Below are 288358 nucleotides of genomic sequence, written 5' to 3'. Positions count from 1 at the left end.
TTATTATTATTGTTGTTGTTGTTATTGTTATTATTATTATATTAATACTATTATTATTAAAACTATTACGTCTCTGTTTAAAATTACATTAAAATGTCATTAAATATCTTATATATTTATTTATTTAATTAAGAGGTAATTATCTTTTTCTGTCAGTAAACTGTATTTTTTCTAAATATTCTGACTCTTGTTTTCATATATTTTATTACAAAACTTTAACATTAAACATATTAAAATGTGTCTTTGAGACAAATACTTTGAGTTTTTGCTGCTTTATCATCACATGGAAATCTGGAACCCGAGGCCACAACAATGAACCTTCTCCAAGTGGGTAGGCGCACCTAGGGAGCCACCTTGTGGAAGATCTAACAGCTTCTAGTTGTTTATGGAAGGCCAACAGTAAATATAATCAGACTCCCATCCGTCCTTAAGGATTTAGATATAAAATCTTAGTCTGAACTCTAAATTATGTAATTTTTTTGTTTAGTTTTACTACTAAATTTTCTTTAAATGATTTATTATAATATTATAAAATTATAAGAACATTAATATATATTGGAATAATATTAATATGACTAATAAAATAGACAGTTACCCATGAAGTACTTATATCCTCCACCAGGGGGCAGAAACATGTGTTTGATTGTAAACATATTATAAAATTATAAGAACATTAATATATATTGGAATAATATTAATATGACTAATAAAATAGACAGTTACCCATGAAGTACTTATATCCTCCACCAGGGGGCAGAAACATGTGTTTGATTGTAAACATTTGACTCAAAATAAGACTTCTCTTTGTTTTTAGTGGTTGAAGATTACCATAGTTTACTGCGTACGTGTGTTTACCTGTAATCTAGTTACTTTTAGTGTATGGCTGCTTTAATGAGCGAATTTCCCCCCTGTGGGATCAATAAAGTCTATTCTATTCTAAGATCAGTGTTGGGAATGTTACTTTAAAAAAGTAATTAATTATAGTTACTAATTACTTTGTCAAAAAAGTAACTCAGTTACTTACCAAGTTACAAGATTATAAAAGTAACTAATTACCAAGAAAAATAAATATTTTGTCACTTTTTTCCCATTAAAGAATACAAGAAATTAGGTTCTCCTCTTAATTAGACTTAATTTACTATAAATGACTACAACACTGAAATATAAATGACTAAAGACTGGAACATAATAAAATGTCCAAAGTTTTATTTTTATAAAACTGATTAATTGAAATAAATGGACACTCAACAGGAGGAACTACAAACAGGAGCATGACTCTAATCTAGACTATTAAAATGTCACTGTGTGATATTTAACCCCAGTAAGCAAACAGAAACACATGTAAAGGTTCCTGAGCCTTTAAATGGTCTCTCAGTCTAGTTCAATAACGGAAATGAATGTAGTTTTGCACATTATTCTAATGTTTCCAGCTTCACATAATTGTGTGTTTTAGCAGCATTTCTGTTGCTGGTAATCTAGTAATGGTTAAATAAATAAATAAAATCCTTTAAAATGACACTAGAAGAGGCACAAGCCTGATGGAGGACTTAAATGTACTAACTTGGGTCAGACCCAAACACAGAAGAGCTGAAACTGGGTGGTAAACACACACAGGTAGTAAATAACACCTGAGCTGCATGACGTCTGAGACTGATGCATCAGTGTTACAGCGGGACTAAAGACGTGATCAGGAACGGGTTACAGCTGGATGATCTAGGAAGGTAGAAGATCAGGACGTGCAGCAGTGCTCCTCACCCGGCGGCGTGATGAGCCTGTAGAGAGGGTGCAGCGATCTGGTAGTTCCCTTTGATCTGCTAAGGACAAAAGTAACTCATGAGGTGAAAAAGGAGACGCAGGGAGATCAAAGACAGGAAATAAAAACAAGAAAACAAAACAGTTGGAAAATTAAAATGCAGGTAGATTTATCCACTACAGCTTTTATCTTTAGAAAGCAATAATTTATCAGCATTTTTTGATACAATTCAGTCCCACATCCAGGGCCGTTTCAAGGCATTTTGGGGGCCAAGATTCCACCCCCACCCCCAAGCCTGTGAGTAATTCATTTATGGGGTATGGGGTTGGTGTGCTGACATGTAGTAAAGATTACTCATAATCGTAATTTATGTAAAACTAGACACAGCATTAAAACAGAACAGATTTTCAGTTCAGCGGTTCTTTTGTTTCTCAGGTGAAAAACCTGGAGGATGAGAAGAAGAAGCTAAATAAGAAGCTGGAGTTGCTCAGAGGGCAGGAGACATATGCTGGAAATGTTGATGACATTGTGAGGCAGCTGCACAACGACCTGGAGCAGAAGATCGACAGCCTGCTGCACGAACAGAAAAAACTGAGGGATGAGCTCAGCAAGATCCAGAAGGAGAAGGACACCTCCAAGAAGAGGTCAGTAGGTCAAGCTCGTCTCCGTCTGCTCGGGTTTGTTTAAAAACTGAGCTCGTTACTGATAATCCTTCAATGTTTGCAGTTATGAAGATGAAAGGGAGCAAAAAGTGGACAAAGAAAATGAGTTTATCATCACCAAAAAGGTACGGAAGTCTTCTTCTGTTTAAATGACAACGTCTGAACTTTATTCAGCTGCAAAATGCCTAAATAAGGGCATCCTGCACTCAAATGCGTGTGTGTGTGTGTGTGTGTGTGTGTGTGTGTGTGTGTGTGTGTGTGTGTGTGTGTGTGTGTGTGTGTGTGTGTGTGTGTGTGTGTGTGTGTAACAGAAAGTGGATGAAGGTCACCTGGACTTGGTGAACGATGCTCTGGAGCTGGAGAAACTGAGCAGACTGCTGGACTTCCTCAGGCTTGGCTTTGATGAGGTCATGACAGATCCAACATTCAGCTCTGCAGAAAAGGTGGAAAACAAAAATTATTTTCTAACCAGCTGATTCGCTCGTGTCCATCCCCCACAGGAGATCAGGGAGCTGGAGTCCATGATCAACAACGAGGTGGTGGTCCTGGATGAGAGCAACAAACGCTCCCTGGATATGGGTGAGATCGTGAAGAGCACCGAGGCTCAGTATGCCACTCTGGCCTCCCGCGCCCGGGAGGAAGCAGAGCTGTGGAACCAGAAAAAGGTAAAAAAAAAACATGAGAAGATTGATTATATTACTGCAGATAAATGCCGTAACTTGTCCGCTCACGTCTTCAGATGCACGATCTGGTTCAGAGTGCTGGACAGCGGGAGCAGGAAGTTCGTGATATAAAAAGGGAGATCTCAGATCTGCTGCGAATCATCCAGAGACTCAAGGCAGAGCTGGATGGTCTGAAGAGAAGGGTAGGGATGAGAGAACGTATACCCTTCATCTCCTTTCAGACAGGTGCTGATCTCCTTTTTACTTCTGTATGTTTTAGGAAGAGGCACTGAAAAACGACATTGATGCTGCCAGAAAAGACGGCGAAGACGACTTAGACAAGGCCCGAGGGGACATCCGACTGGTGGAGGACGCCCTGAATAAATGCAAGCAGGATTTGGCCAGGCAGGTCAAGGAACATCAAGAGCTGCTGAACCTCAAACTGGCCCTGGACATCGAGATCGCCACCTACCGTAGACTGCTGGAGGGCGAGGAGCAGAGGTACGGTCCAGTCTCCAGGATGACATCACTCATTTAAATACTCCTACTAACGTTTGTTTCTTCTTCGTTGGTGTGAAGAATCAACCAAATCATGCGCAACTCAGGTAAGAATATTTTTATGAAAAGCTCCAATAAGCTTTAAAAACTAAAACATGGTGATTGGTTGTGTTGCATGTTTGTGTATGTGTCCTCGTGTCTGCCAGAACATTAACATTTATGTCCTTTAGTTTCTATAAAAATATTAATGATCTGTTTTACTAAGATTACTAATATTCCACTGATGATCAGTTTGTTTTAAGTCTGACCCCATTTTCAAGAAAATAGTTTTTTTTTCAATAATTTAAAAAATTGTAAAATGAGATTAATTATTATTTTAGATTTTGTTGAATTTTTGGACCTTTTATGACGTATGACCCTTTAGGAGTCCTTAATCATCCTCATGACTCTTTAGGCCCCTCCCTGGGCTGCCACCTTACCGTGGTGGAGGGCCTTCGGTAGGGTCACCCATGGAAAACAGGTCCTAGGTGAGGAATCAGACAAATTATGAAGAAAATTATGAATGAAAACGTGTTCCCTCGCCCAGATGGGGTCACCGGGGCTCCCCTCTGGAGCCAGGCCTGGAAGTGGGGCGCGTTGGCGAGCGCCTGGTGGCTGGGGTTTCACCAATGAAGCCTAGCCGGGCACAGCCCGAAGAAGAGATGTGGGTCCTCCTTCCCATGAGTTGTGAGCCCATGGGAAGGAGGACCCACATCTCAAAGTGGTTGGGTACAATGTGTGATGGGTGGTAGCCGAGGGCGGGGTCTGATCCTCAGCTACAGAAGATGGCTCTAACGCTCATGTTGGCAACAATGGTGAGACCTGGAGATGTCTGGTTGGGAGGAACAGCCCCCCGATCTGAGTCCGAGCAGTGTTTTGTTATTGGACTTGTGAGCTCATCATGGATTGTCCATAATGAACACCATGTTCAGACATATGTGCTCTTGGCACCAGGATACCTTAGGCTGCAGCTTGATGATCGACTTTAGTACCGTTTCATCTGATCTGCAACCGCATGTCTTGGACACTCCATCTGGTGATGAGATGGCTCTGATGGTGGGGGAGGATGCTGGTCAGACCTGGCAGATCTAAACATATTGTGAGGGTGTTGGTTGACGCGGCTCTGCAGTAATGCGTGGACATCGGGGGCAGTTCCACTGGACTGGCAGACCCCTATTTAAAAATGGGGACCGCAGTGTGTGTTCCAGCTACAGGGGGATCACACTTCTGAGCCTCCCTGGTAAGGTCTATTGAAGGGTTCTGGAGAGGAGGGTCTGTCGGGTTGTTGAGCCTCGGATTCAGGAGGAACAATGTGGTTTCATTCTGGCTGTGGAACACTGGACCAGCTCTATACCCTTAGGGGGTCCTGAAGGGTGCGTGGGAGCTCCCCCAACCAATCTACATGTGTTTTGTGGATTTGGAGAAGATGTTCGACCACGTCCCACAGAAGGCCCTGTGGGGGATACTCCGGGAGTATGGGGTACCAGGTCCTCTGATACGGGCTGTTAGGTCTCTGTATGACCGGTGTCGAAGCTTGGTCCGCATTGCCAGCAGTAAGTTGCGAGAGTTGGACTCCGCCAAGGCTGCCCTCTGTCACCGATTCTGTTCGTAACTTTTATGGACAGGATTTCTAGGAGCAGCCAAGGTGTTGAGGGGATTCGTTTTAGTGGCCTGAGGATCGGGTGTCTGGTTTTTACAGATGATGTGATCCTGTTGGCTTCATCAGAACGTGATCTCCGGCTCTCGCTGGAGCGGTTTGCAGCCGAGTGCGAAGCAGCTGGGATGAGAATCAGCTCCTCTAAATCTGAGACCATGGTCTTGAGTCAGAAAAGGGTAGAATGCCTTCTCCGGGTCAGGGATGAGGTCCTGCCCCAAGTGGAGGAGTGTAAGTATGCCAGGGTCTGGTTCATGGGTGAGGTAAAGATGGAGCGTGAGATCGATAGGTGGATTGGTGCTGCGTCTGCAGTGATGCGGGCGTTACCGGTCGACCTACGTTCCTACCCGCACCTATGGTCATGAGCTTTGGGTAGTGACCGAAAGAACGAAATCATGGAAGTGGCCGATATTAGTTTTCTCTGCAGGGTGGCTGGGCTGCCCTTAGAGGCTGTAGGTGAGAAGCTCGGTCATCCAGGAGGGGCTCAGAGTAGACCTGCTGCTCCTCTACATCAAGAGGAGCCAGTTGAGGTGGCTCTAGTTAGGCATACCTCCTGGACGCCTCCCTGGTGAAGTTTTCCAGACACGTCCAACCGGGAGGAGACCCAAGAGTTTAAATAATTATTTTTACATTTGTTGAAACGAAGCTTATCTGTGTGTGAAAGACCCCAAAGTTTAAGGTTATAAATAAACAACAAGACTGTAGATGTGACCCTTGAACAGCATCTGTCCAGAATGATCATCAGTTCTTAACTTTATTTGATGTTTTGTGTTTTACTAAAACCAAACCTCTTTTTCGCTCAGATGACTAAAAACAAACCAACCAATCCAAGTCTGTAATTGCACGCAGACGTTCACCTGCTAGAGAGAAAACACATCCCAAAGAAGCCCCGAGTTGCAGAAGACACCATTGTCCCAATGACCACGCTCACCCTGGACACCACCTTTTCCCCAGACACCACCGCTTCCCCGGACACCACCGCTTCCCTGGACACCACCACTTCCCTGGACACCACCACTTCCCTGGACACCACCTTTTCCCCGGACACCACTACTTCCCTGGACACCACCACTTCCCTGGACACCACCTTTTCCCTGGACACCACCTTTTACCCGGACACCACTACTTCCCTGGACACCACCACTTCCCTGGACACCACCTTTTCCCTGGACACCACCTTTTACCCGGACACCACTACTTCCCTGGACACCACCACTTCCCTGGACACCACCTTTTCCCTGGACACCACCTTTTACCCGGACACCACCGCTTCCCTGGACACCACTACTTCCCTGGACACCACCACTTCCCTGGACACCACCTTTTCCCCAGACACCACCTTTTACCCGGACACCACTACTTCCCTGGACACCACCACTTCCCTGGACACCACCTTTTCCCTGGACACCACCTTTTACCCGGACACCACCGCTTCCCTGGACACCACCTTTTCCCCAGACACCACCTTTTCCCCGGACACCACCACTTCCCTGGACACCACCTTTTCCCAGGACACCACCACTTCCCTGGACACCACCACTTCCCTGGACACCACCACTTCCCTGGACACCACCTTTTCCCCAGACACCACCTTTTACCCGGACACCACTACTTCCCTGGACACCACCGCTTCCCTGGACACCACCACTTCCCTGGACACCACCTTTTCCCTGGACACCACCGCTTCCCTGGACACCACCTTTTCCCCAGACACCACCTTTTCCCCGGACACCACCACTTCCCTGGACACCACCTTTTCCCAGGACACCACCACTTCCCTGGACACCACCACTTCCCTGGACACCACCACTTCCCTGGACACCACCTTTTCCCCGGACACCACTACTTCCCTGGACACCACCACTTCCCTGGACACCACCTTTTCCCTGGACACCACCTTTTACCCGGACACCACCTTTTACCCGGACACCACCGCTTCCCTGGACACCACCACTTCCCTGGACACCACCTTTTCCCTGGACACCACCGCTTCCCTGGACACCACCTTTTCCCCAGACACCACCTTTTCCCCGGACACCACCACTTCCCTGGACACCACCTTTTCCCCGGACACCACCTTTTCCCTGGACACCACCTTTTCCCCGGACACCACCTTTTCCCCAGACACCACCTTTTCCCTGGACACCACCACTTCCCTGGACACCACCTTTTCCCTGGACACCACCTTTTCCCCGGACACCACCTTTTCCCCAGACACCACCTTTTCCCCGGACACCACCACTTCCCTGGACACCACCTTTTCCCCGGACACCACCTTTTACCCGGACACCACCGCTTCCCTGGACACCACCGCTTCCCTGGACACCACCTTTTCCCCGGACACCACCACTTCCCTGGACACCTTCGTCACCAAACCCCTCAAGAAGCACCTGCTGATCCGAGTGCTGCAGGAATCAGGAAGACTGGTTCTGTCCGAACCTTACTGTGTCTCCGACTGAGCACCCATACAAAGACTGTCTTCAGCAACACTAAACCTCCAAAATGTGAATTTATTTACTCAAATTAAATTATACTAAACTATTTAAGCCCCACGACATTTTTACAGTAACTTTGATTTTAAACCAATAATCTCACTCAGTGATCTCTCTCCTGGTTGTGTGAACGTCTGGCTGCAGCTCTGTGGCGGTTCTCCTTGGTTCTGGTCTCCATGTGGTGTAAATCAGTGTTTTCCAGAAGGTGTCTCTATCCCTGTTGGCATGTTGGAAAGACTTTCGGTGTTTTCTTTTAATCTTCCTCTGAGTCATCGCCGTCTGGAACGCAAGAACGAGGCCTTCTCATAGTGGCTCTAGAACCATACTGTTGTTGGTGTGTGTGTGTGTGTGTGTGTGTGTGTGTGTGTGTGTGTGTGTGTGTGTGCATTGCTGCACTGTTCTTTTTAACACTTTGAAGCGATCAGACGAGGGTTTTGTGTGAATAAATAAAGCAACATGATTGATAATTCTGCTTCTCTTCTTTCTTACGAACATACGCAGTCATCCTGTTCCTCCTCCTCCTTTCCCGGTTGTCGTCCATCTTCCTGACACACATGACATTCCAATGTGGAAAATATGCCAGGACATGTCGTGACCCAGAAGTACAAGCTATATGTTTGTTTCTACATGTCCCAACAGTTCAGACCTTATTTAATGTCATTAAGGAGGATTTTCCACCTCGGCTGACTGTCTCTCTCCCATCCACAAACAAAAGTCACCAGACGTCTGACCAGGCCTCTAATCAAAAGCTTTTACGTCTCCAAACAAAACGCGGACCTGGAACACAACCCTAATCCTGCTGCAGCTTTTTATCCATCGACATACATATATATGTTTTTGTTTTTATATGGTTTTATCTCAAACTGGAAGCTTTACATTTCCACCTTTGAAATGCAAACATCGTCACTCCTTTGTGTGATCCGGTGGCAGGAGCTAATCTCTCTCGTCTAGAGGACCCTGCTCCTCAGCTGCATACCAGAACAGAGATAAACACTGGCGAGGAGTTAAGGAGCAGCAGGCAAGGAGAAGAAACAAATCTGTTCGCTTCAAGACGTGATTTTTGCTTTTCTTTGGGATTTTCCAGCAGAAAGTCGATTCCCAGAAGATTAAAAGCCCTCTGGGTCTGCTGAGGGTCACGCCCACCTCTAATTTACTCACAATAAACATTTTAGCTTTGTTTCACTCATCTTCACGTAAAACCGATGAGTTATTTTTATTGTGCAAAAGCAGCCGGTGAGACGTTCCCATCAGGCATCATTTAACCTCAAAGGGGTCCGGTGAATGTCTGCCTACAGGTCTCCTGGTTTCCTTCTCCTTTCTGAGGTTTTATGATCACATGAGTCAAATTTACCCTGACATAAAAACTAATGTCCACAAAGCACTGTGAGTTTTGTAAACACAGTAAACAGAGTCGTTTACATAAAATAACAATCACACAATGGAAGACCAGCAGAAACTAATATTTGTAAAAAGGCTGGATCTAACCTTTACTGCCCCCTTCTGGACAAACAGAATCTGTATTTTATTCAATTGTGACACTTTAGGTTTCATTCAACAACAAGTTATAACAGAAAGTGTCACTGAAATAAATAAACAGCCTAAAATCAGTGATAATGGAAAATGAATAAAGTTCACGACGAGCCTCAGCCGAGACCGAGCTTTGAGACGGCTCAACGTTCTGCCTGAAGGAAGTTTCATGAGCTGTGTGTGCGGGGTCTGTTGTGGTCTTCAGTCTCTGCAGCTGCTGGTATAAATGTCTCCTAGAGACGTGTCCATACCAGGATGTGTTTGGAAAAACGCCACAATCCTGTAGCCCGGCACGCCTTCCTATAGATGTGCAAGGCAAACGTTTGGTCTAGCTCATCAGGCTAACGAAGTCCAACGAAGCCATTCTGGGAAAAAGGACAGCAGCATTTTTCAGCCGCCTCACAAAATACATGAAACTGTTTAAAGATCAATTTCACTGAGAAAACAAGTTTTATTGATTATGTCTGATTCTAACGGGTTGCTCTGAGTGTTTCATGCAGGCTGAAGATGAAAATTGTCTCCTACACCTAGCATTAGCATTAGCTTCTGACAGAAAACAGATGGTGAAACTCTAGGATTAGAAAAGCCTGACAGATCTATGTCACACTGTCACTAACATTCATGGACTCATCCATCTGGACTCACAATGGGGAAGGCTGTTGTTGGTTTAGTTTCCAGCAAATAGAAGCTAACTGTTAGCATTAGCGACCCCACCACACAGCAGACCTCCTCCAGGCTTGTGTTATTGGTGGATTTAAAACATCTTCGTTGCAGTGGTAGAGTTGTGTTGCTGTTAGCCAATCAGAGGAGAGATGTCCACATATCAGGAAGTGACTCCAGATCCTGCCGTGTTCCACCTCTCACCTGCATTCTCTGTGTTCTAGAGACCACTGCAGGTGCTTTAATGAGTGAAGTTAAGTTCTGAGCCACAAATAAACAAACAAAATGAACTTAAGATTGTAAACATCATTGAGGGACTAGAGAGGTGCTTGCCCATGCCGAGTCCTAACCTCAACGCTGAAACGCTGAGTCAGCAAATTTCAATGACACATCTTACAACTGTGCTAAACCTGTCAAGGACAAAAGAACAGGGGAAGAGGAAAACAGATCCAAGTTGGACATTGATAAGAGGTTGTTTATTGGTGGAAAAGTCATGAATGCAACATTACCAAATAAACTGGAGCCAGAATCCACCCAACGAATGGTTTTACTGTCCTGTGAAGGGTGTCAAGACAGCCACGTTGGCTGGATGTGTACTCGGCCCCCCTTTCTTTGATCCCTAACTGGCTCCTGACTTGATAAAACCCTAGATTTCCACTGGTGTCTGACACATGAAGTTTTTCTCAGGGCCTGTTGCATTACCAGTTTCGTAAGGTCCAAATTCTTGCAGAACAAACTCAATAAATATTCAGATTTGTAGTTATTTTGTCAGATAAAATCCTCTCCTGGTTCTTGTGTCCTTCTCCACCGGTCTCTAAGTTTTTGGAGAAGTTTGTATGCAGGTTCTGTGTACTGCCTGTTGGCCAAGCCCAGCACCAACGGCACCACAGCCATACTTCCAATTCCAGTGCAGGACAGCACGATGTGGGTGGTGGAGCTCCACTTGGTGTCGATAATCAGGAACGTTATACAGACGTGCATGTAAATGAGGTAAGGAACCCAGCAGGCAAGGAAAGTCAAGGATACCGCCACCACACAGCGAGTGTACCGTAGGTTCAGCCTCTGCTCTCGGTCCGAGGCTTGACCTCCTCGCACTCCTGCACGATGGAGACGGCAAATGTCCTTCAGCTGTCCTCGGGTGATGCACAGAACACGTCCAGTCATGCCAGCAATTATAAGAATTGCAGGTAAAACCAGACCATACACCTCCAAGTAGATGAAAGCATTGGAGAACACCCGCCTGTAGGAGCAGCAGGTGGTTCCGTTAGCAGAACAGTTCGAAAGCGGCGACATCTTGGTCATTCTTTCACAGCAACTGTTCCAATGTGGTCCTGTCCAGTTGTTCCACCCAAAGGCGGGCAGGGACGCAAACAAAAGTGGGGGCATCCAAACGATCAGCAAGGCCAAAGGAAAACTGCGATGCATCCACAAGTTGTTGTAATGCAGCGGGTCAACGATGCAAATGTAGCGCTCATAGTGGACCATCACCAGGTTAAACAAAAACGCCAAGAAGAGGAAATTTGGAAATACGTGAGCCACTAGACAGGAGCTGAAACTCAGCTCGCGGTTCAGACCCATCAGCGGGATGAAGGGTAGCGCCACGCCCGTGCACATGTCAGCGACCAGGAGGCTGAGGAAGAAGTAGTTGGGCGTGTTGTGGAGTTGGCGGTTGCAGGAGATGCCCAAGATGATGGCCAGGTTAGCCAGGATGATTGAGGTCGACAGCGGCACGGTGATGGCGAAGATGAGGTTCTCCCCGGAGAGCAGCGCGTGGGAGTTCATCATAGGTGACGTCTGAAGAGCTCCGCCCTTTTGCAACCAATGCAGTCAAGGCTCAGTTACCCTAGAAGCAAGAAGAAACAGGAAGAGCGTAGACGGGGTCCACAGAAGGTTTGTTTGGGTTTGTGAGTTTTGTTTATCGAGGGTTGCAATCGCCTAACCCTAACCCTGTTCTTCGTGTCTCCAGGAGAAGCAGCTGGACACAGCAGAGCTGATTCTGGGAAATGTATCCCAAATCCCAAAGGCAGGAAATCAGCAAGAACTGTGTGTGCACTGATTCACCGCTGGTTGGTTTCACGGACGTTTGAATGTTAAACTGACTAACGCACCGCTCAGTTTAACAAGCTGCAGTTTTACTATCTTAAAATAGCGCTACTTAAAATTCTTTCTATCAACACAATCATTATACAGCCCCGGAGGCCACTTCACCAATTATTTATGAATTTATTTATCTCTACCATGTCATTTTATGGGTTTGTTGCATGAGAGGCTGCTGACACCACCAAGCAGATAAAGTTCCCAAAAGCGGTAACAAAAGCCCAGAACTACAACAATGCCTGTCATGGTGAAAAAAGCAAATGCTGCCTCTGCTGCAGCAGATCGGGGATGTAAAGCTGATGCTGTTCAATCATTTATCAGCCGGGAGTGTGAAGTTACATCTGGCTTTGTGTCTTCTGTATTTAGGAAGTGATGACAGTACACCTACCGGCTCCAAAGACTGTAAATCGCACCCAGCATCAGACATAAAAGGTGTTCTTTACGATTCACCTCCTTTATTTACCCTGTTCATAGCCATTTTCAAAATAAAGGTTCACCTTTCTGGGAAGCTGATTTTTTACAGCTCTTATTTTTAGACTTGCGTTGCCTAAAACACACGATCTACGTGAGCTCGGCCTGAAAAACGGATCACTGCTGAGCGTTTCCACTGCTTCTAGCCCCGTTTCAGCAGAATGACGGGAGTTTTATGGTATCAAAGTCCTGTTACAGTTTCTCTATATGGTGTCTTTAAAGGCGAATACACAAAGCAATTCAATCAGTCCCATCAGCAGCGATGAATGTTCTCCTTTTTTAACCGTTTTTCTTCTAAGCTTTTGGTTCAAACCTGCCAAAACTCAATTAAGTAAACCAGAAATCATGAATAAATATGCAGTTTTGTGAACTTTATATGCATAAACGTGCATAAATGTAATCAGAAGTATAAAAAGTTTTACCTGTTTTATGATGATTAGTCCAGCCATGCATCCTTTGTGAGAAGACGCTTAAACAGAGCACAGTTTCCCTTACATCTGTTCTCCTGCATGCTACATCCAGAAAAAGAAGCTTGAAGGTTTAGAGCTGGCCACAGGAGCCTCCACTCGGTGGGATGAGACGGAGCAAGTACCGAGGGCTCTTCCTCTCAGATGGTGTTCAGCGGAAGTGGAGGAGGAGGCAGCAGAGCGAGGCAGTATCCTTCAGCCAACTCGAGTTTTTGTTCTTGTTGTTGATTTCTCCTGGGATGGATGGATGGATGGATGGATGGATGGATGGAGATATGATGTCATCATCCTCTAGAAGTGATTCCTCTTTCCAGGATGACATCAGCTGTCTCCAGTCTCTTCACAGTGCTTCCCCACATGCCGTGAGGATTATAAAATATCCATATGCTTTCTCATTTACAAATATTGGCAATAAGAGTTTCAGAGTCTGGTTTCAGTACTTTGGAGTAAATATTTAATAGTAACCAAAATAACTAAGGTTACTCAATAAAGATGAATATGAATAAAAGATGCTGCAGGAGATGTTTCTGGACCACTCTTGTCATATTGCCTTACATTAGCTTCAAATAGCGATGCCAACCTATTAATTACATGTTTTGTTGATAAAGAATTTTAATCGCCTTTGAAACTTACAGTCCTGGGAAAACCTTGTCCAATTGTTGTGAATGCTCCGCTCATAATGATTGGATCCTGATCCATCAAACAGCACTCCGAAGTCCCTCCCCCTCTGCACATACCGAACAAATGGAGCTTGGAGCAGCTGAACAGGAAGTGAAGCCTGAGCGCAGCTAGCTATATTAGCTTATGTTGCATGTGTGGAAGTAGCGGAGGAGTTTTATGCTACTTCCCAGGTGGATCTTTGATCTAGTTCCCAGTGGCTTCTGTCTCAAGCCTTCAGTTGGGACATCGTCCAGAGAACTCCTGATCAGCTGAGTCCGTCAGGAGCCTGGAGGCTCCGCAGCGGTTATGTAGGTGCTTTATGTTAAAGTTAGAATATGGAACATTTTAATAAAAAGCTATATATTTTGAAAAACAATACCTCCACGGGGCAAATCAAATTTTTTTATTCTGTCGGGCACGATGCTGCATTTATGTTTACATCTACCAGCCAGTAGAGGGCACCGTTGTGCTAAAAACTCCGCTCAGCAAGGCGAGGCAAATGGCTGACTTGACAAGGCAAGCAGCTGATTGTGAGCCCAGAAGATGTTCAAATGGTAAATACTGTTGTAGAAGAAACATATTAGTAGAAAGTAGTCCTTATCTCGTACGATTTGTCTCTGAAGATGGTGCTGGAACGTGTCAGCAGTGAACAAACATCCCAGCAGCTGGAAAAAGCAGCTGACAACTCCGCATTCTGCTCTTATTCCACCTTTCATCTTTCCTATTCTTTTTTCTCTCCCTTTTCTTAAATTTTTTAATCACAATTTTAATATTTTTCTCATTTGAAACATATTTTTAATCATTTTTTTAAATCTTTTTTTATATTTAATTTTTTTGTTTTTGTTGAGAGGCGCTACATAAAAGATCTTTTTCTTTCTTTCTTTCTGATCATAAAACTCATGGAATTAAAGGAATGATGCCATAAACATTTTTTCAATAAAAGTCTGATGGTGACCGAGATAGGTCACGAGCGCTGAGATTGCGAGAGCTGAAAAGTTAAATAAAGAGTCGTCGTCGTCTTCCTCCGCTTATCCGGGTCCGGGTCGCGGGGGCAGCATCCCAACTAGGGAGCTCCAGACCATCCTCTCCCCGGCCTTCTCCACCAGCTCCTCCGGCAGGACCCCAAGGCATTCCTGGACCAGATTGAAGATGTAACGTCTCCAACGTGTCCTGGGTCGACCCGGGGGCCTCCTGCTGGCAGGGCATGCCCAAAACACCTCCCCAGGGAGGTGTCCAGGAGGCATCCTGACCAGATGCCCAAACCACCTCAACTGGCTTCTTTCGATCCGGAGGAGCAGCAGTTCTACTCCGAGTCCCTCCCGAATGTCCGAGCTCCTCACCCTATCTCTAAGGCTGAGCCTGGCCACCCTACGGAGGAAACTCATTTCAGCCGCTTGTATCCGCGATTTTGTTCTTTCGGTCATTACCCAAAGCTCATGGCCATAGGTGAGGATTGGGACGTAGATCGACCGGTAAATCGAGAGCCTGGCTTTCTGGCTAGACTCCCTCTTCACCACGACAGATCGGCTCAGCGTCCACATCACTGCAGACGCTGAACCAATCCACCTGTTGATCTCCCGATCCCTCCAACCCTCACTCGTGAACAAGACCCCGAGATACCTAAACTCCTCCACTTGAGGTAGGACCTCTCCCCCGACCCGGAGTTGGCAAGCCACCCTTTTCCGGTCGAGTAAAGAGTTACCAAACTCAAAGCTGAATGGTCAGAGTGGGGTGCGAACCCGGTGCAGCTGGTAAATGCTACAGTGACACCCAATGTGTGGCTCATACACCAGTCTCAGCATTCAGCAGCCTTTTTCCTGTTCCAGACTCTATATCACCATGCAGTATCCGACTGACAACACTTTTCCCCCGCCTCCTTTTGCGGTCCTGGGACAGATGATGGTGGACATGGCATGGATAAACTGCAAGAATGTGGAATGGTGCTGCCTCCAGATGGAGAGGCTGCAGAGCCAGGCCGAGCAGCAGATGGAGGTTCCAGCAGATGGCGACACACACTAGGAGGGTGGTGATGGGGATGATGTGCATGGGCAGAGCACTGGCCCGGTTCTAAATCACTGTTAGCGTTGTTAGCTCAACAATAACCACTAGCCTGCTTCACCGGATATTAGAGTAAAACAAAAAGATGCCGTGGCTTCTTTAGGGGTACTTCTGGGTCGCTCTGATGTACTGGCTTCAGTTCTTTAAACATCTCTGGAGCTTTTTGCCTGCTGGTATCCAATTACAAATGATGGTGCTGTAGCGTTAGCTTTGCTCAAATTCAGCAGCTTCACTGGCTTGCAGATTGTAAACAGCAACTAAATGTATTTGAGAGGAAAATACCGACAATACCCCGGCTGGCTGAGAAGGAAATCGGTTATAGTTCAATTTTTCTTCTAACATGATGGAATCATCAGGCTTCTGTCGTTATTTCACATGTTGCACCTTTAAAGATAAAAAAAAATTCTAGCTTTACCAAATCTTGGTTGCATGGCATTATTCCTTCAGGAAGGTTCAAATTCATGTTATGGTGTATTTGTTTGTGAAGATCTGCCCCAAGAGTGAACAAAACATTAATTCAGCCTTGTGTACATCTGTATTCATAACAGCTGTCATACACATGTTGTGTTTAAACACCGTGTTGGACGGAGGGTCTGCAGGCCGAGCTGCTCGCTTGGTTCTGCTGGAGATGAATGAGCTGTGCTCAGATAACAGTTTTAAACACAAACGTTCCTGAGTCTGGGAGCATGGGAGACACAACACAGAGGACAGGCTGGACATGGAAGCAGGAAGTGATGGAGCATCTTGGCTTTGCATGGACACCAGGCTCAGTGCCACAATAAATCAAACATCTAATCTGGTTTATTTCTGAGTGCAGCGGAAAAAAGTAATGCAATAAGATTAATTAGAAGTGGCCTGCAAGGACGATCAATGCTTCTTTTTTTCAGAACTCCTCGGATATATTTCCGTTAAAAAGTTTCTCTGAAGCATCCAGATCGGACTCGTAACTGCAGCAAATACAAAAGAGTGAAAAGTTTTCTCACTTAGCGGGTCATGTATTACAGAATGATGCTTTTCCACCATCAGGTGAGACAGCGAGCAGATCAGCAACTTTTTAAAAATACAGAGAAAGAAAACTGAGTTTAGCTAAAGATTCTCCCAAAACTCACATTTCTTAGCTACAACTTCCTGTATTAGGTCCTTTGCAGAATACAAATGTAATGGTAGCAAGATGCAGACCATAATGAGAGCTCGTGTTAAACAAGCACAAACCCTCGATCACATCTAACACAACTCACATAAACCACCAGTAAATCCATCCTCACAACATGCAGATAAAACAGCATTCAGGCTTTTAAAAGTGGAGTTCTGCAGCTTTTATGGGTGAGCTGTTCATTTTATACACAATGCCTGGTGCACAAGGAAAAGGCACTGGTGAGCAGGATGTCACCTGAAGACCCGCTTCCTTATTTCTGCTGAACAAATGAAAAACGTGATGTCAGTAAAGATCTTAACGAAAAGTTTCACCAACAGAAAAGCAGCATAAATGTGTACAGAAGGAAGAAACCAGTTTAGTCTGGTCTTCATCAGAGTCCCAGTAACTGCTGAACATTTTTGCTCACCTCTGAATCTTCTCATCCATCAGAAGAGACTCGTTGGTGGTTAGTGTGGTTAACACGGTGACTGACAAAAACACTAAACACACAATCATACTGGGCAGCAAAAACACGACAAGCGAGAAGCAAAGGTCGTGTTGAATATTTTATCTGTGGCGGATGTCTGTGAAGGTTCTTCACCACGGCTCATAAACGTCATCAGAAACTGTTTGATTGGGTTTGGAGAATTGTTGGACAGATGAGTAACGCCACGTCTCGGGAGGAATAAAACTTGTACATCTAATGCAGTTTGGTGCTAATTACTAGGCTGAAACAGTAAAAGCTAGCCTGGACAGACGAAGGATGACTAAACTGCTTCAGGTCAACATATGACCTTGTGACACACAAGTAATAACTCTGAAAATGCCTTGAATTAAGTAGACCAGACAACTCTTATCCATCAGATCGTGTCTGACGTGTCCTCCTGGGAGTACCACAGGGCTCAGTCCTGGGCCCAGGACTGTTCCGCCTGTACATCAATGACTGTTTAGTGGTGTGTGATGGTGTTTAGGTCCTAAAATATGCAGACGATCCTGTCATTATGTCATCTTATTCCCGTGGAAACCGTTTCCCAGGTTTAAAGCTCTCCTCCTGTAGATGTACTGGATCAGAAACCTCTGCAGGATCACTGCCGCTACAAACTCAATAAACATGCTTAGTTCAGACAATCTAGTAACTCAGGTGTTCGGCTTGTTTTTACGACATGACTACTCAAGCACCGGCCTTTGGTGCTTTTTGCACCTGAAGCTACTAAAGAGTGGAACAAACTGATTTTATCACACAAAGTTTAAATTGATCTTCCATTTTGTTACTTCATATGTTCTTGCTTGAATATGATTTAGTTATTCTCCAAGGGAAATGTTATTTCTGGCTAAATTCGGCACAAAGCCTCTGCGTCATGTTTTATTCTTCGTGATGATATAAGCTGATATAATAAAACAAGGCCTGTAAAAATGGCTGTGGAATAAACATCTGGGCAGTTTTTCATGACGTCATAATATAAGATATACTCCTTTTCTATTTGTTGTTTAAAAATAACATGACAATGTTTAATAGTAATAAAAGTTGCTTATTTACATAAAGGTGAGGCTAGAAAATATGGAAGGAAAACACCTAAATCATGAGTGAGTGGGCAGCATGAAAAAACCCCACAGTGATTCCCTTACACAAAATCATGATAGTTAGCTTCATGCTAACATGCTATTTATGCAACAGCTGGTATTTAGCCGAGTCATAGCATAAATCGCTAACTCACTGTTAGCTTTAAAGCTAGAAATCATCACCAAGTAAAGCTAAACTTTCAGTTTTTAAGATTAAGCGCTAAATCCATCAGGCTCAGACTGTGCCTTAAACATCTCCAGGTCGTGATGCAAGTCTCTAATGTCCAGAAACACACCTTTGGCAGGTGAGAGAACAGGTTAATTTTCTGTCCACAAGCCCTGTAAATAACTTTGGCCTGGATTCGGAGCGTGCTGCTTCAGATGCATCTTTATCTCCTAAATGATAAACACACATGAACTAGATGGATAAGTTACCCAGACGGGAGGGTTTTGTTTTATTTACATGAAAAACTTCATCCGAGAGCAGGAACAGCCCACACACACGTCCTCGGACGCAAAAGTTACAGTTAAATTACAGGAAATGGGCTTCATTTAACATTAAAAGTGGATGTGGCCACCGTGAATCTGTTGGATTATCTGAACATTTAAACAGAAAAAAGCAGAAAGACTTTTTTTCCGAATCTTCAGCATCTACCAGTGACACACAGGAAGGATGAAAAACCAGAGATTAGTCATAATCCTGAGGAGAAAAGGGAGGATCCGTTCTCATCAACAACAGTCAGTCTCTCCTGACTCAGTTCCTCCGCTGGGATTTATCGATCAGGTCTCTGGAGGCAGAAGACTTTGGCCTGGTTGTCTCCGGAGGCGGTAACAGCGACAGACGCTTCCCTGAGGAGAGACAAAAACACCCAGGATGAGATTATAGCAACATTTAGCAGCTACATTTAAAAAAATGTGTAAAATGTGATTATTGTTTAATAAAATCTGTCTTCAAAAACACGATTAGCTCGACTGAAGCTGCTTAGAAGATCCTTTTCTTCATGAATTAGGATATTTCTATAACAAATCAGCTTAAGATGGAGACAATTAAAGGATTAACTCATTAGAAACATGAGCCGCACATTCTGTATTAAATAATCAGCTGTCAATGTGTGTGTGTGTGTGTGTGTGTGTGTGTGTGTGTGTGTGTGTGTGTGTGTGTGTGTGTGTGTGTGTATGGATCACTTCAGTTACTGCTGACCTGATTATATTCTAGACGGCACTGAAGGATGTTTCAAAAACAAATCTCCGTGGAAATCTCAGAAGTTTAAACAAAAATAAATCAGAAAATAAAGTTTTCCTTAAATGTTTATTTAAGTCCAGCATTCATAAGAATTCTTTGATATGTAAATCTAACAGAGAACATTTCCAAACAGGCGCCCTCTAGGGGACTAGCAGCACAGCACGTGCCAATTTCTGCTAAATGATTTACTTAGTTTCATGACTTTTATGTGTTTCATAGAGCTGATTAACCAGTTTAATCAGATTATTTTCCTAGATTTGAGGGACAAATTAATCATAAATGTACTAAATTAATTTTCTAATTTACACCTATTTATGAAAATCAAAATTTTGGATATGCATTTACATTTTATTCTGGTAAATTTATGACTCATCAGGAACGTTTGGTCTTTTATTATGTATAATATAAGTTTTGGACAATGGCCCAACAACAGCATCGAAGATCTAATCCTCCTCAGAATCACCACGACAACCGGTGTTCAGGTGGTATCAGAGCAGTCGTACCTGTTGACGGTAAAGTCGAGGATCTCTGCGGCGTGGCCGCGGTACTCGGACAGCATGTTTCCAGAACGAGCGTCCCATAAGCGCAGCGCTCCGTCTAAACTGCAGGTGGAAACCACAGAAGAAGACTCCTCCCACTGCAGGTGGACGATGCCCGCCTGGAGGAGCAGAGAGAAGATGGGACACATAACTCTTCTGAACACTGGTAACACATAAACCAGGGTACACGAGGCTGTACCTCATGTGGACACCGGTGCCTCAGAGCCTGAGATGAAAGGTCGTAAATGGCCAGAGTTCCATCCAGGTATGCCACGGCGATAAGAGGCAAACTGGAAAAGATTTGTCACAGTCAGAGATGAAAATCTTAGGATTTTCTTCTTTAAAATCACGCGACTCACATGTTGCAAAAGCCCACAGACTCCACAGAGTTGGATTCCTCCTCGTCTTTGGCTCCTTTTTCTGCCCCTCCCTTCACAGCGAACACCCCTACAACCTTCACACCGTTCAGAACAGAAGCTGTTAACAACACCTGTTTTTATCGCCACTCTGCCTGTTTTTCCGGACTCTCACCTTGCCTGTGGCGGTGTTGATCAGCTTGGCACAGCCGTCCACTGAACCCGTCAGGACCAGAGAGCCGTCCCTGTTGCACGCCAGGCAGGTCAGCGCCCCCTGGTGTCCATCCTGACCTGACGAACAGTGCAGGGAAAACTTCAACATGTTTTCAGGAAGAAACATCATCCAACAGTTCCATCATCCTGCAGTTATGTTTCCTGCTTACCTTTAATAACGTGGATAGCATTCCCGTGCTTTAGATCCCAAACCCGGACCGTTCCATCCTCGTAACCCACGACGGCTCGTTTTCCTGCAGGAGGAAAATTACAGACGTTACTTGACAAATTATACTTCTTTATAACTGAAAATTATGATTTGGGAGTAAAGACTTCCACATAGAAGGTCTGTTACTGCTAGTGAGAATTAGCCCAACCTGGAGAAAATGTTAACATTTCCCTCCCGGTTCAGGTTTCTCACCATCAGGCAGGACTTTGCCGCTGGTGGCCTGACACGCTGGACTCTGGAAGGTTTTACAGTCGCCTGCAGGGATCTTCCACATCCACACGCTGCCATCGTTGGCTCCCGCCAGCAGCACCGGAGCGCATGGATGCCACTCCAGCCACTAGAGCGGAGAGGCAATAGGAAGTAGCTTCGTGAAGGTTTCCTAGAGATGGACCAAGTGTGACCTTTGATGGCTGTACCTCCAAATCTCCCACTTCAAACGACCAGATCTCCTCTTTGGTTTCCATCTTCCACACTTTGATCAGGCCACTCATGTCTCCAGTAGCCACCAGAGAGGAGTCATGGCTGAACATGGCACACGTCACAGAGTCCTTGTGTCCTGAGGAGGAAGGGACAAATGTTAATCTGTCTCCTAGCTGGCCTAATGAGAACTTCAGAGCCTTGAGGAGGTGTGCATTGCTCACCGGAGCACTCCAGCAGAACCTCTCCGTCGCTCACCCTCCAGACAAACGCCTTGTCATCCTCTCCTCCTGTCACTGCCAGACTGTTTGTGGCCGGGTCCAAACTCACACAGAACACCGAGCCTGAACAGGAGAGCAGAACCATCAGCTGTGTCCCTTAGAAGCAGCAAAAACAGCAGCTTTAGATCTACCTGTGTGTTTGGAGAAGGTCAGCTCGCTGTCATCCTGATCTGCCTCAGCTTCCATCTCATCTTCTGTCTCCCAGCCTTCATCCTCCTCCGGGTTTGCGGATTCTTCAAAGTCCGCATCTCCCAGCACGTCAGCCAAGTCATCTAAGAGAGAAGACAACCGCTTTAAACCCTCCCAAACCTGCTCAGATGTGTGATCCTGCCCTAACAGCTTCTATCGAGACTTCCTGCCCACCTGGACCAGGCTCGGTGTCGTTCAGGTCGATCACTTCAATAATCTCCTCATCTCCGTGGAGCTCAATAGCATTCTCCTCCGTGTTCTCCATGCTGTAAGCTAGCTAAGAGATAGCAAAACAACCGCAAAGTAACAACGCGAGTCAAACTAAGTTAGCTCACGAGCTAGCTTTCTGCGTCAGACGAAACTACAAGTCACGCTTTTCCTTTAAACTCTCGACTTGAATCGTTGTAGGAACTTATTAAAATAACATGTCAGAAAAGCTGTCTACTCACGATTTCTTCACATGTTGCTAACAGCGACGGGGAATCTGCCGCATAATGATGACGACAGAAACTAACCCTTTAGCGGACATGTTTGCTTATGTCCACCAGAGAATGCTGTTGTCACGCTGCTGAATCAATGTAAAATTATTTTATTTAGTTAAATGAGGTTTAATGTGTTGTTTATTTTATTTAATTTTACTTAATATATATTTTGTTTAACGATAGAAAATTTATATTAAAAGTGTTTGCGCATTAATTTTAAAAGATTACATTATTCCCAATCAGGAATAGATTTTCCATTATAACATCATCAGTTTCTGCAATATCAGAATTTTCATTTCCTTTCCTATTAATTATTTTTAATGAACATACCAACCAGGGAAAAATGCACATTTTTATGGAAAAATTTTTGCCGATTTTCTCCAAAAATCTGACGTGAATTTATAAATCTGTGTTTTGTGTTTATCTGTAATCTCTGATTAGCATCTTCCTCCTCCTCTTCTCTCTTCTCCCTCTTGAGCCAACAGCTGCTGGAACGGATTTCCCTCCATCCATTACTCCCCACTAACACTCAGAGGATGTCTCCTGAGACGTGAACAACTCATCAGAGCTGTAATGTACCCTTATGTTTTTAAAAAGGCATTGAAGGACTTCAAACTTTAAGATTGTTCTTTTTTTGGTTTAATTCCCTCTCTGATGATTATTAAAGCTAAGGCAACAAAATAGATGAATCAGGAAATGTTGTCATCATTTTGCAGCAGTAAACTTTAGTTAATCCACAGATTTGTGCCTCTCAACATGCCGTAAAAGCACAGAGAAATCATCATTAGCAGCAGCTGTTCTTTCCTCCTCCATACCTTCTACAGCCAGATTTATTTTATGAACACTTAACAGAGTTTGTCTACTTCAGGTCTTTTGGTTGGAGTTAAATGTCTATGGTTATACTGTCTGCTGGCAGGACTCACATCTTGCATGTCCAAAAAAGTTTTACAGGCATGCCCGGGCCCCTCCGTGGAAAAACACAAGCATCCCACGATGTGGTGGGATGTGGAAACATCAGGGTGTACGCTATTGAGACGCTTTACAAACTGCATTAAATCACGACTAAGACGCTGCTGAACCCTTGAAACTCAGACATTAACTGCTTCAGTCGCTTGAATTCTGTAGTTTATTTGAGCTTGACGCTAAAAGGCTAAAGGCAGACCATAATGTTTGTGCCAGTAAATTTGCTTTTATATGTTTGTTAGCTAAATATCTCAAAGACTAATGGGACACAACTCTCAGGAAGCCATCACTAGATGCTGGTCAACAGCCTTTAGGGTCAAACCAAATCAAGAATCACAGCTAACAGACCTGAGGAAAAACAAAATGGCTACAACTCAGTCCGTTTTCATAGATGTTGAGCTAGAGTTACGTGTAGATGTAGTTAAGAGTAGTTCTAATTATTTACTTCTAGCATTAAATTTAGTTTAATATTTTTTCTTTGAAACGTTGAACCAATAGCTACAATTCAAGATGGTGGCCACAGCTAAAATTAGCCAATCTATGCTAACTCATAACAGCTGTAACTCAATGGATTTCACAGGGATTGAGCTAAAATTTGGTGGTTTAGTAGCTAAGAGTCATCCCTGACACATACTGTTTATACATCTCATTGTGTTACATTTTTGTCAAATTTTCATCATTTACTGTTGCAACCCTGTTTGTTAGCAAAAGAACCTGGACTGAGCTCTCCGTAGGTAAAGACTGGACGCTCATTTACAACAGATTTGGAGTCAAGATCTGATAAATAACCAACAAAAAATCCGTGTTTAGTCTGTGAATATAACATATATTAGAGTCACATAGCCTAAAACATTCCTTAAGATCTTGCTATTTTAGAAGAAGACTATCTTTTATGGCACCTCTCAAAAATAAAAATCATGAATAAAATGTAAAAAAGATTTTTAAAAAGTTATTAAAAAATAAGTTGAAAATATGGGGAAATTTTTTTTCATTAAAAATGGTAAGGAAAGGGAGAGATAAAATGAATAGGAAAGAGGGAAATCAGTGGGTCCTGGGAAAAGTGGAATTAGTAGAAAGAGCAGAACAAGGATAGGGTGGTGATGAAGGTCCCACCAAAGCTTGAACAGATGAGTTTTCAGCTGTAGCCAGAAGGTTTTGGTCACTGGATCTCTGGGACCTGCTGGAGGCGTAGGGACTGAGAAGATCACCAATATGTGATGGTGCTTGTTCATGTAAGGCCCTAAAGAGCAGGGGCCTCATTTATCAAGCTTGCTTATGCACAAAACTGGGTTGGAAAACTGCGCAAGTAACTTTCCATGCAAACTTTGCGATTTATGAAAGAAAACTTAGCGGAAAAATGTGCAACTTTAAGTTGACTAAGGACCTGGCTTACGCACAGTTTGGACATGGAGAGCACCTGCAGTGCTGCTGCTGAGAAGGATACAATTATGAAATCCTGCAGCATTATCACTTGTACTGCTTCGTTTACACACAGAACAAGACCCCACATACACGTGCACACACACATACACACACACGTGCACACACACAGCCTGAAACGCAGAATACAGAATGCAGAATATCAGCAGGGGGACAGATCGAGACAGAATGTCTTGCATCTGTGACAGTGTGAGTGTCCTGTCACTGTGACCTGAGTGATCATGCGCCCTGGCTACTTGGACAAGAGAAATCTCTGTTTGGGTGACTGGTTAGTGTGTGTGACTTTCACCCGGGAGTCTGGGAATCAAATCCTGATTGGGCCATTTTTTTTTATATCTGCCACGGATCTCTCTGAAGAATTCACAACATTGACGGCTTCAGCAACACTGTGTCACACTGTGGATTTTCTCTTATTTGTTTTCAATTCAATTCAAAAATACTTTATTAATCCCAGAGGGAAATTGATTGCTGTAGTAGCTCAGATTAATAATAATAATCAAGTCATGAAAGAGTTATTGTATATTACAATGGCTGTTGGCAGGAAGGATCTTCAGTAGCGGTCAGTGTTGCAGCGAAACTGAAGAAGCCTCTGACTGAAGACACTCTTCCGTTGTCAGATAGTCTCGTGAAGAGAATGCTCAGGGTTGTCCATAATATTCTTGATTCTCTGACGAATCCTTCTTTGCATTATCTCCTCCAGTGGTTCCACAGTTGTCCCCAGAACAGAACCAGCCTTTGTTATTAGGCTGTTGAGCCTTTTCAGGTCCCTGCTTCTGATGCTACTACCCCAACCGACGATGGCTGAAGAGATTACACTCTCAACAACAGACTTGTAGAAGATCTGCAGTATCTTGCTACAGACATTGAAGGACCTAAGCATCCTCAAGAAGTGCAGTCTGCTGTGTCCCTTCTTGTAAACAGCTTGGCTGTTCTTTCTCCAGTCCAATCTGTTGTACAGGTGAACTCCAAGGTATTTGTATTCCTCAACTACCTCCACTTCTTCTCCCATGATGGAAACAGTGTTTGACTCCACCCTGTTTCTTCTGAAGTCTAAAATCATCTCCTTTGTTTTGTTCACATTCATGGTCAGATGATTGTTTCCACACCATGCCACAAAGCGCTCCACCAGCTCTCTGTACTGCTTCCTGTCCATCTCCGATACACCCGACAACTGCAGAGTCATCTGAGTATTTCTGTAAATGACAGGTCTCTGATTTGTACTGGAAGTCTGAGGTGTACAGGGTGAAATGAAATGGTGAGAGTACAGTCCCCTGTGGTGCTCCAATGTTACTGATCGCCTGGTTTGATGTGCAGTTCTTCAGCCTCACAAACTGTGGTCTGTTTGTCAGGTAGTCTTTAATCCAGGCGATAGTTGAGGCCCCAACCTGTGTCTTCTGGAGTTTCTGGCAAAGTGCATCAGGCTGGATTGTGTTAAATGCACTGGAGAAATCAAAGAACATCTCACAGTGACTCTCACAGTGCTGCCTGCTTTGTCCAGATGACAGTGGATTGGTTGAAGCAGCTGGATGATGGCATCTTCAACTCCAATTCCATGGCGATAAACAAACTGCAGCGGGTCCTGATATGTTCTAGTTTGCTTATTCAGGTGGACCAACAGGAGTCTCTCCAGGACCTTCATGGTATGGGATGTCATGGCAACCGGTCTATAGTCACAATTGACTGATGGGCGAGTTTTCTTTGGAACTGGAACAAGGCAGGATGTCTTCCACAGGACTGGAACAATCTCCTGGGCTAGGCTGAGGTTGAAGAGGTGCTGTAGAATCCCACAGAGCTGCTCTGCACAGACCTTCAGTACTCTGGGGCTGACACCATCTGGACCTGCAGCCTTGTTCCTGTTCAGTCTCTCCAGCTGCCTCTTCATCTGACTTCTAGAGACAGATAGGTGGGAGGGGGAGGTAAATGGGGCAGCAGCATCTCCTGACTTGGTTGAAGACAGATTTATAGAACCAGAAGAGTCCATGACTGCGTTAGAGGACAAAAGAGCTGGCGTGTGACAGGAAAATGTTGGATCAGAGGAGGATGGGATGTCTGACTGGCTGGGGACAGGCAAGGATGATGCTGGGTTTGTTCCTGAATTGAACCTATTGAAGAACTTGTTCAGTTCATTGGCTGCGTCCAGGCTGCCATCTGTGCAATCCTTCCTCTGCTTGAAGCCTGTGATCTTGTTCATCCCTGACCAGACATCACTGATATTGTTTCTCTGTAGTTTGTTCTCCAGCTTCTTCCTGTATGCCTCCTTGCTGTCTCTGATCTTGATCTTCAGTTGCTTCTGTATACTCTTCAATAATTCCCTGTCTCCCTCCTTGAAGGCTCTTTTTTCATTTAGCAGATTCTTCAGTTCACTGGTGATCCAGGGTTTGTTATTAGCGAAGCATCTCACTGTTCTGGTGGGTATGAAATTGTCCACACAGAAGTTTATATAGTCAGTGACACATCCAGTCATGGCACTGATGTCCTCTTCATATCATTTGCAGAGAGGCATCCAATCTGTGGTCTCAAAACAACTCTGCAGGGCTTCTTCAGCATCCTGTGACCATTTTCTCACAGTTCTTCTTGTCACAGGTTGCCTCTGAACAAGTGGTTTGTATTCTGAGCAGAGAAAAACAAGATTGTGATCTGATTGTCCCAGAGGAGGTCTTGTTTTGGACATGTATGCATTCTTTACATTTGCATAACACAAATCCAATGTCTTGTTTTCTCTGTTAGAGCAGCTGACAAACTGTTGAAATGTTGGAAGTGTAGCAGAGAGCGAGGCATGATTAAAATCACCAGATATAGCCACAAATGCATTGGGGTGCTGGGTTTGTAGCTTAGCGACAACAGAACTGATGGCATCACATGCATTTTCAGCAATGGCTGAAGGTGGAATATAAATGGTTGCCAAGACAACACTGGTGAACTCTCTTGGCAAAAGCACTTCCTTTCTTTTCTCCACCTCACCCACAAGTACCTCAACTTTTGCTTGTGAAATAGCGCTTCCTTGATCTGCCTTAATGTACGGTCGCCATGTCATTGGCGGAGCGCTGCAACAGCCGGCATGTGTATATGCATGAGATCCACAAGGCACTTTGCATTGACTATTTATGGCAGTAAGTGGGCTTGGTGAGGGCGGGATGTAACTAAAAAGCAGCTGAGAAACATTCTTGTTAGTCTCTGATTTATGAAGCGGAGATTGCGTGCAGCTGTGCGTACTCCATGTTTGATAGATCACAAACCTACTTGGCGTAAGTACTTTTTTTGGCTGAGCTTAAGTACAGTTTTAGTAAGGATTCTATGCAATGTTTGATAAATGAGACCCCAGGGGTCTCAAATTGTGCAACCCCAGGGGTCTCATTTATCAAACGAGAAATGAAAGGAAGTGGTTTTGCAAAACAAATAAGAGAAAATCCACGGAGTGGCACAGCGTTGCTGAAGCCGTCAATGTTGTGAATTTTTCAGAGAGATCTGTGGCGGATATAAAAAAAATGGTCCAATCAGGATTCAATCCCCAGACTCCCGGGTGAAAGTCACGCACGCTAACCAGTCACCCAAACAGAGATCTCCCTTGTCCAAGTAGCCAGGGCGCATGATCAATCGGGTCACAGTGACGGGACACTCACACTGTCACAGACACATGACATTCTGTCTCAATCTGTCCCCCTGCTGATATTCTGCATTCCATATTCTGCGCTTCTGCATTCCATATTCTGCGCTTCAGGCTGTGTGTGTGTGTGTGTGTGTGTGTGTGTGTGTGTGTGTGTGTGTGTGTGTGTGTGTGTGCGTGTGCCCACACGTATGTGTGTGAGTGTGCGCGCGCATATGTGTGTGTGCGTGCGGGGGGTCTTGTTCTATGTGAAAACGAAGCAGTACAAGTGATAATGCTGCAGGATTTCATAATTTTATCCTTCTCAGCAGCAGCTCTGCAGGTGCTCTCCATGTCCAAAATGTGTGTTAGCAAGGTCCTTAGTCAACTTAAAGTTGCCCACATTTTTCTGCTCAGTTTTCTTTCATAAATCGCAAAGTTTGCGTGGAAAGTTACTTACGAAGGTTTCCGACCCCGTTTTGTGCGTGAGGCCCCAGAACCAGGATTTTGAAATGAACCCTGAAGTTGACTGGCAGCCAGTGAAGCTGGAGGAGATATGGGGTGATGTGGGTGTGTTTGGAGGAAGAGCGAACAAGAGAACTGACATGAGAATCCAGGGTGATACCTGGGTCAAAGGTCACACCAAGGTGTGAGAAAAAAGCTTACCAAGAGTGTCTCTGACTTTGGGAACCAGCTTGTCTGGGGCACAAATGAGGATCTCAGTCTTATTGTCATTCAGCTGTAGAAAGTTCCCACCATCCAGGTTTTAACAGAGTCTAAGCAGGTGTGGAACAGCTGCAGCTTAGACATCTCCATCCATCCATTCATCCATTTTCACCCGCTTATCCGGAGTCGGGTCGCGGGAGCAGTAGCCTAAGTCGAGAGGCCCAGACTTCCCTCTCCCCAGCCACTTGGGCCAGCTCCTCCGGGGAAATCCCAAGGCGTTCCCTGGCCAGGTGAGAGACATAGTCCGTCCACCGTGTCCTGGGTCTACCTTTAGGCCTCCTCCCAGATGGACGTGCCCAGAAAACCTCACCAGGGAGGTGTCCAGAAGGCATCCTGACCAGATGCCCGAGCCACCTCAACTGGCTTCTCTCGATGTGGAGGAGCAGCAGGTCTACTCCGAGCCCCTCCCAGATGACTGAGCATCTCACCCTATCTCTAAGGGAGAACCCAGCCACTCTGCAGAAAAAACTCATTTCCACCACTTGTATCCGCAATCTCGTTCTTTCGGTCACTAACCAAAGCTCATGACCATAGGTGAGGGTACGAATGTAGATCGACCGGTAAATTGAGAGATTCGCCTTCTGACTCAGCTTTCTCTTCACCATGACAGACCTGTACAACGCCCGCATCACTGCAGATGCAGCACCAATCCACCTGTCGATCTCACGCTGTAGTTTTCCCTCACACGTGAACAACACCCCGAGATACTTAAACTCCTCCACTTGGAGCAGGACCTCATCCCTGACCCGAAGAAGGCATTCTACCCTTTTCTGAATCAAGACCATGGTCTCAGCCATGACATCTCATGGGGCTTAAAGTAGATGTACAGTTGGATGTCATCTGATAGATGGTAGGAGATTCCTTTAAAGGAGCTCAGGATGTGCCGAAGACGAAGCAGATAGAGGAGGAAGAGCAGACGCCCCAGCACAGAAACTTGTGGGACACCATGGGTAAGAGAGGTGGTGGAGGACCTAAACTTGGAGATGGCCACAGAGAAGGAACTTTCAGACAGATAAGAGGAGAACCACTCCAGAGCAGATCCTGATAGACCTACCCTGTCTTTCAGCCTCTCCAGTAGCAGGTGATGGTCAACAGAGTCAAAGGCTGCAGTCAGGTCCAGCAGGACCAGAACAGAACAGTCCCCTGCATCACTGTGATTCAGAAGGTTTTTAAAGACCCTAAGAAGAGCTGTTTCAGTAGAATGAGTTCTATGAAAACCTGACTGGAAGCTAACATAGATGTTATGTTCATCAAGAGCAGCTGTGAGCCTTTTCCAAGATCTTGTACAGCAGGAAAAGTTTCCCTGTGCAACAAATCTCTTAATTTGCAGCCCACTCTGGATGCCAAAGGTTACATGATAACACAGAATCGTGCAAAATGCAGTAAAACATGAAACCTTTGTTACACATTTTACTTGCATAAGAAGTAGCTTTAGAGAAACTATGCAAAAACTGAAGCTGGTATTTCCCTAAAAAGGCAAACAAGCTAATTTTCATACCAACACTGAGCAAATAAACAGCTGAACAAGCTGCTGCTGCCATCAGACACTCTCCATTAAAACTCCGATGTGGGAATGTGGTTCTGGTTTAACAGCTTCTTTACAGCAGCTCTCAAATAAAAGACTGAAACACAACCAGCTGGAAGAAACAGACGATATCCCATGATAATTATAGTCTGTTTACATATTCTAGTCAGGATTCACAACCTCAGAAACACGTGACTCCGTTTCCACACAATGGTATATATGATGGTTTAATATTATTTTTATTATTATTAGGACTGTTCCAGCTCTTATTGTTAGTAACCGGTTCCTAATTTTAGACGCTCATATCTTCCTTTGATCTTATTAATTTTCCGTTTCTGAGGCCTAAGGTTTGGATTCTGAGTTATTTTTAGGTCGACTTTCACACCGTTTGTACGTTTCGTTTCACTTTGAGTCACATTTTGTCTTTTATTTCCTGTGAGTGAGTCACAAACACCACCTTCACCCAACAAACTCAACTTTGTTCCCTATTTTAAAACTTTTTTCTAACTAGTTCGGTGTCACCGCTTCCCTCTGACTTCAGTTTCTGTGATTCAGATGAAAACATTTTAACCTGACTTTAATGCTCCTTTGGTTTTCAGGCATGTGCTTGTATCAAATATCATGCTTTTTGTTTGAATATCAGGTTATTTACTTGCTCTAATTTCTTGATTTGTTAAAATTAAAGTAAAAAGTTCCAATATCAGGTTGTGCAAAAACTAAAATCCTGATGATTGGGGCATTTTGTTTTAAAAGGTCTTCTTTATATTAAAAAAAATCTCAGCTGAAATGAAATAAATAACAAGACTGCTTCAGTTATGTTGAATTAATGTTAAATTAATTGCAGTATTACCAAAGAATGGGCTAAAATAATCATTTTCATAAAGCCCAGTGTAGTGTAATGGTTTATGACTCTTTTATTAAAGAGGAACCATCCTACAGAATAATCTGGAATATTAATTTTAATAAATTAATAACCAAATGTTATAGAGATAAGAAGACTCAAAGGTTGTTTTCATCGATAAACTGACGATCATATCAGTGTGTCTGTGTTTTAGTTCAATGAAAAGACAAGTTTGAAATTTAAGAGTTTTAATTCTTCAATTTAAACTAATGATTTGAAATGACAATCATAGGAAAAATAATCAACATTGGCAACCTTGTTGGACAATCTTTAACAGTTGATATTTTTAAGCTTGCACAAATAGACCTTGTGTTGGATGTGCTAAGACTGAGGATAATGGAATTATGAATGCATACATGTATGTATGAGATTGCTTCAGGGAGAGAAAAGGTGAATCTGAGTGAAAAATGATGGTTTGAATATAACTTAGTTCTTATTAGAAAAACTGCATCAGAACACTATCTGTCGTGTTCTGCCTCACCGACCTTAGGACCCTCTTTAGATCCGGACGTCACAGGAGGATGTTTCATCCAGGTCACACCTTGGCTGGCAGAGAAGACGAAGGTGTGCTGACGGTCCAGTCCAGAGTTGACCTCGGTACACGTTGATGAAGCGTTTAGCAGATGTGCTTTCTCAAGTTTAAATTAACTCAGAAATCAAAGACTCTGGACGAGTCTGCGTAAGCTGGTTGCATTACGCTATTCTGTCTGGCTTGACAGAAATAGCGTGGGGGGGGGGGGGGGGGGGGCGGCGGGGCTCCGTTCCCCGTTGGCGTTTGTTCTGCACGTCCGCTCTCTTTCGTTGTCAAACTCGTTCTGATTAACTTAACAAAAACCACTTCTCTTCCCAAAGCAAACTTGTGCGTCAGAGCAAATGTGTTTTGGAGTTACTGTGAATCCAGACCTGTGTGAGCGAGTGTGAAGGTCATCACTAAACATCTCCCAAAAACATTATTTAATTAAGTACTGATTCATTATAGTACATTATGATTACCCAGAGCATAATAATCATTCATTTGATTAAAATACTTTTATAATGAGTAAAGTGATAAAATTATTATTTAGCATTAATAAACAAAGGAAGCGTAAGACTCTTTATTATGACTAGATTGTGTGAGAATTCCTTCTTCCGGAGATGCAGGTGTTGGATGTTGTGAAATTCTTCAGACTTGCTGTCGGCTCAGGTCTTAATCTGTGGGTGAAAGTGCTGGTGACCCAGCTTTGACCCAGCCGGGCAAATACGACCTTTGGCACAGAAAACCCATACTTCCTCACGTTACACCAGGTACCACCTCTATGCCGGTGACTGTCTGATTTATTTGGAAACAAATAAACCAGATTCCACTGGCCTACTCATTGTCTGCCTCTCTGAAGTCAAACGTTGGCTTTCTACTAACTTCCTGATGCTCAACGACAACAAGACTGCAGCTTTTCTTTTTAACCCAAGAAATCCCAATCACTCACCTGGCGACCCCTCTCTCCCCTTCCTAAACATTCACCCTGAGTGACTAGTTTGGGGGTGAAACTGGACTCTGATTAGTCTGTGACCACACAAATGAGTCCCACAGTCAAGTCCTGTTTCCTTCAGCTGGACTACACCAACTCAGTGCTCATTGGTGTTAATGTCCCCTCTACTGAGCGTCTCCGGAAGGTACAGAACGCTGCAGCTAGATTCTGCCAAACTCTTCCAGACACTGTCACATTACTCCCATCCTCACCCGTTTACACCGGTTACCTGATCAGTACTAGATTCAGTTCAAGGACTTTGGTTTATAAAGCCTTGAATGGTCCAACTCCCTCTTACCTTTCAGAACTGCTTAAACCTTAAGTCACTTCCAGATCTTTGAGATCATCAGATCACCTGCTCCTGTACATCCCAAAGATGCATTACAAACCTCAGGATGCGGGCGTTCTCATTTGCTGCCCCTAAACTCTGGAAAACACTCCCCCTCCGTGTAGGGCAGGCCCCATGGCTAGGTGAGTTTAAGTTGGTTTTGCTATCTTTTAGACCAGTGCTATTTTTGTTTTACACTGTGTTGCTTTCCCTGCTCACGTATTTTACCTTTTTAGTACGAAGTTACGTTTTATTTGTGTTTATGGTCATTCCATTGTTATTGTGATTGATTTGACCTGATTCGGTTCCATTTTTGTCGGCTGTTGTATTTAGTCTTATACTGTGGAGCATCCCTGTTCCTTACCATACAGCACTTTTGTCATGCTGTTTGTGTGCTTTATGAATAAATGTGGTATGATTTGAGTTTTTCCTGAAATAAAACTCAAATGTTATCCTTTGACTGGAGCTGAGGCTGTTCTGGACTCTAAACCTGCTTGTTTTTGCCTTTCTGGAGCACTTTGGGTGGGCTCTGTGTGTCGTCACCAGGGGGACGATGCAGGGGCGACTCTGGCGTTAACCCCCTAGAGGGCTGGGTTATGTCCTTCATAAGCACACACACATGCACACGCACACACACATGCATGCAAACACACTCACACACATGCATGCACACACTCACACGCGCGCACACACACAAATGCATATGCGCGTGCACGCACGCACACACACACACACACACACACATGCATGCACTCACACACACACACGCACATAACTGGTTTCCATAATCAGGCTGGGAGCTGTTACTGGTAATTACTCCATGCAGCTCAGCGCAGCTTTGATGGAAACTTTTTGACTAACTGGCTCAAGGAGCCTTGGCTCTTTATGGATGCTTTTACTGTACACCCCCACCCCCCACCCCCACCCACACACACACACACACACACACACACACACACACACACACACACACACACACACACACACACACACACACACACACACACACACACACACACACACACACAATCATTCACAAACACCCTGGAGCTGAGCATTCTTGTGTGTTTTCTGATTCTCAACAAGATCTGGAGGAACCAGAGGATCTTTACGAGGTCTGAGAACATTGTCTGCATGCTGCGTCTGACTCATGTGGGTCCGTGTTGGGTGAGACGACGGCTTCCCTTCTGAAACCACTAACAGCTAGTGTGTGTGTGTGTGTGTGTGTGTGTGTGTGTGTGTGTGTGTGTGTGTGTGTGTGTGTGTGTGTGTGTGTGTGTGTGTGTGTGTGTTTGCGCTAGCCAGTGGTGTGGTCCACGGCCTGTGTGATGTGTCGGCTGTGGTATCACAGGAGAGGTTTGTGCTCTCCTGCAGCTGCAGCAAAAACAGCGGGTATTTTTGGAACTTCATTACTCAGGATCTCTGTTTTGGGCCAATTTTTTTTTCTTTTTCCTGGTAGAAACGCCTTTAAAGGCCTCACGCTCCAAATATGAAGCAGCACACGGGAGAGGAAGGAGGCAATGAGGCTCTTCTGGATGGAAAACTGTTCAAACTCACGTAATCAGCGATTTGGCAACTTGAGTGTGTTCAGTGAAATGTGCTGCTCTGGGCAACATAAACCAATCTAATCCCTGCTTTGACATCATTGCTCTGGATGCACATACACATACACACACACACACACCCGCGCGCGTGGCACACGTGAGTGTTAAATGCACATCTGCGTCAGCAAAAAACAATACACATGCAGATGTCCAGCAGCACTTTCAAACCTAAACATCCTCCATGTTTAAATATCTTTATTAAAGAACGTTTGTTTAAATATTATAAATAATGAATTCTTGACCTGTTGGAGACGATCCTTGAAGCCGAGAAAGACAGAAGAAATCTGGAGTCTCCTGTAAGTTAAAACCATTTTCCTTGTTCTCAGAGCTACCTGCTACAGGTGAGATATTAACTTCTCCCCTCATGAACTCAACCCTAAAGAGCTGGCACGTTATTTGAAACCTTTAATTTGGTTTTAATGTTATGGTTCAGATCATTGTTTTGAAGCAGATTTGACTTTCCGGCCATCCCCAGTCGTTACGGAAAACCTTTTGTAATTTGGAAAAGTTGGATTGGGGGGAGGGGTGGATCTTACTCCAGCACAACATCAGAGATGCCTCCAAGACCTGCCGTCTTACGTAATAGAAGCTCCACAGCACATCCACAAATTACTCCATAATCCTGTGTTGCTATGGATACAGCTGTCCCAACAGGCCTCCCCTGTACTCCAAAGGAGGAGTGACCTCGATTAAAAAATGCCAGTTGCAGTGGAGCAGCACAAAGTCGGGGTTGGGTCGGTGCGGATGACAAAAGGAGAGAAGAAGTTGAGACAGAGGGTTAGAGATAGTGGAATGTAGGCATCCAAGCTAGGAAAGGAACTGTGGCAGGTCATTGTAACATGTAATCAAACTACACTCCTCTAAAAATACTTTCTCCCTGCAGAAACAGACAAGTGTCCACAGCTGAGAACAAAAGCTTTAAGATGTGAAAGATCCTTAAAAATTATAACCGTTTTAATATTTAATGACTGTACTGGATGTGTGTAGCACATATTTAAAACATCATCCATCCATTTTCATCCACTTACCAGGGGTCGGGTCGGGGGGGGGGGGGGGGGGGGGGGGGGGGCTGCAGCCTAAGCCAGACACCCAGACTTCCCTCTCCCCAGCCACTTGGGCCTCCTCAATTGGCTTCGCTTGATGTGGAGGAGCTCTAGAGAACTTCATTATCTTTAGTTAGTTAGTGGCTAACGACCTGTAGGGGCCACCAAAGATTGTTTCACTGGGACCAGTTACCATCTAGAGCAAGGGCCAGTGTCCAGCGTGTTTTAGTGGGTTCCCTGCTCCAACACCTTGATTTATCTGTTCATCAAGCTCTGCAGAAGCTATTAATAACCTGCTGATAAATATCAGGGGTGTTGAATCAAAGGAACAACTAAAACATGCTGGAGACTGACCCTCTGAGAAGGTAGTTGTCCACCCCTGATCTAGAGGCCATAGGGCAGCATGAACCAGGAGGTTGAGAGGAGTCTCAAATAAAGATGAAGCTGTCAAAAGACCAAAACAAGTCAGTTAAGTTCACCCGCGGGTTGATTTTTCTTTGCAAACACTGTCCAGCACATGCCCAGTGGATCCGACTTAAAATCAGGGACATGTTGCTTCTCTTCATTTTTAAATGAAGTTAAAATAACAAGATGGCTGTGATTCATCCTGGGGAGGAAGAGGAGGGACTGAGATGAAGACACATGTCAACACCTTGTTAGCATCTTAGAAGTAGAAACCGTCATCAAGCTCCAGTCTGATGTTTGGTGACTTTTGTTTTTCTTCCTTTAAGGCATGCAGATCATTGTCATGTGTGTCCCTGCTGGGCTCCACTACAGTTAGCACAGAGCGATCTGACCTGCTGCACTTCCTTAGAAGATTGCACCAGCACATTAGCGAGCAGACACTAATGGGACTATTCCACAACAACAGGAATCCTCCGGAGCGTAAACTAGAGATGTCGTCTCCTCGGCACACAATTCCAGTGTTTGGAAGAATCAAATATCTAAATAAAACTTAGCATAGAAGAAAAAATAATTTTAGAAAGTTCAGGAGCAAGGTCAGAACTACGTAATTAAACGGAGATCAATAGCCAAAATCACATTATTCAATTTTTTCGGGGGGTGGGGGGTTCCAATATTTAAACTTGCAGGCAAACACAAAACAACCACCCCCTTGTGGTTAGTTCCAGGACAAGCTTTAAGCCCCGCCCCATCCATGCAAATTAATGGGACATTATTCTAACAAACCTCAGGTCATTTTTTATTCTGGTGTTACTTTTGTTGGTTTAGGCTCACATTAGTTGTAACTATTTATTTGATGTGCTCTTCCATAAAACAAGTTGGCAGCACTCATATGGGAACACCACGGCTTCACTCTTGTGTTCCGTATCAAAATCAATCAACATAAAGTGAATTTTACATCCAAACTGCATCCCAGACCCAAACGTCCAGTCAAAAGGCTGAAGAACAATTACAACCTCTGTTTTAGGCATTTTTCTTGCATCGCTGCTGACGTCCAGCTGGGAACGTGGTGAAGTTCAGTCACGTTTGAGTCGTTTCTGCTCCTGGGTGAGGGCCTCCTTCCCACTCACAATCTAATCTTTCCCAAGTTTCAGTCAGCTGTCCATGTAACCTGCTGGGCAGAAGACCCGCGTGTCCACCTTTACTTTGTGAATAATAACACTGTCTGTGCTTGCAGATGTCGCCCATGCAGAACCTGCTTAGCATATTACAGTAATCGAGTCAGCTCAAAGAAGCGGCACTGCTACAGATTTGCCTGTGGGTGGCTGCTGGGATGCAAAATCACATCCAAAGTAATGGAAATAAAGAGGATATTGGATTAGAGCAGGCAGTGGGGAAGGCCTTTCGTGTTGCAATGAGTAAGAATTTGATAAAAATGTTTGTTTCATTTTGCTGCTGCTGCTTATAAATAGAACGGAGTGATGGAAGGAGGGATAGACGGGATATCCTGCTCTGGTATTGATCATTACAGCGTAATAAACTAGTCTGACTGAACAATAACAAGGATTTGATCAGCAGCTCTTCAGATGTGGAAATATTATCTGAAATTATTTTATGGACAGATTCTGACATTCTAAGAAGTCAGTTTATAATAACTTTGTAAAATTATTTTAAATGTATTTAAATAACTGAAAATATTATTAAACAAAGAAATTACATTATTTACACCTGTATTTAAACATTTATTTATTTAAGACATTAAAATTAACAAAATAAATTACTTGAACCGGCACCTTATCGTGGTGGAAGAGTTTGAGGTCCCTAATGATCCTAGGAGCTATGTTGTCTGAGGCACTTTGTGCCCCTGGTAGGGTCTCCCATGACAAATTGGTCTTAGGTGAAGGGTGAGACAAAGAACGGTTCAGAGGATCTTTCATGAATATGCAATCAAAGAGGCGGAGTACCCGGCCCGGATGGTAACCGGGGTCCCACCCTGGAGCCAGGCCTGAGGTTGGGGCCCGTGAACGAGCGCCTGGTGGCCGGGCTTTCGCGCATGGGGCCCGGCCGGGCCCAGCCCGAACCGGATACATGGGCTCATCCAACTGTGGACCCATCACCCACAGGAGGAACATGAAGGGTCCGGTGCAGTGTGGATCAGGTGGCAGACCAAGGCGGGAGCCTTGGAGGTCCGATCCCCGGACAACAAAACTGGTTTTTGGGACATGGAACGTCACCTCACTGGCAGGGAAGGAGCAGGAGCTTGTGGCAGAGGTTGAACGGTACCGTCTAGATATAGTCAGACTCACCTCGACACATAGCATTGGCTCTGGAACCCAAGTCCTTGAGAGGGGTTGGACACTCTCCTTTGCCGGAGTTGCTCCGGGTGAGAGGCGGAGGGCTGGGGTTGGCTTTTTGTTAGCCCCAAGACTCTCTGCCTGTGTGTTGGGGTTTACCCCGGGGGACGAGAGGGTAGCTTCCCTGTGCCTTTGGGTCGGGGAACGGGTCCTGACTGTTGTTTGTGCTTATGGGCCAAATATCAGTTCAGAGTACGCACCCTTTTTGGAGTCCCTGGGACGAGTGCTAGATAGTGCTCCATCAGGGGACTCCATTGTCCTGCTGGGGGACTTCAATGCTCACGTGGGCAATGACAGCTTGACCTGGAGGGGTGTGATTTGGAGGATCGGCCCGCCTGATCTGAACTCGAGTGGTGTTTCGTTATTGGACTTCTGTGCAAGCCGCAGTTTGGCCATAACGAACACCATGTTCGAACAGAAGGATGCCCATCGGTACATTTGGTACCAGGGCAGCCTAGGTCACAGGTCGATGATAGACTTTGTAGTCGTATCATCTGACCTGTAGCCGTATGCTTTGGACACCCGGGTGAAGAGAGGAGCGGAGCTGTCAAATGATCACCACCTGGTGGTGAGTTGGATCAGATGGCAGGGCCTTGTTCCACTCTGCGATTGTTGAGGCGGCTGTTGCTAGCTGTGGTCGCAAGGTGGCCGGTGCCAGTCATGGTGGCAACCCCCGTACCCGCTGGTGGACACCAGAGGTTCGGGGAGCCGTCAGGCTGAAGAAGGAGGCCTACAGGGCGTGGCTGGTCTGTGGGTCTCCAGAGGCAGCAAACAGGTACCGGATGGCCAAGCGGGGTGCAGCAGTGGCAGTTGCCGAGGCAAAATCTTGGGCATGGGAGGAGCTTGGTGAGGCCATGGAGAAAGACTATCGATCGGCTCCAAAGAGGTTCTGGCAAACTGTCCGGCACCTCAGGAGAGGAAGGCAGCAACTCGCTCACACTGTTTACAGTGGGGATGGGGAGCTGCTGACGTCATCTGGGGCTATAATCGGACCGTGGAAGGAATACTTTGAGGAGCTCCTCAATCCCACCTACGCACATTCCGAGGAGGAACCAGAGCCAGGAGACCTGGGGATGGACTGTCCAATCTCGGGGGCAGAAGTTGCTGAGGTAGTCAAACAACTACACAGCGGTGACGGAGCCCCGGGGCGGATGAGATTCGTCTCGGGTATCTCAAGGCTATGAATGTTGTAGGGCTGTCGTGGTTGACATGTCTCTGCAACATTGCGTGGTCATCGGGGGCAGTTCCTGTAGAATGGCAGACCGGGGTGGTGGTCCCCATCTTTTAGAAGGGTGACCTGAGAGTGTGTTCCAACTTTAGGGGGATCTCACTCCTCAGCCTCCCTGGAGAGGTCTACTCCAAGGTACTGGAGAGGAGGGTCCGATCGATAGTTGAATCTCAGATTGAGTAGGAGCAAGGTGGTTTTCGTCCTGGCCGTGGAACTGTGGACCAGCTCTATACCCTTGCAAGGGTGATGGAGGGGGCATGGGAGTTTGTCCAACCAATCCACATGTGTTTTGTGGATTTGGAGAAGGCTTATGACCATGTCCCAGGGGCACCCTGTGGGGGACGCTCCAGGAGTATGGGGTGGGTGGCTTTCTGTTAAGGGCCATTGAGTCCCTTTATCAGAGGAGCGTGAGTTTGGTCCGCATAGCCGGTAGTAAGTTGAACCTGTTCCCGGTGAGGGTTGGACTCCGCCAGGGCTGCCTTTTGTCGCCGGTTCTGTTCATTACCTTTATGGACAGAATTTCTAGGTACAGCCATGGTGTGGAATGTGTCGAGTTTGGTGGCAGGAGAATCTCGTCTCTGCTTTTTGCGGATGATGTGGTCCTCCTAGCTTCATCCAGCTCTGACCTTCAGCTCTTGCTGGGTAGGTTCGCGGTCAAGTGTGAAGCGGCTGGGATGACGATCAGCACCTCCAAATCTGAGACCATGGTTCTCGACCGGAAAAGGGTGGCTTGCCAACTCCGGGTCGGGGGAGAGGTCCTACCTCAAGTGGAGGAGTTTAAGTATCTCGGGGTCTTGTTCACGAGTGAGGGTAGGAGGGATCGGGAGATCGACAGGCGGATTGGTTCAGCGTCTGCAGTGATGCGGATGCTGAGCCAATCTGTCGTGGTGAAGAGGGAGCTGAGCCAGAAAGCCAGGCTATTGATTTGATGTTCAATCTACGTCCCAATTCTCACCTATGGTCATGAGCTTTGGGTAATGACCGAAAGAACGAGATTGCGGATACAAGCGGCCAAAATGAGTTTCCTCCGTAGGGTGGCCGGGCTCAGCCTTAGAGATAGGGTGAGGAGCTCGGACATTCGGGAGGGACTCGGAGTAGATCCGCTGCTCCTCCGGATCGAAAGGAGTCAGTTGAGGTGGTTTGGGCATCTGGTCAGGATGCCTCCTGGATGCCTCCCTGGGGAGGTGTTTCGGGCATGTCCTGCCAGCAGGAGGCACCCGGGTCGACTTTATAAATGTAATTTTTACAAATAAAATCTTGATAACCTCACAGCCTCAGCACAGGCAATCTTGTGGGGACTCTTTTGAGGGACCCCAGTTTGGGAACCACTGCCAATCAGTGGCCGACGGTCTCCAACCTGTATTTTCAGCCCGACTCCTACGCTTGGCACCACAACACAGCAGGTGCTAAAAATTGGCTAGAAACCTAGATTACTAGTGGAAAAGCTTTGGAACCGAGCCGAGTGGAGCTGATTAGGCACTGGTGGAAAACGGCCACTACTGTCTGCAGGAACTCTGTGTTTCTCCAAACGGAGGCTGTTGAAGAATATTTAAAAATAGGATGTGAGGCAAATTTTTTAGCTATCAGCTTCCTCTCTTGTGGAACCAACTCCTAGCTTTAGTCCGTGAGGCAGACGCCTTGTCTACTTTTAAGACTAGGCTTAAAACATTTTTATTTGATAGGGCTTATGGTTAAAATCTGATGTTTGCCCAGATCTGGACAAGTGGGGGAGTACAGGGAGGTGGAGTGTACAGTCGGTAAAGACGGCTCTCCCTTGCCCTGCCTCCAACATGCCTCCATCTAAAAGGCTAGGTAATCCAGAGTTATCTCTGTAGTTCTGCTGCTATAGAGCTCCGGACCCCACGTGACTCTCAGTTAGTAGACGCCATTTTGGCATGCAAAAAAGGTAAACAAACACGGATGTAACCATGAACATGAACGGGATCCGCTTGGATTTTACTTCGTCGGAGTTTACTTCACACTTTAAAACAGAAGAAATCGTTTTATATAGTCAGAAATTAAATAGACTAAACATCTCCGACCCTTACCGTGCCCCTGGGATACTTTTTAAAAATGCCAGAAGCTGTCTGAGCGGACTTCTTACTGGCACAACACCGGACCTGGCCGGGGGAACCCCTTGGGATTCCCCCGGCCGGAGGAGCTGGGGAGAAGGTCTGGGACTCTCGACTCTACTGCCCGCTCCGGAGCGGACTTCTTACCGGCACAACACCGGACCTGACCGGGGAACCCCTTGGGATTTACCCGGAGGAGCTGGCTCCGGCGGCTGGGGAGAGGGAAGTCACGCTACTGTCCCCGCAACCCGACTCCGGATACGCGGATGAAAATGGATGGATGGACAAATAACAGATTTACACGTAAGTAGTCTCGGTGAGACAGATAATAGCAATCCAAAGTGCTTTTTATGTGTGATCTGACAATTGATCAACCATTGCTTAAAAATTAAATACAGCTTAGCCAGTTAATTGCTGTCAACATAAAACACGGAAACGGCAGCACGCAGAACTCACGAGGCAACGTTTTACGTGATGTTTATTGTTGCTATGAGTAATAAGACAGAAAAAGCCACGCCAAAATAAGTTTAGGAAGCCCACTAAGAATCATAATAAAAGCATTTAAAATAAATACCATACACAGTTGAGGAAACGTTTGTTTAAGTACCTGATATGAAGTGGTCGCTGCATAAGCGAAAACCTTTACTCTCGGGATCCCACAGCTTCATTTTCGCCCGGTCACTAGCGCGTTTTATTACAATGATCCAACGTTTGCGGCGCTCCGGATCTTAAGGAATCCTGTAGATGGCTCATTCCTTATGTCGTCCGCGTCTGTTCTGCATCCTGGGGCACAACAGGAATCTACCATATTTCCCGTTTGATTGAGTTTTCTGACAATAACAAATAGTCCAGCTGCCGGCTTCTGCATGCCAATATGGCGCCGTTTCGATTTGAACTGTTGCATGCCGGGAGAAGTGACGTCAACTCCTGGAGCTCTATAGGCGTAGACTGCTGGAGGACATACTGACCACTTTCCACACTCAACTACTTTCTTCTACAATCTGCTCTTTAACTGTATTATTTCCTGCTATTTCAGCTGTTAACTTTATTTTTTCTCCAAGTGTTTTTCTCCCCAGAAGAAGCTAAAATGGTGTTCTGCTGAGCTGTGGTAGCCTCATGGAGGGGGCCATTGGCTAGCACATTGCTGCTAACCATTTAAACATTGTCACTCTCCTGATAATAACATTTTACTCTCTTTGACACTGAATGTGCTACTACTACCCGTTTAATTATAGATTCACTAGGATAAATACAATAAAGTTTATCTCTCACCAAATAGAATATTTACTAAGAAATCACAATGTAGCCATAAACACTACTTGATATATATGGTGTGTGTGTGTGTGTGTGTGTGTGTGTGTGTGTGTGTGTGTGTGTGTGTGTGTGTGTGTGTGTGTGTGTGTGTGTGTGTGTGTGTGTGTGTGTGTGTGTGTGTGTGTGTGTGTGTGTGTCATGGCTTCTCCATCCCCAGTGAGTCATGGCGGATAGCTGCTTATACAGGGAGTGCAGAATTATTAGGCAAATGAGTATTTTGTCCACATCATCCTCTTCATGCATGTTGTCTTACTCCAAGCTGTATAGGCTCGAATGCCTACTACCAACTAAGCATATTAGGTGATGTGCATCTCTGTAATGAGAAGGGGTGTGGTCTAATGACATCAACACCCTATATCAGGTGTGCATAATTATTAGGCAACTTCCTTTCCTTTGGCAAAATGGGTCAAAAGAAGGACTTGACAGGCTCAGAAAAGTCAACAATAGTGAGATATCTTGCAGAGGGATGCAGCAGTCTTAAAATTGCAAAGCTTCTGAAGCGTGATCATCGAACAATCAAGCGTTTCATTCAAAATAGTCAACAGGGTCGCAAGAAGCGTGTGGACAAACCAAGGCACATAATAACTGCCCATGAACTGAGAAAAGTCAAGCGTGCCGCTGCCAAGATGCCACTTGCCACCAGTTTGGCCATATTTCAGAGCTGCAACATCACCGGAGTGCCCAAAAGCACAAGGTGTGCAATACTCAGAGACATGGCCAAGGTAAGAAAGGCTGAAAGACGACCACCACTGAACAAGACACACAAGCTGAAGCGTCAAGACTGGGCCAAGAAATATCTCAAGACTGATTTTTCTAAGGTTTTATGGACTGATGAAATGAGAGTGAGTCTTGATGGGCCAGATGGATGGGCCCGTGGCTGGATTGGTAAAGGGCAGAGAGCTCCAGTCCGACTCAGACGCCAGCAAGGTGGAGGTGGAGTACTGGTTTGGGCTGGTATCATCAAAGATGAGCTTGTGGGGCCTTTTCGGGTTGAGGATGGAGTCGAGCTCAACTCCCAGTCCTACTGCCAGTTTCTGGAAGACACCTTCTTCAAGCAGTGGTACAGGAAGAAGTCTGCATCCTTCAAGAAAAACATGATTTTCATGCAGGACAATGCTCCATCACACGCGTCCAAGTACTCCACAGCGTGGCTGGCAAGAAAGGGTATAAAAGAAGAAAAACTAATGACATGGCCTCCTTGATCACCTGATCTGAACCCCATTGAGAACCTGTGGTCCATCATCAAATGTGAGATTTACAAGGAGGGAAAACGGTACACCTCTCTGAACAATGTCTGGGAGGCTGTGGTTGCTGCTGCACGCAATGTTGATGGTGAACAGATCAAAACACTGACAGAATCCATGGATGGCAGGCTTTTGAGTGTCCTTGCAAAGAAAGGTGGCTATATTGGTCGCTGATTTGTTTTTGAATGTCAGAAATGTATATTTGGGAATGTGGAGATGTTATATTGGTTTCATTGGTAAAAATAAATAATTGAAATGGGTATATATTTGTTTTTTGTTAAGTTGCCTAATAATTATGCACAGTAATAGTCACCTGCACACACAGATATCCGCCTAAAATAGCTAAATTTAAAAACAAACTAAAAACTACTTCCAAAACCATTCAGCTTTGATATTAATGAGTTTTTTGGGTTCATTGAGAACATGGTTGTTGTTCAATAATAAAATTATTCCTCAAAAATACAACTTGCCTAATAATTCTGCACTCCCTGAGCCAGGACCTTCTGGAGGTTTCTTCCTGTTAAAAGGGAGTTTTCCTCTCCACTGTTGCAGCATGCTTGCTTAGTATGAGGATTGCTGGAAAGACTCTGACACTGGTCAGTGAATCGATGCAACCTGCTGGATTCCTTATATAGGAAACTTTTTACTGATGGGCTTAATGAACTGACCTGTATTGGAATGTTTACAGTGTGAAGGTCCTTGAGACGACTCCTGTCGTGATTTGGCACTTTATAAATAAACGTGAATTGAATTGAAGTCGTGAACTATCCTTTTAAAGTGAGAACGTGGACATTGATGTTCATGTGAGGGGAACGTGTATCGGTGTGAGGAGGAGCAGGACAGATAGTGGAGCAGGAGCAGCGCTCCTCCATGCCCCTGACCCCGCCCCTGCCGAATGCAGGGGCGCTCCATGTGACGCTGCTGCTGGGCTGTAACAAAAATCCAGTATGGCGGAATCTGTCAGGAGATGAATTCTTGTCGTCCCCTCTCTCAGCGCCCACGAGAAAAGCCGTCCAGCTCGGAGGGGAGCGGAAGCCCGGTGGGAGCTCCTCCCGGTCCGCGCAGGTGAGCCCCGGTCTGGTGCGTTCGGGTCGCCCTGGACGGACGCGTTTCCTTTGATGTTGTCGGGATGCGATCCTCTCAGGCAGGAATCACCAAAACAATGTCCGGCTGAAGTTTAGCCTCCGCCACGCCTCGCCCTCGCTTCCAGCCGTGGTCGGACCGAGTTTCAGCCCCTCCTCAGCGGCAGGAGTCCCCTCTGCTCTCGGAACCGCTGAAGCTGAGGTTTTGGGTCGGTTTGTGATTCTGTCGCGGGCGGGAAGTGTGTGTAGGCAACAAGGAGGAGGAGGGGGGTGGGGGGATGTTATTATGCCGATTGTTGCCGAGCTATTTATAGATCCCGGCCCAGCCTCAGACTAATGTAGCACTTGTGTGTTACCTTACAGCAGTGTAAAACGTGTGTGTGTGTGTGTGTGTGTGTGTGTGTGTGTGTGTGTGTGTGTGTGTGTGTGTGTGTGTGTGTGTGTGTGTGGTGCGCGTGCATGGGCGGTGGTAGCTCTCTGCATGCGTCAGTCCTGTTTTTGTGAATGGGGGCTGCTGGGGGCGTTTTAAGCTAACCTGACGCTAACAGCTGATCTGATTTGTTCAGGAGTTTGTTTTTGTCCTGAGAAGGAGCCGCTGAGCGGAAGCTCCTCCACTGTTGAACGTGTTGAGAAATAATAATTCCATCTTTGTTTTGCTCTCCATGTTTTATGTCTTCGGGCTCCAGGACCCGGCCCCCCAGTTCTGTCATTCTGCATCAGTGTAGGGGACAAAGGCCCTGGACGCTAACGTTAATTCCCCACCCCAGACGATGACACACACACACACACAGACCCCCCCCCCCGCCCCCCCACCCACCACCACACACACACACACACACACACTCTCACTCACTCACACACTTAAGCCCCCCCCTCCTGTGGATTGCCTCTCCATCACAAAGCTGCAGTTCTCTGAGCAGTGACCGACTTCTTTGGGGGGCAGTTTGTCCTACGGCTGTACTGTCTGGCCCCTCTTGTCTTGAGATATCTTCCCCCCCACGCCCCACCCCATGCCCTCTCCCCGGCCTTAATGAGCACACACACACCCCTGCACCGAGGAACCTCAGAGACCTCTGCCAACCCACGCTAACCTCCCACCCCTACACCAGCCTCCCCCGCGGGCAGCTCTGGCCCCTCTCTCTGTGGCGGAGAAGTCGAGTGAACGCTTGAGGCTCAGGCTGTGATCACATCTGACACTTCTGCTCCAGGATCAGAAGATCCAGGATAAACCCACCCCCCCACTCAGCAATCAGTTTCACCTTCTCTCGTGGAAAACAGGAAATAAGAATTCTGTTTCAATTGAAAAGTTATAGCTGGAGTGTTTCCTCTTCAACGCCGTAATGTGTTTAGATTTGCCCTAAAGTGAATAAACGAGTTTTAAACATGTTTTACGTGTCTAACTAGTTGCTAATGTGTGTTTACTCTCATAGAAACAACCTGAAACTGAAAGTATAAAGCTCACCAGATAAACGTTTCCCTCACCAAGTCTTGGATTCAGTGTTCAAACCGAATTTTTCTGGACTTTCCTGGACTCTTCCATTGCAAAAAGGTTGAATAAATTAAACTCAACTCAAACTATTTGTATTTTATGGGAAAAATAACTTGGAGACACTCTTCTGACATTGGTGTCATGTTAGATAAAGAAAAAAGATCTTTGCATTAATAAACTTTTAAAGGCGTAGAACACTGAAAAACCATGTTTAACGATTATTTCTGATTCTAACGGGTCACTGAGTGTTTCATGCAGGCTGAACATGAAAATAGTCTCCTACACTAGCTTCTGATAGAAAACAGACGTTGAAACTCTAGGATTAGAAAAGCCTGTCGTTATTTTTTAGAGTGAATTTAATGTAGGTATATTCGATACAGTCCATACCCGATACTAACATGTTTAACATGAGGAAACATGAGGAAAGAGATTTACATTTCAAAGGTAGAAACAGAACCCATTGCACACTGCTGCTAACTAGTGGTCGGCGTTTGAATTGCACCAAAAGAAAAGAAAACACACAAATGTTTGCATGTGAACTCTTCCACAAATTGGATACACGGCTTTTGAATATCGATATAATATCGCTGGAAATAATGACGATATATTGCCATATCTATATTTTCTCACATCCCTATTTAAACTCATACTTTATTGTACTGTATCGTATAATATCACACCATATGTTACTGAACTTTATTGCATATTGTACAGTATGAGTTGTATCGTACAGTATGGTATCTAACTATACTGGATCTTATTGTACTTACCTTATTGTACCATGTTGGATTTTACCGTATTGTACTGTATCTTACTGCATTTGACTGTATTTTGTCATACAGTACTGAATCTTACAGACTCCTAGTGTATTATTTCATACTAATATGCTTTTTGATAGCATACCATACTGGATAATATTAACAATAATCTATTTTATTTAAAAGCACCATTCTCAATACCCAAGGATCCTTGTAGAATATCACATGGCAGCCTACCGGACTTTACCGTATTACACCATTCTGTACCTAATGCACACGGTACACGTCTGCATTGTACTGTATCATGCTTTACAAAAGTAAATTGTATAAAATCACATCATAACTCATCGTACTGTTGTGTGTCGTGTCGTACCCTGTCTTATGGGTTTGTACCATGGTCATACTCTACTGATTCTTGCTAATGTTACAGTAAAATTAATTATGTGAATAACTAAAAATAGTGTTAAGAACCATTATGTCTGGCTGTTTAACCGGTTCCTCAGCTGATGATGTTTCTTTCGTGAGCCAGTGAAGCTTCCATGGTGACCCACAGTGACATTGTTCTCTCTTACCTCTCTCATAGGTTCAAACTGGTGCTAAAAGGCAAGCTGCCGCGTTGATTGGAGCAGCCTGATCATTAGGCTAATGGAGATTGGCTGCTGCTGGACATCTGCTTCCGGTTTCCCATTTGACCGTCTGGAATATTGGATCAGCCTGAGCACACAAGCCCATTTAAACATACTTCCCACAGCTTTGGCAGGACTTCAGCCTCTCCTGTAAAACACACCTGCATTATAACACTCTCACATCTGTTCTGGAAGGAAAACACACGCCGCGCCAGGTGCTCGCTCGCTCGCTGGACTGTTTGTGGACCCACCTGACCAACCTGTCAGAAATGACATCAAACAGCCACCAAGGTAGGACCTTTGCATCACTCTGGATGGATTTGGACGGGGTGGAAAATAAATGGTTTTCCTACAGAGAATGGCACCAATTTCACTTTTAAAGGCTGATTCCACTTTTCCTGTTTTTGTTATTCTCTAACCGGCTGATTCTGATGTTCTCTACCAGATTATAATTTCCTAACATCTTAATGGATTTTCATAAAGCCAGTTAGAAGTCCTACCCAAATATATCAATTGTTTAGCTTCCATACCCTCAGATGAGTCTTCTGACTTCATGCTCAACTAGTAACTGATTTTGAGTCTCAACAAACACTAAGCAGTAATAAAAATATTATAAAGCAAATATAAACTTCCACACCTGTTTAGTGTAATGGTGACAGTGCATTCGCAGACTGGATTAAGCATCTGAAATGTTTTTATTTAGTGCTGGGATCCTCCTGTTCTTCCGTCGGAGCGCCGCTGAGCCTTGGCGGGGACCTCCTCTGGGTTTTTACCTGTCACATGTAGAGTGATGACAGTTTAGCTCCCCGGAGCCGCCACATTAAGGAGAACCTTCCCACTGTTCCATCTGCCATGTTGATGAATGTCACGTTTTGATTACGGGCACAGACGGATCGCGGCTCGCTAAAATGCTATAAAGCATTTTAATCTGGTCTTATGACTGCTAATGGGCTTAATTCAATATGAATGAGCTGCAGAGTGTGAGGGAAGACGTCCTCGCCATCGCATCATTAACAGAGTCCACTTTTCTCTCCGACACCTCATCAAGGTTAGTCTAGGAGCTGTGGCTCGTGTTTTACACAGCTGATAAATTATTCCGTAACTAGCTTCCTGCTCTGGTCCCTCTGGTACCTGATGGAGTCGGCCATGTTTACTTTGTCCACCTGGTGTGTGTGGAGTGTAAATCCCACAGCTGAGGGAACTTCTAGTCCCTCGGCCCTCTAACATCACCTGAACGTCCCGCAGAGGTGCGTTCTCTCTGTCCAACATCTTGAACCTCCACTTCCTGTTCTAACTCCTCCCTCGACTCCTCCCTCTCACCAAAAGGACCAAAAACCTTTTTTATTGGCTGAAGTTTAGATTGAACCTAGCACTGATTTATGAAGGGGATCTTTTGGAGGCTGATTTAAAATTAGTTATAATATCAAACATCAGTATTCAAACATTACTGGGCATTACCAAACTGACAGAAGACATTTGAGCCTGAGCCAAATGATGTTTGGGATTAAAACATCTCATTCTCAGCAGGGCGGCATGATGCAGAACGAACCCACCGAGATGTTTCCTAACCCTTCCACAGCAACCAAGATGGATGACCGAGCAACCCTATCCTGATGGCGTTTTACGTACCACGGGCTCTAAATTACATTCTCTGGGTCAAGTCAGCGTTTTTGTTCATAAAAAAATGTAGACATCGTAAAAGTTTTAGTCAAATCCCTCAGAAAAATCTAAGTAATGCACCGTGTCAAACAATAGCTGTCCACAAGAGTTAGTCCTTACAACGTCATATTCAGTGTAGGGAGCGTTACTTTTAACAAGTAATTAGTTATAGTTACTGATTACTTTGTCCAAAAGTAACTCCATTACTTACAGAGTTACGAGATTATAAAAGTAACTAATTACAAAGAAAAATAAATATTTAGTTACTTTTTTCATTAATGAATGCAAGAAAAATGGGTTCCCCTCTTAATTAAACTTACGTAATTTACTATAATTACTAATACTGAAATATAAATGACTAATGACTGGAACATAATAAAATGTCCAAATGTTTTTATAAAACTGAATAAGTGAAATAAATGGGTACTTAACAGGAGGATTGGTGGGTGGCTGTGACTGGTGGATAGCTGTGACTGGTGGATAGCTGTGATTGGTGGATGGCTACGACTGGTGGATGGCTGTGATTGGTGGATGGCTGTGACTCATGGGTGGCTGTGATTGGTGGATGGCTGTGACTCGTGGGTGGCTGTGATTGGTGGATGGCTGTGACTCGTGGGTGGCTGTGATTGGTGGATGGCTGACGTTCACATATTTTCCTCTGAGGATCAATAACAAATCCATCTGAACACCGTGGTGTCCGTAGACATGCCTGTTGAATGATCAGAATTACAAACCTGGCTCACGCACACCGACCGGTTAATGACTTTCTCTGTTAATAATGCAACACCAACGTCTCATCATGACCTGCTAAATAACCCAGAGGTGTTAAAATTCATCTAAATACAAAGAAAGCACGAGTAAACCTTCTAAATGCACAATTATTTATTCATCACAGCACAACTCTAAAAGGCGGGACTCCTGTCTGACATGAAAATAAAAATTAAGTTATTGCAAATCTAATAAACAGTGATTTTAAAGCACAGTTTGGGGAAAATGCAAATAAGGTGTTTAGATCATTTCCAGCTGTTTCTTCTGTCTGGTTCACTAAAGCTCGAGTTTGTAGGAACTGAAATGAGCCGAAAGCATCTTCTAGAATAAACCCGGTGGGTTCAGTTGGGTCACAGTCGGAGCCGTCTGGCTCTGAGAGTTCTGGTATGATTTAGTCTTCTTCTGCAGCACCAGTAGTGGTTCTGAATCATGGCCCTGCTGTGATCTCGGGTCAGAAGGATGATTCCGTCTTCAGCTGATGGAGCAGATTAAACCAGGCCGCTCTTGTCTAAATACAACCTTTAGCTGGTTTTAATTTCCCACGCTGCCCTCTGGATCCAGTATCCACCCCTCACCTGGATGAAACAAAACCCGAGCCTTTTGTCGGAGACCGGAGGAGGCGTGATTCATTTCTGCGGCGGCTGTTTCTCACAGCCTCGTTAAGAAAAAGAGAATAAAAAAGAGAAGTCCTTGAGAGGAGCCGATCTGGGGCCTCGGAGAGCTGCCACTGTGTGGGCGTCAATTTGAGGTGTTGCTTGTCTGGTGTGAGTGACAGCTCAGAGAGGCACTTGTTGGATGTTGCTGCACTGCCGGAGACATTTAAAGAGAAACATGCTCCTCTGTGACCTTCAGGCACCTATTGGGATTATCCGACATCTTCATTTTTTTATTTCTGGAGCTGAGTTTGTGACGGGAATATTTCGGGAGATGCTCGTGATGACGTCATGATGGATAAAAGTGATGCTGCAGCGTAAACTTCTCCACTTTTCCCTCCAGAACCTTCCTTTTGCCCATCTTTAACCCCCAGCAGCTTGTGGCGGGTGTGCTTCAGCACCGTTTTTGTAATATGTAAATGAGCTTACTACGATGCACATTATTTTCTTTTTAATCCAGGACTTTCTTATTTTCCTCATCACCGGAGCAGGGGAACGGTTAGATTTAATATTGTTTACGGTAAATCTCTCCATTGGACGGGTGAGCGTTCTTCTGAACATCATCAGGGTTGCTCCACGTCTGAATAGTCGAGGTTATTTTGGGTCAGACTACGACTTTTATGATAATTCAGGCTAAATATAGAATAAAATAGGGAAAGGTTGGATTTTTTCCATCTTTAGCTGCTAATATTACATCCGTTTGTCTGAATTTAGGAAAACCGTTGCTGCAGTAAGCTGATGTTATATTTCTAAACGTAAAAGTCTTTTTTTGTTCTGAGGACTGGAACCACCTCTGTTTTCCTACCCGCAGACACACCTGTAGACTAACATTAGTTCAGTTATGAAACTAGGACTGGGTCAATATTGCATGTAATTTGTACCAAGTTTTGTAACTTGTAACATGTTTTGTAACTGTAATCTCGTTTTGTAATAGGTCACATCCATTTTGTAACATATGGAGCTAGGATTGGGACAATATTCAATGTAACTTGTACCAAGTTTTGTAACTTGGAACATGTTTCATGACATGTAACTTTGGATTCGTAAGTTGTAACTTTAGTTTTCTAACTTGTAATTCTCAATTTGTACTTGTATTTCTTGTTTTGTAACAGGAAATTTTCATTTTGTACATGTATTTTTTTTTGGACAGGAATTCGAGAAACGTGATTGGTAGCTAAGACTCGTGCTCTCATTGGTTCCACCCAAGCTCCTCCCACCGAAGCTAGAATTGAGACAAAATAATTTGTAACACTGTAGATTTGAGGTTTGTACCTGTAGAATGAAATGTGTGTTTTGAGAGTTTTGATTTCAAACATGTACATTGATTTTTTTATTTTGGAAGTCTGCTAGGTAAAAACTGAAAGTTTCATGTTTCTGAATGAATGTTTGATGTTACAAAATGAGTAGTAAATGTACAAAATAAAAGCTTGATTTTACAAAATAAAAAAACATGTACAAAATAAAAATTTCCTGTTACAAAACAAGAAATACAAGTACAAATTGAGAGTTACAAGTTAGAAAACTAAAGTTACAAGTTACGAATCTAAAGTTACATGTCATGAAACATGTTCCAAGTTACAAAACTTGGTACAAGTTACATTGAATATTGTCCCAATCCTAGCTCCATAGAAACACGTAATTCTCGTTTTGTAGCACGTAACTTTTGTTTTGTAGCACAGAACTTTTGGTACATAATATAAAACTTTCATTTTGTAACTTACAGGAAAAAAGAGTCAATGTACAAGTTTCAACTCACAACTCTCAAAACACATATCTCACTCAACTGTGAGAATGACAAAAATCCGTGTCGCATGATTGGCTGATGAGACAAAGCCTTTCATTGGTTCTTTTGGAAGCAAGCTAGAAGTGGGACAAAGTGTTTTGTACTTGTAGATTTGAGTTTTGTAACTGTAGACTGAGATTTGTGTTTTGAAAGTTGTGATTTGAAACTTGTACATTGATTTTTTTTGCAAGTTACAAAATTAAAGTTTCATGTTACGTACCAAAATTACATGCTGCAAAATTAAAGTTACGTGTTACAAAACGTGAATTACATGCTGCAAAACGAAAGTCAAAGTTACAAAACATGGTACAAGTTACATGTGATATTGTCCCAATCCTAGTTCCATATTCAGTCTGATAATTCTCCTCATGTCTCCGTCCAGGACAAACCAGAGCTGCATAAATGTGTTTTTGGATTATTTTAGTTTTAGTTAGTTAGGAGTCTGAAATTCCGTCAGCTGTTTCAAGGTTTTTTACGTCATCGGTTGATCAACAGGTCATCTGCCTATATTTGGTGTTCAAGCTTTTTGTCAGCAGGAGCTCAGGAAGTAGAGCGGGTTTTCTAGCAGTCGGAGGGATGTAGGATCGATCACGGCTCCCTCCAGAGAATTCTGCTGTTGTGACCTTGGGCAAGGCAGATAACCCACCTTACCTGCTGGTGGTGGTCAGAGGGACTGGTGGTGCCTGTGCGCCACTTCCATCAGCGCGCCCCAGGGCAGCTGTGGCTGATATGTACCAGCATGTGAATGGTTGAATGACTGATTGTGTATTAAAGGGCCTTGGGGGGTTCTAGGGCTCTAGAAAGCGCTATATCGAATACAGCCCATTTACCATTTTTTAGGATTATCCCCAGATTAATTTGTCACTAGCCTTGATAATCTCTGGTACCTGTGGAATAATCCAGAAGCAAACATGATATTTTATGTATTTCTCGTAAAAACAAAATGTAAGTTTTAATATTTATTTTACTTTACATTTTTCTTGTAGAGTTTAATTGAGCAATAATTAATAATTATAAAGTAAAAAAAATGTGCGGATACATATTTTTATTAAAGCAGGTTAATCTGTGTTGTTGGCTACATTTATAATTAACATGAAGGATATTATGAGATTTTAATTATAAAACATCCTTGTTAAAGTCCGCTAGTGTTGGCGTCAATTAGCGTTTAGCGATGGTGAGTTCACAGACCGCGGGTAAAATCTGTTTTAGAAAACACAGAATAGTGTTTCTGCTTTTTCTAAAATTAACTTTGGGAACGTGGGAGTGATGTAATGCGAGGTAAATAATAACATGTAATCATAAGCTTTACCTTTCATTCAAACATCTTGATCTTTTTTAGGATTCATTTATTTAGTCTTTTGCGGCTAAACTCGGTGCATGTTCCAGTAAAATCTCTGGACTAAAGTACTGGTGATGGTTTAAACACTGTTGGTTAATGATTGTGTTTTAATTAGGATCCATTCACACTTCAGCTGTTTATTTTTGTTGTTTATTATCTTTTACTCAGAAATCAGGAGCGTTCTGCTGGCCGGCCCTCCCACAGCGGCTCCTCCGTGGTTTGATGCTCTTCGCCAGGCTCTCTTATCACTTCCTGTTGGTGGTCTCGGTTTCCCACCGTTCTAGATTATAAACGGAGGAGACACAGGTTCGTTCTGCTCTCAGACACCAACGATGGGCCTGATTATACTCGGCTGAATTCAGACGGAAAGCTTCTTAGGTGGTGCTCACTAAAGAGGAGAAGAGCTGCTATTAGCTGCCAATGATTTGTTTTGTTAGTCAGAAGCTCACAGGCATCCAGGAAAGTCCACACCGCTGGAGTAAGAACCGTTCGTGAGTCATACACTCAGCGTGAGGCCCGTGAGTAGCTGCTAAGTGTGTGTCATGCACTGTATTTGTGAATGGGGCTGGGGTGGGGTGGACTTTAAAGTCATTGTTCTATTAAAAATTAACACCTTCCACGAACGCTATCGGCACACGTCTACAGCAGGTCGTAAAGTGAGTTCAGATTAGATTTTACTGCTTTATTTTGCTGTGTGTGTGTGTGTGTGTGTGTGTGTGTGTTTGTGTTTAACGGTGAGCTTGAGTCCATTTCTACAGCCGGGCAGCGACACATCAGCAGGAGTATCAGATGTGAGTGAGGAGTGGCGGCCAATGCCTACCATTAGATTGTTTTCTTTAGACTTCAGATATCTGCAGATTTATGTCCTTCGCTGCTGTTTTAAATAGATTTATGATGAACACAACTAGTCCGGTTTTATTTGTATACCTGCCAGTTTCTGAGGCTGGTTCCTAACCGTGGGCGGTTGACTCATTTGAAACATGCCAGCCCAGCTTCATGGAGCTGGCGCCTTAAATCCGGATCATTAGACCACGACAGTAAAGTTTATGTGGCCACATATTTTCAGGACTGTGTCCTGGTTGATGGTGATGATTACAGCCGTGTGAAAAAGAGGCTGAGGTTTTTATGCAACAAAGACACGTTTCACACCTTCATCACGTGTCCTACAGGAACACTTTCTACCGAAACATTCTAAAGCTAAAGGTCAAGCTTCCCCTGAAGGAATTATTCCAATTTGTCTGGTCATTTATTTTTGGTTGAACTCTCCATACATCAACATTTAGCTCATTTTCAAGAAACATGCTCTAACCATTTTAGTGTTGGCAAAATGTGGGTATTTTTGTTGTCTTACACGTAAACATACATACAACATGCATACATACATACATACATGCGTCGTACATACGTTCATACAACATACATACATACATACGTTCATACAACATACAGAGGTACATTCATACAACATACATATACACATACATACATACGTTCATACATACATACATACATACATTCATACAACATACATACACACATGCATACATACGTTCATACAACATACAGACATACATTCATACAACATACATACACACATGCATACATACGTTCATACAACATACATACATACGTTCATACAACATACAGACATACATTCATACAACATACAGAGGTACATTCATACAACATACATATACACATACATACATACGTTCATACATACATACATACATACCTACATGCATACGTTCCTACAACATACAGACATACATTCATACAACATACATACACACATGCATACATACGTTCATACAACATACATACATACGTTCATACAACATACAGACATACATTCATACAACATACATACACACATACATACATACATGCATTCATACATACATACATGCATTCATACATACAGTTGTGGTCAGAAGTTTACATACACTTGTAAAAAATATAATATAATGGCTCTACTGAGTGTCCCGTTATTTCTAAAACTCAGATTTTTCTCTGATAGATTGATTGGAACAGATACTTCTTTGTCACAAAAAACATTCATGAAGTTTGGTTCTTTAATGTCTTTATTATGGGTTAACAGAGAAAAGTGATCACATTTGCTGGGTCACAAATATACATACAGCAACATGAACTAGCAATTTAGGTGACTTAGAAACGTGTCAGTGAACTGAGCTTCATAGCATGGCCTCTTAACTTCTTGTGAGTGATTATGAGTGACTACAGCGGGTGACTTCTCTTAGGCCAGGTAAATAGGGCTCATTGGATACAAACGCCCACAAACGCTACAATGGGAAAGTCAAAGGAGCTCAGCATGGATCTGAAAAAGCGAATTATTGACTTGAACAAGTCAGGAAAGTCACTTGGGGCCATTTCAAAGCAGCTGCAGATCCCAAGAGCAACAGTGCAAACAATTGTTTGTAAGTATAAGGTGCATGGCACTGTTTCATCACTGCCAAGATCAGGAAGAAAACGCAAGCTATCACCTGCTGCTGAGAGAAAATTGGTCAGGAGGGTAAAGAGTGAACCAAGAATCACCAAAAAGCAGATCTGCCAAGAATTAGAAGCTGCTGGAACACATGTGTCATTGTCCACAGTCAAACGTGTTTTGCATCTCCATGGACTGAGAGGCTGCCGTGCAAGAAGGAAGCCCTTGCTCCAAAAGCGGCACCTTAAGGCTCGACTGAAGTTTGCTGCTGATCACATGGACAAAGATAAGACCTTCTGGAGGAAAGTTCTGTGGTCAGACGAAACAAAAATCGAGCTTTTTGGCCACAATGCCCAGCAATATGTTTGGAGGAGAAAAGGTGAGGCCTTTAACCCCAAGAACACCATGCCTACAGTCAAGCATGGTGGTGGGAATATTATGCTGTGGGGCTGTTTTGCTGCCAATGGAACTGGTGCTTTACAGAGAGTAAATGGGATAATGAAGAAGGAGGATTACCTTCACATTCTTCAACATAACCTAAAATCATCAGCACGAAGGTTGGTTCTTGGGCGCAGTTGGGTGTTCCAACAGGAAAATGACCCAAACACACGTCAAAAGTGATAAAGGAATGGCTAAATCAGGCTAGAATAAGGGTTTTAGAATGGCCTTCCCAAAGTCCTGACTTAAACCCCGTTGAAAACATGTGGACAGTGCTGAAGAAACAAGTCCATGTCAGAAAGCCATCAAATTTAACTGAACTTCACCAATTCTGTCAAGAGGAGTGGTCAAAGATTCAACCAGAAGCTTGCCAGAAGCTTGTGGATGGCTACCAAAAGCGCCTGATTGAAGTGAAAATGGCTAAGGGACATGTAACCAAATATTAGCACTGCTGTATGTATATTTGTGACCCAGCAAATGTGATCACTTTTCTCTGTTAACCCATAATAAAGACATTAAAGAAACAAACTTCATGAATGTTTTTTGTGACAAAGAAGTATCTGTTCCAATCACTCTATCAGAGAAAAATCTGAGTTTTAGAAATAACGGGACACTCAGTAGAGCCATTATATTATATTTTTTACAAGTGTATGTAAACTTCTGACCACAACTGTACATACATACATACATGCGTTCAGACATACATACATACATACATACATACATACGTTCATACAACATGCATACATACATACATACATTCATACAACATGCATACATACATACGTTCATACAACATGCATACATACATACATACATACATACATACATACGTTCATACAACATACATACATACATATGTTCATACAACATACATACGTTCATACAACATGCATACATACATACATACATTCGTACAACATGCATACATACATACATACATTCATACAACATACATACATACATTCATACAATATACATACAACATACATACGCTCATACAACATACATACATATGCACATACATACATACATACATACATATATACATACATTCATACAATATACATACATACGTACTTTCATACAACATACATACATACATACATACATACATACATACATACATACGTTCATACGTACTTTCATACAACATACATACATACATACATACATACGTTCATACAACATACATACATACGTTCATACAACATACATACATACATATGTTCATACAACATACATACATACATACATACGTTCATCCAACATACATACATACATACATACGTTCATACAACATACATACGTTCATACAACATACATACATACATACGTTCATACAACATACATACATACTAGGGTTGTCACGGTAACCGGTATAGCGGTAAACCCCGGTAAAAAAGTTGACAATAAAAATAACCGTCCAGTTTTTAATAAACTAAATTATCTCGGTGGGTTTACCGTGGCCGCGGTTTCGGCGCGATGACCCTTACCAGCCACCGTCGCTTCAGCTGAAGTTCCCGCTGCGCGCACACGCACTTTTTAGTTTGCAACGGCACCAAAACTTTGAAGCTGAAATAATGGCCGAAGGAGGAGACGGCAGCGCCCAGGACATCCATCAGCCCTCAAAGAAGACTAAATTGGAAGTATGGGCATATTTTGGATTTCTGAAAAATGCTGAGGGACAGTTAATAGAAGACGGCTATCCCGTTTGCAGAACGTGCAGGAAACAAGTGTCTGCAAAAGGCAGCAACACTTCGAATCTCATGGCACGTCTGCGTGACCATCACCCACGTCTCTACAGCCAGTGCAAGGTAAGTTAACATTAGCATTTTAGCTTAAATGCATGACGTGAGGACTTTTGGCTGAGGGAGAATGCAACGAGTCACTATAGACTGCAGCCGCAGCGCCCTCTGCCAGCATTTAAACCGTGTCACGGACACCCTGTTGCTGGATGAAGCATCTTATTTGTTGATGATGAAGAGAAATATACAATTAGTTCCTTGTCATTGATTTGTTTACTTATTCAATGCCATTTATACTTGAACATTTGGATTTGATTACATAGTGTAGTAGTTATTTTAGTAATTTGTTTAAAGTGGCTATTTATTTTAAATACATATTTTTTTAAGGTTGACTTGTACAGTGCTCAAGTCAAGTGTGGACTGGAGTTTTAGATTTTCATTTTGATAATGAAGAAAACAAGTATATGAGAAAACAAGTGGTGTTTCTTTGATTTGTTTACATATTGTTTATGTTTTGAATGTTTGGATTTGTATAATTTAAACCTCATTTCTTGTCCGGGGATTGGACCGCCAAGGCTCCCGCCTTGGTCTGCCACCCGATTCACATTGCACCGGACCCTTCATGTTCCTCCTGCGGGTGGTGGGTCCACAGTTGGACGAGCCCATGTATCCGGTTCGGGCTGGGCCCGGCCGGGCCCCATGGGCGAAAGCCCGGCCACCAGGCGCTCGCTCACGGGCCCCAACCCCAGGCCTGGCTCCAGGGTGGGACCCCGGTAACCCTCCGGGCCGGGTACTCCGACTCTTCGTTTTCACCGCCATGAAAGATCCTTCGAACCGTTCTTTGTCTCACCCTTCACCTAAGACCAATTTGTCATGGGAGACCCTACCAGAAATGAGTTTCCTCCGTAGGGTGGCCGGGCTCAGCCTTAGAGATAGGGTGAGGAGCTCGGACATTCGGGAGGGACTCGGAGTAGAACCGCTGCTCCTCCGGATCGAAAGGAGCCAGTTGAGGTGGTTTGGGCATCTGGTCAGGATGCCTCCTGGACGCCTCCCCGGGGAGGTGTTTCGGGCATGTCCTGCCGGCAGAAGGCCCCCGGGTCGACCCAGGACACGTTGGAGAAGTTACATCTCCAATCTGGTCCGGGAACGCCTTGGGGTCCTGCCGGAGGAGCTGGTGGACAAGGCCGGGGAGAGGACGGTCTGGAGCTCCCTAGTTGGGATGCTGCCCCCGCGACCCGGACCCGGATAAGCGGAGGAAGACGAGACGAGACGAGATAATTTAAACCTGCACTGACTACTGTAACACGTTCCAGAAAAATAAGCTATTTGTTCCTTTACTTGTGAAAAGTTGCACTTTTGCTAAGGCTTTGTGTTATTTTAGGTTTAATAAACACTGTTAAACCTTTTCAGAACTATTTCAGTTTGTGTAGAACAGGACTATCAATGCTTTCTGAACATATGCAACACCGTTTAAAAAATACCGCGATAATACCGAAAACCGTGATAATTTTGGTCACAATAACCGTGAGGTTAAATTTTCATACCGTGACAACCCTAATACATACATACGTTCATACAACATACATACATACGTTCATACAACATACATACATACATACATACATACATACATACGTTCATACAACATACATACATACGTTCATACAACATACATACATACATACATACATACATACGTTCATACAACATACATACATACATACATACGTTCATACAACATACGTACATACATACATACGTTCATACAACATACGTACATACATACATACATACATACATACATACGTTCATACATACGTTCATACAACATACGTACATACATACATACATACATACATACATACATACATATGTTCATACAACATACATACATACGTACTTTCATACAACATACATACATACATATGTTCATAAAGCGTATGTATGTATGTATGTATGTTGTACATACATACAACGTTTGTATGTACAGCAAACATATGTTCATACAACATACATACGTACGTTCATACAACGTACATACATCACTCCTCACCCCTGCCACATGGACCCAAGGGATAAACCATCAACCCTGCTCAATGGTCAACTATCCTCGCGGGGTCACACCCATTAGGACAGTGGGAGGGTTAACTGAGTAAAATGCTGAATACTGTCACTATTACTTCTACATAAATGGCAGCACTAGCAATAATTAATGTAGTTTTTTTTCTGTTTGGAAAAAGGCAGTTTGAACATTTTCTAAAGAATTCTGTGATAAATTTCTTCATAATAGTCATGATGGAAAGTCTGGTCAGTGTTTCATCAGGACTTATAACTGATATCTCGCACCCCTACTTTGCTGAACATTGGTTAGCTGTTTTAAACATGAAACACAACCGCGTGAGTTACAAAGGTTTGTGGTTTGATGTTTTTATAGTTTTACTCTTAACCTATAAGAGGCCATAGTGTCCATACAAACCATGTTTATGAAGCTCTGTGCACTAAACCCCTCTCACATGAGTACCTTAGAAAATGAGCCGTTTCAAGACTCTGGCTCTTTAGGAAGACTAGTTAATGTTGGCCACGCCCACACACCCTCTGATTGGCTGTTATGAGGAGAGGGGCTCAGAGTAGAGCCGCTGCTCCTCCAGTGACAAAGATGGGTGGGTTCTGTTTTAATTTATGTTATTGTGACATCACAAACGGGGACTTTTTCAAACAGTTTGTTTTAGAGAGATAATTCCTGACAGAAAACAGATTTAATGTTTTTTCACATGTGGAGTGTTTACTGGAGCAGCGGAGACCCACATGGCATCACAAAAGCATTTAAAAAGTGAGATTTGTAAAATTTGTCCTTTTTAAAATCTGCTCCACTTTCTGGAACATTCCTGAAACCATAAACTTTATTATTTGGGTCTTTTTTTTATCAGTTTGATGATGTAAATTTGATCTTTTAGCATTTTTTTGTGAAAAACAACAAATACAAACTTTTTCGTCACATTCAGATTTATTCAGGCTGCCGCTGAGCTTCAAGCTGTGGATGAGAAGTGAGTGCAAGCAGGGAGTTGATGGAACCGTCTGACTTTAACCTAAACCAGGGGAAAACTACTATCACCATCAGGTCTTATCCTTGTTACTGGAACTGGGAACTGGTTAGCGTCTGCTCTGCAGGGAGTTCAGGCAGCGAGGGACGTCTGCTGACGTAAAACAGCAGCGACACGTGTACGCATCACACCCCATAGAGGGTTTTTCCCTCGTAGGTGAGGAAAAACCGACCCCAGAGACGGGCCTACACACACACACACACACACACACACGCACACGCACACGCACACACACACACCTGTTATCCACGTCCTCCTGGTGTGTTTTTAATAAACTGTTAATAAAGAAGGGTAGTTTCTAGATTTGGATTTAAAGCTTTCTCGTAGTCGTGACCAGAAGTTAATAACGTTCTTATAAAACTCTAGAGCCGCGGTCTCCTTATCGTTGGCGCAGCGACAGAAAGATTTATTGCCTTTTATTTTGATTTGAAAGTATTAGATCTTTTGACAGCCAGCTGCTTGGTGTGCTAATCTCCTTAAGGATGATTTGATGGCCTTTTTCTGGGACCGTTTTTGGATCCCACCCACGTCTTTTACAAACGCTGCGGTACAGTGTGCCTCCAGATGGCTGTGAGTCTATGTTATGGATTTGCTTTTATTACACCTGTCAGACGCTGTTAGCTGGAGGCATACAGACCTGGAGAATGAACTGGTGAATGGAAACAGTGAATGAAAGAGAGTAAACCCTCTCTGCACCTATAGTGCTGAATAAAGACCAATTTATGGTTGTTTATGCTTAAATAAACCACGTTTCTCCGCTCACTCGTCCCTTCTCCATCTGCTCCAAATGCTCTCCATCACACATCCTCTGCCTAAATCCAGGGGTTGAATGGGTTAAAAGCTTTCACTGCAATAAAGAGGGCCCGGCTTATCCCCGAGTCTATTTTTAGAAGCACGCACACCAGAAATGTGCACGTGCACACGTGGTGGGCAAACAATCATTATTTTTGGTCTCCCGTGTTGATTCTCCTCACCGTGATTGAGCGGGTTTTTGCTGTGCAGCTAAAAATGGAGCGTGCATGACACAAACGCTGCCTCCTTTGTGCATAGCAGCCACTCGCCTTAATGTGGGGAATTTTTAGCCCCTTTGTCACGTTTGTCTGCTCGCCCGCTCGTCCTAACATGTTGTTTCAGGTCTTTAAAGCCAATCACGGAAAACAGCCATGGCAGATTGCAAAATCCTCCTCTGTGGCGTGTTCCCGTGATGCCGCGCCCTCTCTCTGTCTTGCTGAACCGGGTGCACAGAGACGAGGCTGCAGCCAGACAGACAGACAGTCCGTCATATCTGCCCTCCCATGTGCCTCCAGCTTGGCTAAACATGACTAACAGCCCCCCCAGAGGACAAACCCAGGGGGTCTCTTGTGCAACGGCTCGGCCCCCAACGTGTCCTTGTTCAAACGATGCTCAGCGCCGGCCCTTCCCTCCACACACAAACACCTGATCATGGCGCTGAAACCAGGGTGCTGTTCTGGAATCATTAGAGAAGACTTGTTTTTAATTGGTCTTGGGACAAAGACAGCGGAGAACATGAGCTAATGAAAGGAACAGGACGCATCTTTTGTCCCCGTGTTTTTTGTCTGGTCCCAGCCGGGAAACGGGATACACCGTGTTCTGCCAATGAGCTGTCAGCGGCAATTGCGGTTTACACCGCTTGCTCGGAGCCCTGTCCCCGTGCCTTTTGACACGGATCTGGACACAGCGGGTTAAGACAAAGCATGGATGTGTGGCCGCGGCTTCGGGGGACGCTGCTGTTACGCAAGCTGGTTAAAAACCAAAAGAGTCGAGAGGAAATCCGGCAGATAGTCACACCTGTGGCTGCTGGTGCAGCCGCGCCGTTGTGGGTGTTTGTTGTTGTAAGGCAATAGGCCTGGAGAGTGAGGCTGAACAGTTGCATCATAGGTCTCTTAGCAACCATTTGTTTCACTGTCATGGATGCTCATTAAAAATTTACGGAGTTATTTTCATTATTTACACGAAACCCTCTCAACAAACAAAGATGTTGACTAAAGAAGAAGTAGTGACAAAATACTGAGGAGGGCAGAAAGTAAATTATTAAAATTCAGGTTTTCATTTTTCTTTTGCATCTTCCTCCGTTCCTTCGTCCGTTGTTATGGAAGTTGCCAGCTTTTCCAGCAAAATCCCAAGGCTTTTCCAGTCCGTATGGTTCTGTCTCAGATTTTCCATGGCTGGATAACCAGAGAACAACAAACAGAACCACCATTACTGCCTCCTTTCGATGAGGAGGAGAAGAGTCGTGACCCTGGAATTTTGATGTTTGGAAATTTTCTGCAACAAATATTCCCTCCAAAAGTCACTGTGTGTGTTGGGAATCAGGTGCCTGTTAATGACCCCGGCTTTCCACCGGGGTTACGCGTAAGCATCGCGTAACCCCGGTGAACTAATGGCTGCTGTTATCGTAAATGGGTCCTGGACGCGTACCAGAAGCGTGGTGTCGCGTAGCTTTTTCGCTTCAGGTCTTTTTTTTTTTTTTACTCGCTACGCTGCCAGAACCCGCCAGGCTCAGTGATTCAGACAGGAAGTCAAATGCTGGAACAGCGCAAAACATCATTTCAGTTGATTAACTTGTTAAAAGCATCCTCATCAGCGTCATTACCTGCGAAACCTCCGTAGCTGAGGCAAGCAGGACAGAAAGTGAACCGCTTAGCTTTCTGGATGCGTGTTGCCTTTCTCCCGGCTGTGAACTGCCAAAATCATGTGCGTTATTTCTAATCTTCGGTAAATTTGTGACCTCACAGGACCAGCTGCGCAGAACGTTTGAGCTGCCAGTCCACGTCTGAAATGCTCCCGGTGGGGAGCTGCACCGCTGAGCTCGTGGGAAAACACTATTCATAGATTACACTTCCGGTGGAAAGCCCGAATGAAGAGGGGCAGCGTGTATAAACCACGTTTTCTTTTTCGTGATGCTGGAATTTTTCTGCTACCAACATTCATGGTGTTGGGACAGAATGTTCGAGAAATGCGAGACAGCTTTGGAAGGTGTCCGCTAAGACATTAGGAAACTTTGTAGCTGAAATAAAAAATGAAAAAAGTTTGGTCCTCAATCACATTTACGGCTCACAGCCCAGCTAGATGCTAGCTTAAGTGCTAACGTGATGATTCGTCTAAATGTTTTTAAACAAATGCCTTTTGGTGACTTTTTTATGTTCTGAAAAGAAAACCTCTTAGAAATAAAAAGATATAGCTGAAAAGAGCACGGCGGTCCAATAACTCGTCGTTTATGTCACCTGAGAGGACATTCGACTCGTCTGGACACGATGTGTCCTGAAGGAGCCCATCCATCAGCAGCTGTTTAGCATCTTGGACGGGTCCCAGCGCCGTGATTTACCGGCGTTTTTCGCTGAATTAGAGGATCTCTAATGTGACATCTTGAAGAAAACTTTCAGGATGTATTTTAATATCTGTAGTTTCTAAAGGAAACCTGTCAGAATGATATTTTATTTTAAACGTTCTTTTGAAACCAACGTTTGACCCAGACTTTAAATAAGGTCCATTAATGTATTTTTCTCATAATCAAGCAGCAGCTCATACATTTCCAAAGGTTTGAATGGGAATTCTGCTCTCCCAGCCTAAATTATGAATTCTCCTAATAAATTTTCTGCACTGAACTGCCTCAGTAGTATTGGATTCATAAATCTGGTCTGCAGGTCCGTCACAAGGACGGCTACCATGCATGCTAGGTGTTCTGGCGTGGTTTCTGGTTTTTATGATTGAAAATCTCCAGAGTTTCATTAAACCCACCTCGTGACTCCCATGCATGTTGCATGTGCAGCAGAAGCATGCATCTTAATGACCAATTTCCAACTAATTTAGTATTTAATATCAGATCTGGGCCTTCACAGGGAAGCACGGAGAAGCAGTTTGCTAAATTACATTACCACTTTGTTTTTCCAACTCCACCGGCATGAAATGAGGGTCAGATGGTTGTTTCCAAATGTTCATGGGATGCAAACTGGTGGGGACTCACACAGGGGTCACCCATTCTCTTTCAGTCACCGTGACGTCAGGCGGTGCCCTCGGGAAGCAAATTTGCGACCCAGAGGAAAAGGCTCTTCAAGGAGAGGCGTATTTGATTAATCGTATTGTTCCTGTCTGGTTCACCTTGTTCGGTGGAGTCACCCTGGACGAAGCCGCCAGAACGGAAGTGCTCTGAATGTAATGAGGCTGGAGCATCCTTCCTGTCTTTCTGTCGTTCCCGTCTCTCTCCCTGTAAACACCACGCTACCACAGACAGACGTCTCATTCTCAGTTCTGCTGCATAACAAAGGCCTCTTTCAACATAGTGTGTGCTGTTCATGCCAGGACCGGGGTCAGGTCGGCCCGTTTCTCCCTACAGGACGGCGTTTAAGTTTAGATAGAGACCGACGTCGTTGGGCTGCTCACCCTCCTCTCCGTTTGAAGCGACGATCTGGAAACACGTTTTTGACGAGAAGAAGCTGCATTAGAGTGAGATGACTGACTCTCTGCCCGAGGGTAGCTGAAGCTATTTATAGCCTCCCGTCTCCCTATGCTTTCCCACTGGGAACTAGAAGATAGAAGGATGGAGAAAAAGATAAGAGGAAAGGAGGAAACACAGAAGCGGGGGCTGTTGGGTAACTAGGCTACATTTAAGATTGATGGGGCCTGTTGCCAAGGTATAGGATACCTCTTCCCTGCAAGTGTGTGGTGGTTGTTTATGCGGTTTGTTGCTTCATCCCCTGGTTTTCTGTCCCAGTCTCCTGCCCTGACGTTCCCTCATCGGTGTGGTTTGGACTGGAAGCTTATCTGCTTTGTCTCACTAACCACACACAAAGATATCCACTCCTCCCTAATTCACAAAGCCTGCGAGGGAGATGTAAAGCTGCAACCAGCAATCTGTGCAAAAACCAGCGTTGATTTACTCCCAAGCCACAGGTGTCGTCACACACAGATGCTCCTTATTTCCATTGCAAAATGCACCAGTGGCTCATTTGTATGGCCTGGTGAAGAGGTATCACCTATCACTGATGTGGCTCGCTTTGGTTTTTTTTTGGGGGGGGGGGGGGGGGGGCATCGTGTTCTTGCATCCTTCGCTTTTACATAAAGTCTGTTTGCAAATAGACAAAACCGCAGATGAGACTGCTGCATCGGTAGAATAGACGGATGGATAGAAGTGGGACAGAAGGGATATCAACATTTCAATTCCTGTTGTTTCACACATCACATTGATCAGTATGAATTGTACAATAAAGTATAAAGTCACCTAGGATTGACTGATTAGTGTTTGTTGTTAGCCTCAAAGGCAACCTGATGGCTTTATCACCTGTAAGCTGCTTTGGACAAAAGCATCTGCTAAATACATAAACATAAATCCTATAGTATAGTATAGTATAGTATAGTATAGTATAGTTGAATGGTATCATACTATACCATATCAATCTGTATCATATCCTATTGCATCATATATGGTATCGTTTCTGCAAAATAACAAAATAAAAGCACCATAAGTCATTCCTACCATTTTTTGGATATTTGAAGAATGCCGAGGGACAGCTGATAGAAGACGGCTATCCTGTTTGCAGCATGTGCAGGAAAAAGTGTCTGTGAAAGGCAGCAAAGCTTCAAATCTCATGACACATCTGCGTAACCATCACCCACAACTCTACAGTCAACGAAAGGCAAGCTAACGTTAGCGTTTTAGCTAAAATGCGTGATCCGAGGATTTGGGTTGAGGGAGAATGCAACGAGTCGCTATATAAAGCAGCCGCAGCGCCGCTGCCTGCATATAAACCGTGTCGCGGACACCCCCATGTTGAAATGACACTATGCATTACGGGGCTCCCAGGGGCAGATAAGAGTTGGTCTCTCTCCGAGAATAATTATGAATTTAACAATGATTACTGCCTGATGACATTTTCCCACATCTGCAAAGCTCACTGGAAGAACACAAACCGAGGACAATATTTTCGTGATATAGGGTTTATTACTCAAGTACGGGTAAAAAAATATCTGATTAGAAGGCTACTTGAGTACTGAGTATCATCTGATCTAATATTTTTAAAATTATGACATCAAACAGACAAAAAATAAGAAGTTATGGGCAAATATTTGTATTTTAAAGACTAAAGGGGAAAAATGTAAACAAATAAACAACATAATTACAAAATAACACATTTTAGGCAAAATTTTGACTCAAACTGAGGACAATATTTTCCTGATATACGGGGTTTATTTAGTTGTCTGAAAATGTAACACGTTTAAAAAAATACCGCGACAATACCGAAAACCGTGATAATTTTGGTCACAATAAATGAGGTGAAATTTTCACACCGTGACAACCCTAGTACCCACAAGTATCTCTCAGCTTCACAAAGGTTGGTGACCCCTGGATTAGCGTCCAGGAAACAGCAGGGAACGTCTCGGCTACTAGAAGCTAACCGTTAGCTTTAGCAACTCCACCAGACAGCAGAACTCCTCCAGGCTTGAGTTATTTATGGAGATAAAACATCAACGTTGCTGTTAGCCAATTAGAGGAAAAATGTCCAAATATCAGGAAGTAATCATCCTAATCCTGCCTGTGAAGCTCCGCTCTGACGTGGCTCTCTTCTAGTTCCTGAAACGGGTGCGTTCATTCGTAATAGACACCGCTGCAGATACAGTTTACATGAGTAAACTACCACTTTACTTTGGGTGAATAATTTGTACCACATGAAAAGTACTTTTTCTTTCTTTTATTCAAGTATTGTATCATAGCGTATACAGATAACACCATACCTGTTTGGTATCGACTTTACCAGGTTTTAGTGCATCATACATCAGCTTCCTGCTGCCTGTGAGGAGACGGATGCACGCACAGAGACGAGTTTCATCAGGACCAAACCTGACCGCTGCAGCCATCCAGGCAGGGTGGTGTGAGACCAATATCCTCTAGCTTCCTAGATAATAAAAGTGTGTGTGTGTGTGTGTGTGTGTGTGTGTATTTGTGTGTGTTAGCGTGTGTGTGTGTGTGTGCGGATGTGTGTGTGTGTTAGCATATGTGTGTGCGTGTGTGAGCGTGTGTGCATGTGTGTGAGCATGTGTGTGTATGAGCGTGTGTGTGTGTGTGTGTGAGCGTGTGAGCGTGTGTGTGTGTTTGCATGTGCGTGTGTGTGTGCGTATGTGTGTGTTAGCATGTGTGTGTGCGTGCATGCATGTGGGTGCGTGTATACAGGTGTGCGAGCATGTGTGTGTGTGTGTGTGTGTGTGTGTGTGTGTGTGTGTGTGTGTGTGTGTGCGCGCGTGTGTGAGCGTGTGTGTGTGTGTGTGTTTGTGTATGCATGTGTGTGAGCGTGTGTGTGTGTGAGAGCGTGTGTGTGTGTGCACCAGTCTAGTCCACAGAGAATTCCAGAAATAGACCACGGATGGTGAGACTCTCGCCTGTTTTTCTCTTTTTTTCCCCTCTGAAGGGATTTCTCGTTATTTTTTAAATCTCAAACCCGTGTTTGTGCTGATGTCTGTACACTTTATGCTCAGAATGTAAATAGATAAATAGGTGTGTGTGTGAATACACGGACCAGGTGCTGTAGAACTATAAATGCTCACAGGATGCAGAGTGAGAGAGTTATTAGTAACAGATTTAGGAGGAGGAGATGGATGCATGTTGATTGTTTTTGTGCCCCCCCCCCCCCCCCCCCAGCTTTTTATAGCCATGTCTTCCCAGGGCTCAGCAGCTACAAAAGCCTTTTCATGTTGCCACTATAATTACAGCCTACACACACATGGACATGCATGCATACACACACACTCGCTGGAGCAGCGTCTTTGTGTTGGTGTGTGCGTGCTCTGCATGTGCAGTTATACACAAAAGGGTGAGCTATTTTTACCTCCCTCCCCTCCCCTCCTCTCCATCGCCTCCTCATCCCTCTCTCCGCCGCTGCTGCTAGCCACATTTGCTATGCTGAGCACAGGCGCTATCAGTCGAGCGCCAACATCTCTCCAACTCGCTCACAAGCGAACACACACACTCACTCTCACTCACACACACCAGCTGACGAGCGCTCCCTCTGAATCCCGGCTTATTCTTTAGCTCCGTCCGAGCATCCCTGCAGACGCGCCTCAGCGTTTGCTGCTCATGGATCAGGAAGCAGCTCAGGGGCTCGGAGGTGCACAGCGGCATGTGCTCTCCACCGTGCAGATGACCTGAAGCCCCTCTCTCTCTCTCTCCCTCTCTTTCTCTCCCACCTTCTCTCTTTCTCTCTCCGACTGGTTTTAACCGCCTGATTAGCAGGTTTGTGGCTGGAAGCCCGGCTCAATGCTGCGGACCATCTTTGAAGCAGAATGCTCTCTTTCTCCCACAGAGGGAATCCTGGGAAAGGAGCCGCCGCTGGAGGTCCTCAAGACGTCGGCGCTCAACCACATCCCAACAGGTTGGTCAATCTGTGTGTGTGTGTGTGTGTGTGTGTGTGTGTGTGTGTGTGTGTGTGAGTACGTGATGTTACTATCAACCACATCCTGTGTGACTTTGCTTTTTGGATGTGAGCGAGCCGGGGACACACCGTCTACTTGACCAGGAGACACCATGTTTACATCCCCAATGTTTTATTTAAGCCGCTCCGGTGCTGCCATTTTGCTGAATGAAAATCTGGAACTCCGAATGTTTGCGCGCACGCACGCACGCACACACACACACACACACACACACACACACAGACACACACACACACACACACACACACACACACACACACACACAGCTAAACAAACCCATTGTGCCTCTCAGTCAGTTCCTGAGTCCGTTTAATGTTCCCAAAACAATCTCTTGCAGCTCCCAGTGCTATAAGTTCCCATTCCCAAGTATTCCTGAATGCAGATCCATGTTGTCCGGTAGAAATTGTACAGGAAAAGTGAGGATGAGGAGAGTGGAGCAAAACCAGAGGGGCACAGATAAGGAAGGATAAATTGGTGTTGGGATAGTGCATCCCATAATTCTGTAATAAGGAAGCTTAAACTGCTCCCAGCTTTTGGTTTTTTGCCTCCCAGGATGGTTGGGTGAGTCTAATTCCTAATTCTGACTCCCAGACAGCAGCCAACGCTCCAGCACGCTGCCGTTTCTGCTCCTAGGTTATTTTTGTTTTCACTTCCTGCTCCTGCCTCCGGCTCAGCTGATAAAATATTGAAATCCACCAGAGCATCTTCATCTGATATTCTCAGAATCTGTTGTCTTGGCTACGAAGCTGCTGGGTGGCATGTGACCCGGACCGCTTCTCCTGCACGGAGAGGAGGGTGAAGCCATCTGGGAGTCTTTAAAACGCCCTGCAGGTGAGGATCACACCTGCAGAGGCCTCCTGAACTTTAGCTCTGTGTGTGTGTGTGTGTGTGTGTGTGTGTGTGTGTGTGTGTGTGTGTGTGTGTGTGTGTGTGTGTGTGCGCACTCCCAGCACGGATCCTTTGCGTAACGCCGTTGTGTGATGTCATTAGAAGGGCGACCACCCCCCCGCCCACTGCAGCTAAAACCTGATTCTACCTGGACAACAGATGAAGTGACTGTTGGCTGCAGGACTTTTCAGAATGAGCCCTCATCTGTGCCACATCCATTAGGGCCTAAGGGGCGGGGCTTAGGCAGTCGGACCGTGGGACCCGGGCTCCACGAACCGGGCCTCCAGTCAGAACCGCCAGCCCTCGACATTGTCTGGTATAAATAGATTCACAGCAGGAGCCAGAAGAGTTGTGGAGAGCGCCGGAGGGGTCGTAAACAGATTGTGATTAGTTTGTGGAGTGTGTGTGTGTGTGTGTGTGTGCGTGCGTGTGTGTGTGAGTGTGTGTGTGTGTGTGAGTGTGTGTGTGTGTGTGTGTGTGTGTGTGTGAGTGTGTGTGTGTGCGTGCGTGCGTGTGTAGGGGGGGGGGGTATGAAGGAGTGCAGGGGTGTGCAGAGGAACCCGCTGACAGGAAAGGTCGCTGAGTTAAAGCAAACGAAAAAGCTGTCAGAATTCCCTCTGAAGGAGATTCCTTTGAATCCCGATGCCTTTTAGAGATTCCCTCTGATCCACAAACGCTCCGATCAGACTCGCAGGAGAAAAAGAAAGTGAAGCGTGTGGATTCTCTTCCCTCTGAGTCTGAGCTAAATCAGGCTGCAGATCAAAGAGGATCTTTTTTTAGACCCCCCCACCCCCCACCCCCCCACACACACCTGTCATACAGGTAAGTCTGCCCGTTGTGTAATGTCTCTGGAGCCCCCGCCCCCCGTTTGGGTCGGATGGCGGCTGCCCTCATGTCGTCCTTATCTCACACACATCAGTAAACTCCAGCTCTGGCTTGACGTCAGTGCTCTGAGACAAAGAGGTGTTCAAATCAGAGTCTATCTGTTTATCAGCGAGGCTTCTGATTGGCTGGGACGTCTGCTGTGGTAACAAAGTTCAGGATGTCTTCAAAAGCAGAAACATCTTCTGATTGGTTCTCATTAGGGACTTTAAGACTGAACCCTCAGGCTCATCCAGACCGATGCAAGGAGCCCTTCGAGACAGAAAAGAGACATTATGAGAGCAAAGGAACCTGCACATAAAACCACAACAAGGCGTGAAAGTTTCACGACACTAAACTGTTGCAGTTCATCTAAAGGAAAATGCAAAGTGGGTTCATGCATCATGCAAACATGCCCAAATGCCCCTGGAGGCAGTTTTAATCCGCTCTGAGAAACGTTGCACCATTTTCTCTAGTTCAGTGTAGGAAACACAACTTAACTTTAGATGGGTGCAGATTTGTGATTCTGACTTCATCTTTTGATTTGGATATTCAGCGATACCTTAATGGTTTCAGATGTTTACTTTTAGAAAGATGCTGATAAAAGTTTACATTCATAATTCAGAAACATTAACCCAGGACTTGTTCACCATCCAGATGGTCCTTTGGTCCTCCTGAGTGATTTAAGCACTCCAGCTCAAGTCTAAACCGTGTCTGAAGCTAGATGCAGTCTGCAGAGTCATTTGGTCTGTCGGTGGAAAGTCTCTGCTCCGCTTCACCTGAAACCATTTTGCGGTTTTATTTGTTTGGGAAATGCAGGCAAATTCCATGTGAGGAATCTGAGCGCGTGGTTTCAAACCTCCTGGGAGAAAACGAGGCTTGGGGAGACGGTCGGCGAGGGTTTTCCTCAGTGTTGGGAGGAAGGAGAGCAGGTTGACGGAGGGGAAGGGTGAGGGAGAGAGAGAGGGAGAGCTGTCTGTGTGTGTTTGAGAGAGTGGCCGGTTCCTGGAAAAGCAGAGGGCTGCAGAATAAACAGGCTGCATGCCTGAGACTGCCCTGTGATGTCACCGCTGGGCGAGAGAGGGACGAGGGGAGGAGAGAGGAAGGAGGAGAGGGAGACACCCATCAGGTTAAAACAAGAGAACAGCCCGCCTGGAGTGAGGAGAAGTCAGAGGAGCAGGAGAGGGAGCTCGCTGTCATTCCCTGGAGCAGACTGGAGGAAGAGGAGGGGCTGCATCGATAAGAAAGAGGAGGCTGATGGGTAACGACAGCTCTGCTTTTTCTGCTGCTTTCATCTGGTGAGCAATTAGCGCTGCCGGTGTGACAGAGATGCCAGCCGAGGTGTGTTTGTGGATCCGTATGCGGCAGCGTCATCAGGAGTGTGTGTGAGGCTGTCTTTGACCCAGCGAGTGTGTTAGAGAGGAACATTTTGTACGGGGGGGGATGAGTTATGGATTTGCATTATCCCAGATCGGAACCGCAGCGATTCGACAAGTGCGGCTTTTTAATTTCCATAATCACGCTTCTCCTGGCCCATCCTTCCTCGCCTCTTCAATAATTCATGGCTTTTGTCTTCAATAAAGTACGAATTTCATACGGAGAAATTAAGGCAGGAAAACCAAAAATTAGAATTATTCTGATGGGAATTTCTTCACATTGTTTTATCACTAAAACTTTCTCTGACAGTCTTCAGGTTTAATAGTCGGTCACTGATTTACAATGTAGGAACTGTCGAGTAACTCTGCACATCCAAGTACAACTACCATAAACGTTCACATCGGAGAAGCTATAGGGAGATTCATCACTGGTCTTGGTTAAACTATTTAAAACAGATTTTGAAACAACACAACAAACCAACAATCCTGAAACTGTGGCTTTGTGTTGTTTTAAGTTTGTCATTGTTTTATTTAGTTATACGTGCTTAACCTTGCTTTGTTGTTATATGTCGTTTACGTGCTTTTATTTTTTTTATGTCGTTTATGTTTTATGTTGTTATATTTGGTTTACATTGTTTTATGCAGTTATGTGTAGTTTACGTTGTTTTATTTTGTTATACGTGGTTTACCTTGCTATGTTGTTATATGTGGTTTACATTGTTTTATTTTGTTATATGTGGTTTACCTTGCTTTGTTGTTATGTCGTTTATGTTGTTTTATTTAGTTTTATGTAGTTGACGTTGTTTTATGTTGTTATACTGGGTTTATGTTGTTTTGTGCTGTTATATGTGGTTTACGTTTTATGTTGTTATATTTGGTTTTTGTTGTTTTGTGCAGTTATATGTAGTTGATGTTGTTTTATTTTGTTATACGTGGTTTACCTTGCTATGTTGTTATATGTGGTTTACATTTTTATTTTGTTATATGTGGTTTACCTTGCTTTGTTGTTATATGTGGTTTACGTTGTTTTATTTAGTTATGCGTGCTTTACGTTGCTTTGTTGTTAAATGTGGTTTACGTCGTTTTATTTAGTTTTATGTAGTTGACATTGTTTTATGTTGTTATATGTGGTTTACGTTGTTTTATTTTGTTATATGTGGTTTACGTTGTTTTATTTAGTTATATGTGCTTTACCTTGCTTAGTTGTTATATATCATTTACGTTGTTTTATTTAGTTTCATGTAGTTTACGTTGTTTTATGTTGTTATATTTCAGGGATTCCCTAAGAGTGGTGCGCGCACCCCTGGGGGTGCGAGAGCTACCGCTAGGGGGTGCGCGAGGTGAAAAGTGTAATGGCTGCGGAGCTCAGAGAAGTCAGTCATATGTCACCATTAGCGTAGCCAGAAACTCATTTGTGGGTGGGCCTAAGAAAAAGTAAGTGGGCCCAATAAATGTAATTGAAAACAAGTATATTTTGCGTGTGTGTGTGTGTCCTCCACATGTGCCCTAGCTTCATAATAAAAATGCGCCGAGCTTCAGCGCTCTGGCCTGCGCATGCTGTCAATAGCAAGATATGTTCCTTATTTGATCATTTTTAACGACGTTGGAGAAATCTGAAGGTGGTCAGTCATTCTGGCAGATTGTAATTAACACCCTGTCTCATGCAGGTGTTCTGACATTGTAAACCTCACACACAGAACATTGTGGATGTAACAAAATAAATCAAGAAATTATTCCCATTTGAGCATTTTAGCATTATTATATTATTATATTAGCACACTGACTGTGGGACAGCATTCTAAACGTGTCAGGCTACTAACAGCGTGCTGAAGATCTGAAGTTCAGAGTGCGTCTGTCAGAGGTCAGACGCGTTCCAGCGGAACCACGGTTCACGGGTGCACATGTGGGCACATTTGGGCTGGGCATAAGTAGTTTTACAACACTGGTTTAAATGGCGCCAATAACGAGACGCGGTGACTGGAGCGGCTCATGGAGCTGTGCCACACATACACACACACAGATTCAATAAGCGCACGCTGCGCAAACTCCGGCGCTGCGCCGCACCATCAGACTTAAGGCAGAAATGAGCGCTGCCTCATCTGTGATAAAAAACATTTAAGAGGTTTTATAACAACATTTTTCATTCAAGGTCAAATATTAGCTTCTATTTTGGGATGACGTATGAAATTCGAGTCCGCTCCAGCCAGTGACTCCTCATGAACCTGACTACAACTCATGTTACTGCAGCATTTGTTATTCCAGTCCGCGTGGCAGCGGATCGCAGATTCAGCCACACCATAAAACAGCAATAAGTCAGTCTGAGGCAAAAGTGAACCTCATGACTATAGCTTTTCCATCTTTCTCCCTATGGACATTTGATTACGCACACGTAGGTGACCAGTTCAGGTTTACGCAGAGCAGAAGGAAGGAGAGAGCTCTGGCCACAGGTTAAACATTCCTACTTTAAGAAAACCGTTAAATTGCATTGCTTATGTGCTACCTGGGCACTCTAAATATTTATTTAAAATTAAATCGAAGGAAATTGTAATGGTATTGAATGTTTGTTAATTACTATTTAAAAAACGAAAGTGATAGGGAAAAAGGTTGATCATATTTTTTTAACCCTGTCTGTCGAGTGACTGTTTAGCTAGACGTCTGATATATACCGTATTTACCCGAATATAGGACGACCCCTATTATAAGACGACCCCCCTTTCCAAGAGATTAATTTTAAGAAAAAGGCAAAATTCACTTTTTAAAGAAAATATTTAATATTTGAAAAATTTTGGTAAATACAGTAATACCGTAATTACAGACTACTTTAATATTTACCTATTAATGCAATCACAAAAATCTGTTATGAAGCTTTTGGGGTTCTGTCAGGAAATCAATCAAATGTTATTTATATAGCACTTAATCAAACAAATAAAATCCAACTCAAAGTGCTTTACACAAATGGTACTGAACAAAAAAAAATCCCCACTGTAGTCAAACTGTAAGAACTTCTCTTAACATGTCAAATCAAGTTATTTCAAAAGTCTGCATGAGGCATTTACTCACAGATGTCCTCTGCTTCGCTCTGCTCAGAGTCACTGTCACTCTCACGCTGCGGTCCCGCCTCCTCCCACAGAATGTCATCCTCACTGCCATCCAATGCATTGGATATGCAGCACTTTTTAAAGCCGTTGATGATGCTCTCTGCTGTTACTGCATCCCATGCCTGGAGGATCCATTCACAAAGCCGATGTACAGTCGGTTTTTGAATTTTTCCAGACGGTGTGAGAGCGTGATCACCGGACAGGAGCCACTCTGTGTACCTCGTGCGCAGGTTGTCCTTGAAAGGCTTGTTAACCACCACATCCAGCACCTGCAGCTGGCTTGTCATCCCGCCCGGTATGATAACCAGGTCGCCGTTCATCTTCCTCAACTGAGTTTTGACAGCGTCAGTCAGGTGTCCACGGAACGCATCCATAATTAGCATGTTTCTCTTTTTTCTGAGCGCGCCGCGTCGCGTTCCCCACACCACTTTCAGCCAATCGACCACAAGTTCGCTCTCCATCCAGCCTTTCTCCTGGGCTCTCACAATAATGCCAGCTGGCATTGGCTCTTTCGGCACAGTTTTGCGTTTTAAAATCACATACGGGGCCAACTTAGTCCCGTCTGCCAGGCACGCCAACATGACGGTGATCCGATTCTTCTCATTTCCAGTTGACTTCACAATAACAGACTTCTCACCTTTTTTGTGCACAGTCACAGATGTAGGCATGTCAAAAAACACCGGTGTTTGGTCGGCATTCCCGATCTGATCCAGTGTGTAGGAGTGTTTTTTCCTCAAGCCAATCACATAGCGCTGAAAAGACTGCAGCTTCTCTGCGAAGTCTGATGGCAGGTGCTGGGCAAGGCTGGTTCTGCGTCGCAGCGCGAGGCCGCTCCGGCGCATCATCCTTATGCACCAGCCGGTGCTGGCTTTAAACTCTGTGGTCGGTATGTTTAACTCCTTGGCAATGTTCAAGGCTTTGAGCTGGATGATTGCTCTGGTAATGGGCAGACCTTCATTACGTTTCTCAGTAACAAACTCACACACCCGCCTGTCAATTTCTTGGAAGCGGCCGCGTTGTGGACCACGAAAAGCTTTTCTTTTGCTGTTAGCATTTTTCAGACGGTCTTTCTGGATGCGCCATCTTCGGACGTTACACTCCGTAACGCCATATTTTCTGGCTGCCTGGTAGTTGTTAGTTGCTTCTGCTGCGTTGACAACCATCATTTTGAAGTTTGCGTCGTAACTCTGCCGCAGCTGTTGGTTAACTTGCCTAGTTTTAGATCCGCTTAACTCCAGATTCCTCCCCGCCATTTTTCTTCTTTAGTTCAATGACCTCACCACGACCTCTGCTTAGTCGGCGATTATAAGACGACCCCCCCTTTTGCATAATTGTTAATATAAAAAAAACCTCGTCCTATATTCGGGTAATTACGGTATATATATATATATATGTAGTCTTGCCCTGATGTGGGGGCTGGGGGATGCGTCGACATGGTTGGGACATAGAAGGGGGTGCGTGGCTAAATAAGTTTGGGAACCGCTGTTATATTTGGTTCACGGTGTTTTGTGCTGTTATGTGTGGTTTACGTTGTTTTATGTTGTTAGATTTGGTTTACATTGTTTTATGCAGTTATATGTAGTCTACGTTGTTTTATTTTGTTATACTTGGTTTACCTTGCTATGATGTTATATGTGGTTTACGTTGTTTTATTTTGTTAAATGTGGTTTACCTTGCTTTGTTGTTATATGTGGTTTACGTTGTTTTATTTAGTTATACGTGCTTTACCTTGCTTTGTTGTTATACGTTGTTTACGCTGTTTTATTTAGTTTTATGTAGTTTACGTTGTTTTATTTTGTTGTATTTGGTTTACGTTGTTTTATGTTGTTATATTTGGTTTACATTGTTTTATGCAGTTATATGTAGTTTACGAAGTTTTATTTTGTTATATGTGGTTTACCTTGCTATGTTGTTATATGTGGTTTACATTGTTTTATTTTGTTATATGTGGTTTACCTTGCTTTGTTGTTATATGTAGTTTATGTTGTTTTATTTAGTTTTATGTAGTTTACATTGTTTTATGTTGTTGTATTTGGTTTACGTTGTTTTGTGCTGTTATGTGGTTTACATTGTTTTATGTTGTTATATTTGGTTTACATTGTTTTATGCAGTTATACATGGTTTACCCTGCTGTTGTTATATGTGGTTTACGTAGTTTTATTTAGTTATAAGTGGTTTACCATTTTGCTGTTATATGTGGTTGACGTTGTTTTATTTAGTTATACATGGTTTACCTTGCTTTGCTGTTATATGTGGTTTCCGTTGTTTTTAGTTATACGTGTTTTACCTTGCTTTGTTGTTATATGCCGTTTACGTTGTTTTATGTTGTTTACGTCGTTTTATGTTTTTTTATGTTGTTTTATATTTTACACTATTTTATGTTGTTATGTTTGGTTTACTTTGTTTTATGCTTTTATATGTATTTTACGTGGTTTACGTTGTTTTATGTTGTTATATGTCGTTTACTTTGTTTTATGCTGTTATATGTAGTTTTACGTTGGTTTACATTGTTTTATGTTGTTATATGTTGTTTTACGTGGTTTACATAGTTTTATGTTGTTTTATACTGTTATATGAGGAGGATCAGCACCTCCAAATCTGAGATCATGGTACTTGACTGAAAAATGGTGGCTTGCCAACTCCGGGTCGGGGGAGAGGTCCTACCTCAAGTGGAGGAGTTTAAGTATCTCGGGATCTTGTTCACGAGTGAGGGTAGGATGGATCGGGAGATCGACAGGTGGATTGGTTCAGCGTCTGCAGTGATGCGGACGCTGAGCCGATATGTCGTGGTGAAGAAGGAGCTGAGCCAGAAAGCCAGACTCTCGATTTACCGGTCGATCTACGTCCCAATCCTCACCTATGGTCATGAGCTTTGGGTAATGACCAAAAGAACGAGATCGCGGATACAAGCGGCCAAAATGAGTTTCCTCCGTAGGGTGGCCGGGCTCAGCCTTAGAGATAGGGTGAGGAGCTTGGATATTCGGGAGGGACTCGGAGTAGAACCGCTGCTCCCCCGGATCGAAAGGAGCCAGTTGAGGTGGTTTGGGCATCTGGTCAGGATGCCTCCTGGACGCCTCCCCGGGGAGGTGTTTCGGGCATGTCCTGCCGGCAGGAGGCCCCCGGGTCGACCCAGGACACGTTGGAGAGGTTACATCTCCAATCTGGTCTGGGAACGCCTTGGGGTCCTGCCGGAGGAGCTGGTGGAGAAGGCCGGGGAGAGGACAGTCTGGAGCTCCCTAGTTGGGATGCTGCCCCCGTGACCCGGACCCGGATAAGCGGAGGAAGACGACAACGACTGTTATTTGTTGTTTTACGTGGTTTACGTTGTTTTGTGTTTTACGTTTTACACTGTTTTATGTTGTTATATGTTGTTTTACGTGGTTTACGTTGGTTTACATCAGGGGTGGTCAACCTGTTCCCATCAAAGAGCCATTATTATCCGTTTCCCACAGTAAAGAAAACACTGGGATCCACAGCAGCCGCGGCGTTGTGGGTGGGGCCTACCCTCAGACAGCAGAAAGCTGCTTTAACCAATCACATCAGGTGATAGCAGCCAGTACCGGTCGCTCGTGTACGTCAAAGTTATCTTTCATAAGAAGATAATCAATAAAACGATTTATATAATGTGGATCCAGAAGTTGTAGCCCGTCTCTGGCTACAATATTTTGATATTTTTCACCCTGTTGGTGGTTTTACTGAGCAGGTGCCCCTTTTGTCATACGTTTCTTTTTAAAACATGTTTAGACTGTTCAGAATACAAATCCAGGCTCTGTCTCCTTGGATTGTTGTAATTAAACTTTGTAGGTGGGGAAGGTCAGAAAAGGATCCGATCAATTTGTTTTTCCCTCATTTACAGTGACAGAGATAACGGTGTAGTGCGCCTGGCTCTGGTGTTAATCAAGTTAAATTTGCAACAATTTTCACAAGAAAACAGAACAGTTAAAAGCAGGGCTTGTGTTGACCGGACAGTTCCTGTATTTGGCCGTTTATTTTGACGGAGAAAGAATAGAAAGAATTACCCCGACGCATGCAGACGAACTGACATTTTATTCGTTATGCACATCGCAGATGTAGCTAAATCACTCAAGAAAAGATTTCCTTCTGAACATCTTAGCTGGACACTGTTCAGCGCAGCTTACTGTCAGCGCGTACATAAGGTGCACAGCGAGCTGAAGATGTGGAGAGGGGCTTAGAGTGCGTCGCAGAACCAGAGCGCATGTGGGAAGATTCCTCCTACTGAAACGAGACTTGCCACTTAGAAAATTTTCCCTGATTATGAAACTTTGGCTGAATTGTGCTTGTTCCTGTCTCCAATGTGGCGTTGCATCCATGAGCCTGTCTGAGGAGAATCCCAGAATCGCGTATCCTTTTCAGCTCAGAAAGCACCTATGATTACGCACAAGTGTGACGCGTCAACCTGGTCTCACAGTAAGACCGGGTTGGAAGTGTTCAGGTTTACGCAGACAATCTTTACATTTAGAATTGGCTTACAGATTTAAAATGTATGCAGTAAAATGTCAAGCATTTTATTTAAATATCCAGTCATTATTTTACAAGCACAGAGAGCCTCATCAGATGGATGGCAGAGCCGCGGGTTGCCGACCCCTGATTTCCATTGTTTTATATTGTTTAATGGTTTTTACACAGTTTTATGTTGTTATATTTGGTTTACGTTGTTTTATGCTGTTCTATGTTGTTTTACATGGTTTATGTAGCTTAATGTTTTACACAGTTTTATACTGTTATGTCGTTTTACATGGTTTATGTTGTTTTATGTGTTGCACTGTTTTATGTTGTTATATTTGGTTTATGTGGTTTACGTAGTTTTACGTTGTTTCATGTTGTTTTATGTTGTTTTCTTTTTACACAGTTTTATACTGTTATGTCGTTTATTTTGTTTTATGCTGTTATATGTAGTTTTACGTGGTTTACGTTGTTTTATGTTATATTTGGTTTACGTTGTTTTATGTTGTTAAATTTGGTTTATGTTGTTTTATGCTATTATATGTTGTTTTACGTGGTTTAAGTTGTTTTACGTTGTTTCATGTTGTTTTATGCTGTTCTATGTTGTAGGGATGTAAGAACATATCGATATGGCAAGATATCGTGTTATTTTTTCCTGCGATATTTTATCGATATTCAAAAGCTGTGTATTGAATGTTTGGAATAATTCACATGCAAACATTTGTGTATTTTCTTTTCTTTTGGGGCAATTCAAACACTGACCGCTAGTTGGCAGCAGTGTGCAGTGGGTTTTGTTTCCACCATTGAAATGTAAATCCCTCTGTTATGGTTCAGATATCTCATGTTAAACATGTTAGTATCAGTTTGGACTGTTTATTGAATTTTCCTACTTTAAATTAAGTCAAAGAATCACTGATATCGTCTGACTGAATGTATCACAACACATCATAATATACCTGAACATATTTAGTATGTCATGGTCAACATGACTAATATTTACTGATCAGTCTCTGTGGTGTTTGCTGCTCTTGTGTCTTGGGACTTGGTTTAACTTGAGACTTGTAAGAGTTAAAATAACTTGAGACTCAATACAGAATATTTTTGTTTCTTTAAAAGTGACTGGCATCAGGTCTTGCATTTAATGAGACTTGACTTTACTCCAGTCTTCCATGTTAAGGGACTCAACTTGAGACTTGCATGTCAACTTGACTCGAGTCTTGCATGCAGAGGAGTTTGACTTTGACTTTTGAATAATGACTACATCCTGGGACTTGCATGTCTCAATGTTACCAGGGACATTCTTACCTCAGCACTTGACTGGTCTTGCATGTCTTAGATTTTGACTTGATCTAGTTTATGTGTGTCACTAAACTTGAAACAACTTGTGACTTCTAGGTCTTGGAACTTGACTCGAACTTGCTTGTCTTCAGAAGTGACTTGACTTGTGTTCTGTTCTTGGGACTCGACTTTACTTAGGGGCTGTATTCTCCTCAGGAATTGTATATTTTGAGACGACTCAGGTCTTGCACGGTTTGGGCCCTAACTTTACTGAGACATGGATGAAATGACTTGTTTCTTACTTCAAAGACAGTGACTTGGTGTCACCTCAGGAGAGCATCTTTAGAGTTGAAGGGAAGGAAGTCAGGAAGGCATGCTGTAGTTCTTTTTTAAAACACAGAACAGTTTTGTTACCCGTTTTCCCGCTACGCATCAGCCTGAGGAAGTTTGCAGCCGCAAACGAAACGTAGCGGGAAAACGGGTAACAAAACTGTTCTGTGTTTTAAAAAAGAACTACAGCATGGAATAGAAATACGACACCGCAAGAACACACCTAAGAAGTCAAGAAGGCTTAAAGACAAGTGTAAGACTGCCTCCCATGACTCGGAAATGTCAAACCTCGTGTCCCGCAGGCTGAAACGGATCAACTAGTTTCTAATTAGCTGAGTCCAAGTGGACTGCAGGACTCTTGTCGACACCTGACTCATGTTGTTGTCATCCACACATGACCGCAGTCCCAGAGGACTCGCAGGCTGTTGTTGTGCCTGTTGTTCTGGTAATGAACACATGGGGGGTGGGGGTAACCTGTAGGTGCGCTGTACTGAAGCACCTTGTTGTCCTCGTCTCCCACGAAGCTTAGCACCCTTGCTTCGTTTGCTGATTTATCACCATCCAACGTAACACTCACAGACTCTCCGCAAACCTGGAGCTTCATTATCACCTCCTATTGGTCGAGATTTACTGGGAGGAAGCTGTCTGATTGGTGGGTTTCCTGTGCGGTGGTTTGGGGTCACCACGGTCCATGTGGAGATCTGCTGGTCTTCACGTTAATTGACGACCTGCTCTGGAGGCATTTTTATTCCCATCAGAGGATTCCTTATCAGCTTGTACTGAGACCAAAGGTTCCACTGTAGGGATCAGGAAATAAAAGCTAAATATAGATAATGCCTTTGAGGAATTCTCTGTACCCAGAAGGAGTTTCTTATCAGTTAAAATCTGATTACTTGATTTATTGCTCTGATTCCCTGTCAGGAGACGAGATTAGCATGTTTCTGAATTCTGGTTTCAGCCAAATCCTTCAATCTTAAAAGGTGCTTAGAATAAAACCGTTTATGCTAAATTTGGTGAAAACGTGCATAAAAATAAGGAAAGACCCCGTAAATAATCCTCTTCTGGGTCGTTTTACTCACTGAACATTGTTGTTTTAATCCCGATTGGTTTTGGGATGAAAACCAACGTTCTGCTGCAGGAACGTGTTGAAGCGGTATTAATTTACGTTTTCCCCTCTCACCTCCACTTTGTGTCCCTCCTTCCTCTGTTTGCGGGTTGTTTGTGTGAAAACAGGTAACCTAAGATGAACTGTTTGTGTTTCTGTGAATAAACTTCAGGGGTGGCTTCAGTTTTAGCTTCCTGAACAGCCTCAGATCAGAGAAATAGAGTAAGGACTAGTCGGAACTCACCCAAGGACAAACCTAATCTCTGCTGATTTGGAAAAAAGCTCCACACTCTAAACTCTTCCAACAGTCAAAAATGTGTTTAATAAAATCTAGAGTGCCACGCTTTCATATAGCAGCATAAATATCACCGTCATCTACAAAATGAACCGTCACCTTATCGTGGTGGAGGAGTTTGAGTGCCCTAATGATCCTAGGAGCTATGTTGTCTGGGGCACTTAGTGCCCCTGGTAGGGTCTCCCATGACAAATTGGTCTTAGGTGAAGGGTGAGACAAAGAACGGTTCGAAGGATCTTTCATGGCGGTTAAAACGAAGAGTCGGAGTACCCGGCCCGGAGGGTTACCGGGGTCCCACCCTGGAGCCAGGCCTGGGGTTGGGGCCCGTGAGCGAGCGCCTGGTGGCCGGGCTTTCGCCCATGGGGCCCGGCCGGGCCCAGCCCGAACCGGATACATGGGCTCGTCCAACTGTGGACCCACCACCCGCAGGAGGAACATGAAGGGTCCGGTGCAATGCGAATCGGGTGGCAGACCGAGGCGGGAGCCTTGGCGGTCCAATCCCCGGACAAGAAAACTAGTTTTTGGGACATGGAACGTCACCTCGCTGGCGGGGAAGGAGCCGGAGCTTGTGGCAGAGGTTGAGCGGTACCGGCTAGATATAGTCGGACTCACCTCGACACATTGCATTGGCTCTGGAACCCGAGACCTGGAGAGGGGTTGGACACTCTACTTTGCTGGAGTTGCTCCGGGTGAGAGGCGGAGGGCTGGGGTTGGCTTTTTGTTAGCCCCGAGACTCTCTGCCTGTGTGTTGGGGTTTACTCCGGGGGACAAGAGGGTAGCTTCCTTGCGCCTTCGGGTCGGGGAACGGGTCCTGACTGTTGTTTGTGCTTATGGGCCAAATATCAGTTCAGAGTACCCACCCTTTTTGGAGTCCCTGGGACGAGTGCTAGATAATGCTCCATCAGGGGACTCCATTGTCCTGCTGGGGGACTTCAATGCTCACGTGGGCAATGACAGCTTGACCTGGAGGGGTGTGATTGGGAGGAACGGCCCACCTAATCTGAACTCGAGCGGTGTTTTGTTATTGGACTTCTGTGCAAGCCGCAGTTTGGCCATAACGAACACCATATTCGAACATAAGGATGCCCACCGGTACACTTGGTACCAGGGCAGCCTAGGTCACAGGTCGATGATAGATTTTGTAGTCGTATCATCTGACCTGCGGCCGTATGTTTTGGACACCCGAGTGAAGAGAGGGGCGGAGCTGTCAACTGATCACCACCTGGTGGTGAGTTGGATCAGATGGCAAGGGAACATGCCACGTAGACCTGGCAGACCCAAACGCATAGTGAGGGTCTGCTGGGAACGCCTGGCAGAAGAACCTGTCAAGACGGTCTTCAACTCCCACCTCCGGCAGAGCTTTGACCACGTCCCGAGAGCAGTGGGGGACATTGAGTCCGAGTGGGCCTTGTTCCACTCTGCGATTGTCGAGGCGGCTGTTGCTAGCTGTGGTCGTAAGGTGGCCGGTGCCAGTCGTGGTGGCAACCCCCGTACCCGCTGGTGGACACCAGAGGTTCGGGGAGCCGTCACCGGACAGGAGCCACTCTGTGTACCTCGTGCGCAGGTTGTCCTTGAAAGGCTTGTTAACCACCACATCCAGCACCTGCAGCTGGCTTGTCATCCCGCCCGGTATGATAACCAGGTCGCCGTTCATCTTCCTCAACTGAGTTTTGACAGCGTCAGTCAGGTGTCCACGGAACGCATCCATAATTAGCATGTTTCTCTTTTTTCTGAGCGCGCCGCGTCGCGTTCCCCACACCACTTTCAGCCAATCGACCACAAGTTCGCTCTCCATCCAGCCTTTCTCCTGGGCTCTCACAATAATGCCAGCTGGCATTGGCTCTTTCGGCACAGTTTTGCGTTTTAAAATCACATACGGGGCCAACTTAGTCCCGTCTGCCAGGCACGCCAACATGACGGTGATCCGATTCTTCTCATTTCCAGTTGACTTCACAATAACAGACTTCTCACCTTTTTTGTGCACAGTCACAGATGTAGGCATGTCAAAAAACACCGGTGTTTGGTCGGCATTCCCGATCTGATCCAGTGTGTAGGAGTGTTTTTTCCTCAAGCCAATCACATAGCGCTGAAAAGACTGCAGCTTCTCTGCGAAGTCTGATGGCAGGTGCTGGGCAAGGCTGGTTCTGCGTCGCAGCGCGAGGCCGCTCCGGCGCATCATCCTTATGCACCAGCCGGTGCTGGCTTTAAACTCTGTGGTCGGTATGTTTAACTCCTTGGCAATGTTCAAGGCTTTGAGCTGGATGATTGCTCTGGTAATGGGCAGACCTTCATTACGTTTCTCAGTAACAAACTCACACACCCGCCTGTCAATTTCTTGGAAGCGGCCGCGTTGTGGACCACGAAAAGCTTTTCTTTTGCTGTTAGCATTTTTCAGACGGTCTTTCTGGATGCGCCATCTTCGGACGTTACACTCCGTAACGCCATATTTTCTGGCTGCCTGGTAGTTGTTAGTTGCTTCTGCTGCGTTGACAACCATCATTTTGAAGTTTGCGTCGTAACTCTGCCGCAGCTGTTGGTTAACTTGCCTAGTTTTAGATCCGCTTAACTCCAGATTCCTCCCCGCCATTTTTCTTCTTTAGTTCAATGACCTCACCACGACCTCTGCTTAGTCGGCGATTATAAGACGACCCCCCCTTTTGCATAATTGTTAATATAAAAAAAACCTCGTCCTATATTCGGGTAATTACGGTATATATATATATGTAGTCTTGCCCTGATGTGGGGGCTGGGGGATGCGTCGACATGGTTGGGACATAGAAGGGGGTGCGTGGCTAAATAAGTTTGGGAACCGCTGTTATATTTGGTTCACGGTGTTTTGTGCTGTTATGTGTGGTTTACGTTGTTTTATGTTGTTAGATTTGGTTTACATTGTTTTATGCAGTTATATGTAGTCTACGTTGTTTTATTTTGTTATACTTGGTTTACCTTGCTATGATGTTATATGTGGTTTACGTTGTTTTATTTTGTTAAATGTGGTTTACCTTGCTTTGTTGTTATATGTGGTTTACGTTGTTTTATTTAGTTATACGTGCTTTACCTTGCTTTGTTGTTATACGTTGTTTACGCTGTTTTATTTAGTTTTATGTAGTTTACGTTGTTTTATTTTGTTGTATTTGGTTTACGTTGTTTTATGTTGTTATATTTGGTTTACATTGTTTTATGCAGTTATATGTAGTTTACGAAGTTTTATTTTGTTATATGTGGTTTACCTTGCTATGTTGTTATATGTGGTTTACATTGTTTTATTTTGTTATATGTGGTTTACCTTGCTTTGTTGTTATATGTAGTTTATGTTGTTTTATTTAGTTTTATGTAGTTTACATTGTTTTATGTTGTTGTATTTGGTTTACGTTGTTTTGTGCTGTTATGTGGTTTACATTGTTTTATGTTGTTATATTTGGTTTACATTGTTTTATGCAGTTATACATGGTTTACCCTGCTGTTGTTATATGTGGTTTACGTAGTTTTATTTAGTTATAAGTGGTTTACCATTTTGCTGTTATATGTGGTTGACGTTGTTTTATTTAGTTATACATGGTTTACCTTGCTTTGCTGTTATATGTGGTTTCCGTTGTTTTTAGTTATACGTGTTTTACCTTGCTTTGTTGTTATATGCCGTTTACGTTGTTTTATGTTGTTTACGTCGTTTTATGTTTTTTTATGTTGTTTTATATTTTACACTATTTTATGTTGTTATGTTTGGTTTACTTTGTTTTATGCTTTTATATGTATTTTACGTGGTTTACGTTGTTTTATGTTGTTATATGTCGTTTACTTTGTTTTATGCTGTTATATGTAGTTTTACGTTGGTTTACATTGTTTTATGTTGTTATATGTTGTTTTACGTGGTTTACATAGTTTTATGTTGTTTTATACTGTTATATGAGGAGGATCAGCACCTCCAAATCTGAGATCATGGTACTTGACTGAAAAATGGTGGCTTGCCAACTCCGGGTCGGGGGAGAGGTCCTACCTCAAGTGGAGGAGTTTAAGTATCTCGGGATCTTGTTCACGAGTGAGGGTAGGATGGATCGGGAGATCGACAGGTGGATTGGTTCAGCGTCTGCAGTGATGCGGACGCTGAGCCGATATGTCGTGGTGAAGAAGGAGCTGAGCCAGAAAGCCAGACTCTCGATTTACCGGTCGATCTACGTCCCAATCCTCACCTATGGTCATGAGCTTTGGGTAATGACCAAAAGAACGAGATCGCGGATACAAGCGGCCAAAATGAGTTTCCTCCGTAGGGTGGCCGGGCTCAGCCTTAGAGATAGGGTGAGGAGCTTGGATATTCGGGAGGGACTCGGAGTAGAACCGCTGCTCCCCCGGATCGAAAGGAGCCAGTTGAGGTGGTTTGGGCATCTGGTCAGGATGCCTCCTGGACGCCTCCCCGGGGAGGTGTTTCGGGCATGTCCTGCCGGCAGGAGGCCCCCGGGTCGACCCAGGACACGTTGGAGAGGTTACATCTCCAATCTGGTCTGGGAACGCCTTGGGGTCCTGCCGGAGGAGCTGGTGGAGAAGGCCGGGGAGAGGACAGTCTGGAGCTCCCTAGTTGGGATGCTGCCCCCGTGACCCGGACCCGGATAAGCGGAGGAAGACGACAACGACTGTTATTTGTTGTTTTACGTGGTTTACGTTGTTTTGTGTTTTACGTTTTACACTGTTTTATGTTGTTATATGTTGTTTTACGTGGTTTACGTTGGTTTACATCAGGGGTGGTCAACCTGTTCCCATCAAAGAGCCATTATTATCCGTTTCCCACAGTAAAGAAAACACTGGGATCCACAGCAGCCGCGGCGTTGTGGGTGGGGCCTACCCTCAGACAGCAGAAAGCTGCTTTAACCAATCACATCAGGTGATAGCAGCCAGTACCGGTCGCTCGTGTACGTCAAAGTTATCTTTCATAAGAAGATAATCAATAAAACGATTTATATAATGTGGATCCAGAAGTTGTAGCCCGTCTCTGGCTACAATATTTTGATATTTTTCACCCTGTTGGTGGTTTTACTGAGCAGGTGCCCCTTTTGTCATACGTTTCTTTTTAAAACATGTTTAGACTGTTCAGAATACAAATCCAGGCTCTGTCTCCTTGGATTGTTGTAATTAAACTTTGTAGGTGGGGAAGGTCAGAAAAGGATCCGATCAATTTGTTTTTCCCTCATTTACAGTGACAGAGATAACGGTGTAGTGCGCCTGGCTCTGGTGTTAATCAAGTTAAATTTGCAACAATTTTCACAAGAAAACAGAACAGTTAAAAGCAGGGCTTGTGTTGACCGGACAGTTCCTGTATTTGGCCGTTTATTTTGACGGAGAAAGAATAGAAAGAATTACCCCGACGCATGCAGACGAACTGACATTTTATTCGTTATGCACATCGCAGATGTAGCTAAATCACTCAAGAAAAGATTTCCTTCTGAACATCTTAGCTGGACACTGTTCAGCGCAGCTTACTGTCAGCGCGTACATAAGGTGCACAGCGAGCTGAAGATGTGGAGAGGGGCTTAGAGTGCGTCGCAGAACCAGAGCGCATGTGGGAAGATTCCTCCTACTGAAACGAGACTTGCCACTTAGAAAATTTTCCCTGATTATGAAACTTTGGCTGAATTGTGCTTGTTCCTGTCTCCAATGTGGCGTTGCATCCATGAGCCTGTCTGAGGAGAATCCCAGAATCGCGTATCCTTTTCAGCTCAGAAAGCACCTATGATTACGCACAAGTGTGACGCGTCAACCTGGTCTCACAGTAAGACCGGGTTGGAAGTGTTCAGGTTTACGCAGACAATCTTTACATTTAGAATTGGCTTACAGATTTAAAATGTATGCAGTAAAATGTCAAGCATTTTATTTAAATATCCAGTCATTATTTTACAAGCACAGAGAGCCTCATCAGATGGATGGCAGAGCCGCGGGTTGCCGACCCCTGATTTCCATTGTTTTATATTGTTTAATGGTTTTTACACAGTTTTATGTTGTTATATTTGGTTTACGTTGTTTTATGCTGTTCTATGTTGTTTTACATGGTTTATGTAGCTTAATGTTTTACACAGTTTTATACTGTTATGTCGTTTTACATGGTTTATGTTGTTTTATGTGTTGCACTGTTTTATGTTGTTATATTTGGTTTATGTGGTTTACGTAGTTTTACGTTGTTTCATGTTGTTTTATGTTGTTTTCTTTTTACACAGTTTTATACTGTTATGTCGTTTATTTTGTTTTATGCTGTTATATGTAGTTTTACGTGGTTTACGTTGTTTTATGTTATATTTGGTTTACGTTGTTTTATGTTGTTAAATTTGGTTTATGTTGTTTTATGCTATTATATGTTGTTTTACGTGGTTTAAGTTGTTTTACGTTGTTTCATGTTGTTTTATGCTGTTCTATGTTGTAGGGATGTAAGAACATATCGATATGGCAAGATATCGTGTTATTTTTTCCTGCGATATTTTATCGATATTCAAAAGCTGTGTATTGAATGTTTGGAATAATTCACATGCAAACATTTGTGTATTTTCTTTTCTTTTGGGGCAATTCAAACACTGACCGCTAGTTGGCAGCAGTGTGCAGTGGGTTTTGTTTCCACCATTGAAATGTAAATCCCTCTGTTATGGTTCAGATATCTCATGTTAAACATGTTAGTATCAGTTTGGACTGTTTATTGAATTTTCCTACTTTAAATTAAGTCAAAGAATCACTGATATCGTCTGACTGAATGTATCACAACACATCATAATATACCTGAACATATTTAGTATGTCATGGTCAACATGACTAATATTTACTGATCAGTCTCTGTGGTGTTTGCTGCTCTTGTGTCTTGGGACTTGGTTTAACTTGAGACTTGTAAGAGTTAAAATAACTTGAGACTCAATACAGAATATTTTTGTTTCTTTAAAAGTGACTGGCATCAGGTCTTGCATTTAATGAGACTTGACTTTACTCCAGTCTTCCATGTTAAGGGACTCAACTTGAGACTTGCATGTCAACTTGACTCGAGTCTTGCATGCAGAGGAGTTTGACTTTGACTTTTGAATAATGACTACATCCTGGGACTTGCATGTCTCAATGTTACCAGGGACATTCTTACCTCAGCACTTGACTGGTCTTGCATGTCTTAGATTTTGACTTGATCTAGTTTATGTGTGTCACTAAACTTGAAACAACTTGTGACTTCTAGGTCTTGGAACTTGACTCGAACTTGCTTGTCTTCAGAAGTGACTTGACTTGTGTTCTGTTCTTGGGACTCGACTTTACTTAGGGGCTGTATTCTCCTCAGGAATTGTATATTTTGAGACGACTCAGGTCTTGCACGGTTTGGGCCCTAACTTTACTGAGACATGGATGAAATGACTTGTTTCTTACTTCAAAGACAGTGACTTGGTGTCACCTCAGGAGAGCATCTTTAGAGTTGAAGGGAAGGAAGTCAGGAAGGCATGCTGTAGTTCTTTTTTAAAACACAGAACAGTTTTGTTACCCGTTTTCCCGCTACGCATCAGCCTGAGGAAGTTTGCAGCCGCAAACGAAACGTAGCGGGAAAACGGGTAACAAAACTGTTCTGTGTTTTAAAAAAGAACTACAGCATGGAATAGAAATACGACACCGCAAGAACACACCTAAGAAGTCAAGAAGGCTTAAAGACAAGTGTAAGACTGCCTCCCATGACTCGGAAATGTCAAACCTCGTGTCCCGCAGGCTGAAACGGATCAACTAGTTTCTAATTAGCTGAGTCCAAGTGGACTGCAGGACTCTTGTCGACACCTGACTCATGTTGTTGTCATCCACACATGACCGCAGTCCCAGAGGACTCGCAGGCTGTTGTTGTGCCTGTTGTTCTGGTAATGAACACATGGGGGGTGGGGGTAACCTGTAGGTGCGCTGTACTGAAGCACCTTGTTGTCCTCGTCTCCCACGAAGCTTAGCACCCTTGCTTCGTTTGCTGATTTATCACCATCCAACGTAACACTCACAGACTCTCCGCAAACCTGGAGCTTCATTATCACCTCCTATTGGTCGAGATTTACTGGGAGGAAGCTGTCTGATTGGTGGGTTTCCTGTGCGGTGGTTTGGGGTCACCACGGTCCATGTGGAGATCTGCTGGTCTTCACGTTAATTGACGACCTGCTCTGGAGGCATTTTTATTCCCATCAGAGGATTCCTTATCAGCTTGTACTGAGACCAAAGGTTCCACTGTAGGGATCAGGAAATAAAAGCTAAATATAGATAATGCCTTTGAGGAATTCTCTGTACCCAGAAGGAGTTTCTTATCAGTTAAAATCTGATTACTTGATTTATTGCTCTGATTCCCTGTCAGGAGACGAGATTAGCATGTTTCTGAATTCTGGTTTCAGCCAAATCCTTCAATCTTAAAAGGTGCTTAGAATAAAACCGTTTATGCTAAATTTGGTGAAAACGTGCATAAAAATAAGGAAAGACCCCGTAAATAATCCTCTTCTGGGTCGTTTTACTCACTGAACATTGTTGTTTTAATCCCGATTGGTTTTGGGATGAAAACCAACGTTCTGCTGCAGGAACGTGTTGAAGCGGTATTAATTTACGTTTTCCCCTCTCACCTCCACTTTGTGTCCCTCCTTCCTCTGTTTGCGGGTTGTTTGTGTGAAAACAGGTAACCTAAGATGAACTGTTTGTGTTTCTGTGAATAAACTTCAGGGGTGGCTTCAGTTTTAGCTTCCTGAACAGCCTCAGATCAGAGAAATAGAGTAAGGACTAGTCGGAACTCACCCAAGGACAAACCTAATCTCTGCTGATTTGGAAAAAAGCTCCACACTCTAAACTCTTCCAACAGTCAAAAATGTGTTTAATAAAATCTAGAGTGCCACGCTTTCATATAGCAGCATAAATATCACCGTCATCTACAAAATGAACCGTCACCTTATCGTGGTGGAGGAGTTTGAGTGCCCTAATGATCCTAGGAGCTATGTTGTCTGGGGCACTTAGTGCCCCTGGTAGGGTCTCCCATGACAAATTGGTCTTAGGTGAAGGGTGAGACAAAGAACGGTTCGAAGGATCTTTCATGGCGGTTAAAACGAAGAGTCGGAGTACCCGGCCCGGAGGGTTACCGGGGTCCCACCCTGGAGCCAGGCCTGGGGTTGGGGCCCGTGAGCGAGCGCCTGGTGGCCGGGCTTTCGCCCATGGGGCCCGGCCGGGCCCAGCCCGAACCGGATACATGGGCTCGTCCAACTGTGGACCCACCACCCGCAGGAGGAACATGAAGGGTCCGGTGCAATGCGAATCGGGTGGCAGACCGAGGCGGGAGCCTTGGCGGTCCAATCCCCGGACAAGAAAACTAGTTTTTGGGACATGGAACGTCACCTCGCTGGCGGGGAAGGAGCCGGAGCTTGTGGCAGAGGTTGAGCGGTACCGGCTAGATATAGTCGGACTCACCTCGACACATTGCATTGGCTCTGGAACCCGAGACCTGGAGAGGGGTTGGACACTCTACTTTGCTGGAGTTGCTCCGGGTGAGAGGCGGAGGGCTGGGGTTGGCTTTTTGTTAGCCCCGAGACTCTCTGCCTGTGTGTTGGGGTTTACTCCGGGGGACAAGAGGGTAGCTTCCTTGCGCCTTCGGGTCGGGGAACGGGTCCTGACTGTTGTTTGTGCTTATGGGCCAAATATCAGTTCAGAGTACCCACCCTTTTTGGAGTCCCTGGGACGAGTGCTAGATAATGCTCCATCAGGGGACTCCATTGTCCTGCTGGGGGACTTCAATGCTCACGTGGGCAATGACAGCTTGACCTGGAGGGGTGTGATTGGGAGGAACGGCCCACCTAATCTGAACTCGAGCGGTGTTTTGTTATTGGACTTCTGTGCAAGCCGCAGTTTGGCCATAACGAACACCATATTCGAACATAAGGATGCCCACCGGTACACTTGGTACCAGGGCAGCCTAGGTCACAGGTCGATGATAGATTTTGTAGTCGTATCATCTGACCTGCGGCCGTATGTTTTGGACACCCGAGTGAAGAGAGGGGCGGAGCTGTCAACTGATCACCACCTGGTGGTGAGTTGGATCAGATGGCAAGGGAACATGCCACGTAGACCTGGCAGACCCAAACGCATAGTGAGGGTCTGCTGGGAACGCCTGGCAGAAGAACCTGTCAAGACGGTCTTCAACTCCCACCTCCGGCAGAGCTTTGACCACGTCCCGAGAGCAGTGGGGGACATTGAGTCCGAGTGGGCCTTGTTCCACTCTGCGATTGTCGAGGCGGCTGTTGCTAGCTGTGGTCGTAAGGTGGCCGGTGCCAGTCGTGGTGGCAACCCCCGTACCCGCTGGTGGACACCAGAGGTTCGGGGAGCCGTCAGGCTGAAGAAGGAGGCCTACAGGGCGTGGCTGGTCTGTGGGTCTCCGGAGGCAGCAGACAGGTACCGGATAGCCAAGCGGGGTGCAGCAGTGGCAGTTGCCGAGGCAAAATCTCGGGCGTGGGAGGAGTTTGGTGAGGCCATGGAGAAAGACTATCGATCGGCTCCAAAGAGGTTCTGGCAAACTGTCCGGCGCCTCAGGAGATGAAGGCAGCAACTCGCTCACACTGTTTACAGTGGGGATGGGGAGCTGCTGACGTCAACTGAGGCTATAGTCGGACGGTGGAAGGAATACTTTGAGGAGCTCCTCAATCCCACCAATGCGCATTCCGAGGAGGAACCAGAGCTGGGAGGCCTGGGGATGGACTGTCCGATCTCGGGGGCAGAAGTTGCTGATGTAGTCAAACAACTACACAGCGGCGGAGCCCCGGGGGCGGATGAGGTTCGTCCTGGGTATCTCAAGGCTATGGATGTTGTAGGGCTGTCATGGTTGACACGTCTCTACAACATTGCGTGGTCATCAGGGGCAGTTCCTAGGGAGTGGCAGACCGGGGTGGTGGTCCCCATCTTTAAGAAGGGTGACCTGAGGGTGTGTTCCAACTATAGGGGGATCACACTCCTCAGCCTCCCTGGAAAGGTCTACTCCAAGGTACTGGAGAGGAGGGTCCGATCGATAGTTGAATCTCAGATAGAGGAGGAGCAATGTGGTTTTCGTCCTGGCCGTGGAACTGTGGACCAGCTCTATACCCTTGCAAGGGTGATGGAGGGGGCATGGGAGTTTGCCCAACCAATCCACATGTGCTTTGTTGATTTGGAGAAGGCTTATGACCGTGTCCCCAGGGGCACCCTGTGGGGGACGCTACAGGAGTATGGGGTGGGTGGCTTTCTGTTAAGGGCCATTCAGTCCCTTTACCAGAGGAGCGTGAGTTTGGTCCGCATAGCCGGTAGTAAGTCGGGCCTGTTCCCAGTGAGGGTTGGACTCCGCCAGGGCTGCCCTTTGTCACCGGTTCTGTTCATCACTTTTATGGACAGAATTTCTAGACGCAGCCGTGGTGTGGAGTGTGTCGAGTTTGGTGGCAGGAGAATCTCGTCTCTGCTTTTTGCGGATGATGTGGTCCTCCTAGCTTCATCCAGCTCTGACCTTCAGCTCTTGCTGGGTAGGTTCGCGGCCGAATGTGAAGCGGCTGGGATGAGGATCAGCACCGGAAAATGGTGGCTTGCCACCTCCGGGTCGGGGGAGAGGTCCTACCTCAAGTGGAGGAGTTTAAGTATCTCGGGGTCTTGTTCACGAGTGAGGGTAGGAGGGATCGGGAGATCGACAGGCGGATTGGTTCGGCGTCTGCAGTGATGCGGACGCTGAGCTGATCTGTCGTGGGGAAGAGGGAGCTGAGCCAGAAAGCCAGGCTCTCGATTTACCGGTCGATCTACGTCCCAATCCTCACCTATGGTCATGAGCTTTGGGTAATGACCGAAAGAACGAGATCGCGGATACAAGCGGCCGAAATGAGTTTCCTCCGTAGGGTGGCCGGGCTCAGCCTTAGAGATAGGGTGAGGAGCTCGGACAATCGGGAGGGACTCGGAGTAGAACTGCTGCTCCTCCGGATCGAAAGGAGCCAGTTGAGGTGGTTTGGGCATCTGGTCAGGATGCCTCCTGGACGCCTCCCCGGGGAGGTGTTTCGGGCATGTCCTGCCGGCAGAAGGCCCCCGGGTCGACCCAGGACACGTTGGAGAGGTTACATCTCCAATCTGGTCCGGGAACGCTTTGGGGTCCTGCCGGAGGAGCTGGTGGACAAGGCTGGGGAGAGGACTTCCTGGAGCTCCCTAGTTGGGATGCTGCCCCCGCGACCCGGACCCGGATAAGCGGAGGAAGACGACGACGACGACGATCTACAAAATGTCACGCTTTGGTGCATCTGGGATTGAAATGCTGCAGGGATTTAGGGAAAATCTCTGCAGAAACATCCATAATTGATGACTGGGTCAAAATGTGTTTGAATGACCTGTTGTGAAATTTAAGAGCTGATTAAAAACGATAAACTTTAGTTTCTGTTTTCCTCTAAGTAGCTGCTAGCTCGTTTTAAACGTTCTACTCCAAAACGATCCCAAACAGCCAAAGTATCTCTTCTCTAAATGATGGATGATTAATAAATCCAGCCACACGAAGTGTTGAAGCCATTACAAGTCTTTTATTTATCAAATTAATAACAGATCAAGGCTGAACCGGGAAGACCGTAACTCATTGTTGTGGTTAAAACGTTCCCACGGTGACGCGGGAGGCTGACAAACTCCCAGCTAATCAGTAAACCCATAATATTCTAACCGTAGTTATCTAGTCGGGCTGCACTATGGAGCTCACATTTACTGCCGCTGCAACATCAAAAACACAGCGGACACAATAAATCCGACACAAACGGGATGACGGGAACGCCCTCGGCCAGTTAGGAGGTGGAGGCCGAAGAGAAGAGGGAAAACTGTTTCAATATTGTTGGAGTTATTTTCCCCATCAACAGCCTGGCCCTGTGTTTAACTTGTTTTATTAGAATACATCAAACTTTGCTTTTAATGTTTAGTAATAATAGTGATTAATGTCTAGAGAAAGAAGAAAATTATAAGGATGAAAAGTAAAAGACAAGATTTGATGCTTTTAGCAGGTTTTATATTAGAGTAGAAGGTGCTGGATCAAAAAGTGGAATAAACAAAATAAGAATCCACACACTTCAATCTGCGATGTAGGAGTTTATTGGTCAAGCTTTCTTATTTTGTTTATAGCAGGTTTTATATTAAAATTCAGACTTTGTGTAGCTTTAGGCCAGACAATAATACATTACATATACTTAATTTTGTTAGTTGTATGTTTTTAGGTGTTGCCTTAAACTGATAAATGACAACAAAACAGACCTTTAGTCTGTTTACATAATGAAATAAAAGTTAGATGGGATCTTTTATTTAAATAAATAAAGAAATAAATTCTGTAAAATGACCAGGAAGCAGTAATTCAGTAGAGTTTGATGTTTTTAGTTTTATTCTTGTTTTCTATGATAAATCACTGTTCTACTTTATTTGATTCTAATGTAAAAAAATAAAAATAAAAACCAGAAGATAAAAACTTCCTGTGATCCCGTTTACTCTAACTTCTTCCTACTTGCTGAATATTTCTACCTTAACTGAAAATCCACCCATAACCCTTGTCTCCGTGTCCTCCTCTCTGTCCCTTTAGTGGACATCAACTCGGCGCTGCCCTTGCGTCTCCCCCCTGCAGCCATCCCCATGGATCTGCGTGTGGACCATAACCAGCAGCAAGTGAGCTCGCACTCCCCTCCTGCTCAGCACTCGCCCGGTGGCGGTGGCGTAGTGGCGGCCTCCGTGCGCGAGCAGCAGCTGCAGCAGGAGCTTCTGACCCTGAAGCAGAAGCAGCAAATCCAGAGACAGATCCTCATCGCTGAGTTCCAGCGGCAGCATGAGCAGCTCTCCCGCCAGCATGAGGCCCAGCTCCAGGAGCACATTAAGGTACATCAGCTGGTTCCTGTTGCCACCGCTTCCACGTACATATATGTCACCTCCACATCTATGTCACCTCCACATCTGTCACCTCCACATCCACATCAACTTTACATCTATGTCACCTCCACATCTATGTCACCTGCACATCTGTGCCACCCCCACATCCACATCACCTTTACATCTATGTTGCCTCAATATCTATGTCACCTCCACGTCAATGTCACCTCCACATCTACATCACCTCCACATCTACATCACCTCCACATCGATGTCAGCCCCACATCTGTCACCTTCACATCTATATCACCTCCACATCTATGTCACCTCCACATCTACATCACCTCCACATCTATGTCACCTCCACATCTACATCACCTCCACATCTATGTCACCTCCACATCTACATCACCTCCACATCTGTGTCACCTCCACATCTCTGTCATCTCCACATCTACATCACCTCCACATCTGTGTCACCTCCACATCTACATCACCTCTACATCTACATCACCTCTACATCTACATCACCTCCACATCTATATCACCTCCACATCTCTGTCACCTCCACATCTACATCACCTCCAAATCTGTGTCACCTCCACATCTACATCACCTCCACATCTCTGTCACCTCTACATCTACATCACCTCCACATCTGTGTCACCTCCACATCTACATCACCTCCACATCTCTGTCACCTCTACATCTACATCACCTCCACATCTGTGCCACCTCCACATCTCTGTCATCTCCACATCTACATCACCTCCACATCTGTGTCACCTCCACATCTACATCACCTCCACATCTCTGTCACCTCCACATCTACATCACCTCCACATCTCTGTCACCTCTACATCTACATCACCTCCACATCTATATCACCTCCACATCTCTGTCACCTCCACATCTACATCACCTCCACATCTGTCACCTCCACATCTACATCACCTCCAAATCTGTGTCACCTCTACATCTACATCACCTCCACATCTGTGTCACCTCCACATCTACATCACCTCCACATCTCTGTCACCTCTACATCTACATCACCTCCACATCTGTGCCACCTCCACATCTCTGTCATCTCCACATCTACATCACCTCCACATCTGTGTCACCTCCACATCTACATCACCTCCACATCTGTGTCACCTCCACATCTACATCACCTCCACATCTATATAACCTCCACATCTCTGTCACCTCCACATCTACATCACCTCCACATCTGTCACCTCCACATCTGTCACCTCCACATCTACATCACCTCCACATCTCTGTCACCTCCACATCTACATCACCTCCAAATCTGTGTCACCTCCACATCTACAGCACCTCCACATCTGTGTCACCTCCACATCTCTGTCACCTCCACATCTACATCACCTCCACATCTATGTTACCTCCACATCTATGTCACCTCCACATCGCCTCTACATCTTTGTCACATCTACATCTATGTTGCCTCAATATCTATATCACCTCCACATCTATGTCACCTCCCTATCTATATCACCTCCACATCTATATCACCTCCACATCTATGTCACCTCCCTATCTATATCACCTCCACATCTACGTCACCTCCACATCTATGTCACCTCAATATCTACATCACCTCCACATCTACAGTATGTCACCTCCACATCTATATCACTTCCACATCACCTCTACATCTTTGTCACATCTACATCTATGTTGCCTCAATATCTATATCACCTCCACATCTACGTCACCTCCACATCTACGTCACCTCCACATCTATGTCACCTCCATATCTACATCACCTCCACATCTACAGTATGTCACCTCCACATCTATATCGCCTCCACATCTATATCACCTCCACATCTATATTACCTCCACATCTATGTCACCTCCACATCCACATCACCTTTACATCTATATAATAATAATAATAATAATAATAATAATAATAATAATAATAATAATAATACATTTTATTTAAACAAAAAGCACCTTCCTGGTCACTCAAGGACACTGTACAGAATAAAAACACAAATCATTCAGTAAGTAAACATCAACATCAACAAACAAGGCACTCTAAAATTCAAAGCTGATATGTGGTTTTGAAGAGGTGAGTTTTGAGTTGTTTTTTTAATTCTGTGAATGAGTTAATGTTCTTGATGAGAGGGGGAAGGGAGTTTCAGAGTTTGGGTCCGGTGCAGCTGAAGGCTCTACTCCCCATGGTGCTGAGATGAAAGAAGGACACAGAGAGATGAATGGAGGAGGAAGACCTGAGGGAATGGGACAAGGGGACGATGTGAACGAGATCTGTGAGGTAGTGAGGGGCGACGTTATGGATGGCCTTGAAGGTGAGAAGGAGAATCTTGAAGTTAATCCTGGTATGCACTGGTAGCCAATGGAGTTGTTTGAGGACGGGGGTGAGGGATGGGAGTTTTAGTGACGATGCGTGCTGCTGCATTCTGAACCAACTGGAGCTCACAGAGGGTTTTCTGAGGGAGACCTGAGAGAAGAGAGTTGCAATAATCGATACGTGATGTAACCAGACTATGGACAAGAATAGAAGTAGAGTGGACATCAAGGGAGGGGCGAAGACGATTAATGTTACGAAGATGGAAATAAGCTGACCGTGTGATGCTATTGATATGAGATTGGAAGCATAGTGTGCTGTCTAGGATGACACCCAGACTCTTGACCTGGGGAGAGGGTAAACTGAAGTATTACCAACTGTGAGAGAGAAACTGTCAAATTTTGAGAGGGTATTCTTGGTACCAACCAAAAAAAGTTCTGTTTTGTCTGTATTTAATTTCAGGAAGTTCGAACTGAACCAGGATTTTATTTCTTGAAGGCAGGTGAGGAGGGAGGAAGTGCAGAATTTGGCTTACTGGACAAATAGAGCTGGGTGTCATCCGCGAAGCAGTGAAAATGAATATTGAATCTGCAGAAAATATTGCCAAGGGGAAGGATTTATATAATGAAAAGGAGGGGCCTCAGGACAGAGCCCTGGGGCACGCCACAAGAGACAGAAGAGGGCTGTGAGCGCGAGGATTTGATAGTAATGAACTGAGTGCGACCTGATAGGTAGGACTGAAACCACTGAAGTGGGATGTTAGCAATGCCGATGGAAGATAACCTATGGAGGACAATGGAATGAGATATTGTGTCAAAGGCCGCACTCAGATCAAGGAGGACCAGGATGGATAGTAGACCGGAATCAGCAGCAATGAGGAGATCGTTAGTTGTTTTGAGGAGGGCTGTTTCTGTGCTGTGAAGTGGGCGGAAACCGGACTGGAAGGGTTCATAGGAGTTTTGTGTCAGATGGGTGTGGAGCTGGGTAGCGACTATTTTTTCTAAAACTTTGGAGACAAAGGGTAGGTTGGAGATGGGGCGGAGATTAGTAAAAATGTTAGGGTCCGAACCAGGTTTTTTAAGTATTGGAGTAACTGCAACAGTTTTGAAGATAGAGGGAACAATACCGGAGGAAAGGGATGCGTGTATGAGAGCGGAGACGAGCGGGACCAGGGAGGGGAGGCAGGATTTAATCAAGGCCGTGGGAAGGGGATCGAGAAGGCAGGTAGAAGACTTTGACTTGTGGATAATATCTGATATCTCAGAATCACTGGGAAGTTGGAAACTGGAAAATAACTGTGTTTGTTCGGGAGGATCATATGGGGAGGTAGGGGGGATGCTTTGATTGATTGCATGGTGAATGTTTATTTTTTCCTTGAAGAACAGAAGAAGGGCATTACAGGTAGCAGTAGAGCACATGTGTCCACATCTATGTTACCCCCACATCTGTCACCTTCACATCTATATCACCTCCACATCTGTGTAACCTCCACATCTATGTCACCTCCACATCTATGTCACCTCCATGTCTGTGTCACCCCCACATCCACATCACCTTTACATCTATGTCGCCTCAGTATCCATATTACCTCTACATCTGTCACATCTACATCTATGTTGCCTCAATATCTATATCACCTCCATATCTATGTCACCTCCACATCTATATCACCTCCACATCTATATCACCTCCACATCTATGTCACCTTCACATCTATATCACCTCCACATCTACATTACCTCCACATCTATGTCATCCCCACATCTATGTCAACCCCACATCCACATCACCTTTACATCTATGTCGCCTCAATATCCATATTATCTCCACATCTATATTACCTCCACATTACCTCTACATCTGTCACATCTACATCTATGTTGCCTCAATATCTATATCACCTCCATATCTATGTCACCTCCACATGTATATCACCTCCACATCTATATCACCTCCACATCTATATCACCTCCATATCTATGTCACCTCCACATCTATATCACCTCCATATCTATGTCACCTCCACATCTATATCACCTCCACATCTATATCACCTCCACATCTATGTCACCTCCACATCTATATCACCTCCACATCTATGTCACCTCCATATCTACATCACCTCCACATCTATGTCACCTTCACATCTATATCACCTCCACATCTACATTACCTCCACATCTATGTCATCCCCACATCTATGTCACCTTCACATCTATATCACCTCCACATCTATGTCACCTCCACATCTATACCACCTCCACATCGCCTCTACATCTATGTCACATCTACATCTATGCTGCCTCCACATCTATGTCACCTCCACATCTATGTCACCTTCACATCTATGTCACCTTCACATCTATTATCACCTCCACATCTATGTCACCTTCACATCTATTATCACCTCCTCATCTATGTCACCTTCACATTTATATCACCTCCACATCTATGTTACCTCCACATCTATATCACCTCCACATCGCCTCTACATCTATGTCACATCTACATCTATGTTGCCTCAATATCTATATCACCTCCACATCTATGTCACCTTCACATCTATTATCACCTCCACATCTATGTCACCTTCACATCTGTATCACCTCCTCATCTAGGTCACCTTCACATTTATATCACCTCCACATCTATGTTACCTCCACATCTATATCACCTCCACATCGCCTCTACATCTATGTCACATCTACATCTATGTTGCCTCAATATCTATATCACCTCCCCATCTATGTCACTTCCATATCTATATCACCTCCATATCTACATCACCTCCACATCTATAACACCTGCACATCTGTGTCACCCCCACATCAACATCACCTTTACATCTATTTTGCCTCAATATCTATGTCCCCTCCACATCTATGTCATCCCCACATCTATATCACCTTCACATCTATATCACCTTTACATCTATATTACCTCCACATCTATGTCACCCCCACATCTATGTCACCTTCACATCTATATCACCTCCACATCTATGTCACCTTCACATCTTTATCACCTCCACATCGCCTCTACATCTATGTCACATCTACATCTATGTTGCCTCAATATCTGTATCACCTCCACATCTATGTCACCTCCATATCTATGTCAACTCCACATCCACATCACCTTTACATCTATGTTGCCTCAATAGCTATATTACCTCCACATCTATGTCACCGTCACATCTATATCACCTCCACATCTATGTCACATTCACATCTGTATCACCTCCACACCTATGTCACCTTCACATCTTTATCACCTCCACATCGCCTCTACATCTATGTCACATCTACATCTATGTTGCCTCAATAACTATTTCACCTCCACATCTATGTCACCTCCATATCTATATCACCTCCACATCTATGTGCCCTCCACGTCTATATCACCTCCACATCTATGTCACCCCCACATCTATGTCACATTCACATCTATATCATCTCCACATCTATGTCACCTCCATATCTATATCACCTCCACATCTATGTGCCCTCCACGTCTATATCACCTCCACATCTATGTCACCCCCACATCTATGTCACATTCACATCTATATCATCTCTACATCTATGTCACATCTACATCTATGTTGCCTCAATAACTATTTCACCTCCACATCTATGTCACCTCCATATCTATATCACCTCCACATCTATGTGCCCTCCACATCTTTATCACCTCCACATCGCCTCTACATCTATGTCACATCTACATCTATGTTGCCTCAATAACTATTTCACCTCCACATCTATGTCACCTCCATATCTATATCACCTCCACATCTATATCACCTCCACATCTATATCACCTCCACATCTATATCACCTCCATATCTATGTCACCTCCACATCTATGTCACCTCCATATCTATATCACCTCCACATCTATATCACCTCCACATCTATATCACCTCCATATCTATGTCACCTCCACATCTATATCACCTCCATATCTATGTCACCTCCACATCTATATCACCTCCACATCTATGTCACCTCCATATCTACATCACCTCCACATCTATGTCACCTTCACATCTATATCACCTCCACATCTACATTACCTCCACATCTATGTCATCCCCACATCTATGTCACCTTCACATCTATATCACCTCCACATCTATGTCACCTCCACATCTATACCACCTCCACATCGCCTCTACATCTATGTCACATCTACATCTATGCTGCCTCCACATCTATGTCACCTCCACATCTATGTCACCTTCACATCTATGTCACCTTCACATCTATTATCACCTCCACATCTATGTCACCTTCACATCTGTATCACCTCCTCATCTATGTCACCTTCACATTTATATCACCTCCACATCTATGTTACCTCCACATCTATATCACCTCCACATCACCTCTACATCTATGTCACATCTACATCTATGTTGCCTCAATATCTATATCACCTCCACATCTATGTCACCTTCACATCTATTATCACCTCCACATCTATGTCACCTTCACATCTGTATCACCTCCTCATCTATGTCACCTTCACATTTATATCACCTCCACATCTATGTTACCTCCACATCTATATCACCTCCACATCGCCTCTACATCTATGTCACATCTACATCTATGTTGCCTCAATATCTATATCACCTCCCCATCTATGTCACTTCCATATCTATATCACCTCCATATCTACATCACCTCCACATCTATAACACCTGCACATCAGTGTCACCCCCACATCAACATCACTTACATCTATTTTGCCTCAATATCTATGTCCCCTCCACATCTATGTCATCCCCACATCTATATCACCTTCACATCTATATCACCTTTACATCTATATTACCTCCACATCTATGTCACCCCCACATCTATGTCACCTTCACATCTATATCACCTCCACATCTATGTCACCTTCACATCTTTATCACCTACACGTCGCCTCTACATCTATGTCACATCTACATCTATGTTGCCTCAATATCTGTATCACCTCCACATCTATGTCACCTCCATATCTATGTCAACTCCACATCCACATCACCTTTACATCTATGTTGCCTCAATGGCTATATTACCTCCACATCTATGTCACCGTCACATCTATATCACCTCCACATCTATGTCACATTCACATCTGTATCACCTTCACATCTTTATCACCTCCACATCGCCTCTACATCTATGTCACATCTACATCTATGTTGCCTCAATAACTATTTCACCTCCACATCTATGTCACCTCCATATCTATATCACCTCCACATCTATGTGCCCTCCACGTCTATATCACCTCCACATCTATGTCACCCCCACATCTATGTCACATTCACATCTATATCATCTCCACATCTATGTCACCTCCATATCTATATCACCTCCACATCTATGTGCCCTCCACGTCAATATCACCTCCACATCTATGTCACCCCCACATCTATGTCACATTCACATCTATATCATCTCTACATCTATGTCACATCTACATCTATGTTGCCTCAATAACTATTTCACCTCCACATCTATGTCACCTCCACATCTATATCACCTCCACATCTATGTCACCTTCACATCTTTATCACCTCCACGTCGCCTCTACATCTATGTCACATCTACATCCATGTTGCCTCAATATCTGTATCACCTCCACATCTATGTCACCTCCATATCTATGTCAACTCCACATCCACATCACCTTTACATCTATGTTGCCTCAATAGCTATATTACCTCCACATCTATGTCACCGTCACATCTATATCACCTCCACATCTATGTCACATTCACATCTGTATCACCTCCACATCTATGTCACCTTCACATCTTTATCACCTCCACATCGCCTCTACATCTATGTCACATCTACATCTATGTTGCCTCAATAACTATTTCACCTCCACATCTATGTCACCTCCATATCTATATCACCTCCACATCTATGTGCCCTCCACGTCTATATCACCTCCACATCTATGTCACCCCCACATCTATGTCACATTCACATCTATAACATCTCCACATCTATGTCACCTCCATATCTATATCACCTCCACATCTATGTGCCCTCCACGTCTATATCACCTCCACATCTATGTCACCCCCACATCTATGTCACATTCACATCTATATCATCTCTACATCTATGTCACATCTACATCTATGTTGCCTCAATAACTATTTCACCTCCACATCTATGTCACCTCCATATCTATATCACCTCCACATCTATGTGCCCTCCACGTCTATATCACCTCCACATCTATGTCACCCCCACATCTATGTCACCTCCACATCTATATCACCTCCACATCGTGTCTACATCTATGTCACATCTACATCTTTGTTGCCTCAATATCTATATCACCTGCACATCTGTGTCACCCCCAAATCCACATCACCTTTACATCTATGTTGCCTCAATATCTATGTCACCTCCACATCTGTGTCACCCCCACATCTATGTCACCCCCACATCTATGTCACCTTCGCATCTATATCACCTCCACATCTATGTCACCTTCACATCTATATCACCTCCACATCTATATCACCTCCACATCTATATCACCTCCACAGCCACATCACCTCTACATCTATGTCACATCTACATCTATGTTTCCTCAATATCTATATCACCTCCACATCTATGTCACCTCCACATCTACGTTATCTCCACATCTATGTCACCTCCACATCTATATGACCTCCACATCTGTCACATCTACATCTATGTTTCCTCAATATCCATCACCTCCACATCTATGTCCACTCCACATCTATGTCACCTCCACATCTATGTCACCTACACATCCACGTCACCTCCTCTCAGCTCCGTACCTATCTCCTGTTCCAGCCTGAGCAGAGACAGCTCCAGGTTTAGTCTGCTGAGGAATCATCAGCTCTAAACGCTTCACTCTGAGGAGAGCAGGAAAGCACTTTGGCTTCATTTCCTTTAACTCCACAGATGGATGAGAGCAATATCAGGACGCGTTTAGCTCCAGAGAGAGAGATGGACCGCTTCTTTGTAACTGGAGTCTTTATGCAGATGATAATCTGTGTAACGTCTGATTTAGGAAATAAAAACCTTTATGAGGAGGTTTCATTTTCCTGCTCTTCTTTACCTGTAATATAAAAGGACATTGCCTCTGTGAAAGCTGCAACAGGAGATGTTTTTCTAACTTGGGATGTAAGAAAATTTTGATGTGGCAAAATATCCTGATGTTTTTTCCTGCGATATTTTATCTATATTAAATGCCGTTTATCGAATTTTTGGAAGAATTTACATGCAAATATTTATGTTTTCATTTCTTTTTTTCTTTTTGTGCAATTCAAACACCGACCGCTAGTTGGCAGGTTTTGTTTTTACCATTGAAATGTAAGTCACCGTTTAAGAATGTAACATGCTAGCTAACATAGCTAGCTCGGCTCTGAATGCGTGATTCGTGCACATAGAGCGGTGATGCTCTCTGGAGCTTCTCCTCAGCTCGCGGGGCTCCAGGACCTCTCTGACAGTAACCCGTGACGCGCGTCTCCAGCACGGAGGCCCGTCTTCAATCGGCCTCTTTCACTGTGACTGTGTACACACACATGCAGGCCTGCTGTTCAAACACATACACTCTTAAATATCAGCAAACACGCCGTCCGAGCCGTGTTCTGACCAGGTCCGCTCCGGCGTTGGAGACACTCCTCTCTCTGCTGCTCAAGTTGTTCCTCTGCAAGTAAATACCCAAAAAACCAGCGTTCGCCACAGGGGTTTTAGAGGTGTGTGTGAGTGTGTGTGGGTGGGGAGGTTACTTTGAACCTTACCACCCACTCAAGACACACACACACACGCACGCACGCACACACGAGTCCTATACACACACGAGTCCTGGATCTTCAGACCCAAAAAAACCCGTATCCGGTGTTTTTATCTGATGGCTGGAGTCTGCGTCAAGCATCCACAGAAACTCCTGTGTCATTGTTTGTGACGAGGCAGATGGGATTATGGTCAGAGAAATCCAAAAGACTTTGTTTGATGCTTTTAGCAGCTGTTAGACTTGTTTACTTCAGATGGAGGTCTGAAAAGAGCAGGAGAGAAAATCAAAACACATTAGATAAATGGTGAAGAGGTCTCTTTAAAAGAGTCCTGGTCTGTTTGTTTGCATCTCACCTGATTTTTGCTTTTGTTGCTGCAGCAGCAGCAGGAGCTCCTGGCTCTGAAGCACCAGCAGGAGCTGCTGGAGCACCAGAGGAAGATGGAGAACCACCGTCTGGAGCAGGAGCTGGAGAAGCAGCAGCGGGAGCAGAAGCTGCAGCTCCTGAAGAACAAGGAGAGAGGACAGGAGAGTAAGTAACCGCTGACGCTGTCAAAACACAGGAACACAAATGGTTCAGAGGCTCCCAACGCTTATACGTCAGATCTTTGTTCCTGTCCACGAGAGCAGCAGAGCTCTGCAGCTGTTCACGGCTTCAGAACACAAGCAGCTGGTCTGTAACGTAGGAAAAGCTGAGTTGCTGCAAATGTGCAGATCAGGAGATTTACGGTGAAACGTCTCTGATCACAGGTTGTTTTTAATGAGGAACTGACTAAGGAGGAGACCCGTCTCTCATTTATTAACTCATTAAACTGTTCAGCTTGTCTGGTTTAGCAGGAAGAAACTCTTAATTCAAAAAGCTCCAAGGTTGGAACAACTGTTGTGTTTGTGTTCCTCGTGCAAGCAGCCGCGAGCGTGCGTGCGTGTGTGTGTGTGTGTGTGTGTGTGTGTGTGTGTGTGTGTGTGTGTGTGTGTGTGTGTGTGTGTGTGTGTGTGTGTGTTTCCCTGGGAGAACCCGTGTGTTTACAGCAGTAATCAAGCTCCATCAGCCGGTGGCCTTGGCGCGGGTCGGGTCCAGTTATTACTGCCGCACGTCTGTCAGCAGCACTCTTGAGTCCTTGAGAGGAGGTTACACACTGTGTGTGTGTGTGTGTGTGTGCGTGTGCGTGTGTGTGTGTGTGTGCGTGCGCGCGTGTGTGCATGTGTGTGTGTGTGAGTGAGGATGTTGGTTAGGGTCCGAACTTCGACCAGAACTCCTTAAACATTATTCTAAAACGATCTAGCCACAAACAAGTTAAGCGTTTCCACTTTTAGTCACATTTTTATGAGAAATTCAATGAAATTGTTTATTTGCTTTCCTCAACAAACAAGATTAAAGAAAGTAAATCTGGGTTGTGACGTAGCGACAAAACATTCCAATGAGAAGGGTTCAGATTCTGTTTTAGTGGAACCCGTGTGATGAACGGGCCTGGATCTATCTGGATTAAAGTCCAGATTGGGATAAATGGTTTATAGGAAAACTTTACTTATTGTGTTTGAGTTTGAAATGTTTGATGTTGGGTGGGAGAAGACGAGAAAACAGTGAAGCTTCCTGAAGGAAAACAGGATCAGAGAAGGAGTTACGGAGTTCAGATGAAGCAGTTTAGTGGAATTATTGTTATTATTACATCTTAGTTTAGTTATTATCCCGCCTCCTAACCTAACGGATGTTTTCCAAACTCTTCCTTTAGCTGTGTTCATGAGCTCCGCCCTCTTTTCCCACCAGGCGCCGTGGCGAGCACAGAGGTGAAGATGAGGCTACAGGAGTTTGTCCTGAACAAGAAGAAGGCTCTGGCCCAGCGGGGCATCAACCCAGGAGGCCTCGCCAACGATGCCCCCTACTGGTACCGGTAAGAGTCAAACCCACGCCGCCACTTCCTGTTTTCAGTTCCACGGTTCTAAAAGAACACGAGAGATCCCCATGTTGGATTGAGTCAGTCAGTGGTGATCGGGTTGGGTTAGAACAGTGGTTCCTAACCTGGGGGTCCTGACCCCCACAAGGGGGCGCCAAAGCCTCTCAGTGGGTCGCCAAAGCCTCTCCACTTTAAGGGGTTAAAACTTCATTTATTACTTGTTTATAGCCTACATTTTGCTCACATTTTTTTTATGAGTGAAAAGTTTACTGATATGAAGACAGGAAATAATTAGTACAGAAAGAGTAACACACTTTTAAGAACATTTTGCTCAGCTCACTGTTTTATTTTCAAGTGTCAAAAGTTCATTAAAGATAGAGCTGGTTGATTAATCACAGCCTTTACAGTAAATAATCTAGTATAAACAGTAATATACACATTTAAGTACATTTTGCTCAGTGTATTTTTTATGTGTCAAACGTTTATTGAAAGGAATGATTGATTTATCAGTGTTTACAAGAAACAATGTGTTCAGAAAAGTAATACAAACTGTCAAGCACATTATGCTCTGTTTGGTTTTGTTAATGGCTTTGTTCTGTACTGGAGCCTACTATTACTGTTATCTATTGAATCAAAGCATATTAAAATGTGCTTGAACAATTTTATCATTTCTTAATAATGTTTGTACTGGAAGAGAGAATGGGAGGGGGTCATCAAAAATGTTACTGGTAAAAAACGGGGTCCCTTGGGAAAAAGGTTGGGAACCACTGGGTTAGAAAACACACACACACACACACACACACACACACACACACACACACACACACACACACACACACACACACACACACACACACACACACACACACACACACACACACACACACACACACACACCATTATATTGGACCCTGATGATGGAGGCTCTTTATTGTCGCTGCAGGTGAGCTCGTTTAACAGTTTCCTGTTTGCTTGTCGACGTCTGGCTGAGCTCAAACAGTAGCAAGGTCACGCAAACCGAAGCCCCGCCCCCAACCGACTGATCAGCTGTTACCACACGTGTTCTAGTGCAGAACTAAGAGACGTGTTGGGAGTCTTATACAGGAGAAACGGCTGAATGTTGCAGCTGTCTGGCGGGTTCAGGAGTGTTTCTTCAGGAAAGCTGACTACCTGTGTCCTGAGGGTGTGTCAGACAGGATGTGATGTCATCCTCAGATTGAGTAGCAGAATTAATCTGGAGAAACCCTAATCTTTGTTTGTTTCTGACCCAGAAAACGAGCTGAGTCAATAAAATCAAAGATCCAGGAGTGAATAAGCGTTACGTAATCCTGAAGTGTGACCCCGTCAGACGCCCACGCGTTCCTCCATCAGTTTCTAGCCGCGTTCATCTGCCGATCGGGAACGTGCGTTTGGGCTGAACCGACTCAGATCAGGTTCTCCTGAGAACCTTGTTCTGTAGTTACTTTAGTCTCTCACATCTACAACAGACAGGAAGTGACATCATCAGTAAGTTGTTGTTTTGGTTTTGCAGCAAAACGCAGCACAGCTCATTGGACCAGAGCTCGCCTCCGCAGACCGGCGTGTCCGCCTACAACCACCCGGTCCTGGGAGTCTACAACCCCCGGGATGACTTCCCTCTGAGGAAAACCGGTACACACACACACACACACACACCCTCCCAGCAGCCCCCACATGGGAGCGATAGCGTTTTAATCACTGGTCTTTCAAAAAGCTTAAAACAGGTTTCTTTATTATTTATGACTATTTCAACCCCTTAAAGGAATATTTAGTTTATTCCCAGGTGTGTTTCAAACAACTTCATCAAAAATCCCCAGAAGCTGAGGCAGGAGATGGATGTAGGAGACTTTCATGTTCAGCCTTTAAACAGCAAGTCACCCCCTACCAGATTCTTACTCAACTCCCACTTCCTGATTGAAAAATGCAACAAATGCTGTTGCCTAGCAGACCGAGAGGGCGGAGCCACTAACAAATACACACACACAGGCTCACAACGACATTTTGACATCATATGGTACCAGCTAACATTCTAGGGTACCTCTCAGCCAATAGTGATGGCAGATTAAAATTCAAATGCAGTGCAGAGTTTTTACCTGACAACGGCAAAACACTGACAGTTTTGGGCAGAAAATTAAAATTTTAACTAAAATGCACTAAAGTGCAAAATTATTGGCTGCACGTGTCTTGCAGCACGCATTTATATAGTTTATCAGGAAAAAAAGTTGATTTGGGGGTGACTTGCTCTTTAAAGGGTGTTTTAGATTAAAAAAATACTTTATAGTCTTACAAAAACACAATATTGAGGGGAATCTGTCAGATTTAGTTCTTTGTACGTTGAATTTCCATGACACAGTAACTTCAGTGGATTTCCGGAGCCGTTGCTGTTATTCGGGACCTCTGGATCCACAGGAAGTGTGGCGTAAACGGGCTTTCGCTGCCGGGACGTTTTAGAGACCAGAACCGTTTCAAAAGCCCTGCTCAGACTAGCCTCTAGCCTATCACTCATTCAGGAATTAAACTCTATTTCTCTAAACAAAGGCTGCTCAGGAAGCCGCAATCATAATTACTTGTAACTTTTACAAAAAAAAAACCATAAAAATGTCTGAAATACTGGATATTCCTAATCAGCAGCCTTGACTCCAGTGGAAATGCACCTTTAGGGTAAAGCTGAGTAGTTTTGAGTGTTTTTTGTTTGTAATTAGGAGTAAAAACCCAAATTTCCATCTGAGACCATTTTCTTTTATCTGGGACCCCAGCAGCAGGTTTCTGTGTTAAACTGGAACCAGATCTGGTTAAATCTCATCAGAAATGAAGCATTTAACGTGTTGAGAGTAAAATCCAGCTGCTCTGCGTGTTTTTGCTCTGTGTGCTCATGACTGTGGCTTTTTGTGTGGCTGGGTGAAGTGAATGGTGTGTGTGGCGGTGTAGCTGTGAAGCGGCGGTCATCTTACAGTGTAATTATTCACTTAACGCCGCGGCGTGCCCGGTTGGGCCGCTGGTTCTGACAGCAGGGAGACCACAGTTGACTCTGGCCCACACGGCCGCATTCCAACCTGGAGGAGGAGGAGCAGAGAGCAAGAAAGAGTAAAAATAATCAAAAGACTGAGAAGAGAGGGATGAAGGATTAGAGCGGAGTGTGAGCGCGAGGGATTAGGACGGAAATCCACAAAGAAGCCAAACTGGGATGAAACAAACCGGCTTTATGAGGAGGAGGAACCATCAGCTCGTCTGCTGACTTCCACAAGGCTGAAGATTGTGCTCCGCTCTGGAGAATCTGTGCCACCGTGATATTTGCCCACAGCAGTGACGTGCCTGGCAGGGTTTACTTATGGTAATGCCCGCTTGGCGTGGTCAGAGGCTCTTTTATATTGCCGCCGGGACTCCCAGTGACGGTTGAGACGTTTTCCTGTGTAGAGTCAGTCTGCAGGTAAGACTTCTAGGATAGTTTCTAAATGATCCAGTCGGGCTTCCGTTTCTGTGCCGATTGGTTTGGTTACAGCTGGACTCTGAGCTTCCGAGGCTGATTCCAGAGCTGATTTCTGTAAATCAGCATTCGTTCTGTTGTTCTGATCAACGCAACACAACATGAGGCGTTGTTCTCCGACCCCTTCTCCTGCATCTGCCGCAGGAAGGAAACAGGCGGGAAAACGACCGGCTCAGATAAAGCCACGGCTTCGATATATTATTGGACACGCCCACATGGGGCTAGCAGAAGCTAACCATTAGCTTTAGCAGCTAAAAGGTTGCATAAGTTCAGGCTTGTGTTGCTAGGGTTAGGGATAAAACAACAACGTTGATTTTTTTTTACCCGACAAAAGGCAGCAGAAGAGTCAAGTTGCTGTTAGCCTATCAGAGGAGAGATGTCCGCATATCATGAATATGAATGAGTAAGAGTTGTTTAATAATCTGCTGAATATGTTGGCCAATTTATTGGTTATGGCAAGCACCATCATACGTTGGTGATCTTCTCAGTCCCTTCACCCCCAGCAGGCCCCTGAGGTCCAGTGACCAAAGCCTACTGGTTGTGCAGCACCAGGCTAAAGGTCAAAGGTGACAGATCATCTGCTGCTGTGGCCCCCAGACTCTGGACATTTCTCCCCCTGAGCCTGAGATCAGTGGTCTCCTTTAAAAAGCAGCTGAAAACTCACTTGTTCAGGTTTGGTGGGACCTTCATCACCAGCCTCTCCTTGTTCTGCTCTTGTTCCGCCTTTCCCGCTATCCACTGATTTCCCTCTTTCCCTTTCTTTACATTTTTAATCACATTTTTTATTTTAAACATATTTTTAAATAATTTTTTGAAATCTCTTTATATTAATTTTTTTGTTTTGTTTTTGTGAAGCACCTCATGTTTTTTATCGAGCGACGCTAAATAAAAAATTGTTTTCTTCCTTTTCTTTCAGTGAAGGAGATCAGCTGATCTGCTGACAGTCTGATCGACCGTTTCAGCTGCTGAACAGTAAATTATTTAGTTAACTGGTTAGTTGGACGTTTTTCTCTGGCAGCATTTTAATTGGCTGATTGGTTGATAATTGGGTCTGTTTTGGTTACATCACAGAGGGTTGGAAGTCTGGATGGAGAGCAGGTTAACACCTTTCTGCTGAGCGGCACCGTGATGAAGCAGAAACAGGAAGTAGATCATTATACTGGAAAAGCTGGAAATCACTGATCATCTGACAGGAAAGTGGAGGGAAAAGTTGTGCATGACAAAAGGGGCTTTTAAAAAGCAGATGGAGGCCTAAAGTCATTAACCTCTCCTACGGAGAGCTCAGCGTGGGTCTGGAGGGAGCATCAGATGAATAATGCCTTTTCTCACACACTCACACACACACACACACACACACACACACACACACACACACACCCTCACACACACACACACACACACACACACACACACACACACACACACACACACAGACAGAGGTGGACGAGCGTGAGGCGCTCTGACTCACTTCGCCCTTTGGTGGAGCTCCTAGCTTGCGTTTTCAGGGCGAACTGGGGCAGGCCAGCCTTCACGAGCTCAAAGCCACCAGCAGCTTCCTGGTTCCTGCTGAATACACACCACCTTCCTGTTCATCATATCCTCATTTACTCAGAAGCCAAATATAACCCTGCATTGATTTGCTTCAAAGCAGAATTAATTAGGACATTAGGACTGGACCTGATATTTTCTCACGGCGTTAGACGGCAGCGGTTTCACTCCAGCCTTTTCACAGAGCACAGAAAACCTCTTTTCACGCGTATTGACTTCTCCTCCATCGATTGCGTTCAGCTTTGAGTACATCTCCGCTGTGATCGTTCGGGGTGCTGTCAGATCGGATCGGTCTCCTTTGTCAAAAAGTGCTTTCACCACGCTGAAATAGAAACCAGACACTTGGTCTGCCCCGCTAATTATCATTCATCTGAGCGTCTGGAGCCTTGGTTTTAGCTTTAACGCTAAAGGAGAGAGCCGTGAGCTGTCTGACGTCGTTTGTGTGTTCCATCTAAAGGATCGCGGTCAGTCAGGTGCAGAACTTCAGTAAAATTCCACTTCAGACGTCTGTGTAGCCGCACCTTCAGCGCTGAGTCTCTAGAGGAAGGAGCAGCAGAGATTAAAGAGGTTTGGTCTCATTTAGAAACTTCTCTTTAGGTAATTGTCTTCACTTTTGACTTCCTGAAGCAGCTCTGGACCTCATTAAGACTTCATGGGAAGACAACTTAAGTAATGTGCAAAGCTTGTTTAATGTAAAGAAGGGTTTCAGCCACTAGCATCGTAGTTTTATCAAACGCAAAGACATCACATGGTGGATTTTGACTTACGGTGCCTCTAACAGCGGAGTACATTCTCAGGGTGTCTGCTGGAACCCATCGGCTCCACAAACAGACTCCCATCAACGATAATTAGTTTGACTCCATCTGGACTTAACTCCCCGTCTCCCTCTGTGCTGATGCACCTTCACACTTCATTTTTCACACTTCTCCCGTTTCCACACGTTTATTTTTACCTGACACAGCAAACGGGACCAGTTTACCACCGCCTCCCAAAGGGAAAGTTCTGATTTTGTTGCTGTAACTTTGAGTTTAGAGGAAAAGACGTTCAGTGGCCGCTGGTTTTTGTATTTAGCTCATCTTTGGTGTTCAAAAACGAGATAATGACTAATGAAAGGATCCCAGGCTGCTGAATGTTGGGACAAAATAAACAGAGCATTAGTGGTCATGGCCGTAGCCAAGGTGACATGCCATTCCCTTCTCCCTGTCTCCATTCACAAGTCTGTGACAGCGCCAACAAAGGACTAAAATGCCATGTAGGCAGTCGGGACATGGCTCCCAAATTGGAGCTAATTGCTTTTTAGCTCATCTTTGGAAAAATAGGAATTTGCATAGTGCGGCGGCCGTACATGCGTCATTTACCCAAACAAAGCCATTCAGTCAAACATGGCAGACGAAGAGATAGAATTCCTCTCACTGGTCGGACTTATGTTAAGCATAATTCTGCGCACACGAAGACGCAGACCAGGATGATGAAGCTCAATGGTTAAAAGGAATGACGGAAGCGGTGTGATGCGCGCCGTCGCGCGTCTAGGAGACGGTACCGTAGGAGGCGAGCTGCCATGGTTCGCCGCATGCTACAGCAGCGAGCTATCTAGGTGCGCACAGCGTCCCCCGGTCCCCTCCTCCTCCCCCTCCTCCCTGTCCGGAACTCGACCTCACCAGTCTGAAGCAGTCACCTTGTCTGTAACAAGTCCGGACCTGTTACTAGGGGCTTCGTCCGGTTAAATTACGGAAAACGTTATCCGGATGTTTGCATTCAGACACAAAGGTCTTACGGACAGAGTCCAGAACATTTCCGTTTTTCATGGCCTGTCTGAAGGGGGCTTTATGAACAGCAGCGTGTCACTGTTTGTCTCGCAAAAAGGTTTATTAACAGGGCAGCTCTGCGGAAGGTTATCCGTGAAAGAGCAACGTGTAACGTCGATATGGAGTCCTCGGTACGGTTGGCGCTAAAACTGCACCTGTTCTGAGTTTTACACTAATGAGAAACGGTGCGAGTTTAGCTAGGCTCACTCCCTTCTTCTTTTGGATGTTGATATTTTGTACACTTGCATGGGGCTAATATTTTGATGGGGACATTTTCTGCAAAGCTCATTTTTTATTATCCTCCTGTGGTCTACTGCCTTTATATACACTCCAAACGTGGAAAAAACCCATTCATCTGTTTTCTGTCTGTGTTTGGATTCAGGAATTATCTGTCCTAAAACGAGCTGCTTCAGAAAATCCCTGTTTGTGATGTCACAAACTGTTTCAAATTACCATAGAACACTCCCTCACACCTGTCTACTTCACTCCGAGCCCCTCCTGGATATCTGAGATCCTATGTCTGAGCAGGGCTTTAGCTAGTTTTTGTAAATTGACAGAGACCTGAAAAGGCTCATTATGGAAAGCTCTGAACCTGTGAAGAATAAAACTGCTGAAATCACTTTATGTGAGAGAGATTTAGAGCAACAGATTCATGAACGTCTTTTTATCGGCACAGAACTATTTTAACTTTATAAAAAAATTGTAAGTCGCTTTGGGTAAAAGCGTCTGCTAAGCATATAAACATAAACATAAAACACATTATTTGCCTCCAACACCTCCACCAGCTTTAGCGTTGTATTAGTAAATAAAAAATATGTCAAAGATGATTTAATGCCCAGTTTTATTTAGGAAAACAAGTCATTCCATTTAACATGATTTATACTCTCCAGTCTTAATCTTTATTACCGTCCTACAATTTTTGGACCCCTTGTTTTTTTTTTAGCCAGCTGTTCCCGTCCACTCCAGCCGAACAACCGCCCCGCTCCCGTGAGATCACCGTCAGGTCCGGCGGGATCACATTACCGATGCTGGGCGATGTCTGCCTCCTGCTTTGGGGAATAAAACAGGCCCATTATTTATGCGTAAAATCTGGTTTTTGTGTGTAAAACATGATCCATAAACTGGAAAAACTGGTTTGTGTAACTTTGGGACTTTGTGTTCAAATGCACACAAAAAATAGTTGGACATCAGGAAATGTACAAACACACCGTTACACTAACATTAAAAGTTTCACACTCAGATTTTACTTTCACTGATTTTACTTTCACTAATGATATAAATTCAAAAAGACACTAAAAATCATTTAACACACGTGAATCTAAAACACAAAGTACAGGAGGAGTTCTTAGACCGACTTCCTGCTTCTGCGAGACTTACCCATTCGTTGACACATGGTGCGTTTAAATGCTGGTGGAAAGCTGGGACGTATGAATTTCCTTCAGAGTCTGGTGTTATTCCCTCCATACTGATTTCTCTGTATACTTGTGCCAAGTTAAACCTGCACACCTTCTCTTTTATCCTTTTTTGTTGTTTTAGATGTAATTTTAGACAAATGCTAACATAAAACATCTTGTTCATTATTTTCCCGCCATAACTAAGGAGACATGTGTTGGTGGCTCAAAGCTTTGCTGCATGTAGGGAATGAGCTCACACACTTGCCACATACATACAACTGACCTGTTGTTTCATACTCTACGTGTTTTGAGATATTTACTGTTTTGTGTGAAAAGTTGTTTGTTTTAGCAGAACGTTGCTTTAAAATGCAACACATTCAGAATAGTAGGGGAACTGGTTTTGCCACCAAAATTAAAGAGTTCCACTTGTTAATTCTTGCTTTGTATTTTGACGTTACTTACTGCTAGCTAACTTTGTATTTATTGCTAGCTAGCTTTGTTTTATTGCTAGCTAACTACTTTTTATATTGCTAGCTAACTTTGTTTTATTGCTAGCTAACTTTTTTATATTGCTAGCTAATCACTTTTTATATTGCTAGCTAACTTTGCTTTATTGCTAGCTAACTACTTTTTATATTGCTAGCTAACTATTTTTTTTATTGCTAGCCAACTTTGTTTTTTGCTAGCTAACAACTTATTTTGCTAGCTAACTTTGTTGTATTGCTAGCTAACTACTTTTTATATTGCTAGCTAACAGTGATAGCCCGTCTAGATGCAGCCGGTGTAATATAGTCGGTGTCTGTCTCTGTTTCCTGCAGCCTCGGAGCCCAACCTAAAGCTGCGCTCACGGCTGAAGCAGAAAGTGAGCGAGCGTAGGAGCAGCCCTCTCCTCCGCCGCAGAGACAGCCCCATCACCACCGCCAAGAAACGCTCACTGGACATGGCAGGTGAGCGGCGTTTGAGGCCCAGGGTTTGCTGTTCGGCTGTAACTTTATTAAATGTTAGTGTTTATATTTTTGTGTGTACAGACTCGGCGTGCAGCAGCGCCCCCGGCTCCGGACCCAGCTCCCCCAACAACAGCTCCAACAACATCCCTAACGAGAACGGCATCGCTGTGTCTGTGTCCAACAGCACGGAGGTAACGCTTCACTAACAAACCTGTGCTGCCGTTTAATACCCACCAGCTCTGGGTTTTCGGAGCACTTTTGTGTTTGTGCCATGGTTGTGACCCGTTAGTGCTGATTCCTGCAGACTGTTGCACAAACAGCAGCCCTGAGTGATGCATGTTGAAGTGATGTGTGCACAGATGAGGAGCTGGGAACACGCTATTTGTGGCAGCCATTAGGGGCACTGCGGTGGCGGTGTGGAGGAGGCAGTGACAACGTTCAGACGTAGCCGTGTCTCCGTGTGAGGACGTCCACCCGCGTGCTGCTGCTTCATAAATCATTTAAATGTGTTTCCTAGGCATCTCTGGCCCAGAGGCTGTGCGGTGGTGGCGGCGGGGGGGAGCCGGGCTCCGTCAGCCAGCTGTCTCTCTACACTTCACCGTCCCTCCCCAACATCACCTTAGGGCTGCCGGCCACGGCCACGGCTGCCTCCAGCGTAAGGAGCAAACTGCTGACACTCGGAATCTGTTTATGAGGAGTTTATGGTGCATTACTGAAGCTCCGCCTCCTCTCTGCTTTTTCCCAGGTCACCTCGGCTCAGCAGGATGGGGGCCTGCAGCCAGCCCTCTCCCTTAGCCCCCCCTTCCTGTCCGGAGCCCACCTGACCTCCTACCTTGGAGATGCTGGAGCAGGAAGCGGCGGAGCCCACAGTCCGCTGCTCCAACACATGGTGCTGATGGAGCAGAGTCCGGCCCAGAGCCCACTGGTGACAGGTAAATGGGTCGGACCCAGTCAGAATCAGCAGCTGCCCCCCCCCCCGCCCCGCCCCCCGCCCCCCCCCCCAACACACACACACACTGACAGACGTCCATTCAGTAGCTCAGACTAATGAGCTCCTTTCATATGTCAGCTATGGATGTGTGACATGGGAGCATTGTGCTGGTTCCCATCAGCTCATTCACCGACTCAAACATGGCTTCTATTTTCAGCCGAGCGTCAGCGCTGAAAGAGAGGATGACGCATGTGTGTGTGTGTCCACGCGGACGAACACACACACACACCAGGATGTTAGCACACCCACACACACTCAGGACAAGTGGCGCTCAGTGCAGAGAAGAGAAGTTAAACGTTTTTAACCCAGCAGACTCCAGCGCCGCTTCCTTCTCCTCGGCCGAGCCGAGAAAGCGTCTGAGATGTTTCTCAGCTCAAACAGAATGGAGGACTCAGTATGGCAGCACAGATGGTTCCGTTCATGTGGTTCACAAATTCATCTGCTAACTAGTCTAAGGTTCCACAACAGTGAGATGAAACGAGGAGCTCCACTAGCTGATCTAGAACCCTGGGTTTGTGCGCGTTCTCATGCAGGTTCTGCACAGGTTACGAATTCACGTTCTTCACTTCGGATTTTTATTTTGTTGGGGAAAAAAAGATATTTGGAAAAGATGTCACTTTTCTTTTGAAAGACCAAAAGTCATGAAGCTTATTACCACTGCAGCAGGTGGAAATGCACCGATTCTGGTTTTATTAACCAATACCGATTTTTGATGCTCATACGTCTCTGACCAGCCGATACCGATTTATCTCATTCTATTTAACTTAATAATGCTTTGCTTTCATTTATTTATTTTACTGACTTACTTTACGTACTAACTTGTAAGATGGGACTCAGGAAGTTTCAACGTTCACGTGGAAAATCAGTTAATGTTCGTGTGAGTTGGTAGTGGTGAGGTCACAAACTGGGAAAAGCGTAGGATCATTTATTTCTGACTGACTGTTTTCAAAGGCCTCGCCGTAAAAAAATCCTGTTATTTAGGTTTCAGATCGTCCGCTTCCGACCACCTGAAAAACAGTGGAATTAGCTTCTTAGCATTTTTTGTGTCTTTAGGACAAAAGTAACATTAAAGCTGGGGTTCGTAGCGTAAAGTTGATATGTTCCTGCTCACACAGCTGATTCCAACAGCTGACTTAACTCCTTATCGGGTTCTGGAGGAGCTGAACACCACACAGTTCAATCAAATCTGCAGTGTTCAAGCAGGGAATTCAAGCAGGGAATCGTCTCGCTGTGCTAGCACACCCCCGCTAACGCTACAACAAGACAAAACAGTAGTCCGACTTAATGCAAGGTTTAATGCTACACTAATCACTTGGCTCCATCACAGATGCATTCCCCCCCCCCCACCCCCCACCCCGTTAGCTTCTGTGCAGGTTGAGCTAGAATTCATGCTAGATTGGTGTGCTAAGCTGGTTGATTGACAGTTCCCATCGAGCATAGATTGGAACCGGTTCCAACTGTTAGTTATTCCCGGAATCGTTCGAAGTTTTTTATTTTGATTTCTAGTTTCGATTCCTAGAATGCAGACGGAAGAGGAATCCGCGGCCGATCTCTGTAAAAAATAAATGTGATCTGCAAATTGTGATCAACGCTTTTCAGAGCTGATCACACCAGCTGTCTGTGTGCAGCACCGAGTTGCCCCTCCCCCCACCCAGATATAAACAAACACATCTGCCGAACTTTTACTCCGTAACGTAAACTTTACCTCCTGCAGCGTAGAGGAAATGTGTTAAATACGTCAACACGGTGGATTTAATAGAAGCTTTAAAGAACAAACTCTGGACGGTGTGAGGTGAGTTTGTCTCACTGCAGAAATAAAAACACACACGGAGCGTCAGCAGTCAGACACAGCTGCTCACCAACACTCGTGTGTGTGTGTGTGTGTGTGTGTGTGTGTGTGTGTGTGTGTGTGTGTGTGTGTGTGTGTGTGCATGCGTGCGTGCGTGCGTGCGTGCGTGCGTGCGTGCGTGTGTGAGCGTCAGAAGGCTGGACAATAACCTGTAGAACAATTAAAGTCATGCTAGAACGGCTTCTCTGTGGTGGACCACACCAGCTTCTGCCACAATAAATAATTATAATAATAATAATAAATCACACTCAAAGTTGTGAACATTTTAATTTCCTTTCTGAACTATTTCTGTTGAGAGTTTTAATGTTTAAAATCTGTTAGATTGTTACTGACAGCAGCTACATTTAAGTTTCACTTCCTGTTCTGACTGAACGCTGCTGCAGCATGGAGGTGTAGTTCTCAGTCATCCTGGACATGATCATCCTGAGAGTTTTAGCTGAAAACAGCTGCACGTTTCTGGATATGTTGGAGACATTTAGCCTCTCATCCCAGAGGCTTCTTCCTGACTTTGGTTGTGGTCAGAAACAAACACACTGGTTGTGCTGCAAGTCTTTTTCTTTTGTTCTCCAAAACATGTTTTTGTCTAAATGAAGGTGTTGTTATTGTTCATAAAGTTAAAATTCATGTTGGAGTTAAGATTATTTCATCAAGTAGGACCTGTGGTTAGCTGGCTCATGTAAAACATGTCATGTCTTGAAAGAAGCGAAATCGGGAATCGATAGGAACCGGAATCGAAACAAGGAATTGGAATCGGAATCAGAATCGTTCAAAATCAAACTATTCCCAACCCTAGGCCACGCTCTAGACTCGTGTAAATGGTGGTTTTTGTTTTGCTGTAGAGGCTAGGGAAGGGGCTTGGGGGAAGCAATTTTAGAACCCCAAAGCTAGTGCCCCAGTTTTAATGTTTTAACGTTTTGTTCCAAATCTTGGTAGTTCTTATAGTTGTTTGGTTTACTAGGCTGTGTTTACCAGTGCATGCTACATGAGCAGATCATAAAGGTTCTATCAGAGTTAAATAAAGCAGCATTAAAGCACGTTAGTTATGTAACCTGATCTGATGTCTCTCTGCTGCAGGGGTGAGCGGCCTCTCCATGTCACCAGCATCCATGGCCAAGCTGCAGCGGCAGCACCGGCCCCTGGGGAGGACTCAGTCGGCACCGCTGCCCCAGGGCAGCGCGGCCCAGGCCCACGCTCAGGCTCTGGCGCTGCAGCAGCTCGTGGTGCAGCAGCAGCACCAGCAGTTCCTGGAGAAGCACAAGCAGCAGTTCCAGCAGCAGCTCCACCTCAACAAGGTAATGTCCTGATGCTGCTGATCTTCAGCTGGAGGCTGTGGTGTAGATCTGGAGCAGCGATGTGTGTAGGTCTGGTGGTATGTGTAGGTCTGGAGCGGTGGTGTGTGTAGGTCTGGAGCGGTGGTGTGTGTAGATCTGGAGCGGTGGTGTGTGTAGGTCTGGAGCGGTGGTGTGTGTAGGTCTGGAGCGGTGGTGTGTGTAGATCTGGAGCGGTGGTGTGTGTAGGTCTGGAGCGGTGGTGTGTGTAGGTCTGGAGCGGTGGTGTGTGTAGGTCTGGAGCGGTGGTGTGTGTAGGTCTGGAGCAGTGGTGTGTGTTAGTCTGGAGCGGTGGTGTGTGTAGGTCTGGAGCGGTGGTGTGTGTAGGTCTGGAGCAGTGGTGTGTGTTAGTCTGGAGCGGTGGTGTGTGTAGGTCTGGAGCGGTGGTGTGTGTAGGTCTGGAGCAGTGGTGTGTGTAGGTCTGGAGCGGTGGTGTGTGTAGGTCTGGAGCGGTGGTGTGTGTTAGTCTGGAGCGGTGGTGTGTGTTAGTCTGGAGCGGTGGTGTGTGTAGATCTGGAGCAGTGGTGTGTGTAGGTCTGGAGCAGCTGTGTGTGTAGGTCTGGGGCTGTGGTGTGTGTAGGTCTGGTGGTGTGTGTAGGTCTGGAGCGGTGGTGTGTGTAGGTCTGGTGGTGTGTGTAGGTCTGGAGCGGTGGTGTGTGTAGGTCTGGTGGTGTGTGTAGATCTGGAGCAGTGGTGTGTGTAGGTCTGGAGCAGCTGTGTGTGTAGGTCTGGGGCTGTGGTGTGTGTAGGTCTGGTGGTGTGTGTAGGTCTGGAGCGGTGGTGTGTGTAGGTCTGGTGGTGTGTGTAGGTCTGGAGCGGTGGTGTGTGTAGGTCTGGAGCGGTGGTGTATGTTGATCTGGAGCGGTGGTGTGTGTAGGTCTGGAGTGGTGGTGTGTGTAGGTCTGGAGCGGTGGTGTGTGTAGGTCTGGAGCGGTGGTGTGTGTAGATCTGGAGCGGTGGTGTGTGTAGGTCTGGAGCGGTGGTGTGTGTAGATCTGGAGCGGTGGTGTGTGTAGATCTGGAGCGGTGGTGTGTGTAGGTCTGGAGCGGTGGTGTGTGTAGGTCTGGAGCGGTGGTGTGTGTAGATCTGGAGCGGTGGTGTGTGTAGGTCTGCGTAGGCAGCACATCCACCAATCACGCATCTCCGTGGAAGTGTGTAGCCTCTCCACTATTCCTGCTAGTGAGTGGGTGGAGGCGCGTTTGAGCTAACTTACACATTTGCATCCATGTTTCTGAGGCTGTGCAGGCAGCTGAGAGGTAACCGTTTGCTACCATGGCAACAGAGCGGAAGCCCTCGCCTTTTATGGGCAAAGGAGGAAGAAAGCTGCTGTTGCTGTTGATGGCTTTACCTATTCAGGCAGAGGAGGATAGGTGGGTGGATGAAACAAGGGATTTCCTCTCTCTCTCTCTCTCTCTCCCTTTCTCTCTCTCTCTCTCTCACACTCCGTGGGCTTCAGAGCTCCTGAGCAGTAACTTTCTGCTGAAAAACGTTTCCAGCAGCTGACGGCGCATCAGCGACACATTCAGGAGTCGGGAACAAAACAAAAGGAACAAAGTGTTTTATTTTCATCTTTTATTTATTAAAAAATGTAGATTTATCCTCCTGAGACCTGAGCTTTTATCTGTGGAGCATTTATGTATTGTTGTTATTTCATTTCTATGTTTCTGTTTTCATTTTACATTTCTAGCTATTAGAGATATTCAGGATCTCACTTTGGTTTTTAACCGTCACAAGTTCAATAAAAATGATTAAGTTATTAGAAAAGGTTTCTTTAAATCTCTCTAAGAGAAACACCAGGTCAAAGGTCAGCATCATACATTATAATCCAACACGGCGTCTCAGGAAGATGATGTCATCTAGAAGGTGATTAGTTTAACTTTACTGCTTTAAGTAAATAAACAATCATTCAACATGTAAAGAAATAAATACATAGCAGAGCCTTATGACCCAACGTGGTCGTAGCTAACCCAGACGGACCCGAACCGGGTTCTGATGCTCCTGATCCATCCAGGCTACAGGCCAAAAGCTCCTGTCCTCATTCTGGATCAACGTTTGTTGAGACAGAACCTTCTGAACTAATCTAACCTCATTCTGGACTCTTAAACCATAAAAACAGCAAGAAAAACAAAAGAGGAAGGTTTTTCTAAATAAAAGGCTCTAAAAAAGAAGAGACTGTTTGAAAAATCTGAAATTTGCAGGAAAGATGAGTCACACAGAGACTTTGAGATGACTAAAATATCACTGATGAGCAATAGGATAAAGGTAGGAACAAGTAAAGGTTTTTCAAAGTAAAAGTCAGAAAATTTTCTTTTTTAATGATGTTGTGTAAAAAAAACATGAATCAGGTATAAATAAAGAGCACATAACTAAAATGATTCTGATTAACAATAAAAATACATAATAAATGCAAGTTAGAACAAGCAACAGCAGCTAGAAAAACCCAAATAAATCATCCGTTTATGTAGACGAGTTTATTTTTTTATTTTTATTTTTTTTTCATTTAACATGTTTGTTTAGATCTGCTGCAACGGGAATAAAGATGGGAATTCTGGGAAAGTTGAGCAGGATCAGAGCGAGGGGGTGAATGCTCTGGCGTCATTGATGTCCCCTGGCACGATGCCAGCAGACCCAGAGGACTGTAGCTTTGGGAACGCACGCACACACACACACCTGTAGATGGAGCCCACTTGGGACCTGCTGCAAACTCTCCTCTTTCTTGCGAGTTTCTGCGTCATAAACACCCGCGTCCACCAATCAGTGGGGATGAATGAGCGCATGGGGTCGGGGCCCCTGGATGAGTCGCTGGCAGCATGCTGGAATGTCTGAGTGATGTCACACGTGGAGCGAGGCACTCACCCTGTTAGAGGCACGCCGGAGCCATCATGATGAAGCTCGTTAGAGGAGAACAGGAGTTTGGTTTGTGGGATCTGTCACATCCAGCTGGTTCTCATCCTTCTGCAGATGATCGGGAAGCCCAGCGAGTCACCCGTGGGTCGGCAGCACCAGAGCCACCCGGAGGAGACAGAGGAGGAGCTGAGGGAGCACCAGGACGGAGGAGTACTGCCGCTGGGGGTCACCATCAAGCAGGAGCCCCCAGACCCACAGGAGCTGCAGGAGGAGGTGCTGCAGCAGCACCTGGAGAGACAGGTAGAGCAGGAGCTGCTCTTCAGACAGGTAAGATGAGTTAAGCAGCTGAATGATGTGTTTACACTGCCACCTGCTGGTCACTCGCTGCACCCACACTTCCTCCTGCCCTGTTATCATCTTTACTTTTTAAATACTACTGTCAGAGAAGAGTGGATTTGTTCTGATCTGACCAAGGGTTCAGGTGGGTTTTACAGGTTAAGCCTTAAAAAAGGGTTCAGTCCTTCAAAATAAGAGTCTCTACATACACAAATACCTCAACTCATCTGAAGCTGATTAGAGCTGGTTTAGGGTGAAACTCAAAACTGCTTTTATAAGTATCCGATGTTTTCTCCACATTTTGACTTTGATAAAAGTAAAATAATCATTACGAACAGACATGAACTTTCTGTGGTTTTAAGGTGGCAGAAGGAGGTCATAACACACGGAAGGGTCTTTTAAATGTGATCTCTGGGCCGTGTTTCCCAACTGATGAATAATCCTGGTTTCCTCCTTTATTCTCCCCTCTGAGCAGCAGGCTCTCCTACTGGAGCAGCAGCGGATTCACCAGCTCAGAAACTATCAGGCATCGATGGAGGCGGCCGGTTTGTCCGTCTCCTTCCCAGGACACCGTCCCCTGTCCAGGGCCCAGTCGTCTCCAGCTTCAGCGTCCTCGTTTCCTCTCAGCGTCCCTACAGCTGATCCTCCCGTCAAATCGCGCTTCACCACAGGTTTGCATCGTCATCATGTCTCCCTTCTGTTTCTGAAGCATTAGGGACGGAAATGTTTAAAAACCGAACCTTCTTCTTCAGATCTCCTCTCTTAAGTCTCTTTAAGGAAGCTGTTGGTGTCGGTTTTACCTGCATTAACGCAGAAGAGAAGGAGATATTTGTAGTTGGGCCGTTTTACCCCCAGAGCTGCCCGGATCAGAACCACAGACATTTGTTTGTTCTGAGGTTAGAACTCAGGTTGTGGTGAAACTGGGCCGTCTGCTTTCCCACCCAGGTCTGGTGTACGACTCCCTGATGCAGAAGCACCAGTGCATGTGTGGGAACACCAACAGCCACCCGGAGCACGCCGGGCGGATCCAGAGCATCTGGTCTCGGCTGCAGGAGACCGGGCTCAGAGCGCAGTGTGAGGTAGGAGCCGTGGGTGCTGACGGTCTTGCTCTGAGGCCAGATGTGTGAAAGCTGTTGTGTTTGTGTGTTTAGTGCATCCGGGGGAGGAAGGCCACTCTGGAGGAGCTGCAGACTGTCCACTCTGAGGCCCACGTGCTGCTGTATGGAACCAACCCGCTCCGACAGAAACTTGATTGTAAGCCTGGAGCTCAGAGTGAAAACACTTTGCCGCTGATCTCCTCTAACGGACGTTACATCTGATCTGCAGGTTCGGTAACACCCATGTTTGTACGGCTCCCGTGTGGAGGAGTGGGGGTGAGTGACGGCATGAAAGATCCGACGGTTTTATTGTCTAAATGTATTTAACCACTGCAGCAGTTAAACATCTGGGTGTTTCAGGTGGACAGTGACACCATTTGGAATGAGGTCCACTCGTCCAGCGCCGCTCGCCTCGCCGTCGGCTCGGTGGTGGAGCTGGTTTTCAAAGTGGCCACTGGAGAGCTGAAGGTAAAATAATACTCTCATTCTATTCAAAAATGATACTTCAGCCATTTTGATTTGGGTTCCTGTTGGAGGAAAATCACTTAGGGAGGTTTTCTGACCTACGAGCCAAAGCTGTAGTAACTTAGTAACTGATGAGTGGGTTACTAACTGATCAGTAACTGAGTAACGGATGAGTGAGTAACTGAGAAACTAATGAGTAACAGAAATGAGTGTGTAACTGTGTAACTAATGAGTAACAGAAATGAGTAACTGATAAGTAACATCATTGTTAAAGTTTACCAAATGAAACTCAAACTTCTCTGAAGTTTCGTAGACTGGAGCTTCATAAAGATGACACCTGTGCTCAGACTAGCCGTTAGCTCATCAATCCTTTAGCATGTAAATACTGTGTCTTCAAACTGAGGCTATTCAGGAAGCTATCTACATGGTAAATGGCCTTTTTTTTGATACAGCACCTTCTAGAGTCCTGGAACCCCCAAGGTGTGTTACAACACAATCAGTAATTCACACATTCACACACTGGTGGTGATGAGCTACATTGTAGCCACAGCTGCTCTGGGGCGCACTGACAGAGGCGAAGCTGCCAAGCACAGGCGCCACCGGTCCCTCCGACCACCACCAGCAGGCAAGGGGGTTGTGTCTTGCCCAAAGACACAACGACAGACTGAGTGGGGCTCGAACCTGCAACCTTCTGACTATGGGGCGAGCACTTAACTCCTGTGCCACCATCGCCCCGTTTACATGGTAAACTTTCCAGATTAGAACAAAAAGACGACATCAGTAAAATCTTACATCTGTAGCTCAAATGTCTGAATTAGGGCTGTCACGGTGTGAAAATTTAACCTCACGGTTATTGTGACTAAAATTACCACGGTTTTCGGTATTATCGCGTTTTTTTTTTAACGTGCTACATTTTCACACAATTAAATAAACCCTGTATGTCAGGGAATGTTGTCCTCAGTTTGTGTCTAAATTTTGCCTAAAATGTGTTATTTTGTAATTGTGTTGTTTATTTGTTTACATTTTTCCCCTTTAGTCTTTAAAATACCAATATTTGCCCATAACTTCTTATTTTTTGTCTGTTTGATGTCATCATTTAAAAAATATTAGATCAGATGATACTCAGTACTCAAGTAGCCTTCTAATCAGATACTTTTTTACCCTTACCTGAGTAATAAACCCTATATCAGGAAAATATTGTCCGCGGTTTGTGTCCTTCCAGTGAGCTTTGCAGATTTGGGAAAATGTCATAAATTCATAATTACCGGTATTCTCGGAGAGAGACCAACTCTTATCTGCCCCTGGGAGCCCCGTAATGCATAGCGTCATTTCAACATGGCGGTGTCCGCGACACAGTTTATATGCAGGTAGCATCGCTGCGGCTGCTTTATATAGTGACTCGTTGCATTCTCCCTCAACCCAAATTCTCGGATCACGCATTTTAGCTAAAACGCTAACGTTAGCTTGCCTTGCGTTGACTGTAGAGTTGTGGGTGATGGTCACGCAGATGTGTCATGAGATTTGAAGCGTTGCTGCCTTTCACAGACACTTTTTCTGCACGTGCTGCAAACAGGATAGCCGTCTTCTATCAGCTGTCCCTCGGCATTCTTCAAATATCCAAAAGATGCCCATACTTCCCACTTTGTCTTCTTTGAGGGATAAAAAAATGTCCTGAGCCCTTCCGTCTCCTCCTTTGGCCATTATTTCAGCTTTAGCTTCAAGAAAGTTTTGGTCGTAAACAACAAAGCGCGCATGTGCCGCAGGCAACTTCAGCAGATGATACGGTGGCTGGTAAGGGTCACCGTGCCAACACCACAGCCACAGTAATCCACCGAGATAATATATTTTTTTAAAAACAAGACGGTTATTATTATTGTCAACTTTTTTACCGGGGTTTACCGCTACACTGGTTACCGTGACAACCCAAGTCTGAATAAAACCTCATCTTGTCGCTACGACATCGATGAATCTGTTCTCTGAACGTTTAAACATCTTTTATGATTTAGGAGGTTCTAAATCTTCTCTTTCCTGTCCAGAAGCAGCATTCCTGACGTTCCAGCCTCCTAAAGGATGTTTTTAGTGGTTTTATATTTAGAAACAATGGGAGGTGATCAGCTGATGTCTCTCTTGCTTGCCTTTCCAGGATGGTTTTGCCGTGGTCCGCCCTCCTGGACACCATGCAGAGGAAAGCACTCCCATGTAAGGAGACTCTTAATCTGAGCAAACATAAACAGCAGCTTTAGATTGGGCTCATCTGGAGTCGAGATTACATAAACTAGAGTCCTGCCTTCGCTCTGCCAGCTGTCTGCGGTGCTGCCGTGCTTATTTCCCATAATCCTCCTGTCCGAACTACAGAAACATGAAAGGAGAGTGGGATTTTATTTGTGTCTGCTGCTGTTTCAGGGGTTTCTGCTACTTCAACTCGGTGGCCATCGCTGCCAAACTGCTGCAGCAGAGACTCAGCGTCAACAAGATCCTCATCGTGGACTGGGTCTGCTCACATCCAGCCTCCTGACATTATTCCTGAAGCTCCACCCACTGACGAGTTTGTAATGCTGTTTCATCCATCTGCCCTCAGGATGTTCACCATGGCAACGGCACCCAGCAAGCCTTCTACGATGACCCTAATGTCCTCTACATCTCCATTCATCGCTATGACGACGGAAACTTCTTCCCAGGGAGCGGAGCTCCTGATGAGGTTTGTTTTCACTTTTCTTTTAATACCAAATTGTTTTAAACATGCCGCACAAAGTTTTAGGGTTAAATGTAAATTCCAATAACAGTTCTTTCCTTCAGGAGTTTAGTGACTTTCTATCCTCCACTGTGACGCTGTCCATACTGGTGATTGTTGGTGATTTTAACATCCATGTTGATGATGCCTCAGACCACTTTGCCATGACCTTCTCCAGCTTCATGGACTCCTTCAGCTTTACCTAGCATGTTTCTGGCCCCACACACACCAGGGGACACACTCTAGACCGGGGGTCGGCAACCTGCAGCTCTGGAGCCGCATGCGGCTCTCTGCTTGTTAACTTGTCGTCGTCGTCTTCCTCCGCTTATCCGGGTCCGGGTCGGGGGGGCAATATCCCAACTAGGGAGCTCCAGACCGTCCTCTCCCCGGCCTTCTCCACCAGCTCCTCCAGCAAGGCCCCAAGGCGTTCCCGGACCAGATTGGAGATGTAACCTCTCCAAGGTGTCCTGGGTCGACCTGGGGGCTTCCTGCCAGCAGGAGATGCCCGAAACACCTCCCTGGGGAGGCATCCAGGAGGCATCCTGACTAGGTGCCCAAACCACCTCAATTGGCTCCTTTCGATCCGGAGGAGCAGTGGTTCTACTCCGAGTCCCCCCTAAATGTCCGAGCTCCTCACCCTATCTCTAACCCCTTCTTTCCACCGGAGCCGTCAGCAGCACGTTACTGCAGCAGCACGTCTTGCTCGCGTAAGCTGCTGCTTGGCCCTTCCCACGAGACGTGAAGCAGCAGGGGAGCAGCTGTCACCGACAGAGCACGAAGTCACATGAGTGACTTCGTCAGTAAACACAACAACAAGCAGGAGAAAACAACACCATGGCTCCAAAAGGTTTGTGTTTTATGTTCTGTCGGTTTTATAATCGCCAATACAGACCTGAAAAACAAAGGAGACCGCTAGCTAGGTGATAACTTCTCACGGGGCCGCACAGTTAGTAACTTTTTTTTAAAGTAAAGCAGCCGAAAGGCAGTACGTTTCTTTATTCTGAAAATCTCGGGAGCTTCGCTCCGTTTCCGCGTCCGATTTCCTGTCTTTCCTTCCCCAAAAATGTCGAACTTGACCCGTTTCAGAGGCGTCGCGCGTAGAAAATAGAACCGGCGCGTAAGGGCCGCGGCATGCTGCTCCTGAGACGCGGCCGACTCGCGCTGCTGACGGCTCTGGTGGAAAAGGTTCTGTTGACCACAGCAATTCCTATCAGCAGCTATGACGTGCTGCTGCAGTAACGTGCTGCTGACGGCTCCGGTGGAAAGAAGGGGTAAGGCTGAGCCCAGTCACCCTACGGAGGAAACTCATTTCGGCCGCTTGTATCCGCAAACTATTTCTTTCGGTCATTACCCAAAGCTCATGACCATAGGTGAGGATTGGGACGTAGATCGACCGGTAAATCGAGAGCCTGGCTTTCTGGCTCAGCTCCCTCTTCACCACGACAGATCGGCTCAGCGTCCGCATCACTGCAGATGTTGAACCAATCCGCCCGTCGATCTCCCGATCCCTCCTACCCTCACTCGTGAACAAGACCCCGAGATACTTAAACTCCTCCACTTGAGGTAGGACCTCTCTCCCGACCCGGAGTTGGCAAGCCACCCTTTTCTGGTCGAGAACCATGGTCTCAGATTTGGAGGTGCTGATCCTCATCCCAGCCGCTTCACACTCGGCCGCGAACCTATCCAGCAAGAGCTGAAGGTCAGAGCTGGATGAAGCTAGGAGGACCACATCATCCGCAAAAAGCAGAGACGAGATTCTCCTGCCACCAAACTCGACACACTCCACACCACAGCTGCACCTAGAAATTCTGTCCATAAAGGTAATGAAAAGAACCCGTGACAAAGGGCAGCCCTGGCGGAGTCCAACCCTCACTGGGAACAGGTCCGACTTACTGCCGGCTATGCGGACCAAACTCACGCTCCTCTGGTAAAGGGACTGACTGGCCCTTAACAGAAAGCCACCCACCCCATACTCCTGGAGCGTCCCCCACAGGGTGCCCCTGGGGACACGGTCATAAGCCTTCTTCAAATCCACAAAACACATGTGGATTGGTTGGGCAAACTCACATGCCCCCTCCATCACCCTTGCAAGGGTATAGAGCTGGTCCACAGTTCCACGGCCAGGACGAAAACCACATTGCTCCTCCTCTATCTGAGATTCAACTATTGATCGGACCCTCCTCTCCAGTACCTTGGAACAGACTTTTCCAGGGAGGCTGAGGAGTGTGATCCCCCTAAAGTTGGAACACACTCTCAGGTCACCCTTCTAAAAGATGAGGACCACCACCCCAGTCTGCCACTCCACAGGAACTGCCCCCAATGACCACGCAATGTTGCAGAGACATGTCAACCACGACAGCCCTACACCATTCATAGCCTTGAGATACCCAGGACGAACCTCATCCGCCCCCGGGGCTCCGCCGCTGTGTAGTTGTTTGACTACCTCAGCAACTTCTGCCCCCGAGATTGGACAGTCCATCCCCAGGTCTCCCGGCTCTGCTTCCTCCTTGGAATGCGCGTAGGTGGGATTGAGGAGCTCCTCAAAGTATTCCTTCCATCGTCCGACAATAGCCCCAGATGACGTCAGCAGCTCCCCATCCCCACTGTAAACAGTGTGAGCGAGTTGCTGCCTTCCTTTCCTGAGGCGCCGGACAGTTTGCCAGAACCTCTTTGCTTGTAAACTAATTAATGAATATTTAATTACAATGTATTTCATTTTACTGCATTCATTTTTATCTGTAGCCAATTCTAAATTTAAAGATTGTCTGCGTAAACCTGAACAAGTCACCTGTTTGTACATAATCACATGTCTCTATAGTCCCTTTCTGAGCTGAAGGGGGTATGAGATTATGGACTGTTCCTCAGACAGGCTCATGGATGCGTCGCAGTGTTGGAGACAGGAACAAGCGCTATCAGCAATTTTGCCGCGCAGAGCCGTGCGAACCTCGCGGACGTGTCAAGCATAAACCAAGCTTAAGTCAGGAATCTTGGTGTGACGTTTGACCCAGCTCTCACCCTGGATTCTCATGTCAGTTCTCTTGTTCGCTCTTCCTTCTTCCATCTCAGAAACATTGCTAAGCTGAGTCCCATTCTGTCCCGCTCTGAACTTGAGACAGTTCTCCACACCTTCATCTCCTCACTCTTAGACTACTGTAACTCTCTTTTCACGTGTCTGTACCATACCATTTTATTTATACCACACATTTAAAATGCAGCATGAGAGCTGAACACAGCACCTTACGGTTGGAAAACAAGCAGAAGAAAACATTTCAATAAAAAAAGATAAAATCAAACAATAACATTCAGGAACAGACAATTTAAAAACAATTCAATAAGATAAGATAAATAAACTATAAAAATAATAAAAACAGTAGGTCAAAACCAGTAAATCCAAGCATAAAAGAAATCATTGTCCAAAAGCCAAATCATAAAAGTGAGTCTTCAGACTCGAAAACCGAGACTGTTGGAGACTCGTATGGTGAGAGGGAGTGCATTCCAAAGGTGAGGAGCAACGTACACAAAAGCTCGCTCCCCTCTCGCCTCATAGATCATTTTTGGGGTGCGGTCAGCTGATCTTAGGGAACGCACCGGCACATTTAGCGTCTTGTGGACAAATGGTAAGATCTTAAGACAAACCCTAAAAGTCACAGGCAGTCAGTGTAAATGTGCCAAAACTGGGGTAATGTGAAAGTGTCTGTGTTGGTTAGAAAGCGAGCTGCAGCATTTAGCACAGTCTGAGCAGAACCTCCCTGAACCGTCTACAGGTGGTTCAGAATGCCTGTGCTCGGCTTCTGACCAAGTCCTCCAAACACACCCACATCACCCCGCTTCTCCTCCAGCTTCACTGGCTGCCAGTCAACTTCAGGGTTCATTTCAAGATCCTGGTTCTGGTCTACAGGGCCTTACATGGACAAGCACCATCTTACATTGGTGATCTTCTTAGTCCCTACACCGTCAGCAGGTCCCTGAGGTCCAGTGACCAAAGCCTACTGGTTGTGCTGCACCAGGCTAAAGGTCAAAGGTGACAGATCATCTGCTGCTGTGGCCCCCAGACTCTGATTTACCTCTTTTTTATTCATTTTCTCTCCCTTTGCTTACATTTCGTAATTACAATTCTTTATTTTTCTATTATTATTATTATTATTTTCCTTCTTCTAATTTTACCCATATTTTTCATTCATTTTTTTGAAGATTTTTTGTATTTTATTCTTTCTTTCTTTCGTTTTTCTTTTTTCTTTCTTTCTTCTTTAGTCTTTCTTTTTTCTTCTCTTTTACTTGTTTTTTTCTTTCTTTCTTTCTTTCTTTCTTATTGTTTTACTGTTATTGTTGTATTTGTGTTTTTCTATAAATTGTGTTTTTCTCTATCATCAGTGTTTTGATCCATCTCAAACACAACATGTGTTCCACAACGATCTTTTATAAGATCGTTTTTTAAGATTAAGTTTAAAAAATTAATAAAAAATATCTTAAAGATGGGAAAAGTAAAAAATAGAATCAAAACAATGTTTATTTCTGTTTTTGCATCCGGTTTTTAATTTTCCATCTAGAAAACCAGGATTAAAATTCTGATTTTTGAGTTTGACCTGAGTAAAGACAGAGAAAGCCGAGTTCATGCTGAACATTAGTCGTTTTCGATCGTCAGGCAGTTTTAGAAGTATCAATGTCTCCTCTTGTATCTGATCAAAGATTCATCACTAGGATGGGTTCACATGTTTTTTAAACAAAGTTTGAGACACCTGCCGGGATTGTCTTCACTATTTTGAGAAGAACTTTGTGGACTTTTAGAAAAGGTTCATTCAGGCGACAGGAGAGCGAGGCTCTGTGACTCGTGAGGTTGGGAACCTTCGTAAACGCTGTTTGCAGTTTGTGGATGCTAGCTGAGGAGCCTGAAGGACAACAGACTTGAGTAGTTTTGGTTTTTGTCCCTGCAGGTGGGCAGCAGTCCTGGAGTGGGGTTTAACGTTAACGTGGCCTTCACTGGAGGCCTTGACCCCCCCATGGGAGATGCAGAGTACCTGGCTGCCTTCAGGTAAAACTGCTGTTTTTTGTTTTATTCATATTTGGCTTTTAGTCATAAATTATTTCATTTATTTTTTGACGTTTTGCTTCAGAATGAACTAATAACGCCAGTTGACCCAAACTGTTTCCTGATCCGTTCCGTTTGTTTTTTCGTTCCCGTTGACGCCTGATAACCCCCACCCCGGTCAGGTGTGTGGTGATGCCGATAGCCAACGAGTTTGCTCCGGACATCGTTCTGGTGTCCTCAGGCTTCGACGCCGTGGAGGGACACCCTCCACCTCTGGGTGGATACACTCTGACGTCCAAATGTGAGCAGCAGATAATCTGAGGCTTTTCTTATCTCTAACACCAGCTGACATGACAAACCACGGCTGCGATCACCTGCAGTCGGACGGGGAAAAAGATCTCACTTTAGATTTTAATGGTTAATAAACGGTTGTCGGGGCCGTCTCCTCAGGTTTTGGCTATCTGACCAGGCAGTTGATGACCCTCGCCGGGGGTCGTGTGGTCCTGGCGCTGGAGGGAGGACACGACCTCACCGCTATCTGTGACGCCTCTGAGGCCTGCGTAGCCGCCCTGCTCGGCCAGGAGGTGAGGAGGTCACGCTCCAACTCGCAACCAGTAGATTCATTTTGGGATTGGACTGGGATTATTGTTCCTTCCCAATCTGACCCCTTGTGGAAATAATGAAGTACAGAAGCCCATTCTGTGTGTGTTTCTCATCTCATGCAGCTTGATCCGCTGCCGAAGGCCGTCCTCGAACAGAGGCCCAACCCCAACGCCGTCCGCTCTCTGGAGAAAGTCATCGAGATTCACAGTGAGTTCCCAAAAATAGACGAGCAGAAAGGGACGCAGATGTTCCTCAAATTCCAGAGCAGCTTAGATACCTGAAGCTGAGTCAGACTCAGAACCATCAAACTGATAACTCCCCTGAAAATATAAAAACATGAAAGTCCTACGTAATCTATGACTCATTTCCTCCTTTGTTTCTCCTGCTGCTCCACCCCACCCCCAGGTAAATACTGGCGTTCGGTGCATCGCTACTCTACACGGCTGGGATTGTCCCTGCTGGAGGCCAAACGAGGAGACTCGGAGGAGGCCGAGGCTGTCAGCGCCATGGCGTCTCTGTCAGTGGCCAACACCAACACCATGGATCACAGGTAACCAATCCAACCGGAACAAACAAAACAAATGTTTATCTGTGATAAACGGTGCAGAAGCAGAGCTGTGGAAATGGATACGTACAGAATATTTACTCTCATCATTTGTTTCCTTTTACCAATGAAATTTTCAAGCTTATACATCAGTGCTCAATTTGATCACTAGAGAAGACGCGTACCCTCGAAGTCCTGCAGGTCCAACTGAAAATGGATACAACAGAGACAGAATGTAAAGAAGAGCAAATGAGGGAGCTGCAGGTCTTAAGGGATGAAGAACAAAGTCATTCTATATTCAGCATTGTTATGAAAACAACCTTTGTCATCCACTGCCTCCTTTAATTCCAGCGCTGTTTGGCTAGCAGCTCAGAGTATGTTGTGTATGATATCCCTCTGTGAGGGTTCCAGGAAGTAGGCCATGCTAAACTTTATAGCACGCTCACCAAGAGGTGTGGAGTTTGTGAATTTGAACTTAAGGGTCTTAATTTTTTCGGCCCTTCCTTAAGTTGTCTCACATTCCGATTTTCTGTTCAAAATTTTTCTGACTTGTAGGAAGAAACTGAGACACCTAGCAAGGGTTTTCACGGCTAGCATAAAGTTTCATTTAGCTAACAACGGCGCAGAGATTATTGCCAGCTTATGTCCAACCCCCCACCCCTCAATGTGAGAGACTAGAAGCTCATAAAGATCAGGGAATCATCTGCATAGAATCACAAATATGGGTGTTTAGGATGAAACCTTTGGCTCCTAACGTTTGTGTTTACTTTTTCCCATCAGGCCCGAGGAGGAGGAGCCCATGGAGGAGGAGGCTCCGCTGTAACGGAGGCCGGCGTGAGGGCATCACAGCGTTACCATTGACCTCTCCGGAGAAGATCCTCGACTGACCCCTTCATTTAGTCCCCCTAACCCCACTCACCACGTCAGTCACCTTGATTGGCGACCCCTCGTCCCAAAACGAGGGAGAGGGGGGTGGGCTCAGCCTCAGAGTAGGGAGCCAATCAGAAGACAGAAGACTGAAATGGGGAAAAAAAAAACTAAATTAACGGCGTCGCTTGGCAGCACTCGCTCAGAGACTCTTTTTTTCTGTCAGTCTCCACACCCCCCCACGTTAGCCCACGGCGGCTAACCGAGTGATCACTGCAGCAGGCGAGTGTGTTTGGAGCGGGGGGAAGGGCGAGATCAGAAAGGCGTGGAAACATACGGTGCTTTACGCAGCTGCCCTCTGACCTGGTTCAGTCAGGACACCAGGGACAGCAGACGTCCCCAGCTGTCTGGACGCAGCTTGGGGTTTTCTTTTCTTACCTTGTTTCCCAACAAAATGGGACACGGCGGCGGCGTTTTACCTAGCCGCGTTCACTGTGGATTCCTGTTTCTCCCGACATTTGAGGAGGCTTTTTAAACAAAGATTTCGACTGTCACCTCTGCTGAAGGTTGACAAGTGAGAGGAGTGCCTTGGTGAGGGTCCGCCTGATTTCAGGATTGTTCAGGAAAAGGTTGCCTTAAAGTTTAAAGAATCGCTGAGAATTCATTTGGAAGACGGGAGGAAGACGCAGAACTTGAAACGCTAACAATCTTACAGCATGTTTACTTGGAACGTGACACAGACAGCATTTATGTCGCTCACAGCCTCTCTTGAAGAGTTACTTTACTTTTGAATGGATCTATTTTTCTGTAAAAAAATAACAAAAGAGAGAGAAAGAAAAGGTAGTTGCCAGCTTCTGTAGAGAAACTAAAAGGTGCAAACAGAAAATCAATTTGATCGCAAACTCTCAAAAGCCTTTGATGTAGCTTCCCTTTAACCGAAGTCATGGCTTTGCCTAAACAAAGTATGCATCTGAGCCGAGAACGCAATTGTACCGCTAGATTCATGAATGTGATCCAAAAGAGAAAAGCCAAGCAAGAAAAGCCAAAGCATGAGTTTGCATTTATACGGTTTCATTCCTCCTAGCTGGCAGATATTTCTCGTATTGGCCCTTTAAACATGAAGACTCCCAGTACACTGGTTCAATGTTTACCGATTTAAACCGATCAGCTGATCGTTTCTTTACTCGTACCGATGGGCTGTTGGCAACTACCTTAGTGTGAGCTGGACATTAGCCGTGTATAGTGAATATATTTTGACAGTAATCGAGTATTGTCGGTTTGTATCTTCATGTTTGATTTCCACATCAAGTTGTTGATATCGTGTCCATTTTTTTTATTGTTGTTGTTGATGTATAAGATTATTTTTTTAACTTTTTGTTCCCATTCATAGATTTTGTTCTGTGTTTTTATCCATTTTCTGGATAGTTCTAGGGCTGCCGTTCACACACTCCGTCGTTCCTTCTTGTATTTATCAAAAACAAGAAGCAACGCCTTTTGTTCTTTCTTTCTTTCTGTGGCTCCCTAAGCCTTTCAGCATTTTCATCTTGTATTTATACCACGTATTGTTTATAGGAGATTTCTATATGGAACCTTTATAAATGTACTCTTACCTAATGACAGCTATGATATTGTGAGCAAAAACAACCCACCACCCGGTCTGGTCGTACTCCATCGAAGAAGAGCGGTGTATTAAAGGCGACCGCACTGTTTCGGAACCATTGCATGGCACCGCGGTCGACATTACACATCTCATCACTCTGTTGCCTAATCGACACATTCTCCTCCCGTGCATGGGGTGACGCGCACTTACCTTTTGACTGTGACGACATCCATAAAGAGGTTTTATGTAGCTGGCTGGGTTTTATTTGATGGACAAAGACAGAGAAGGAGACGTGGATGTCGCAGGGATTGTCGAACCCGTTTCAGCCACATCGGTCCGCCTCATTCACGTTTCCTTCTCCATTTTCTTTGGGTTGACTTTTAATTTAACATCATGTTTAAGTTGATGTCATTTTATAAACTTGTAGGATTTATGTTGATGTTTTAACAAAACATTCCACTTGTTTGATTTGGCTTTTTAAAAAAGTGACTTTTTTGTAAAGCAAAAAACGACTTTTTGCTGTCTGCTCGCGCCAACTTTAACTCTTTGCATGGTTTGTGAGTCAGCATGCCTGCTTGTCTTTGTAAAAGAAAAAAATTCCAATGTATTTGCACAAGAGAAGAACACTGGAGGGACTCGAATAAAACCTCCCAAGCGCACTAGCTGGGGAAGGCTTTTCTTCCTCTCTGCTAGGTTAAGAGACTTGTTCAAATGACTCTACGGAGAAGCATTTGATATTTTGAAAAATCCAATTTTAACTCGATTCAGCACTTATGGACTGTGTTTTGAAAGAGACGTGCTCTGCCAAACCTCAGCTACAATCACATCTGTAAAAAAAAAAAAAAAAAAAAGACTCCCAAAGAATGCTTAAAAATTTTCCAGCTACGACAGATCGGATCGTTTGAGAAGCAGCTTGGAGGTTGAAAGGGCATTGTCGTTTGATTGTCACATCCACCTCGGCCAGTTCTCTACGGATAAATATATAACCACTGTGGCTCAAGAGCAAATCTTGGTTTACATGTAAATGGATTAAAAAGTTATTTTTTGTTGTTTGTCTCTAATGATAAGAAATGTTCTTTCTTTGGGACCTACGCTTTGGACATTTCATCTCTGACACCATCTATAGAATATATTTCTGAAAATTAAAAACATGCTTGTCTTGTGTCTGCTTTTTTCCCTTCAGAGTTGAAAAGGGTAAGGATTGAGAAAGTCTCGTTGTGCATCAATAAGTCAATTCAAAAGATACGCTCCAAGTCAACAGGATGCCAAGGCTCCTATAGACCCCAAGAACGTTCCTCTCAAAGTCCAAGTTAGCGCGAGACAGTCTGAAACCATCAATAGTGCTGAATCTACAGGAATGTCTGACCAGGCATGATCCGCATTTTCGGGAAGATTTTTGTGGCATATAAAGAAAAAAAAAACTAGCAGCTCTGCACATGACAGCAATGATGTTGGAGACTTTAGATGGTCTCAGATGACTTTACTCAAAGTGGGAAATCTAATTACAACACCCAGAACCACAAGCGTGACAGGAAGGCCCAATCACTCTTATCGCGTGACTTTCCTCTAGGAATGAATTTTTAAATCGAAGGCTGTAATGACAATTATATCTTATTAAATGTAACCAGCATCAGAAATGGAAGATTTAAACTTGTTTCAACTTTCCTTAAGTTGTATTAAAGTCCTTCCAGTGGTTAAGTTATTTAGCTAACAGACAGATTGGTGGTGACTCCTGGAAATAACGAATATTTTGAATGATTAGTGAATAATTGGGTAGTGGGGGTAACTTCACTACCATGACACCAAATCGTAGCTTGATATCTTTACATTTTTATTTGCTGTAAGCTATAGCTTCAGCAGCTGGGTTGAATGGGGTCAATTCCAAAAATGTAAGCTAATATCTCCACATAATCCATTAACTCCTAGGCTAAGTGATGTAAATGACTCTTTGCTATAGCAAATTTTAATTCAATATCTTCAAATGTGACTGAGTAATGGGCATTCTGTTGTTTGCTGTAGCGGCCATCTTGAATGATGTATTATCCTCTCTGGATACCAAACTTAATAAATGCACGCACACACCGAGTACTAAGTTTGGTATCCAGAGAGGATAATACAAATGAGACCAGTCTCAGGGTTACATTTATTTTTTAGCCTTTCCTGTCCTGGCAGTAGCACCATGACAGGATGGTTGATCCCGGTGCCATAGCATCCCAATTTACCCCACAGTGGGAGGGTTTGTGGCACGTTACACCCATTAGCTTAGCACCGGAGTGGACAGGCAGGGAGAAAAGGGACAACAAGTCCAGGTTTACGAGGTCGTCAGAAAAAACATTCTACAAGAAAATTGGGTTCAGGCAAAGTTTTAAACTAAAGTCTGACATGATCTATGAACCCTTGGGTTTGTGATAGTAAGCTAATAGCATTTAGAGTTTTAATACAATACTTGTAAAAACGACAAATTGATAAAGTCTTGGTTCTTTGGTGGCTTAAAGAGCAGGTCACCCTCAAATCAACTTTTTTTTGTTGATAAACTATATAGATGAGTGTAATTGCTCTGTAGACACGTTCAGTCAATAATTTGGCACTTTAGTTGATCTTAGTTAAAATTTGAATCATCTGCCTAAAACTGTCAGCGATGCACCGTCGTCAGGCAAAAACTCAGCACTGCATTTGAATTTAAATCTGCCATCGCTATTGGCTAATAGGTCCACTATGATGTTAGATAGTACATTATGATGTCACAATGTCGTGAGTGTGTGTATTTGTTAGTGGCTCTGCCCTCGGTCTGCTAGGCAACAGCATTTGTTGCATTTTTCAAACAGGAAGTTGGAGTTGAGTAAGAATCTGGCAGGGGGTGACTTGTTCTTTAAAGAGCAAGTCACCCCCAAATACCATTTTTTTTTGCTGACAAACTATATAAAGGAGTGTCTAATCATGCTACAGACACGTGTCATCAATAATTTGGCGCTTCAGTGCATCTTGGTTAAAATTCAAATATTCTGCCTAAAACTGTCAGTGTTGCGCCGTCGTCAGGGAAAAACTCTGCACTGTATTTGAATTTAAATCTGCCACCGCTATTGGCTAAGAGGTACGCTATGATGTCATCTGGTACATTATGATGTCATAATGCCATTGTGAGCCTGTGTGTGTGTATTTGTTAGCGGCTCCGCCCTCTCGGTCTGCCAAACAACAGCATTTGTTGCATTTTTCAAACACGAAGTGGGAGTGAAGTAAGTTTCTTGTAGGGGTGACTTGCTCTTTAAGCTAGGTGTGAACATTAAAGCAAGTCACCCCCAAATCAGCTTTTTTTTCCTGACGAACTATATAAATGCATGTCTAATCGTGCTGCAGACACATGTAGTCAATAGTTTTGCACTTTAGTGCATTTTAGTTCAAATTTAAATTTTCTGCCTAAAACTGTCAGTGTTGTGCCGTTGTCAGGTTAAAAACTCTGCACTGCAATTGAATTTAAATCTGCCACCGCTATTGGCTAAAGCTTGGTTTATGCTTGACACATTCACTTTCCGCTTGGTGATGTGGCTCGTGGCTGGAATGCGCTTCACAACTCGCAGCGTTTATGGTTCGTGCGGCTTGTCTCTGCGGTGAGACAATATTCTCCCAAATTGTAGGGGGCAGGATGGAGCTCTACGGCATGTATCCAACACTACACCGTAGTAGAAGTAAAAATGACTGTTTACAACGTGGCATTTCAGCATTTTTAATAGCATCCTCGTCTTTTCCGACAGTGCGAGCTATTTCTCTCCAAGAATTATTAACAACATGTTGATCACGGTGATCTCTGAGAGCTGAATCATACAAATGTCTGTATTTACAAACCTCTGCCATACTAGTCCTTGCCGGTCCGTTATGTTTTTCAGCGTCCGACCGTCCGCGTGGTTAGAAATTTTCCTAGGTGCGCGTTGCGGAAATTTTGGGCCGTGCGGAGACGCAGTGGAGGGGCGTGGTTGTTAAAATGACGCAATTTCGCTGCGCGGAGCCGTGCGGACCTCGCGGACGCGTCAAGCATAAACCAACCTTAAGAGGTATGCTATGATGTAAACTGGTACATTATGATGTCACAATGCCGTTGTGTGTGTGTGTGTGTGTGTGTATTTGTTAGTGGCTCCGCCCTCTCGGTCTGCTAGGCAACATCATTTGTTGCATTTTTTAAACATGAAGAGGGAGTTTCTTGTAGGGGGTGACTTGCTCTTTAAATGACTTCAGTTTTTGAAGTGTTGGCATGTTTTATGTGTACAGAAATGACACTATCTTATTAAGGAGCTGGGAACTGATAATAATGGGACTAATTATTCAAATTCAATTCAAAGATACTTTATTAATCCCAGAGGGAAATTAGAGTAAACAAGTTATGTTACAGTGAGCTGAACCCAGTTGGTAAACAGTAACTATGACACCACTGTCTGTCCAATGAGCGGCGGGAACTTCCCTTCTGCATGCAAATAACGAGCTGGTTTCCTCTCCGGCTTGCTCCTCGGCGCTGCGCAAGTGTCATGCCAAAGCTGCAGCGTTAGCAGGCTCGTTTCCCCGTCTTTTTCACCCTCCAGCGGGGAGATCCCTCATTTCTCCCGTACTCTTCTTCCTCGAACCGCACAGGCTTTTGTTGCTGCTTGGACATGCCGAACATCGTGCTTTTCAGCGGGAGCTCCCATCACGACCTTTCCCAAAAAGTGGCCGATCGGCTCGGGCTGGAGCTGGGGAAGGTGATCACGAAAAAGTTCAGTAACCAGGAGACATGGTGAGTGATGGGTTTGTCCACGTCAGACGCGAACTGATTTGTTGTTTAAACGTGTGAAATGTAACCTGCTGGGTTATTTTGGCTGAGCTAGCGGCTCAGTTGTTGCTCTAGTTTCGTTATCACGTGTTGCTGTTAGCTTAGCTTCAAGCTAACGGTAATGTATTCGGTCCGCTCCATTTCGTGCCGGAACGGCGCTCAGCTCTAGGGACAAAAGCGAGTTACGCACGTCTCAATTTAACTTCTGATACAATCACAACAGAACAACTAGGTACCAATTCGGTACCGTGAACGTGATCTTAAGTTAGCTGATATGAACGGTGATCCCCTACTACCTCCGTCAAATTTGTTTGCTCTTCAATTAAAGGATAAACGCCTCCCTCATCCGAGATGTCCGTCTGTAACCAACTCATGCGCCGTTAGGCGCATAGGAAACGGATCCACTATTTAGCGGGCAGCGTGTGATTAGCCAACCACGGGTAAACACAACAGGCTAGCAAGCTAATGTTGGTGTTTCTATTATCGGACAAAGGCCTGGATATTGAATAAATGTTCATTTATGTTTAAATATCTTTTGTTGAACTGTTGGACTAAGACATACCAAAATAGCTAAAATAGTTATTTTTCAGCGTTATAAAAACAGACTTTTCCGTTTTTAATTTGCGAATCGTACTAAGTTTTACCCATGTTCTACCCTTTTTACTACCCGACTTGGCTGTTTATTAGCATTGTTGTTGTTGTTATTAGTCCACAGTAATAGATTTCAATGTTCAACACTCAGTTGTTTAATCGCCTACATCCTCACGGAGCTACAGGATGTGTGGAAAACCATGAGTTTTTTGGTTCTGATCCGTGTTCATAAAAGTCTTTTTGCTGGATTCAACCTCAACAACTGTCGGCGCACACAGGTCACATGACAGAGGCTGCTGACCCGTTGGTGTGCAGCTGCAGAAGAATGTTTCTGTTTCTCTCTCTCTCTCTCTCTCTCTCTCACACACACACACACACACACACACACACACACACACACACACACACACACACACACACACACACACACACACACACACACACACACACAGAGCCTGTTCCCAAAGTCTCTAGGATGATCAAAGCCTCTTGTTTGGCTTTAATCAGAACCTTTCAGGTCGTAAAACTTTGGTTCTGAAATCTCGACGCATCGGGTTCGTGGAAGCTGTCGGAAGAGTTTTTCCCCGTTAACGGCGAGAAAACACAAAGATGTTAGATCTGAATCCTATAGAAACGCTCACACTGAGCTGATTGGTGGTCAGGTGGATGTCATCATCATGTGTGCTGACATGTGACTCGTGATTCCTCAGATCAGAAGTAAAAATCCAATTATTTTCTTTCCCTGTCTAGTGTGGAAATCGGCGAGAGTGTGCGTGGCGAGGACGTTTACATCGTCCAGAGCGGATGTGGAGAGATCAACGACAACCTGATGGAGCTTCTCATCATGATCAACGCCTGTAAGATCGCCTCGGCGTCCCGTGTCACTGCCGTCATCCCCTGCTTCCCATATGCTCGGCAGGACAAGAAGGACAAGGTAAACGGCTGGAAAAGTGCCGCGGGCTGTTTACTCCCTCAGAGGGGTAGTTAATAAAAGCTGTTGGTGCATGATGCCTCTGAAGGTCACAGAGCTGCAAGCATGTCACCTCCACGCCCCCTTCACAGGTAACGAAGGAGGAATTCACTCAGGTGAACCAGGATTCTCTGTCCGTCTGCAGGGTTTTAATCTCTTTGTCAGCAAAGACCCAATCAGAGCTGGACCTGGATCCCTCAGCTCTAGATCAGCTGTTTCCTCTCATTAGCGTGTATTTCCTACAAACACCTGACTGGTTTTCCTGATCCCGCTGTTTAGGAAACAGGTCCTGAAGCTCGCTTCAAATGCCACATCAGAGCTACATTTTACCCCTTAGGTGATCAAACAGCAGCCTTCTACAGCTAACAGCATATTTACCATATTTGTGACATCACAAAAGACAAGATGGAACTGATATATTTACCAAACTCCAGGAGTGGTTCATATTTTACAAGCTGTTATGATGATGATTGTCATGGGGCTGATGGTGATGACTATTGTAGGGCTGCAACAACGAATCGATAAAATCGATGAAAATCGATTATTAAAAGCGTTGGCGATGAATTGCGTCATCGATTCGTTGTGTTGCACAACTCTTCCAAAAGCCCGCCCGCCCGCGTTGCGCGAAGACCGGAGCAAGTCAGATCAGCGCGAGGGAGAGCCGGCAGGTGTTTGGAAGAGGAACATGGCAGAAGCAGCGAGGCCCAAAAAAGTTAAAACTTCTGAAGTTTGGGAGCATTTTCAGTTAAATCAGGCGAAGACATTCGTTACCTGCAGGGCTGGACTGGGACAAAAATTCAGCCTGGGCATTTTGACTGGAGACCGGCCCATCACCTGTTTTTTTTTGGAAAAGACATTAAGCCTTACGCTGTTTCTGACACACACCAACGTACACTTTCTTATTGGTAATATTTATGTATCAATCTAATAAACGTAAACCTACACCATCCTTCCTATCCTGGTATTCTAAAACGCAGGCCTGGGGGTAAATGATTATTTTTAAAACGATTATTCTGACGATTATTTTATTGAATAGTCGACTATTCTAATGACTATTTAGATGATTACCTAGCGATTATTTTTCTATTGCACAATTAATAAAAACCAAAGAATCTAAAATAAATTCCTCCAAAAAATGGATAAATTGTTACTGTAAGAGAATAAACATTAAAGACTATGGCGTTTAAAGCGTGCCACAACCCGTGCACGCGCATTGGGTCCACAGCGCGCGTGTGAACGGGACTCGCGAGCGGAAATATACATGGCGAGAGGTCATTTGTGCACTGAGAGGGAGCAAACTGTGTCTGTGAGCGCACAAGGATGTGCACAAGTGACAAACCTGCGTGCACGCGTTGTCAACGAGCACACGGCAGAGGAAAACGTGCGCGCGCGGCAGCCTCTCTGCGCGCTCGGCAGCCTCTGCGCGCTCGGTTTCTGACTCCTGCTCGCTCGGCTGTAAGGGCTTTTGGCACTCTGGAGGCGTGGCCTGTGGCAGATCTTCCCTGTCCTCTGATTGGTTAGTTTACCCCGCACTTTACCCTCTATCTATATAAAAAAGTCTGATATTCAGTAGTTGCTGGCATAGCTCAGCTGGGAGAGCGGGTGACTCTCGCCCCGGAGGATCCAGGTTCGAGTCCGGCCAAGGAAAATGCAGTAGATGTCATGTTAATTTTTCTTAATTTCAGGTATTTTACAGTTGTGATCGTTCAACTGTCATTAAACGTCCGAATGTTTGCTGGGCAGTGTTTTAAAAAGTGCACATAAGCTAGATGGTTTTAACCATATAAAATTACATTTTTTGTGATACTGGAAAAATACATACTGAAATAAAACTACTGGTTGAAAACTTCATGACTGTGATTGTACAATATATGACTCACTGATACACTGCAAACTCCCTTAGAGAGAGAGAGAGAGAGAGAGAGAGAGAGAGAGAGAGAGAGAGAGAGAGAGAGAGAGAGAGAGAGAGAGAGAGAGAGAGAGAGAGAGAGAGAGAGAGAGAGAGAGAGAGAGAGAGAGAGAGAGAGAGAGAGAGAGAGAGAGAGAGAGAGAGAGAGAGAGAGAGAGAGAGAGAGAGAGAGAGAGAGAGAGAGAGAGAGAGAGAGAGAGAGAGAGAGAGAGAGAGAGAGAGAGAGAGAGAGAGAGAGAGAGAGAGAGAGAGAGAGAGAGAGAGAGAGAGAGAGATTCTTGCCTCATTAATGAATTGTTTATTTTTTTCAGTATTTAATTGACAAATTATCCTTTCAAATAATTAATTGATGAGTTACATAATTGTCCATTTAGAATTGTTGAATGGACTGAGTCAAGTTTGGTGCACTTTATATATTTCAAAACATGTTTTTTTTTTATTTTAATGATGCATATAAATAATTTAAATGTTAATTTAATGAAATATTTCTATTTTTTCATTACCTCACCCTTGTTTTGACAAAAACGGAACCTTGCTGGATAATATCATGGAGAAACTATTTGTTCACGGTACATGGCTCAGTGAGGATCTGTGTAAAGGAGGAGATACTCAGAAATCTGTCTGCAGATTGTTACAACCCAGACTGGAAGTGGTGGGCTGTAATAAGAAAGGAGACCAAACAGAGGAGTGGGGGTTCAACAACTGATTTATTTAACAAAAGTAAGGATTTACTAAAGCAAGTTAGTGAACAGAAAATGGCCAGTGAGGACTCTCCACCACACAGGAGAGACCCAGTGAAAGCAGAAAAACAGTAGGCTTTGTAGGCAGCACCACACCCTGAGCCCAGGTGCCTCCAAGGCTGCTTAACGAGCTGCCTACAACAGAAGAAAAACACAATTAAACAAATGAAAACCCAATGAGACGGTGGGGGCATCACAACACGTTCAGGACTACCCAAACACCAGTAATTCTTGACTGCACTGATCTGCTTTAGTAAATCCTTACTTTGGTTAAATAAATCAGTTGTTGAACCCCCACTCCTCTGTTTGGTCTCCTTTCTTATTACAGCCCACCAATTCCAGTCTGGGTTGTAACAATCTGCAGACAGATTTCTGAGCATCTCCTCCTTTGGTATACAGATCCTCACTGAGCCAAGTACTGTGAACAAATAGTTTCTCCGTGATATTATCCAGCAAGGTCTTGTTTTTGTCAAAACAAGGGTGAGGTAATGCAGAAATATAAATATTTCAATAAATTAACATTAAAATTATTTATATGCATAATAAAAAAAAACATGTTTTGAAATATATAAAGTGCACCAAACTTGACTCAGTCCATTCAACAATTCTAAATGGACAATTATGTAACTCATCAATTAATTATTTGAAAGGATAATTTGTCAATTAAATGCTGAAAAAAATAAACAATACATTAATGAGGCAAGAACTTTTTAAACTTGAACATACCTACACCCACAAGTCTATTTTTACCTGGTTAAAACCATCTAGCTTATGTGCACTTTTTAAAACACTGCCCAGCAAACATTCGGACATTTAATGACAGTTGAACGGTCACAACTGTAAAATAATATCACAGGAATTAGTAAAGAATAATATGACATCAACTCTATGTTACTTAGCCGGACTCGAACCTGGATCCTCCAGAGTGAGAGTCGCCCGCTCTCCCAGCTGAGCTATGCCAGCAACTGCTGAATATCAGATTTTTTTTATATAGATAGCTAGAGAGTAAAGTGTGGGGTGAACTAACCAATCAGAGGATAGGGAAGATCTGCCACAGGCCACGCCTCCAGAGTGCCAAAACTCCTCACAGCCGAGCGAGCGGAATTAGAAACCAAGCGCGCAGAGGCTGCCGAGCGCGCAGAGAGGCTGCCGCGCGCGCACGTTTTCCTCTGCCGTGTGCTCGTTGGCAACGCGCGCACGCAGGTTTGTCACTTGTGCACATCCTTGTGCGCTCACAGACACAGTTTGCTCCCTCTCAGTGCACAAATGACCTCTCGCCATGTATATTTTCGCTCGCGAGTCCCGTTCACACGCGCGCTGTGGACCCAATGCGCGTGCACGGGTTGTGGCACGCTTTAAACGCGATACTTCCATTTTGTTTAACACTGCTTTTATTGTGTTGCGGTTGGTTATGTTCTGGTGACATGTAGAACTTGGGAGTGCAGGCTGCTGCCTGAGAGGTGGTTGGAGACGGAATGTCTCCATGCTGCTTTGATTTGGTCACTTACAGTTATGGTCAGAAGTTTACATACACTTGTAAAAAATATAATATAATGGCTCTACTGAGTGTCCCGTTATTTCTAAAACTCAGATTTTTCTCTGATATAGTGATTGGAACAGATACTTCTTTGTCACAAAAAACATTCATGAAGTTTGGTTCTTTAATGTCTATTATGGGTTAACAGAGAAAAGTGATCACATTTGCTTGGTCACAAATATACATACAGCAACATGAACTATCAATTTTGGTGACTTAGAAACGTGTCAGTGAACTGAGCTTCATAGCATGGCCTCTTAACTTCTTGTGAGTGATTATGAGTGACTACAGCGGGTGACTTCTCTTAGGCCACGTAAATAGGGCTCATTGGATACAAACGCTACAATGGGAAAGTCAAAGGAGCTCAGCATGGATCTGAAAAAGCGAATTATTGACTTGAACAAGTCAGGAAAGTCACTTGGGGCCATTTCAAAGCAGCTGCAGTCCCAAGAGCAACAGTGCAAACAATTGTTTGTAAGTATAAGGCACTGTTTCATCACTGCCAAGATCAGGAAGAAAACGCAAGCTATCACCTGCTGCTGAGAGAAAATTGGTCAGGAGGGTAAAGAGTGAACCAAGAATCACCAAAAAGCAGATCTGCCAAGAATTAGAAGCTGCTGGAACACATGTGTCATTGTCCACTGTCAAACGTGTTTTGCATCTCCATGGACTGAGAGGCTGCCGTGCAAGAAGGAAGCCCTTGCTCCAAAAGCGGCACCTTAAGGCTCGACTGAAGTTTGCTGCTGATCACATGGACAAAGATAAGACCTTCTGGAGGAAAGTTCTGTGGTCAGACGAAACAAAAATCGAGCTTTTTGGCCACAATGCCCAGCAATATGTTTGGAGGAGAAAAGGTGAGGCCTTTAAGCCCAAGAACACCATGCCTACAGTCAAGCATGGTGGTGGGAATATTATGCTGTGGGGCTGTTTTGCTGCCAATGGAACTGGTGCTTTACAGAGAGTAAATGGGATAATGAAGAAGGAGGATTACCTTCACATTCTTCAACATAACCTAAAATCATCAGTACGAAGGTTGGGTCTTGGGCGCAGTTGGGTGTTCCAACAGGACAATGACCCCAAACACACATCAAAAGTGGTAAAGGAATGGCTAAATCAGGCTAGAATAAGGGTTTTAGAATGGCCTTCCCAAAGTCCTGACTTAAACCCCATTGAAAACATGTGGACAGTGCTGAAGAAACAAGTCCATGTCAGAAAGCCATCAAATTTAACTGAACTTCACCAATTCTGTCAAGAGGAGTGGTCAAAGATTCAACCAGAAGCTTGTGGATGGCTACCAAAAGCGCCTAATTGAAGTGAAAATGGCTAAGGGACATGTAACCAAATATTAGCACTGCTGTATGTATATTTGTGACCCAGCAAATGTGATCACTTTTCTCTGTTAACCCATAATAAAGACATTAAAGAACCAAACTTCATGAATGTTTTTTGTGACAAGTATCTGTTCCAATCACTCTCAGAGAAAAATCAGAGTTTTAGAAATAACGGGACACTCAGTAGAGCCATTATATTATATTTTTTACAAGTGTATGTAAACTTCTGACCACAACTGTATGTGCGTGAGGCGAGTGGTGTTACGACCCTTCCTGGGGAGTTTGGCTTGTGTGCAAAAAGGAAGGGACAATAACGGGATTTAAAAGTTAAAATGATCAGGTTTATTTACAAAAAAACAAACAAAAAAAATAAATCTTTCCATCCACAGGTTGGGAATAATAAAACTAATTCTGCCTGTGGGGAATTAAAACAAACGTACAAATAACCTGGGATGTCCCACTGGGCAAAGATTACAGGGTTCTGGACCAAAATAAGGATCTCCAAAGGTCCAAACTCTAAACTGGGTGGTTAAACCAAACTCAGGTGATATTTTACACTAAACCGAAAACTAGGGCTGCAACAAACGATTATTTGGATAATCGATTAATCGGATGGGGTCTCGACACGATTAATCGATTAATCGGATTACATGGGGAAATTTTTAAAAACTGCTAGGGAAACGTTATTTCTCTCCTTCCTTCACTTTATTTAACACAACATTATTAGAAAACAGTTCAATAGCAGAAAAACAACATGCCATCACCTAAATTGTCTTATAAGGTGTATAGACAGAGACCCTAAGCTACATCTATCTGTGACCTAAAATGCTTGGTCCAAGTTAAACAGCTTAAGGGCAAATCTCATCTGTTTTGTTTGATCTCATCTGTTGACATTTATTTTAAATGTAATTAAACATAGGCTGTGAATTAATCAAAATTGATCACTATTTCCAAAAATGACTGAAAAAATACCAAATAAAACAAAAGTAAATGAATGCCATTCTCCTTGCGATGATGCCCTGGGCAACTGCCATAAAGTCACATCAAGAAATGCTGCTGATCATTCCAATGATCCCAAATAGACTCACATTAGGCCACATGAAAGCAACTGAACCCAAAAATATATTAACCAGTATATAACTGCACTCTCACACAACACGCCTGCAGCAACAGTTAGGACTCCTCCCTCCCTTTTAAAAGCGTTTTTGCTTCCGAGGACATTGTGGTTGTAAAACCACATGCTAGTAGTCTGGCCCCGGTGTGATCAACCAGTTTCTGCGGGAATGTGACGGCGGAACCAGGGCCAGATTAACACTTTGTTGTACCCTGGGCAACAATATTCAAGGGCTCCATCATCACGACCCGAGGATCACCATAATGTGGTTACATACAGAATATTTTACTGTAATATGCAGTAAATATACTCAATACTTGAATGCCTGACAACACGTAACCCGCCCAGAGTAACCTTTGACCCACCTCGTGTGGACTGACCAATTAGGAGAGGGTCTTAACTTGAGGCCCTCTCTTCATTGGTCAGTCTGCATGAGACTGACTCTCAACTGACATTCGAAGTCATAGGCAGCAAAGCGTCTCTGTGCAGCGCAAAAGCCCGGGTGGACAGTTTGTTTAATGTAGGGTGATCATATTTCCATTTCCAAACAAGAGGACAGGGGATCTGTGCCTATGATGTCACACTATGGCAACACCACACAAACCATGTTGGGACCCATTTTTTGTAAGAACTAAATTAATATCAGATTCTGCCAATAAAAGGGCTCTAAAACAATTCATATGTAAATATTTTGCATATTTAATGCAAAATCTCATTTTTATGCTTTAGTGCTGCAACAAGGTTTTATTAATAATAAATTATTATACCTTTTGTTTTACTACAGCATCGGTAAGCTTCCTGTGCACAGATGATTAAGGATGCTTGTTTCAGCTGTGAGATTAGACGATAGGATCAATGATAAAATAAGTTGTCACACACTCCATGGAAACTTTCAGATAATCCACAAATAGTGGCTTTCAAATGGTTTTGTTACTTTTTGCAAGTTTAGAAAAGAAGCTGATGAGACAGCATGTCTTATAATTTAGTTTTTCATCTGATATATTAGAACATGTCAGTAATGTCTGAGGGGCTTTTACAAACACTGTATAACTAACACTCCTGGAGAGGGCATGAATTACACAGAGGCTTCTGGGGAGCCCAGTTATGGGGGGGGGGGGGGGGGGGACATTTTGCCTTGGCCCCCAAAATGTCTTGAAACGGCCCTGGGTGTGTGACTGAGTTTTGAAGGTGATCTGAATTGTATCAGATGTATAACTATGACATGTGTATAACTTATTGTTTTTTACTTGTAAAAACGTGTAGTGGAGATAAATCTACCTACATTTTACTTTGTTTTCTTGTTTTTATTTAACTATTTTCCTTTCCTGTCTGTCTCTCATCTTCCTGCATCTCCTCATAATTCTCCAGAAAATCTGTTGCCTGGATTCTTACCTTTTCACCTCATCAGTTACTTTTGAGCAGATCAAAGAGATCTCCTGACCGCAAAGCGGAGAGCGCGTTTTCGATGCTGCGTGAGGTGAAATCACCACAGCACAGGTGATGAGCTCCGCAGCAGAGCGCTTCAGGCACAAATAAGACAGAAAATAGAGAACATGTGCAGACAAGAACGATCGTGTGCTAATTATAGTTTTTTGGTTGCGCCACTTTGAGAATGGACCGTGCGCTGGAAGCAGCTGCCTGGATCGCTGTGCAACAATGCGGAACCGGTTCGCAGCAGCGCAAGTCTGCAGGCTCTCCCTCGCGCTGATCTGCCTGTACCGGCTCTCCCTCGCGCTGATCTGCGGCTCTCCCTCGCGCTGATCTGACTTGCTCTGGTCTGCGCGCAACGGTGGGCGGGGCGCTTTTGGAAGAGTTGTGCGACACAACGAATCGATGACGCAATTCGTTGCCAACGCTTTTAGTAATCGATTTTCATCGAATTCATCGATTTGTTGTTGCAGCCCTACCGAAAAGGGAGATCTACACCACAAAAACGATGAACTCTAAACCAAAACATAACAGCTTATCCAAACGCAAGAAGCTGTTAGTGAAAATGCTAACAGTAGCGTTACCAACGTTAAGTTCAAGTTACCAAGTTTAAATAAACCAAAAACACCCAGCAGCAAACAGACCAGCACGGAGGAGAGACTGATACCACCAAAACAGCTCTCCTAATGTCCGAAAGAAGCTCAGAAGGTAATATTTAGGTAAATTTAACCCTTTACACGTGACCAGGACACTGTGATCAATTTTTGGCCAGGGAAATGATAATTTGTTGCCATTTTTGAGGTGTTTATGAATGAGGAAGAGACCCAGCATCCTGTGATGGGACTAATAACATCAAGAGATAACAAATAAGGTAATACTTAGGTAAATTTAACCCTTTACAGGTGACCAGGACTCTGTGATCAATTTTTGGCAAGGGAAACGATCATTTGTTGCTATTTTTGAGGTGTTTATGAATGAGGAAGAGACCCAGCATCCTGTGATGGGACTAATAACATCAAGAGATAATAAATAAGGTAATATTTAGGTAAATTTAACCCTTTACAGGTGACCAGGACTCTGATCAATTTATGGCAAGGGAAATGATCATTTGTTGCCATTTTTGAGGTGTTTTTGAATGAGGAAGACACCTAGCATCCTGTGATGACACTAATAACATCAAGAGATAATAAATAAAGTAATATTTAGGTCAATTTTACCCTTTACAGGTGACCAGGACTCTGTAATCAATTTTTGGCGAGGGAAATTGTCTTTTTTTTTTTTTTTTTTTTTTTTTTTTTTTTTACCTTTTTGGGGGTGTTTTTGATGATACAGTAGGCAGTAACATCAACAGATAATACATAAAACCCTTATTTGGTCAATTTTAGCCTCCATGAAAATCTGAGCGATTCAATCACTTTTTGGCAAGTAAAATGCCATTTTAGTTCTACAATTAAATCATCAATAAAGAATTTAAAGATATTTTGAGGTGTTTCTTATAGGTAAACAGGAGGGTGTAGTCACTATTTAGCAAGTGACAAATCTTAATTTTATGTGCTGAAGTGCTTTTAGAGCAACGTAATGTATAGATAGTACCCTACACAGTGTCATTAAAGCCAAAGCTTGATCAGTTTAAATAGTAAAAATGTGCCCCAAGCTAGTTAACTGTGGCTCCATGTCAAGTGGACTAAAGAAAGGAAGGGGAAAAAAATCAAATCGCTAGAGAATTGTTTATTTACATTTATACAACGTTTACATTCAATACAGGGTGCAATTTTACATTGTTTATTTATTTTTTAGTATCAAGGCTGTAACATAAAGAAAGCCAGTTCTTACCACAAACCATCTTTCAATAGCAAATATTGCAAAAAGGATTAATATATGCTCATTGTGAACGTTTAAGACAAATAGCAACACTTAAAACAACTTCCGAACTGGAAAAACTAATATCCGCGATAAACATCTGTTTAAGTACCGGAAGAGGTTATCTCTGCTTTCTGAATGTCCATATTGCTAGATATGCTGAGTTTTAAGGCGAAATCCTGGGGAATTTCGTCTAGAAATGCAATTACCCTAACCGTGCGCGATCCCGCGGTGGCTAATAATTTTTTGGCAGCGAGTCGATTTATGGCACAACACCAGCTCGGGTTTCTCCTCCTCCTCCTCCTCCCTCTTTTCTTCTCCAACCTGTCGCTGGGCTGAGGCTCCATCACTTCCTAAATTGATTTTACTTGAACCTTCACTACCAAACAACTGTGAGATTTTAACACATGTGCCAGCATCAGCCTGAAGGGCCAGTTTCCTTTTTAGTCGAATTTTCTCAGCTCCTCCTTTCCATTTTTTGTTCTCCATTTTGTTAAGCTCATCTGTCTGTTTACTGAGACCCAAACAACTGGCGGGTGCATCGCTATTGGTCCAGCCCAGGGTGTATTATGACCAATTGGCCAATCCACCGACTTTTACGAGGCGTCGCGTGGGGCGGCGCGGACAAGTTGTCCGCAACAACTAGAGGCCAGAAAAAAACAGAAGAAAAAAAAACAGACACCGGCCCATAAAAGATGAAAGGGTCGGCCCAGCGGGCAGTTGCCCGCTATGCCCCATGGTCAGTCCAGCGCTGGTTACCTGTAACGTTTAGGTCAGCATGGGAGTACCACAGTGATGATGCAGCATCTTAAACGCAAGCATGTCGGAATCATCAGCGAGGAGGGAGAGAGCTCTGTGTCCGGGTAAGTTAAAAACTTTTCAAAAGTGATTCACCCAAGGCCCGGATTATTACACAGGCTAGACATGCCCTAAGATAGTAAAAAAAAAAAAGTATATAAAATCGTAAGTGCGATGCTTATTAGATAAACGGGGGGTCTTTCCGTAGACTCGTGCTGCTGCGAACGGGTTCCGCCGTCACATTCTCGCAGAAACTGGTTGATCACACCGGGGCCAGACTACTAACATGTAGCTTTACAACCACAATGTCCTCGGAAGCAAAAACACTTTTAAAAGGGAGGAGTCCCAACTGTTGCTGTAGGCGTGTTGTGTGAGAGTGCAGTTATATACTGGTTAATGTATTTTTGGGTAATTTGCTTTCATGTGGCCTAATGTGAGTCCATTTAAAATGTTAAGTTGTTTGGTGATGTTTTGGAAATGGAATTTGGGATCATTGGAACGATCAGCAGCATTTCTTGATGTGACTTTATGGTGGTTGCCCAGGGCATCATCACAAGGAGGGCTGCATCCATTATTTTTTTGTTTTATTTGGTATTTTTTCAGTCATTTTTGGAAATAGGCTGTGAATTAATCAAAATTAATCACTATGTTTAATTCAGGGTGTCCGCTGGGTTTTAAAAAAGTATTAAAAAGTGATAAATAAAAATAGTTAAATTTAAGGCCATTAAAAGTGTTAAATTTGGTCTCAGAGGTATTATTTTTTTCCAAATTACGCTGGAGACACACCGGCCGCGGAAGCGCTGTGAAAATGGGACCGCCTTCATTCGGCGCCCTTGTTAAGCTATTCTGTAGACCACATGGGCCGCCGAAGTGCCGCGAATCGCCTCACGCCGGCGCTCCAGCCCGTGCCGTGCAGCGATCGTTTCGGCATCTGCTCTATTTTTTAGCGAGCCGCGGGTGAATCGCGTCAATTCTGGCAGGAAGTCAAACCTAGACATAAGAGGCAGGCCGGTAAATTTAACAAAATAAAGCATTTCAAAATAAAATTCCGCAATAGTCAAATGTGTTCGTAATCAGACACAGCAGAAAAACCACACAAACACACATACACACACATTGAGCTTGTGTGCGTGTGTGACCACGTGAAGGGGATGTGGTTTTGAGTGTCTTATTTCCGGAGCAAACAGGACAGAGAGGCAGAAAGTCTGAGGCAAGCAGTTAAGATGGATGACTTTAAATTAATTATGGAAGTTGAGAAACGCAAGGAGCTGTACGACCCCCAAAAAACATGGTTATTTACGTACCCATTTTGGAAGAAACTGCTAGGATACAGCTGCAGAATTGGAGCGGGTTCCAAGAGATTCAACTGGCAGAAACAACTGGTTCATACCATAGGTTCACACACACACACGTACAATCACTCAAACATAGAGGAAAAGAGCTGAGAAAAGGCAGAGAGGAAATGGAGGACACCAAGTGGTTAAAAGAAAAACTACAGCTGAGCCGAGGCGCGCCTCGACTGGGGCGTGTCTGATCTGAACTGAGGAGCGGCGAGCAGCGGCCGAATTTCGTGAGCGATTTATCTTCGCTTCCGCGGTCTGTGTGTCCCCGGCGTTAGGTATTATTTTTTTCAGACTATCAGGTGTCGTATTCTGAACATCGCCATAGAAATATATTCTGAATGAAATTCTATTATATGCTTAAGTTCGCGGGGCTTTAGCATATCCGGTCACATAATGATGACGTCATATTCGGTGGTCGTTCGGCATCATTTCAGGCCGCGCGGTCAACTGTCTGAACCGCTGAACAGAAGTGGCTGGTTTACGCTTAATTTTAGATTTACCTCAAGGCATATCTTCTATGAGTGGACAACCATCATCGTCTTCATGGGCAAATGCAAGTTTTCTGCTAGCTGGGTGGACGACCCAGCGTTTAAGGACTGGCTCAGACCTGTAGTAGGTAATAACAGGCAGGCTTATTGTTCGGTGTGTAAAAAAAATCATCAATGTCAACTGGATGGGAGCTAACGCACTTCGCTCGCATATGCAGTCCACTAAACATAACAATGGAATACGTGCTCGGAGAGACCAATTCTACCACTCTTAGCTGTCCGTACGGCTGCACCACCACCGCAAAGTAGTGCCACGGTACGCCTACCGGCCATCACTATGGCTCCAGCAACGTCTGACCTTCGGGTGGTCATGGGCGCCACACCAACACTGCGCGCGGAGGCTCTGTGGTGTCTGAACACTGCTGTTAAACACCACTCATTGAACTCCAATGAAGGGATTTCGGAGCTGTTTAAAGAAATGTTTCCCGACTCTGACATCTCAAAGTCATTCACGTGTGGTAAAGACAAAACCGGGTACATCATCAGATTTGGATTAGCATCGTTCTTCAAAAAACAGCTTGTTGATGGCATCAACAAGGCTGGGCCATTCGTGTTGATGTTCGATGAGAGCCTCAGTCAGGCGTGAAAGAAGAAACAGCTTGTCATTCATGTTCGATATTGGGAGGACGACCGTGTCCAGTCCAGATACTTTGGATCTCAGTTTTTGGGACATGGAAAGGCCGAAGATTTGTTGCATCATATAAAGGTAAGTTATTTTATATATAGCCCTACTTACGCAGTATTCAGTGGTCACTAATTTGAAGAGATATTTATTCACAAAGACTTTGTATATTATATAGGATGATGTTGGCTAATTTACTGTTGGTTACACAACATAATGAAATTTGCCAAAGTCTAGCAGTTACTTGAATGAAACCTGTAGGCCCACCAACATTTATTTACCTGTGGGGTATAGCTCCAAGGCACAAGACAATTGTGTTTGCAGTATATCAGGGTTGTAATAGCATTAAAATTCGAAATAAATAAAACAAACAAACAAAATAAAATAAGACTCTCACTCTCTTTTAGAAAATGTTGCACCAAAGACAACAGGATAGAGCCTGTCTTTCCAAAACAAAAAACACAATGGCCTATCCAGTGTCAACAACCAAAACTGCACTTCAATAATGATAATAAATATTAATATTAGAGATGTACATTTCTTAATCTCCACATATTGAGGCAGAAAACATTTTTTAGTTCATTTTCATCTATCATTGAATTGATTTATTGCTTATGTCCCAGCCCTAGTTTTAGTCTTTTCATTAAACAAGTTGTGTAATGGGGCAAGACTGAAAAAAGAATAAATGTTTAACAAAATCTTAGCAAATGATGCTTTTTTTAAAAATGTATTGACATGGGCCAGATTAACAACCATACAAATCAGGCAAGTATAAAAGATATATGGCAGATTAATTATTATTAAAAAGCCCAACAATTAATACAGGTGCTACGGTTCTGGAAAAACACTAATAATGATACTGACTGGCAACGTTGAGCCATGAGCCAAGTCACCATGAGTATTATGCTTTTGGTCATGTTGAACATATTCTAGTAATAATTAATCCCAAATTGGACTCTGTTACTTTCTCTCAGCCTTTGCTTATGTGACACACAAGATAATGCAGCGAGTGTTGAGATCTATTTTACTGTGTCTGATAACTTAAAACAGATTTCCTCCTGGTGTCGATTCACAGGAATGTGTCACACAGTTGAATATGAGGCAACTGCTATCAGTTGGGGGCTGTGCAGTGGCGCAGTGGTTAGAGCTGTTGCCTTGTAGCAAGAAAGTCCTGGGCTCGCTTCCCGGCCTGGGATCTTTCTGGATGGAGTTTGCATGTTCTCCCTGTGCATGCGTGGGTTCTCTCCGGGTACTCCGGCTTCCTCCCACAGTCCAAAAACATGACTGTTAGGTTGATTGGTCTGTCCGAATTGTCCTTAAGTGTGAGTGTGTGTGTGCATGATTGTTTGTCCTGTGTGCCTCTGTGCTGCCCTGCGATGGACTGGCTCTCTGTCTTGGGTGTACCCCGCCTAATTGCCCGTTGACTGCTGGAGATAGGCACCAGCCCCCCCGTATGTTGTAAAATTAATTTCTGTCATTTAGTAGTACTACTACTGCTACTACTATGTTTAGGCTGCTACTACAACTGATTTTCAAATTAATAGTAATAATAGGAAGATGAAAAGAAAATAGGGATAAAGAAATATTATTTTCCAAAGCATTCGCAGTGAACATTCACTAATGTTCCTCACTTCTCAGGAACTTAAGAGAAAACCAGGATTCAAGGTTGGTGAGCTTTCTGTGCTCACCTTCAGACGAGAATGTTTGCAGGGCCTGGTTAAGGTTGTTGTGAAGCTACAGGAGAAAAGCCCCCTGAAGTTCCAAGTGGTCAGGCAGACAGCATGTTTAAACCCTTCAAGAATGCACAGAGATCCTGATTGGTGCATCAGACAGATGAAGGGAATAGTGCAAACATTCCTCCAGAGCAAACATTTGGCAGGTGGCATCCCAGCTGGTAAGAATATATTGTATAGGGACAGTCAAAGTGCATAGGTTATTCAGATTGATTAGAGTGTTGTGTGGGAAGTGTGCGTTAGAAAGATGTTTTTCTGCATTCTTTCAACAGTCAGGAAGTGCCGATGCTTTATCAAATTAAAAAGTTCAGAAGAAGCCTTACACATCCCTAGCTCTTCTTAGATGTTATAACATGATGTTGTGATGTATGTATTGCCAAATGATCTGATGGGCCAACTGGGACTACTACATTTAAATGACCTATTAAGTAACTTTATTTCTTTATCTATGTTGTAGCTGATGTCATCATTCAGCAGTTTACATCATTGCTGTCTCTTGAGGGCAGAGGTGAACAGTTCCGCTCTTTCCAGCCTTTCAAGCAACGTGTGGATGTGTTTCTACACTTGACCCTCAGCCCATCCTACATGGACCTGTTGAGATTCTGCCAGAGCGTTTTACTTCTTTCACGTGGACAAGATACCGTGGAGAGGGGCTTCTCCATCAACAAGGAGGTGGAAACCTGTAACCTTCTAGGTGAATCCTTGGAGGCATTGAGGTTAATCTGTGACAATGTTAGCTGTTGTGGTGTCCTCAAGGTGCCTTTAACCAAGGACTTGCTGGCTTCTGTGGCCTCAGCAAGGTCCCAGTACAGGCTCTACCTGGAGCAAGAGCGTAAAAAGAGGGAGAGTGATGCTCAAACACAGAAAAGGAAGGCCGCAGAGGACGAACTACAGGAGCTCAAGCAGCAACGCAAAGTCCTGGACGAAGTCTGTGCCATCCTTGAAAATGATGCCAACAAATAAGCTGAGGAGGCAGAAGGGAAAGCTGGGTCAAAAATGGCCCAGCTAATCACCAAATCAAACACACTTAGAAGGAGACACAAGGAGAAAAAAGAGGAACTGGTCAAAATGGACAAAACTATTGAAGAAAAAGCCGTGGAATTAAGGCACTTGCCATAGCATATTTTGCCCAAAAGTTCATATTAGGCCTATAGCACAAGTGCAAACAATAGTTCACCAGTTCATGTTTCCAATTTGTGAAAATAAAACAGTTCATAGAAGATATCAGTTTGGAATGCATCAACTTGCAGTGAATGCCAGTGTGCTTGAACTGTCCATTCTCTCCATTGCACATTTTATGTTTGTTTTATTTTCTAAGTAAAATAAATATGTGCAATACATTGTCAACATCAGTGAGTCTCTAAGTCTATTCTTTTTGTATGTTATATATGTTAAAATATGTGTAAATAGGTCGCTGATTAACACTTGCAATTTAGTGTTGTGATGGTTTAAAAAAATTCTGAAGGTAGTAAAAAAAGTATTAAAAATTAGTAAATTTTACTTAATGATTGCTGTATATACCCTGTAATTACATTTAATAATTAGTCGTTTGACATCCCCAATTCTAATTGTCTACAGATGAGATCAAACAAGACAGATGAGAATTGCCTGAAGCTGTTTAACTTGGACCAAGCATTTTAGATCACAGATGAGTGTAGCTTAGGGTCTCTGTCTATACACCTTATCCTCCCTTGCTCATCCCCTTCCAAAGTATTCTGAAGGCTTCATTTCTGGTTTTTCATTTTTTGAAAAATGAGGCAGAAAGTGGTGTTGTCTGGCGAACCGCATGGTACACATGGAAGTGGCTGGGTGGAGTCAACACTTTCTTACTTGCTATGCTAAAAGTTCATGTTGTGTCATAATAGGCTGACTTTATTCTTTATGATCTCCAGGGCAAAACAACAAACACTGAGCAGCTTATTATTGTCAAGCAAATCATGCACACCTCAACAAGCGGCAGTCGTCACAAATAGCAGCTGTAAGACATTTTAGGTGATAGCATGTTGTTTTTCTGCTATTGAACTATTTTCTAATAACGTTGTCTTTAATAAAGTGAAGGAAGGAGAGAAAAAACGTTTCCCTAGCAGTTTTAAAAAATTTCCCCATGTAATCCGATTAATCGATTAATCATCTCGAGACCCCATCCGATTCATTGATTATCCAAATAATCGTATGTTTCAGCCCTAGACGATAGTAATGGTGATGGTGACGATGGTGGTGACAATAGTGATGATGATAATGGTGACATGATGGTAGTGATGATGATGATGATGATGATGGTAATTATGGAACCCGTAGTGAGTTCTTTAGTTTGGGGTCTTGTCTGGGTTCCTTACAGACTAACGTTTGGTTGTGACTCTCCTGTTTCAGAGTCGTGCACCCATCTCGGCCAAGCTGGTGGCGAACATGCTGTCTGTGGCCGGAGCGGACCACATCATCACCATGGACCTGCACGCCTCGCAGATCCAGGTGGGTGCGTGGGTTTCTACCCCACATGCTGCTCCCAGCAGCTTCTACTGGTTCAGCTGAACTCTTCTTCTCTCTGAAGGGCTTCTTTGACATTGCGGTGGACAACCTGTACGCAGAGCCGGCAGTCCTCCAGTGGGTCAGGGAGAACATCCCGGAGTGGAAGAACTGCATCATTGTGTCTCCGGATGCCGGAGGAGCTAAGCGGTATGAGGCAGAGATCTCTGGATAAACGGGAATATTCATTCATTCAAAACTTTATTTCAGACATGGGATATGTCCATAACAAGAATAAAATAAAAGTAAAAACACATTCTAATTACAAACCATATAGGCAGTTGTTCCGATGTTTAAAAAGGACTGAGGAGTACCTCGTGTCACTGTAAGTTAAAGATGACAGAGCTCTAACAACCGCGTTAGCTGACAAACTCAGTCGGCAGATGAATTTATACATGAAGAGCCTCAGAAGCGCATGAAAAGTAGGGATATTACTCACAACAAACATATGACTTGCAGGGGTCCATCTAGGGAGCTTCATGAGGATTCTAAAAGCATCCTGATAAGCCACTTGAAGCTTCTTCATTACTACCTTAGTTGCACCACAAGTGGGCTGTATAGAGAGGAGTTCAAAAGGAACGAACGCGGGACACTTTAACAGGTTCTGAGCACATACCAAAGTTACGTGCCAGAGTGTTAGCCTTGCCTCTTAATATCCTCGTCATCACAGAGGTCACTTCTTAAAATGTGCCCCAGATATTTTACTTTGTTTACCACTTTTGAGGACCTGATTTGTTAAGTTAAAAGATGGAAAAACAAAGTCTCTGGTGGAGCTGATTGTCCCGTCTGCTTCAGGGTGACGTCCATCGCTGACCGTCTCAACGTGGACTTTGCCCTCATCCATAAGGAGAGGAAGAAGGCCAACGAGGTGGATCGCATGGTTCTGGTCGGGGACGTGAAGGACCGTGTTGCCATCCTGGTGGACGACATGGCCGACACCTGCGGCACCATCTGCTACGCGGCAGACAAGTGAGCACCGTTTAGTTTTAGTGGGAACAGGTGAGGCAGGTGTTCCTGCAATCACATGCTGCGATTTGTCCCTCAGGTTGATCGACGCCGGTGCTACCAAGGTCTTTGCCATCCTCACACATGGCATATTCTCGGGGCCGGCCATTTCCCGGATCAACAGCGCCCCGTTTGAGGCCGTGGTGGTGACCAACACCATCCCTCAGGAGGAAAAGATGAAGGCGTGTCCAAAGATACAGGTAACCTCAACTGTCTGTCTTTTTCTACAGTTTATTTGTTGGAAAGGTTACGAAATATGAATGTCTGAACAGCCTCAGTTCAGAAAAAAAGATCAGTTCTGACCAGACTGATAAGCTAATGGCTAAAGTCCTCTGAAATGTTTGATCGTGCTTTTTGCTGCTGATGATTAACGAAGCTGGATGTTTATGTACAGTTCTGTCGTTTATTGCGGATATGGTTCTCTAGAGATAAGTTCGGTTTAGGGTTGAAAACCGAATAAAAAAGTTCACATGAACTGGTACGATCTATTTCTAACAAGTGATTCACGACTCGTTCGTCTAGCTGGTCATAATTGCAATGTTTCACCAAGCTGAGGCTGTTCAGAAGGCCGTCCATGATTAAGTCTGATTCTAACGGGTCACTCTTGAGTGTTTATGCAGGCTGAACATGAAGATAGTCTCCTACACCGATCTCCTGCAGTAGCTTCTGATAGGAAACAGACGGTGAAACTCTAGGATTAGAAAATCCTGACAGATCTACGTCACTAACATTCATGGACTCACCCATCTGACTCACGGCAGGGAAGCTGTTGTTGGTTTAGCATCCAGGAAACGGCAGAGAAAGTCTCAGCTAGTACAAGCTAACTATTAGCATTAGCAACTCTACCACACAGCAGAACTCCTCCAAGCGTGTGTTATTTGTGGAGATAAAACATCAATGCTGCAGAGCAAACAGTCAGTGGTAGAGTCGTGTTGCTGTTAGCCAATCAGAGGAGAGATGTCCACATACCAGGAAGTAAGACTCCAGATCCTGTCGACTGAACAACTTTGTCCTCCGACTGAATAAGGTGCTTCTGAGCTCCCCCAACCTCAGAGCAGGGGTTCTCAGTTCCTGGTGTCCAGCACATTTGAGTGGTTTCTCTGTTCGACACCTGTAAGGTGGGATGAGAACACGTTAAGTCTGATATCACAGCTGTAAAAATGCTAAAGTGGAAACAGCAGCGATAGCTAGCTGTAGCAGACCTGGTGCAGTCTGGAAAATGTCCTGCAGGAATTACGTGCACCAGGACTAGCTGTGAATCTGTTTCTCCTAACTGAGGCTGTTCAAAGAGCTGTCTACAACAAATGACCTGAAAAATGTCCGAACTGCCCCTTTAATGCTTATTTTACTGGTGAATGTGAGAACATCTCCTCTGCAACCATGGCCTGGGTAACCGTTACGATGATGAAACTAATTAACAAACTGATTATTTCTGGGATCCAAACAAAAAATTAAACTTTTTATTCATAAATAAACAGATTTTTCTGTTTCTCACTCATCAGGTGATCGACATCTCCATGATCCTGGCCGAGGCCATCAGGAGAACCCACAACGGTGAATCCGTGTCGTACCTCTTCAGCCACGTCCCCCTGTGAACCCCCCCATCATCACCACCACCACCAGGCCGCCCCCCAGACGGCACTTCATCCTGCAGCAAAGCCCTAAAGGGCCAAAAAACATGTGACTCTCTACAGAAACCCCACACCTCTCCTCTGGAGGTCGTATTTATGAGCACGTTTCTCTTCTGTTTACTTCCTGCTCCAGCTGCAGCTCTGACCCCTGGGGACCGGCTCTTCTGCTAAAGGGTCCAGTCCGTCACACCGTGTCATGTAGACTCACTTTAGATGGTGCATCCTCTCTGGCATGTAGAAACTAAAGCATGTAACAACCCCCCCCCCCCCCCCCCCCAGCAGCCTGGTTCTGATGTAACTGATGACATCAGAGTGTAACAGCTATTCTAATGATGTTGATGGGATCAAAGCCCTGCTAGCCAGCCCGTTTCTTTCCGTTCCTTTGAGATGCAGCGACTGTTTCGGTGCTTCTCCTGCAGACTGTCATCAGCTATTATGATGGCTCAGATCTAGTCTCTCTCTAATCTGGGGTGGAGCTTCTCCTCCACGCTGCTAAGGTCATGGGAACTGATTCATCCTGAAGCTTTTGTTAGTTTTGAGTTTTAAGCTTTGATTTGTGTTGAATCGGCATCATGATCACAGCTGGACCGGGCCACTCCTCCTCAGGAAAGGATCTGAAGGTTCTAGTTCGCCTCAAAACAGAATAAAAACAAATGTGGTGATTTTTTTTTAAATATCATGAGAAAATTTGTTTCTTTTAATAGTAAACCTAAAAATTGCCAACAGGTCCTGGTTGTCTCTTTATTCCTCTGCTGGACATTTTACCCATAATGCAACACAACAGCATGGCTTAGGGTCAGGCAGGCTGTTGAGGCTGAAGCTAGAAAATGGGGCAGCAGTAGCTCAGGCGGTAGAGCGGGTTGCCTCATGATCGGAGGGTCATGGGTTCGATTCCAGCTCCCGCCAAGGGTATCCTGCTGTTGTGTCCTTGGGCAAGACACTTCACCCAACTTGCCTGTGTTAGTGGTGGTCAGAGGGGCTGACTGTGCCAAATGGCAGCCTCGCCTCTGTCAAACCTCCCCAGGGCGGCTGTGGCTACAAGTAGCTTACCATCACTAGCAGTGTGTGAATGTGAGAGTGTGTGAAAGCGTCTTTGGGTGTCTAGAAAAGCGCTATATAAGTTCAATGCATTATTATTATTAAAACTAGAAAGAACCAAGATCAACAGAAATGTTAAAACTGCTGCCGGTGGCCCATTAGGGTCACTGGGTTAGCCACCATTAGGTTTGCTTTAAATAGCTGCTGATGGTGAGTTAGTCACCCTGGTGCCCCCAGAAAAGTAAATTAGAGTCAGACCGAAGACGTAACGGTTAAACAGATGATCGCTTACAGGTTTAATCTGGTTTTGAGCCAAACTATTAATGAGGTCTTTGGGTGTCTGGGTGAGCTTTCAGTGCTCCGATGAGAAGATGACACCTACTTCAAAAAGAGACGCAACAGGTGAGAAAAAACCAGCATGTTCACTAAATACTAGAAACAAGCTCAACATATCCTCACCAAAGCACATTAAACTGTTTCTGATCCTTTTATGTAGAGTCTCAGGATCAAAATCACGAGGCGCTTCACAAAAGCAAAACATTTAAATATAAATTATGTTTCAAGTGAAAACAAACGGATTAAAAATGTAAGGAAAAGGAGAGAAAATGAATAGGACTCAGTGGATCCCGGGAAAGGTGGATTGAGAGGGTGGTGATGAAAGTCCCACCAAAGCCTGAACAGGTGAGTCTTCATCTGCTTTTTAAAGGAGACCACCGAGTCCACTGATCTCGGGGAGAGAGGTCAGAGGTTGGTTTGATGAAATCACATTGTTCTGTGTGTGAAGGTGCACACCTGATTTATATTCCCGTGTTCCTGAGCGCAGTTGCAGCTCACCGCTCCCCAGAGGGATGGGTCACGTACGGTGTAATCTCACCAGTGTGTGATGATGACTCATGGGACTTTAATTTATATCTTCTTTTTTTATCACTACTTGATTTTCTGCACAAAACATTTGTTTGTGATTGGACAGCAAACTAACAGCATGTTTTCTTCTCTGTGGAAAAACTGGTTATATTAAACCTTACTGAGACAATTTGTCTCTAAGTTAAGGGAGAATGACTCCAGCTGGCTTTAAATCAAAACAGTCACTCTGATTGATCACAGGTGGCAGGTGATGAAGTGTTTAGGATATGAGCATATATAAATATACATGGGAAATATTTATTTTGTGTGTTTATCTGCACATTTAGCCCTTTCATCGTTCATAATGGTTTATTTCTAACATCCGAGCAGGTTTCTGGTGTTATTAACCAGTAAATTGTTTAACCGCCACCAGGCGGCGCTCAAGACTCGAGCTGCTCATGAGCGTTCACACGCGACCACAATAGCGTTAAAACAGCCAGACATCCGGGGTTTGGGAGTAGACACGTGGTAAAAGGTTATTTTAAAGCGTATTAGTCACGTCATGTAAAATACGAGCTTCATAAAAACAGAAAAAGTTCGTAAATCATCAAAGTTTCCGCCTGTTGGGTGCAGTTTATCAGCCTGTCCAGCAGGGGGCGGAGTGACCCGGATGTTGGGCAGCAGCGATGATGTCACACGTAATTAGCATATTTCCGCCTATATGAGGAGCTTGCGCAAAGCTGCAGCTTTATTGCTGCAAACGTCTCTCCAGACTTTCTTTCGTCAGTAACTGTTCGGTAAGCGCTTCCGTCCCGTTTCAGCCTTTTTCTGTTTCAGGAGGCGAACTCCGGGATTAACGCTGGAATGTGGTGCAGATTCTACGGGAAACAAGGATAAAGCTGCTGGTTTTTGTTTGGTTTTTCAGTAAAAGTCCCTGCTGCTCGTATTTAGTCTAAATCTGTCGCTATTAGCCTTCTAAAGCTAATTAAGGAGGTGATTTGTGTCTGAAAAGCGAAGGTGTTTCAGCTCTTTGTCTCCGCGGCTCCTTTGTTTTGTAGTGCGTGTGAGCTGCACGCGCCCAGCCCCGTTAATCAAACGCTGCTTTAGCCGCTTTTCTTTGGTCTGGACTGGTTTTACTGGCGCTGCTGGGTGTTTCGGTGCAGAATCCGGGAGAAAGCGGGCGGCTGGAGGCTTTTAGATGCTTTCTGTGAGCTGAGCGTGAATCTGGGTGTTGGTTCCTCCAGACTGCGCCCCGGAGCCTCAAGTACGTGACAGTGGACGTTCCAGCTGCCGAGGGCACGTGGACGCAGCACAGCAGCGCAGATTTACATGAAAAACATCTGATTTGGTGGGATTTCTAACGTAAAACTTTTTACATTTGGCTCCATGAGCCTCGCATGGGAACTCTTATTCAGTAAATCTCGGCCCTCGCTGTCATTGTGAGTGCTCCATCACCAGAGCGCGTGCATGTTTACGGGTGGATGCCAGGGGAGCGGGCCGCAGGCGAACAAAAGGAGGCGGACATCAGGAGTGCGGTTGCGTGTTTCCGGCCGAACAAATGATGGTCGGGTTGTTAAGGCCACGCCCTTCCTGTGAGACTCCTGTCTAGTGCTGCTTTAACGCCGCTCGTGTTTATAAACGTCACCCGCGTTTAAGAGATTTCCTCATGCAGCTTGGCTTTAATCAGAGTTTCTGTGATTTCAGACCAGCCGTAACAATGAGCGACAAGCCCGACATCTCAGAGGTGACCAGCTTCGACAAGTCCAAGCTGAAGAAGACTGAGACGCAGGAGAAGAACCCCCTGCCTACGAAAGAGAGTGAGTCCTGGCCTGATGACGTCACAGCAGCTGGTTTTTATTGGAGGGTTTTAATGAGTTGTCCTTGTCTTCCACAGCCATCGAACAGGAGAAGGCGTCATCATGAAGTCTCTCCCATCATGCACTGTACCCCCTCCTCCTGCATTGCCTTGTTTTCCGTCACTTCTTTTAGCCGTATAACTTTGTAACCGAAATTCTGAATTGATGAATATAACCGAGCTGCACATTTGGATGGATAGCTCCTACTCCGGGGCAGTTGGCCCGCCCCACCGAGCCCCCTCTTCTGGTCGTCATTGGTCGGCTGAGGGGAGGAGGGGGTGAATGCCAACAGCATTAAGGGCACATGTCAAGCACACCTTGACAACCAGCTCTGAGGTGTAGGTCGAGGGGCGTGGCTCCTGGCCACCATCGTCCCACCTCCACCACCCAACGCCCTGCAGCTGCTTCTCATGTGCACCAACGCTGAGGCGACAAGCTTATGAGTCTTTTTTAAATTTCGGTAATGCACAACTTTTCGTTCGTTCGCTGGCCAAAATGTAAATGCCCGAAAATCGATACTGTTTATCACAAAGTCTTTTGTTTGTTCACGAGGAGTAACGGTTTCCATCTAGATGTGGGAGAAGTTCAAACGGACCTGGTTTCGGGTCAAATGTGACTCGTTTCGGCCTTTAGTTGGTGAAGTGGGTGAAACGCTCTGCAGTAATTGGTTCTGTGTTTTTGCTTTGAACTGTTAATCAAACTACTTTGTGGAGTTTTTGTAAATTCCCAGCAGTCGTGTTACTCTGCCACAAACCATCACAGATATGGAAAGCCGTGAAATGTTGTAATAAAAAAGAATTTGTTAATAAAACGAGTCTTATTGGTTTAATTCAGCTGGTCTCGTAGAAATGCGACTCTTGACTGGTTATCTATGGGTTGGTGTTCTCCAGGAAGTCTGCTCCCAGAGGAAGGCTTTTATGGACTTTAAGGAACAAAAGGATCTTCATCTGTTATGAGCAATGCATTCTGGGATGCTGTGACCTGAACTGACCCAGACCTGCTCGGCTACCTCGCAGTCAACGGTTTCCTGACTGGTTCTGTTTAAGGGAGGTGGTCCGGGGGCAGCCGTGTTGGGTGTGACTCATCGCTGCAGCAACTCAAACATCTTGTTTCAGCCTAACGGGCCTGCTTCACGGCGCCAGCCTGTTAAATGTAAGTGGATTAGAGTTGAATCAGCTGCTCCTAATGAGGCATTAATCTGCATGGGGGAGTGAGTTAGTCCAGGTCCTGATGAGGATTACTGGCTATTCACCCAGAGAAAGTGGAGTGTAAAGCAGCTGATTTGGGGGGGGGGGGGGGGGGGGCTCAGATATGTTAGCCTCCCCCTCTTATAAGATGTCGTGGCTGGTAACCCATGGCAACAGCTGCTGCTGAGTCACTGCCTAGGCCTGTGCGGCAGAGATCCTCATCCTGCTGGTGTGTTTAACACTTGGATTATGAACGCAGCTCATTCTGCTGTTTACTATTTTTAGACCAAACTGACCATCTGGCTCATGCAGCATTGTGTCTCTGAAGGCATTTGCTTTTGGACAGCTCATCCCAGTGGAGCAGATGGTTTCACTGCTGCAGCTGGGGCTGGTCAGCCACGACTTTCTAGTAAATTCCTGCTGACGGAAATCACGTTTTTCACTTTTATTCGGTTTGTAAACCCAACTACCAGAAGGAGATGGCTGCTTTAATGGCTACCAGTCAGTCTGACCACACCAGGCTCCTGTAGGAGTGTTGCCCCCCCCATCATGTTTTGTGAACTGACAGTCTCAGCGTTTTTTAATATCTGCAGCAAACAACATTCCTGAAACCTAGTTTGCGTAACCATAGAAACCACGAGTGGCAATCATAATGATCACACACGTCTGGGCTCTACGCCGCCTCGCTCCAGCCAACGATGAGACGAGGACATGTTTCCATTTTGGTTCTAAAGATAACTCGTGGGTGCACAAGTCACTTCTGTCCAAATTGATCCAGTCACATGGTGCTTTTTTGAGCAACGTGTTTGGAGATGACTTCCCTTCTGCGTCCGCCAGTCAGGAGGAGTTTTAAATAGTCTGAACAAAAGTCTGACATGAAAGTCCAACACGGGCCACGTCTGGCTCTGAGTGGCAGGTTGTCACACAGTTGCTGTTGCACAAATACTGATGACATCACAGCTGGAGGCTGATTTCACCACCCGGCTGCACTAAAGCGGGGTGGAGACCAGAGAGCAGGCCTGAGCTGGGTTGATTATCCTGAAGGATCTTTGTTATTCCGGCTCCAGGGGGATCACGGGTTGATGCCGACTGAATTAGGAAGAGCATGGCTCAGGAATCGATGCAGCAGCAGAGACAACAGCTCATCATCGTGTGTCGCATCGACTCGAGGGCGACAAACAGACTGAGTTGGACGTCTGGAGCTCTGAGGGACCTCCTCCCCCCAGCAGGGCCTCCTCTCCTCCTCCTCCTCCCTGAAGATGCTGCTTCAGCTTCTGGTTTCGTTGTGATGAGATGGCCAACAGGAACTTCCTGCTAACGCCGTGACTCTGTGTCTTTGCTAGTAGTAGCCATGTTGTCTACAAACACATAAGAAATGTCACCTTTTGTTATTTTTCACAAAGCTGAGAAAGAAAAGCTGCTTCAGGCCAAAAATCATTAAAATATTCAAATCCAAACAATTTTCTGGTTCCATCCTGAGTGTGAAAGCTTTATGGCTGACTAAGACATGTACTAGTAAACAACAAACAAACATCTGCTGTGTTTGATGGAATAATGACCAGACAGGCTCCTGGAGGCCAGGTCCCTGGTGAGAACAATGTTGATCATGAGTGTTAATTACCAGCTGATCCCAAGAGAAAGATACCTAATGACAGCCCGCTGGTGACAACAAGCCCTGATGGGCCGCAGACACACAGCGCCACGGCGCCGTGTGGAGCAGATGGTCAAACCATAGCCTGGAATCTCTCCAAAAAACCCAAATCTCATCAAACTCTGATGTCCACCTACGGAGGGGCGTGGTTTCCCTCAGAGCTGGCAAGTGTTGGGTTAGGCTAGAGCTAGCTGGGTTAGAGGAACAGAATATGTAACGGCAGAAGGCGTCAGGTTCGTTTTTATGTTTGAGTTACTCTTGGATCTTTTATCCACTTTGTATGCTTCAGAAGATGCTGCCTTCCTATTGGCTGATCAGGAAAGCTTGGAGTAACGTGATCTGGTGTCAGGGTCGACGGATGGATGATTGAATGAATGAATAAATGAATGGATGGATAGATGGGTGGAAGATACATGAATGGATGGACAGATGGATGGATGGATGATGGTATAAATTAATAGAGGGGTGGATGGATTGATGGATGAATGGATGGATGATACATGAATGGGTGGGTGGATGGATAAATGAATGGATATATGGATGGGTGGGTGGATGGATGGATAAATGAATGGATAGATTAATGGATGGATAGATGGATGGGTGGGTGGGTGGATGATACATTCGTGAATAAATGAATGGGTACATAGATGGATGGATGGGTGCATGAACAAACTGATGGCTAGGTTGTGGGATGGATGAGTCTGATCCTGCATGACAGTTTAATAATTCAGACGATCCGTACCGTCTTCCTTTTATTCCTGCTCTGTTGGTGCAGGTGAGGTGCCCCGGGAATCATTTCCATCCCAGTGTTTGTGTTACACAAGCACTGATTGATGATTTAGATTTGGAAGAACGCCTGCAGCTGTTTGTTCCGTCCTGGTTGGAGCTGCACCTCTCCAGCTGTAGTTAAAGGAAACTACAGGCTCCGCCCCCTGCTGCAGCTCACACATTAAACCAGGAACGAGCCGTTTCTCAGTAGCGTTGCCAGTTTGTGTTATCTGGGTGGAGCACACTGGCCTGTATGTGTTTCTGTCTAACAGAGCCTCTCTGTTCGTGTCCTGGAGCAGCTTTATTATTGCACACATCAGGAACATTTTACAGCTCTTTGTTTTGAGCCCTGCAGGTTAATGTAAAACATCTACGATGACCTCCAGCTCTGCATCTCGTAGCTTTTCATTAAACCCTCTAGGACGCTGCATCACATGAAGAGTGGGGCGTGAGGCTTGCTCAAATGCTGTTGCTCAAAAGTGCCGTTGCACAACACCGTTTGAAATGTGAACAGGATATTATCAGCATTAGCGCTAATGAGTCATGCTAAATGGTGCAAGATAGATGCATGAAATGGTTAATCCAAGGAGGAGTTTAGGACCAAACTACAGTAATCCACCTAATCTCACGTTGTAGTTAGTCTCTGTTTCCTGTTGGTGAGGTTGATTCAGATTACACTGGTGAGACATCATGAGGTTAGCGCCAGGACACACTGAGCGAGCTAAAACAACACGGCTGAGTTCTGCCAAACAGCCTTAGGGGATCCACAAATCTAAACACTGGTTCTCATGGCCTCAATAGTGGCTTTTATGTCATCAATCATTGAGTAAATTTAACAAAAACACAACAGTTATCTCTGTAAAACTACAGAATTAGGCTCCTTTATGGAAGTTGTTTATCTTTGACTACGTCCACATCCTGTTAGCAAAAATACCCTCTGAAGCTATAAATATGCACCAGTCTGCAGCTGGAAGAGTTCATTTATTTGTGTTTGTTCAGTAGCTGAAAAGTGTTTTTGTTTACAAAGCACCAGATCTAAACGGTATTAGATTAGATTTAACATGTAAAGTGAAGGAATCATCAGCGCTAGCAGCGTGTGCTAGCATGTAGCTAACGCCCTTTTCCTTTACAAATTATTTAAATTCATCATCAAACAACCACTTCTGTTGATTGTCTCAAAGCTAGAGTCATTTACTAAAGATGGATGAAGTAATAGTGAAACAACAATAGTGAAAAAATGTTTATTATTTACAAAAACAGTGGAAGCTAGCTAGGTGTCAGTCTGAGCTGAAGAAGCTAACAAGTCACAGTTTCTACAGCAGCCTCGTTTCTGCTCAGAACGGATTCACACACACACACACACACACACACACACACACACACACACACACACACACACACACACACACACACACACACACACACACACCTGATGGGAGCAGTATCAGCCCTGCAGCGTAGCTTGATAAAGTCTGAAACAACGCCATTCTTTGTTGCCAAGATGCACGCGCATTCTCACTGACGTCATACTGTTTACAAACAGTAAAAGGGTCTATAACAAACACGTAGTTCTGGTGAAATCCAGCTCGTCTCTGATGCAGGACAGTCAAGGCCGACCGCATCAGCTGGAGACAGGACCGCTTCTGGTATCTGTGGGACTCTATAGAATGTTTTATTGTGTCTACACGAGTTTTTCCAGAGAACACATTATCTTAAAACCAAAGATGATTTTACAACTGAGTGTCTGACAGCTCCAAGCATGAATGAATGTTTGTTAAAACCAGTGAGGCTCACACGTCCTGAGGGAGCTGCAGCTGTGGTCAGTGTGGGAAAAACACTGCAGTGTTTGAATTATTCAAATCTTTATGAGCAGACCTTTGGCCCAGCATCAGGATCAGCCTGAATACGAGATTCAGTATCAGCTCAGGGACGTACCAATCAAATCTGGAACTTGATTTATTTGTTTATTTGTCGCCTGTTGAGTGTGTGTGTGTTTTATGAGAAGGCCTTTATGAGCGTAGCTGGTCACAAAAAGAGAAGTCGGTCAGAATGTAACTTCCTCATGTTTAATTCTGCACACACTCGGCCTTATGTACGAGAAGAATCACACAATTTCTTCTTCTTCTTCCTTTAATTTTAAACACAAAACAAATGTTTGCAGAGCTGATAGGAAGAAGGAGCCTGCTTTATTTTGTGTTTTGATCCAGGCCTGTGAGGCTGGAGTCAGTGTGGTCTATATGCTGTCTCCATGGCAACAAGCAGCAAAATTTCCCACAGAAACATGACAGCTCCACATGTTTGTTTAGAAAACACGAGCGTGTCCTCGATGGGAGCTGGAGTGAAAAGTGTTTGAATCCCTAGGATGTGCACTTGAACTAGCTGTTAGCCTATCAATTCAGCCCATTTCTCTGAACGGCCTGTAATCAGAATGAACTTTAACATGGACAAGTCCCATAAAGTCCCTTAGATAGTGGCTTAGAATGATACTGATAACTGGCAACAATCATCTGTTTACAGCGGGATGAATAAGATGTAGTCCAGACTGTCTGGTGGTCAACACCCAGCCAGCAGAGATAAGACTCCACTTACTCAAAACGAACCATAAAAGTGACTCTTGTGCAAGAGCAGTGTGTTGAAATCCAAGTTTGATTTCTGTCTGTACAGTCAGGAGAACCAGGAAGTGGAGGAGGTGATGGCTCTTCCTGTTTTCACCTCAGCGACTTTCCTTCTAAGTTTCGTCCTGAGCATCAAAGCTGAGAGCGCTTCGTACCGCGGCCCGTATTAATGAATAATGGAAGTTTGGTGCACACTTCCTGTGAAAACAGGCGGGAAAGAATGTGCAGAAGTCACACGACTGGTGAAGAAACAAAGAGGATCCATGATTTACTTCCTGCAGGCTGCACTTCCCCAGTCATTCTCTCTGAGGCTCTGAGCCGTTGGTTCCTGAATGGGACGCCAGATGCCAGCGAGCGCCCCTCCACAGGAACAGCCGGTTCCCGGGTCTTTTTGTCCGTTGAGGTCCCTGATCTCACATAAAAGCTTCGGTCAGACATGTGCCTATACACTCGCCCACCCCTCCACAAATCTCCATGGTCGTGAGCTGGACTGGACTCTTGCCCAGACGAGGACCGGCTCTTTGTTTTCTTGAATCTGGCTGTTCAGACCTCGCGGGCTGCGTTCCAAATGGCGCCCATGCCCCCACTTTTCCCAGTGCCCTCTCTCGCCCCTTAAAATCTCCCTCCCTTCTCACAGGCACGCTGCCAAGATGAGCACGACAGTCATGGCGTCCTTTGGCAGCATCTGATGCTGTTTTCTAAAACATGGCTGCCAGGAAACATCCTGGAATCTTGACTCAGCAGGAATACAATCAGATTTATTCTGACTTTGCTTTTTGTTTCACTCTGAAGGTTTGAACTCAGAAGACAAATCTTCATACATTCACAAGCTTCCAGAACCAGACTGTGATATGAGAACATAAACAGCTGATGAACCTCCAGCCTCAACTGGTTCAGGTTAGGGTCAGAGGTCTGGGTGGTGGTAGTATGATGGTCTGGGGCGGCTCTGCTGCTTCAGAGTTTAGATCAACAGAAGAACCACCCGTGAGGAGGTGAACGTGTGGTCTGACACAACTGCTAATCTTTGCACTGACATGTCTGAAAGTGTGATGATTTGCAGTTTGGAGCAAAACAGCTGTGCTGCCCTGAAGCGGGACTTCCAGACCTGCCTGTCAGAAACCGCATGGTGCCAAATAAATGTTCTGAGGATGCTCGTGTTTCTGTTGCCCACAAACATCAGAGTCTGATGAAGCGTTAAACGCTGGTGGGATTTATGAACGTGAGTAGCACGTGGAGGAGAGAACGAGTGTAACCAGAATGTAAATGTTTGGATTGGCTGGGAGAAGCAGCGGTTTCGGCTCATCTGTTACGCCGTCGATTATCATTCCGATGTAGCTCGGACCTCTCTAGATGTGGGCGGGAAGAAGGCTGACGTGGGCAGGAGGGAATGTCGCAGAAAAACACAGTTTTCTGTCTTTCTAGCTGGATTTTTGAATAAAAAATAAAAGCAGAGGTGGGTGACTTGGGGGTGACTCGTAGCTGCAGCCAAAATATTCCCAGCAGGAGCCGATGGAGCACAGCCCGCTCAATCCTGACCTTGTTTTCTTTCGATTAGGCAGCAGTGGTATTCCATGGGAGATGTTAGACAAAACAAGACAGTGTTGGGAGGGGGGGTGTATGAAAGTGGTCAACCCAGAGGTCAACGTCTCTTGCTCTGACAGCAAATGGATGCTGGGTGTTGACTGGGCAGCCTGTGAGTGCTTTGGGATTGGCTCGGGCCCCAAAGCAATGCACATGTCGCACAGAGAATAATAAACTGTTGTACATCAGGAGTCGAGAGACTTTTAAAATGTGCTGCTAAGCAGGCAACTCAAACCCTATAGGTGACCAATCAAAACAAAGGTGTGTTCTTAAAGGGGCAGACCCCAAAAATTAAGCAGTTTAGGAAAACATAAGATTTCTTTCAATTTTTGCTGTTTGAGTGTCAGAATTTCCAAATCAAAGTTTTAGAAACTGTAACATGTTTGATTTAAAGGGGACTAACCCTAACCCTTATCTTCCTTTTGTGTCTCTAATGCCTCTGCAAACACTTCAACGTGAACAAAAGACTTCCATCTGTTTGGTTCTAGGAATCCGCCCCCCCCCCCCCCCCACCGCACACACACCCCACCTGTGGACACTGGAGCAGCAGCAGCTCTACTCCCAGACCCTCCTGGATATTTGAGAGCTCCTCACCTCATAGCGGCCAATCAGGGGATGAGTGGGTGTGGCTCTGAAATGGCTTGTTCTGCTGAAAATGCCAAGAATAACCCTGCTGAAGGTTCTTTTTCTGAGAGGGATTTAGTGTAAAGAGCGTGTTTTAGACCTGTCATACAGTTAAACATGTTTGGCTTCCAGATAGGCTTGACAAGGTCTCAAAGCTCAGCGTTAGTTTACTTAAATAAGTTAAATTAATCCAAAATGCTCTTTTACAAAGTTCCTTATCTTTGTTTGTTTTTGTCTAATCTGAGTCTAATCTGGTCTGGGAAATATGTGTGCTGGTAAACACCCCCTCCCTCAACTGGTCCGACCTGCATACTTTATTTTCAGCGCTGCAATTTAAAGTAGTCGAGTCAAAAGAAACAGTTTTAACTGTAAACATGTGCAGAAAAATCCACCTTTGTTCAGCGCTGAGAGAACAATGATTAACGAGTCAATAAACTGGAGACAAATGCATGAGCAGACTCGAGCATTCCTCCCAGCCTGATGAGATTATCTAACTGGTCCAACCAAACCTCAAGTGTGGCAACAATGAAGAGTCTGTTCAGCATCTGATACAGAGACAATGGGGAGGCTGGCAGCTGCTGACATTCCTGCACCTACAGAATACCCTGACCATCACAATTTAATCTGTTTGCACGTTAGCTCAAACATCCTTGGTTTCACCTGAACTGGTTACTAAAATACTGAGTTAGGTGCTGATAGGTAGTCCTTTGGTGACTGATAGGTAGTCCTTTAATGACTGATAAGTAGACTTACTGGTGACTGATAGGTAATCCTACTGGTGACTGATAGGTAATCCTACTGGTGACTGATAGGTAATCCTACTGGTGACTGATAGGTAGTCCTACTGGTGACTGATAGGTAGTTCTTTGGTGACTGATAAGTAATCCTACTGGTGACTGATAGGTAGTTCTTTGGTGACTGATAAGTAATCCTACTGGTGACTGATAGGTAGTTCTTTGGTGACTGATAGGTAGTCCTTTGGTGACTGATAGGTAGTCCTACTGGTGACTGACTGATAGGTAGTCCTACTGGTGACTGATAGGTAGTCCTACTGGTGACTGATAGGTAGTCCTACTGGTGACTGATAGGTAGTCCTACTGGTGACTGATAGGTAGTTCTTTGGTGACTGATAGGTAGTCCTTTGGTGACTGATAGGTAGTCCTACTGGTGACTGATAGGTAGTCCTACTGGTGACTGATAGGTAGTTCTTTGGTGACTGATAGGTAGTCCTTTGGTGACTGATAGGTAGTCCTACTGGTGACTGATAGGTAGTTCTTTGGTGACTGATAGGTAGTCCTTTGGTGACTGATAGGTAGTCCTACTGGTGACTGATAGGTAGTCCTACTGGTGACTGATAGGTAGTTCTTTGGTGACTGATAGGTAGTCCTTTGGTGACTGATAGGTAGTCCTACTGGTGACTGATAGGTAGTTCTTTAGTGATGGGGAGTCATACTCATCAGATTGTGCACGCTAACTGGTACCTGCAGCGGGTTTCAGCTGTGTTTTATATAACTGATGTCACAACAATGAGGTTGAATATACACTGAACAAAAATATAAACGCAACACTTTTGTTTTTGCTCCCATTTTTCATGAGATGGACTTAAAGATCTAAAATTCATTCCAGATACTCAATATCACCATTTCTCTCAAACATTGTTCACAAATCAGTCTAAATGTGTGATAGTGAGCACCTGTGCTTTGCTGAGATAATCCATCTCACCTCACAGGTGTGCCACATCAAGATGCTGATCTGACATCATGAGTAGTGTACAGGTGTACCTTAGACTGCCCACAATAAATGGCCACCCTGGAATGTCCATCTCATGAAAAATGGGAGCAAGGAGGAGTTCGGGATCAAGGGTCACACATAAAATTAAAGCTTAAAGAAAAATAAACAACCAGCTATGTAAAAGAGCAGAACCTTCCCTCTCATGGAAGTGCTAAGCGTGCAGCTCTTTGAGTCAGTCTAACCTAGTCTGAACCTAGCTTGGATTTGACCCCATTAGCTTCGTGCTTTTGCTAATTTCCAACTCATCTGATGCCTAAAGGAAGTGTTTACCAGAGGATAACCAGCTTTGCTCTCTTCTCTTCCTCAAAATTTGTCTCCTCTGTCTCATCTCATCCAAGGAAACTTTTTTTTACCCACTCTGGAATACATTTACATCTCAAACTAGCATTTTTTTTACTTCAATATGTTGAAAATGACAAAATGAGCTTGTACCAGTTAGCTTACAGAACAGTTAGCCTTCTTAAAGTTAACTAGGCTTTAAATTCAGATGTGAGTCAACAAAAACATCTCATACATAAAATTCTCATAAGAATGACATCAAAGGGCATAAAATTAGTTATAAGACCTGTTTTTGTTAAGCGCTGATAGCAGGTAGCTTTGTAGAAACTACAGTTAGCGAAAGGTGACCTCTGAACTTTGAAACTTCAGCTCTTAACTCAGAAACCTCAGAAATAACCCTAAAACGTAGCTAGTGCTGCAAGCTAGCCAGAGTTCGAATAGGTTTAGTCTAGCTGCTCGTCTGACAGTTTGAATGTATTTGTGTAGTTTTGTTGTAACACGAGACGCTCCCGTTACCGTATGAGAGAAAACGCATTTCTGTTAGAGGAATAAGGAAACTAACTGAAACGGTGGTTGGTGTGAGACAAAAGGTCAGAGGAAAGCGGATCTGTTTACAGAGAGAAGCTGAGAGATGTATAATTACAGGAACTGGAGAGGCAGCTTGACCTGGCTGATTATTAAGAACCAGTGTGTAAACTTCCTCTACATTTAAATCAGCTCCACTAGGTGATCCGTTTACATTCAAATCACAACTGGACAAACAAAACACCTCGTGCTGCCTGCTGAATCCCTCGTACGGTGCAGGCACCCAGACGTTAGCTGCTATTCTTATAATAAAAATCACAATTTAAAATGAAATCAGACATTTAATAATAGCAGAAGTTAAACAAAGTTATAAAATAATCACGAAACAGCACAAACCCCTAAATAATAATGAGATGCAAGATAATAACTATTAAGCAGATGTTTAAACAGACAGCATGTCCTAACAAGTAAATATTAAAATAAAATGGGAGCTAGATTAAATCTTAAAATTTAAAATGAAAATAGTGAAGAGTAAAAATGTGACTCCAGGCACACGGATAAATGATTCTTGTGTAAACAAACCTAAAGGATTTATGTTTAACATAAGCAGAGGTTTATTTAAAACTCCACGCCCCATAACTGTGTTTGCAACAAGTTCTGATCTCACCAAAGAAACACACAGAGGACTCAGCATGAGAAGAAGGCTGACTTCAGTAAGACTCACGCTGTTGTCATGGTAATCGGTGCCAGGGCCAAAAATCTAGCAGATGGCTCAAGAAAATCGATGGCTTTGCCTCAAATGATTCAATTCACTGATTTACTCCAAACCCCCGGAGAAGAGTGTTGGGATTGGTTCTCAGTGTGTGTCTGCAATGTGAGACGAGGTCAAGCAAGCCTCGGCCTGCCACCGTATCAGACAGTTTGCTGTCTTGTGTCTGCTCCGGGCCCAGACTTGTCAGAAATTCCCTTCAACTGGATGCCAAACTGAGGCCCGAGGACTGGAAATAATCCCTCCTGAACCGGAAAACACTTTAAAAATGTGTCAAATATCAAGTAAAGACAAAAAATGCCCATGTTGCTTATTTTCCCCATATGATGACTTTTATTTTGAAAAGCTCTGTCCAAATAAAGATGAATCCAGGCTTATCTCTGTTGACCTTCCTCATTCCTGCCACTGTTTTAATATCAACACAGCTCAATGCGACAGACAACAACAGCAACGGTCCAATATTACCCATAATCCACCCTGATGCATCTGAGCAGGGCAGCCCGGCTTTTGTGCTCACAAGCAGCAGATCAGACCTCATATTATGTAATCCTGCTTTTATATGAAAGTACGCTTAAGGCAGGAAAACACACACACACACACTAACAAACACGCACACATGCACACACTCACACACACAAACATACTCACACGCACACACACACATGGATGCATGCACGCACACACACACACACACACACACACACACACACACAAACACACACACACACATACACACACACACACACACACACACACACACACACACACACACACACCTGATGGGAGCATCCCTCTCCTGGCTCTGTGGTCCTTCCTCAGCCATCACTCCTGGCCGGAACAGCAGATGGAGCCGCCACTGATGTCATCCGTCTCTGACTGCTGATTAAAGGTGATGTGGAGGTTTCTGGACGTTGTGAAGGATGGGTGTGTTTGATTCCTACTGGGAGGCAGCGCCTATCAAACAGCAGGGGGATAATCCCAGTTAAGATCTTTAATGGATTCCTCTCCCCACAGGGATCATGGAGCTCATTTTCCACAACACACACTCTCTCCTTCCCCCTCATTTCTGACTTCAACTTCAGTGCTGCTGGTTGCAACATTCCACTGCATGAAAAAATGTCAAACATGTGAGCTCCTGCATCCTGTTTTAGGACTCATGTAGCATAAAAACCGGTTAAGCGGAACCAGCTGCTCCAATCCACCTGCAGCAAAGCAGGAATACGGTCCAGTCGGCGGGCCGAGGCCCTGCAGGGAGCCTCTCGTCCTTCAGCATAGCAGAACCAACGTCTGAGCATGTGGAGGTGTCGTGTCATCTCACGGCCTTTAGTTGATGCAACCAACTATTTGCCAGGTCTGACGAACTAATGGTGCACGCACGTGCAGCCACGGCCAAAGATAAGCATGTTTTTATTTGAATATGTTACATAGTAGAAATATAAACATTATAATAATTTGCCAGATTTTGATCAATTTTTCCAGCACGTGGTAGCGACACTGCTAAGTATCGTTAAGATGAGTGTAACTCACCTGCAGACCTGATTCCCCCTCTCAAATACTGATACCTCCCAACTAAAATTAGACCTAATCCAGTCGGTTTGGATCCTCGCCCCGCTTCCACGGGGCTCTTTCTGTTTTCCTTAATAAATTTCCGTCTACGAACTCTTAGCTGTGTTTGGAGACTGACTCTGAACGTCCTGGGTCGACGGTAAAGCCCAAACATGAGTGAATCAGATAGATCCACAGCTGCCTACTGAGCAATCCGGATACACGGCTGTACTCAGAGTTACCCGCTTCAGGCAGTTTAATTGATCCATCAGGATTAACCGGCTAATGAACACACAGCTTATTTTATATTCATGTCCTGGCCAAGTGGGCGGGGCCTTTACTATGTCTGCCTGTATATCAGGTCTCCTGGGTCATTTTGAGCCACAACACCATGTCATATGTTATCTAGAGGCTCAGAGAGAGGGTAACCCTACGACATCTAAGCTGTTTCCCAATCCTGGTCCTCAGGGCCCACTGTCCTGCATGCTTTTCATGTTGCCCCTTTAAACACCCGTGTTTTCCCTGCTGCCACACACCTGGCTTTAATGGATGAGTACAGGCCTCTGCAGCACTTGATGTCCTCCTGAGGAGCCGATGTAAATCAGGTGTGCTGGAGCAGACATGGAAAACATGCAGGTCAGTGTGTCCTGAGAACCAGGGATGAGAAACACTGATCTAAGCAACAGAAAATCTGCATGTGTGTTTTATTTTGATATCACATGGATTCTTTACTCTGCTCCCGTGTTTGATTTCCTGTCTAACCTGATCTGAGCTGCTGAGCGTACCGTCGGACCCGCTGGAATAGGGTGGCTATCATTAGCCTAGGAGCTAGTCTGGGATGCTGTCCAGCTAGCCAGTAGCTTATCATTCTTGGAGAATGTGAACTCTGTTTCTCTGAACTGAGGCTGTTCGGGAGGCTATCTGAAAATTCCTTTTAGCATATTTAATGGCAGCTCATCTGGTGGATCTTTGTCCCTGTCCTTCACTCCTACTGAAGCGTGTCATTGCATCCATGGTGGGAAAAGCATTGTCAAGTGTGTGTGTGTGTGTGTGTGTGTGTGTGTGGGGGGGGGTTTCCCTCAGCAACCGACCAATAGGAGGGCTCCCTGCTGCGACTGCTGCCGGCCTCCTTCACTGATCTGTGGACATTCCTGCTCATTAGCAGCCTGGTGATGAATGGTCCATGACAGGTAAAGTGATGCTGTCCTAAAGGAGGACGTCTCTGTGGGTGGTGAGGACAGGGGACGCTGTCACCTCCCTGACATCCACCTGGGGTCAAAGGTTTTTTCTCCAGTTTTCATCACACTTCAGTGAGAAAATGAGTGTGTTCATGTAGAAAACACACACTCTGTGTGGCTCCTACCTCATTTCTTTTTTTTGGGTTTTTACTAAATACCAGCATGCTTCCATATTTGGGCGTGAATGGACATGCTTCCCATCTGCAGTGCAGGAATGTCTCCATCTGTGTCTTTTGTCTCTGCGGGTAGGAGACGTGCTTCAGTCCCAGACCTGGTGCCTGGAATCAGGTTTGAGGAGGTTTTTGGTGTTATTACATCAGCGAGGTTCTCACTGATGAGGTCATCGCTGAAGAATGTGGGCGGTCCTTCCCTCTGCTACAACCAGGCTGATGACCATCCTCTTACACTCTCGCTCCCTCTCTCATCTGTTAGAGCCACGAAATCACCAGATTTCCAACAGAAAATTCATCTTTCCATCCGTTTATTGCATCCCTTATTTGCATGTTTGTTTTCCTTTTATACACACATAATTTATTATGATTAATGTTAATATCTAGATGTAAAACTACATTTTGGTGCAGATTTGTGCTTTCAATGTTTGCTAAATCGTTTAGAAGGATGCAGATGATGAATGTTTGTGACTCATGGGGTGAACATTAGAATATTTACAGCTGACTGAGACAGACTGGGTTTATTACGCTCATAAAGTTGCCAGTAAAATTAAGCAGGTGAAGGATTTTACTACTTATTTGTTTTTTAAATCATTCTGTCCTTGGAGGGCATTTTCCTGAAACATCTTCAGCATCATCAGTAAGTAAGATGGTTTATAAACATCTTCAGTTTGGGGAAATAGTTTAATTCTGACTTAATTGATGAGCTAACGGCTAGTCTGAGCAGCGAGGACTTGAATCTTTAGCGGCTTTATGTAAAACGTGGAAATGTGAATTTACAAACGCTGTCATCCATGTTGGGGTGGAGGCACTAAAACGAGTCAGAGGAACAGCAGATCCTGCAGAACGAGGTTTATGGTTTACAGAACCAGATTATCGGACCTTCCTCGCCTTTGGATTTAAACTTGTAACATAAATCCTGGATTTCTTCAGTTTCACAGCAGATTTCTCAAAGGCTCCTGCTGATGTTCTAAAGAGGAAGAGGACGAGGAGGTTCTGATGGAGAACCGAGAGCTCCAGCCCTCCACACTTCTGCATTTGTTCGGAGCAAGGAGGAAGTGGGCTTTCTGACTTCCTGCTGAGGAAACAAGTGGGCGGGGATATTGAGAAGATAGGGCAGAGCTTGTTGTACCTTTTGCGTTTCACCCAGAATCGTTTGAGTGAATGAAGCTGCAGAAAGGCAGGAAGTGTGACCCAGGCTCGATAACAGCGGGAGTGAGAGCAGACAAAGAGGTGTCTGTTCCGTTTCCTGTTGCTTGTTTTGTCAGATGTGAGAAGCTGAACGTGGCTTTTTGTGTCATAGTGAATGACGTGGTGGACACAGAGGAAAACGTCGGCACTAGTACCCGGAAGTGACTCCAGGCCTGTTGTTCAGCTCGCTGCTGACTCCAGATCAGGCTTGGCTTGATACAAACCTGATGTGGAACTCTGGCCCTCACCGCCGCCTCTCGTCCTGCTTTTCCCTTTTCCTCAGGCACCTAATAACTGCCATCAAGCCAGCCCTCCATTTGGAAACGACTGTCAAGCCAGCCCTCCTTTGATTTTTACGGGCGCCACTACAAGAGAAATTACGGTGTCCTCGTTCGAGAGTGTCTTCCAAAATAAAAGCACACTTCTAGGATGTGTGTCTGAACCATTGACATATAAATATTGGACAATAGGTTTCCATATAGGCTCCAATAACACATTTTTGAAGATAAATGGGAGGTGGTCACCACCACCATTTTGACCTTGTCACAGGTTCCGTCAAGCCCAGACAATTCCACAAAAGGGAAGAGAGGTGGAGCTGAGGGTGGGGCTGTAAGGCTGAGATCAACTGACAACACCTGGTCAAACTAGCTACAAGCTAACCTGAAGCTAACCCAAAGCTAATGCGGAGGTGGGAGCTAAGCTAACGGAGATAGCAACCTAGCTACAACCGGAGTTAACTGTGCACAACACCAGAGCTTCCGAGTCAGAGATACGCCGGGCTGACCGCTGGGTAAAACTGGGTGGAACACACAGGTCTCCCGAGAGCTCCACAAGCCGGCAGCCGCACAGCAGCCAAGCGCCTCTGCGATCTGAGATGCACAGAGCTGCCGCTGGGGAGAACCGGGTGGAAAGGTTTCCATCCCAGAGCTCCACAAGCCGGCAGCCCGCGCAGCAGACAGAAGCCGCGATCAGACAGAGATGCGCCGAGCTGCGGGGAGGGGAGAACGGGTGGAAAACATCGGTCTCCTGAGAGCTCCACAAGCCGATAGTCGGAATCCAGCTCCACCAACATGTTATATTTCAACCCATTTTCTAAAGTGCAGCATTATGTTAAATGCACTGGGGTTTACCCTATTACATTTAAATTTCATGGTTAAACAGTACATGTTAAAATCTAAGCTCAGCTCGGCAGTGACCTAAAATACATAAATATAATTTTACTTACTGAAAAAAATGAAGTGGAGACTCCTTGGACGCTCTATTAGTGCAATTAATGCCACAGCAAGTCATTTTGTCCAACAATTGTACAAATAATATCCAAAAAAGAATACACACACACAGAGACTCAAAATCCCGGAACAGTTTCCAGGCCAGACTGAGGCTCTACTGAGGCCTTTCCACGGAGCTAGCTTTGTGGTCACGTGGGTCTGATGCTCATTAATTATACAGAATTTTAGGCTTTTAATACACTTAAACAGAAGAGTGAGAAAAAATTCACCCCCTCAGAGTTGTCATGAGTGTAAACTAGATAATTTAAACAAAAAACATGTTTTGGTACCAGGCTGTAAACATGTTTATTTCTCCTGTGAAATTGGTATTTTTAACATGGGAGTCAATGAGGATCTGCTCGCTTCCGACACCAGCCCCCCACCATATTCAATGGTTAATTTCTCAAAAACTGTCTGATTGCGAAACATAATTCCACATCAGTCCAGAAGTACACATCGAGTACTACATCCTCTCCGACTTTCATAAAGATCTGATGTGGCATTTCAAAATAAAGTGCAATCAATTGTTTATAATGACAATTTTCACCATATTCAATGGTTAATTTCTCAAAAACTGTCTGATTTGCGAAAAATCATTCCACATCAGCCGGGAAGTACACATCGAGCACTACATCCTCCCCGACTTTTATAAAGATCTGATGTGGCATAACCCTAACCCTAACCCTTTGAGAAATTAACCGTTGAATATTGTGAAAATTGTCATTATTGACAACTTTTATTTTGATTGCACTTTATTTTGAAATGCCACATCAGATATTTATGAAAGTTGGGGAGGATGTAGTACTCGATGTGTACTTCCGGACTGATGTGGAATGATTTTTCGCAATCAGACAGTTTTTGAGAAATTAACCATTGAATATGGTGAAAATTGTCATTATTGACAAATTTGATTGCATTTTATTTTGAAGTGCCACATCAGATCTTTATGAAAGTAGGGGAGGATGTAGTACTCGATGTGTACTTCCGGACTGATGTTTTTTTTAATTGAACTTTTTACTTCCGGACTGATGTGGAATGTTGTTTCGCAGTCAGACAGTTTTTGAGAAATTAACCATTGAATATGGTGAAAATTGTCATTATTGACAACTTTTATTTTGATTGCACTTTATTTTGAAATGCCACATCAGATATTTATGAAAGTCGGGGAGGATGTAGTACTCCATGTGTACTTCCGGACTGATGTGGAATGATATTTCGCAGTCAGACAGTTTTTGAGTTTATCGTTTATTCTTTTTCTTAAAAGTATATTTTAATAGATAAAATCATTAAAAACGCAGTTTTCTCTTAGACAAATTAAACACATACAGAAAAAGTGTTCATTGGCACGTTCAGACACACATCCTTGAAGTGCGCTTTTATTTTGAAAGACACTCTCGAACGAGGACACCGTAATTTCTCTTGTAGTTGCGCCCGTAAGAATCGAAGGAGGGCTGGCTTGACAGTCGTTTCCGAACGGAGGGCTGGCTTGACGGCAGAGCCTAATAAGGCAACATCTGCAGAAACTGGAGGTCTCCTCATCGATGACAGACAGAAAAATATGTGACGATCTGCCGCCTCGACCCCGTTTGCTACTACGAGGAGTATGACATCTGCTCTGTTTTCTCTCCTCTTTTACTTCACATGTTTGGTGAAGTAAAAGGCAGCCAGATCAGGAACCTTTGCACCACGTGCGGCCGACTCTTCCCCTTCTCCACAGCTGCTGCTTTTCACAGACTGTCCCAAGAGTCCGTGTTCTCGTGTTTTGTTAAAATGGAGGCCAATAAAAGGGTTGGGATTATAAACGTATCTTCCAGGGAAAGATCACGCCGGCATTCCCTCTCATTTTGAATTTAGAACGGTTTGACAATAAAGCCCTAAAACTAGAAATATTAGCAGTATTTAGGCTGATCAGGTCAAAAAAGTCTCAGATCTACCCTGAGCAACTGCACGCCAACTTCCTGTTCACTGCTACTTCCTGAAAACGGAACCGGCACAAAGCGGTTTTTCGTGTTTTGCTTTTAAGTTCTGTAATCTCCAAGTAGAAATGAGACAGCACGTTGGCTCAAACACGAGGAAGTGAGACAGACGGCAGTGGTTCGCCTCCAAAGCTCTTGGTTTAAAAGGAGGGGGACTTAAAAGAGGCCTGCCAGACGTCTGTCTTCAGGCGTCCCCACTCGCTGTGAACATGCGTTTCATTATATCAGCTAGGTGCTTTTATCCTCCGAATTCAGCCGAGTGACCGCTGCCTCCACCGGCCGCCTCCCACGCAGCAGAAGTAAATCATTAGCAGAAGTGGAGTTCTGTGGTTTCCAAAGAGCTGCACAACCAACTGTTGCTAACTTAATACATATTCAATGAAATGATGCACGTGATTCATTTCTGCACCACGGTGAACTCGACTGTTTGGGTCCATATGAATAAATTGAGGATGAACTGAGAACTGGTTCTGGGTTTGTTGGTCCCATTGGGATTTATTTTGAGTAAGAAAAATATACGTGTGTGTGTGTGTGTGTGTGTGTGTGTGTGTGTGTGTGTGTCCGAGGTTTGGATGGACTATCCAATCCAGATGGTGATCTTCCAAATTAAAAAATTCCTCTTGAATCTTCTGGATGAAACTGGAAATGCCACAGCCCTCATGAGGTTTAAAACTCTTAAATCCTCAGATTCAAACAGTTTTTTTCCGTTTCTGTTTTATTGTAAACTGCATCCTCAAATTTCCAATCCAACTCTGAAGAAACCTCAAGATTATTTTCTAATCCAATATGGCTGCCCGGAGCAGGATCAACTACTGGAATAAACATTTAAATTTCTTCTTAACTCTTTGAATCTGATCAACTTCAGTCACACGCTGTACTGTGGTGCAGGCTGCCCCCGTGTTTGAATCGATGGTTTGAATCAATGCGATTAGCTTGTTTGGCTATTAATAGCAAGCTTGATCCAGCTGCACAATATTTAAATGCCCCAAAACTTCTGACTCAGTTACGATGTGTGTAACATTTATCCTCAGATCAGAGTTAGGACTTCCGGGGTAAGGGAAAAGCTCCAACAAGGCACCATTTATTAGGACTCAGTCAGCACCGTCCGTGCTAATGATCGGAGTAGCTAGCTTGTTCAGGCACAATGTGGGGGAGCAGAAAGAAACAAGGAGAGGCCATGAAGCAGGAAATGCAGGACAGGGGAAATGTGGAATGCAGAGGAGGAGGAGGAAGGGCAGTAGAGTTAAAGGCTAAAGACGAGTCCTGTCCACACACACACACACACACATGCACACGCACACCACAGGACCATGAATCTTAACTGTGGGATATCTGGAATTCAGACTCAATCACCCAAAGGAAAAGAAGTCGTTGGTAGGAAGAACAGTTGATCTGTTGGTTTTCTGATTCGGAAAAATGAAGACTTCACTGAGCTGGAACGAGAAACAAACTCATCTTCTAGGATATGCAGACAGAGCTACATGATCACAGTCCTCAAGTCAAATCTGGACCATCATAAAACTTTACATCCTGGCATCTTATCTGATACGAGAACTGGGACATGGAGGACAAAATCCTGGAGAGTTCCAAACAAAATCAGCTCTTATCATCCAACGGCCCAGCGGTCTAAACCAAGTAGATGTTTAAAATCTCACCACTGTGGGTTTGTTTGTGGTTCCTACACCAACACGTTTTCTTTTCAGTCCTTCGCTTTCTGAACGCATCAACAGTAAACTCCAACAGGAAATGTTTTCTTCACTCACTTATCAACAAGTAACACGGAGCACATGAGGTCAGCGAATGTCGGTCAACTCCCAAACATAAGCGCGACCTGCTGGTTTTACTTCCTCCATTTCCTTTGGTCCTTTTTCTAACAGCCCCACTGATTCCCTTCTACACAAAAGGGTAAAGATGCTGCAACAGAAATGGTAAATATTAAATCCATTTATTCCCTGAAAGCTTCACTGATATTTCTGTTCCACAAAAGCACTTCCTGTAACCTTTCTGATGCCAGAATAGCAGAACTTAAATGTCTAAAGAGGACCTTAACATGGCCATAACACCAGATTTGTTTACAATGGTGGGAATCTCGGTTGGGATGCATGTTTAGAACGTTGTCACTGGAGGACAAGTGTGCACCTTTACATGTAACCGTCATCCTTCTGAGGCCGTGGTTCTCAACCAAAGAAAAGGTGGATTTACAACTCGCTGCCCAGAGAGAAGTCCGTCTCTGAGTGGAAGAGTTTCTGGACTCAGGACCTTATTCAGGAGTGAGTGTGGGTGGAAACGAGAGATTTACAATCAACATCATCTGGGACGTGGACTCTAAACTGTTGTGTGGTTAAGAGAGAGCTAAGATAGAAAGCAGACTACAAACCAAACCTCTTTGCTGTCTTTGGGTTAGGACAGACATAACTATGACCTCTGGTTCAGGGGTCAGGTCTCCATCACCCACACTTCCATAAACCAAAGATAACAAGACGAGGGACAATGCAGAACCATACAATACAGTCAATACGATAGAGTTCAATATGATAGATGAGGCAAAACAATACAGAAACACTCATTACAGAATTATACGATGCATGATCCAATCTGACACCATAGAAACAATACGATAAGACATAATACGTACCAATATGTTGTATGTGATTAAATCCATAAAATATGATACAATATGATACGATTCAATACCAGTTTACCCGTTTAATTATAGATTCACTAGAATAAATATAATAAAGTTTATCTCTCACCAAATAGAATATTTACTAAGAAACCACAATGCAACCATAGAAACACTGCGTGGTATATATGTTGTGTGTGCGTGCGTGTGTGTGTGTGTGTGTATGTCTGCTCTGTCTTCTCCATTCCCAGTGAGTCACGGTGGATGGCTGCTTATACTGAGCCAGGATCCCCTGGAGGTTTCTTCCTGTTAAAAGGGAGTTTTCCTCTCTACTGTCGCTGCATGCTTGCTTAGTATGAGGATTGCTGTAAAGACTCTGACCCTAGTCAGTGACTTGATGCAACCTGCTGGGTTTCTTCTATAGGAAACTTTTTTCTGATTGGCTTAATGACCTGACCTGTATTGGAATGTTTACTTTGTGAAGGTCCTTGAGACGACACTTGTTGTGATTTGGCGCTTTATAAATAAACTTGAATATGATATGATATAATATGATATGATATAATATGATATGATACAATATGATATGATACAGTACAATGTGTACACAGTACAGTACATCAGTGTTCATTTAGAGAAACTTGAAGTAAAGAAACACACTGTTTGCACGTCCCTTACTAAGAACACCAGGATTGAAGAGGAGGTCTTCTTTCCAAAAAGCACCATTTTATTCTGTCGTACTCAGAGTTTAGAGTAGAATCCTGATCCAATTGTTTTTGCGTTTAGTCACATTAAAGAAGGAAACTTGTCTCCTGGACAGAGGAGTTTGGTCAACAGTGTGAGTTAGATGGCAGATGTTGTGAATGCCACCCAGCTGCAGGTTGTGTATAATTACTCCATGTGTAAATCTGAGCACTGACTTCGATCTCATTCTAAATAAATGTTCACTGGATGTTGCACTAATGCTAAAGGGAGGATGTGGTTACTCGCTGCTAAGCTGTTGGGGGATTTCCCACAAGGCCCAGCAGTTGTCTCGTAGGGTGGGGTTCATGGGAAAACAAATGTGATGAATCAATGATAACTCTTTGTCCTCAGGATGGACCATATGGCTGTGGAAACAGAGCACACTTGTGTCTTTCAGAATAAAAAAAAATCTATATTTTCTGCATGTTTCAGGTCAACAAGAGCTGCTATCTCTCAGAGTGCTTCCACCAACGTTTATCAGAAAGAGACAAATATTATGTTCCACCGCTGCAGACATAACAGGCATCTTTTTAGTGATCTCGTGTTTGGAGAGTCTCATTTCCTGGTAATCAGTAAAAGTTAAAGCCTGTGACACCACCTTGTCTGTTAGCGCCAAAATAGAAAGCAGAGGAGCACTAGAAACTAGCAGGGTGTCAGTCAAAACACACAGGCCATGTGGTGGCAGCGGAAAATGAAAAACCCTTCCACTCCAGTCATGAGTGATCACCGTCAAGGTCTTTAAGGTGTGGGGGTGTGATGGGAAAGGAACAGCACACACACACACACACACACACACACACACACACACACACACACACACACACACACACACACACACACACACACACACACACACACACACACACAGCTGATCATCTGCTGCATAAAAAGCCACAAACTTTTTTTTATGTTAGCATCTGAAACCTGGCTTAAGTCAGACAGCAGTAGAGAAACACTCTGTTGTCATGGTCACAATGTCACTGTCTTTGATCTGAGATCGTTTCTAGACATCTACAGTATAGGAGGAGACATGTCCAAAGTGGTCTTCAACTGGACTCAGGAGGGACAACATCCTGTATAAAAGCACTTTCAGGTCTCATGACTGTTGAGGACTTTGCGTCTCATCCTCAGCAGAACCAAAATGACCCAAAAACAGCTCCGAGAAACAGAACTGAGAAGCTGGTTGGAATGTCATTGTTTTTTTCTCAATCACCTCTTCATGCTCTTCTTGTGCACGGCACTTTCGGAACCTCATACTATGATACATGTGCCCTGGTTGGGACATGCCAACCTGTCATGACTGAAGTAGATCTCTTTAACAAGAGGCATCCCCCAGGGCGCGCGCGCGTGCGTGTGCGTGTGTGTGTGTGTGTGTGTGTGTGTTCAGGCGAACATGCCATCATGTTTGTGGCGTGGTCTGCTGGAGCAAGGCGGGGACTACAGACCCCACTTCCTCATAGTCTTTGTCAGAAGCAGCCGAAGCAGCACAGAATCAAGAGCGCCCCCTACTGGGGAGTGGTGCTCCTGCATGCTGGTAAAATTCCACTCTCACTGATGAGGAAGGAAACCTCAAGTGCAGACGGGCAGAGAAATGACTTGATAAGGTCCTTCTGCGTGTTTTTGGGAATTCCAGGCGTGTGTGGCCGGACTGCTCTGAAGACTCGGAGTTGTCCCTAACCACAAAGAGCTCAAGAAGTCTAAAATAGCACATTTCCTGTCCCAAATGAAAGATAACTCCTCTGGCCGACACACTTCCCCCTTTTTCTGGAAACTTGAGACATTAAAGCTGTTAAAAGCTTCTTGGAAGCTCCAGCCTCCTTTAAGGCTGCTGTTTAAGAGCCTGAAGCTTTTATCGCTTTTCCCTCATACCGCTGATGCTTCTGCTGGCACCAGATACATGAATGTTGAAAAAAAAACATTCCAAATAAAGTTTAAGATGGTGATGTCACGCTGACAGTTATGTTACCCCCAGAGCTGTAGAGCTTTGTTTATACGTTTGTGCATTTCTGTTGTTGCATATTTAAACTTACCATAAACCCCAGTTTCATGCTGAGTTGCCTCACTTTACACATCTTTTATTTGTTTTACCTTTGTGTGAGAAACAAAATGATTTAGAGAAGCTAGAGACACCAGTCATGGCTGTGAGGTACAGGAGACCATTGGACTGTTTCCGGGCCAGGCTGGGGCCGACCGGTGCTACCCGGCCCGGGCCGACCCGGTACAGATGGGAATGGCCCATAAGACAAGTTAGCTACAGCTAATTAACAGTTAGCATGAAGCTAGCATTCATTGAGGCGGTTGTTTAGTGTTCCAGCCAGTTTGAAGGCAGTCTCTGAGAAGAAGTTAAAGACAGGTTACTGAAAGGCCTCAAATCAGAGAAATTAGTTTCATTCTACCGGACTGACAATTGCTAACAGCTAGTGCAAGGGAAGTGGTTCATGCAGCATCATTTCATGAATACAGTTTAATGCTCACTTGGAAAACTTCACGTGCAAAATGTGGCACTTCTGGCGAATCTAAGAGTCAAGTTCAATTGGAATATCGTAACATTCCCAAAGTTATTCCAGTTTTATGGAATGTTAAACATTTCACCAAACTGAGCCTTTTCAGAAAGCTATCTACTGTTAGTACAAACATTATTAATCACAACTTTGTTTATAGAGACACTGTTAAAAACGCAGAGTTTGCTACACAATCCCAATGTAGGAGCAACATCAGTTGTGCTCTCTTATCCAGTGAGCCCATGTCTCTCTGGGCGATGCAGCAGCTTTTCTAAAGCGGCTCACTCTGAGGATAACAACTAGCTGCCCCTTCTGCAGTTTGACGTACAACAAAATCTCTGGTCTTAACTTTAAAACCACAAACATGCCTTCATAACCTATGATTGCTCCGGAGCTGAGGAGCCTGCCCCGTCTTGTTACCAGATACCCTCCTGGATTCTTGTCTGGAGGCTGCTTGGCCTGTTTCTGCATGCAGAGTCCAAACATGCTGCATTCACCTAGAAATGATGAAGTTGGTCTCAATCCCAAGGATTAGTGTGTTTTAATCATTAAATATGTGTTTACACCTTCAGGAATTGTAGTCTAAAGAAAGGGTTTGTGCTTGCTGTGGGAATAAACGCCCCTAGAAGCCAAATGCACACGTCTGAATCCTTTTACAAAAGCTATAATCCTGCAGCACATCTACTGTGGTGAACTTACAAATCAAACATTACAAACTTTATTCCCCATAAATGCAGAAAGACTTTCAGCTGAACCTTCAGAGTGAGTGAGTCAGCAGCTCCATCTAGTGGTGCATGTAGTTAGTTTCATAGATGAAAGACAAAAACAATATGGCTGCTCCCTTGTTTGAGGTTCTCAGTTAGCAGGAAGAAGCTGAAACTCATGAAGAAGCTCAGGTAAATCAGTCTAAACCCATTTATTCTGTATTTAAGCGTGTTGCTGACATCTCTATCTACGTTAGGACATCAAACATAACAGACATGCATCCTGCCAAGGTCTAAAATAGATAACATTCTCTGCAGCCATGATGGACACAAAGGAAATCGTCCACCTTGCTGTCCAGATGGAGAAGCTGGCTGCAGACCGAAGCTTCGTGGACATCCAGACCCTCCTTGGTGACCTGGATAAGTCTCACATCACAGCAGAGCAGCTGGAAACAACAGAACTGGTCAAAGTCCTCTATGGAATCTTGAAGACCTGCTCAGACACCAATGTGAGGAAGGGGGTTAAGAGCTTGTTGTCCAGGTGGAGGAAACAGTACAGCTGTGAGAGGACAGGAGGGACACACTCAGATGAGAGAAAAGATCCTGCAGGTTCTTCAGCCCAAGTGGATGGAGATGGTGGAGTACGTGCTCCAGAACAGCAGGCAGACCGTCCCCTCCAGGGTACTTCTGCTTTGTCGGACTCTGTGAGGACCAAATGCGTTCACCTTCTCTTAGCTGCCCTCCATCCTGAACCTCCTGATCAGATCAAGGCGGAGCAGCTGGCTGAAGACATTGAAAAGCACATCCATGACCTCCACAAAACCAGCAGACTCAAATACAAAACCTGTGTGAGGAGCAAAGTCGCAAACCTGAGGAATCCCAAAAGTCCTCACCTGTGCCAGGGCCTACTGAGTGGCTCTCTGCTGCCGCAGGACTTTGCCAAGATGTCTGTGGAGGACATGGCCAGTCCAGAGCTCCGGCAGCTGAGAGAGGAGTTTTCATCACAAGGTGTGAGTGAGAGACAGCTTCCTCAAGGGGTGGAGGGGACGCCGACGCAGAAGATCCACTGCAAACGGTGTGGAGGATCAGACTGTAGGGTGACACAGGTGTCCAGGGGTGCTCTGTTTCTACCTGCATGGGTGAGGCAGGGAGGCATTGACCAGGACGCTATGACATTTGTGACCTGTAGGGGGTGTGGTCAGCAGTGGTACCACAGTGGCTGGGTTTGCTTCTAAATCAGGTGATGGTGGCAGAGGAGTTAATTTTTCATCCCCAAAACCAGAGGGTTGCAGATTTGCATCCCCGTTATTCTGACGCAGTCGTTGTGACAAGACACTTCATCCTCCTTACCTACTGGTTGTGGTGAGAGGGACTGGTAATGCCAGTGTGTCCCAGGGCAGCTCCATCCTTCCATCCTCCATAAACAAGACCCTTAAACCTCTAGAGTAGGGATTCCCAAAGTGTGGTGCGCGCACCCCCGGGGGTGCTAGGGGGTGCGCGAGGTGAAAAGTGTAATGGCTGCAGAGCTCAGAGAAGTCTGTCATATGTCACCATACATATATATATATATATATATATATATATATATATATATATATATATATATATATATAGCCATGCCCTGATGTGGGGGCTGGGGGGGTGCGTCGACATGGTCGGGACATAGAAGGGGGTGCGCGGCTAAATAAGTTTGGGAACCACTGCTCTAGAGGAACAGATGGTCCCAGCCTCACGAAGAACTTTCAACCTTTATTCTAAATACCAAACCGGCTTTTAAACAGTTTTATTTGTTTTCTGGATTAAATAAATGTGTAAGTCAAGTATTTAGTTTAGCTTCCCTTAAAGAGGGACTGCACACCATCAGAAAATGTAACTCCACCCTTAGTCAAGATTTGAAACATGCCATGAAAGTGGGCGTTGCCAGGAGGCACAGAGTGGCATGGCCAAGTGCGGGGAATTTCCATCGCGGGAGGGAGGAGGAGTAGGAGGAGACTGTACTGATGACGTGGAATTGTACCAGCCCCAGTCAATCATAAATTTAAAATGCAGTAGCCACAGTTCAACCCACAGGGGGCAGCCCTAAGATGTTTCTAGATCTAGATTTAATCAAGTTTACACAAACATGTCAAAAAATGCACAGAAACAGAAATATTACATTTGTAAAGACCCAATTATACAGTTTATAAACAAAAAAAAAAAACGTTGTTTTGGGGGTTATTTACTCTTTAAAGCCCAGCCATGTTTTTGATTTACCTCTGAAGAGCTGAGGCACTGCTTTTAGTTGTAAAGTGAAACCAGAAGTTATTTAACTGCAGCCCCACTCATCAGATTCTCTGAATCATTTCCTGTCTCGCTCTTCAGAGATTTTACATTTGCAGCTGTTTATTTAAACGCCATTAGTGGCTTCCACCATCTTCCTGCTGCACTTATAAGTGAGTCATTGAGAGCTTGGATATCGGGTGAAACCCCAAAAAAGTGACAGCAAATATCTCATTCATTTGTTGCCAGTGGCGGTTTTACCATTAGGCATAGGTCGGCAGCCGCCTGGGGCCCCCTTCTGTTGGGGGCCCCCCTAGCCCTGACTGCTGGCACCCCCTCTGTTAATGCCACAATGGACTATTCCTATTGCACAAACAGGAAGTGATTGGTAGTCATTCCACTCCAATCCAGTTGGTGGCAGTAATGCACCAAATTCTTGTTTGCCAAGTGCCATAAGACCACAAAAAAGAAGAAGAGAGGCGGGAGCTTTCATAACAAACTCGAAGCAGTAGTCAAAACTAAGGATGAAATGGAGTTATCCTAGTGGCTCCAATAAGAGAAAGAAGCAGCTTGCTTTAAAAAAGCAATCTTCACTTTGAAAGTGACGTCGTTTTTCAATGTAAACATCACAAGGAAGCAGAAAAGCAAAGACAATGGAAAAATGTTTAAAGGAAGGAAAACATAGACCAAAATGGAAAATGGAAAAAAAGAAAGGCAAAAGCACAGGAGCACTGACAGGAAGCAGAAAGAAGAGCAAATATTGAAGGGACTCAAAGGGAGAGAAAGACAGGAAAAAGAGGAGGACTAATAAAAAGTGAATATAACTCATGTCAGAAGAGCGGAGAGTTTCGCAACTCCAGTTAAAGATAAGATTGTCGAAGCAGAAAGAAGAGCAAATATTGAAGGGACTCAAAGGGAGAGAAAGACAGGAAAAAGAGGAGGACTAATAAAAAGTGAATATAACTCATGTCAGAAGAGCGGAGAGTTTCGCAACTCCAGTTAAAGATAAGATTGTCGAAAATTTAGTGTGAGGGGGCCCCCATGTCTGTGTTCGCCTTGGGCCCCCAAATAGCTAAATCCGCCACTGTGTTGCAAACTGAATCCTGCGATTCAGACATGTGATTTCAGGGAAACAGTGAGCATGTGAGGCCTCCAAAGCAGCCTGAGGGGGGGGCACAAACTGGCGTACAAATGACTTGTGGACACATTGCCGTGACATCACGAGTTTCTGAGAACATCATGTCAAGTGTTCATTTGCTGAAGGCTCAGAGGAAGGAAGAGTTGAGTTTCCTGTATGTTGTCAGATATGTCTGGTTTCTGACGCAGCTGTGAGCATCAGATCTACGCTCGGGAGAACACGAACAAAATGTAATATTAATCAAGCAAAGCAGTTACCAGATCATGGTCAATGATGATTATTATCTTTTGTGTTTTGTTAATAATTTTATTTGAATTTTGGTTAATCACCTGGATAATAAGCATTAAAGAGACATTTATAAATGTGAGTCCTTGTATTCACATGTAATTACAGATGTTCAGTGGAGGTTATTAGTAATTTCTTTGATTTATTTTTTTTTTAGTTTTAACATAAGACATGTTATTTTGATCCTCAGAAGCTTTAAAAAGGCTTTAGATTGAGTGTTTTCTAAGGGTTATTGATCAGAGATTAGGGTGCTAAATGGAGACATTCGACATTAAGAACTCCTTTTTATTTTGTTCAGTTGTTTGAGTGTCATGGTGGATTTAGGAGAAAATCATCAAAACATTTATTCTTTAGCTTCACAGTTACATCTTATGTATGTATTGACGTGACTGTAATCCTCAACAAGAATATGTATCTTGTTCAATTATAAATAAATAATTTTAAAAAAAGTTACATCTTATGTATGCTAGCTAGTTTATAACCATGCACCATATGGGCCATAAGAACCATGCACCAAATGAGCCATGCCTGCAGCGGCCCAATATGAACCTCCTGACCGGAGGGGGCGTGGCCATCAGCGGGTCATGTGAGCGTGATATACTGCTCCAGAGTTCCAGAGCAGCGGTGGGACACCGGAGAGACATGTCACCGTCCGACTGCAGCGCCCTGCCGGGCTAAACGGAAGGAGTTCAGTCCGACAACGGGCACCACCCCTACGGGCAACAGCACGGAGAGGTAGTCATTTGAACCCTGGATTATAATAGTCGTTTAATCGGTTCAAATTACAGTTGAAACTTGCAGCTATTAGCATGCCCATTATCGGACAAGAGTTGGCGGTTAAAGTTCCATTATCGGACAAACCCGTGTAATGACATAAGTGCTAAACGCTACCGACCTGATTCATCTGAGGTGATTACATCACGGAGATGTCGTCCCGTAGCGTCTAAACTTTTATTTTAGCCTCCGTTCTAAAATAGCAGGAGTTTGATGCTTTAGCCTGTTTACATGTTCGCCTCCGTGTTTTCTGCTCCATTAAAAGCTCTTTTTCATCTTTTATGTCACTGATAAGGACTGAGGCGTGTCCCTGCTCCGCTGAATCAGCTCTCATTTGTAAATCATTACTTTGCTTCTTCTACTTCCTGTTTTTTATTTTGGTTTAGAACCACTTATTTTATTTTGAAGGTTTAAATAAAGTGAACGAATGGGTTTTTATTGTGAAAGTGTCACAGAGCAGCTGATTCTTCAGCTGAGTGAAGCACATGACTGCTGAGCGTGTGTGCGCGCGTTTGTTAATCCATCTCTGGTTCTGCTGCCTATTATTTTTTTATAAAGAACCCGTATGATCAGTTCTTTAATGGCTGAAAATAAATAAACGAAGTTGCCTTTTTCTGAACTGTTCGATGCAGCAGGATGATAACCTCAATCAGGACAGAAAATCCACCACAGAGAATAATCCAGGAGTTGTAAATCCCATGATTGATCTGCAGCAGCAGAGCTGTAACTATGGTGGCCCTGGAGGTTTAATAGAAAGTTTGTTTGATAAATCTGAGGTGTGACCTTGTTGGACATTTTCTGTGGACTACTGAGGGTTCCGGAGCGCCGCGGCTGCCCTCTTGTGCTTTTCTTCTCGAGTCGTGGTTAGTATGGACTCATGACTTCGAGCCGGCTCTGTGTTCATCTTAAACAGCTACTATTTCCTCTTCTGGTCCTGTGATCAGCATGCATGTGATGCTCTGCATACATGTGGGGAGTTGATGATGTCATAACGGTGGATTAAGAACTGGATTGACTTGAATCAGCTGGATGATCCAGAAACAGTTGAAGTTAACACCTGAGGAAGGACGAAGGTAAATTACTAACATACCAACATCCCAGACTTTATGATGGTTTGTCTCTAATCTCAGAATATTAAAACTACAAACCACATCCTGGTTGTAATCAGATTACTGATTTATTTTGGAAAATAAAACGTCTTCATCTATTCCAAAGTTTAAGGATTTCCCAGGAAAGAGCTAAACTGGGATTGACGATGTTTATTTAACCTGACATGTCCTTGCTTTGAAATGAGATTAAGTCCTAAATGACTTTTTTTGATGTTATCACTGTTAATGCTAAGCTAAAGCTAACTGCATACAGCCAGATTAGGAGAATGACTGGGCTGGTTAAAAATGCTTCTCCCCACTCTTCTAACTCTGGGATTATAGCTGCTGACTGGAATTTCTCATTTGGGAGTTCTTTGCTTTCTAATTCATCTGGATGTGTTTTCCTCCTCAGTTCGGAACGTTTGGTGACTCCAGACCTTCAGGGCGGTGTCCTGAACTGGATTATTAATTCTAGAAGCCAGGATGTCAAAGTCTGCTCTCCTGAAGGTCATCCTCCTCGGTGACGGTGGTGTGGGTAAGTCGTCTCTCATGAACCGCTACGTCACCAACAAGTTTGACGCCCACCTGTTCCACACCATCGGCGTGGAGTTCCTCAATAAAGAGCTGGAGGTGGACGGGCATCGTGTCACCCTGCAGATCTGGGACACGGCGGGACAGGAGCGCTTCCGCAGCCTCCGCACGCCGTTCTACCGCGGCTCTGACTGCTGCCTCCTTACCTTCAGTCTGGACGACGGACAGAGCTTCCAGAACCTGGCCAACTGGAAGAAGGAGTTCTCCTACTACGCTGATGTCAAGGACCCGGACAGCTTCCCTTTTGTGGTCCTGGGAAACAAACTGGATGTTCCGGAACGCCAGGTGTCCGGGGACGACGCTCGGAAGTGGTGCCGCGAAAACGGTGGACATCCGTACTTTGAGACGAGCGCCAAAGACGCTACAAATGTAGCCTCAGCGTTTGAGGAGGCTTTTCGACGAGTTCTGGCGTCAGACAACAGAGATGATCACATGATCCACACAGACACAGTCGATCTGCAGAAGAAGAGTCGTCAAGGATCTGGCTGCTGCTGAGCCCAGCCTCGCGGGGTTCGGAGGTCACAGGAAGAGGAAACCAAGGTTGCGTCTTTTTTACTCATCAGCCTTTGTGTTTCAGACCAAAACAGATGATTTATGGTCTTTTAAAGCAAATTTGCACCAAGAAATCTGCAACATTTTTTAAAAACAAAAAGATTTTCAAACCTTAAAGAGGTTTTTGTGACAAACACCAAGACCAACAAGACCTGAAGGGACGATTGGAGCTAATGCACATTTTTATCACCTTTATATGATTTCTCGTCATGGCGGGTCATGCTGAAGAGAAACTGCCACAAGTACTTCCTGTAACACAAGCTAGAAGGCTCATGTGCAGTTGGAACATTAAAATGACTCTACCTAAGGTCCGTAAAACTCACCACAACTCTAAACGAAGCCCAAGTAGGCTGAGAACATCTGAAAAAGCATCTTTTTCTTCAATATTTGGTCTAATTTACCCAAAACTAATCTGAAGGTTACATAATGAAGTTATAGTGGTTATGTACTGTAGTTTATAAAAGTAAAAGTACTGTTTACACGTGTGGTTTTACTGTATTTGACTCCTAAGAAAGCTGAATGTTTCTGCAGCTAATCAACAACTGATTTAAGAACCACATTCAAAAGTCTGTTTCTTTATTTGAGGTGAAGTTTGTAAAAGCAAAACAACTTTAAGGAGAATAACTCCAAACCCTGATTTAACTGAATTCAAACTAAAACCCAGCAGCAGGACCGCTTTCTGACCACGTGAAGGCGCAACGGGTCAACTTTAGGCTCTGCTGGTTTAGCTCGGTTAGGCGTACATTTGCTATTTAATTTTAATGCTAATGTGTTTTGCAGTTTTAGGTCTTTAAGAAGACAAACCTGTTTAAAATGCAATTCAGGTTGTCTGACATTATTTTGGTCAACGTGGTCAAAACAACGGCCTCTTGTCACCACCGGAAGTAGCTCTCAGTGAGCTAAAATAGCATCACCTGCTAGCAGCAGTAGCTAGTAGCAGGCTGCCACTTAGCTCTGGTCAACAAATGCTCCGAGTTTGTAATCAATTTCTCTGTTTTGATCTCTACGTTTTGTGGATTATTTAATCACCTTCAGCTGGAAACCATCTGAGATTATTTTATGTCGTTTAAAACGAAATTAAATAAACAGTTTAAACCTGAAGTTACTGGGACTGATGCTTAAAAGATTAACTTTGGTTCAACTTACTTTAGGAGGTTTGCTTAGAAACTACTAAAACCCCATGAATATGATTTAGTCCAAACCCAACCCGATAACTGTATAAAATATTCCTGCTTGTGAAAAATCCATTAAGCCGATACTGTTGATCAAGAATAGATCGCCTGTTTTGTCACAATTACCTGGACACATTATTTTAGATAAATGGCAAAAATGTGAATAAAAAGCTGGAAATAAAATGAACAGAGCAACAGTAAATCTAAACAATACCAGATAATCTAGCAAAGATTATAACTTTAATCTGTTAGGATTATTTCTATATGAAAGTTTAAATAAATCTAAAGTACTATATTATTTACTATGTGTTGCATCACTTCATTGCTAAAATCACTTAAAACACAGTGATTATTGACATTTAACCTGCTTCTCTTGGATCTTCATCACACTTTTATGATATATTTAGATTTTAGGGCTCGTCTCTGTTTGACTTATTTGTCAGTAAAATACTGAAATGTTGGCTTTTGAGTTTAAGCGTACTTCTTTAGATTAATGTCTCACTGACATGAAGTTTTGGTTTCCATGAAAACCACACAGGTTAAATAAAGAGGCAGGACGCACACGTGTCACGATAATAAAAAATATCGGTTTTACTAGAGAAGGTTACAAAAATCATCACTATATAGGAGTCTGAGAACTAATCCCAATTTAAGAAAAGAATACCAGAATAATGAAACACCTACGGGGACTACAATGCCATCAAAGTACAATGGAGTTTCTCTTTTTTCTTTTTTTTTTAATAGAAAAGATCAGGGTGGGGGGGCAAACATCGCCTACCATAGTTGCCAGTACAAATGACGACACATCACCTGGAAAACCGCAAAGACACTCATGTCTCCTTCATGCAAATAACGAGGTAACAACAACACCCTTATAGGAAACTCAAATCTGCCTTTTTACATCAACCTAGCGGCAAAGCGCGAATAATTATTAAACAAAACACAATAAAGTCCTTTTGTATACAGAGTTGACAGCGGTCACAGGGACAATACCGACATGCTTCACCTCAGCAGAAACCGCTCAACCTTTTGGAGGAAAAGTCAGCAGGAGTGATTAATACACAAATATTAACCCAGACCTGGTTAGAAAATGCATTTATGAAAATTCCTGACTCATTTTTATTCAGAGTGTAAACATCCAAAAACAGTCGTCGTGGCTTTTATGAGGCATGGCGTCAAAATCCCAAAATAAAAAACAAGAAAATGACTTTTTATTTTGGCTAATTGTTTAAAATTAGCAAACAGATTCAGTCAAATACGTCATCACAGCTGCCTGAAACTGATAAATATTAAAAATGTTTTTTTTTTGTCACATCTTAAAACGTCACAATCACCTGAATCCATCATAACTGCACTGTTTCCCTCTCACGACAAAGCATCTCAGATGTTACGGTACAATTATTATATCAAATGCAGAACTAGTAATCAGTGCTAAACACACGTGTCAAAGGTACGTTTACATACATGTGTGGAGAAAAACAAACCAAAACGGGCTCCTCAGGGACAGGTGGGATTATTTACAGGTGTTGTATAATTCACACAGCACAGATTAGTCATCTGGAACGGGTTCAAATGGATAAACAGAACAGAAATCAGATTGGGTTTGATACCTGAGGTGTGCGTCTCCTTTAAGACCCAGAAATGTTTTATTTCAGCTGGTGAAGAATGTGGATTAAACATAAAGTGTTTGGCTTTTACCTGTCCAACACGAAGGCATAGAAACACGTTTGTTCATTTCTGATCTGATGCTTAAAGAAATTCTGTTCATGTAAAAATCGCCATAATCCTCGAGATGCCGTAATCCTAATCCAGTTAGAGGAAGGTGTGGTTATTAAGGGATTTGAAAGTTCTCCCTTACTGTTCGTATTTATTTTAATAGTGCAATAATGTATCGAGTAATAAAAGGAAAACATGGAGAGAAAAGAAAAGACCATAATAATCATAACGATAGCTGGCATACTCTTCAGAGGAAATAAAAAAGAAAACCACACTCACTCACATTCACACCATATATTTATATTCATATCTATTTATATGTATATAAAACACCAAATAAAACAGAAAGTCGGTTGCTATCTGGCCGTTCAGCGACAGGCAGTGAACATTATTTTTTAGGCTGTTTGATGTGTATCGAGAGGCTGAGTTGGCTCAGGGCGCTAGGCCATCACAGCCGGGCCACGTTCACGAGCCGCCGCCCAAAAGCACGAGGGAAGGGGGGGGGGAGGCGCTTCTGAACCCATCTACCGTACCTGAGCTCGACCCCGGCGGGCGAGCCCTCCCGTTCTGAAGCATCTACCTCCGTCCGCCGCGTCTCCTGACCCGCTACCCTCTTCCTCTCTGCTGTGAGCAAACGCACTCACCACTTGGACCATCGCAGAAAGGGAAGAGGATGGAGAATCAGGAGGGTGGGAGACTGCTGAACATGACCCAAGGAGGGGGTTAGGTGTTGTGGGGTGGGGACAGAGGTTTGGAGAAGAGATGGACAATGGCGGGAGAGGAGGTCATGTCCTTATGAGTAGGAGGAGGAGTTCTGGCCCTCCTTGGAGCGCGCCTCAGCCTCCAGGTCTTGATCGTCCTTGGTCTTGATGTCATGGTACTCGTGTGTGGAGACGGCGCTCTTCAGGTAGGCCCAGTTGGCCGCTAGGATCATCAGGTAGTGGATCTGGGAGGAGACAAAAGTGTGTTTAGGAACAGCTCACTCTGGAGCTTCTGGTTTTAGTGGAAAGGGAATGTTCTCCAGCTGGAAACGCCGACACCTCCGAATGCTGTGGAACATTCCGACTTATGGAAACCAGGTTGAGAAGGGATGGAGGCGGTTTCCAGAAGACATTACAGACACTCCCTCAAAAATAATGTTTGCAGATTGCTGCATCCTAATCAGGTGACCCTGGGATGTCCAAACTGTGGCCTGGGGCTGTTTGTGGCCCTCTCAGAACTTTGTGGGGTCCCCACTTGAATTTCTGCAGTGATGAAATTTGTCTTTCTAGATATTGTTGATGACATTTGCTAACGTTCATTAACTTTTATTAACACGAGAAGAACCTATTAGGGCTAAAAATAAGACCGTTGCACATCCAGCGATGCTGCATCCGTGTAGCAGGAGGCTGTATCTGTTCTGAAGCTAGCTACTGATCTGATCAACGATAGAGTGGTCTAGGTACTACATCTGACATCCCACTACAGCAACACCACACAAACAAACCACATTGCACCACATTTTGTTAACCAGCTAAGCACTAAAATCAATATCAGACTCTACCAACAGAAAATAAGACAATTCAAGTGTATGAATTCTAACACGCCTTTAATTATTTAACAGCCCTGGCTGTTAATAACATTTAATAACAGCATTGAATACTTCTGTTTACTTCATTTGTTCTTACATCATTGCTATTTGTTCAATAAAGTTATTTTAAAAAGAACACCATTTCATAACAGTTCCCCCAAACCCATTTTCCCATGAGCAAACAATGAATCTTTGTAAAAGTCGTCCGTGTTTCCTTGGAAGCAGAACAACCAACAAAACTACAACCAGGAGCAGATCTGGCTAGCTGGGCACGTTATGTTAACGTAACTTAGCCAATCTGTCCAGACAAACCAGAATCTTCACGCTAACGTGCCAACATTCGGCCAATCGTGTAGTGTGATGACATCAGCAGGGACAGGGTCCTGAGCAGATCTGATAAAACTACTCACGTGTGTTAGTATGAGAGAGGCTAACACCTAGCATGCCTAGGCCTGTCGCCCTCTGGATCCAGATTTTACATGTTAACCATTTTTAAAAAGTATTTGCAATCAGCCCAGGCATGCTAGTCGTTAGCCTCTCCAATGCTAACACAACTGCGTAGTCTCCGTTTACCGAGGCCTGACGTCAAAATGGATGCAGCCTCCTAGTTTCAATTTTGGCCCTAATGGGGCTCCATAACGAGCAGCTAATTCTCAAACGTCCATCTGAGAGTTGAGACGTTCTAGAGGTGGTGGGCGGAGAGTCAATTAAGCCAATAAATCCTCTAAAGTAGCTGCCGCCACTGAGATTGTTTAGAAAACCCACCTGGACTGAGTTTAGCGTGGCTAAACCACAAAAATGGGTTTTATTTGAGAAGATGAACATAAAAAATAATGTTTAACTGGAATTTAGAACACCTAACAGGACTAGATCAAAGTCTGGAACAGGTTTTATCTTTTTAGCATCATCATTTCCCTGGACACACACAAACAGTCCACCTACACACACACACACACACACACACACACACACACACACACACACACACACACACACACACACACACACACACACACACACACACACACACACACACTGCAGGCTACAGGCCAGGATTTCAGCTGATAGTATGACATACGTGAGAGGCGGGGGTTGTCATAGCAACAGATAAGCACGCCTTGGCAACGTGCATATTTTGAGCAGTCTATTATCAAAGCAGCTTACCAAAGCGATGACGGTAGCTCCGGCGCCGGCTAACGCCACGATGTAGAGGTGGTAGGAAAGGTAGAACTGGGAAAGCAGAAGGGAAGTCGGTGAAGGAAGCACAAACATCAATTAATAAGGATAAAAATAAAAGGAGTCCACCCTTCTCACCTCGCTGGTATTACAGATATCTCCCAGTGTGGCTCCACAAGCTTTTCCTGGTGTAGCGTTCAAGGAGACGAGACCTGTGGGATCAGAGGGACGAACCGTCAGCATGCTTCTCCCACCCCAGAGACTGTGGGATGTTTGCTTCACGAATCAGGCTCAGATGGAGATTACAGGAAGCAGGCTGCTGGACAAATATGGGTCATCGTTCTGGTCTCACGGATTTTCTCCTGTAAGCTAAAAAACACGCCAACCACACGCCTTCCTCATTCAATCAGCAGAAAATGACTAAATGCAGAAAAGATGTCTGATTGTTTTCCTACAATAACTCCACTGGTGCCAGTAATTGGGCTTAATATTTCATGCAGCATAATACTACAACATATGTGATCCGACTTTGCAAACAGGCCAGCTGTCTTCTAAATGTGGGTCACATGCTGTACATTAACACACAGAAGCAATCTGCAAAGCTGCAAGACGGAGATCCGATCAGATTATTTAATCTATTCTGGCATAAAAGCGTTTTTTTATGTAGCTGAAGTGGTTTTAATGAGGTGAAAAAGGAAGTTTTAGGTTTGAAGGTAAAAAAGCTAAATAGAAGACATTATTTTAACACAATTCAACGTTTTCCTGTTTGCAGCTTGCATGCGTGTCTGAACTCTAAATGTTACATCAAACAAGAAAGAGGCGCGTTGTTTATACTCATAACCCGTTTCTGCTCCAGCACACCTGATCCAGTCTAATAACAACATAACGTCATTAACTAAATGAAGCCTGAAAACCACAGCTGGAGCAGCAGAGAGGGAAAAACTAATGAGTTCAGGAGAAAAGGTTACGGCAGTTTGGTTTTCCTGTTTACCCTAACCAATCAAAGACTCATTTGATCACTCATTTAATCAGTCGTAGTGGATTTTGGCTGGTTGTAGGCATCTTTTTGATCAACCTCAGTTTGGAGAAACATAGATTTGTCCTCTTTTGCATATTTCTTCTGTGTTTCTTCTGATTGATTTTTAGGTTCTTTTTTTAACACAGAAAAGTTTTTTTTTAACCTTGCTGACAGTTTCAACCACTCCTGTGGTCTTCATCAGAGCTAACCGCTAATGGCGGTGTCACTTCCTTCTCCGTTTATCTGAAACTGTCAGCAAGGTAAAGAAACCTTTCCTGTGTTGAAAAAAGAACCTAAAATGCAATAGATCCTGATTGAACAGACAAGCTAACCGTTAGCCACACCGGGGTGTCCTGGAATAAACCCAGTGTCAGCAGGTTTTACAAATACTACTTTATAAACGTCATAAATCATGATGATGATCCCAGCAGGATTATTATGAGCAGACATGCTAAAGTAGCTAGCTAAGCAGCCAATTTACATTAGTGAAAAGCAGAGTTCTATGAAAACCACGGTGTAACAGTAAAATGTAAAGGTTTAGTGTTTTCATGGGATACTTTGAATGTCTGGAGATCATAGTTTTCATTATGGCTCCCACTAAGACTAGCCGTTAGCATGTCAGTCAAATGAGGAGTAATCCATTTCTCCAAACTGAGGTTGTTCAGAGGGCTATCGACAGCAGCTAAGATGCTAACACACGAGCTACTGACCATACTGTCTGATGTCCACGCAGACGGAGTTCGGAGACGTGATGTTGGAATCCGGAGATCTCATGGCTGCGCAGGTGTTCCACATGTTGAAGAAGAGGAAAACTGGGATGGCCGTGAAGCAGAAGATGGCGATGAAGACCAGGGCGAAGATGTAGGTCAGGAACATGAACTGAAAAAGGTAAAGAGATGTGATGTTTGTTGGAGATCTCAACCGTCCACCCACACATGAGTCAGAGTCTGAGATGATGTAACTGGACGTCTGAAGTCATTAACCTCATCAGTGTAGAAAGGACAAACTGCCAAAGTTACCCTGAAGGCTCAGAGAAGATGCATGTGCTTAAATAAAACAACCTCGCCGACGCTAAGACCCTTCTCCACGCTTGCAGCAGCCTCATAAAATCACATGTTAACTGAAACATGTTTCGTTTCATCCATCGGCTTCAACGTGAAGGGGAGGTACGAAGACATACAAAGGCGGTGATGCAGCGTCCGCAGACAGTCGTCTTAAAGTCGCTCTGCAGCTCCTTCTTGATGGCGCTGGTGGTGTAGAAGCCCTCGCCCAGCAGCAGAATGGCGTAGACGAAGAAGAAGGAGGCAACGCCGTAGATGATGTACTGAAAGATCTGGATCCTGGAGACACATGCGGGACACGTGTGCAGTTTATGAGCCACATTTGTACTGTTTGTCATGTGGATTATAATCCCTGAGGACTTACACAGTTGCCAGGGTAGCGTGGTCACTGGTGACCCTGGAGAAGTTGTTCTCCAGCATGGTCAGGGTTCCGGTCAGGGCCACGTGGCCACAGCCGCAGAACAGAGCCACACCTGAGAAGCAGAGGATGGTGGCCACCAGCGAGGCGTAGGGCACCCCACCCAGACACTTCAGGCAGCACTCGGAGCATCCTGCAGGGGGCGGCAAAGAGACGGATTAGTTTGAACTGTCTTGCAGGAAGCTGGAAAATCTCTCAGAAACCAGGTCAAATCTGAAGGCTGAGCTGTGAATGTGACTCTGCTGATGGCGCTCGGAGCAAACCTCCACTGCTGTTTTGTGCTGCAGCAGAAACCTGTGGGGATGTGTGAGCACCGTTGGGACTGAATCAGACACGCTTCAGCAGCGTTACAGGCGTCAGGCGTGTCAGGCATCGTTCACACAGAGAGAGAGAGAGGTCCTCAGCTCGTCTCTGGGTGCTGAATATTACATGTGAGCTACAGAAAATGCTCTCCTCATAACTCATAACCCTAGAATAAGCAGCAGCAGCTGGCTATGGGGCGTCGAAGGTACCGTAATACAGCTAATAATACAACAGCTGTAATTCAGCACATTTAGCTTCAAGTTGATGTCTGAGAAATGTCATCTACTGCTGTTCGCTCTTCCTTCGGGAGTAAAAAATGTAACGTTGATGTTTTATCTCCACTAGGAACACGAGCCTGAAGGAGTTCCTCCATGTGCTGGAGTCGCTAATGCTAATGGCTAGCTTCTACTAGTAGGCGGACTGAAATATGACTAAATGCTCTGTAGTGAGTTCTTGTGCATGATCCTTTAAAATCAACACCCCATAATAAACACTCATTGCTATGGTAATCTTTACAGTTAAAGGTCAAAGGGAGAGCAAACACGTTCACATCTGGGTTTTAGAGGAATTAGCTAATTAGCCGTCAGAAGTTTGCAGTTATCAAAACTCAACCCTCCCTTCCTCTGAGCTGAGCCTACAGAGTGATGATGATGAATTAGTAAACCTGATCTCCATTAAGGTAGCAGCTTGCTGCATCAGTCATGAGCCTGGGACGTCAGGTGGCACTGATGCGCCACGCGGCAGAGTAAAGAGGATAAAAACCAACAAAACAGGGAACAAAAGCATCCTGCACAAGAGCCGCATCTTATATAACCATTGTTAAAAATAACTCCTCCGGCAAAAGCAGGAAGTTACTCTGGGAAGAGGAGAAAACCCAAAACCAACTGCCTTGTGTGTGCCACTTTTCCGTTTCCATGGCAACCTGCTCCAGTTGGCAGCCCTGCAGCGCCATCATCTCATGTTCATTAGTCGTTTGAATGTTTCTGCTTCGGTGTGATGAGTTCTGAACCGGACAGCTAATCGGGTCGGGGTTCTGGCTCTGATGCTCATATGACAGACCCAGTTCCGCGGGTCTAGGAGTGATGTGATTTAAACAGGACTGCTCAGAGGGGGGCGGCTTTTATCGACAGTTTAAAAGAGCCGATTGATTTAGGCGCCCTTAGGGGACGAGCAGGCATCGATAACACCTCTGGGCCGAGAGGAAATGAACTAAACGTAGAGATTTTTCATCTCTTTGTTTAACTTCAGCAGCTTCAGCCATCAGGTGGGTGAAGTCACACGTAAAGAGCTGAAGTCAGGTTTATCAGATTAACGAATGACTGAGAGCGCTGGAATGACCTGATTCAAGATGGCTGCCACTCAGCTGATCTAGCCTATGTTGAGCTAAAGTTTCTGGAGCTGAGAGTCATTCCAAACTCAGATTATGAATAAATCCCAAAAGATCCAGTGATAATCTGAGATGAGTCAGAATAACGTGGCGAGCTCCGCCGCTCTCTGAGAGTTCGCCGACATCAGGACGTTAGCTTGGGCAGTTTTATTTAAATGTTCAGATTCAGGAGAGGACTGACGAATCACATGCCGTCAGATGGGGTCTCTAAACCACCGGTGCCCAATCCTGGTCCTGGAGGCCCGGTATCCAGCAGGTTTTAGTTTTAACCTGCTTCAACACACCTGATGTTAATCAGCAGGTGATCAACATGCTTCTGCAGAGCCTGATGAGCTGCTGCAGGTGATTCAACCACTGAAGTGTGTTGGAGCAGAGAAAGCCCTAAACCTGTAGGATACTGACCCTCCAGGACCAGGACTGCGATGACGTTCCCGGTGCTGATAGGAGCTGCAGGTGGCTGCTCGGTGTCTAAGAAGAAACAACCATCTTTAAATCTAAGAGCTGCTGCTGATGAAGGCTTACATAACACAAACCGAGGCTTGTTGCATAATGGATCCAAATCCTGGTCATGCTAATGAAGGAAGGGGCTGATGGAGGATGGAGCTGATAAAGTCTCTAAAACCCTGAGCCCAGAACCGGGCCGGGTTTCCTGGGTCAGGTGGTTAAATGGTCACTTCCTATGAGAGTCCTCCTCTTTAGATCAGGAGTTTCATTCATCCGTGGGACTGAAGTCACTCCCTGATATTCCAGCTTTGGTTCCCTGCAGCTTCACGGATGGATTCACCGGTTTTCTGAACACTGAGCTGGACCGACTCTCCTGGCTGCCTCCGGCTACGACTGTCAGCCTCGCTCTAAAAGCCTGCTAACGGGAAACAGACAGGCCGGAGTGGTCAGGCCGAGCCGGGCCTCATGGGAATCAATGGACTATTCATTAGAGCAGAATTTAGGTGACACACTGATCTGCCTCGTTTTCTACCTCGCTGCCTCGATCTTCGCCGTCTTGTCATCCTCGCTGCTCTGGCTCCGAAATAAAACCATAGCTGCTCTTATGGAAGCAGCTGGAGTTCATCTCAGAGACAAAGTGTTATATTCCTGTTCCATTATGGTCTCATCCATCATTTTAACAGGTTTCTCACTTATCCCACCTCATTTCAGCCACAGAGGCAATAAAACGAACAGAAAATACTTTAAACACCTTCCTGCTGCAGGGAAAAGCTAAACAGTGATCTTTCCAGGATTCAGGAATGTGATGGGATGGCAGCAGCGATGAGACTGGGAGAGGATGAAGGAGAGATGAGGCAAAAGAAGAGGAAGACAGAGAAAAGAAGGTGAGGGAAGAGCGAGAGCGAGGAAAGATCAGAGCAAACGATGAGAACGTGGATGTGAAGAGCTGTTCTTGGCCCCAGGGCCGGCAAATGGCAGTTGCCATGGCAACGTGTTACCCACGACCCACTTCAGCGGCGGCTCACTGCTTCTCGGCCATTTTCCTCTAACGCTCAGTGACGTAATCCAGAGATGCTGCTGCCTAACTCTAACCATAACATAATCCAGAGATGCTGCTACCTAACTCCAACCATAACATAATCCAGAGATGCTGCTAACTAACCCTAACATAATCTAGAGATGCTGCTACCTAACTCTAACCATAACATAATCCAGAGATGCTGCATCCTAACCCTAACATAATCCAGAGATGCTGCACCCTAACCCTAACATAATCCAGAGATACTGCATCCTAACCCTAACATAATCCAGAGATGCTGCACCCTAACCCTAACATAATCCAGAGATACTGCACCCTAACCCTAACATAATCCAGAGATACTGCATCCTAACCCTAACATAATCCAGAGATGCTACACCCTAACCCTAACATAATCCAGAGATACTGCACCCTACCCTAACATAATCCAGAGATGCTGCATCCTAACCTTAACACAATCCAGAGATACTGCACCCTAATGATTCATTTTCATGATTATGTGGCAGACGCTTTTATCCAAAGCGACGTACAATTTTTTTTTTTTTTTCATAACCTATAGGGCATGTTGTGATTTGTGGGGGAAACCGGAGTACCCGGAGGAAACCCACGCATGCATGGGGAGAACACGCAACTCCACGCAGAAAGGCGAGTTTTGAACCTGCGACCTTCGTGCTGCGAGGCAACAGTGCTAACCACTGCGCCACCATGCAGCCACAACATGCCCTATAGGTTAACAATAGTTAACCTATAGGGCCTTCTTACTGCAAGGCAACTGTGCTAACAACTGCACCACCGTCTAGCCTGATTAGGTGGTGTCTAGAAGACGCCTGTATTATCAATAATCTACATTTATTTTCAGCGAGGTGGTAAAACAAAAATCATCTCCCTAAGGTACGTGTTACCAACCAGCAGAGAAATAATCTCATGAATACTGTTGGCTCCTTACTTGTTTTTAACCTGACTTTAGCCTGATTTTAGCCCGACTTTAGCCTGACTTTGTCTGATTTTTCATGTTTCTTTGTCCCTAAAACTGTTTTCCTGCTTCAGGAAATCAATAACACAGTTTGACTCTATGATTATTTTCCATTATAGTCAAATGAAAGCTCTCTTATTGGGCAAGAGCGCTAATCCAGACACTTTGATTGAATAAATGCGTCCTGGCAGGCTGGCTGATGTGGTGGGAAACAGAAACTGTCACCGACCGCTGACATCTTTTGTGATCACGCTTCGCCTCCTGTCAATCATCTGACTCCCACGGTATGAAGTAATCCCTCAAAGCCGTACAGAGCTCTGCTGTTTGGGTGTAAATTAACAGCTTTAAGTAGAAGAAATGAAGCAGCGAATGCACCTACGTGGCCAGGTCAACATGCTTATGAAGCCAAACTGGGACTGACCCACAAAACGTCCAAACCACTTCCACAGCCTTGCCGTCGCCCACTGTTGGTGCCAGAATGCATCTGCCAGGAATAACAGCTTTTAAAATGTCTGTGAAGATTTCAGCTCGCTGCCTGAGGCTGCATTCCAATTTTAAAGACACTGTTTCCTCACAGTGCATTGTGGGTAGGCTTCCAGAAGGCTTAGGGGTGTGTGGTGAGAGGAGAAGGAGTCGCGGATGAAACGCCGTTAGGTTGGTATGAGACGGAAGCATCAGCTGCTACCATATGAAGATAGCTGATCATCTACATGATCCACCAGGTTAGAGCTAATCAGCCCTGTGACTACCTCTGACACCGGCTCTTTCACACACAGTTGGACCTCTGCTCATGTTGCATTAATCTGAGACCTGGCGCATTTCTGTCACTCGCATCCATCCTAACAGAGGACGATGCAGCCCGCTACGTAATCCAGCAGCCATCACTCCTCCCAAAAATGGTTTTGTTTTTTCCTGCATGGCTGCTCAAACCTGACCCTAATCCTGTGTTTGTGAGAAGCCCGTGCTGTTTGTGGGGCATTAGGCAGGTCGTAAGGTCACCGTGGCCAGGAGTAACTGAGCTTGATGGACTTTTTAATCCCATTCTCGGCAGAACGTCGGCCGATCGATACTCTCATCCCGCAAATTAGACACGTTAGAGCGTTCTTAAGGTTTTACTGCACAAACGTTTAAAATAGCTGTTTGTCAGGGCCCAGAGAAGCATACAGGCTCTCAGTGTGGTAACCATGGCAACCTCTATGAAACACTGACAGAATAGTCTGCATGGTAACAGCGGCTCCTCAGATTATTAATCTGGTAAAATCCATGTCCTCTGCTCTACTGATCTTGACCACTGTGTGTGTGTGTGTGTGTGTGTGTGTGTGTGTGTGTGTGTGTGTGTGTGTGTGTGTGTGTGTGTGTGTGTGTGTGTGTGTGTGTGTGTGTGTGTGTGTGTGTGTGTGTGTGTGATTACATCACTCTCAGAGCATGATCGTCACATGATTCAAGACGGTCGCCGCAGCTGATCAGCCTTGGCTAATATAAACTAAGTTCTTTTTCACGTGGAATTAGCTGAGATTCATTAGTGACATAAAGCCTAACCGTTGTCAAGTTTTCTGGATTAACCTAAACAACTTCACCTCCAGGCCAAACGTCTGGCAGTAGGCGGTCCCTCAACAAGAGGGATGATGTAATATCCTGTAGAATGAGCTTCAATAAAGCAAAAAGAGGGTAAACATATCCACTGGGATGATTCTAACCCTAACCAATCAGCAGCCTACTGTTGCGTCTCTACCATTGTAATATTAAAGGGACTTTACGGAGTTTTGAATTTTTATACTCACGATTGTCCCCTCAGGCCAAAAGCGTAACGGCAGCTTCAATAGTAGGCTCGTGCACGAGGCGCGCATGCTGTACGTGCACACTCCTTAACGAAAATAACAGCTGAGACAGTCCCTTGTGTGTGTGTGTGTGTGTGTTGCCCGGAGGACAGAGGACAGGAGAACGTGCAGCTAATTTATTAAATAATTTGGTTCTGTACCTTTCTCTTCAGCACAGCCGACAAAGGTTTAAGATGGGTCAGTCCTCCTGCATGCTCAGATCATTCCCTTCCCATCATCATCTTTTCCTTGCTTGAAAAATTGTTCCAAAATGAAAGTTGAACCCACATCTTTTTTATCTGTGAATTCAATGCCGTTTGGCGAGTCTCAAATAAAAATGTGGGCATCTTACTGTAAAAAATATACAACTAATGTAAAAAAGAAACTCTAAATCAACTATGTTCACAATCAGATTCGAACCCAGGTCTTCTGCATGAAAGACCGAAGCCTTACTGGGCGAGGTAAAGCGCCAGTGGCCTTTCCCGTATTTGTAACATTTATATCCTTGATGACAGCTGAAACAACGTTCAAAGAACGGCTCGGAGGGCTATGCCTGAGCGTGAACGAGCATGAAGCAGCCTGCTCGACCCGAGCAAATCTCTTTTTCTGTGATTTTACAGAAAAATAGGCAATCACAGTAAAAATGCCAGGGCTCATTCTACAGGACCAGGGCATTGTAGGAGAATGTATTAAGAAGAAATGTATTATTTTTCTATACATGTTTTGGCTGTCAAACTTCCATAATGCCCCTTTAAAGAAACAGATCCACGCTGCACCAGGTTCTGAACAGAGCCATAATACAGAACCCCCCGAGCATCCGCCCGTTATCTCCGTCACTGCAGACACCAAGAGCATCGGGTTTTATGAGCCGTGGCAGCAGATTGGGCATCAGTGGTTGATGGAGGTGAGCCATGTTAGGCTGCTGGCATTAGTCAAGAACAAGGCGTGCTGTGCCCAACTGCTACTCGCTGCTATTCATAAACCCACAGCAGACCGAGGGGAGTGCTGCAGCGTGCCGTCCTCGACTCTGCAGTCGTGTGTTTACCACACGTATGTGAAAGTGTCAAGCGTTGCTGTAATGGGTGAATGAAACGTAGTTAATTAGTTAAGAAGTCATTTCTTATGTTAACCGCTGTTACTAAGAGGACAACAAATAACCACAACTACATGTTAAAGTGTGATATTTTATGAATTAGTTAAAAATTAAGCAGTTCTGCATTTTCAAATAATCAAACTATATATATATTATTTTTTTTTGGGGGGGGGGTCCAAAAACAATGATATTAAACACAAGACAGTCCTTTTAAGAGTTTTAGTTCAGTAAGATAAACTTATATTTCTTGCCGATGCTCTGATTGATGTTGGGTTACTTTGCGAGTCAAACAGCTGACCCTTGCTTACCTCTTTGCAAGTAAAACTCATTATTTGAACCTGACTAAACGACTCTAATAAGTATGGGTTTATATAAACACTAATCCTAACCCTCCTGGATATTTAATCGTTGATATGTAAATCACATTAAATAATCTTCTCTCTGGTCCTAAAAAGCATTTGTTGACTTTATTTCCCACTTTTGCAGACAAATAAACGTATGAATCCAGAAGTAAGACAGCCCCCTCTGGTGGCTGGCTGCAGTACAGGTTAAGCCACGCCCTCTCCATGTACGTTAAAATTAATTTTAAACGTTTCTTTCACTACTGAATTAGTAAATGTGAGTCATCCATAGTTGAACAAGTAGGAAAAACAAAAATAAGAAACTTTTCAAAATTTTTACATAATGCACCTTTAATTAGCCCTCAATGGGAAATGGAGCGTGTCTGAATGGCGTTTCAGGACCTGGGAGCTGAAAAACACAACGGATGATAGCAGGAATTCACTGGAGATCCAATTCCCAGAGCTTTAAACGTCAAATCCAAAATAACAAAATAACAGGAACTCAGGTCTACTGGTTAAATACCAGGTGCACGATGCAGGCAGGAACTAAACGGCTTTATTCAGCTACAATCAGCTTAAAGGTGCACGATGTATGAATAGAGTGAGGATTTTACGGTGAGAAAATCCCAAAAGACTAATGTTTCAGTCATTTAGGAAGGAAGGTTAAACTGAAACATGTTTCATATCCAGCCGGCTGTGGGGATTGTCAGTTTTCTCCTTTCAAAACAAAAGAAGGAGGGACCGAACTACTGTTTACCATCAGTGAGTGTGGGGGTGCTGTGCCTCCTGTGAGTTAATGCTGCAGGGTCGACTTTTGTAATTTGGTGACGGCCAGCAAAAAGCTCCAGAGTTGTTTAAATTGTTACAGTAACCAAATTTTACCACAGGATGTCATTTTTTACATCATTTCTACATACTGCACCTTTAATAATACAGAAAATAAACATTTAGACTAAAGCTTTACCAAAAAGTTAGATCTATATCTTTATGTGGTGGTTTTAAACTAAATATTTAAACTGCTGATTCAGCACAACATAAGTAGATAAACACATCCCCTATGTGTGGAGTCCCTCTGATGGTACGATGAGATGAGCTTGTTTGATCGTGGCTCGTTTATTAATGTCTAGAAGCATCGTTAATGCTTCCTTCTGACACCTTAGACAGAGGTTTAACAATCAGGCTGAATTTTACTTTAGATTAGGTGAATCTTTATATGTATATATTTGATTCTAAATATTATAAACTTTATTATTTATGATCCTGATCCCAGCTACAGGAACATCGGCACAGGGGGAAACAGAAGAAATGAAAACATTTTCCTTTTTAGTGTCTGACTTGCTCCAGATGTTTTCCATCTGCACACCAAAACGAGCTGAAGGGGGCTGTTACTAAATGTTTTTATGCATGCATGCAGAGAGGAAAGCACATTTAAATTTAAATACAGCCATGCTGTGGGATGGAAAAGGGCTGCATGTGAATGTGGCAGCGTACTGCTTTTAATGGACCAGAATAGAGCCAGAGCACTCTCACAGACATTCCCCTCAACCACTTCTGGTCACTGACACGTAAACAAATGCTAGCGCAGATACCGACACACACACACACACACACACACACACACACACACACACACACACACACACACACACACACACACACACACACACACACACACACACACACACACACAGCCTCTCTGTGTGTGACGGCTTTCACATGCTCCGACAACCTCACGCACCTCCGGGGCGAGCGGTCGGTGGGTCAAGGGTGTGTTGTGTGCCTGATAAGTGTGTGTGTGGGACGGATATAATGTGGTAGACAATACAGAGGTTGCTCCAAAAGGAGTGGACTTAACACCTGGAGCAACTTCAGTGTAAAAAATCCTGGTAACATTTTGAGGAAAAGCACAAATTAGCGTTTAGCTTTTTAATGCTAAACAAACTGAGTATGAATGTGTAATTAATGATATTTCTGTTTTCTTTCAGCATAAATGTATTTTTCACATAACTCTTCACAACGATGCTTTTTTGTTGTCTTCTAACTTCCACCTCTTCTGAGGGCAGAACTCTGCCATAAAGATAGCAGAATGACAGCAAAACACACGGTGGAAGATGACATAAGCCAAAATACACACCTCCATTTTTCCCATGCAGCTCTATTTTCTACTCATACTGATGCCTTTTGGACAGCCGGGCTCCCGTAGAAGCTCTTCTCTGCCTTTAGAGCTTTTATGCCCATGTTTTGATCTAGATCTAAACATTTAGATTTTTGTATTGATTTTAGAACATTTAAAGTCATTTTGGCCTCATAAGCTACCATTTTATGAGATTTAATCACCACTAAACAGCGAAACTCTGTTGTGGTCCATAAATGTCTGTCATTTCTTTATGTCATTTCTGAAATATAATCGGTCACTCTGAGTTTTATATGCATGCTGAACTTGAACGTGTTCTCCATCCCCATCTCCTGCATCAGCAGCAGAAAGAAAACAGACTAGAATCAATCTGGTCACAGGTGAAATTAGTACTCAAGACCCCGCCCATCTAGGCTTGGGGCAGCCCACAGGAAGGAGAGAGCATAGCGCGTCTCTGCTAGTAGAAGCTAACCGTTAGCATTGGCACCTCCACAACATGGCATAACACATTCAGGCTTGTGTTATTAGTGGAGATAAAACCCAAGAAAGAATGAAGGCAGCAGAAGAGTTGTGTTGCTGTTAGCCAATCAGAATAGAGATGTTTGCATCTCATCTGTGTGACCCATAATCATGTTGTGCCCCCCCCCCCCCAAAAGAAAACATGTTGGTTTTGTTATAGTTTATTATTTATTTGACCAAATAAGACAAGTGAGTTAATTTCTGTGGTGTTTCTATAAGAGTGTGAAGAAGGCTCAGGATTTTAGGCTGTAAAGAGGATTAAATGATGCAGAGTTACACAAAATAAGCAGAAATCGAGCCGTACCGGTCAGTTTTCCACTGACGGGTAAATATCCCAATAATCCGTTCAGGTGAATAAAGAACGACTTAAAAGAAGAAGCTGAATGGAGCCAATCTCATGTTTCCAACAGCAAAGACCTTCAGGTGTTTACTGTTTAAAAGGTTTATCTGCATGGAGGTCAATCAAAGCAGGAAGCATCCAAAGGTCAGCAAGTGGGAGGGAGTCGCTCCTCCACCAGGGTCCAGCTGAACCAGAAACCGCCCACGCTGCAGTTCCACCTCATCGTCAGAAACAAAAATCTGAAAACACTCGTAATGGTTTCATGCAGCAGAAATTTGTTTCATCGACTGAAGCTGCTGTTGAAAGGCTGAATCAATTAGTTCTGCTGCAGGCGGCGTGCAGCAGAACCGTTTAACCGTTTAGACCGCCAGTCCATGTCCGGTGGTCGTTCATCTGTCGACACGTTTAGATTTTAGCCAGGAGGCGTTTGTCAAAAAACGTTTCCGGTATTTTCTATTTTTTCATCACAAATGAAATATTTCCTCTTCCAATAGTTCAGATGGCAGATTCTTACTAACCTGACCCAAACAGTGTGTGTGTGTGTGTGTGTGTGTGTGTGTCTGTGTGTGTGTGTGCGCATCCTTACAGCAGATTAGACTCAAACCAGTTTAGAAAGCCGACTAGAAGAGTCTGTCTTCGGTTATTCTGGGAGGATTTTAGGCATCTCAGAAGGCTCTGATCTCCCGTCCACCTGTGTAAAGGTTACACAGGTGCGTACAGGTGTGCAACAGTTAAACAGATGCATACAGGTGTGTAAGGATTAAACTGATGTGTACACATGTGCTAGGGTTAAATAGGTGCATATGGGTGTGTAACTGTTAAACAGATGTGCAGAGCTGTATAAGGGTTAAACAGATGTATACAGGTGTGTAAGGGTAAACAGATGTGTACAGGTGTGTAATGGTTATACAGATGTGTACAAGTGTGTTAAAGTTACACAGGTGTGTACAGGTGTGCAACAGTTAAACAGATGTGTCCAGGTGTGTAATGGTTAAACAGATGTGTACAGGTGTGTAAAGGTTAAACAGATGTATACAGGTGTGTAAGGGTTACACAGATGCGTAAAGGTGTGCAACGGTTAAACAGATGTATACAGGTGTGTGAGGGTTACACAGATGCGTAAAGGTGTGCAACGGTTAAACAGATGTATACAGGTGTGTAAGGGTTACACAGATGCGTAAAGGTGTGCAACGGTTAAACAGATGTATACAGGTGTGTAAGGGTTACACAGATGCGTAAAGGTGTGCAACGGTTAAACAGATGTATACAGGTGTGTAAGGGTTACACAGATGAGTAAATGTGTGCAACGGTTAAACAGATGTATACAGGTGTGTAACAGTTAAACAGATGCATACAGGTGTGTAAGGGTAAAACAGATGTGTGCAGGTGTGTGACAGTTAAACAGATGTGTACAGATGTGTAAAGGTTAAACAGAATTGTACAGGTGTGTAAGGGTTACACAGGTGCATAAAGGCATGCAACGGTTAAACAGATGTGTGCAGGTGTGTAACGGTTAAACAGATGTGTGCAGGTGTGTAAAGGTTAAACAGATGTGTACAGGTGTGTAAAGGTTAAACAGATGTGTACAGGTGTGTAAGGGTTACACAGGTGCGTATAGGTGCGCAACGGTTAAACAGATGTATGCAGGTGTGTATTGGTTAAACAGATGCGTAGAGGTGTGTAACGGTTAAATAGATGTATACAGGTGTGTAACGTTAAACAGATCCGTACAGGTGTGTAATGTTTAAACTGATCAGTACAGGTGTGTAAGGGTTAAATGTGACTGGCACATATGGGATTACTTTATTACAGTTATTCCCAAAGGTTCTCTCATTTTGTTGACGTTTTGGTTTCCAAACCTGTAAACGTCTCACACGTTCTCACCCTGACCTCTGAAGCTGAAACCCGCTCAGCTGTTAGGATCCGTTACAGCTGCAGAACAAGGAGGCTTCTGGGACTTGAATCAGCATCTATAAGCCACTGACATCAGAACTAACTGGACCCAAACCCGTCTGGAGCCATGTGCCACTTAAACAAGTGTTCTGGACCAGAAGTGAAAGCCCGTCTCCTAAATGTGACTGAGAGATTTCCATCCCGGCTCCTCTCTGTCTGACGCTTCTCCTGAACCAGAATCTGTTGATCGCGTTTCACCGACTTTAAGGAGAACATAGTTCTGATCCAGAGAAACCCTCTTTGTTGCTCAGACCCAAACCTGTTCATGCAGAACCTTCTATAGAACCTCCAGACGATGATGTAATTGTTCTGATCTCAGCATCGTAACGGAGGAGCCAGCGCTGGGTTATGTAAGTGTGTGTGTGTGTGTGTGTGTGTGTGTGTGTGTGTGTGTGTGTGTGTGTGTGTGTGTGTGTGTGTGTGTGTGTGTGTGTGTGTGTGTGTGTGTGTGTGTGTGTGTGTGTGTGTGTGTGTGTGTGTGTGTGTGTGTGTGTGTGTGTGTGTGTGACACTCTGACTGACTCAGAAAACAAGGTAAACTAAAACACTTCAAGACGTTTGTTCAGACTAATGAAACGGAGCTGATGTTATCTAATCTGAAGCACAAAGAGCCTCCCCACACACAGATTACAGATTATATGAAATCATGAACATAGATCAATCCCACCATCTACACTCATCCCTCCAGATAATAACACTCAGCCGTTTACATTTTCCACTTGGTAAACAACGCTGCGCTTAATCTCAGGCACAAATAATGGAGCTGCAATCAAGGAACTGCGTTTATCGTAATGACGGTTGTCATGGCAATAAGAAACATGTGGCTGGTGCTGATGGGCGAACAGTTAAGGTGGCAGAATGATACCAAAACACAACGGTGGTATCCATCAGTATTTGCCCGTACGTTTCAGCCATGTTTCTGGGATGGACCAGTGAACAACACACCTCTAGTAGTGTTCTCCAGCTCAACTATCACTATCATGGCTTTTACTTTTAACGATCGCACACGTGGCTGTTTTAATAAACGAAGTGGGCGGATTCTGAGAGACCAGGAGACATTTATTCTGTCTTCCCATCATGCATTTAGAGGATTAAATTAGTATGAATAAACATTAAGTCTTCCTCTGGGGCTTCAAACATCCCGCCCACTCTAACAGCTGCAGCTTCTGTAGGAAGCTGGTTTGTTCCTCCGGAGAGGATGATGAGGAACCCCCTATCCTCCTGAAACATCACACACACACACACACACACACACACACACACACACACACACACACACACACACACACACACACACACACACACACACACACACACACACCAGGTAGCATCACAGGGGGAGGGGTCTAACCTCCTTTAACTATTTCTTCCATCCATCAGTAAAGGAGATGTTTAATGTTCATTAAGATGTTCCACAGATTTTTATTCTTTCTAAAGCAGAACTTTAAGCTCCTCCCACTCCTGCAGCTCGTGAACAACAGCCACAACTCCAGAGTGGATGCACGGCTACATCCTGTGGAACCACCTCCCAGATTTAGTCCGTGGGGCAGACACCTTGTCTACTTTTAAGACTATAGGCTTAAAACATTTTTATTTGATAGGGTCGATGGTTAAAATCTGATGTTAGCCCAGATCTGGACAAGTGGGGGAGTAGAGTTTTTCTCCCCAGAAGAAGCTACAATGATGTTCTGCTGAGCTGTGGTAGCCTCATGGAGGGGGCCATCGGCTATACACTGCTGCTGACCACTTAATCATTCTCCCTCTCCTGATAATTACATTTTACCCTCTTTGACATTGAATGTGCTACTACTAGTTTACCCATTTAATCGTAGATTCACTAGGATAAATACAGTAAAGTTTATCTCCCACCAAATAGAACATTTACTAAGAAATCACAATGTAACCATAGACACACTTGGTATATATGTTGTGTGTGTGTGTGTGTGTGTGTGTGTGTGTGTGTGTGTGTGTGTGTGTGTGTGTCTGTGTGTGTGTCTGTGTGTGTGTCTGCTCTGTCTTCTCGATCCCCAGTGAGTCGTGGAGGATGGCTGCTTATACTGAGCCAGGATCCTCTGGAGGTTTCTTCTTGTTAAAAGGGAGTTTTCCTCTCCACTGTCGCTGCATGCTTGAGGATTGCTGTAAAGACTTGTGACACTAGTCAGTGACTCGATGCAACCTGCTGGGTTCCTTATATAGGAAACTTGTTACTGATTGGCTGCGAATGACCTGACCTGTATTGGGATGTTTACTATGTGAAGGTCCTTGAGACGACTCTTGTCCTGATTTGGCGCTTTAAAAATAAACTGAATTGAATTAAACACATGAAAATATATTCTGTTATTCATTATTTAGGCTTAATTTAAATATCAGCTGTTGGTGAGCCTCTAGTCCAGGGCTATTCAATTCTGGCCCTGGAGTGCCTGGTTTTAGTTTTAACCCTGCTTCAACACACCTGATTTCAATCAGTAGGTGATTAACAGGCGTCTGCAGAGCCTGATGAGCTCCTGCACAGGTGATCTGGTGTGTTGGACCAGAGAAACCACTAAAATGTGCTGATACCGACTCTTGAGGACCAGAATTGAATATCCCTGATCTAGAGGGTTATTCTCAGAAAATGTCACTGAAGTACGTTTCTGATTCAGCGTTTGGCTAAAGACTCATTTCACTGATGTTAGTCACACCTGGACTAAGACACCTGCTGCTCAGCCCGATTATTTTATACTTAACACATAAAATCCACACATTTAGACTTGTGAAGTTTTCTAATCTTCATAAAAATCCCAGACACAATCAGAACCGGTTCTGTTCTAAAACGGTTCTGTTCAGACCAGGACTAAATTATTTACACTAAACACAGAAGCTGTACATTTGTTTTGTTGTGAAAACGTTTTTATTTGTTTAGCAATAAATAATCCAGCTGAGCCCCAAAATCTGGTGGAATGGTCTTTTAGCTGTATGAACCCACCAGCGCAAGAAGACACGCCCACACGTTCCAGAGCAACAATTTGAGTGGAGCTGCTCATTTTAGCGCTTTATTAACACAATTCATACATATTTGCGCACATTTAGGAAATAAACGCGATTTCCTGCGCAATTTGGTCTCAAAAGGCGCAAATCCTGATCCCTGGATGTCTGCAGGTTATGGCTCCTTTATGGGATGGGCGGGCTCCGTGGGCGCTGCATGCCGTCTGCGCCAGGAGCGCACCCGGCTCCGCAGCTGGAGCGCATCTCTGCGCTCATCCTGACAAAACCCGCGAACATTGCAGCGTTTCCGTTAGTCAAACACACCGATAAGGACCGACGCGGCTGCAGTGGGATCCACCTGGTGAGAACAAAGCAGCCACAGAGGAGAGACGCAGCGCAGCGGAGTGGCGCAGCCGCTCGTTATCAGGCAGAAATAAGCTCATGATGCTCCAACAACCAAAAGGCTAATTGGCATTAATGCACGCGCCATAAACCCAAACCTCCACCCCTCACCCCCCATCAGCTCCAATCACCAACATCAAAGGAAACACCCAGGACTACCTGTCATCCATCCCATAATGATATAGAATCATTTCTAATGTAATAATAGAGTAAATAAAAACAAACAAGGCTGTTGTTTTGTGCAGCCAGGAACCATTACTGCCGCTAACGCTGGCGCAAGTGTCCTCACCGGGAGAGCGAGGGGGCAGAAAAAGGCGCAGACACAGCGGCAGTCTGAGCGGATAAAGAGCGTACCTTTGCTCTCCTGTCCCTCGTCCTGAGCCTCCTCCACGGTGGACTCCATGGCCGGTTTGGTCCCATCCATGATTTTAGAGGTTTAATGGCCTCCTGCTTCTGCACTTGTTCCTGTGAGCGTGCGCGCGTACGGTGGAGTAGTCCTCGTGCCGTGATGCCTCTCTCTCTCTCTCCCTCCCTCCCTCTGTGCTCTCTCTCCCCTCCCTGTTGGAGCTTAGCAGCTCTCTATGTATTTTATAAATCCAGACTCAAAACGCAAAGGAGATAGATTTATTTCACCCGTGCAGATTATTATAACCCCCACCCCCAGCCATGATTGCAGATTCCTGACCCTAATTCATCATTTCCACCTTAAATGATGCTGTTTTGTCTTTTAGAGCTGATTTCCTCCCTTGTTTCAGTGAATCGGTGCAGGATAGAAGGACAAATTGTTCAGTAAATATGCAAACTCATGGGTAGCCAAGCATGCATGAACACACACACACACACACACACACACACACACACACACACACACACACACACACACACACACACACACACACACACACACACACACACACACACACACACACACAAACACCACCCCCCTCTTCAGCTGGGTGAGAAAGTCAGGAGGCGATCCATTGTGCGGTTTGGTCATATCAAACTTCTCCTCCATAACAAACTGGTTCCATCACCTCCACGCTGCAGCAGGAAGGTGATGATTATTATTAAGCTCACCCTCTCATCGTGGAAAGAGCTGTGATTGGATTAAATTAACGTATCAGAGCCTCTTAGCTGCTCAACTTAGGAGACAGATCCTTTGTTTGTCTCTACTGGAGGCCAAAGTCTGGCGAAGGCTCATAAAGGGGTAAATGCATCCCCAAGATGTCAGAAATAATGTTTTCATTAGGTGAAGTGGTGAGGAGAAACACCCCATTCTCCATTGATAAACACACCTTCAAACAAAGGCCACCATCTGCCCTGAATCCTCTTATAAGAGATTTTAATACTAGAGAACATGCGGCCCCGATTCAGACACAAAGATAACCCCCCCTCTGACACACACACACACACACACACACGCACACACACACACACACACACACACGCACGCACACACACACACACACACACACACACACACACCAAACAACGAGCAAAGGTGACGGCACCATCCTGGGATGTTTTCACACACACATGAACAGTTAAGGTCTACGGTAGTGTGTGGTGGATCCTTTTACCCCCGAGGGCAGGAATTACACCCTCAACCCCACCCCCCACCCCCGCTCCATATGTTGATAAATCAGAGGGTCGTCCATCATGGTGACGGGTGTGACGTCTGAGGCTTAGCTTTTAAGGGAAATCTGATCTCTATCAAACAGTATAAATTTAGCTTCTTAAATTTTATTTTCTGATCATAAAATTGGAAGAAAACAGGAGAAAGAATTAATTTAAACTTTTAATTACACTTTTTAAAAACTGGAAAACCAGGAACAAAGTCTGGAAACTTAGAGGCCATAACTGAATTATGTTTCAATTAGAGTTTATCTTGCTTTAACACAAATGACTAATGCAAATGTCTGACCTGTTTGACCTGATATAATCACTAGAATACGTTAAAGTTATTTGATTAACCTAAAAATTAGGATTCAGTGAGTAAAACGGCTGTTATTGCTAGCATGAATTAGCAGTTAGCATTCCTGACTTCATGGACAGAAAACTAAAGGAATCAGACTCTTGTTGAATAACTCTGCAACAATTTTTAATCACCAAAGCACTTATCTAATAATTAATTAATAATAATGTACAGGTAGAATATGCTAACTCCACACATGCATGAGAACATGCTAACTCCACATATGCATGAGAACATGCTAACTCCACACATGCATGAGAACATGCTAACTCCACACATGCATGAGAACATGCTAACTCCACACATGCATGAGAACATGCTAACTCCACACATGCATGAGAACATGCTAACTCCACACATGCACGAGGACACGGTAACTCCACACATGCACGAGGACACAGTAACTCCACATATGCATGAGGACACGGTAACTCCACACATGCATGAGGACATGCTAGCTCCACACATGCATGAGAACATGCTAGCTCCACACATGCATGAGAACATGTTAACTCCACACATGCATAAGAACATGCTAACTCCACACATGCATGAAGACATGCTAGCTCCACACATGCATGAAGACATGCTAGCTCCACACCTGCATGAGAACATGTTAACTCCACACATGCATGAGGCCACAGTAACTCCACACATGCATGAGGACATGCCAACTCCACACATGCATGAGGACATGCCAACTCCACACATGCATGAGGACATGCTAACTCCACACATGCATGAGGACACGCTAACTCCACACATGCACGAGGACACGCTAACTCCGCACATGCACGAGGACATGCTAACTCCACACATGCATGAGGACACGCTAACTCCACACATGCATGAGAACACGCTAACTTCGCACATGCATGAAGACATGCTAGCTCCACACCTGCATAAGAATATGCTAACTCCACACATGCATGAGGACACAGTAACTCCACACATGCATGAGGACACGCTAACTCCACACATGCATGAGGACACGCTAACTCCACACATGCATGAGGACATGCCAACTCCACACATGCATGAGGACACACTAACTCCACACATGCATGAGGACATGCTAACTCCACACATGCATGAGGACACGCTAACTCCACACATGCACGAGGACACGCTAACTCTGCACATGCATGAGGACATGCTAACGCCACACATGCATGAGGACACGCTAACTCCACACATGCATGAGAACACGCTAACTTCGCACATGCATGAAGACATGCTAACTTCACACAGGCACATGAGGACATGCTAACTCCACACAGGCGCATGAGGACATGCTAACTCCACACATGCATGAGGACATGCTAACTCCACACATGCATGAGGACATGCTAATTCCACACATGCACGAGGACACGCTAACTCCACACATGCATGAAGACATTCTAACTTTGCACATGCATGAAGACATGCTAACTTCGCACAAGCATGAAGACATGCTAACTTTGCACATGCATGAAGACATGCTAACTTCACACATGCATGAAGACATGCTAACTCCACACATGCATGAAGACATGCTAACTTCACACATGCATGAAGATATGCTAACTCCACACATGCATGAAGACATTCTAACTTTGCACATGCATGAAGACATGCTAACTTCGCACAAGCATGAAGACATGCTAACTTTGCACATGCATGAAGACATGCTAACTTCACACATGCGCATTAGGACATGCTAACTCCACACATGCATGAGGACATGCCAACTCCACACGTGCATGAGGACACGTTAACTCCACACATGCATGAGAACACGCTAACTCTACACCTGCATGAGGACATGCTAAATTCACACATGCATGTGTGTACATTTTTACTAACTGGAAAGAGTAGAACGTAATTCAGCATCAGAGATCAGGAGCTGTATTGGCCACGCCCACACAGGTCAGTGACTGGAACACTTATGATTACTAACATTATAATAGCATTTAAAATTTGTGTTTTTAAAACAATCAAATAATTATTTAGATGTGATGAGTTTTATGTAACAAACAGCAAATGAATCCTTATCCTGGTAAAAGTAAAGCGAGTAGATTTGAATAACTTTTAATGTATTAAGAGTTTGTTTGCCCTGTGAAACAAGACTTAGGGATGTTTGCATCATTTCCGCTGGTTCTCTTATTGAGGCTCTAAGTTTTCTCCCAGCTGCACGCTGTTCAAACAGATGAAATATATCTGAATCACTCCAGTAAAAAGAGTAAAATAGATTTATTTACAACAAAATCAGGCTAAATGTGGAACTAGGAGCAGCAGTCTACTTATGTAGAACGTCATATAAACGGAGAACAGAGAAACATTTAGGAGAAAAGCGCAGCTTGTTCAGAAATAATCAGTTTTCATTCATCTCAATTAATCCCACATGCGTCTTGTGATGTTTGGTTGGTTTGGATTTGAGGACAGAAATGAGTGAATTTCCAAAGCAAATATCAACCTTTATATCCTCTAATGGTCTTTGTTTTAAGTAGTTCAATCTGCTGGAGTAAAGAGACAAATCTTTTATAATTTCAGGTCTGAAGGCTGAGTTTAACGTCCCTTTTTACTGCAGAACCTCCATAATCCCTCACTGGGTCACACAGATTAAGGACTTGTTCAAAAGATGAGATACAGTGCTCCCTGGCAGTCTTTACCATGACACACACACACACACACACACACACACACACACACACACACACACACACACACACACACACACACACACACACACACACACACACACACACACACCGTCATGTTAAACATCACAAAAGTCATGAATCTGATTGTGAGCTTCTGTTAGCTCGTGGTACAGATTCATCTAACCTTTTCAGGGGGTTCAGCTATTATATCCTTTATGGTAATACAATGTGCACAAGACACTTTTTACCAAACGCTGAACCTCATTTTGTCTACTAGCTCAGCCACCCTGGTAGCCCCGCCCCTGGCATGAATGAACTGTGACTATTATACTTCAATAGAACCGGTGTGACAACATGAAGTCAGCTAAAAGACCTCAAAAAGCAACACACCCTTCCGTTTCTAAAGTCATTCAGGTGCTAAAGAATCCTAGCCTAGTGAACTAGACCAAATTCTTGCTTTGCAAAGTTTATAATACATTTATTTAGTCTGGCTTGCCAGGCTAAAAGAATCCAGAATGACATCAGAACCACTGCAGGTCTAACTTGGGTCAGGTCAGAGGCCGTGGTTCAAATATAGGAGAGAAATTGGGGGCGTAAACATGGGAAAACTCATTTGTTAAAAAAACATCAGGATGATCCCAGAGACTAAAAGAAGAAGCTCTAAAGAAGCATTAACGCTGAGTTCCAGTCAGGCATGGTGGTGGTAGTGTGATGGTCTGGAGCTGCTGAAACTGGTGGAACCATGACTTGGAGGAGAACCTCTGATCTTTGGATAAAAACCAGCCGTATCGGTCTCCTGGGCCTAAAACATCTGTACCAAATTACACAACAGTCCATCTACAGCCAAATATTCTAATCCAGAACCAGCCTGTTGGTGAAATGAGCGACGTCCCAAGAGCTGTGCACTATTTTATAATGTGCTGAGAAATAAAACGATTTATCTTTGTAAAGCTCCTCGTTGCACTGAGGTAAATACTGTGTTAGGAGGAGAGGCCAGGTTAGTGGATTAATCCCTAATTCTGAGGGAATATTTCAGATCTGAACTGCAGAAATGACATTCAGGATGTAACACCTCCACGGTCAGTTTGGTTCAAACCGTAAACAACGTTGGTATGAGCGGGGATGCTGGTGAGTGTTGTTAATGCAAACAAGTCTCACAGCCTGGTGCTCAGAGATGACCCAAACCAGCTGGTTCTGCTGAGTCATGCGTCACCAAGGCCACGTTTTGTTAGCCAGATGGCCTCTAAAGGACTGTTCTGTTGCACCGCAGCAGAAACCTTCTCATCTGCCTACGCAACTCTTGATTTCCATTAACAGGAAAGGCGTGAAGACCCGTCAAAGGCTTGTCGCCCCTCATTAAAGCGAGACAGAAGAATAAGAGCTGCGCCGCTCCTCCATGTGAGAAGATGTGGAGCCATGGAGGAAGGAGGACACAACAGGACGTTCAGGATAGCCGTTTGGACCACAAACTCGACATCCAAGCTGTCTGATCCCTCGCTGATACAAGCTCTGCTGTTGCTATGACGATGAGAAGCTCCACCAGTTGGCTGCATCCATTCAGATCTTTTATTGATGCTAAACGTTGTATTTGGCAAAGTAACAGTTCAAATCAGCTGGTCCCTGGTCCACTCTCTGGCAGGTGTTAGGTGTCAGCAGATCTGAGTCCATGCTGGTCAACAAACATCTCTAGAATGTCAGACACGCTGGATCGGTTGTGAAGAAGGTGAAAAGGACCAAGGCGGGACACCACTGATGCTGACAGTCAGTGAGAGTAAATTAGGGAGTTCTCTGCTGTAAATCTGAGTAAATGGCTACAAACATCTTTATTATTGTCTGTAATCAGAAAGCAACGCGTGGTCAGCAATTCAAGATGGATGCTGACTCTAGCAAACACGACATGGCTCAAACTCAGACCGTTTTACTGATATCGATCTAGACTTTGGTGTTTTAGTAGCTGATTCCTGCTACATACTCCTGATGCTAACCAGATTTCATGAAAACGTAACCGTTGGAATCAAACTATCCTCTTAGTAAAACCTGTCATCAACCAGGTGGGTGGTTTTTAGTAAACTCACTGGATGCACATCTAAAACTGATGGAATCAACCCAAATGTACATATCAAGTTAGAACAAAACCTTTTGATTTGTGCTTTAAAGCCTCAAAAGCAATCCAGAACTACTTATTCATCAGGAACCGGATCTCGGAGCCTTTAAATAACAGAAGAAACTTTGTTGGGGCTCACAATGGCCCAGGAGCTGATTGGCTGGTTTACCTTGATGGCTCCATGACTGGCTAAAGCTCGTAACTCTGTTTACAGTCGTCTGTCTGGAATACCCAGTAGGCAGCTGTGGTTCTATCTGGGATTCATGTAAATGGTAAATGGCCTGTATTTGATATAGCGCCTTCTAGACTCCTGGAACCCCCCAAGGCACTTTACGACACAATCAGTCATTCACCCATTCACACTCACATTCACACCCTGGTCAGCTGCCCTGGGGCGCATTGACAGAGGCGAGGCTGCCATACACAGGCACCACCGGTCTATCCGACCACCACCAGCAGACGAGTTGGGTTAAATGTCTCACCCAGGGGCATAACAGCAGCGACAGACTGAGCGGGGCTTGAACCTGCAACCTTCCAATTACAGGGCGAGCACTTAACTCCTGTGCCACCGTCGCCACATAAAAGTCTGGATATTCCCAGAAAATCCTGGAATGCTTCATGTGTGCTCTGACATTCTTTTTTTTTCCTTTCACCCAACAAGAAGGTTAGCAGTAGCTCAGGCTAGCATTAGCAGTTGCTCAGTACCTTTAGCAGTAGCTCAGGCTAGCATTATCAGTTGCTCAGGATACATTTAGCAGTAGCTCAAGCTAGCATTAGCAGTAGCTCAGGTTACATTTAGCAGTAGCTCAGGCTAGCATTAGCAGTAGCTCAGGTTACCTTTAGCAGTAGGTCAGGCTAGCATTAGCAGTACATTGCTCAGGTTACCTTTAGCAGTAGCTCAGGTTACCTTTAGCAGTAGCTCAGGTTACCTTTAGCAGTAGGTCAGGCTAGCATTAGCAATTGCTCAGGTTACCTTTAGCAGTAACTCAGGCTAGCATTAGCAGTAGCTCATACTAGCATTGACACTAGCTCAGAGTAGCATTAGCAGTAGCTCAAGTTACCTTTAGCAGTAGCTCAGGCTCGCTTTAGCAGTAGCTCAGGCTACTGTTAGCAATAGTACAGCTTAGCCTTGTTCTATGCTTGAAATTATCGCAACAAACTTTTAATGTCCAAACTTATGATAGGTTAAACCACCTTTTCTAAGAGCGATAGTTTCTCAGCGGTCATTACAACATCCCTGGTTTACAGAGGCGTGGTTTCCAGCCCGTACAGACTCATCGGACACCTCAGCTGCCTTTACATAACAAGGTTAATGTGGTTTTGAAGTCTATGACACCTTTAACCTAGCACAGTAAAACGATGCCAAAGAAGGGGGATGCAGGCTCAGGGTTAGGGATGTGAGTCTCCCTAACCTACAGATAATCCAGGTTTGAAGCACACATCCTCCCTAGCGCTGCTTTTTGTTTCCTGTCTGTCTCCTCTGGGAGGCTGAGCTTCACCACTGGCATCATTTGACCTTTAAGTATCTTCCTGACTTGCTGCTCAAGACCATTATGTGTCTCTTTTGTCTGACTATATAGCCGTGGGGCCGGAGATGAAAGCTTTTGGCTTGGAAGTCCTTTCGAGGTCAGTTTCTGCAACCAGAGATTGACCTCTTCGTGACCCCTGCTGTTTGTTCTTTAGTGCCTCTGGAAGAGTCTGCTGCACTGCTCCGGAACGTTCGGAACATTCTAGTTCAGCCTGAAGGAGCTGATGCTGGTTTATGGAGTCAACTCTTTTTACTTTCATTTTAAGGCTGCTTGTGATGTTAAAACTCTACATTAAAGCATTTAGAAAGGGCAGCTCGCCTTTATGAGGCTGCTTTTACATCAAACCGAAAACTTTTTCCTGGTACGATAGTTTCACGGGCCGTTCCAGTCCGGTTCAAATCAAACACAAATCACGGGTTTGGAGATGACAAGGAACTAAAACAGGCCCTTCCCAACTGTGGATCCTCCACCAGGGGGCAGCAGACGTGCACAGGACTGGATAAGGCAGGTGAAGGTACTAATCCTGATGCTCCAGATAATGGGAGGCTGCAACAGTAGAAACCAGATTAAAGTTAAAGTCCCATTAGTTGTCACACACACTATTGTGTGTGCAAAATTTGTTGTCCGCATTTGACCCATCCTCTGGGGGAGCGGTGAGCTGCAGACACAGCCACGCTCGGGAACTATTTGGTGGTTTAACCCCCCAATCCAACCCCTTAATGCTGAGTGTCAAGCAGGGAGGCATTGGGTCCCATTTTTTCAAAGTCTTTGGCATGACCCAACCAGGAATTGAACCCTGATCTCCCAGTCTCAGGCCGGACACTCTACCACTAGGCCACTGAGCTTTACTGTGGGAACTTAAATGTGATTCTTTCTGAGCCACCTGCAGTGTTTTGATAGAAAACCAGTTGGACTCATTTAGTGTTTAAAACACTTTTAGATGTGTCACCAGGACATAAATAACCACAATTGTCTCTTAATTATTTGTAATCTATCCAGAGTAATTTTCCTCTTTCGTTCTTAGTCAAATTATTGTCTCTAGCTGTCTCCCAAAGTTGTCCCACATTTAATCCCAGAGAGGACGGATTTTACGCTTTCATCTGTTTTCTCCAACAGAAACGATAAAAGACGGAGATTTGAAGCTCCCTTCTGTGTTGGTGCATGGATGTATGTCTTTAAGTTCAGATACGGGACCTTAATCTGTGCCGGAGATGATGACCCACTTTCACCCCCCTCCGCCCTCGGTCGCCAAGGAGACGCTTCCCTCTCATCCCTGCCTGAGCAGAACCGTCAGATGCTGGCAAAAGGTTAATCCATCTCCAAAACACGTTTGCAACCTAAAGAAATCAGATTAACACTCGAGAATCGGGTCAGTCCAGAACACCGAAACACGTCCCAGAAAACCGGACAAAAGGAGTTTAATGCAAATCCATGCAAAACGTTCCCATCAGGCTCTGTGATCCTCTCAAACACCTGCAGGTCTAAGTGTGCAGGGCAGACACACACACACACACACACACGCACGCACACACACACAAGGTTGTAAGGCCTGACTGAACTTTCACTTTAGATAGAAACAATCAACTTCCCTCCGAGATCATCTTGTTTACAATTCCTGACTTCTGTTGGTATGGATGGCTTAACCTCCGCGCGCACACACACACACACACACACACACACACACACACACACACACACACACACACACCCCAGTCATTTATCCAACGAGCCACTAATCCTGCTGGCCCAGATTTGGCCCACAGTCTGCTTCACATGATGTTACGCCGCCACCGCCATCACAACTGCACCCATGTACACATGTACATACCCCCCCCCCCCCCCCCCCGTGTGCTTGAATTATGCCCCCCCCCCTCCCCACCGTAGGAGTCATGTGACTCACGAGCTGGTGCACCTGCGACCTACTATATGGAAAGGCAGCATGGGATTAAAGCTGCTCCATCTATGGCATCCATGAGTCATGCTGGGGGGGCCTCATCATCATCATCCTCATCGCTGCAGAGGTGGTGAGGAGGAGCGGGAGGGGGAGGGGTTGGGGGAAGTGGCATCCCCTGCTGCCTGCAGGTCATACTATAGTCATGCCGGCTCTATTTTAGCATGCGTGGGCGTGGAGTGAGTAGATGCATGTGCAAAGATTCAAAGTGACGCCCGCCTGGAAACTCTGTGCTTCTGTACGTTGCCTTGGCAACAGGTTGTCCCAGCAACGATGGAATTTGACACATCAGAGTGTCCGTCGGCCGCAGCCTGTGGTTTTCATGTGCGGGGGGAGGGGGCACGTGTTGCACAGATGTTTAACACATCTAGAGCATTCACACAGACTAAACAAAGACCTATGAAAGGGTAAAATACTGATCCTATATCAGCCCACAGGAGAAGTTCACTGGAAAACGTACGACCTTTCACCTCTGCGGGTCAAATTCAGACATCGTTAATCAGTCATTAAAGGATTTTGATGCATCTCTGACCTCCTCTGGGCGGCGACCTTTCAGTGAACACAGATGAATTCACTTTTGCTCATTTTTTTCCTGCCAATAATCTGAAAAATCCTCGTTCTGGAGCTGGACGAGAACTGAACGGATGCATCAAACAGCTCGTCTGGCGTGAGACAGAACATGAAGCAGCAAGGTACGGAGCCCCAAGAAAACAGACGGCAAAAACATGTCTTCGTTTTATTAGTTTTTATTGTTGACTTTTGTTAAAAACGTGCCAGTATTAATAAAATCTAAGACTGAATGATTTTAACCTTTTAAATTTATTTTATAGTTTAATTATTTGACAAAAAACTGTAAAAACACAACAAAATTGGCCCTTTCCACCTGCAGTTCTCAGACTCTCCAGCAGAGGGCGGGAGGTATTTATGGGGTTTAGAATGAGACACATCAGCCATGCTACGTGTGGCTTTAGAGGGTTTAATTATAAGTGAAGTCATTATTACTGAATCTGGTTTACTGCAGGTTCGGTTTTAGGGTTTTAGCCTCACGTTTGTTTATTCAGACGTTCTTTAAAACCTGAATGCTGACTGGATGAGTTACTAAAAGACAGAAACCCTTCAGGTTAGTGAGACGATGAGCTACAGATGCTGCAAACGTTGAGATGTTTGGGAAAACTTCAGAAGTGGGAAAAGGCATAAAGCAGCTAAAAGGTGACCCTAACCCTAAGAGTCTGTAACTAAATCCTTTTATAAGCCCTAAAACTCCCCGTTTGGCAGCCATGGTAAAAATAAACTGGACGTTAGTGTTGAAACTGTTGACAGGACAGTCTTTGTTCCTGTGTGAATGCCTTACCGTACATGGACTGGTTCATATAAGCAAACCATTAGAGAACCATTAGAGAAAAGACCCCCAACAGCACACGTCTGGGTAGAAGCAGTAAAAGAGGCTCCAGCAGCTGCGAGAGCCGAGTGATGAATGTTCTCCGCAGGATTGGCTCTAAACATGCAACAGTTCAGCCTCTACCATCCAGGAATGACTCGTTTTAGTTTGGATGAGCTGCTTTTGTTGGGTTAGTTGGTTATTTCCTGCTTTTTTAAAGCTTTCGTTCCTGTTAACTTTGGGATTTTCTCTGTAGAGATGAGGAAGTCTTGGTTTGTGGACCCAGCAACACCTGGTGCTGTTTTAGGTTACGGCTAAATTCCCTCAGGATCTATTCGTCCTGAACTCCTTCTCACTTCCCTTTTCTTTCAGTCCTGCTTTGCATGAGCTCAGCTTTGGGTTTCTCACATTGGTGATATTGTGGGTTTTGTCTTCCTGCTGCCTGTTAGTGAAGTCCTCCTGCTTCCTGCCACAAAACTGATGCTTGGTTTTCATTCTGCTAAATAAAACCTCCGGTGCACCAGCAACCGCTCGTTTTGGATTTCAGTTTAAACATTATTTTGCAGACACTCGTCTCTGTTGTACTGAAACATCCATGTGCAGCTGGGTTTAGGACTTCCTGAGATCCATACTCAACACCGGCGTTCCACAAGGACGTGTCCCGAGCCCACTGTTGTTCTCAATCTCCACGCTTAAAGAAATCCAGACTTTTACCAATCACACTGATTGCCCCGTAATCAGAAGGTTGCAGGTTCGAGCCCCACTCAGTCTTTCGCTGTCGTTGTGTCCTTGGGCAAGACACTTAACCCTCCTTGCCTGCTGGTGGTGGTCAGAGGGACCGGTGGCACCTGTGCTCGGCAGCCTCGCCTCTGTCAGTGTGTCCCAGGGCAGCTGTGGCTACATTGTAGCTCATCCCCGCCAGTGTGTGAATGTGTGTGTGAATGGGTGAATGACTGATTGTGTTGTAAGGCACCTTGGGGGGTTCCAGGACTCTAGAAGGCGCTATATCAAATACAGGCCATTTACCATTTACACTGCTCTTGTTGGCTTGTTGAGTTTATGTTTAGGGGAAGGCAGAGAAGATGCTGATTGGTGTGTGGCTAAAACCCAAGCATCAAAGTAAGAAACAAGCTGGTGGACTTCAGACGGAGAGTTTGTACCCCGAAGATCCTGCGCAAGCTGCAGCCGCCCTCCTCTAGAGGACATTTACTGCAGAACCAAAGTAAATAAACCATCACCAAGAAGATACCATAGCTTTATGTACCACTAAAGGAAGGTGTTGTTGTCTACTCTCAGACCGAACTGCTGTTCCATCATTATTCCAATTAGAGTCCCAGATTGCTCCACTTTCTCCTTTCCTCCAGCTGAACGATCGTGTTTTCCTTAAGAAGAAGACAGCCGTTAAATCTGAAGCCTTTGAAGTCTCGCCTTTCAGTTTCAGTCATAGCAGCAAATCTACAGAGAGGATTTGAGATTTCACATGAAGCCAAACAGAAAGTAAACGCAGCCAAAACCAGAGCACAAAGAAGGAATTCATAGAGGAGGATGGTGGAGCGTGGTGGGGGTGGTGCGAAGAATAATGATGAAGACAACAAGCAGAGAGATGATGATGATGAGGAGGGAAACGGGTGAAAGATGAGATGGTGGCGGTTATGAGAGGAAATGCTCAGTCTGGGGTCAGAGCCGGGAAAAGCAGGGGAATTGAAAGAGAAGAAGTTTATGATGGCTTGGCGCAGAAAAATGGCCCCAGCACTAAATCATGTCACTAGACTACATCCTGTCTGTTCTCAACTTCTCACCAGCCTGAAGGCGATAAACAGGCCTTATTGGAAGCAGATGTCCTGAACGGTGGAGAGAGATCCAGAGGAGCAGGGCTGAGACAAAGGTCTGGAGCTACTGGGACTGATTTTATCAGAGGTTTAATGAAATCCTACTGGATTCATATTGGCTGCTATCTTCTAGAAAAGGACAAACTCCTTCCTGAACAAAGTACAAGCAGATGCTGTCGTAAATACTTCATATTGTCCACCCTGATGGTTTATGACATCATGGAAAGGATCCATATCTGTTTAACACAACTGAAAGAAATCACAGTTATACCCTAGAGATTCTTCATGCTTCAGAATGAAAACAGACTTAAATCTTGTTTGTTTGCATGAGTAAAGCAGAAACGACGAGTCATGGGGTCATGACTCCTCTCTGATCAGACTCCTGTTAGAATCCTGCTTGAATGTGTCAGTGTCATCATTACCCGGTTCACACAGCAGGATAAATATGATTCAATTCCTCCCTTCCAACAATCCTAAGACCCTTGATTACCGTAACCCTCTAAAGATAATCTTATCAGATGATCCTGCCATGTGTGGTGTGTTAAGAGTGCTTTGGTCTGCTCACAAGTGCATCAGGATCACTGATCATATATCAGGGATGTTAAACATGTTGGGTTGTCCAATTCAGAGGATGAGTTCAAACGAGTGTGCTGCCTGTGGAATGCGATGTGTAGCCAATCAGAGAGCGAGCTACAAGCTCCTCCTCCACCATGTTTGTTTGCTCTGAAGTCACATTTCATTCTGCGATGTTTTGCAACATTTCCTGTCTGACGGGAAATGTTTGTGTGTTTTTATCGCCACACGTGGGGCCTCTCACGCTTTACAATACTTCAGGAATTTTAAATCCTGCAGTGTGAAACGGGTCTTCATGAGACATTTTAATTTCTACTTAAATAATAAAAATGACTGAAGGCTGGCGGGCTGGATCGGCAATTTTTAGATTAGAGAGCGAATACGTCCAACGATCCAGAGAAGAGTTCCTAACCAGCAACAGCAACCATCTGTTGGATTCATATTTTTACATTAAATGAATAAAACAGAAGTGCTCGGATCACCCCTTGTGGCCGTTACAATTACAGCACTCTAAATCATTTACATTTTAGACTCCGGGTCTCGGCTCTGCCTCTTACAGTCTTATTGTGCACTAACTAAACATTCCTCATCTACCTGCATAAAACTTCCTGAATCAAAATAAACAAATAAATCACGTCTGCATCACTTTTTCCACATCAACTCGATGTTTAACCATCTGGATTTATGCAACATTATTTACACCAACGTCACAAATTTAGAGTTAAAATGAAAGGTGAGAGCAGCAAAGTGAACACTCTGGTTAGAAATCTGATTTAGGTTAAGACACCAAAATTTGTAACGGATGAAATCGGAGACTTAGGAGTGAGCTGCTGTGAGGAATGAGTAATGTCACATTTCCTGTGCAATGGTAAATAAATGTTAAACCTTTAAACAAATAAAATCCGGCACAAAGGTTTATACAAACACCAAATTATTTTCTGAATGAGTCTAGCTCAAAAGTAAAAGAAAAACTCAACTTTATCCATAATCAGTTCCTTAAAGGTTTAAAATATTAATGGTCACAATTAGGGTTGGGCATCTTTTGATTTTGAACATTCCGATTCCAGTTCCTTGTTTCGATTCCGGTTCCTATTGATTCCCGATTCAGATTCTTTCAAGACATGACATGTTTTACATGAGCGAGCTAACCACAGGTCCTACTTGATGAAATAATCTTAACTTCGACATGAATTTTAATTCCATGAACAATAACATCACCTTCATTTAGACAAAAACATGTTTTGGAGAAAAAACGAAAAAGACTTGCAGCACAACCAGTGTGTTTGTTTCTGACCACAACCAAAGTCTGGAAGAAGCCTCTGGGATGAGAGGCTAAATGTCTCCAACATATCCAGAAACGTCCAGCTGTTTTCAGCTAAAACTCTCAGGATGATCATGTCCAGGATGACTGAGAACTACACCTCCATGCTGCAGCAGCGTTCAGTCAGAACAGGAAGTGAAACTTAAATGTAGCTGCTGTCAGTAACAATCTAACAGATATTAAACATTAAAACTCTCAACAGAAATAGTTCAGAAAGGAAATTAAAATGTTCACAACTTTGAGTGTGATTTATTATTATTATAATTATTTATTGTGACAGAAGCTGGTGAGGTCCACCACAGAGAAGCTGTTCTAGTATGATGACCTTAATTATTCTACAGGTTATTGTTAAGCCTTCTGACGCTCACACACACACACACATACACACACACACACACACACACACACACACACACACACACACACACACACACACACACACAGTGAGCGGCTGCGTCTGACTGCTGACGCTCTCTGTGTTTTTATTTCTGCAGTGAGACAAACTCACCTCACATAGTCCAGAGTTTGTTCTTTAAAGCTTCTATTAAATCCACCGTGTTGACGTATTTAACACGTTTCCTCTACGCTGCAGAAGTTAAAGTTTACGTTACGGAGAAAAAGTTCGGGAGACGTTTGTTTATATTTGGCCGCTGCGCGCCGGGTGGGGGTACTCGGTGCTGCACACAGACAGCTGGTGTGATTAGTATGGAACTCAAAAGTATTCAAAATTCAATATATAAACAAGACATTATGAAATAAATATCTACATGAAGAAATACTAGACAACCATGTAATCTGACAATGAAATGATGGAATAACAGAATGTTATCTAAGCTCAATATTATGAAATATTTTTCATTCTTCTTTTAAAATGGCTTTATTTATATAAAGTTTTTTAAAAGTCATTTTTTCATACTAATCCAAATTAATATTGAGCCATTTTTATTTAATTCATTCAGTTTTTATTACATAACGTCTTTTTAACAAAGACAGCTTTTATTTCATAAATCCATAGATTCCATAGATCAGCTCTGAAAAGTGTTGATCACAATTTGCAGATCACGTTTATTTTTCACGGAGATCGGCCGCGGATTCCTTTTCCGTCTGCATTCAAGGATTCAAAATAAAAAACTTTGAACGATTCTGGGAAAAACCAACAGTTGGATCCGGTTCCAATCGATGCTCGATGCCCAACCAGTCACAATAAAAGTGAGCTAATTAGGAGTAAAGGATCTAAACAGCGTCTGATGAGCACCTACACACCATTCATCACACTTGTTTCCAGCTTGGTCGGCTCATTTAATCCACGGTGAGTGATCCCATCACTCCCTCTTAATCCAATCAACAACGGCTCTCACGTGAGGATGATGAGGTCAATCTGTCCTCTCAAATTATAGCCGGCAATTAAAGAATCACCTCAAACTTGTCTTTAGACTTGCTTAAAATGTTATGAAATGTGTTCATAGAAGTGAAAGTTTTCCAGATTTAAAAAGTTGAGCAGATTGATACTTAGGTAATACTTAGGGGTGGGAGTCGATTAAGGAATTAATCTAATTAATCTGAGGCTTTGTAATTAATCAATCTTGATTAATCACATTTTAACTGTTCAAGGAAAGCTCCTTTAAAGTCAAGTCAACTATTCTTTATTCTGTACTTTTAGTCCAATTGACAGAAAGAAAAAGGATTTAAGATTTAGAGTTTTTCTTTGTCTTGGTTTGTTTGAAATCTGAACTGTTGGATGTTGAGCCTCATCAGCTGTTTGGTCCTGGTTTTATTTGTTTGTATTTTCATGACTTTAGTTTTAGGAGGATTTAAGGCACACACTGTCATATTTTATCATTCTTCATGTTGAGTTTTGTTTTTCATTGCTCCTCTCCATTACGCTCGTAAACCTCAGCTGTTTTGTGAAATCTTAGAAAAGTGAAACTTTTCTTTTTTCTCTCTAGTTTCGGATCAGACCTCACGTTTACTTTTAGTCTCGGCTAAATGGTGAATGACATGTATTTGTATAGCACCTTCTTGGTTCCACAACCCCCCAAGGCGCTTCACAACACAATCAGTCATTCACCCATTCATGCTCTGGTGGTGATGAGCCTTGATGTAACCACAGCTGCCCTAGGGCACAGGCACCACCGGTGCCTCTGGTCCCTCCAACCACCACCAGGTTAAGTGCCTTGCCAAGGGACTCAACGGCAGCATTCTCTGGGGATTGAACGTAAAACCCTGCGGTTGCCGGACACCTCTGCTGCTTTGAACTGCGGTAAATAAACAGTTTATTGGTGATTTTGATCTCAGCTCCTGTTTTACTTGGTCAAGTTCAGATCTCAGCCGTTTTTCTGTCTTTGGTTCTGCTTTTGTTGAGGATCTTTTAACTCTTAAGCTTCTGCTGTTTGATGGATCTTCATAAGATTTTAACCTTTCCTCTCTTACTAGGTTATTGAGCTTGCTGTTGTTTTTGCCTCCTGACTACTTCTCCTGGTATCTGCGGTGATCTTCTGTTTCGGCTTTTTTCTGGATCATAATCATAAGAGAATTTAGAACACATTTGGTTTAAGTCTCAGCTCGTTTGTGAGATTTTAACATGGTGGTGTTTTTTTTAATATAAACGATAAATGAACCACATCTAATCTGGAGCTAAAACTTTACCAATAAAATTAATTAAATGAAGCTTCAGGAGACACCCCCCCCCCCCCCCCACACACACACACACACACACAAACACACACACAAAGACACAGCGGGTTGCACGCGCTTTCAGCTGCAGCGAGTCTGCAGAAACGCGCAAATGCTTCTGCGCCTGTTATTATAATAATGATAATTGTGCAAAAGTGGATCTAAATTTAGCATCCATGCAGGAGTGGTGTTGGACAAAATGATGCATGACAATAAAATAAAAATATTTTACGCGTTTGGCGCGTCTGAAAGTGCGCATCCATAAACAGATCTGCGCACTTTTAAACCAAACCCAACAGAAGACCACAAACCAGCCCACTCACCCATTTCTACTGAAAGTTTCCCTGAGAGGCTCAGATGATGTCTACAGGTTGTCGCTCCGCAGAAACTACTGGCTGTCCCGGGCGTGACCGAGGAGGGGAGGGGTCACAGCCTTGACTTCATTAATCCAAACAGACCAGAGCCCTGATCGCATCTACGTCACTCATAGTTTGTGGATCTTTCTGTTTCCTTCAGAGATGCGTTCATGTCCCTCAGAGAAGATCGGAACTTTCCCTTCTTCTCCAGAGCAGAGAAGTCATCTGGATGCTGCAGGGACTTCCTGGGTCATCTGGTTACGTTTTTCTTCATAAAAACATTTTCAGAATTTTCTAAACTTTCTGAAAATCTTTAAATATTTTCTTGGATGTTTTTAAAACCTTATTTTCAGTCCAGATCATTTTTAACATTTTCTTCCTGCTTGGTTGTTATTTCAACCAGGCTACGTGATGCAACTATGTTGCAGGTTCGAATCCCAGCTGCATGCTGTTAGTTTGATCTCTAAGATATCAGCTCCACCTGCTACACATCACACCTCAGTTGTATCTGGGGATCATCCTGGAACAATCTGTAGAAGTCAGCCTTCATGGAGCTGAATCCAGACCTGAGCTTCTCTGGAACGAGATCAGCGTTTTGTCATCTGCATCCAACAGCACGACTCAGAGGTCTCATGACCAGACCTAGAGAACCTAATTCATGCGCTCATCTCCAGCAGGCTGGACTATTACAATGGTCTTCAGAACCTTCATGTATCCACCAGCCTTTGAATGAATGTTTCTTGCTGCACCTTCTGCACTGTAACTGCTGTGTTTTTTTTCTCATTCTTAAATCTGAGATTAACGCTTGTGTGTTAACTGTGCTGTCATGTTCTCGCCAGTGGAAAGCACATCCAACACCCTCATAGTCTGAGATGAGCTAAATGAGGCTTCCTTCTCCTCGTGCCTGTGTGGGTTTCCTCCTACAGACCAAAAACCTGTCAGTTTACCTGGAGACTCTAGGTTGTCCCTGTGTGAGTTAGTGGTTGTGTCTGTGATGGACTGGAGACATGTCCAGGTGTCCTCTCTCCTGGTGACAGACGACCTCCCTAACCCTGCTGAGGAAACCCGACTGTTCTGCTAGAAGAGGCTCAATTTTTTATTAAAGAAAATGATCAGTTTAATGAGAATCAGTTTCAAAAATAACTTTTGTTCCTCTTTATTAGTTTTATTTGTCAGCATTTACTCATCTCGTGTTTTACCTTAAAGGTTTTATTTACTGTAAGTCTATTTGTGACTCTTGCGACCATGACAGAACTGTTCATGTAGATCAGTTCGTTCTGGTTTAGTCTCTCCGTCTTCCAACAGCAGAGCTACTCGTGAGTCTGGATCAGACCCACGGCGGACAGGAAGCCAGCATTACAACAACCCAGCAGCACTTACGCTTTATCTTAATACGTCTCAGAAACTTTAAGTGCAAAAACCAAACTGTGGCAAAAGTTTGATTTCATTTACATCAGAGGCGACACCTGCAAATGTTTGAGCTGCTAAAACAAGCTTTAATCACCTGACAGTAGGTTTTAAATACCAACTTCATCCTGACTGATTCCCCTATATTCTATTAACTGCATGCTGGTCATGCATGAATAATATGTTTATATCTACAAACTCTGGAGATGTGGTTCGTTTCCTTAAAGAGCAAGTCCCCCCCTACCAGAGTATTACTCCACTCCCACTTCCTGTTTGAAAAATGCAACAAATGCTGTTGCCTAGCAGACCGAGAGGGCGGAGCCACTAACAAATACACACACACACAAGCTCACAACATTGTGACATCATAATGTACCAGCTAACATTCTAGGGTACTTCTTAGCCAATAGCGATGGCAGATTAAAATTCCAATGCAGTGCTGAGTTTTTACCTGACAACGGCACAACACTGACAGTTTTAGGCAGAATATTACAATTTTAACTAAAATCCAGTAAAATGCAAAACTATTGACTACACGTGTTTTCAGCATGATTAGACACGCATTTATATAGTTTATCAGGGGGAAAAAAGTTGATTTGGGGGTGACTTGCTCTTTAAACATCTTATGAAGATCAGGAAGTAAAAGTTTAATAAAACTAAAGCAGAACGAGTTAAAATGGGTTCTTCATTAAACCACAGATAATGGATACTAGTTACAACCATAACCCACTACCGTGAGACCGGATCAGGTCTGGAAAAACAAACCATCCCTTTTTAAAACTCCTGATTAATAATCAGCTGGTCTAAAACACTTTTAACACACTGAAGAATAAAATATGACCTAAAAAGTCCAAACATTATTATTAAAACACACATTTAGCACTGCTGTGGGCGTAGAAACGTCCTAAAGATCAGAGTTCTCAGAAATCCCAGCAGATGTGCAGGACTCACTTAGACATAAAAGACTTTATTAACATGAAAAACCATAAATAATAGAAACCTGACTCCAGAATGATGCAAACAGGACAAAAGCGTCAACAACCCTCTTGAGTAAAACAAACGGAGCCTTTGAACCTGAGGAAGCATCAGAATCAGGAGGCTGGGACGTAAAAGTTTAAATAAATTCACCGTAAGCGTGTCTGAAACACCAGAAGCAGCTTCTGTTTGGAGCTGCTGCAGCGTAAAGCGCCACAGAAGAAGAAGAGCGTAAATGGTCAGACAGTCTACGTTTAGCCCAGGGTGACCATGCTCATTAGCTCCACATCTGCAGCATTCATCCGTCCCAGCAGAAGCTGCCGAAGCTGTTACAGCTTCAGAGGGATGACGGGCCAGTATTTGGGCTGCTTCCGGTCACAGTTTCGATCAAAAGTCAGCTGCATGGCCGCCTCCATGGCCAGAATCTTGGCAGAGTCTTTGCCGTACAGTTTCTTCATCTCGGCGACTCGTCTTTCACCCGGGCGCTCGGAGGGAGGAGCGGCGCTGCTTCGAGAAGACACGTCATGCAGGTCCTGGTCTGCAGGGACATAGCTGTCCTGTAGCTCCGCCTCCACCTGCTGCTGCTTTTCTGCAAAAAGATATTTTAGAGTCACACACTTCCTGTAACTCGTCTATCTGCTGTCCACCTCCACGCTGGACTCACTCAGCTCCTCTCGGTGTCTCTCTGTGTGGGCGAAGTACTGCCGAAGCTCTTCACTGATCTCCATGTTGCTGACGTCACACTCGATCTCGCTCTCCGAGCTGCACTCCTCCTCTTCATCCTCCTCGCTTTCGCTCTCCTCGGCCCGCCAGTCGGCATAGCGCTGGTGGCTGCTGGGAGACTCCTGGTGCCAGTGAGTCGGGCCGTAGGCAGCCTCCCAGGACTTGCTGTAGGCCCGTCTGTGTCTCTGGTACCAGCCCATGGCCTGCTGGTAGTGCTGCCAGTAACGGCTGTAGACGGGGCTGGAGAACCATGACATCACTGCGCCCACATCCTCCTGCATGAAGAGCAGCCAGAGAGGATTAACAAAGTCACAAAAAAGTATAAACAAATTAGTTAAGAATCTTAATAAAACATTTGTTAATATCTATTTATTTTCTGTAAAATTAAAATTGTAATTGTTATAAAATATAACAAATGTAATTTTGTATACTAAATATTATCTTAGGAAATGGAATTTATTATTGAATTAAATCTTCATTTTACAGTAAATTAATTTTTCAACAAGACTATTTAGTTGTTTTAAGTTTCTAAAGCCTTCAGCGCTGATGATGACGTTTGTCCCTCTAGGCCACCGTAGAATCCCTTTAGCAACACGGGGTCTGATTAGCTTTCATGTTTTTGGGCAAAAGAAGTAGATCTCAGCGACACCAACAGCTAAATGAAACATTTTAGCTTCTGTTTAGAGTTATTTTACACTGCGGAAGTTCCCGTAAACTTGATTACTCCAGCAGGTCTTCAGCCCGCAGATAAATGCGGTAAATAAAGATGCGCACGCGGACGTCATCGTAAGCCTAGCTAGGTGATAAAGTAGCTTTAACACAATCTAGACGGTGCAACCAGATAAACACATTAATAATGCGCTGTTCTTACAAGACATCAGATTTAGAAACATTTACCTCTAGAGAATTTTTCTGTCGCTTCATGTTTCCACGGTGAAAAACTCCCAGAAGCCTGCGCGGCTGCGCGATGTGACGTTCACGAACGAATCGAATCTTTTGAACGATGAGAGCCGAGTCCCTGTAGAGAGCCGTTCATCTTAACAAACCTCCCCTGAAGTCGGTCAAACTCACCCACTCAAACCCCACCCACCGCTGTGACGGACATAGGTAGGACGAACCATAGAAACACGTTTGACACCCCCCCCCCCCCCCCCGCCGCCGCTCCGTTGGCTTCACTTCGATCAAAAGAGCCAGTCTTTTGAACGGCTCTTTGAGGTAAATGACCGACTAATGAACGGCTCCCATGAAAGAGCCACAAATCCCATCACTATAAGCGGCTGAGTGTAATATCCAGCTAGCTGGCGCCCCCTGGTGGATGACGCGTGAGTTAATCATGGCTTCTTCATCATACTTTAATGTTGTTTATATAAACAGTGTTAAATTTACCTAACCACATTTTATATTTAATTAATTTGTTTTTACATCATAGTCAAGATATCTATTGACAAGCGAAACCTCCACGTTCACATCAAACTACACGAGAAGAGTAGATTGGAATAAAAAACGGTATCATTTTAAATCAAGCCTTAGAAAAGCAACTACATCACTCATTTACTCAAGATTTCAGAAAAACTTTGAACTCTAATTATAAACGTTTTAATGTGGCTTAAATTGGAATTTTTATTAGCTTCACAAAAAAAATATTCTAAAAGAATCTGAGCTTTGATTGGCTATCAACACCAGCATCATTGGTTTATTTATTACTTATAAATATATTTTTATTTTTATTATTTATTCTCTTAATAAAATTATAAAGGTAAACAGATCAGATTTTGATCCGTTTTTGCAGCAAAAACAGTTAATTAAATAGTTTTGGTTCTTTGTCTTATTTTTTGGCTCAAACGTGTTAATTATAAGTGAAGCTGAGGTTTGATAACATGTAAAAATATAAGAGCACAAATGTCATGTTTTAAACTCCAGCTGGCGTTTCAGCGCCTATGTGGGTCACACTTTAGCTCAAGGCTTCTAAGCTCTCAGCCAAAAAGGCTGCCACCGTTTCTGAGCACGTTTCTTTCTTTGATGTTAGAATAAGAGTTTCACGTCAGGATGAAGAACTCATTCGCTTTGACTTTTATTTAATTTCAGATGAACCCAAAATTTCTCATTTCTGCATTTCAGGCCATCATAATAAATGTTTGAACTGGAGAAGTTAGACACAAAATTAAGCTACACTGAACAAAAAATATAAAATCAACCCTTTTGTTTTTGCTCCCATTTTTCATGAGCTGAACTCAAACATCTGAAACAGTCTAAACATGCGTTAGTGAGCACTTTTCCTTTACCAAGATAACCCATCCCACCTCACAGGTGTGGCATATCAAGGAGCTGATTAGACAGCACGAATTAATGTTTCAGGTGAAATATTATTTCTGAGCAATTAGCAGCCATAGATGAATATGATGCCGATAGAGAAAGGCAGCGCCTCCATCAGCTCTTAACTTATGAACATGCAAGGTCCATATTTGGTACTGTGTCACAGTCACGTTGCCACTCTGATGCAAGCATCACAACAGGAAGAATCGATGCAGCTGCAGAATTATCTGCTAAGGAGGCTCAGTATAAAATTATACAAGAGGAAATCAAACAAAGGGAGAAAATAAGAGAAATGGAAGACAAACACAGGCGGGAACTGGATGTTCAAAAGTCTAAACTAGAGCATTTACAAGTAGAAAAGGGAAGGCAAGCAGCACGCGCAAAATTTGAGACTTATGACAAGGAATTGAAAGGTCATATGGAAAGTCAGCTAATGTTACAGAACAATGGGACTTCTTTTCTCAACAAAAATTTTGCACAACCAGCCCCAATGCTCTCTACAGGTTCATATATCCCACCTGTGCAACAAAATGCATCCATTCCCCTCATCAACTCTCCACGACAACCACACTCTCAAATTGCCACTCCATTACCTCCAACAGACATTTCTCTGCTGGCTGAAGCTATCCTAGATAGCATAGATGTAAACAGAATCCCAGGACCAGTACCCGTCATATTCAGTGGAGATCCCATAACCTACATTGAATGGAAGTCTTCCTTCAGCTCACTAGTGGACTGTAAAATTATACCTCCTGCTGAAAAACTGCACTTATTAAAAAGATACATTACTGGTCCTGCACTTAAGTGTCTTGAAGGAACATTTTATGGTAGTGATGACGAGGCATATGAAGATGCATGGAGAAGACTTGATCTGCGCTATGGTCAGCCATTTGTTGTCCAAAAGGCATTTAGAGACAAACTGTCTAAGTGGCCTAAAATCCACCCAAAGGATGCAGAAGGTTTAAGGACATTTTCTGATTTTCTCACAACCTGTCTTCAAGCAACACCACATGTAAAGGGCTTGGAGATACTAAGCGACTGTGAGGAAAACCAAAGGTTACTGCAAAAGATTCCTGAAAGGGTTGCAACACGTTGGAATCGTCAAGTCACAGTTGCTCTCATGAAAGGTAAAACTTTCCCTTCTTTCAAGGATTTTGTTGAGTTTGTAGCACTTGAGGCGGAAATTGCTTGCAATCCTGTGACTTCTTCATATGCACTCCATTCGTGCAGCTCATCTTCAGAAAATAGACACACAAAGGAGATTAAACCAAACAGATCTACAACTCAAGTCTTTACAACACAAGCTACAATGCATGAAGATAAAACAAAGTCAAATTACACAAGATTAAAGGTAGCTTGCATGTTTTGCAAAGATGAAGACCATCAGTTGTCAACGTGCCCAAGCTTCACAGAAAAGTCACTCGACGACAAATGGACATTGTAAAGGAAAATAAACTTTGCTACGGGTGCTTAAAAGTGGGCCATAATGCCAAAAACTGTTGTCATCGCCACACATGTGACTTGTGCAAAAAACGGCATCCTACTTGTTTGCACAATGAAAATCACAAACTAAATGAAAGACTCCAGAACTCAACAAGCATCACTCCAACCACAGAAAGTGGTACTACGGCAGCCACAGCCCTATGGGTCAAACAGGTAGTACCTCCATGATAGTTCCTGTATGGGTTTCTACTGCCCAGAACCCATCTAAAGAGCAGCCAGTGTACGCTTTATTAGACACACAAAGCGACAACACATTTGTCAGTGAAGAATTATTCAGTCAGTTGCAAGCAGACTCCCATCTAGTGAAGCTAAAGCTAACCACAATGCTGGGAGTTCACATGACGGTCAAAAGTCAGAGAGTAGCAGGGCTACGAGTGAGAGGTTATGCTTCAGATGTTCACATTGACCTCCCACCGTCTTACACAAAGGATTGCATCCCATTTAACTATGATAACATACCTACGAGCGAAACCGCAAAGCAATGGCTCCATCTGTCAGAGATTGTTTTTTTTTTTCGGAACTGCGCTGCTCTGAGTGGCTGCATGTTGGAGTAGCTCCAATCAATTTCCCTCTGGGATTAATAAAGTATTTTTGAATTGAATTGAATTGAATAAAGTACCTCCTCTCTTGAGGACTACTCATTGGATTTAACTGTCCTAGAACTCTAGCTCCAAAACAGGTTATACTTGGAAAGGATGATGAACCATTTGCAATCTAGACAGATCTGGGATGGAGCATTGTTGGTGGCTTAACATCGGAGTCAAATGAATCTGAAACAAGTTTTTGCCACAAAGTTATGGTAAAGGAACAGCCTCCAGTAACACCAATGGATGTAATTAATGTTCCGGAGTCAGATTTTAAAGACACACAAAAAAACAGCAACGAAAAAACAGTCTCACAAGAGGATCTCATTTTTTTGGACAAACTCAAGGAGGGACTAAAGAAGAACAAACAAGGACACTATGAGATGCCTCTTCCATTCAAACAAAGGCCATATTTACCATACAACAAAAGGCTTGCAGAAATCAGACTGGAACACTTAAAGCGAAAGTTTAATAAGGATGAAAACTACAAAAGGGACTTTGTTGCTTACATGAACGAAATAATAGAAAGAGGAGATGTGGAAGAAGTACACACTGAAGGAGTACCTGGTGAACAATGGTACATTCCCCATCATGGGATTTACCACCCCAGAAAGCCCACAAAACTGCGTGTCGTATTTGACTGTTCTGCCAAACACAGCGGAACAAGTCTCAATAATCATCTCCTCCTCGTCACGGTTTAGTGAAATTAAACTTCTGGTTGAAACATCAAAGTAAAACACGTTGACCTGTAAACTGTTCAGATTCATATCTGTACAAAGCGATGACACCATACCAAGTCTCCTTCATCTGGACCAGTAGGGGGCGGTCTTGGAACAGTCCCAGCACATTTACAGGAAGCTGTGGGATGATCCCACCACTAGGGGTCGCTGTGTGTTCTGATCTTCAGGTTGGAGCCTGTTAGTGGTGAGGTCCACTGGGGCGTGGGCCCCTGACAGCCTTTCAGAGAGGCACCTCTGCTCAGTCAGGAGTCCTCCTGGACCACTGCTGATGTTCAGGTTTTTACTCCATGGAGAAGAAGAAATTATTTTTATAGGACACCTCAAAATAAACATCACAGGACGCTTCAGAAAAACAAAACATGACAAATTAAAGAGAATATTTATAAACAATGATTTTAAAATATCAAAAATGGCAAAAAAATTTTATTGTAAAGTAAAAAATGAGAAGGAGGACAATCTTAAAAAGGCAGAGTTGGTCGAAACGGCAGCATGAAGAGAAGCTAGTGATGAAGAGGAGGTCCCACCAAAGCCCGAAGAGGTGAGTTTAAAGGACACACACACACACACACACACACACACACACACACACACACACACACACACACACACACACACACACACACACACACACACACACCTCTGAACTGAAACTATTGCGTTGCAGCAGCTGATGAGTCTGGTGGGTGTTTCACACGTGTGTAAGTGTGTGGTAACATGTGTATTCATGTCTGTAGATGTGTGTGTGTTTTTACACACCTTTTCTACTTGAGGAGTTGTGTAATCGTAGATCTGCCCCGTGTGAAGAGGTGAGAAGGTTAAACCGAAACCACCTCAGAGCTTCTGGACCACAGCTGAGCTTCATAAACAGTAGCTTTATTTATGCTAGCAGCTTAATTATACACCTGGTTGCAGGTCTCTCTCTGCAGCAGACCAGAGCTCTCTGGGGGTTTGTTGAGAACAGGTTTCAGATGAATTTCCTATTTTATAAAGAGGCCACATCCTTTCTGAAACCAGACGGTGTTTGTAGCTAGAAACGGGTCCGGTCCTCTGCTACGTGGAGCAGATCTTCTACATGTACCGACGCTGTTGCTGCTCTGGCTCTAGGACCTGATGGATGCACTGAAGTTTTGTTTGTTTCTGTTTTCTGCTCTGGGTCTTCAGGGTGCTAAAGGTAGATGCCCTTTCTACTAAACGCTTTAGTGGTTTTGTTGTAACAAGCTCAAACTCTTTAACCCTTTGATGCATGAATTATGAAATCTTCAACCAGGATTTTTTTAAACAATTTTTTTCATTCCTCTTTAGGCGTGAATGAAACAAATTTCAACAAATATTTTTTGTAAAATTTTATAATTTACAAATATTTTATTACATGTCGATCTCAGTGGACAGCGTGCATTCTGAGCATGAAATATGTTGGCTTGGCTTACTGAAGTGCAAATGGAGGAGCTTAAATGCAATAAAGTCTTCAACAGCTGTGCTTAATAGCAAAACCAAATAAATAACAATTTTGAGTACCTGTCCACTGTAGTGACCTTTATGCATCAAAGGGTTAAATAAAGATCAGTTCAGGTTATAGTTAACTTCTTCCAGAGAGCCAGGAGAAGATGGTTGGGAAGGAACCAGACGAGACTCCGATCTGCACCAACGATACACACAGCATCATCGTTCTGGTCGTGTGTAAGATCAGACCCCAGAGCAGCAGACAGTGTTTGCTCAAATATCAGGAAGAACGAGGTTTTGCTCATCAGTGTGACTCTAAGTTCTCCCTGATGACCAAGAACCAGACTGTGTTTCTGCTCCTGACCAATTTAACACCAGCTGATGGTGGGAACCACACCTGTGAGTGTGCATCGTCTAATGGGACCTTTTTTCTGCATCTGAACATCTCCGTCAGAGGTGAGTTCATGTTCTTTCATCTAAACTCAAAGGATGTGAAGCTGGTTTCATCTGCTTGAGTCTTAAAGTCAGACCTGCTCGTCTGTTAAAGACAAGGCCGGATTAACCACATGGGCAACTGGGCAATTGCCCAGGGGCCCACAAACTCTAAAGGGCAGCAGATAAAGGGCCCAGGGCAGCAAGGGCACGAGCAAAATACTGTATCTGTTATCTCCCGCTTTATATTAAACTAGGGTGACCATACGTCCTCTTTTCCCCGCACATGTCCACTTTTCACGCTCTGTCCGGGCGTCGGGACTGGGGGTTCTTATATTGATGAAAATGTCCGGCTTTTCATCCAGGAGCAGGGATCGAATTATGGGGGAGCTGGATATCCTACACATCCAGTGGAGCCGGAAAAAACGTTTTCTACCTAGATTACACCATTTATGGACTCTAGAGCGGCAGAGTGATGATCGTTGTGGCACAGCGCCCCAGGCTGCTGCTTCCAGCGCACAGTCCATTCTCAAAGTGGCGCAACCAAAAAACTATAATTAACACACGATCGTTCATGTCTGCACATGTTCTCTACTTTCTGTCTTATTTGTGCCTGAAGTGCTCTGCTACTGTGGAGCTCATCACCTGTGCTGCGGTGATTTCACCTCACTGACGCAGCATCGAAATGCGCTCTCCGCTTTGCGGTCAGGAGATCCCTTTGATCTGCTCAGAAGTAACTGATGAGGTGAAAAAGTAAGAATCCAGGCAGCAGTTTTTCTGGAGAGTTTAGAGGAGATGCAGGAAGATGAAAGACAGACAGGACAGGAAATAGCTAAATAAAAACAAGAAAACAAAACAAAGTGTTGAAAAGTAAAATGTAGGTAGATTTATCTCCACTACACCTTTTTACCTGTATAAAACAATAAGTTATATACATATAATATTTATACATCTGATACAATTCAGATCACCTTCAAAACTCAGTCACACACCCAGGGCCGTTTCAAGGCATTTAGGGGGCCAAGGCTAAATGACCTCCCCCCCCCCCCCCTATAACTGGGCTTCCCAGAAGCCTCTGTGTAATAATTCATACCCTCTCCAGTAGTATTAGTTATACAGTGTTTATAAAAGCCCCTCAGACATTACTGACATGTTCTAATATTATCAGATGAAAAACTAAATTATCAGACATGATGTCTCATCTGCTTCTTTTATAAACTTGCAAAAAGTAACAAAACCATGTGAAAGCCACTATTTGTGGATTCTCTGAAAGTTTCCATGGAGTGTGTGACAACTTATTTTATCATTGATCCTATCGTCTAATCTCACAGCTGAAACAAGCATCCTTAATAATCTGTGCACAGGAAGCTTACCGATGCTGTAGTAAAACAAAAGTTATAATAATTTATTATTAATAAAACCTTGTTGCAGCACTAAAGCAGAAAAATTAGATTTTGCAATAAAAATGCTAAATATTTACATATGAATTGTTTTAGAGCCCTTTTATTGGCAGAATCTGATATTAATTTAGTTCTTACAAAAAAATGGGTCACAACGTGTTTGTGCAGCGTTGCCATAGTGTGACGTCATAGGCACAGATCCCCTGTCCTCTTGTTTGGAAATGGAAATATGGTCACCCTACATTAAACAAACTGTCCACCCGGGCTTTTGCGCTGCACAGAGACGCTTCGCTGCCTATGACTGAACGTCAGTTGAGAGTCAATCTCATGCAGACTGACCAATGAAGAGAGGGCCTCAAGTTAAGACCCTCTCATCATTGGTCAGTCCACACGAGGTGGGTCAAAGGTTACTCTGGGTGGGTTACATGATGTCAGGCATTCAAGTATTGAGTATATTTACTGCATATTACAGTAAAATATTCTGTATGTGACCATATTATGGTGATCCCTGGGTCGTGATGATGGGGCCCTTGAATATTGTTGCCCAGGGTACAACAAAGTGTTAATCTAGCCCTGGTTAGGGACACGTCTTCTCTCCATGTTCACGTTTTCTCTTTAATCCAGCAGATCAGGGTGAACGTGCTTCTGCTGGAGATGCTGCTCCACACAACTGGACGATTGTGGTTGTAGCCATTATGGTGACTGTAATTATTCTGGGATGTATCTGCAGAAGGCTGAAACGGTGAGAAATGAAGATCTTTACTGTCTCCTTTAATAAACACATGCATCTCCTTATCAGCAGTTAGATGTTTACGTTTCACACAAGGTGAGACAGCTCATCTCACTTCCTGTGTAATTTCCATAACACAGACTGTTTGTTTATGTTGTGTTGCAGAAAACCACCGTCACAAAACAACCGTCCTAACGAGGTACCTGATATCAGAATAGCTTAATTTCCTGTTAAAAAGAACATTTTCATCATTTATTTTATTGTTTCTGCAGGAATCAGAGTGGATTGAACCTTACAGCACCTTCATTCACAAAGAAAATGAGCTCTACTCTAATCGTCTCACATAACTGATGAACAGATGGACTGGTTTATTGTCCACAAGGTGTCGCTGTGTTGTTCTTTTAAAGCTTTCTTACCAAAATCTGCCTGTTTTTATTATTAAACTTATTCTGTTTTTATTCATATTGAATGAAACGTTGTTTTTTATTCTTTGGGTCATGCAGAATTCTTTTTCCGGTCTTTGGACGAGATTTTCTGGTGAAAACTTGATTTTGTAAAAGGAAAATGTCATTAAAGTAATTTAACAACGGGAGACAGCAAAGATAAAATGTTAAGATGCTATTTTTTATTTTATCTTTACAGAGTACACCATAAATAAAGAGGGTTTGTCATCTGGCTACTTCCATCCACAGTGGAGCTCCTTTTATTCCTTCTCAATAAGAGTCTTAAACATTCACATGTACCTAAAAAATCTCTGGCTTAAAAAACAAGAAATAATTAAACTGTTTACCAGATTAAGTTTAATGAGACAACAGTATTAATAAAACATTGTGAAAGCTATAAATGCTGTGAGTTACAGGTATATGTTTTATTGTGAAGGGCTAGTTCCACTATGGATACTCTGTCATCAGGATGATTCAGACCGTTGTTTTTATATTTGACTCTTATTGTTTTTATTGGTTAACTTTTTAACATGCTGTCCTTTTGTTTTATTTGTTGTTTTATGGTTTTAGTTTTTTTAAACTCTGCTTAATTATGTTTTTCTTTTTGGTTTGAATGTTCAGCACTTTGAGCCACCTTAACTGGTGCTAAAAAGGTGCTCTACAAATAAATAAATGATGATGGAGACGGATGCTGCTGAGAAACAAACCTCCTCCTGCTAAAAGTGAAGCCTTTGCAGAAGTTATAAAAGCTGCAGTTCCCACCTCATCCACTAGGGGCTGGCTCCAGAAAGTAACACGTTCCCATTGACTCCCATGTTAAAAACACAGCAGAAATAAACATGTTTACAGCCTGGAACAACATTTTAGGTTTAATTTACATTCATGGCAACTCAGAGGAGGGAGAATTATTTAGTAATTTAGATGTAATTAAAGCATAAATAAGGGCGTGTCCATTTGACTGACAGCTGTATAATAAGCCGTCAGCGCTAGCAGCTTTTACTTCTGCTTGCTCCAGGAAAGACCTCAGCCTCGGCCTTCCCACTACCTAGAATGTCCCCTCTGACTCAGGTTGTTTTATTTTCAGGTTTACTGTAATGTTCCTCCAGGGTGCGATGATTCTAGGTGATCATTATGTGTTAGGTAATTCCCGGATGGTTTACCAGGAAACATTCAACATATAATTTCTGTCGCCCCGAGCGTTCCGCTCCAACTGGGAAAACTGAAATCCCAAATGTTCCAGATGTGAATCGCTTTGAATCTAATGACATTTAAGAAGTAAATGAAAAAGATCTAACATGGAAAAATCATTAAAGAAACAGTTTTTTAATGATTATGTGTGATTCTAACGGGCCACTCTGAGTGTTTCATGCAGGTTGAACATGAAAATAGTCTCCTACACATACCTCCTGCTTCAGCTTCTGATAGAAAATAGATGGTGAAACTCCAGGATTAGAAGACCCTGACAGATCTACGTCACACTGTCACTTAGATTCCTGGACTCACCCATCTTGACTCACAATGGGGAAGGCTGTTGTTGGTTTAGCATCCAGGAAGCTAACCGTTAGCATTAGCAACTCCACCACACAGCAGAACTCCTCCAGGCTTGTGTTATTGGTGGAGATGAAACGTCAACTTTGCAGAGCAAACAGTCAGTGGTAGAGTTGTGTTGCTGCTAGCCAATCAGAGGAGAGATGTCCACATAACAGGAAGTGACTCCAGGTCTTGCCGTCTAAAGCTATTTACTCCTCCAGCTGAGCTGCAGTTTGGCGCATGAGCACAAACCACAGTCAGAACCCGTCCTCCACACGGAGGCAGAAGGAGGCTACCCCGTTCTCCGGGGTAAACCCCAACGTACAAGCACCAAGAGGGGGGCAACAAGTATGCCCACCCCTACTCTGTGCCTCTCAGTGGGAGCAGCTCCAGACTGGTAGTAGAGTCCAGCCTCTCTCAAGGAAACTGGTTCTGGAGCCGTGAGTCGAGGTGAGTCCGGCTATAGCTGGAACCTCTCAACCTCACATACCATCCCAGGCTCTTTTCCCTCTGAAGAGGTGACATTCCACGTACTGAGAGCTAGCTTCTTGGACGACCACACACACTGCACCTGCCCCATCGGCCCCTCCCATGGGTGGTGAGCCCATGGGAAGGAGGACCCGCGTCTCCTCTTCGGGCTGTGCTCGACCATCGGGTGTGTGGTCTGAGGTTGCTGTAGCTCTGTTGAAATGTGCAGAACAAGATGTTTTTCTGACAGAACTGGCAGTCGAGACAAATGAGGCCCTGTGATTATCTTTAATCACTGTTACATCTGATCAAAACAAGCAGCTACTTTCACTTCTCAAAGCCTTTTTGAGTTTCAGGTCATTTTGCTGTTTTTGTGGTTTTACAGCTCGGTGTTTCCCAGCTAGCTCAGACTTTTCCTTTAATTCAGAGAGGAACCATGAGGCCAAAAGCCTCTGAAAGCCCCGGACGCCTTCCTGCTTTCATGCCGCATGAATACAATGGATGCATGTCCGATTCACACATTTCCTGAAAAATCTGATGCTTCTTTACTGATGATGTTACAGAAAAGGTGCAGAGCTGCTGCTGTAGAAGGCTTAGATGGTTAATGAAACAGATGCAATCAGCAGTTAGGCTGATTTAATCAGACCAGTCTGCAACACTCAGAGTCTTTCTGCACACTTCTGCTTGTCTCACCAGTTTGACCCCGAGTCAGCACCGAGTCATCCTGACAGTCAGAGAAAGTCATCTTTGCAACACTTGTGCAGCTGTGTTAACATATAAAGTTTTTACTGCGCTGATGATGCAGAACACGCCTAGATAATCTGTTTCTGTGAGACTGAAGCTTTTTACAGACGGCGTTCATCTGGAAACTGAAACACAAACACAAGTCCTAACAAAAACACCAATAATCCCTCCCTCTCTCAGGAGAGCTAGGGCCTTTCCAGCTCCGTGGTGCACACCAGGAATTAAAAACAACTTCCTCATCCTGGTTTTGGAATTAGGATTACATTATTATGATGATAATTGTGTTTAATCTCCCGAGTCTCAGATTGTTTCAGACCCTGAGCTTAACTCATCCATCATCTCTTCCTAGACAAGGCAGCGAGGTTTCCCTCTGACATGAAGTTACCATCACTGGACCGAGCTCCAGGAAGGTCTTCGTGGACTTCCTCTGGACAGTTTCATGAGAGAAAGTGAGAGTGACACCGACCTAGAGCTGAAATGTTCAAATGAACTCAACTTTACTCATACAGCACGTTTCCATAGTGACACAATGTGCTGCAGAGTAGATACAACAACCACGACCCTCAAAAAGGAAGCAGCAGCATCACTTACTGAAGTGAAACCACAGATTTGATCAGATTAAGGTCAGAATAATCTGCTGTTTTTGTCTCATGTTGTAAATAATAAATGTTCATCATGGTCTTTTCACTGATGTTGATTATTTCCTGTCATTTCCTCCTCCTCGTGAGGGGAGTCTCCAGGAAACGGGTGCTGAGAGTTCCCATGACTGAAATCACGCGGGTTCAAACCTCAAAATGCCCGACGGCCGAAGGGAAGTTCTGGTGTCGCTGATTACCACGAGGAGCTGTCGGTGCAAGCAGAAGTACAGCGAGTATTTACTGGATGTCATAGTAGGAACAACAATAATAATAATAATTATCATTATTGCTACAATAATATTCATCCCCATAAAAATTTATATAAATATAGAATTTCAAAAATGTCACTAATTCATTTTCTTCTTATTTCTTTATTAGTTGTGCTTATTTATTTTATTATTGTTGTTATTGTTGACCCGGTTTAAAATAGTTAGTTGAAAATCCATCATCACTAGAAAATAATGCTGATTATTTATTAACATAAATATTTGACTAAAATATATTTAACTTGATATCTGAAGAAACATTTCTGGGAGAACTTGTGTATTGTGAAGAAGCCCCACCCACTTTGTGTTTCCTTTCCCCTGCCTATAAGGACTTCCCTATGAAGCAAAACAGAAAGCAGCAGAATGATCGTCCTTCTGGTTGGAATCCTTTTGGCATCTAAAGGTAATTTTTCACTTTGTTTTTATTTTCATATCTAATAGAAATGTTCCTTATTTAACTAAATATAAAACACTAATGCAGCTTCTTTGTTTGGACTTTTTTATATTTAATAAAATAATAAAATAGTTAAATATTAGTTTATTACCCGAATCAAATTGTTATTGATAATAAATATGATTTATTATCATTAATATTTTAAAGTGTCTAATGGAAACCTGACAGATGTTTATTAAATTCACTAATAAATATTTCTATTCAAATGTCTTTGTAGAATTCACTTTGACCTCCAATTATTTCAGAAATGAATGTTTTAATTTTATTTTTATTTATTTGAATTTATTTCAGCAGCTGAGCTCAAAATTAAAGTAAATAAAAAAGACAAGTTTACGTAGCTTACAGTATAAAAATAATCAATTTACTGCTAATAATAATAATTTAAAATATTTTATTTCTCTAAAATGTATCTAATCATATTTGAGCATAAAGTTTAAACAAAAATTGTTTTAATGTAATATTTAAAGTTAATATATTCTGATAATATATTGTTACCATTGAACGTACCACATCTGCGCCAGATGTTTCTCTGACCTCTACCCCTCTAACAGGACTGGTACAGGACATTAGATCTAAGTACTGCAGGAGATACGTATCTAATGTAATTATTACTGCTGTTGACTGACATCAGTGGTGCTGCCAGTCAGCAGGACTCGTGGCTTTAATACCATCAATCTGCTCTAGAGGCCTCTGAATGAAAGGGTTAAAGTGTTTTGGTGCCTTTACCACCAAACAGGTGAACTACGTTATCCTCCTGCTAAAGAGCAGTGTTGAGATCAACGGTCAGGTTTCTGTCTCACCTAAATGTCGTAAACTTTGATTCCAGCCAGCTCCTCTCAAATCAGCGGACATGGAAGTTCAACAGTCGAATTTGGAGGAAACGCGAGTTTCACCTGCACAGTTGCACCTACAGCAGGTAAGTCCCACCTGTTTAGAGCACCTGTGTAGTTCTCAGAAAGCGGTCCAAAAGGTCAGCTGTGACGGGCCTGGCTGTTTGTCCACCAGGTGTGCTCCAGGTGACGTGGCAGAGGCCTTCAGGTGAAGCCATAGAAAACTTAGCCACGTTCAGTAAACAGTTTGGAGAGCAGGTGAACGAGCCCTACAGAGGAAAGTTGAGCTTCACGGAGAAGTCTCTGAACTCGTCCTCCATCACCTTAAGGAACGTGACATGGGAGGATGAAGGATGCTACGTTTGTGCCTTCAACGTTTTTCCTGAAGGGTCCAAAAGGAAACAGTTTTGCCTGACGGTACAAGGTAGATACACGGGCTGAGAATACTTTAAAAAGCTTCTTTTGTCTGTTTCTAATTCCAAATCCTCCCTAAAGGAATATCCAAGGTGAGCACAAGCCACATTCCCACCAACAGACCCAACACAGAATTCAGACAGGAAGTGTTCAGCTGCTCAGCTACAGGAAAACCAGCTCCGTCCATCAGCTGGGACGTCTCACCTGGAGCTGAGACTCCAACCGAACCACAGACGAGTACGGTCTCCAACGGCGACGGAACCGTGACCAGCAGCAGCAGCATCACACTGGGAATTGCTGCAGACTGGACGGGAACAGTGGACTGTCTGCTGAACAAGGAAAAGCGAGGAGGAAAACTGGAACGTGTCTTCTCCTACCGCAGAGAGGAGCAGAAAGAAAACAGTAAGGGAGACCAGAAACCATTTAGGCTTTTTTTTTTTCCTGTAACCTGATCAGATCGGAACAACAAGGAGAAATTCAGTTTCCAGTTAATTAAATAGTCCCATCATTCACTAACCGGAAGGTTTTTATTTAGATCCACCTAAAATAAACTCTTGGCTCCGGTTAAAGGAAGTCCTGAAGGAAATTCCGGATATCTCAGTCACATTCCCAGTAGTAGTGATGTCACATGTTCCGACAAACCCTAAAAGTCCTGTTATTCCACCAAACCAGGAACCCAGGAAATCCCTTAGAGACATTCCCACTCGGCTTCATTTCGTCAGCAGCAAAAACGTCAATTCAAAGGGATATTCCAGAGTTTTTAGATGTGTAAAAAAAGGAAACGAAGAATTGGTGACCTCAGTTTGGACAAACAGAGATTAGATGGGGTTTTAGCTACTAGCTTAAGGAGCTAGTAGAAGTAAATCGAGTTTATTTATTACTTGTGAAATGTTTTAACTACAGCAGTTATAAATTTTAAAAGCTGATTTTCATCCATTTTTATTTTATTTTTAACAAAAGACTCAGTGGCTTAAGATAAAAATCCCATTTAGTAGATATGCTGTGAGATTAGCTGATTTCCTGCAGAGACTAGCATGCTATCGTGTGCTATCCCTGTGGGATGACCAGCTGTCAGCTGTGCTAGAGGCCGCTGCGTCAGGTTCTTAGGTTGTCACCATGCACTGAAACCTTTCTGAGGTTTTCCTGCAGACATTAGCTGCTATCCGTGTAGCAGTGCAGAGTGATGTCATAATGTTGTGAGAACAGCAAGAACATTTCCAACTCAAGGCCATTGTAAAATAACATCTGCATAACCAGCTGTAACCTTTTAGGGACTAGAACATTCTACAGCTGGCTGTCAGCAGGATTAGGGTTAGCAAACCGAGGCTAAAGTGACTCGAGACCAGAAACTGCCCTTTTTAAAGCTCATGTGTGTTGCAGAGGATGAATCAGCTGATTTACAACTCAAGGCTCTAGTTACAGTTTCATGTTCAGGGAAACCCCGCCCCTGTTGTCACAGCCGCAGGTCTAAAAGGTCTCATGACCTCATCCTGGAAACGGCTGGTTTTTCTAATTAAAAGTCCCCCGTCAGGATTTCCCAGCTCCCTGACTCATTTCTGTGGAGACTAAATGATTGTTTTTTGTCTTCAGGGTATCATCACATCTCAATCATCATCACTTTAGTCATGTTCATCTCCTTGACCGTGGTATCAGCTGTAGTGATCCGACACAGGTGAGTTTCTTCACATAGAGATGAACCTGCTGGTGCTCACAGGAAGTTTAACTTGGCTGTTTCCTCTTTCTGGCAGGTTAAAGAAGAAACAAGAGCGCAGAGATCTGATTCCCTGACCAGACCCCGGTGTTCCTCACCACCTGTAATGTTAATAAGCCAAAGCTACAGCTAAAGCTGCTTTACTAGGAAACAGGATGTTAGTAGTTTATAAACTACAACCCAGAGCTTCGTGTTGTTAAACTACTGCTCGGCTTTTAAACCTGCAGCACTTTAACCTGGAGCCGGGGAGACTTTTGAATGTAAATAGATCAGAGCTGGTAGATTTAGCAGCCTGTGCTGCCACCTAGTGTCAACAAACAAATATTACACCAGACTCTGGAGCCTAAAGACTTAAATTCTTAATCTGATAAAAATTAGCTTTCTGATTAAAACACATACCTCAAATATTTTAGGTTCAATGTTCCTTTTGGCACTCTTTTTGCACTTTATCATAATTTATTTGTTGTTCTGATGCAGATTTATGTAAAAGATTATGGTGTTGTTCTAATGTTGTATTAACCTGTGGATCTGTGCATGCTAGAGTATTTATTATCACAAGAATTTATTAGAGGTGAACTCATCAAGTGGTCTGAAATGTGTGGAAGGTTTTAGTAAGTATTTATGATAGCAGAGTGGCATGTGGACAAATTAAAAGATGTTTAATTATAAAGTTGTTCTGTTGGTTTTAACATCATCTCATTAAGCTTTAACTGAGTAGTTTTCTAAAAGTATTCTTCATTTGGGTTTTCTATTAATCCTAAAGTGGTCATGATTATCACTCCCTCCAGAAATACACGAAGCCTTAGTTCTTCAAGTACTGATGGGTTTAATTCTTCACAGCACTTTAATCAAACTCCACCATCAAACTAAACAGTGTACATAAGCATAAAAGGAAATAAACTCTCATATCATAGATGACGATATAAAATAATACAGAGGAAGTAAAATACAGCTTATAAACATACCTCGCTGACTGCATACAACTGACAGGGAATTAATCTCTTTGTGAGCATGGACGTAATTTTCACTTTAGAAGTAGGGGGGACACCGGGGGGGTCTTCACAGTATGCTCTAATGGGAAATGGGCTTCAACACAAACGGTTGTTTTCCGCTTGGTCCTAGAGCGCAACCAGTGTCACTTTAAAATAGCGTAATATTGTTTTTGGATGGTAAAAAGTGCAGGGGTCAAAACTTGACTTTGGAAAAAGTGGGGGGGACACGTCCCCCCTGTCCCCCCCCCAAAATTACGTCCATGCTTGTGAGGATCTTACAAGTTGAAAGAAACTTCTTCAAATCTTCAAAATCTTGCAAACAAAATGGGGCTTACCCTTCTTTTTTTTACTTTATTTAACAAAGTGCAAGTATACATCAAGAGAACACAAGAAGTATACATACAGAAGAGTACATTTAACAGAACATTCAGCCAGGGGGATTAATTATGCAAATATATGTAAAAATCTACAAGTATCAATTGTTTTGAGAGCCTTTTTGTTAACAGATTGAGAAATTAGATTAATATATAGTTCTACGTCTTTAAGAAAATACAGAAAATATGGCATCTTTTTAGCAAATTTACATTTATGAATATGGAATTTAGCCAAGAGAAGTAACAAGTTTATTACAAAAAAAAAAGACATCATACTTTTTGGGGGGACTAAAAAAACAAAATAACACATTTTGCCATCTTAAAGAGAAATCCTTAAAAATATGCTGAATAATAAACCTGCTGAACTCCTTCCAAAACCTTTGTGTGAAAGAGCAGTGCCAAAACATATGACTAACAGTTTCTGGATGACCTCAACAAAATCTGCAGTTAACATTAACATCTCCTTTAAACTTCACCATGTAGTGTTTTGCAGGGTAAATTTTATGAAGGATTTTAAATGACACTCCTTTTACTTTATTTACTAACACATGTTTGTGGGGAATCATTCATACTGCCTTGCAGTTGATATCCGGAACATGGCGATTCCAGTATGATGTGACATATGGGTGCGAAACAATACCTTTTTGAAACAGAATGCATATTTGTTTATTGCTGTTACCACGTCCTTGTAAAAAGCAAACTTTCCCCACTGCTGATTCAGTTGGACCTGGTAGTGTCAATTGAGTAGGTGGTAAATTATCACAATTTTTAAACAGCATTAGAGTTCCTGAGGGTATAGCATTCACCATCATTGAGAATTCCTGGGGACTGTCAGGAAAGCTATAACTTGAGCAGAAATCATTGTAGCTGAGCAGCTGTCCATCCTTGTTAAGTATATGTGCCACCAGCAGGATCCCATTCTGCACCCAAGTCTCAAGGAAAAGTGATCTGTTTTTAATTAAGAGATCTCTATTGTTCCAGATAAGGTATTTATGTGGTGAAAAGTTATGTTTATCAATAAGGGTCCACTTTAAGAGAACTTGCTTATGGAAGGATGAAGCACTGTTCGGAGGGAGGACATGCCCCGTGCATCTCAGGTATTCGTCTCAGAGCCATGAAAAGATCTACTACGTTGATTTTACAAGTCTCTATCCTTATGTAAATGTGACACAAAGTTACCCCGTCAGTCATCCACAAATTAATGTGAAAAATTTCAGAGATCCAAAAAGCTATTACGGTTTTCTGCGACAGGAAATGACGGTCTTACAGAGACATCAAAGACACCTGAAGCCAACTTTGACTTTATAAAGACCTGATGTAATGGTACCGGTACATAGTCCATCCCAATCCCTTGTACTATTGTACTGGCTTTACAGGATGAATTACTACTGAAGGGCAGACAATCAGACAGAATAAATGACTGGGAACCACCAGTGTCCCTCAGAATCTTTACTGATTTCTGATCTTCCTGCTGACCTGTCAAAGAGACAAAACCATCAAAGATGAAAGGTTTAAAACATACATCAGGTTCTTCCAGAGCAGTTGGCAGTGGTGAGGGCCCAAGCGTTTTGATCAGGTTAACACCTTTAGTTGGCTTTGGTCCTTGAGGCACCTGTTTACGTTTAAGGGCCCAGCACTCAGAAACTATATGTCCCACTTTGTGACAAAAAAAACATTGTCTTTCTGAGTTAGAACTCTGGGAACCTTTGGCTGGGTGGTATGGGGGTTTGAACTCTTTCTGAATCTGATCACAAGGAGAAGAATCAGACTTGCTCACAAAAATGTTCTTGTGTGTTAAAGCGAACTCGTCCGCTAGGACAGCTGCCTCTTGGAGGACGTTCACTTTTTGTTCATTTAAGTATAATGCCATTCGCTCGGGAACACAGTTCTTGAACTCCTCCAGCAACATCAACTCGCGTAGTGAGTTAAAGTCTGTAGCTTTGCTTGCCTGGCACCATCTGTCAAAAAGCATTTATTTTTCTCGGGCAAACTCCACAAAAGTTTGGGTGGCTGTCCTCCTTTGGGTTCTAAAACGCTGCCGATAGGCCTCAGGCACAAACTCATATGCCCTTAGGATGGCATTTTTCACTTTGTCATACACAAGACTGTCCTGCATGGACAGCGCTGCACATACCTCCTGGGCTTTACCCGCCAATTTACACTGCAGCAAAAGAGACCAAACTTCCTTGGGCCAATGCAGAGCTACAGCAATGCGCTCAAAGGCATAGAAGTATGCCTCCACTTCAGTCTCTCGAAAAGGAGGAACCAAAACAATGTTCTTTCCTACATCAAACGAGGAAGGGGCTGGAGTAGTGGACGGGTTAACAGACACCCTACCCTCGTCCTCTTCATCCTTGTCAGGAGAAGAAGAAGGCAGTTCAGGGGACAGTTTCTTAGACTGCAACTCCATCTCACATATTTTAATTGTGGTTTCAGCCTCTATTTGCAGACACTTCAATTGGAAATTTAGTTCATCTCTGCGTTCCTTCTCTCTTGCTTCAAGCTCTAGCTGTATGTCAGGTTCGTTGGCAGATCTGAAGCGTGACTGAGAGTTTCTGTTGCCCAGACGCGGAGTGATGGAGATAACCGGCGTGGTTATCTCCTGAAGGTGTGATTAGAAGGTTTTGAGGGCTGGTAAGCCTGGAGACTCGATACAAAGTCTGGTGAGAACGATGACTGAGCAATGAATGAAACGCCGGCACCTCCTTAAGTAGTGTCAGCGTGATGACGTCAGCCGCCACGTTGGTGGCAGGAATGATTGGAATGCAATCAGCTGGAGGAGTTCGTGACACCGTACAAGACGTACCTTTAAGCGTGCACTAACATTAAAAGGTGCTGTCTCTGGGGAGAACGGCACAAAACGTGGAAGAGAGGCTGGGGACTTTTCGTCCACTGGCCCAGCCGTAGGGGTCCTGGCTCCTTCCTCAGCCAGCTCGTCCAGAGATTCTGCAAGTTCAGGTACAGACGAGCCATCCGCCTTGTCCTCCCCCTGAGGGAATACACCATTTTCAACCAGGCCGTTAAACACAAGCAACTTCAAATCACGTTTCAGCATACTCTTTGTCACTGTGATACCAAAATGGGATGCAATTAAACACAAATCATCCTTTCTACACACATTAAACTGTTCTAGAGTGGAATTACTCACAAACGCCAACAAATCAAACTGCGCCATGTTCAAAAAAAAGAATAATCCCGGACGAGCCCCCACTTATGTTACAACCCTTGAGAAATTAGCGGTCCAGGAGGTTAGGGTGTAACACAAAAAAACAAACAAACTGAAAGAAGGCATTTAATATACAAATAAAAGAAAAACAACCAGGAACTTCTTAACACTATAACAAAAAGAGGGAAGTAGTTCAACGTCAGGGTCTCCAGGCCAAAACAACAACAAAAACCCCACCCCTTTTGCTAAAACAAAAAAACATGCAACCCTTCTCTAATGAAAAGAAACAAATACAATGCCTGGGCTACACTGGCTGTCCACAAAACAGGAGAAAACGGTGCATCAAAGAAAAAGGCAGAGAACCCCTACCAAATACTTCCCAACTAATAAAAGAATGAACATCTAGCACAACCAGTATCCACTAAATACTACTGGTATCACAGTAGCTTATGCTACACAGGTTTTAACACCTTCACAATCACCAAAACAGCCTGTGCCCAGGAGTTAGGGGCTGCAGTGCTGGCTGGCTGGCTGGAGCTTGTATGCAGGTCCATTGATGAGGAGCAAATGATCCCAGCTGGGCACCCGGGTGTGGCAGCAGACCCGCAAACAAACACCAAACAGGAAGCTCTCTACTCCAAGAGAGCCCCTACAGGTCAATGGACGTAACAACCAGACATCCTGATTGGAGATTCGGCACACCTGCTGCCCCCTCCGCTCCTCACCTGTGGGAAATTGCCTCAAATACCTTGGCTCGGGAACATGACAAGGTCAGCAAACTGACAGGAAAGGAGAAGACAGCCAGACAACGCCAGCAGCAACAGAAAGACTGAACGGAGGCACCAACCAGCCTGCTGGATTAATAAGGCTGCTAAAGCTGACCTTAATGTTTTAAATGCAAACTTTATTAACACTGATACTTTATTCACCCGCTGAGGCGATGCTGAGCTGCATTATGTTGCATTAGCTGTGTCAGAGGCCAGGGGTCATCCAGAGTATGCTGGCACTGTTTTTTTTATTCAGCCGCAAACACCCATGTTCATCATCATCTTCAATACAGTTCAGTCCCACCTTTTGGTACATGAACTCCTCCTAAGTCTCACCCCAGCTGTCACCTGTTGATGGGCTCTTCAGTCGGGTTTCTACTGAGAATAGGTGGTGAGGACCTGCAGGAGGTTCTGGAGCATCAAGACCAGAATTACTTGGTTCTGTAACCATATCTTCATCCCTCAGAATGCTGTAAACACTGACATACACACACATGCACAACCTGCTGAGCCCCCTCAACACACACTACTCTGCACGTTCTTACTTCAGAATGACGAGATGAGACCGTTGCTGTCTGTCTTTTCTGACTTTCACGTTGTTTTCTCTCGTTATCCCCGCTTTGTGTCACTTTCTGGCTCTGGGAGTCTGCACTGAACATTTCAGAGACTGGCTCCATTTGTGAAGAACTACACTTAATCTGTGCTTTTAGATTAATCAAACTAAAACTGAAGTGGTTTAATAATAAATATGTGTGATGTCATTATTTCTACTTGAGCTGTGCCCTTCAGCGGTGGTCACAGCAAATCCTCTTTCTGCCTTTAGTCCTAGCTTCCTGCTGCTTGTAAGGAAATCAGAGATTTTCTTCAAAGTTTATTCAGGCTGTCAGAAATATAAATGAACCATTTAGCATTTGAGTCAATTTTTTTTGTTTAGTTACTTTAAATTTTCTGTAAAAGACTTAAAGTCATTTCTGCAGTTTCTCAGCATGGCCACCAGGTGTCGCTATTTACCCACTTATATGATCGTGTTGAATCTAAAGATATTTTCACGATCCACAACCTAAAATCCAGACTTTTTGCCTCCAGATCAAACTAAACAGATTTTCTGTGATCAGATGTGTTTGTTTTGTCGTTTGGGTCAGCTCTGGTAGCAAAAGTGTTTCCATCAAGTATTTATTGTTACTTTAAATAAGAATCTGAGTTTTTCCCTTCAGCTGTGCTCTGGTTGTAGCATGAACGCAAAGAAAAGCGCCTTGGGGGGCTCATCTACCATATAACATAACCGTCTTTTTCTTTTTTAGATTAGGAGTTAACGTAATTTATACTTCGTTTTCACACAGTTAATTATTATTCCCTTGTGCTTTAGCCTGTCACGTGCTCATTTCATTTATCTCACCTGTACGATGTTTTTCTACTTCTGTAAACTGGACTAAGAGTCCTAAAGAACACGTGACAGTTTAAGCTCATAAACGTGGAGAATGAAAGTGAAAGTAGTTTTCAGGTTTTTTTTATTTAAATGTAATTAACCTTGTTATTGTTCGATGTTCAAACGCATCTCGTCACAAGTATGGTTAGCTATTATCTTCTTTATTTGTATTTTTATTCTGAGGTGGTCGGTTCTGACGCACCAACGCTCCTCCCCTTCCTCCTTCACCTGGTTTGAATTTGAATTCAGTGGCGCAACAATGTTTGGCGCTTCTGTCACGTGTCTCTATGTTCTGTTGGAACTTATTCCTAAAGGTAAGATAAGAAAACACATTTTAAAGTTGATATAGTTTTATTTTTAGGGTTTCGAATATCTCAGTCTGCTCAGGTTTGTAACCTTGTTACTGCACTATTGTACTACAGGTGAGGTAGTCAGGAACAGATATGGTGCAGAACAGTGACATTGTGACAGCATGAAGGTCAGATTTACAAATGTTAATAAAGATTATTTTAATAATGACCAGAAATAGGGATCAGAAATGTTTAAACGCAGAAAAGAGTGTTTAGTTTTGATAAATGTTCTTAAAAGTCTAATATTTTAATATTTATAATTTGCAGAGGTGGAAAGTAACGAACTACATTTACTCACTTCTAATTGAGTGGCTTTTTTGTATATTTATACTTTTTAAGTCGTTTTTAAAAGCGGTTTTACGCGAGTAAGTTTTTAAAAAAGAATTGTAATTTGCTACATTTTAAATCATATCCATTACTGAGTAAAAACAAATTATAGGCTTAATAAATAAAAAATATTGTGTGTGGCAGCGTCGGAACAGAAAGAGACACCTGTATGAGCGCCGGTCTAAACCGTGGGGGTGTGGGTGTACACTTCAGCTCCAAAACATCAGTTCAGTCCCTGTGATCCACTCGCTGTTCACCTCCTCTCTCCCTCCTCTCCTGTGGGTTGGAACCCGCACCTGTGCGCACCGGTGTGACGTCATCACAATTCCACTCGGTTCGGTAGCCGGATTCGGTTCCGTGTTTGAAATGTGTCTCTCTACCGCTCCGCACGGCAGCGGCAAAATAACGTTTAGCGCTCATAACAAGCGGATTATCAGCGCTCTGCTCATAAAACAGAAGACCTGCAGGCCTCTGTGAGTTAAACCATCCTGATACTGTTCAGGTGTAAACATTGTGCTCCATCCCTGTGTTTGAACTCAGAAGATGCTTCTTGATGCCACAGATATGAGATATTTAGCTTGTTTCTTTATTTTACTCCAGAACAAGAGATTAAAGTATTACTAAAGCAGTTCAGTATCATGACGTGTGTGTGTGTGTGTGTGTGTGTGTGTGTGTGTGTGTGTGTGTGTGTGTGTGTGTGTGTGTGTGTGTTTGTGTGTGTGTGTGTGTGCGCGCGCGTGTTGTGAACTGGTGTTGTGATTTTGTACTGATGTAGCCATTTTTATGCTGACAAAAATGTAACTAGGTAACTTTTACTTTGAGTACATTTTTTAAGATACTTTTTACTTTTACTTGAGTAAAAATTTAGGCAAGTACTTTTACTTGCACTTGAGTAAAAAATTATCAAAGTATTGGTACTCATAATTAAGTAGGACATTTTAGTAATCTTTCCACCTCTGATAATTTGCTCTCAGAAGATATGCTCCAGTTATTTAGTTTCTAGTGTAACTAGTTAAGCTGTAACTAACTCCTCATCTCACCTGAGACTTGCTCTCCATCCTCGGTGCATCTGCAGCAGGTCCTTGTTTTCAGGTCTTTGTAACGGTCCAAGTCACCTGGTCTCCTTACAGGTGCATCAGTCACGATCCAAACAGAGCAGGCCGTGATGGCAGCAGCAGGAGGCCCCGCCTCTCTAACCTGTCAGCTGACTGAACATGACGACGTCCTCCAGATCACCTGGCAGAAGATCCTCCCTGATGGAGAGAAGGACCTGGCCACGTACACCAGACGCTTTGGTGCCCGAGTGAGACCTGAGCTGAAGGACAACATGGATTTTCAGTACGAAGAGTTGCAGAACTGCTCTGTGGTGATCAGGGAGGCGACGGGTGAGGATGAAGGCTGCTATCGCTGTGTGTTCAACACCTACGGTAAAGGAGCGCTGATCGGCACCACCTGCCTCAAACTCTATGGTGAGGGTCCATCACACACCTGCTGACCTTTGATCTGCACTTCCTGTTAGTAATTGTGTGTGTGTGTGTGTGTGTGTGTGTGTGTGTGTGTGTGTGTGTGTGTGTGTGTGTGTGTAGAGCTGCATGGACCAGTCCTTCACATCAGAGAACCTTGGTCTCCTGAAGAGTCAGAGGTGTCGTGTTCAGCCACAGGTCGGCCTGCTCCCACTGTAACGCTGATTGTTACACAACAACACCTCAGCTTCTCACAACACAACACCACCAGAGTCCACAACAACAACAACACCGTCACCGTCACCACCACGGCTGTGCTGTCAGGTCTCCATGGCAACAGCACACAGGTTGGATGTGTAGCGGGCGTGGCCTCTGGTGCTCAGATTCAAGTGTTCCAGAGGATTTATGAGGAGAAACGGACGTCTGATGATGGTGAGAAGTTCTCTAAACTCTCAGCTTTGTGATTCTGATGTTTTAACAACTTTGTTTAAAAGTCTGGATCTGGTTTTAAACGGAGACCTCGTGGATTCATTTGTGGTTTATCGTCCGTTTCCTGCAGGTTTTCTGAATCCTGAGTCACTTCGTTCCTTCCTCACCTGGACCGCTGTGTTGTGGATGATTGCTCTCTTCTGTATGCTTGCAGTGATCGGCTACTTGCAGCACAAACTAAAACACAGGTGATTTTCACCTTTCCTGTAACTGACCTGTTTTATCTGATTACACATCAGTGCCCTCTGAAAGTCTTTAAGAACATCTAAACCTTTATTTAGTTCCAGGAACCCTGAGAGAACCAAAACACCACGACAGACAACCAGAGACTCACAGCAGTAGGAACCTTTTTTACAATAATAATAAATGTTTCCCAGAGAAGGAATGAAACCAGTTTCTGATGCTTCTGTTTACAGAGTCACAACACCGCTGATCCATCATGTGAATGAAATCAAACAGAGGACACCAGCCAAGACGAGGCCAGAAAGCAGCGTCTCCAAACAACTCTTTTAAGATGTTGGTTCTTCCTGAAGAAACACCAGAACATCATCAGATGTCTGAGCTGCAGCTGTTGTGTGGACTGGATTATGGACTTCCTCCCTGAACCGTCTACAGGTGGTTCAGACTGCCTGAGCTGATGGATACATCTCCATCAGCTCAGGTTCACCTGGGTAACGCTGCAGAGCGATCCCTCTCACCGTACGCGAGTCTTCAACAGTCTCGGTCTTCAAGTCTAGACTGAACTCACTTTTATGTTTTGGCATTTGGATGGCAGTGAGTTTTACAGTCTTATGCTGTTATTTTACTGTTATAGCTGTGCTAGATTTTATTGCTCTTTCTATTCTTATAGTTGATTTAATCTAATTTATTAAATAATTTTTTGATTGTGTTTCTGACTTTCATTGTTTTATTTTCTTTACTTATAATTTTATTGTTATTGTCTGGAAGGCGCTTTGTGCAGCTCCCATGCTGTTTTAAATGGGTTAGGGTTAGGGTTAGGGTTAGGGTTATGGATGGATGGATGAATAAAAGGTGGTGCAAGAAAGCCTAGTTTTTGCGCCCTCTGGTGGGCAAACACTATATAAACTGAACCCTTAAATATCTCCACTCGAGTCAGCAGTACGCACATGTCTCTGGTGCTACAGAGAAGTGGAGCCGTTTGCTCATCATGAACATGTTTCCCGTGCGTTATGGACAATAGAAGTGAGTGAAATGTTTAAGTTTGAGCCTAAACAATAATGTGCTGTTGTGTTTGGTCACCTTGGACAGTGGCGGCTGGCCAGTAGAGGGCGATAGGGGGCCGCCCTCCCAGTTTTGCCCAGTGTTTTTAATTTTTATTAAAAAAAATAAATAAATAAAATTAACAACAATCACATATTCTAAGTTAATTGTGTGTTTTGTAACAAAAATAAATCATATATGTATATATATCTATATTGGTCTCTGCCGAGCGGTGGAGGCTGTGTGCTGTTTTTCAATCGCCCAAACAGGACGAGACCAGCTGTCCAATTGCTGACAAGAAAATCAAAGGGTAGGAATGGGAATGTATCCAGTCAGCGTCGACGTTGTTTCAGAAAGTTTCAGAAGCATGATGGGCGATAGAGCTACCGCCAAGGCTTTCGTTGGTGTTCGGTAGAACTCGGAGAGTCTCGACTCCAGCACGTTTTTGGTCGTGACTCGTGATGGTCATGACCATGGTCATGACGCAGACGTAGACATGGACGCCTGTGCGCCTACAACCAGGATACCGGATCTCAGCAGCCACTGAATTCAGTTCGGTCTCTTCTCCAGTATCCGTTCGAGAGGAGAACTATGGTGAGTTAATAGTGGAAAAACTTTATGTCAAAGAGCTTGGACCAGATCAGCCCGACGTAAAGATAAGCCAGCAGGACAAGGAGAGAGGTAAACTGTACACACGAGGCTTCTCCCAAAATTGGTACACCAGGAAGCAGTGGCTAGCTGGATGCAATCACGCTAATGCATTATTTTGCTTTCTGTGTTTGTTATTCAAAACGGCTGGGATCCACAGAAGGTGGATGTGGAACTTGTGTCTCATTGGGGACTCCATTCATTCTCTGAGGAATGCAGCACATCAGTGCAGCAGCCAACAAAGAAACGGAGGACGTTTGGACAGGGAGAACAGCAGCAGCTGGGTGCAGAGGTAAGCTGTACATTACATTTCTGTAAACAAGACAATCAGAATCAGAAATCCTTGGTTGTCCCACAAACCGGGATATTTGTTTAATAACATGTACATTGTTTAATGTGCAATAACTGTAAAAACTAATTTCAACACACATACCTATTATACATATTTAATCATGTAAATGTGTATTTCAAGTAAATTTGTACATACATCAATCTGATTCCAATTTACTTGTTACACTTCTGCTGCAGCAAACAAATTTCCCAGCTTTTGGGACAATAAAACATTTCTGATTCTCAATTAGATGTTTTTACATTTGAAGTAAAAACATCTCATTGAGAACCAGAAATGTTTTATTGTCCCAAAAAGTGGGAAATATGACATTTGTAAGAGGATACTGATGACATTATTTCCTATGAAAGTGTTTCCACTTTCCATAAGTCCTAACAGTGTAAATTTCTGGCATTTTGTCTAAGTAGTGTTTACTACCATTACTGTAACAGTGACCTGCTCATAATTGTCTTCTCATGGTGCGTAAAGACACTCACTCAATCTGTGTCAAACTCCTCACACCTGCTGGTGACTCGCTGATTCAGGTACGCCACCCTTCCTTCTCTGGTTGCAGATTCCTTCCGCCGCTCATCTGGGCCCATAACCTGTTAGCAGAGTCGCTTTCGGGCTGCGCCCTTGTACTAGAATTTGAGTGGTAATAAATGAGAGAATCATACAGTCTTCTTTCATGACGGGGGACTCCACCACTGCACCTCCGCCGCTCATCTGCTTCCGCTTGTGACAGACAGTCCTTTCCACAGTGGGTGGAGCCTTACCCGTCCTTTTATTGTGACATGAGGTCATTCATTATAACTTACACCTGTAGACACTCAATCCAACATCCTGGTTTTCGCACAGATTACACGACAGTCTTGTTATCCTGTTTTTTCTTGAGTGGACACCTGACAGCCACTCATTTTGTTTTTGTCTGGTTTTAGGACCCAACCAACGTCTGAGGAACACCACCATCACTCGAAGCCTAAGCACATGTAAACGTAGCTGTGTGTATTACTACTGAGATCTCAGTAGCTTTTAACAAAATAAATCCCATTGATGTTTCAGGCACCAGTCTCCCCTTGTTTCTTTGGGCTGAGTACATTTGTGTTTCTGATGGTTTTTCAGTTTGATGATCTCTGCTTTAAAACTTACAGGATTTATTAAAAACAAACGAATAAAAGAATTACAACCATTAAGGAGTTTGTGCTTCAAACATCCAAACAATTTAGCTGCAGTTTCCAGGCCAAACAGGTGAAGAATGCGGCTGAAAACTGTCTAATTCAAGGCTTTTTGTGATTTTGTTGCTTCCCCCTTTGTAGTTTTGATGTAAAGCTGGAAACCCACAAACTAACACTGCCAGAATGAAGCGTTTATTTTTATTTTACATTCCTGTTGGCCCCCATACCCTAATAAAATATCATTAACAATAATTCTGGAACATTTAGTTAAACTTTTGTCTCTTTAGAGATTCAGAGTTCAACAAGAGAATCTTTCCCCCCCCCCCCGTTATCATGTCCATTTATTTCATTTAATCTAAAATAAAGATGTTTTCTATTCAGAATCAAAATCAGCTGACTGACGTGTGACAAACCAAAACCACAATTTCACATGAAGTTAATCAGATAAACAGACGTGACTGCAGCTGCATGATAAAGCACATGTTTGTGTTTTAATTCCATTTTTGGTTCTTTTTTAAAACACAGGAAAGGTTTCTCTTTACCTTGCTGACAGTGACTCTAATAAAATAGTATTCATTTATTTAAATGGTCTAAATCTTTTTCAGCATTATGCAATTTCTCTTTTTAACCTATTTTCATTTATGGATAAAACGTTGTGTCATATTTAATGTTATAAATAAGATTTTTCAGAGATCTGTTTAGTATTTGTTATTTTGTTGTTTTGTTAGTCAAATCTGAGGTGTAGTTACAACTCTTGGCCACCAGATGTCTCTCTTACCTCCTATAGCAGCCGGGTCTGTTTAGGAATGAGCGCACGAGACGACCGGAAGTCAGGTCTCATTTAAATGCATGGCCCGAAGTCTCCTCCGCCTCACTTCACCTGCAGCTCAGCGCGGATTTTCTTGTTTTTACGGACTCGTTCCATTAAAAGGTCAGTTTTGCTTAATTATATGAAAAAATAACAAATTTTATTGTTAAAATCCTCTTTAAACGGGTTCTGTTTTCTCTAGACCTATAGCTAATTTACACATGGAGCTAAAATATGATAATTATTTCTGTCTGTAGCTTTAAAACTTGTTTTTAAACGTGTTAGCTGTTTTGTGTGTGTGTGTGTGTGCGTGCGTGTGCGTGTGCGTGCGTGTGCGTGTGCGTGTGCGTGTGCGTGTGTGTGTGTGTGTGTGTGTGTGTGTGTGTGTGTGTGTGTGTGTGTGTTGAAGAGTGAACCATCATGGTTTAGTAAAGTTGTTCATACATCTGGGCTCCTTGTGATGAGCTGAAGTCTCAAAATGAGCTGAATTATTATTAAAATGTATGAAAGGTCATTGGGTTTGCGCTAACTCACCTTCAGGTGGGGGCACCAGCTGTGGCTCACATCTGGATGCAACACCTTGCTCTATTGTAGATGTGTTTTCATGTTGCGGTGCCCAGCTTTACTCCAGAAAGGTTCCTTTAAACCTCTGACAGGCCTGACAGCTGATCCAGATGTATGCTGAGGAGGGTTTGGAGTTTAATTGCTGCCCAACAGGAGCAAGCTGCTGGTTTGAAACCAGATGGGTTCTGGCCCAGTAAAAAGGTAAATGAGTCCAATAAAAGCTCAGGGGGTTCCTCTCATCCTGCAGAACCCAGGGTGGTTAAAACTGAAACCATCATTCCAGCTTAAATGCTGTAGTTATATGCTTTAACGATCCCAGGGATGATTCACCTCCTCCAGCCTCTAATCCATCTCCGGTTCTGATGGCGGCTCTGGTCGGGTCTAGACGCCACGGCTGCAGCTTGTTTTGGCTGTTGGGTAATTGTGGGTTTAGCCTTCTGTGGGTAAAACCTTCAGTAGATCCCAGGTGACAAGCCTTTGATGGGTTCATGTTGCCACAGTGATGATAAGTAGGCCCCCTTCCAAACTAAGCTCAGATCGTGGTTCTTTTGGTGTTGTCGTTGCTGATGTCATCATGTGGCATTGCAGCAGACCTTCTGTCAGAACGATGCAGCGATGGAGGTTCTGACCAGCACCTACAAGTCCTTCTGAAGTTCTGACCTGCACCAGCAGGTCCTACAGAGATCCTAACCAGCACCTACAGGTCCTACGGAGGTTCTGACCAGCACCTACAGGTCCAGACACCGCCCCGTTGACAGAAGTATGTGCATCACTGCTGCTTTACTTAATTTCTAAAGCTTTTGTGGCTGTGAGCTGTCAGACATCAGGTTAACCAGAGATTTATTCTGTGGTTTCAGCTCTTTCTCAGTGTGTGTGTGTGTGTGTGTGTATGTACCATGGGTGGACCGGGCCTCCCACTGTGTCTGCTGCTGTGGGTCTCAACAGCAGCAACAGGAGGTACGTTTATCCTGGTTCGGGTCTGAGAGTGTAAAAATCTGCAGTCCCATCGCGGGACCTTTCTCCAGTCGGATCTCATGAGAATTAACCGACTTTAGCTTTTATTTAGGTTTTATTTTCAGGTTTGTCGTTGGTTTGATGCTGCAGCTGAACTAAAGCGGTTCAATCTCGTTGACCAGGTCAGGTCATAGCTCCTCCCAGTCTGACTGCAGATGCTGGATATCCCATCATGCTTAGCTGCAACATCACCTTAGCAACAGGTGACAGCGTTCGCCAGGTGCGTTGGTTCGACAAGCACTCCAAGCTACTGCTGGCCTACGAGCCGCACCGCATCAACCATCAGGAGCCCAACGTGACGCTCAGCGCCTCCTCCCCCAACCGCAGTGCCATCACCATCACCACGGTAACGTCTGCCCACGAAGGCTGTTACCGCTGCATCTTTTATGTTTTCCCCTCCGGGCAGCAAGAAGGCTCCACCTGCCTCAGCGTCACCGGTGGGTGGTCCTCGCTCTTCCATGATGGTTGTTTTTACTCCTAAAGCCGTGCAACAGGAAGCTCCGGGTCAGCTGGACCAGCTGACCCGGAGCTTCCTGTTGGTAAACAAACACGTTACGGGCTGACCTCATAACGACGCAGCTTCTCTCTCAGGTAAAGTTCATCCAGAGGGCAACAAGACGGCCATCGCGGGGACGCCTGTCTCCCTGTCCTGCTCCTACAGCCTCGCAGAGAGGGTTCGACAGGTGCTGTGGAGGAAGACAGCGGAGCAGGGCGACACCACCCAGGTGGCCTCCTACACCAAACGCAGCCACGACACCTGGGAGCAGTTCAAAGGTCGGGTCAGCTTGAGCCACACGCTGGGGGAGACGAGGCTCACCATCAGGCAGGTCCGCATGGAGGACGAGGCCTGCTACACCTGTGAGTTCCACACCTATCCTGACGGGAGCCGCAGCGCCTCCACCTGCCTCTCCGTCTATGGTGAGCCTCCGCTTTACCCTGGAGGGTGATTCTGTCTCCGTTATCGTCCTCTGAGAAGTAAGGAAGCTTCAGCTTTATGGTTTTAGTTCTCAGACGAGTTTCACCCTCTTCAGTCTCTTAGAAAAGTTATTAATCATTACTCAGCACTCAGCAGCCACTTAAATTGCTCTGATGCTAACCTGGTGGGAGGAGCTTCGGCGGTTTGTAAATTCATAAACAAACAAACACAAATAGGAAGAGCTGAAAGCTGCATGTGGGACGAAGTGGAACCTGCAGGAAAACAACTGCTGAAGTTTAGTTTGTGACCTCGTCTGCAGATTCTGACCTACATAGGTCCTCCCCACACATCTCCAGCGGCAAAGGAGACACGTCCCCAGCTGATCGTAACAACCTAACCTACCTGAGATCATTTATGTCTCTGCAGGATGTCGTCACGTGTGATCTACCTGCTGCAGCTCGTTTACAGATCTATAATTAGCTCCTGTTTAGCATGAAGCTAAAGCTACGATAGACCAACGTCTTTTGGTCCTGGAGATGCATCATCAGGGCTGTGATGGAGAATCTTGGACATCTATCTGACATTTTAAATTAAATCACTGCTTTTATTTTGAAAATCAGCCAAACTTTTATTCCTTTCTGCAGAATAAAATGAAAAAAACAAAATCTAATTTTGGAGAAAAAAACTCATAAATTCCATCATGTGTGAAAAAAGACGCTTTAACGTTTCTGATAAATGAGTGAAATAAAGTTTCCTCCAACAGAAAGTTCAGATAACTTATTCACTTTTAACAATTCAATTCAAGTTTATTTATAAAGCGCCAAATCACGACAAGAGTCGTCTCAAGGCACTTCACATAATAAACATTCCAATTCAGGTCAGTTCCTTAAGCCAATCAGGAATAATATTTCCTGTATAAGGAACCCAGCAAATTGCATCAAGTCACTGACTAGTGTCAGTGACTTTACAGCAATCCTCATACTAAGCAAGCATGTAGCGATAGTGGAGAGGAAAACTCCCTTTTAACAGGAAGAAACCTCCAGAGGATCCTGGCTCAGTATAAGCAGCCATCCACCATAACTCACTGGGGATCGAGAAGACAGAGCAGACACACACACACATGCACATGTTTAACTCCAACGGGTTCCTAAAATCCCTGCTGGAGCAAATAACTCTGATTCATCCAGATAAGACAGGAAGTGAGCCGTCGTCGCAGTCAGGAACAGGAAGTGCTGAAAATGAACACCCAGGTCCTGCAATCGCTGATTATACTCATGGTTTTAATCTAACACCCCCCCCCTCCCTGTTTTCCACCACTGAACTATGTGGGTGTGACCCTCCTCAAGTGTGAAGTAAGTGTGTGTGTGTGTGTGTGGGGGGGGGGGGGGGGGGGGGGGGGTTGTGTCACTGAGGGGAAAGTGGTTATTAATGTGGGCTGGGTGTGTGTGTGTGTGTGTGTGTGCGTGCGTGCGTGCACGCGTAGCCGTGCGAGCTGACAGGTCATGATCTCTGCTGCTCAACGAGTAAGAAAACATTTTCTTCCCTCAGTTCTTCCCAAACCAGAAGTGACCAAAGTCACCTCCTCCTCAGGAGTCACTGAGGCCAACTGCACCGCCCGGTCCCGTCCTGCCGCTGACATCACGTGGGACACCGGCGGGGACAACCGAACGCTCGGCCCGCCCGTTTCATCCGTCTACGACCAGGGCGACGGCACCACCATCCTGACGAGCACGCTGCTCCTCCAGTCAGAGCTGCTCAGCGAACAGACGGTGAAGTGTGTGGTCCGCCACGGCGGTTTGGAGAAACCCATCACACTTCCTGTCAACCCAAAAGGTGAGCGGAGATCAGAAGCATCTCAGAGTCCCATCAGTAACGCTTGTGTGTCTGAGTCACAGATCATACGGTGGTCCCGAAACCTTGTGGAGCATATTTCTGCTCCACATGTTTAGTCCAGATGTTGTGTTTTACACGCGTGTCTGCAGCAGAAACAGTCTTTTAGAGGATATGTGTGTGTGTGTGTTTCTGCAGAAGTGCATCCAGCCACGATCACCCTCATCCTGGTGAGCGGCGTGGTCGTGCTCCTCCTCCTGTGTCTCTGTGTGTGTCTCTGCAAGGCCTTCGTCTGCGCAGACGGTACGTCTGGCCTTGTTTCACCACATTTACTTCTGTCACACCCCACAAGCTCCCCACGGTTGTGGCGCCTGTTTCCTGACTGATTTCACAAAGATATTTTAGAAAGCAGAGCTGGGAATCAGAGCTAATTAGAGCGTGTGATGAAAACATGCCCCAAGTCCAGCCAGGAGCTTATTTTTACCGTCATCCTTCTCCGTTCAAATGAAAACGTGGGAGAATTAAACAAGTTAGACGTTGAGTTTCTTCACGTCTCTGCAGAAGATTAAAGTTGTTCTGGGAGATTCTGACTTTAGGAAAGTAACATCAGGCTTTTTAAGTTCACACGTTTGGGTTTATTTACCCTCCAGTATTTCCGTTCTCTGGATTCCTGCCCCGAGGCGAGCAGAAGCTCCAGCTGATATGCAGCCCTTTGTTTTTGTTGTGGCCGACTCTGACAGCCCGTCATTGTGACTGGTGGAGCGTTCCCATTCCTTCTGGTTACATAAACACTTTCTGAGCCTCACACAACAAGCCCAGAGTTACAATAGCACATACATGTTATCTATGAGAGGCTAGTTTAGTTTCAAGCCCACAGATTAACTCTAGTATTACATCCCTTAACCAGCGAGGCAGGTCGCTGTTTAACTAGTTTGTGTTTCATTCTACCTTCAATGAGAGGATGAAAAAAACATCTTTAACTAGAAAACAAAAATCTCTACCTACCTAAATACCGGAAACAAAACAAAACTTAAAATTACACTTTTAGCTCCTAAACCTTCTTGGGATTGTGATATATTTGGGGGCTTATCCGGGATCTTTGACATTCTCCTAATCTAATTCTTCTTTGCATTTTATCAATGTTTACGCCGTTTTACTATGATTTAATGTTTCCTCAAAAATAAAACACTAAATTCTGCTCTGTGCTAGCTAACACCACACTCTGTGGAGCTATAGTCCTCGATGCAACCTGCTGGGTTCCTTATATAGTAAATCTTTTACCGTTTGGATTAATGAACTGACCTGTATTGGAATGTTTACAGTGCGAAGATCCTTTAGACGACTCTTGTCGTGATTTGGCGCTATATAAATAAACTGAATTGAATTTTACTGAAATAAAATCTCCTTGACCAACCTGGAATAAGACATTATTGGGGGCTCATCTGGGATCTTGCCTAAAGTATAAATTAAACTCCTCCTACTATTTCATAAACTATTCTTAGCATTTCTGCATCTCTTACCCTAGATTTAACTAATATAGAATAACGTTTCCACAAAACAACATTTCTGGCTTTTTCTTTGGTGAACGACAGAAACTTCCACCTGGAGTTAAAGAACCTGTTCATACGTGATTCTATCATTTGTTTGATGTGAAGGAAATATTTTACCCTGAACAATGACCGTTCCGGTAGAGGAATTCATCTGTTTTTGTTAAACCATAGACCGGTCTGTCTTTCAGGCTTTTCTACCACATTGTGATGGAGGCTAAATGTTTCTGGTTTTGGAACGTCTTTGGTCTTCTCTGTGGGTGTGCCGCCCAGACTGCAGCTGTGAGTCCATCAGCTAGATGGACTCCTTTCCTGAAACCAGGACAGTTGTGAACATGTTGTCGTTCACTAGCTAGCCTCTGACGGACCTGTTGCTGATGAGTTGGAGAGAAAAATCTTTGATTTTTATACTTGAAGTCAGCACCTTTAACAAAATAGTAGGAATGGCAGGATTAAAAATAAAATCTTTTTTAAATGTTGATGCTGTTTAGTCAGGAAGTGTTAAGTGAGTCAGTCCTCCTGCTAAAACCAGAGGAGGCTGAAAGTCTGGGAGTAGATGACGAGTCATCTTTCAGCCCCCCCACACCATTCATTTCTGGTTCCTGTTAACACCTTTCTGGTTCCTGTTAACACCTTTCCCCTCGTGGGTCTGATCCAGGGTGGAACCAGCGACGTGCCGCTTACGGACCACTTCTCCTTTATCATAAATCTTTTGCTCACAGAGGAGAAACAGGAAAGCTAAACTTCTCATGAGGGACAGAAGAAAGCAAAACAAAAAGTGACCCTGATGTGTCGAGGCCAGGATTTATTCTCGCCTTTATTCATCAACCAGGTGTGGCCTCCATTAAAGGTCTTACTCACATTTTCCTGGTTTTCAAGAGAAAAGTGATCAACACCTGACCTTTATTCCTAATTTCCTAATGAACGCGTCACATAACATTCCTAAAACAACATTCCAGATAACAAACACACCAGGCTAAAGTTGTGTCTCTTCTCCTGAGCGCTGCAGTTCACTCTAGACTTTCCTTGTGTCTTAAACTTTCCTTATTTTCTAGCTCTGATGATCCTGAGCAGAATATGAATGAGCTTTGCTGATTGTCCAGAGTAACCGGGCAGAATAAAGGCCCCCTTTCTGGTTCTGATCCCTCAGTAAGATGTTAGGGGCCTGGAAGAGGGAGCGGCGACGGGCCTATCACACACACACACACACACACACACACACACACACACACACACACACACACACACACACACACACACACACACACACACACACACACACACACACACACCCTGTCTCCAGGACAAGCACAGACTCTGTATCTCCCAGTGTCAGCTCAGCTGGGATGTGCCAGGAAAACAGGCCTCCACTGTGATGGGATGCAGACGGTTGTCCGGGAAACGGGTGATGTCTTCTGTCTCTGTTGGGTTATAGACTTGGTCACAGATCCAGGGCTGGGTTCCATTTCTAATGGCTGTTGTATATAAGGAGACTAGTTGTTATCTACAGTAACTGACAAAGAGTCGTGGTTCTGACAGAACGTCTGGTGAACAGGAGCTGTTTTAGTCGTAGTTTAAATGATTTTAGAAGAGCAGAATTTCTGGTTCTGGTCCAGGTCCTGGGGGATAAAAGAGGTCAGATGTTCCCCTCCAGGATGTTCTGCTAAAGGGCAGAATTCACGGTTCCTTCAGTTACAGCTTCTGACCATCACACTACCACCTCCATGCCTGACTGTAGCTATGGTGATGTTAGTCCGACTCCAGATTGAATGGGATGCTCACCTTCCAGAATATTTACCCAGAAGTCCCAGGGGTCATGGAGATGTCCCTGTGGAGGCTATTGTTGGTCCTGACTTCTGACCTCTACCAGGTGAGACCTGCAGAGCTTTAGATGTTCTTCTAGGTTCTTTTTGTCCAGAATGAAGCAGGAAGTGTTGCTTTTCAGGTCGTCATGTAGTCGCACAGCTTCATGCACTGGGGCGACGGTGGCACAGGAGTTAAGTGCTCGCCCTGTAATCGGAAGGTTGCAGGTTCGAGCCCCGCTCAGTTTGTCGCTGTCGTTGTGTCCTTGGGCAAGACACTTAACCCCCCTTGCCTGCTGGTGGTGGTCGGAGGGACCAGTGGCGCCTGTGCTTGGCAGCCTCGCCTCTGTCAGTGCACCCCAGGGCAGCTGTGGCTACATTGTAGCTCATCCCCACCAGTGTGTGAATGTGTGTGTGAATGGGTGAATGACTGATTGTGTTGTAAAGCGCCTTGGGGGGTCCCAGGATTCTAGAAGGCGCTATATCAAATACAGGCCATTTACCATGTAGTCACACAGCTTCATGTATGATCAGTAGTGACGTTATTTCTAAACCCACATTTATCTGACTCCTCCATGTATGACCACATCTCTCTCTCTCTCTCTCTCTCTCTCTCTCTCTCTCTCTCTCTCTCTCTCTTGCTCCATCTCTCTCTCTCTCTCTCTTTCTCTCTCTCTCTCTCTCTCTCTCTCTTGCTCCATCTCTCTTCTTGCTCCATCTCTCTCTCTCTCTCTCTCTCTCTCTCTCTCTCTCTCTCTCTCTCTCTCTCTCTCTCTCTCATCAGGACTACATTCAGACTCAAACTGAAGCAGGATGCATTTCATCAGACCTCTAACTTGTGTGTTTGACCAGATTAAGGTTGAGTTACTCAGGTTTTTTTGGGGACGTGTCTCCTGAGCGATGAGCTGAAGCTACACTCAGGTTCATGTTTTCTCTCTGGGTGTGTAGACAGAAGCCAGGATTCCTCAGGTCTGTATCAGCAGGTTGGAGTTGGACTCTGTGTTGACTACAGGGTTTTTAGAGAGAGGTCTGTGGTGTCTGCGGCAGGTGGAACCACAGGCCCATAAATCCGGGCGTCCTTCACTCTCGGTCAGGACGAACGGGAACGTCTGTCGGCTCTTCCAGTAAAATCTGCTGCTCTATTTGTAGCCGAGTCTCTGTGATCTTTGGGTGGCTTTGTGGGAGATTTACCCAGCAGCCAGACCGTGGGGGCAGGAAGCTGACCAGGACTCAGACCAGTGGCTTAAAGAAACATTTTCTCTGGCAGCTCTGGCTCTGCAGCACAGCCGGATGTCGAGGGCCGGTACCACATCCTGCTCCAATCACACGAAACGCCCCGACCTTCAGTCCAGAGGGCAAGTAGCTGAAGGGAGGGAGACTTCCTGCAGAGGTGGTGGTGACATCTGCTGGTGGCTGCACAGAAGCCAGAAGCTCTCCGTTCAGCTTTGATGTGTCAATGCACAACAGATCCTCCTGGCAGCCTCAGGTGTTTCACGCAGGACTTCATTAGTTAGTCACATGTTCTGTGGAGCGACTCCAGACGGTTCTGTTCTTGCTGAATTCTGCCTTCCTCTTGAGGATTTCAGATGGTTTCCCAGCTGCTGCTGTTGGTCAGACGGTGGCTCTGAGTTAAACTCGTCTGCTTCCTTCTCAGTGAAGTGAGAGGGTTACTAACGAACTCTGGCTTCACCCTCATGCACTTTGACCTTTACGGTTGTGGGCTGGAGCGCTGCTACTGTCAGTGTTTAGTTACACACTACCTCTAAAGGTTAGCAGTCCTCTGGAAGTGAGCCCGTTTCCTATAGAAACTCTTAAATGAGTTTTGGATGAAAACCAGATTAAACCAGCTGCTTTAGGGAATGAGTTGGTTATTGTTTTCTGTTGTTAAAACCTTTACCCGTTCCTTGTTGTTTAAAACAAACCTGTTGGTGTCGCCACAATCCTCCTGCAGTTTGGTCGTGGTCTAAACGAGTCCAGGGGTCGTTTTCCTCACCGGGAAGCTTCATTTTCCAAAAGTCCAAAGAAAAGGTCATGGAATGTTTTTGGTCGTGCTAACTTTTCCTCCCTCCCTGTTTTCTGTTCAGCCTGATGTGGAGTTGGACCTCAGCTCCAGACCAGTTCTGAGCCCGGTTCCCTTCAGCTCGGCTCGGACAGGAAGCTCCTGGTTCTGCTCCTCCTGGAACGGTCCCATGGAAGCAGGCTGAGCTTCTGCCATGTAAAAAGAACTAAAACTGCTGATGTTAACGTTAGAGAAGACACTTAGGACCTGGCCTGTTAGTTCTATACAGAAGAAGCACGGGGACGGCTGGCCAGGCTGGAAGTTGCCCACGAAATCCTGAAGAAGAAAAACGGACTTTATGAGTTTAAAGGTCCTTCTGGAATGGATCCCTAACCCTAGCCTGGTGGTTTTCATAGCAACCAGAGCAAACAGATCTGTGGTTGGTCGTGTTCCTGCTGCAGAAACCAACAAACATAAATAAATAAGACGTTATATTTTATCTTTGGGAGACCGAATCGGCCACCAGGGGCTGCTGTTGCACTGAAACACCTTTTAGGTAAATGAAGGATTTTAAATCCTGATGTGATAAAAATCTAAAGAGAAGACGTTTAATGAGTCACGCTGATGCGGGGGGCGGAGACAATCCTG

At 44.2% G+C, this 288358-nt stretch overlaps 14 protein-coding genes across 20 annotated transcripts in view; 10 read left to right on the top strand and 4 right to left on the bottom strand.

The window, feature by feature from the left end:
- Positions 1-6202, top strand: part of LOC107380878 (intermediate filament protein ON3) — a 6445-nt gene extending 243 nt beyond the window's left edge. The window contains exons 2-9 of the mRNA XM_015952268.3: positions 2189-2397; positions 2480-2540; positions 2727-2822; positions 2916-3080; positions 3155-3280; positions 3358-3578; positions 3657-3682; positions 6072-6202. Coding sequence (XP_015807754.1) covers positions 2189-2397; positions 2480-2540; positions 2727-2822; positions 2916-3080; positions 3155-3280; positions 3358-3578; positions 3657-3682; positions 6072-6079 — 912 coding nt within the window. The 3' untranslated portion in view covers positions 6080-6202. The remainder of the gene's footprint in view (positions 1-2188; positions 2398-2479; positions 2541-2726; positions 2823-2915; positions 3081-3154; positions 3281-3357; positions 3579-3656; positions 3683-6071) is intronic.
- On the top strand, positions 6186-7727 carry LOC139062737 (uncharacterized). Its single transcript, XM_070544397.1, has one exon. It carries the CDS (start codon positions 6186-6188, stop codon positions 7725-7727), a length of 1542 nt encoding a protein of 513 aa, XP_070400498.1.
- Positions 7728-10408: 2681 nt separating this feature from the next.
- LOC107380876 (G-protein coupled bile acid receptor 1) lies at positions 10409-13281 on the bottom strand. Its single transcript, XM_070544509.1, has 2 exons — positions 12938-13281; positions 10409-11790 (listed from the first exon to the last, which is right to left on the bottom strand). Exon 2 carries the CDS (start codon positions 11730-11732, stop codon positions 10716-10718), a length of 1017 nt encoding a protein of 338 aa, XP_070400610.1. The 5' UTR covers positions 11733-11790; positions 12938-13281; the 3' UTR covers positions 10409-10715.
- A 5541-nt stretch (positions 13282-18822) lies between these two features.
- Positions 18823-32055, bottom strand: aamp (angio-associated, migratory cell protein). 2 transcript variants are annotated; one of them, XM_054743011.2, is made up of 12 exons: positions 31968-32055; positions 22037-22139; positions 21805-21945; positions 21617-21736; positions 21392-21531; positions 21168-21312; positions 20917-21000; positions 20709-20824; positions 20537-20631; positions 20377-20467; positions 20142-20296; positions 18823-19244 (listed from the first exon to the last, which is right to left on the bottom strand). In XM_054743011.2, exons 1-12 carry the CDS (start codon positions 32010-32012, stop codon positions 19169-19171), a joined length of 1311 nt encoding a protein of 436 aa, XP_054598986.1. In that variant the 5' UTR covers positions 32013-32055; the 3' UTR covers positions 18823-19168. The 2 variants fall into 2 exon arrangements, with proteins under 2 accessions (XP_054598986.1, XP_015807751.1); XM_015952265.3 differs by lacking the exon at positions 31968-32055 and adding an exon at positions 22312-22402.
- Positions 32056-70170: 38115 nt separating this feature from the next.
- LOC107380874 (histone deacetylase 4) lies at positions 70171-141096 on the top strand. The gene is made up of 25 exons (XM_015952259.3): positions 70171-70847; positions 98150-98439; positions 108944-109094; positions 110328-110451; positions 111986-112104; positions 119522-119650; positions 119732-119841; positions 120168-120305; positions 120396-120582; positions 123565-123782; positions 126780-126992; positions 127477-127672; positions 127947-128080; positions 128153-128255; positions 128328-128374; positions 128459-128566; positions 130707-130762; positions 130967-131054; positions 131142-131261; positions 136226-136323; positions 136503-136621; positions 136771-136904; positions 137046-137130; positions 137329-137473; positions 138248-141096. Exons 1-25 carry the CDS (start codon positions 70733-70735, stop codon positions 138288-138290), a joined length of 3270 nt encoding a protein of 1089 aa, XP_015807745.1. The 5' UTR covers positions 70171-70732; the 3' UTR covers positions 138291-141096.
- Positions 141097-144395: 3299 nt separating this feature from the next.
- LOC107380873 (ribose-phosphate pyrophosphokinase 2) lies at positions 144396-167140 on the top strand. Its single transcript, XM_015952258.3, has 7 exons — positions 144396-144693; positions 146071-146254; positions 163624-163722; positions 163802-163926; positions 164572-164745; positions 164822-164981; positions 166284-167140. The coding sequence occupies exons 1-7, from the start codon at positions 144572-144574 to the stop codon at positions 166374-166376; spliced, it is 957 nt and encodes a 318-aa protein (XP_015807744.1). The 5' UTR covers positions 144396-144571; the 3' UTR covers positions 166377-167140.
- Positions 167141-167667: 527 nt separating this feature from the next.
- LOC107380871 (thymosin beta 4 X-linked) lies at positions 167668-170960 on the top strand. The gene is made up of 3 exons (XM_015952257.3): positions 167668-169090; positions 169998-170110; positions 170188-170960. Exons 2-3 carry the CDS (start codon positions 170011-170013, stop codon positions 170214-170216), a joined length of 129 nt encoding a protein of 42 aa, XP_015807743.1. The 5' UTR covers positions 167668-169090; positions 169998-170010; the 3' UTR covers positions 170217-170960.
- Positions 170961-196003: 25043 nt separating this feature from the next.
- LOC107380870 (transcription elongation factor A N-terminal and central domain-containing protein) lies at positions 196004-197312 on the top strand. 2 transcript variants are annotated; one of them, XM_015952255.3, is made up of 2 exons: positions 196004-196091; positions 196218-197312. In XM_015952255.3, exon 2 carries the CDS (start codon positions 196220-196222, stop codon positions 197132-197134), a length of 915 nt encoding a protein of 304 aa, XP_015807741.1. In that variant the 5' UTR covers positions 196004-196091; positions 196218-196219; the 3' UTR covers positions 197135-197312. The 2 variants fall into 2 exon arrangements, with proteins under 2 accessions (XP_015807741.1, XP_015807742.1); XM_015952256.3 differs by having other exon boundaries at positions 196157-197312.
- Positions 197313-200179: 2867 nt separating this feature from the next.
- LOC107380869 (ras-related protein Rab-9A) lies at positions 200180-203145 on the top strand. Of its 2 annotated transcripts, XM_070544153.1 has the most exons (3): positions 200192-200316; positions 201300-201428; positions 201856-203145. In XM_070544153.1, the coding sequence occupies exon 3, from the start codon at positions 201927-201929 to the stop codon at positions 202527-202529; it is 603 nt and encodes a 200-aa protein (XP_070400254.1). In that variant the 5' UTR covers positions 200192-200316; positions 201300-201428; positions 201856-201926; the 3' UTR covers positions 202530-203145. The 2 variants fall into 2 exon arrangements, with proteins under 2 accessions (XP_015807737.1, XP_070400254.1); XM_015952251.3 differs by lacking the exon at positions 201300-201428 and having other exon boundaries at positions 200180-200316.
- Positions 203146-206118: 2973 nt separating this feature from the next.
- Positions 206119-244845, bottom strand: LOC107380868 (neuronal membrane glycoprotein M6-b). Of its 2 annotated transcripts, none has more exons than XM_015952250.3 (7): positions 244727-244845; positions 210664-210850; positions 210419-210578; positions 209949-210117; positions 208359-208432; positions 208209-208274; positions 206119-206420 (listed from the first exon to the last, which is right to left on the bottom strand). In XM_015952250.3, the coding sequence occupies exons 1-7, from the start codon at positions 244728-244730 to the stop codon at positions 206268-206270; spliced, it is 813 nt and encodes a 270-aa protein (XP_015807736.1). In that variant the 5' UTR covers positions 244731-244845; the 3' UTR covers positions 206119-206267. The 2 variants fall into 2 exon arrangements, with proteins under 2 accessions (XP_015807736.1, XP_015807735.1); XM_015952249.3 differs by lacking the exon at positions 244727-244845 and adding an exon at positions 226780-226960.
- Positions 244846-247105: 2260 nt separating this feature from the next.
- On the bottom strand, positions 247106-248884 carry gemin8 (gem (nuclear organelle) associated protein 8). Its single transcript, XM_015952247.3, has 3 exons — positions 248762-248884; positions 247806-248139; positions 247106-247730 (listed from the first exon to the last, which is right to left on the bottom strand). Exons 1-3 carry the CDS (start codon positions 248786-248788, stop codon positions 247471-247473), a joined length of 621 nt encoding a protein of 206 aa, XP_015807733.1. The 5' UTR covers positions 248789-248884; the 3' UTR covers positions 247106-247470.
- An 11522-nt stretch (positions 248885-260406) lies between these two features.
- On the top strand, positions 260407-265174 carry LOC107380866 (OX-2 membrane glycoprotein). Of its 2 annotated transcripts, none has more exons than XM_015952246.3 (8): positions 260407-260640; positions 260714-261053; positions 261425-261498; positions 262376-262465; positions 262555-262803; positions 262875-263195; positions 264384-264465; positions 264542-265174. In XM_015952246.3, the coding sequence occupies exons 3-8, from the start codon at positions 261459-261461 to the stop codon at positions 264579-264581; spliced, it is 822 nt and encodes a 273-aa protein (XP_015807732.1). In that variant the 5' UTR covers positions 260407-260640; positions 260714-261053; positions 261425-261458; the 3' UTR covers positions 264582-265174. The 2 variants fall into 2 exon arrangements, with proteins under 2 accessions (XP_015807732.1, XP_054598990.1); XM_054743015.2 differs by having other exon boundaries at positions 260714-261081.
- Positions 265175-271430: 6256 nt separating this feature from the next.
- On the top strand, positions 271431-274747 carry LOC107380865 (OX-2 membrane glycoprotein). Of its 2 annotated transcripts, none has more exons than XM_015952245.3 (6): positions 271431-271543; positions 273037-273375; positions 273493-273801; positions 273929-274046; positions 274140-274196; positions 274275-274747. In XM_015952245.3, the coding sequence occupies exons 1-6, from the start codon at positions 271489-271491 to the stop codon at positions 274369-274371; spliced, it is 975 nt and encodes a 324-aa protein (XP_015807731.1). In that variant the 5' UTR covers positions 271431-271488; the 3' UTR covers positions 274372-274747. The 2 variants fall into 2 exon arrangements, with proteins under 2 accessions (XP_015807731.1, XP_054598991.1); XM_054743016.2 differs by lacking the exon at positions 271431-271543 and adding an exon at positions 272287-272379.
- A 3281-nt stretch (positions 274748-278028) lies between these two features.
- On the top strand, positions 278029-288029 carry LOC107380863 (OX-2 membrane glycoprotein). The gene is made up of 8 exons (XM_054743018.2): positions 278029-278161; positions 279191-279362; positions 279460-279559; positions 279739-280053; positions 280208-280534; positions 282081-282365; positions 282561-282665; positions 287796-288029. Exons 3-8 carry the CDS (start codon positions 279499-279501, stop codon positions 287798-287800), a joined length of 1098 nt encoding a protein of 365 aa, XP_054598993.1. The 5' UTR covers positions 278029-278161; positions 279191-279362; positions 279460-279498; the 3' UTR covers positions 287801-288029.
- Positions 288030-288358: the final 329 nt, after the last annotated feature.

This window comes from Nothobranchius furzeri, chromosome 14, assembly GCF_043380555.1.
Source record: "Nothobranchius furzeri strain GRZ-AD chromosome 14, NfurGRZ-RIMD1, whole genome shotgun sequence".
Lineage (NCBI taxonomy): Eukaryota > Metazoa > Chordata > Actinopteri > Cyprinodontiformes > Nothobranchiidae > Nothobranchius > Nothobranchius furzeri.
Note: the sequence above shows the minus strand (reverse complement) of the source record. Positions and strands in the feature narration are given on the sequence as shown.

Coding starts and splice junctions, on each gene's coding strand:
- LOC107380873 (XM_015952258.3), top strand. CDS start 144,572: ATGCCGAACATCGTGCTTTTCAGCGGGAGCTCCCATCACGACCTTTCC. Junction 144,694..146,070: donor TTCAGTAACCAGGAGACATG/GTGAGTGATGGG, acceptor TTCCCTGTCTAG/TGTGGAAATCGGCGAGAGTG. Junction 164,982..166,283: donor AGGCGTGTCCAAAGATACAG/GTAACCTCAACT, acceptor CTCACTCATCAG/GTGATCGACATCTCCATGAT.
- LOC107380876 (XM_070544509.1), bottom strand. CDS start 11,732: ATGATGAACTCCCACGCGCTGCTCTCCGGGGAGAACCTCATCTTCGCC.
- LOC107380865 (XM_015952245.3), top strand. CDS start 271,489: ATGTTTGGCGCTTCTGTCACGTGTCTCTATGTTCTGTTGGAACTTATT. Junction 273,802..273,928: donor GAAACGGACGTCTGATGATG/GTGAGAAGTTCT, acceptor CGTTTCCTGCAG/GTTTTCTGAATCCTGAGTCA. Junction 274,197..274,274: donor ACAACCAGAGACTCACAGCA/GTAGGAACCTTT, acceptor TTCTGTTTACAG/AGTCACAACACCGCTGATCC.
- LOC107380863 (XM_054743018.2), top strand. CDS start 279,499: ATGGGTGGACCGGGCCTCCCACTGTGTCTGCTGCTGTGGGTCTCAACA. Junction 279,560..279,738: donor CTCAACAGCAGCAACAGGAG/GTACGTTTATCC, acceptor CTCGTTGACCAG/GTCAGGTCATAGCTCCTCCC. Junction 282,366..282,560: donor ACTTCCTGTCAACCCAAAAG/GTGAGCGGAGAT, acceptor GTGTTTCTGCAG/AAGTGCATCCAGCCACGATC.
- LOC107380869 (XM_015952251.3), top strand. CDS start 201,927: ATGTCAAAGTCTGCTCTCCTGAAGGTCATCCTCCTCGGTGACGGTGGT.
- LOC107380871 (XM_015952257.3), top strand. CDS start 170,011: ATGAGCGACAAGCCCGACATCTCAGAGGTGACCAGCTTCGACAAGTCC. Junction 170,111..170,187: donor CCCCCTGCCTACGAAAGAGA/GTGAGTCCTGGC, acceptor TGTCTTCCACAG/CCATCGAACAGGAGAAGGCG.
- aamp (XM_054743011.2), bottom strand. CDS start 32,012: ATGAAACATCCTCCTGTGACGTCCGGATCTAAAGAGGGTCCTAAG. Junction 20,632..20,708: donor TCAACACCGCCACAGGCAAG/GTGAGAGTCCGG, acceptor AACGGTGTGAAG/GTTGTAGGGGTGTTCGCTGT. Junction 20,468..20,536: donor TCTGTGGGCTTTTGCAACAT/GTGAGTCGCGTG, acceptor AATCTTTTCCAG/TTTGCCTCTTATCGCCGTGG.
- LOC107380870 (XM_015952255.3), top strand. CDS start 196,220: ATGATGGACACAAAGGAAATCGTCCACCTTGCTGTCCAGATGGAGAAG.
- LOC139062737 (XM_070544397.1), top strand. CDS start 6,186: ATGACCACGCTCACCCTGGACACCACCTTTTCCCCAGACACCACCGCT.
- gemin8 (XM_015952247.3), bottom strand. CDS start 248,788: ATGAAGCGACAGAAAAATTCTCTAGAG. Junction 248,140..248,761: donor GACAGAAAAATTCTCTAGAG/GTAAATGTTTCT, acceptor CTCTTCATGCAG/GAGGATGTGGGCGCAGTGAT. Junction 247,731..247,805: donor GAGACACCGAGAGGAGCTGA/GTGAGTCCAGCG, acceptor ATCTTTTTGCAG/AAAAGCAGCAGCAGGTGGAG.
- LOC107380874 (XM_015952259.3), top strand. CDS start 70,733: ATGCTGCGGACCATCTTTGAAGCAGAATGCTCTCTTTCTCCCACAGAG. Junction 98,440..108,943: donor AGCTCCAGGAGCACATTAAG/GTACATCAGCTG, acceptor TTGTTGCTGCAG/CAGCAGCAGGAGCTCCTGGC. Junction 109,095..110,327: donor CAAGGAGAGAGGACAGGAGA/GTAAGTAACCGC, acceptor TTTTCCCACCAG/GCGCCGTGGCGAGCACAGAG.
- LOC107380866 (XM_015952246.3), top strand. CDS start 261,459: ATGATCGTCCTTCTGGTTGGAATCCTTTTGGCATCTAAAG. Junction 261,499..262,375: donor AATCCTTTTGGCATCTAAAG/GTAATTTTTCAC, acceptor CTTTGATTCCAG/CCAGCTCCTCTCAAATCAGC. Junction 264,466..264,541: donor GCTGTAGTGATCCGACACAG/GTGAGTTTCTTC, acceptor TCTTTCTGGCAG/GTTAAAGAAGAAACAAGAGC.
- LOC107380868 (XM_015952249.3), bottom strand. CDS start 226,849: ATGGATGGGACCAAACCGGCCATGGAGTCCACCGTGGAGGAGGCTCAG. Junction 210,579..210,663: donor CACGCTACCCTGGCAACTGT/GTAAGTCCTCAG, acceptor ATGTGTCTCCAG/GATCCAGATCTTTCAGTACA. Junction 208,275..208,358: donor ATATCTGTAATACCAGCGAG/GTGAGAAGGGTG, acceptor CTGCTTTCCCAG/TTCTACCTTTCCTACCACCT.